At 47.5% G+C, this 278,821-nt stretch overlaps 7 protein-coding genes and 2 long non-coding RNA genes across 26 annotated transcripts; 3 read left to right on the forward strand and 6 right to left on the reverse strand.

Moving 5' to 3' along the window:
• The first annotated feature begins 407 nt into the window (after nucleotides 1-407).
• On the forward strand, nucleotides 408-757 carry LOC133231666 (oligosaccharyltransferase complex subunit OSTC-like). The gene has a single exon (XM_061390059.1). The coding sequence runs from the start codon at nucleotides 527-529 to the stop codon at nucleotides 755-757; it is 231 nt and encodes a 76-aa protein (XP_061246043.1). The 5' UTR covers nucleotides 408-526.
• Nucleotides 758-1,884: 1,127 nt separating this feature from the next.
• LOC133231667 (uncharacterized) lies at nucleotides 1,885-6,157 on the reverse strand. Its single transcript, XR_009731191.1, has 4 exons — nucleotides 5,910-6,157; nucleotides 4,280-4,444; nucleotides 4,087-4,181; nucleotides 1,885-3,554 (listed from the first exon to the last, which is right to left on the reverse strand). It is a non-coding gene; the product is annotated as an uncharacterized LOC133231667 (long non-coding RNA).
• A 4,537-nt stretch (nucleotides 6,158-10,694) lies between these two features.
• Nucleotides 10,695-15,777, reverse strand: MRPS23 (mitochondrial ribosomal protein S23). Of its 2 annotated transcripts, none has more exons than XM_061390065.1 (5): nucleotides 15,615-15,777; nucleotides 14,622-14,792; nucleotides 11,765-11,842; nucleotides 11,438-11,564; nucleotides 10,695-11,086 (listed from the first exon to the last, which is right to left on the reverse strand). In XM_061390065.1, exons 1-5 carry the CDS (start codon nucleotides 15,656-15,658, stop codon nucleotides 10,934-10,936), a joined length of 573 nt encoding a protein of 190 aa, XP_061246049.1. In that variant the 5' UTR covers nucleotides 15,659-15,777; the 3' UTR covers nucleotides 10,695-10,933. The 2 variants fall into 2 exon arrangements, with proteins under 2 accessions (XP_061246049.1, XP_061246048.1); XM_061390064.1 differs by lacking the exon at nucleotides 15,615-15,777 and adding an exon at nucleotides 14,927-15,523.
• A 9,857-nt stretch (nucleotides 15,778-25,634) lies between these two features.
• On the reverse strand, nucleotides 25,635-47,105 carry CUEDC1 (CUE domain containing 1). 3 transcript variants are annotated; one of them, XM_061390060.1, is made up of 10 exons: nucleotides 46,696-47,105; nucleotides 42,610-42,737; nucleotides 37,226-37,352; nucleotides 36,347-36,539; nucleotides 35,199-35,282; nucleotides 33,373-33,444; nucleotides 32,529-32,622; nucleotides 31,391-31,449; nucleotides 29,562-29,632; nucleotides 25,635-27,092 (listed from the first exon to the last, which is right to left on the reverse strand). In XM_061390060.1, exons 1-9 carry the CDS (start codon nucleotides 47,014-47,016, stop codon nucleotides 29,565-29,567), a joined length of 1,146 nt encoding a protein of 381 aa, XP_061246044.1. In that variant the 5' UTR covers nucleotides 47,017-47,105; the 3' UTR covers nucleotides 25,635-27,092; nucleotides 29,562-29,564. The 3 variants fall into 3 exon arrangements, with proteins under 3 accessions (XP_061246044.1, XP_061246046.1, XP_061246045.1); XM_061390062.1 differs by lacking the exons at nucleotides 31,391-31,449; nucleotides 32,529-32,622; XM_061390061.1 differs by lacking the exons at nucleotides 25,635-27,092; nucleotides 29,562-29,632; nucleotides 31,391-31,449 and adding an exon at nucleotides 30,808-31,163.
• Nucleotides 47,100-116,197, reverse strand: LOC133231669 (uncharacterized). 3 transcript variants are annotated; one of them, XM_061390063.1, is made up of 4 exons: nucleotides 114,071-116,197; nucleotides 65,761-65,810; nucleotides 63,294-63,493; nucleotides 47,100-47,222 (listed from the first exon to the last, which is right to left on the reverse strand). In XM_061390063.1, exons 1-4 carry the CDS (start codon nucleotides 114,811-114,813, stop codon nucleotides 47,100-47,102), a joined length of 1,116 nt encoding a protein of 371 aa, XP_061246047.1. In that variant the 5' UTR covers nucleotides 114,814-116,197. The 3 variants fall into 3 exon arrangements, 1 of the variants encoding a protein (XP_061246047.1); XR_009731192.1 differs by lacking the exons at nucleotides 63,294-63,493; nucleotides 65,761-65,810; nucleotides 114,071-116,197 and adding exons at nucleotides 91,380-96,583; nucleotides 97,354-107,236 and having other exon boundaries at nucleotides 47,139-47,222; XR_009731193.1 differs by lacking the exons at nucleotides 63,294-63,493; nucleotides 65,761-65,810; nucleotides 114,071-116,197 and adding an exon at nucleotides 97,354-107,236 and having other exon boundaries at nucleotides 47,137-47,222.
• On the forward strand, nucleotides 67,641-70,817 carry LOC133231671 (uncharacterized). Its single transcript, XR_009731194.1, has 2 exons — nucleotides 67,641-67,812; nucleotides 70,645-70,817. It is a non-coding gene; the product is annotated as an uncharacterized LOC133231671 (long non-coding RNA).
• A 13,629-nt stretch (nucleotides 116,198-129,826) lies between the features above and the next one.
• VEZF1 (vascular endothelial zinc finger 1) lies at nucleotides 129,827-146,176 on the reverse strand. Of its 11 annotated transcripts, XM_061390076.1 has the most exons (9): nucleotides 145,246-145,425; nucleotides 143,641-143,735; nucleotides 143,213-143,320; nucleotides 142,438-142,658; nucleotides 139,818-140,512; nucleotides 138,990-139,053; nucleotides 137,766-137,967; nucleotides 136,456-136,608; nucleotides 129,827-133,206 (listed from the first exon to the last, which is right to left on the reverse strand). In XM_061390076.1, the coding sequence occupies exons 4-9, from the start codon at nucleotides 142,441-142,443 to the stop codon at nucleotides 132,779-132,781; spliced, it is 1,548 nt and encodes a 515-aa protein (XP_061246060.1). In that variant the 5' UTR covers nucleotides 142,444-142,658; nucleotides 143,213-143,320; nucleotides 143,641-143,735; nucleotides 145,246-145,425; the 3' UTR covers nucleotides 129,827-132,778. The 11 variants fall into 11 exon arrangements, with proteins under 11 accessions (XP_061246060.1, XP_061246061.1, XP_061246062.1 ...); XM_061390077.1 differs by lacking the exon at nucleotides 143,641-143,735; XM_061390078.1 differs by lacking the exons at nucleotides 143,213-143,320; nucleotides 143,641-143,735.
• Nucleotides 146,177-161,229: 15,053 nt separating this feature from the next.
• SRSF1 (serine and arginine rich splicing factor 1) lies at nucleotides 161,230-165,351 on the reverse strand. Of its 2 annotated transcripts, XR_009731195.1 has the most exons (5): nucleotides 164,683-165,019; nucleotides 164,085-164,269; nucleotides 163,552-163,724; nucleotides 162,670-163,349; nucleotides 161,230-161,753 (listed from the first exon to the last, which is right to left on the reverse strand). XR_009731195.1 is itself a non-coding variant. In XM_061390079.1 (4 exons), exons 1-4 carry the CDS (start codon nucleotides 164,874-164,876, stop codon nucleotides 163,155-163,157), a joined length of 747 nt encoding a protein of 248 aa, XP_061246063.1. In that variant the 5' UTR covers nucleotides 164,877-165,351; the 3' UTR covers nucleotides 161,230-163,154. The 2 variants fall into 2 exon arrangements, 1 of the variants encoding a protein (XP_061246063.1); XM_061390079.1 differs by having other exon boundaries at nucleotides 161,230-163,349; nucleotides 164,683-165,351.
• Nucleotides 165,352-230,779: 65,428 nt separating this feature from the next.
• Nucleotides 230,780-248,600, forward strand: DYNLL2 (dynein light chain LC8-type 2). 2 transcript variants are annotated; one of them, XM_061390081.1, is made up of 3 exons: nucleotides 230,780-230,870; nucleotides 244,355-244,493; nucleotides 246,568-248,600. In XM_061390081.1, the coding sequence occupies exons 2-3, from the start codon at nucleotides 244,362-244,364 to the stop codon at nucleotides 246,703-246,705; spliced, it is 270 nt and encodes an 89-aa protein (XP_061246065.1). In that variant the 5' UTR covers nucleotides 230,780-230,870; nucleotides 244,355-244,361; the 3' UTR covers nucleotides 246,706-248,600. The 2 variants fall into 2 exon arrangements, with proteins under 2 accessions (XP_061246065.1, XP_061246064.1); XM_061390080.1 differs by lacking the exon at nucleotides 230,780-230,870 and adding an exon at nucleotides 241,499-241,594.
• The last annotated feature ends 30,221 nt before the right edge of the window (nucleotides 248,601-278,821 follow it).

Raw genomic sequence — 278,821 nt, forward strand, 5'->3', positions numbered from 1 at the left:
TTCTCAGGAGGCAGGTCAGGTGGTCTGGTGTTCCCATCTCTTGAAGAATTTTCCACTGTTTGTTGTGATCCACACAGTCAAAGGCTTTGGCATAGTCAATAAAGCAGAAGTAAATGTTTTTCTGGAAGTCTCTTGCTCTGCCCTTGGACATGGGGAATCTCCTCACAGTCACTCCAGCACCTCGCAAAAGCAGACTGTAGCCTTGGGTAAAAGTGAAAGTTGTTCAGCCCTGTCTGACTCTTTGTGACCCCATAGACTATAAGCCACCAGGCTCCTCTGTCCATGGGATTCTCCAGGCAAGAATACTGGAGTGGGCTGCCATTTCCTTCTCCAAGGGATCTTCCTGACCCAGAGAGTGAACCCAGGTCTCCTGCTTTACAGGCAGACTCTTAACCAGCTGAGCCACGAGGAAAGACTGTAGCCTTGGGCGACAGAGGCCATGTCTGGACTTACTTTAAAAATATGTCAGCTGTTTGTGGGTGGCGCATGAGGTTGGAGGCTGAGAGCTTCCCCCGCCGCCACCAACATGGAGAGTTTGGACCGAGTCCCATTCTTGGTGCTCGAATGCCCGAACCTGAAGCTGAAGAAGCCGCCCTGGGTGCACATGCCGTCAGCCACAATGGTGTGCGCTCTGGTGGTGGTGTCTTACTTCCTCCTTACTGGAGGGATGCTTTGTGATGTTATTGTTGAACCTCCAAGTGTTGGTTCAGTGACTGATGAACACGGACATCAGAGACCAGTAGCTTTCTTGGCCTAAATGGACAGTATGTTATGGAAGGACTTGCATCCAGCTTCCTGTTTGAGTTTTTTCATGGCTAGAGTCTTCATGAGAATGAAGCTGCTGGGGTATCTAATGGGTTAGAGTGTCTTTTGAGAAGAAATCAGCAGGTACTGAATTTTCTCCTGTTAATGAAATTTTAAAGGCTGTACTAGTCCTTGGATATGAAATACGGAAAAGGATAAAAAGTAGCAGAAAAGAAACATCTAGTGAAAAAATAGGAACCATATTAAAGCTTGGACTAGAATGCCTTTTTGGTGTCAGAAACAAGCTTATCAGTATTTTTCCCTGCTGGCCTTTTACTGACGTACCAATGATGTTAAGTGGCATTTTCTTTGTGGGTTTTTTTTTTTCTTAAAGAAAATGTACTTCATTTCTACAGCTATAATACTGAATAAAGTGATTGTTTTTTACAAAGCCCTTGACATTTTTTGGAGGTGACTTTTCTGACCTTCAGAAATTAATGTAAAACCAGGAAGTGAGGTCCCATAAGCTGAGAACTCTGGACAGCTGATCAGCTTTATCAATGAGGCTTTGCCTTTAAACAGAGTGTGTGACAGTACATCATTTCAGATATGTACAGAAGACTGTTTCTGGAACAATAAGATACATGAAAAGAGCAGTAATAAATAATTTTTCTATTTAAAAAAATTTTCAAAAAAAATACAGACGAGCAGATATGGCAAAATATTAATGAGTTAAGTCTACATGATGAATATGTGGAGGATCATTGCACTATTTTGTCTACCTTTATGAGTGTTTCCATAATCAACATTTAAAAACTGAAAAGACCTTGAGTATGTATTTAGTAAGTCTTGGAGCATGCTTTCTCGCCCCAGCTTTGCAGTTCTTCTCGGAACCACAGACCCAAAGACTCTGCCTTTTGAGGTCTTGCAGCTCAACCCTTTATTTTACAAATGGCTGAAAAGGTTAACAACGTCCCAAAGTCACAGCCAATTAGGGGATGAGCTGAGTCTGGGCTAATGCTAAGTCATTTCGGACGTGTCCGACTCTGTGCGACCCCATAGACGGCAGCCCACCAGGCTCCCCGTCCCTGGGATTCTCCAGGCAAGAACACTGGAGTGGGTTGCCATCTCCTTCTCTAATGCATGAAAGTGAAAAGTGAATGCTGGGGTCTCCCAATTAGGGGATGAGCTGAGTCTGGGCTGGGGTCTCCAGGAGCCGGAGCCTGTGCTGCACCTACGGTCTCCCTTCATCTCCCGCCTCGGTCTGGGGCTTAAAGGAGCTATTTCTAAATGTCGGTAAGCAATGGCGGCACACTCAGTTCTTTTGTGTCGTGTCGTGTTGTTAAGGCAGACATTGCCTGTGGGTCACTGAGTTCTCATACATACGAAATTTTGATTACACCCTGAAAGTTCTATTCTCTTCAACGTGACAGTGAAGTACATTCAAGTCCTTTAGATCTTAAAGTAACCCCCGTGGGCTTTGGCAGCACGTCTATCAGTTGAGCAATAAGCATCTGTCATCTGTCTTTCATTAATATTAATTATAAGTGGCCTACAGCTCAGGGGAACAAAGTCCTGTAGATGAGACTTTCCTAAATTCAACCTTCTTGACTTCATAGGTATTCAAAGTGGTTCTTTTCAGAGGTTGGTCTGAATTTGATTTTGATTACTTCAGTAATCAAAAGGGAAGGAATAAACAGGTCCAGTTCTGAGAACATGCTGGATTGGCACTTAAGTTGCCCAGGCCAGGAGACACCGCTGGAAAGCTGTAGGACTGTGGGAAATTCTGGTGCATTTTATCTGCCTGGAACTCAGGTTACCAGATGTTCCTACTCAGCTGGGCTGTCTCCCACAGCCCCTTCCTTTTCTCTCACATCCAAAAGTGGGAAAGTGAGAGAGGGGGCGAGGTTGCCTCCTTAGGATTTAATTTGTTGTTTTTCTGAGGTTAAGCCTCTTGTTCCAACTTCAGGGGCCCCCACGAGTGTGGCAGGAGCCGGGTGCGGTGAGATCAGCCAGGCCCGGGCCTGGACCCTCCCTCTGTCCGGTCTGAACTGGAGACCCTGCCTTGCCGTGAGAGGTGACAGTCAGCCCAAGGCTGAGGCAGCAGTGATGACAGCAGCCCGTGGTCCGCTGAATTTTACCCTGGGAGGGGTGGGGCGGAAGCCTCGAGGGGCTGAAGCAACACATGCGCCAGGGCAGGGGGATGGAGCTGGCAAGCCTGGCAAGCCGCAGGAGGGTGCAGAGGCAGGCACCAAGGCTGGAGCAGGGCCGTCTCGCCGCACTTGGCAGAGGCCAGGGAAGCCGGTGAGAGAGCTCGGGACCCCCTCTGCCCACGTTTAATGTGCGGGAGGTGATCCTGAGCGTGTCTGCAGGGGGTTGTGCAAGAGCAGGCCTCCTCAGCAGGACTCCTCAGCAGGAGAGACCACCGGCCTCCTTGCTGCTCTGGACCCTCCAAAATCCCCGCCTCTGTTCTCCTGGGGGAAGCCTGGCTCTGCGGCCAGGGCCATTTCCATCTCCCCACACCGCTATTTCCTGTCACTGTAGGAGGCTCGCGTTTACACCATTCTGTCACATCCGTCTCTTGTATGGGTTCTGCCCCCAAAGCATACACGGTGCTGGTACGAGTCTCCCCACGGTATGGATGGGGAAACGTTTATTTGTCCATTCGTTCACTCAACAAACACACTTTCAAGGACCTAGTAGGCTCTCCGGTTCAATTCCTGGGTCGGGAAGATCCCCTGCAGAAGGGAGAGGCTACCAACTCCAGAATTCTTGGGCTCCCCTTGTGGCTCAGCTGGTAAAGAATCCACCTGTAATGCAGGAGACCTGGGTTCGATCCCTGGGTTGGGAAGATCCCCTGGAGAAGGGAAAGGCTACCCACTCTTCTAGCCTGGAGAATTCCATAGACTGTTCAGTCCATGGGGTCACAAAGAGCTGGACATGACTGAGCGCTTTCACTTCCCTAGAACTGAATATTTAGAAGGATTAAGTGACCTACTCAAAGCCACAGTCACACAGGGAAGCAAGTGCCAGGACTCGAGCACAATTCTTTTGACTGAGACCTCCGGAGGAAAGAGGCCAGAGCTCTTCCTCCAGGCCTCTAGGTCATGACCCCCTGGCTACCCCCTACAGTCTGGGGTGCAGAGGAGAGAAAGAAAGGAGAAGAGATTACCACAAGGAAGGCAGGGGAGCAACAATGACAAAGGGAAAAAGTGACAGAAGGAATGCCAGTAAGACACCAGTTTCTACACACACACACACACACACACACACACACACACACACACACAGAGTCTGCTTAAGAAATAACTAAAGAAAAGCAAGTTTTTCAGTGAAACCTACCAGCATTGGGTAAGTTCCAATGATGGACAAGTTCCCAGGATGGTCTTTGGTTTTGTCCTTTGGGTTTTTTGGTTGATTGATTGGCTACTAAGAGGCTGGAAGACGATAAAGGAGATGGTAACTACTGGGGGAGAGGGTTGAGAAAAGACAAATGATTAAACAAGCATCTGGTGAAAAGGTATGTGACACCAACGTTTTGTTTCTTCTGCATTTTGGTCTAAAGCACGTTCACTTCCATCCAGTGGGAATCAACAGTTGCTGAAGCTTTCCAAGCAGGGAGAGCGAAGACAGATCCTGTTTGTTGAAGCTTGTTTGCTGCATATCACAACTCCAAGAGGCAGCTGTGGGTTTTCCTGTCCTGCAGATAAGGAAACCGAGGCACAAGCTATTCACTCGCTCATTGACAAGACAAAGCAACTGATCAGGGTTTCAATCTCAGGTGTCTGGCCACAGGCCTGGGTGTTTCCGCGGCTCCGCACTGCCCCCTCTGCCTGCACCGTTCTCCCCCTCCATCCTCTGAAGCAAATTCGCAGACTGACTGGAGGTCAGAGAACCCTGCTGCGGGCAGAGACTCCAGGGGCTCAGCACTGGTTAGGTCCTTCCCCTTCTGCTCCTGTTAGGGTGCAGACTGCGCTGGGTCCACCCACCCCCACTCTGCAGGTCTTGGCATGTGTCCTGTGGCCCTTCCACTCCCATCTCTACTGTACCCCCAGGCACCCCCAGGACCTCAGCTTCCTAAATCTCAGCCAGAACATCATTTTCCAAGGACACTCGCCAACCTTGAAAGGCAAGGTATCCCGAGGCAAGGAAACGAACCGATCGTGGCCCGTCAGCGTGAAAGGGCAGCGCCATCTAGCGGTGCTGGGGCCAACGTCCCAGGTGGTGACATTTTCAAACAATCAATATCTCATTATTAACCATAATCACAACCTGATGTTTGCTTTTGGAGAAATGTTCAGCAGCAAGGGATGCACATGCACTTTTCCGCATGTTTCAAGAGGTCTGAGATCCTAAATGCCAAAGTGACTATTAAACAGTGTCCTGCCTGTGAGCAAATAGGAGGGAGTGGAGATTGATTGTGTATCTTTTTCATCTAAGCTGCTCACCCAAAACAAAGCATCCGTTGAAGCCACTGACCTTTCACTAACTGCTGGAAGGAAAATGCTTGATAAATAATAAATAGACCACTACTGGATTTTGCTTAGAACCATCTTTTAATTAAAAGAACTGAGTGACTAGAAGGTCAGGTGACTGACATTTCAGTTCCAGTTCAGGAAAAGCATCAGTCGAGGGTAAAACTATACCCCAAATGTAATTTCATTGTCAGCTAGAATTTAAGGAAAATCCCTTCTCTGTAATCTGCACCGATGGGCTGGGGGCGGACCACGGCAGCGGCATTTGTAGGGGACTCAGCACTTAACTTCCTGCCTCCCTTGCCTTCCCCTAGCAACCTTTTAATTTTCGTGCTGCAGCAATAAACACTTGTCTGGTTCAACCTCTCCACAGAAACTGCTCCAGTGCTGGGCTCATCCAATCAGAGACCCGCTTGCCACACTGAGCACTACCCTGGAAGTGACAGGAAAGCCATTTCCTGTCTTTGCCACAGGAGGGCAAGTGCCCTTCCTCCATCAGCCAAGGTGACCTCAACCAAGTTGTTCACTGAACCTGCTCAGGCATCTGTCTCGTCGGGCCCCATCAAAAGCTCAGAATGCATGATTAACCCAGCCAGTCAGTCTCCCACCTTTTTGCAGCTCTGGGATGGAGCTCAGGAACAACGCCCAACCTCACAGACACAGACACACACGCACACACACTCGACTCACATTTCCTCGTTCCCAGCTCCACCCAAGCAAGTTCCCAGCTTGCTTTCACTCTCAGAGCCACCCTGTCACATGGTGCAGCTCCCAGGTAGTCAGGGAAACGGACAGCCCGGTTCTGAGCCAGGCTTGGTCGGAGCCTGGAAGGACAAACGAGGCTGCACAACCCGAGTGAGCCTCGGCTGGGTGCCCGAGAACAGAGCGGGGCATCAGGGCTGGCCTCAGAGAAAGCCTTATCATCCCACTTGAATCAGATGATAAGATTCTCATCCCACTTTGTTTGAAAAGAAAGAAGCCGGCGAGTGTCTTCAAGTGGCAAGTCGTCATTTATTTTTGTCTATTTGACTGTGTCGGTCTTAGTGGCACGTGGGATCTTCAGTCTTCGTTGCCGTGATCTTCGTTGCAGCATTGGAGGTCTTTACTTGCTGGCATGCAAGATCTTTAGTTGCAGGATGTGGGATCCAGTTCCCTGACCAGGCATCGAACCCAGGCCCCTGCACTGGGAGCGTGGAGTCTTAGTCACCGGACCACCAGGGAAGTCCCCAGCCATTATTCATTTGGGGAAAGGGTATCATTCTAAGAAAACCAAGAATTCTTCAGAGGCACAGTTTTTCCCGTAATACCAGTTTCACTATCAGAGAACAGGATATTGAGTGTTAAACAAATGGTCCCCAATCTTACAATGGTTTGCTTACAATTTTTTAACTTTACAATGGTGTGAAAAATCTGCATGCCATGGAAACTGTACTTTGATTTTGGAATCTTGATCTTCTCCTAACCTAGCGACAGGTACATGATACAGTCTCGTGATGCTGTCAGCCGTGCCAGCACAAGAGCAAACACCCGATACTCTGACAACCATCCTCTTTTTCACTTTCAGTACAGTATTCAACAAACTGCATGAGATATTGAACACTTCATTATAAAATAAGCTTTGTCTTAGAGGATTTTGCCCAACTGTAGGAAAATGGAAGTGTTCTGAGCGTGTTTAAGGTAGGCTGGCCTAAATTCTGATGTAGAGGGGTGGTAAGTGTATTAAATGCATTTTAAACTTACGATATTTTCAACTTACGATGTGTTTGTGGGGACTTAACCCCATCATAAGTCAAGGAAGACTACACAAAATTACAAAAAGAGTTGTGCTTGCCTTTTAAGGATACACAGTCAAGGATCAGTTCTACCCATAGGACTTCTCTCGTGGTCCAGTTGTTAAGACTTCCCCTTCCAATGCAGGGGGTGTGGGTTTAATCCCTGGTCAGGGAGCTAAGACACAAAGATCCCACATGCCTCAAAAATAAAATAAATAAATAAAATAAAAGCAATATTGTAACAAGTTCAATAAAGGCTTTAAAAATGCTCCACATTAAAAAAAAAATCTTTAAAAGAAAAGTATCAGGTCTACCCAACAAAAGCAAATGAAGAACTGTATGAAACCTGGTGAATGCAGGACCACTGCAACAAGCCTCACTATTTAGACACAGGAATATGCTGGACCTGTTTTCTTTGCTAACATTCTTACTCTCCAGTCCTAAGCACTCACCTGGTTCAGCTCCCACATCCTGCATCTCCTTCCTCTTCCCTTGAGAGCTCATTCGTTCTCCTGGCTCCAGCCCTTCCCTGTGCTGAGGTTTCCTCCCCATCTCCCAGACCTCCAACCCATATCTCTGCCTGCCACTTGAATGCTGTCCGCTAACTCAGTATGTTGAGAAATGCAGCTCTCTTCCCCACCTTGACCTCTGTTAGTGACGTCACTGTTCTTCCGGTACTCAGGTTGGCAAGCTTAGAGTCTCTGCCTCCAAGTGGGATGACTGCAGAAACGAAGTCTTTCTGACATGTCTCTTCCTCCCTCCCTCACTGCCCACCCCCCATCCCATTCTGTATGTCTCGTCTGGCCGAATCTTCCTTTGACCTGACGCTGTCTTCACTATGTTACTTCTCTGCTCCGACCTTCTTACACCCACTCAACTCCTCTGTGTAGTTACAGAGGCCACCGTGATCTGATCCCATCCTATCTATTCAAACCTGTTTTCCACTGCTCCTCAAGAGCGTAATAAAGGTACCCATCACACATATTATAAGTGAGTTTTGTGTTCATTGTCTCAAGTAATTCTCATAGTATTAACACTAACTGGAAGCCAAAGAGGCAAATACCATCCCTATTTTGTAGTCAGAGAGACCACGATGGGCACAAGGTCACACCAGTAAAAACTGGAACAACCGGAGTAGAATCCAGACCTACAGACTCATCTTGTGCAGATTTCACTGTGACCTGGACATACGCCTTCCTTGGCTTCAGCTCAGCAAACCCCCATGGAGGGCCCACTCCTGATTTAATGCTTAAGTGCATACACATAAGGATTTCTGTCCTTGTTCCTGCTCTGAATGGGAAGAGGAGAGCTACCCTGGCATGGAAGACCGGGGTCAACCAAACAGTGGACCTGGGACTGCAGCAAGCACAGCCTGGAAGGGGCTCAACGGGGACTTGAGAACTGACGTGAGTGTTAGTAAAGCTTTCGAGCACAGATACCATGTGAAAAGGCCAATAATGGTTTTTAAAGACCATGGTGGCAGGCAGGTGGTTCCTGGCAGAAAAAGCAGCAGGCACACTTTCACATCCCTCCCACCCCGCCTTCAAGGCTCCCCAGGCAGTGGTCCTAGACTAGTCCAGGGCTGACCCTCTTCCTGTCTCTCTACACTTCACTAATTTAAAAGGACTCCTGTTCATCTTGCTTTGAAAGTCACCTTATCTTCCCAACAACGATAAGTTTCTTTAAGTTAAGAAAGAGGTCATAGGCCTTCCCTCCTAGGCCACTGGTTGAGAATCCACCTTGCAATGCAGGGGACATGGTCAGGGAACTAAGATATCACATGCTGCAGACCAACTAAGCCTGCAGGCTGCAGCTAGGGTCAGGGCACCGCAATGAAAGATGCTGTGTGACGCAACAAAGATTCCCCCCACCCCCACCCCCAGCCACGACTTAGACCTGACGCAGCCAAATAAATGCGTCAATTTTTAAAAAGAATGAGATCACACTTCCACTCTCCAAACACTATAGGGACCTGGTAATGGCTTTTGTTCACAATGACCATGGGAAGAGTTTTGAATGCCCCAAGGAAGCCTCACACCTTTGACCTTGTTTTTTTCATTTACTGGCATGCCACATGGCTTGTGGGATTCCCCAACCAGAGATTGAATCCAGGCCCTTGGCAGTGACAGCCAAGTTCTAATCACTGAATCACCAGGGAATTTTCTTGCTTTTTCTTTTTTTAAAGATTTTCCACCCTGGCTTCCTCAGACGCCTAAATTTTGGTCACCCACCCCCTCATCCAGGGACTGCCAGTGGGAAGGGAGCAGATGTTCAAGGATCCTTTTGGGGGGTTCCGTTCAGGGCAGTGGAACTCCTAGGTTCTTTCTCTAGCTCCAGGTGGGTGGGTGGGGGTGCTGAGCACACTTCCAACTTAGCCCAGCAGCTCACAGACCTCCCCTCAAATCGTGGGACCCAACCTGGCTCTGCGTGAACTGGTGCTTGGCACCACCACCCAGCTGCTCACAATGGCATCCCCTTTGACTATCTTGATCACTGAGATCCAACCTAAAGGCTTGCTATGCATCCAAAGGATCTGAGACTTTAGTGGAAAACAAGGTACAGAAGACTATGCAGAATGTCCCCTTGTACACCTTCACAATTATTTCTGGAAACAGGTGATGGTGGTGGCCTTACGGAAGGAAAAAGGGGAGGGCCGGGGGATACACTGGGGAGGATACTGGCTTTTCACCACGGGCATTTTGGACCAGGGGCATAGTTTTTAACTATGCAACCAATAAATTTTTAAAACATTTTCACCATTAGGACAAAGAAACTGCCTTTTAAATCCTAGAAAGGTTTAGAAAGGTAACAAGTCAGCCCCGATCGTTCCTCTGAGAACACAACAGTCTCTTCCCCCTGTTGAAATCCTTCTCCCAAGGCCTTGGCACTCAGTGTTGAATGGCCATAATTTACTTCCCCAGCTAAATGCAAAGCATTCCCTAAACAAGAGGAATTGTAGAATAAAGACAAACGTGGGGGGTAGGGAAAGTAATATGGCTGAGAGTGGCTTTTGCCTCGTATATGCCTTGACCTTCCATGACCTGAGTACCGCGCGCGAGGCGTCCGGGTGGTGGGATGTGGGCCCTGCCCCTAACCTACCAGGAGACAGAAGACACTGCACAAAGAACAGGGGGGAAAGCTACATGGGTTTGAAAGGAAGAAGTTTCGGAAGAAGCTCATTAATAATAGCTGAGGAGTATTTATTCAGTAAAAGATAAGAAAATGAATAAAGCAGGACAGCTGGCAAAAACTCGTAAGCACAGCTTGACACCAGGGAGGCAAGTGGATGGGGGTGGGGGGTGTCATCCCTCTTGGCAGCTCAGTTACCTACAGAGACATCGTCTGAATTCATTTTTCAGCTACATGTGATCAGTCATTCATTCAGGAAATCTTCCTGAGCAGCCTACTATGTGCAGGTCTATGCTGTCTCCAGCACTCAATTCATGAGATTGCAGTTTTGACCTTACTATCATCATCAGTGACAGGTCCTTGCTCTTACTGCAAAGCACATGTCAGCCTGGCCTCTCAAGCAAAAAGTAAAGATTATTCACAGACAAAACAGCTGGCCAGGGAACCACATGTGATATGCAAGTCAGAGTCGGATGGATCCGAGACAAGAGTCTAAGCAAACCAACTCAGAGTGAATCCCATTCAAACAGTACTTATAAAGGTTTTCTCACGCTATTTACAATTTTAAAGTATATTTACTTTAGAAGCACTGAGGAACTCTTTATTTAATACCACCATAACATAAAAGTTCACACAACTGCTTCTTCAAACCATAATACAGAGCTTTATGACAACCTACAAGTGGGAACCCAAAGAAGGCAAACACCATGCCTCAGAGATCAGGAAACATTTACAAAGTTCAACTGTTAAAACAGTTCAACATTCCAGTAGTGAATCCAGCTTGGATGGCAGTATACACAGATTACATGTTCTTCAGGGAGGTGAGAGGCCTTTGGACTCTTCCCCAGGTGACTCCAGATGCTGGGCCTGCGGAACTTCTTTCAGAGGCGGGTTCTCCTCCAACGCAGTTTGGGATTCGACACCCATGGATTCAGATTTCCGGGACACTCGACTACCTTCCTGTTGCTTAAAACACCAGATATAAGTACATCACTCAAACATTATCACTTTCATTCAACTGGCTGAAAGTATTAATATATGACGAGGCACATTCTATCACTGAGTCAAAAATTTAGCATTACTATCTCAGGTCAAATTCAATTATACACAATAAACACGAAAACTCTCTACAGAACCACAATTTTAAAAGCCCTCATGACAATTCACTTGTTCCATGCAGCAATCCTTACCACAAAATTCTAGTTTACTCAGTCTACCAGGATTTGATCTGGAACCACGGGTGGAGAAAGAAAACCAAGCCTTCTTTTAACCTCCGACAATCAATCCTAGTAAGAGCTGTGATAATAAAATACTCACAGTCCTTGCTTTTTCTACTCGTCTTAAAATGACACCTTCCGCCAACAAAGCCTTCCCTGCTTCCACAAATAACTTCTCTTCATCTGTTTCTCCAAGTTTCTGTAGCTCAATGTACTTCTCCACGAACCTAGAATTCCAAGCAGTCACATCTTTGCTCTGTATACTGAGAGTTGTCAAATCCTGCTGTTACACATTACCAAGTATTCCCTTAAGAGATCTTCCCATAGGAACATCTTTTTCCTCAAGTGGAATTCAACAAGACTCCTCAACCTGACAACTAAGCTCTAAAACAAGGAAAGGTAACCCAAGACTTGTGGACTGACTTACCGTTGACAGGTAGACTTGAAGTTTGGGTTGAACAGATCAAAAGCTTTTGGACCAGATCCATAGGCTGCATAAAATTTCCTTGAAAATACAAAACAATACAATATAAATCTCCAGTTATAGATCATGGCCAAGAATGGAGTAAAGAATAATTGCTAGACCCTGAGAAATTGAGTATAACATGACTTACAGACCCTGAGCCAAACAGCTTTTGTCTTCAATAAGCCATGTGTGCACATGGTAAATACATGAAATGTTACAGAAAGGCATCCAGAGCAAAGTAGCACTCCCCCTCAGCCCTGTACCCCATCTCCCAGCTCCCCTCCATGTAAGCAACACTAACCAGCTCCCTGTGTACCCACCCAGGAATGTTCTATCCATATGAGTATACATGTATCTATCATTCCCTGTGCTCAGCCACATTGTGTAACCCCCAGGACAGTAAACACATCTTGCCTTTTTACTTAATATTTCTCAGAGATCATTTCAATTCACTGCATGTAGATTGCTTTTAGTCCTTTGCTATTTTAGTGTTGCAATGATTACCTTTATCCACATTTCTTGGTGTACTATGGAATAATTTCATAAAAATGGATTATTGAGGCTTTCCTGGTGGCTCAGTGGTGAAGAACCCACCTGCCAATGCAAGAGACACGGCTTTGGTCCCCGGTCAGGGAAAATCCCACATGCCATGGAGCAACTAAGTCCGTGCACAACTACTGAGCCTGTGCTCTAGAACTTAGGAGCCGCAACTACTGAGCCCATTTGCCACATCTACTGAAGCCCGCACATTTTAGAGCCCATGCTTCCTAACAAGAGAAGCCACTGCATTGAGAAGCCCATGCACCACCAAGTGTAGCCCCCATTCTCCGCAACCAGAGAAAAGCCTTTGGAGCAATGAAGACCCAGCACAGCCAAAAATAAATAAATTAAAAGACTATTTTTTAAAAATAGTACTGTTGGGTCAAGATACCTTAATTTGTAATCTGACCTTCCAAACTGCCAAAATGCTTTCCAGAGGGAGGGGCTGTATCCATTTATACCCAGACAAGGGTATCAATAGGCAGATAGGAGACTGCCTATTCCCCAAACCCTGACCATATTATATTTCCCAACTTTTTGACCTTTATCAGTCTGACAGGTCACCTGCTGTACTTCACTGTAGTTTTGCTTTTCTTATTAAACAGACTCAGTATCTTTTCATGTTTAAAAGCAAAGGAATTCCCTTTTCTGTGACCTATCCATGTTCTTTGCCCATTTTTTCCTTTTAGTCTTTTTTACAGCAACGTAAACAGGAAACTAGCCCTTCGTCATACACGTTGCCAAAGTTCTTCCCAGTACATCAGCTGATTTTTTATTTTGCTTATGGTAGTTTTCATGTGCAGAAAACTTTAATGCTTTCATTTATGGCTTCTAGATTTGGTGTGTTTTTTTTCAACTTAAATAAGTTTATTTAAATATTTACTTATTTGGCTATGCCAGCAATCAGTTATGGCACACGGGATCTTTATTTACAGCACGTGAACTCTCAGTTGCGACATGTCCCCTGCATCGAGAGCAAGGAGTCTTAGCCACTGGACCATCAGGAAAGCCCTGGCTTCTGGGTTTTTATGTCACGCTTAGGTAGGCTTTTATTAATATCATTGAGATTATTTTTCAATTATCCCATGTTTTCTTCTATTACTTTCATGATTTTGCTTTTTCCATTAAGATTTTGGCTTCCTAGATGTCTCAGTGGTAAAGAATCCACCTCCCAATGCAGGAGACACAGGAGACTCAGGTTCTATCCCTGGGTCAGGAAAATCCCCTGGAGGAAGACATGGCAACCCACTTCAGTATTCCTGCCTGGAGAATCCCATGGACAGAGGAGCCTGGTGGGCTTACTGTCCATGAGGCCACAAAGTTAGACGCAACTGAGCAAGCACACATTCAGTAAACTTATTTTGTTGTTATAAGTCCTTAAAATATCAAAAACATCAAAACAAACAAAAAAGCCAAAGAAAAGATAAAGGTTCAAAAAACTATTTAAGCTCACAGTGTTATAATTTGGGCATTACAAGTAACAAGAGGATGCAGTAAAATACTCCATTCTCCAATGACCACCACCCAGTTCCGCTGCTGTGTACACAGAAGCACAAATGATTTTAACATATAAACAACCCTGAAAGCATCCTGACCAAGTGAATGGAATGGACCTGAGCAGAAAAGTACTGGAAGAATATTTAATGCCCTAAAGACCTCTGAAAATTTCCAAATACAGCCAGAACATACTTGTTCTCCTACCTCAAAGGTGTGTTGGGCAAGGGGGGGCAGCGTGGTTTTCAAGTGAAAGGTGGGCGCCTGGACCTCAATAAACAATATGATGACTTTCTAAGTTTTTTTTCTTATTCAGGAATAGGGGCAAGAATAAGGGATATGTATTCATTTCAATTAGACACAGTCTCTGATCCTAACATTCCAGATGTTAAAAACTGACATCAGTATTTAAGGGAAGGAGATTTGTCCTGTGAATTCCCGGTCAAGTCGACCTCCTTGAGCCTCACAGTTCTCATGACTAAAACGGAGACGAGGATACCTATCTTGCAAGATTAGAGTAAAACCTAAATGAAGTAACGTTTGTTAGGGGCTTAACACAGTGCCAGACACCAAACAGATGCCCAGAAACAGGTAGCTATAACTGCAATGGCTGGTCAGCTGCTGGGCACCAGGTTCTAATTCGAACTTCTGCTTCTCTGTCCTGGGGAGGGGCACTGATTTCCTAATCTGGCGAGATAATTCCTATGGAAGTGGCCAGACTGCTGGCTAAACCTTTCCTTCTGAAGTTGCTGCCTCTGGTCCACCGTATGGGCGCCACACTCACGCTCTAATCTGATCCTCGTGGTAAAAGATGTCCTGGGTGGGAGATTTAGCTTTGCCATATCGCAAGCGAGGCCTTCGGAAGATCGGCTCCCGCAGCGGAGGGAAGGCGTTATATACGTCAAACCAAAGGGGTTTCTCCTTCAACACCCCAGCCCGAATCAGGTCTCGCGTCCTGAAGGAAGAGTAAAGAACAAACGTCAGTAAGTGACAACAGCCTGTCTGAGCCCCTGATGCAGTCTGAGACACTGGCAGGGTCGCGGAGTCCAGAAGACAACCGGAAGGAGGGCAGAGCAGGGGGTCCCCTACCTGCTAGATGGTAAAATGTTTCCAAACTCCAAACCAACCAAACAGTGCTCAGGGTTAATCCACCTTCTCATGTGCGTTCCACTCCCCTCGCCTCATCCACGTCCAATCAAGGAAAATGCAAAGACTGTTCTGACCAGGCCCAACGGCCCCATCCTCCCTTATTTTTCCCAGAGACCTCCACTTGGAGCCCGGCTGGTAAAGAATCCGCCTGCAATGCAGGAGACCCCGGTTCGATTCCTGGGTCGGGAACATCCCCTGCAGAAGGGACAGGCTACTCATTCCAGTATTCTTGGGCTTCCCTGGTGGTTCCGATGGTAAAGAATCCGCCTGCAATGCGGGAGACCCAGGTTTGATACCTGGGTTGGGAAGATTCCCTGCAGAAGGGGAAAAGGCTACGCAACACACTCCAGTATTCTGGCCTGGAGAATTCCATGGACTGTGTAGTCCAAGGGGTCGCAGAGTCGGACACGACTGAGACTTTCACTTCACTTTCCACTTGGAGAGCGGAAAGGTGCGATCTTGAACGTGCGAGCTAAGAAATTCAAGCGGTGACGCAGCCAAGCACAATTTTTCAGAAGCAGGACAAAGCACGAGAAAAGCCTGGCCAGGATCAGACCCACCCAAAAAAGGGCGTAAAAGGGGGAGACGCGCTCGCGCCCTCGGCACACCCCCGGCTCCGAGCACGCACCGCGTGAAAATGCTCCCCACGGTTTCCAGCCGGCTCCCCGCCATGCCTGGGGCCTTAGATCCCGCGCTGTGCCTGTACCGGAACCGGAAGCGCCCGCGGCAGGCAAAGTGGGCGAAAGTCGCGGGTCGAGCCACCGATCGCAGTGCCCGGGTTGCGGCTCGAACGGGAGGGCGGGGCCAGGCGGAAGCAAAGGATGGCCGAATCGCCGCACCCTCGGCTACTCGCCAGGCTCAGACGGGAGCACTCGATAGCCGAGCCACCAGGGCGGGAGAGAGCCAAAGCCGGGCAAAAGCAATACATGACCGATCCAGGAGAGGGCTTATTTGTCGCTTTACCCTTTCTGGCCACCTCTGCTCTTGAAGGAGCCAGGGAAGATGATGGGGAGGGAGTAGGGAAACGCAGCCTAGGTCCTGGGGGAGCCAACAAGGCCAGGAATTCATAAGGCGGAGATCAGAGATCACCAGCTCTAGGCTCAGTCTGCGTCTCATTTTGGTTGGAGTCACATGTGGTGACCCAAGGAAGGAACAGCAGATAACTAAGGAGGGTCTTGGAACGCAGGAACGGAAAAACCAGACCCTTATCTTCCTTCGCTCCCCCATGGTGTAACTATTAATGGAACAGTATAACCTGTCTCTCCTACCCCGTAGGGAGGAGGCATTTGCCCTACTCTTTCCCCCACCCAGTATAGGAGCCCCATCCAATCAGCAAATGGCCCGCAAGACCCCTAGCGCGCTCCTTGTACCCTGGCTATAAAAGTGGACTGAGGACCCCCCATTCAAGGTCGGTTCCCCCTTGAATTGGCCCCCTGTTCTAACAGCATCTCCCACTCTAATAAGCTTTATTCTTTTTTCATTCTGTCTCATGTCTGGAAATTCTTTTCCAACCCGCGCCGGGACCACGATATCACAGTCTACGCAGAGGGAAACCGAGCCCCGAGGAGGGACGTCACCTGACCAGGGTCACTCTGGAGCCCAATCCTCCTTCCTGCGTCTCCTGCCCTTAAGCGCTCCCCACTAAACCCTTTGGCCCTGAAGCGCCACCTGCATCCGCTCGCTGCAGACAGCTGGTGTTTTCTCCCCGGGAGGCGTCGCTAGCTAGCTGCTCCTTGGAGCTTGAAAAGTGAAAGTGTCCGGAACAAACAAATTCCGAGTAGGAAGCTCAAAAATCTGGGGGAAATACACTCTCAGGATAACCTTTTAGCCCAATAATCATACTTTGCGTAAAGGATCCTGTAGAAATTAAAGCACAATTTCACAAGGATATTTGTGCAAGGACTGTCGCTGCAGCCGGAGAAGGCAATGGCAGCCCACTCCAGTACTCTTGCCTGGAAAATCCCATGGACGGAGGAGCCTGGTAGGCTGCAGTCCATGGGGTCGCAAAGAGTCGGACATGACCGAGCGACTTCACTTTCAGTTTTCACTTCCATGCATTGGAGAAGGAAATGGCAACCCACTCCAGTGTTCTTGCTTGGAGAATCCCAGGGACGGAGGAGCCTGGTGGGCTGCCGTCTACAGGGTCGCACAGAGTCGGACACGACTGAAGCGACTTAGCAGCAGCAGTCGCTGCAGCATTGTTTGTAATGCACCCTCCCATCCATCGAATGGGAAATGGCTGGAAAACTATGCTTCATGTAATCTATGGAGTCTTATGCAGCTATTAAAACCAACGAGCTAGATCCACATGTATTGCTGTAGATGATGCCCATGACCTACTGTAAAGTGAAAAGGAACTTGCAGAGAAGCGTCTTAACCTGTTAAAAGGAGAATGTTTTCCAGTGTTTGTGTTTGTATGCAGATAGAAACTATGTGGAAAGGCACCCATGGGCTGTGAAAGTTGATCATCTCCAGTGAGATTGCAGGAGGGGAAGGGAGATTTTTTTTCTTTATGTATCCTTCAGAGTTTGACCTGTGAAGAGTCTATATTCATGGGTTGTTTTTTTTTTTTTTTTAAGACAGAGGTCTTCTGGGGAGGTGGGGGGTGGCTGTGCTGGGTCTTCATTGGTGTGTGGGCTTTTCTCTGGTTGCAGCTGAGTAGGGGCTACTCAGTGGGCTTCTCGTTCTGTGGCATCTCTTGCTGTGGAACACAGGCTCTAGGGCGTTCAGGCTTCAGTCGTTGCAGCTCCTGGGCTCCAGAGCACAGGCTCAGCAGTCGTGGCACACAGGCTTAGTTCCTCCCACGTGTGTGGGATCTTCCCAGGCCAGGGATCAAACCCGTTTCCCCTGCATTGGCAGTGGATTCTTCACCACTGAGCCGCCAGCGAAGCCCCTGTGTTCATTTCTGAACTTCTGAATCTAAGGGAAAATCTCTTGGAAGAGGGCAGCAGAGGATGAGATGGTTGGATAGCATCACCTATTCAGTAAGCATGAACTTGGGCAAACGCCGGGAGATAGTGAGGGACAGGGAGGACTGGCGCGCTGCAGTCCACGGGGTCGCAAAGAGTCAGACATGACTTAGTCAACTGAACAACGACAAATCCAAGGAAATGTTTTGAATCACATACATACAAGCTATCTCTCAGGAGTCCATTATCTTTGTCAGCAAGAAAGAGTGTCAAGCTGTCCCAGAGTCCTCTTCTGGGAGGCTGGTGAGGTGGAGGAGGGGATTGTCTCATAAGCTGTTACTGTGTCTTTGTGTTATCTCACTGAATCCACACACCTATCCACAAGCGGCTGTTGTTATCCTCATTATAGATGAGAATGTGAGGCCACAGGGGGTTAAGTAACTTGTCTGATAAGTAACAGTCAGAGCTAGGCCTCCAGCCCCGCCTGGGCACTTTCTGGGACTCCACAGTGCCCCTTACTGGTGCCTCTGGCTGGAGACTGGTGGGCTGAGAAAGACAGGCAAAACAGGCCCCAGGGGCTGGGGACAGGCTGATCTGAGGCCAGGGGCTGACAGCGGGGTTTCCCGGCTGCCTCGGGACCCTCTGGAACAGGGAAGAGAGAGCGTAGGTCTGGCCGCTGGGTCGAGCGTGAAGTCCTAGGCAGGTCTGTAAGACCTTGCTCCAGGAAGCGCAAACACGCTCCCAGCTAAAAATAGTCTTTCTAGGCTTCAAAACAAGCTTCTAATTCTGTCCAAGTCAGAGCCAGCTGCCAACCCCAACCACAGACACACTTCCCTTCTCCCACTCAGGCCTGCCCCGCGGGCCACGGCCATTACCCAGTTACTGCTGCTAAAGAATGAGAAGGGCTCTTTCCAAGTTCAGGGAGGGGAGCCAAAGACCCAAGCCATCTGTAGGGGAAGGATTGCAAGGGGGCAGTTTTCTCTTGAGATCTTCTTAGGGAAGTGCCTTCCTCTTCTGAGCCTTCAAAGTTTCCCCTCCAGCATCCTATTTCATGTTTCTGTGACTGAGAACAGAATATTAATGGGTAGAGTAAGGGTGGGCTTCCCAGGTGGGCTTCCCAGGGCTTCCTAGGAAAGAAGCCGCTTGCCAATGCAGGAGACATAAGAGATTCAGGTTCAAGCTGATCTCTGGGTCAGGAAGATGCCCTGGAGGAGAAAATGGCAACTCACTCCAGTGTTCTTGCCTGGAGAATGCCATGGACAGAGGAGCCTGGTGGGTTACGGTCCATGGCGTCACAAAGTCAGACACGACTGAAGCGACTTAGCACGCACGCACACAGAGTAGGGAACCATGGAGACATGGCAGCAAGATGGATTGGGAAGCCTCTGAGGCTGCAAGGGAAGTGTGCACTCCAGTGAGCATTCGCTCTTCACGCAGGAAGAAGCTAGGGGCGAGCAGAATGGATAGTCAGGGTTTTCTGTCTCCTTACCCAGGCCTTTCAAGGCTGCAAAAAGCTGATGGACCCGTGCCAGACACCACTCCAGAGACCTGGATTATCTCCTCCCATTGTTCACCTCCCTGAGGCCATAGGTCATGTCCTGACAGTAGCACAGATAAGAGAATAGAGCTTGTAAACTCTCCAAAAGGCCATGCTTGCATGTGTGCTCAGTCACTTCCATTGTGTCCAACTCTTTACGCCCCCATGGACCGTAACCCGCTTGGCTCCTCTGCCCATGGGATTCTCCAGTCAAGAGTAGTGTAGTGGGTCGCCATGCCCTCCTCCAGCCAAAAGACCATATTCCTTCCATGATACCACTCAGCCCCATTTTGTCCCACCGTATCACACTGTAGATGTGCTCACTAATCCTGGCATCTTGTGGACTTAGGTAACTTTTCAAGACTCTGTTTCCCCAGGTGACATCTGTCAGCTATCTAAGTGGCCTGTTGCCAAATTAAAAGCAATCATTCATGTGAAGCATGAATCACAGTGCCTGGCACACAGCGGGGGCTGGCGAGTCACAAACAAGTCTAGTGGCTGTTACGGCATCACTCTTGCCGTCGTGTCCTGTAATCCACTGATTGCCACCTGAGACTTCGGCTTTTTGATGCTATTTCATAGATCACCTTAACGTTTTTTTCTCTTGTTAAATAATCCATTTGTCCCAGAAACATTTCAGCATCTACCTGACCCAGTGCTGAGTCGTAGAGAAAGTGGCTACCCGGAGAGGAAGACAGAAAGGCAAATCCATAATTGATGTCATACGCTAAATAATTTATTGACACTGTTGACTGGCTCGGACAAACGGCTTGAACAACAGAAATCTATTGTCTCACGGTTCTGGAGGCTGGAAGTCAGAGATCAAGGTGTTGGCAGGGTTAGTTTCTGCGGAGGTCTCTCTCCCGGGTTTGGAGACAGCCGTCATCTCCCGTGCTTCACACGCTCTTCCCTTTGTGTGAGTCCGTGTCCTCTGCTATGACCCCATCACACTGGATTCCGGCCCAAACTAATGACTTCATTTTAACTTAAATGCCTCTTTAAAGAGGCTATCTCCAAACACAGTCACATCCTGAGGTACTGGGACCTCTGCCTATGAATTTTGGAGGAACCCCATTCAGCCCACACCCCTGAGCAGTAAGTACTTGTACTGATTATTTCCATTTTCCCACCCAGGGCCACACCCTCTCTGTATCCTTCTCACCCTGCTCTGTAGGCCCGGAGGCTGGCTTCTAGGACTGCCTCCTCCAGCCCCTTGCCCTCTGTTCCCAGTCGGGTTCCAGTTGGTATCACCAATGGGTGGCATTGGCCTGGGACAGAGAAGAAGAAGGAGATAGAAGTTGCTCCCCACCCCAGCCGTCGCCCCCTTCCTGTACGGCCCAGGACCATAAAGTCCGTAGGGCAGCCTCTTCATGCCCAGCTCTCCCCAGCTTCCAGCCTTTGTCTCCTCCCTTCCCTTTAGACCTCGACATGGCCAACTGTGCCCATCTGTACCAGCTGTAGGGGCCAGGCCACCCTGGTGACTTCCTTACACTCTGCCCACATCTTTATAATTAGTGCCCAGGAGTCTGTCTGTCTGAAAGTAAGAGCACCTCCAATGGCAGAAGAGCTTTGGCAAGTCGATGAAATCCTGAATGCTGCTGCTCACCTTTTGTGGGGGGCCAGGGTCAGGGAGCAGTTAGCTGTTGCTTTGAGAGAGGAGGCAAGCAAGAACACACATTCAATCCACAGGACAAGGCCCAGGAAGGTGAAGCGCACGGAGGCGGGGGTCCTCAAGGAAGCGACAGGAGGGCCCCCTCTCACCTCCTGGCCCAGACCTTCCCCGATTCGAGGCCCACGCCTCCACTTCCTTTCACAGTCGGCCAGGAAGGTATGTCAGCCCAGCATACACTCCACCGGACTGGACAGATGTGTCCCCAGGGCCTGTTCACTCCCTCAGCTTATCGCTCCCATATGGCCGGCTTGGTGTTGTAACACTGTCTGCTTCTCTGAGTCTGGGCCTCATTGAAGCAGCAACCAGGACTCTTATCTCTGCCTCCTGACACCCAGCCTGGTGCTGAGCCTAGAGCTGACTCTTCGAAAGAATTTTCTCGTTGAACAGCCCCGAGGAATAAAACCAAGATAGGGCAAATGAGGATGCGGTGATCTCAGCACTCCTCGCTGGAGGCCTTCCCTGGGTACACCCATGGGGGGAAAGCTGTAAGCAGTCCTCCACCCCATCACGCCCCGGCTCACTTCCAGTCCTGGCTGTCCTCTGTGCCTCACTGACAGATCCCTTTTACAAACCTCTGGGCCTCAGCTTTGTCATCTGTGAAATGGGCAACATCATAACACCCACCACATAGCCTTGTTGTAAGGAGTCAGAGGGTTAATTCCTGCAAAGTGCTTAAAACCGTGCCTGGTATATAGTAATTGCTCAACAAATGGGAGTAATGATGATAATGATTTCTGACCATTCCATGCCTAAGAGCAATAAATCACAACTTATTCAATCGTGTGTGTGTTAGTTGCTAAGTTGCGTCTGACTCTGCGACTGCATGGACTGTAGTCCACCAGGTTCCTCTGTCCATGGGATTCTCCAGGCAAGAATACTAGAGTGGGTTGCCATGCCCTCCTCCAGGGGATCTCCCCAACCCTGGGTCTCCCGCAATGCTGGCAGATTCTTTACCATCTGAGCCACCACGGAGCACACCTAACAATTTCCAAGGCATTTTCACATGGCTGCCCATTCAATGCTTCAGCAAACAGCAGCCTTATCCCCAAGAAGAATCCAGTTAAGGCAAAGGAGAGAGAAGCACTTTATGCCTACCTGCCCTGGGAGGTCTCATGATATCATGAGATCCCATGATATCTCCAGTGGTAGCCAAGGAAATAGGAGCCAGTTAGTCCTGACCTCTGGTTATCAAAATTAAAGGGCAGTTGGAATCACGCTATGGGGTTTTCTCAGCAGCAGATGAGACCCTTGAAAGCACACATTTCGGGGCTGGTGTGGGCCCTTCTTTTCTTGGGGAAAGCAGAGCCCTCCATCTTTAATGTGCCCCTGAAGCTCCTAGAATTCTTGGAAAATGCAGATTCTGACTCAGTAGGTCTGGAATGACACCTGAAACTCTGCATTTCTAACAGACTTCCAAGCTGACACCAAGGCTGCTGGTCTGCAGATAGAATCATAAGCTTGTCCAAGTCTGCCCCAGACTTTCCTGGTTTAGCACTGAAAGTTTTACATCGGAGGAAACCACTCAGTCCTGGAAAACCAGAACAGCTGGTCACCGTATCCACAGACCACACTTTGAATGGCAAGGTCAGAGCAAGGCAGGCTTATGCTGAGTTTGTATTGAGCTCCACCAGTCCTTCCTGCAGAGTCCCTGAAATAATCCTCCTGGACTGATTTTTTAAAAAAAAATTGTGACTCTATAGAAATGACAGGCAGGGTAGATGCTGGTTTTGTGGGGCCTGAAGCTTATATAATCTTAGTGGCCCTTTTAAGAAAAAAAAAAGTACAAAAATATCTTTGCAAATTTTACCAAACCTAAGACCATATGAACAGAGTAAACGTCCTCTGTCTGTTTGGCTTGAGGGAAAAACAGGTGCTGAGGTCTCCCTTCTGGGAACGCGGCGGTCGGGCCTTGCAGCGGCCAGCAACTACCACTTCCGAGAGACAGCCACCAGGTGGCAGTACACCCCCACAGCCCCCTCAACACCCCACCTCCCCACCACAAGCTCCAGAAACTTCCACACCTTCCTCCAGCTGGCCCAGCGAGCCAGGTCAACAAATATCAGTGTAAGGCTGTGATACTGGGCAAAAGGGGTGCAATGCTTCTCCCTCAGCAGCACATCTGCCGTTTGATGGAAATGCTGAGACTGTTTCTGTTACTAAAACCAGACAAAGGATGCTAATAGCTGATTTTCGGGCATGCTGTTGGAAAGGCTTTGAAGCAGGTGGACCTTTCTGCACTCTCCAAACTGCATTTATGCAAGGGTTCTTAGTCTTACCACCTGTTCCCCCACCCAAGTGTATCGCTTAGTGTTCAGGCACCAGCTCCGAGTTCCACTGAAAGTGAAAGTGAAATTCAATCAGTTGTGTCTGACTCCTTGCGACCCCATAGAATACAGTCCATGGAATTCTCCAGGCCAGAATACTGGAATGGGTAGCTGTTCCCTTCACCAGGGGATCTTCCCAACCCATGGATCGAACCCAGGTAGCGGGCAGATTCTTTACCAGCTGGGCCACCAGGGAAGCTGCCTGGGTTCAAATTCAGGTAGTACCACTTACTGAATAAGGACCTGATCATCTCTGTGCTCCAGTTTTCCTGATCTGTGAAATGGAAGTATTAATACTGACTTCATAGCATAGTTGTGTGATAAAATAATGTGAACAAAGCACCCCAGGAAAGTGACTGACACACAGTAAGCACTGATAAGCAGCTCTCAGCATCATCATTTCACATCGTGCCTGTCTTTTGCAAACCAAGTTCTCCTGTGTTTCCTGCAACCTCCCAACCTTCCAGCAGGTGCCTCAGGACACGAGAGAGGGGCTTCCCTGGCAGCTCGGTGGTAAAGAATCCGCCTGCCAATGCAGGAGACGTGCATTCAATCCCTGGTCTGAGAAGATCCCACGTGCCTTGGAGCAACTAAGTCCGGGTGCCACTCTACTGAGCCTGCGCTCTAGAGCCTGGGAGCCACAACTCCTGAGCCCAGCGTGCCACAACTGCTGAGGCCCGTGCACCCTAGAGCTCACGTTCTGCAATGTGAAGCCCATGCACTGCGACTAGAGAGTAGCTCCCGCTCACGGAAACTAGAGAAAACCCTGCATAACAGCAAAGACCCAGCACAGCCAGAAGTAAACACGTGAGCCCAGAGGGAGGCTGAGACCCCGCTGTGGTCATCAACAGCCTAGTTCTTCTGGGCACAGGACTCCCTAGTCCCGTGAGCTCCTCTCAAACTGGGACTGAGCCCCGAGGACAGCAAAGCATAAAAAGTGGGAGGGACTCTGGTTGGACCAAAGTCCAGATACTCAGGCTCATTTTTGCAGAAGATAAATCTGCAGGCACCACCTTGTGGACACCAAGAGCCCAGAACCCACAGATGAACAGAATGGAAAGGTAGATGGCTAGGGCAGTCACCTCGCCCAGCCTGACTCTTTCCTGGGTCTCTATATACTGTTCAGCCAGGAGGAACTCCTCATGGAGCAGGGCCTGGTAAGCTTTCTTTGCCTTTGTCAGCAAAGTGATGTCTCTGCTTTTTAATATCCTGTCTAGATTTGTCATAACTTTTCTTCCACAGAGCAAGTGTCTTTTAGTTTCCTCTTGGTTTGCTGAGGTCCAGGTTCAACTTCCCAGGTGGCACAGTGGTCAGGAATCCCTCTGCCAATGCAGGAGATGCGAGACGAGGGTTTGACGCCTGGGTCAAGGAGATCCCCTGGAGTAGGAAATGGCAACCCGCTCCAGTACTCTTGCCTGGAAAATTCCATGGACAGAGAAGCCTGGCTGGCTACAGTCCACAGAATCACAGAGTAGGACACAGCTGAGCACAGAAACTCCAGGTCTGTCTGGGGCATCAGTGGGTATGTCCATCTAGGAGACCACCTTCATCTACCTGGGCTGGGGGTAGGGCAGGGGTCTGAGCAGAATCTTTTCTTAGGGGAGGCAGGAGGGAGCTGTATTGTTTATCCAGAAGAAAGACCACTGAACTCCAACACAGCATTGGGGGAGACTTGGCCTGGGTGACTCGGAGCCCAGAATCGAGATATGTGTGGTTGAAGCCACAAGGAGGCCCACCGCTCAATACCAGGAAGAACTTTTTAACCTTGAGAATGGCTCTGTCTGAAAAGGGCACCAGATCCCTCCTTGGGCAATTAGCGCCCTGGCCCGGAAGGCAGTAGGGAGAAAGCCAGAGAGATTTGAATTAGAAGATCTCTTCGGGCACTTTGAAGTCTGAGATTGCACATTCCCGCAGCCCCAGGCGGCCGATACTCTGGCAGCTTTCTGTTTGTTTAGGGAGGTGATCAGCCGGAGCTTCTGCAACAGACTGTTGGCAAGCGGTTTACCTTCCCAGGCAGACAGGAAAGCGGGCAGCCCAGCAGGCGGGCGAGGCTGTGGTGCGACCGGGTGTCACCGGGCCCCTGGGAGGCCGCGCCCCGGGCCTGCGTGAGCTGCGGGTGCGCCAGGCCGGCGGCCCCGGGGCGCGGGGTGCCCGAGGGTGCTGGGGGTGCGGGGAGGAGAAGAGGGTCAGCCCAGGCGCCGTCAGGTCAGAGCACCAAGAGGACACCAAGTCTTTATTACACCAATTCCTACGAAACAGCTCCAGGAAAACAGCTCCTCCCACACGGAGGAGGAGAGACAGAACTAACAAAGTCACACACATGGAGTGGGGTTCCCCCTCTACTGTGCGGGGGCTGTGGGGGATTGGTGGGGAGCCGAAGGGCAACCGCACTTCCGCGGGACAGGGAGGCGGCCAGGGTCTCCCCAGGGCACTGCGTGGGGCGCGCCAGGCCCTTTTTATCTCAGGGTGACTTGTGGTCACCCAGCCCCAGCGGGCCTGGCGTCTCCTCTCAACGCCCCAACGCTGTGCAGCTGGGAGGGCTCCCCGCTCCAGCTGGGGCCTCTTGCCCGCCCAGGCTTCCCCAGGTCAGCGCACCCCCGTCTCCAGGCGGGGGGGCGGAGGGGGGCGGTGCCACAGAGGCGGGGCTGGCCGCCCCCCAGCGCTGGCAGTGGCTGGTGCTGGCTCAGGTCCGTAGGTCCCTTGTTCACCTGGCCATTCATCTTGTCACTCTTGGCAAGGGGCACCCAGCACGCCCTTGTGGCCCGGGGCTGCAGGCCGGCTGGCAGCCTCTTCTTCATGCCCCCCAGTCCCACACCTTCCCGGGGTTACCAAGGAACTGACTGCTGCCCACCCGGAGGCAGCAGAACTTCTAGTCCAGATGGGGGCTCAGCGCTGCTGGACAGGGGCTGCAGGATCCCATCCAGAAAAGGCTTTTTGTCTTCTGACTGAAGACCCCCCGCCCCCCGCTAGAATCCTCCAGCTCCAGGGTGGCCTGTCTCCGGATCCCTCTGAGGATCCTTGCCAGTCCCCAACGGAGGCAGCAAGGAGCCCATAAAGAGCAGGTGGCACATATGGCTCTGCAGGGCCCGTCACCCCTCAGACAGGGCTCCAGGGACAGTCCAGGGCTCTGTGCAGAGGAGGGGCACGGGCCAGCGCCCCTGGGGGAAGGCTGAAAGGCAAGAGGCCATGGGGATGAAGGGCCCCAGGTGCCCAGAGGGAGCTGGGATGAGGCGGGGGGTCAGGCCGTGTCTGTGGTCTCTCCTGCAGGACAGGAGGGAGGCAGGGGCTCCACCCTCAGGCCAAGAAGGCTCTGGTAGGATCATCCTCCCCTTTTGGGTATTCCCACCTTGCCTGCTTTCTGTTTTGTTGGGTTTTCTTTTTCTTTTTTTAACAGAAGACGGGTTAGCTCCTGTATTTCCATCCATTCCCCTTAGAACAGGCCGGTTACAGAGGCGCTGCGGTTGGCTGCTGCCTCCACCCTCCTCCCTTCCTGCAATCACAGCGGGCAACTCGGAAGTTCTGAGTCCCTTGGAAAGTGGCAGTGGCTGGGCTGGACTGTGGCCAGAGAATCACCGGGCCTCAGAACTCAAGCACCATCTGCCCGACGGCAGCTGGGATGCCTCTGCCGGTCGGATCGTCCCCGGCAAGGAGGAACTGCTGGTATCTGGAAGGAGAGAGGGATGGGAGAGGTCTTTTTCAACGGAGCCCCGTGGTCTTCCGTCATCACTAGTTCCTGGAGAGATTGTCTGGGGCAGAAGCTTCTAAAGACAGGGGCCCTCTCCTTCCCCCAGGGACTGTGTGTCAGCCTCGGAACTTGGGCTGGGGTCACATGCACCAATCCAAGGTCCTAGAAACATCCCAACATGCAAACCAGGGGGGCCTCCGGCCGCTAGAGGTGGAGTAGGGGTCTGAAACGCCTGGTGGATGTGAATCTTCTGTCTGTAGAGGGCTGAGAACCGTGCCAGCTGCCTGACCTCTTCTGTGACCAGACGCAGCGGGAACTCAGCAGAACTACACGGAACTACACCCAGGGCGCTTGTAGGGGTAGAAACAGCAAAATGGGGCTGGAACTTGGTGGGACCCCACACCAAGCCAAGGAGCCTTTACGAGGAAGAACCATTCAGAGAGCGAGGGAGAGACGGGACTCAAGAGGCGTCCTGGTGATGGCTGAGAGAGCAAGGGCAGGGAAGAGCCCACAGCGGTGGGCCAGGTGACGAGAGTCTGCAGGGTGGTGATGAGAGGGATAAAGAAGAGAAGTGGAGGGGGGACGTCAGGAGGAGGGGACCGTCTGGCTTCAGTGAGTGGACAGCCGAGTCCAGGAAGACTGTGGTGGGCACAGTGGGGGCTGTGGACAGATCTGGAGAACCAACACGGAGAGTCAGGCTTTGGAGCCAACCGCGCACGAGTGTTGCCATCAGAGGCTGGTGGCACGGCTGGGAGAGTAGGGCGTAGGGAGACTTTGAGGGGGGTCAAGGGCAGAGCTGCCAGGAGCACTGGGGGCCCAAAGGCACACAGAGAAGCAACAGCAGAGAGAAAGGGGGCCCAAGATTGCTGGGGCCGCAGGAGGCCGCGGGGAGACAATGGGCACAGCAGGCAGAAGACAGCACCAGCGGCGGATTGGTCAAAGGCCCCCGAGCAGGCGGGTGACCGTGAGTCAATCTGGGGGTTGAGGGGGTAGCCAACCCAGCGGGGCGAAGGAGGGTGCGGCTTCCCTGCAGGTTGGGTGGCTCGAAGCAACATGGGAAGCAGGGGGACATAGGCTTGTGGACGGAGCTAGAAAGGGAAAAGGTGGGCTACTCAGGAGAGAAATAAGTGATGAGCAAGCTCCTGACAGGGGGTGGCTCTGGGCCACGGGGAAGGACGCGGCAGTAACATTGTGTGGGAGGGGGTCCTTCCCCTGGCTGGGTTTTTTTTTCCCCAGCATTCCAGAGGACAGGGACGCGTGGCTGCAGTCACACGGGTGAGGAAAGCCTCAGAGCACAGTGGGGGTTGAAGGTGCCTTGATGGAGGGTGTAGTGGCGAGTCAACTGGACGTGAAGGCCAGAGGCCCAGGATGAGGACAGAGTGCCCGTCCTGTCCCTGGCTGCGTCCCCCACTCTCTGGGACCAGCACAGCAACCGGGGCAGGGTGGGCAGGCAGCCTCATGACAGGGGGAGGGGCTGGAGGAGGACCGGGTCCTGAGCTCTGGGGGAGGCGTCTGCAACCCCTGTCCCTCCCCAGGGATGGTCCTGGGGGCGGCCGGGGCATCCCCTGTTCTCCCCCGGGGGTGGTCCTGGGGGAGGCGTCAACATCCCCTGGTCCTCCCCGGGGATGGTCCTGGGGGAGGTGCTGGCATCCCCTGGTCCTCCCCTGGGGATGGTCCTGGGGGAGGCGTCAACATCCCCTGGTCCTCCCCCGGGGGTGGTCCTGGGGGAGGTGTCAGCATCCCCTGTCCCTCCCCGGGGATGGTCCTGGGGGCGGCCGGGGCATCCCCTGTTCTCCCCCGGGGGTGGTCCTGGGGGAGGTGTCAGCATCCCCTGGTCCTCCCCGGGGATGGTCCTGGGGGAGGCGTCAGCATCCCTTGTCCTCCCCGGGGATGGTCCTGGGGGAGGCGTCAGCATCCCCTGGTCCTCCCCCAGGGGTGGTCCTGGGGGTGGTGTCGGCATCCCCTGGTGCTGGGACACACGGGAAAAGAAGAAGAAAACCAGCCTGCAGGCCCAGGGCTCCCGCCAGAGACAGAGCTGCCTTGAGAGGGGCCATCTCCTCATCGCCTCCACCACTGAAGCCCAAGCTGGCATGCGGAGACGTGGTGTGGCTCCGGCCAGGGTGAAGCCAGAATCTCAGCTTTTCTCACGCTGTTCTTAGAATGCTCTGTGCGTCCTGGACTTTATTCTCAACCGTGCTGTCAACTACTCAAGGTCAAAGCTGGATTTTCTTTTCCTGTTCCTAGCATCTGGCACAGGCAGGTGTGATTATCTTTTGTCAAATGAATAAATAATGGAGAAAATGCAAACCACAAGCTTCCCTGTCACAACACCCAGGGGAAGAAGCCGGGCCCTGCAGCATCTAGGTGCCTGAGCCTGCCGCCCCCACCCTGCGGAGACAGCCAGGGCGTGCAGCTGGCAGTCCTGGGGAGAGTGGCCCCAGGCCTTACCTCCTACTGCCCTTCCTTGAGCGCCTCCTCCACCGTGGGCACCTCCTGTCGCCTCCCCCGGAAGTCTTCATCTGAAAAGCAGAGGAAAGGACCTCAGCCTCCCCTCTGCACAGCCTCGCTCAGGCACATCCCCCAGGCTGGGGAGGACGGCTGACCCTGCTCTCTGCGCTGCGGTGGCTGAAGCACATGCTGACCCCTGGGGACCTGGGGAGAGGCTACAGACGAGGGGTCAGGACCCCTGCCCGCTGGTCTGTCTTCATCTCTGAGCTCGGAGAACTCAAGGTCTTCCCTCAGTTTCCTCATCTATAAAATGAGATGGGGGACAGGGGACTGTCCCGATGACCTCCAAGGCCCTTCTAGCCCTTGTTTAGGATGTCTCCTGACCACCAAAGGGCCCTCCTTCTCTGGGGCACCAGAACCAGGGCCCAGCTGTGGGCCCAAGGAGGTCTGAGGCGGTATCTTCTGGCCCACAGGCCACTGGGAGGGCCTGAATGGAGGCAGAAAGGCCTCTGGGCCCCAACACCAAGACTGCCCGGAGCATGGTTCTCAAGGTGAGGTCCTTCCACGCAGTTGAGCTTGTCTGTCCCCTCACACCCAAGAGAATATTCCCCAGAAGCATCACCCGGCTCTTTGTGCTCCAGGTAAAGATCTAGGTGGAGATGTGGCTGGGCCCCCTTTCAGAAGTAAAAGGAAAGGAGAGGCAATGTGAACCACGTTCAGTTCAGTCGCTCAGTCATGTCCGACTCTGCAACCCCATGGACTGTAGCACGCCAGGCCTCCCTGTCCATCACCAACTCCCGGAGTTCCCCCAAACTCATGTCCATCGAGTCGGTGATGCCATCCAACCATCTCATCCTCTGTCATTCTCTTCTTCGCCTGCCTTCAATCTTTCCCAGCATCAGGGTCTTTTCCAATGAGTCTTCTCCAACACCACAGTTCAAAAGCATCAATTCTTCTGTGCTCAACTTTCTTTATAGTCCAATTCTCACATCCATAAATGACTACCACAGCTTTGACTAGATGGACCTTTGTTGGCAAAGTAATGTCTCTGCTTTTTAATATACTGTCTAGGTTGGTCATAGTTTTTCTTCCAAGGAGCAAGTGTCTTTTAGTTTCATGGCTACAATCACCATCTGCGGTGATTTTGGAGCCCAAAAAAAGAGTCTGTCACTGTTTCCACTGTTTCCCCATCTATTTGCCATGAAGTGATGGGACCGGATGCCATGATCTTAGTTTTCTGAATGTTGAGTTTTAAGCCAGCTTTTTCACTCTCCTCTTTCATCAGGAGGCTTTTTAGTTCTTCTTCGCTTTCTGCCATAAGGGTGGTGCCATCTGCATATCTGAGGTTATTGATATTTCTTCCGGAAATCTGGATTCCAGCTTGTGCTTCCTCCAGCCCAGCGTTTCTCATGATGTACTCTGCATATAAGTTAAATAAGCAGGGTGACAATATACAGCCTTGACGTACTCCTTTCCCAATTTGGAACCAGTCTGTTGTTCCATGTCCAGTTCTAACTGTTGCTTCTTGACCTGCAAAGAGGTTTCTCAGGAGGCAGGTCAGGTGGTCTGGTACTCCCATCTCTTGAAGAATTTTCCAGTTTGCTGTGATCCACACAGTCAAAGGCTTTGGTGTAGTCGATAAAGTGGGACCAAGTTGGGGGGACCGATTTCTTTGGGTCAGCTACCCACCAACCCTGATACGTGTCCCGTAGTTAGGAGCCCCTGCCCTAACAGGTTGGGTTCACCTGTGAAACACCCAGGCCCTACTCTTGGAGGACTACCCATCATGGCAACTCAAAGCTCTAGCCTCCCTGCCCTCTCTACCTTACCATAAGCATGGCCCTCCACATCATCCAGGAGATTGGCTGTTGATGCCGCAGCCCCCAGCCTGCCGGGCCGTTCAGGAAAACTGTCCCAGGGGTCGGTGGGCACTGCTTTGGGGCTCCCAGGCCTCCCCACTCCCTGGCCCTGGCCTTGGCCTTCTACCTCCCAGCCAGAGCTCAGGAGGCCTCCCTCATACCAGCCTTATCCCCTGACAATGCCCCAGTACCTCCCACAGGCTCCTTTTATGGAGGTCAACTGAGTAGCCAGGCCCTGACTCTCTCACCCGGCTCTCATCTCTGGGGACAACTTTCTTTCTGTTCTCCTTTGGCTGCTGTGGTGGCTCAGAGGGTAAGGAGTCTGCCTGCAATGCGGGAGACGTGGGTTCGACCCCTAGGGAAGATCCCCTGGAAAAGGAAATGGCAACCCACTCCAGTATCCTTGGGCTTCCCTGTTGGCTTAGCTGGTAAAGCATCTGCCTGCAATGCAGGAGACCTGGGTTCGATCCCTGGGTTGGGAAGATCCCCGGAGAAGGGAAGGGCTACCCACCCCAGTATTCTTGCCTGGGAAATCCCATGGACGGAGGAGCCTGGCGGGCTACAGTCTATGGGGTCACAAAGAGTCGCTCATGAATGAGCGATTTCACTTCTTCACTTCACTTAGCCGCTCAGCATCTAATATCCTGGGCCCTGTCTAATGAGCATGGGTGGGAATCTGGGTAAAATTGTGGAAGGCTGTATTTTTACTGGAGGAACTAAGAGTGAGAAGGCAGGACCAACATCTGTGAAATGAGAAGATGGGAAGGTCTGTGGAGCAATTCAACTTAAGAAATCAGGGAAAGGTTTGCTGATTTAGATGGAAGAACCAAGTTTTCTCCCAAGATGACCCCAGAGAAGAAGTTAAAAAGTGGTAGGACAACTTCTGAGCCCACAGCGGGTTGACACTGGCCTGCTCCCCATGCCAGGGGTGGGCGTGGGGGTGTCAAGAAATGACACCCAGAGATAAGGCTCCCCGTGGAGACGGCAGGGGCGCGGGAAGGCCCGTCCCACTCCTGGGGAGGGCGTGGCCCGAAGGAGCACAGCGCGGGGTTCCGTGCCCTCGGCATCCACCGGCACCGCTGCCCAGTGCCAGGCTGGACAAGGATACGACTGATGCTTCAGCAAGTGTTTCCTCTTTGACTTCCTCATCTTGGTCTTCTCCGAGAAGGCCCTGGCCAGCTCAAACAGCTTCCTCCGGGTGGCTGGGGACAAAGAGACCTGTAAGCCGGCAGTCCCCAGGACCTGGGCAGGCTGGTGGGGGAGTTACTGCAGGGGCAGCTCAGGCCACTGAGAGCACGAGCAGGGCCGGCCGCCTGCAGCGGAGATCTGGGTGCTCCTCCTGGCCCCGCTGGGACAGACAGCCATGCATCTGCACTTTCTCTCTGGCTACCTCCCCGTCTTCCCCCGTCCACCTCCAGAGCTGGCTCTGGGATGTCCATGACGAATCCGAGACTCTCTCTGAAATGGGGCCTGAGGGCATGGCAGCCTCATTCACGCATGGCTGTGTCTGTGGGGACAGAAGGGGATGTGAAGGCGTGCCCAGGCTGGCGGGACTCCACGGGAAGAGGCCACTGACCCAGCGGGCCTCCCACTCACAGAAAGTGGACCGAGCTTGGCTTCCCTACTCAGTTGGCCCTGGCCAAGCAGTAGCCTCAAAGCACACAGAATGTGAACTCTAAAGTGGGGTAGGGTGGGGTGGGGAGGTGGTCCCAGTACAATATTATTTTTCTGCAGACAGCTGGGTCAAGAGGATTTAAAACTTAATTTATATCCAGACTCAGCTGCACAGGGAAGTGAGGCAGGGAAGCGGAGGGAGCCAGTCAGTGATTAAAATGTCACTTTGGTTCACCAAGAATCAGCGGGCATTAACAATGCCAGGTGGCTCCCTCCCCTCCCAGGAAGCCACAGGCCTGTTTGGGAACAGCTGGGGAGGGGGCATGGGCCAGACTCACATTTTCCCATGTGTTTCAACTTGTCCCTGAATAAGGCATCTTCAGACACAGCGGGGCTGGCATCGCTGTTTCCTGGAAGGGGGAAGACATCGCTGAGGGCCAGCTGGAGAGGGACAATGCCCTGGTCGAGGCCCGAGGCGGTGGGTCAGGACTGTCTCCCCAGCACAGGGGCTCAGCCCCACCCTCCTCCCTAATCCAGAGGGAGCTTCAGGCAGGGAGTCACTCTAGGCTTCAACGAGCATTTGCTTCCTTCCTCATCCAAGTCTCACTTTCCCCTTTTCTGTAAAAACTATGTGTGGAGGGCTGGCTCCCAACTGTCTGCTCCTCTGACCGCTTTGTGTCCCGTGAAGGCTCTTTGGGAGCTTGAAATCAGCTGTGACTGGAGTGTTCACACCACGGAAGCTACCAGATGCTAGGCACCGGGGCCTCCCCCGCACCCCTACAGGCTGTTCAAAGTTCACGCGCACGTGGCCGGCCGGCCTGCATCCTGACGCGGTGTGAGAATTAACACGGCAGTGGAAGGAGGCTCAGGGCACACAGCAGGCCCCCGCCGTGGGGATGCCCTTCTCCCCTGGCCAGGGTCCACCTCTCCATGACTCCCCCAGACACGGAGCTTCTGACTCGTTAGGCCATCAGCAGGAACGAGAATGGGGCGAGTCCCTAAGTCAGAACCCAGCCGGCCAGCCGGAGTCTCTCGGATCACTCAGCACCCACCTGGGTCCCTCACGGCCCTCCTAAGGTCCCCACGCTAATCCCGAGTCACCTTGTCCACTAAGTCCCTGTGAGTCATTCTGATCCATCTCAGCCATCCCGGTGTCTATGGTTAATTCGGGATCAAGGACACGCGGCTGCCGTTAAACCCCCCACTGCATATCTGGTGGGGCCTAAGCTCCCAGCCTGTTGCTTATGAATCAGTTCCACGGGATTTTCTTTCTCCGGGCTGGGATCAACTGAGTTCCCCCTCCTTCTGCCCCCCTCCCCCACTCCACCACTCAATGCAAGATCTGTTTGGGGCAAAAGCTGCACATTCTTCCTCTGAGGCGGGAGGCCCATGTGTGCATGGTGGGCACCGGCTGACCAGGGCCACTGTACATACACACAGAATCCAGATGTTGAGAGTGGAACCGGGGCTCTCGAGGGGTTCCCAGCTCCAGCTCCACCCCCATCCGTGCAACCCAGTAGCCTGCCGTCCACCCTGGGCCCTCCTTCAGCCACTTGGGCAATTCCTGCTTCTCACCGTCTTGTATATGAAACTTTAAAATTTCTCTTCCTCCAATACTAAGGCAGGGCCTGGCCTGGGGGGAGATATTCCCCAGCTACCGAATGAATGAATGAACCTTCCCCAGATGGATCCTCCCTGTCCCCCAGCATGTGCTTGCTATAATTAACAAGTGTGTCCTCCGCTTTGCTGGTTTGGGCTCCCTGTTTCTTAGAGGCATCTCCTGCACTCCCCACAAGACCATAAGCTCCCCCAGGGCAGTGCCTGGGTCTCTGAGTCCCTTGCCACCCCCGGCACCCGATGGGACATTATGTGGTGTGCTGTGTCCCATTCTTGCCCAGGCTCCAAGCGCCTCTAAGGAGTGGAGCCAGTCTGCAGGCAGGCCCCAGGTGAGGGCTCCAGCAGCCGCCGGGTTGGCAGGAACCAGGGCTGCCGAGTGGAGGGCCCGGCTCACCCCTCAGGGCGTATGCTGATAGGGCAGAACCATCCTCTGCAGCCTGTTCCCCACCCTCTCTCCAAACTCCAAATATGCAGACACCCCTGGGCTGTGAGCCCCCTACACCCTCCAGGCCTCTCTCTCTCTCTCTCTCAGGCAAGGGAAGGTTACCTGGGACAGGAGAGGGAAAGTCAAAGTCATTTCCCACGGCCACGCTGCTGGATGTAGATTTCTGGGACTCGTATTTCAGTCGATCTGGAAAAGGTCCACAGTCTGGTCAGGGGAGCTAGCTCCCACCCGGGGCCACCTGAGCTGAGAGGTGGTTGGAGGCCAAACCCTGAGAATCACCCCCCGCCACAACACACACACACACACACACACATGTGCACACGTGACACCTATGGGTTCTCAAAGAACCAGAACTCTCAAAGACACAGAAAGCACTGCCCTGACAACTGCCTGGAATGTCAGAGTGTCAAAATCAAGAGGCCCGTGAGAAACTGGATCGTCCAGCCCTTCATCTAAAAGGAAAGGCCTGGAGACTCCCACCAGCATCTTTACTGCGGAGCTGGGGCCAGCCTTCGGCTCCTGTCCCAGGCCAGACGTTCCCCTGCACACCATGCTTCTGACCAAAACACACTGCTAGTCACACACACCTGTACGCACAACACCCCTCTCCCACAGGCCCCTCGCTGTATGCCACCCCCTTCCCACTCTAAAGGGGGAAGGCAGCCAGGCTCGGGGGAGTAGGATCCTTGGCCCAGAGACAACCCCAACATACGCAAACCCTCCAGAGGCCCTGCTCTAATGTCCTTTGCTCAGGGAGGAATGCACCCTGGCACCCACCTACACAGTCCCTCTACTGCTGGAGCTCCAGTCACACAGGGCAGACACCAGCGCCTGGCACAGAGCAGAAATGTGGGGGGGACAAGGAGGGGCAGAGCCCAGAGGGCGCCCCGCTCTCCCGCTAAGTCCTGGTGACTCCGGTCCCTGTGAGCAGAACTCTGCTTCCTACGTGGCACTAATGATAAAGAACCTGCCTGCCAGTACAGGGAACGTGAGAGACGCAGGTTCCATCCCTGGGTCGGGGAGATCTCCTGGAGGAGGGCATGGCAACTCACTCCAGTATGAATCCCATGGACAGAGGAGCCTGGCGGGCTACAGTCCATGTGGTTGCAAAGAGCACGACCTGACTGAGTGACTAACACTTTCACACTTTCACCTGGACAACTCAGACCTCCAGCTCAGAGCCCCAGGCTAAAGCCGACATGGCCCTGCCTTAGCCCCAGCGCGGCTGCAGCACCCCCCCAGGGCACCACCTCTCTCCAGGGCGAGCAGGAAGTCGCGGTTGCGCTGCAGCTCCTTCATGAACTCCTCGTTCTGCAAGAAGAGCGCAATCCTCTCGTCCTCCAGGTACTGCTTCCAGCGGCTCTCCTGGTCCCGGGGCTCAGGCCCTGCCGCGGGGGGCAGGCTTCCCTCCGTGCTCGCGAGCTTGGAGCCCCTGGAGGTGGCCTGAGGAAGGCAGCAAGCATGTGGACCGCCTACTCACAAGGGCGCGCGCTGCGCCAACACCCATGCACACCGAGGGTACACGTGTCCTTCCCAGGATGCTGCGGCCACGCCCTGTGGCCAGGACCTCCTCTACCCAGATCGAGTTGTTAGCCGAGACTCAACAGACCAGAGCCCTCTGTGCTGAGGAAGCATCAGGGGCTTAAGAACTACCCCCCACCTCCCCAGCTTGGCACCTTGGACCTTCCCACCAAAACCTTTGTCAAAACCTGAATAGTCCTGAAGAGTGATCTTCAAATAGCTCAGGGTCCCCATACTCATACTTTGCTTGTCCTGGCCATCTCAGAGGAGACTGCTTGCAAGGGCCAACGTCTGGGGAGAAGCACCCTGGCCCTTTCCCCGGGGAAGGAAGGAAGGAAGGTGCTCTGCCTTTCTGCCACTGAATGATTCCCCACCCCTGCCCCTGCCCACCTCCTGCCAGCCTAGGGTGATGCCAGTCGTCAAAGAGCATCCTCAGGGCGGTCCCCTTCCGTTCAGGAAGGGGAAAGCTTACAGGCCCCGATGGGGAAGGAGGCTTTTGGTTCAGCCTTCTTTCCCTACCACCCCAGGGCTTAAACGTCAGGGAGGGTCAGTGACTGGCGCTAACACAGAGATGCTGCACAGGCTGGGAGCGGGGGGACCCCTGTTACCTGTATGCTGTCCAGCTGCTGGGGCAGGATGCGGAGAAAGTCTTCGGGGAGGTTTCCCAACAGTGGGGGGTTCCAGTTTCGGTAACGCCTCTGGCTAGAAGGGGGTGCAGAGCCCGGCACGTCGATGCTGGAGGGCGACAAGTGAGGATGAGGAGGGAACAGTCAGGCCCACACACAGGTGTCCCAGCCCATCACCCCGGGATCCTGCTCAGAATGGCACCCATGCGCCCAAGCTTCCAGCTGCCTCCAGCACAGAGGCCCAGCCCTCTAGCTCCCCTCTCAGCCAGGCCTTGGCTGACCCCTCGCCTCTGGGCCTGGACGCCACTGTGCCACACACTCACTGCTTCCAGCCACCCAGTGTCTGCAAGGTCTCTGGGCCTAGGGGCTTCCCCGGCAGTCCAGGGGCTACGACTTCACCTTCCAATGCAAGGGTGCAGGTTCGATCCCTAGTCAGGGAGGTAAGATGCCACATGTATCTTGGCCAAACAAACAAACAAAAGGTCTTTGGGCCTAGAGAGGTCTGCGTTTGCAGAGCTCATGTTGGGTGTTGTGGATCTGGACACGGATGCACGGGTCACAGCCCTTCAGCCTTCTGTCTCTAGCATCCAGGATAATACGAGCTCCTGGGTGCTGAGTGACAGGTGTGTTCCAGGGAACAGACACCCAGGGCGGCTGACAGCCCAGCCCTCCCCAATGTCGGTTTGCTGGGATCGGGAGACATGGGGACACCAGGGTCCCTAGAGGGCAAGCAGACCCAGGCTCCAGACCTGGTGGGTGGTGCCAGGGAGACCATATCCCCTGTGGGGCTTTCCCCTCATCTGCAAACCGCTGCCGCCCTGCCCAGGTGTATGGGAGCCCCTCACGAGGCTGCCTTGAACGGCAAGCTGGAAAGGCACGTGGAGGGTGGGACCGGCAGGGGCTGCTCTCCTGGCCGCAGGCAGAGGCCACAGCGGGAGGGGGAATAGGAAGGGGGCCGTGGGCACGTGCCCGCACTGACCCCCGGCCTCCCGCCCCGCCTTCCCGGCCCGAGGGCGGCCTGGGGCCGGGCCAGGAGCTCCCCACAGCTCCCCGGCGGCCTGCAGCGTGGCAACCGCAGAACACGTGTTCTGCTGAATCAGGGAAATGACACACAGCGACGGCAGGCCAGGGCCGGGGGCGGTGGGGGCCGCTCTCGTGGGGCCGGCTTTGATTTGGTCTCCAGCTCCAGGAATCCCGCCCGCCCACTCACTGGAGGGGAGCTTTTCCGGGCTGCCACTGACGATGGAAATAACTTCCTTTCCTTTTCTATTTTGGGCGGGTGGCCTGGCGGCCCAGGGGGAAGGGCGGGGGTGGCAGCAGACAGGATAACAAGCTGCTAAGTGCGTGGTGGGAGCGCAGCTCCAGACGGCAGCCAGGGAACCCTGGGCCCCTCTCGCCGTTCCAGGGGGCGGGCGGGGGGGCGGCCTGCATCACAGCCCGGGACTCCGAATCCCGGGCACATTTTCTGCTCCATCACTCCTCTGCCTCCCGACAGAGTTGGCAAATTCATTTTGCTCCAAGGGCCAGACCATCCCCCACCCCCCACTCCAGCACCCTGGAGCAATCGCCTCCAGCCTCACCACCCTTCCTGTGGCTTTAGGGTCCTCACTGGGCCATGGGTGCCCACCCCAACTCAACCACACCCAGAGTTACCCAGGAAAGCCCTGGAGAGCGCCCCAGAGTTGCAGCTGGCTCCCTGTAAACGTTTGTTACTGAGTACCCAAGTGGGGAGGGGGACAAGGAGCTGGAGGCTGAGGGTCCCTGGATGCTGGGCCCATGGTCCTGAAGGAGGGGCCGGGCCGAGCCCCCTGCCCTGGCTCGGGCTGAAATGAGGTCAGCCCACAGCTGCAAGAACCAGGGGGGGCCCTGAGCACAGGCGGCCCAGGCAACTCCATTGTGGTCAGAAAGGAATGTCAGAAATGAGCTGAGAGGCAAATGAAAACTTCCAAGGCTGTAATTTCAACAGAAGAACAGCAGGTGGCCTGTGAGGAGGGTGCTGGGGCTTCAGAGCTAGTCTCATTCAGGAGAAAGAGGCAAGGACAGGCTGCGGGAAGGAAAGGAGAGGGAAGGCTGGGAAGGCTCTTCTGGCCCAGAGTTTCTGCCTCTGCACGCAGAACTAGAACTCCAAGTGCCAACAGACTCAGACCCCCAGGCTTACCCAAAGAATATCAGAGCCCAGAAGGATTTCAGCGACAAGCCTTCCAAGCAAGATTTCTGGTAAAGGCAAGGAGGCCCAGATGGGGTCAGGCCTGTCACCAGGCACACAGATCATCCTGGTGAAACCTGGGCCCAGGGATCCCAGCATTCCCTGCCTCTCTGCACCCCAGCAGCTCCCAAACCCTGCTCCACCTTTGGTCTCAAAGGCAGTCCAGTGCCTGGAGGTGGCAGAAAGGAGCCAGGCCATTCCTGACCCCCCACCCTCCCCCAACTCAACTCTGATTGCCCCCAGCAGCCAGAAAGAGATGCTTAAAACACTAACATGATCCTGCCACCCTCGTGCTTGAACCCCTGGGTGCAGGATAAGGTCAGAGCTCCTTGGAGGACCCACGAGGGCTTCCTCTGTCTGCCGGCCTCTCAGACTCACCAGGCCTTTTCACACTTCCTGGAGTTCTCTCGGATGGCCCCCCACCCCCGCCCCGTCTCCTGCCTCCAGGCCTTGCTTTGCATGGGCTGTTGCCTTTGCCTGGAATGCCCGCCTGTCCTCCGCTTCGGCAGATTACAGCTTGGACCTCAGCTCCTCTAGGCTGCCTTCCCTGCACCCTGCCCTGTGTCTATACCTGCCCCCAGACTCTGATCTCCTTGGGAGGTCAGGGTAGCAGGGTCCTCGTTTCTGTATCACACACGGTTCAGCACCTGTCTGCTTCAGGTGGCTCCTAAATACTAGAAATGTACATCTCGGATGGAGAGACTGCATGAGGCCCTGGGGGTAGGGGTGGGGGGTGGAAATCTGGGCCATCTGGGCCTAGCAGGGCCAGCCCAGAGCAAAGCGGCAGGTGTTCAGAGGTGGGGCCTGCCTCTTCTGAACACCAGCCTCTGGGAGCAGCCTTAACCCTGGTCTCGGTGTTCACCGTCAGAGCTGACTTCAAAGGCCCGCTGTGCAGCTGGGGGGGGACGTCTGCTGACACGTCTGGTTCATACCTGGGCCTGTGCTAAGTCCCCCAGCACAGCATCTCATTCAACCCTCACCAGAGTGCCGAGACGGGGATGAGTGTTCCCACTTCACAGATGAGGCAAATGGAGCCCAGAGAGGGTAGGCAGTGAGCCAAAGGCACCTCAAGAATCAGAAGTTAGACGGCTGAGGGAGGGGGAGGTGGGGGAACACGGCCTCTGTCTGACTCCACAACTCATAGGCTCTCTTTCCTGGATCCACCCCCAGCCCAGCAAAAGCCTTCCTTTCCAGATCAGGCCCCTGAACCTCAGGCAAGGGCAGTAGCTCGTCCACAGTCACGGGGTGTGAGTGAGGCTTCCGGAGCCTTGGTCTAGTGTGGAGGTCTCTTCGTCCCCACCGGGGCTCCTATCATGAGGCTGCATGGCCTCTGCCCTCTTCCACCCACGATACCGGGGGAGGGGGAGAAGGATGCAGCTGGGATATCCATGCCCAGTTTACAGTGGGATACTGTCCCTGATGGGCTAAGTTTTGCCTTCTGAAAAATAGGTAGAACTATTCTGCCTAATAGAAACTGAACTTTTTTTTTTTTTTTTTGCAAAACCATCTTGGAATATTAAAAAAATGTCAAAGGAAAATCATTTAGCCCTGGGCATCGTGACCCATCCTGGGCTGCAAGTCCTACGAAGATTTCACCCAGACTATCCACTTATGCCTCCCTCATTACAGCCTCAGCTCTGCTTCTGTCCCTGACTTCAAACAATACTCCCCACCCCAACAACTTCACAGGCCACTATCCGCTCCCTGAGCTACAATCACAGAGGTTTTTCTCATTAGGGGATGACAGGACACAACCGAGGATGGCATTCATTGGCTCTGGAGTCAGAATGACCTGGGTTCAGGTTCGAGCTCTGTGGTCTTAGGGAAGTTACGAAACCTCTCTGGGGCTCAGTCTTCTCATCTATAAAATGGGGATGACGCCAGTGCCTGCCTCACAGCTGTTAGATGGTTTGAATGCCATCATATAGGTAAAGAACCTTGCCATTTTCTGGCATTTGAAGGGTGCTTAATAATGGCAGTTGTTATTGTTAGCTATGCCTGGATGATCACAAAGTTTTCCACCACTACTGCCTAGGACTCCCAAGATCCCCAGAAGGCCAGACCAGTCCCCAAGGACTGTCCCATCAGTCCCCCCACCCCTCCCCATCCCAGGCCTCAGTCATTCTCAGGACGAGCAGCTCCAGGACAAAGAGAAGCCTGGGCTCCAACAGCCACCTCAAACGCTTGTTGTTGCTATTTAGTCGCTAACTCATATCCAACTCTGCAACCCCATGGGCTGTAGCCCACCAGGCTCCTCTGTCCATGGGGTTTTCCAGGCAAGAATACTGCAGTGCGTTGCCATTTCCTTCTCCAGGGCATCTTCCCGACCCAGGGATCGAACCCGAGTCTTCTGCATTGGCAGGCGGATTCTTTACCACCTGAGCCACCAGGGAAAGTGTGTTAGTCGGTCAGTCGTGTCCGACTCTTTGTGACCCCATGGACTGTAGGCTGCCAGGCTCCTCTGTCCGTGGGATTTCCCAGGCAAGGATACCGGAAGCCCCACCTCAAATGCAGAGCCCAGAAAAACAAGCACTTCAGAGACCAGCTTCATGTTAAACTTCTAAATTACAGAGTCCCTGACCTGGGAAAAGTCTCCAGGTACCTAGCAGTCTACTGTTCTGCTTCTGCTTATCAAATTACCCTAGAAAAAGAGACTTACTTGCTCATCCCCACAATCTCCCTAGAACCCCAAATCATTGATTACTGACGACTGTCTGGGAGTGAGCGCTGTGTTGCAGAGGATTCTGAGGTTCCGGCTTACCTGAGCCGGCAAGAGCATGGTGATCGGTTAGTGATGTCTGCCATGGGCACAGGAGGGGAAGCGTCAGTACACCTCCAGCTGTCTGTCATCCCCACTCTGCGCCTCCCTCGACTACAGACTCCCAGAAAGTGAAGGCTGAGCCTTGTTTAACCCCGTGTCCTGCCAGATGTTCAGCACAGCCCCAGCCCAGAGTAGGAATGCAGTGGCTGTCTGTTCTTAGACTCCTTAGAGCTTGAAAATTCTCCTTGGGTTCTAGCTAAAGTGTGTTTTGCTGCAGTAGAAGCCTGTTCTGGGTGGAATACGGAGAGAACCAGCCAAGGTGCCCTCTGGGCTTGTTATACTCAATCCCAACCCTGATCTTCCTCCCCCTTGCCCTGCACTCTCGGGGGAGATTCTTACCGGGGAGGTGGAGTTGGGGGAGCCAGGGGGTAAGGCCTGTCCAACACGTGCATGTGGTAGGCAGGTGGGGAGTACACAGGCGGGGGCTCCTCGTCAGAGCTATCGGGTTCCAAGGTCCTCTCCAAAACCTGCATCAGAGACAACAAAGAAAGAAATATTAACACCCCTTCCTTGAACTGAAATAACATGTAGACAAAAAATCAAGTGTGGGCGAGGATGTGTAGTCAGGGAACTCCACTACTGCTGGTGGGGGTGGAAAGTGATACAACTACTGCTCTGCAAAACTGTCTGGCTTCCTGCACTGGCACTCAGCACATGGGCTACCTCGGAGCCCACGATTCCAACACACACAGCAGACGCGAATGCACACGTCCCCGGAGGAATGCTCAGAGCCATCCAAGAAAGGTTCAAAACCAGGCAAAACAACTTCACAGGGATGGCAGGTGGAGCAGTGTGACCTCTGGGGATGGGGAGGCTGAGAGGGGGCATGAGAGGGATTCCAGGCTCTGCTGATGCTTCTTGACCCGGGTGCTGATGAACCTTCACTGCCCACTTGTGCCTTGTGAAAATGCTTCTGTTCATGTGTTACTTTTAGTAAATAGCTTTAACATCATTCCTATCTTCTCTCAAAGAATTTCCACATCGATTAACTCACCTTAAGCTCAAACAACTTGGCAAAGTAGGTTATGGATCACCCCCATTTTACAGATGAGGAAACTGAGGCACAGGCTGACTGATGAACACGGCAAAAGCTACACACTGTTTCTAGAACTGAGTCTCTAACTTGGATGTGGTGTCTACAGCAGGAGTCTCTCCTTCAAACACAACGCTGGCATGCCCAGGTTGGATTCTCAGGGCAGAGAACAGCAAAGTGAGGGCCTAGGCCCTTCCTCATGGACTCCTCTCCTCATCCAGGAGCCAGAGGAAGGGGGCAAGTGAGGCCAAAGGCTGGGCAAAGGCCAGGCTTCCTGCTGCATGGGCTGATCTGAACCCTTCCCCAGCGCAGTCTGGAGCAGCAGGAAGCCACCAACCTAGAGAGCCCAGGTCACACAGTCCCCACCCGAGCCCTTCCCCAGCTCTGTGCCCATCTCACCTCCGAGACCAAAGGACACACAAAGGGCTCGGAGGCTGTCAACTGGCCCGAAATCTGAATCCCAAGTGAGTCTGCAGAAGTCACCACTAAGACGCCTCTGCACGTCCCTGCCCACGCCCAGCCACTCTCGGGCACCCAGTCTCAACAGGGACACCACGGCAGGTGGGAGGGTGGGTGAGCGAGCATGCATGCACACATACACACACTGCCTCATGTTTCAGAAGGCATCTGTGCTCACCACTGTACCACCATCGCACACACACTGCCACACTTTGTACACACCCAGCCAGCCTGACCCAAGGAGGCCTCCTGCTCTGGAATGCACTAACGTTCTTTCCTTTGAGGTGGAAAGTATTTAAACAGATGCTTTTGCAGGAAAAAAAAAAAAAAAAGACGGTAGCTGCCTTTCGGGCCACTACTCTCCTTACCCCGAATTTCCACAAGAAAATGACAGCGAGCGAGAGCGATCACCCTAAGATCCAGTCATGGTCCCTGGCACACCCCGAATCTAAGGGACAGAGTTCCAACCTGGGCCCGCAGTCCAAGCCCATGGCCGCCCCTCGGCAGCCAGCGTGGCCCCACTGAAGCCGCTTTGAGTCAGACAGGTGAGGAGAGGCGAGTTCTGAAGGAGCTGTTCCCAGAGGGAGGCTGCTGGGGGTCCCTCTGACTGAGGCCCGCAGCAGTTGCCCCTCAGGCCTCCGCAGCCCGCCGCACAGGAGGGGGCGGTGAGGTCTTTCTCCTCAGCCGCTCCTGCTCCTTAGCGCGGCCTCCAGGGGCTCCAAGAACCAGACGCCCATCAGAGGCTCCTGGAGCAGGATGAAGCAAGAAGGCAGACAGAAGGCCAGGCACACTCCGGAAAGGCTGGGCCCCAGTCTTCGGGGAAAAGTTACCCCAGTCGTGCTTCTGGCCTCCCCCTTCCCCCGCAACCCCACGAGAGCCACAGTGAGGCTGTCCTTCTGGCTCTAAAGGTGCTGAAGTTTCTGGTTCTACGGCCTCCCAGCTTAGCCCCGTGTGGGTGATGGATGCCTGCCAGGTGCTCTGGGGGCCAAGGTCCAGGCCATTTATCTGACGGGAGACATTTCTCTGTGGCGAGGATACCCCCAGGCCAGCCCACCATTCATCAGCCTCCAGGGAGGGGGCTTTTTCCAGTCAGCAGTTATTGTCAGCCCAGCTGCTGCTCATAAATTTTCCGCAGCACTTTCCGCTGGCTCAGGAACTGCCTGCCGACGGGCCCACGCAGAGCTCCAAAGATGAGGGCTGGGGAAACAGCCAAGGGGGCTGCTGAGAAGGGGCTCCATCTGGAAAGCCAGATACTTAGAAAAACAGAAGCACCCACAGCGCAGGCCATCGAGGGCATCAGGGGAGTTTTACAGAGGGTCACGGGGCTGTGGGTGCCGTGAACAAGAGGGGAAACACGATCCTGCCAGACCGTCAGGACAAATGAGACTGTGGAAGGGGTCAGTGTTTGCAGAGAACTTTCCTTCCAGCTCACAACGAGGTATCTGCAGATGCACACACACACACCTCCTCTTGGCTAAGAGCATCCATTGGCTGATCCAAGCAGAGCCAAGGTATGCTCTCCCAGGAAAAGAGACTAAAGAAAGCTGTGCCAAGACAGCAGCGACATCAAGTCATTCAATAAACACTCCTCAAGCGCCTCTCTGTACAGTGACTGTCCTGGGCGCTGCGGGTGACAGAGGGATGAGCCAGATGTCACTGCCCAGAGCTTCTCCTCCGCCCAGGCAGCACCACGATAGGAGGAAGAGCGAGGTGGCTTTGCCAGGCAGGATGACCCTGATTAATGGAGAATGGCCACATGTAGGGCTGTGTTCAGAAGGCCCCTGGGCCACACCAGGGTCTAGGTTTCCCACTGTAAGCGGGGCAATAACCATGCAACCTCATGAAGTGTGTGCAGACTTAAAGCAATGATACGTCTAAAGCATACAGGATGCTGCCTGGCCCAGGCTGGGACTCAGCGAAGAGCAGAGCTGAATCCAATCAGCTGGGTTGTTCCATCTTGGAACGGACCGTTCTTGGAACCATGGCTATACGTGCCAGGTGCCTCTGCAGGCAGTGACCCTCTGCTGAAAGGCTCTGGGTGCCCCTTCTGGGCCCAGGACTGCAGGTCCTACCAAGGGTGGGAGGCCAGATGTGAACTCTTGGAGGGGTCACGGAGGCCTGGCCACACCCAGCAGGTGGGCCAAGGCGGTGGGTGGGTCCCTTCTCCCCCAGCCACCTCCCTGGAGAAAGGAAACAACTGCCTAAGCATCCCTCATGCCTCCGTCAAAGGAACTGAACTCGCAAGTCTGACGGGTCACCTGTCTCCCGTGGTTCCCACTGCTCTAGAACATTCTCCCTTCTTTCTCAGCCGCAAGGCCTCCTGCTCTCTGCTCACTCGAGGAACCCGACAGAGGTCCTGCTGCCAGCTGCTAAGGACTCCTGCTCTATCCCGCCTCTGCACAAGCTGTTCCTTCTGCACACCTTTCCCTCTTCTTTACCCTTCCTCTGGGCAGCCATTTCTTCCTCTCTGCTGCTTCCGTTCTCCCCATTTGAGCTCTCACTCCTGTGGCTTGCCACTGCCAGACACCAGCCTCTAGTTCCCCCGGGGACTGTGAACTCTGATGAGGGCAGAAACTCTGCACCGGCCTAAGTGGATGCCCCAAGACTCCAAACATACAGACCAGACAGCACCAGCCTGGAGAGGGGATTTGGTCTTTTGGGGTGGGACCCACGTGTCTACATTTTTAACAAGCTCCTTGACTCTGATGACCCCTGACCCAGGGGCTAGCAAGTGCCTGGCACAGCCCTGAGAAGGTGCTCAGTGTTTGCTAAGCGACTGCCTGATTTTTGCTAGGAAACCAAGGCCACTGGGCTGACTTAGGTGCCAGTTTCCCCAGGTGGAACCCAGACAGGAGCATAACTCAAGTTCTCTAAGAGGTTCAAACTAGTTGCTGCAGCTCCTGCTGAAGGATCAATCGGGGCCGCGCCCCTACCTCTGGGGGTATGCTGTCCTCCGAGTCAGAGCTGTCCTCGTAGACGCCGCCCCCGCCCGCCTCCAGGTTCATCTGCAGCAGCTGGTCGATGGTGGCGTCCACAGCGCCGCTGTTGGCGCGCAACACGCACTCGATGATGTCGTAGTCCATGTTGGGGAACATGGTCGTGAAGTCGTCCATGGCCTGGTTGAACTCGAGGCGGCGCACCTGGCGGGCTGGCCGGCTGTTGTTGAGCTCCTGTGAGGCGGCCGCGCCGGCCCCGGCCCCGCGAGCGCCGGCCGCGCCCCCGCCGCCACTGCTCCGGCGGAACAGGCTGGTCATCTTGCCGAGTCGCTGGGGGAGAATGTTTCCCGCCGGCGCCGAGCCCCTTCCCCCGGGTCCCTGCGCCGTGGCTGCTCGGAAGCTCAGGCCCGCGCCGGGCGGGGTCCCCGGGTCAGAAGACTGGGGCGCGGCATCCGTAGGGGGCTGGCGGCTGGGTCATCCACAGCCGGGGAGCATCCTGGGGCTGGCTCCAAGGACCATCCCACCTGAAACGGAGGGACACAGAGTCAGCGGGAACGCAACCCACTCCAGCTCGGGGTGGTAAACAAGGAGGTTAGGGCGATTCCCCACCCCAGGGCCACGCCCTCGGGAGAACTGCTTCTTTCTGCTTTCTCTCCACCCTATGGTAGCTACACAGCTATATGTCTTTCCTAATTAACAAGGGCTTACATCCTACAGATTTCCCTGCCAGTTAACTCATGACACCACTATGAGGTGGGTGCTTGGATCCCCCTTATGCAGATGGGAAAACTGAGGCACAGACCTGAGAAAGTGGAGGAGGTGGGGATTTGAAGCCAGGACTGTGGCCCCAAGGGGCTTCCCTGGTGGCTCAGATGGTAAAGAATCTGCCTGCAATGCCAGCAATGGGGGTTCAATCCCTGGATTGGGAAGATCCCCTAGAGACGGGAATGGCAACCCACTCCAGTATCCTTGTCTGGAGAATCCCATGGACAGAGGAGCCTGGCGGACTACAGTCCACGGGGTCACAGGGAGTCGGACACGACTGAGCGACTCACACGTTCACTTTTACTTCTTTCTGTGGCCCTCGGCCGCTGGCCTCAACCATTACACACACTGCCCAGCACACACACTGCCCAGCACTCGCGGGGACGTGACTAGGGCCTGTGGCTTCTGCACACCTGCTGTGGTCTCCAGCCCCATCCAGTCTCTACTTGCCTCACCTCCCACCCTCAGCGCCCCACCATCCTGCCTCCCATTTTGCGCAGACCTCCGCGAAACCTGCGGCAGAACACTCTGCAGCCCACTCAGAACCAGGGTCACATTTCTGTTAGTGCCATCAACTGAGTGTTCAACGTGTCTAAAACTATCATGTTCTGACTTTTCTCAGGCTTATCCCAGGATGTACAGTAATTTTGCTAATTGTAGAAAAGTGCCAGCTTTATTTTAAGGGACTGTTGCATCAAAGGATATTCCTAAGACTTCTCTAATGTTAGGTCATGATCCTAACAGCTAATAGATAAACGCCAGTGTGAGCAGAACAATGCAAGGTTCTTCCTTGCCATGACCTCGACAGTTAACCGATGATGGAAAGAAAACAAGACCAGAGCATGTGGAAGGGGCAGTGGAAGTGCCCTCCCTCACCCCAAGGTCAGAAGACCCATCCCTGCCTCTGGCTCCTTCTGTCCCTTTAGGTCAGTCCTCTCAGAGGTAAAATGGGACTTCATACTGCCCCCCTAGCCCTTCCCGTGCCACTGTGCTGAGATTTTTATGTCCTTCAGATCTCCACCTCCTCCGAGGGATGTGGAAATTGTCTGGGTCTCCTGTTCTGGGACTTGCTGGGTGGGTGTCTGCCTAGTCCCAGGGAGGCGGGCCGTATTCAAATCTAGAAGCACATGGGCCCCAGGCAGCCTCCAGACTCTATGTTACAGAACTATCATCGCTTCCCACCCGCAGAGAAAACCAGTTAACACTCTATATCTGGGCTTCCCCGATGGCTCAGCGGTAAAGAATGTGGGTTCAATCCCTGGGTTGGGAAGATCCCCTGGAGGAGGGCATGGCAACCCACTCCAGTGTTTTTGCCTGGAAAATTCCATGGACAGAGGAGCCAGGTGGGCTACAGCCCATGGACTGCAAAGAGTTGGACACAACTGAAGCCACTGAGAACAGCACATACCTACATCTAGACACTTTTCTTCTATGCATATACTACCATATGCATGAATTCATTTTACTCAAATGTGATCAAACCATAAATTCTACTACGCAACTTGTTTTTTTCCACTTAATAATTGATTGTAGCCATCTTCTTATGTCAGAACACAGAGATCTACTTCATGATTTTTAATGCCTGGGTAGGATTCTGATGACTGGGCTAAGTATGATTTATTATCCAGCCTCCTCCACCCCATCTCTTGCCTAGATGAGCGAGTCACAGCTCAGAGAGGCCAAAGCCATGTCACAAGGAAGTGCAGAGGAGTGACCTCAAATGGCCAGTCCAAGAAATCTGTTAGAGAATGAACATAGGAAGGAATGCCTCCCACGGCCAGGTCCAGACACCCCAGTGCCCGCAGCCACGCCTCCCATGACCCCTGACACACCAGAAGGTCAGGGGACGCTGCCAAAATATCCTCCGAAGTCGGGCTCCACCCTGGTGGCTGTCTTTGTCCTGGGTTCTGGAAATGTGCCCTGAGGCCTCCAACTAGGACATGAGGGCCAGGAGGCCCCAGAAGCCAGTGCCCTGGGGGCCCGGGTGGCAGACCAGGACTGCCAGTCTGCTGTCATCACACATGGGGTCAGTGCCTGGTGCTAAGGCCTCTGGAGCAAAGCCACCTTCAGCCTCTCCCTCGAGTAATCTGCAAGATAGATTGAGGGACCAGTTCTCACATTGCCAAATGGCAGTACCTTGGAGAAAGAGGCTGGGACCTAGCCCTCTTGACAGGTCCCTTGGCCTCTGGGCCTCAGTGTCAGGAAGCCTCCATGAAGCATTCTCGCCCTCCTACCATTTATGCAAGTTCCTCAGCCCCAGGCTGCACCCCTCCTCTCTGCCACTCTAGCTGCAGGACCTCGTCCATGCACCCTCTCCTCTCTGTGTCCAGGACCTCATCTATACGAATGGGGCTTCAATGAGAATTAACAGGATAATCCCGAGCACGCTGCCTGGAACGTGGTTAGCTGCGTCACTGTCGTTGCTACTGCCCCAGAAGGCTGGCGCACAGCCAGGGGTGGTTGGCATCCTAGCCAAGTGATCCCAGAGCTGATGGGGTAGGGGCTTCTAGGGGAGCCTTCTCCTGCATCTGGGTATCAACCCCCAGAATTCTGTCAGCCCTCAGGAAGGCAATCCCGATCCTCACAGCTGGAGACCCCACAGCCCCAGCGCCCACTTCCATTTACCCCTGGTGCAAAGCCTTGAAAAAGAGCATTTCTGCGTGTCTGCCCTGACATGTAAACAAGCTGACAACTCTAAGCCAGCCCCATAGGCTGCTCCACATTACAGATGAAGAGATGAGACCTAAGACCAGAGGAGGTGCCCAAGACACAGTGAGAGGGGTGGCAAAGCCTCAACTTTTCCATCAAAGGGTGTTTCTGTGGATAAGGAGAAGGTGGCTCCAAAACAGTAATGGGAAACAGGATGCGATGTGCAGAAATGCCATTTTCACAGGACTCTGCAAGGACCCACGGACTCCCCAGACCAGGATGCCTTTAATTAACACAGGCGAGGATGTGAGAGCTCCTGCTTCTCAGGGCACCACCACCGGCCCCCCACCCCTCACTGAGCTCAAATGCAGAAGATAAGGTCAGGACTGAGGCTTGGCCAGCGTGGCTGGCAGCAAGGAGGACTGTCCTCGGGTCAGGGTCATCCATGCCAGGCTGCCGTCTGCAACCAGCACAGCTGAAATGAAAAGCCACTTAAAACACATGGAAAAATTAAGGCAGGAGACAGGGTCACGCGCTCATGCCAGTGCTTTCACATGTAATCTTTCTTTTACAACTCCAGAGACAGATGTTATCATCCCCATCTCATAGCTATGGAAACCAATTCAGAGAAGTCAGGTAACTTGCACAAAGTCACACAGCCAGCATGTAAACAGGCCAAAATTAGGCACCCACTTCCTAAGAGCCCAAAACGCCAAGTCAGGCTTGCAAGTCCAGGAGCCCCGGAGCCTCAGAAAGGCTCAGGAGACTGGGCCCAGCCAGGCTGCCGTTTCACAGAGGAAAGGGGATCCAGACAGCTCTGGAGTGGGTGGTGGGTGGGCAGGGAGGGGGTCTGTTGGCTCCACCCCAGAACCAGCTCCGTGACCTTGAGGAAATCACTCCTCCACCTCTGAATCCTGGCTACAGGGCACTGGCAGGGAAACAGAGGGAAATAACCTCTGACTGCTGAAAAAGGAAGTGAGTCAAACCTGCTGAGCCCGTTAGACACCTTGGAGGCCGGCTCAAAAGCTCGCCTGAACTCACAGCTTGTGAGCAACCTGGGGACTGGGAGAAGAACCCCACACCTGTCCTCCCCCAGGCCCTGGGGAGCCAGGCCGTCCAGCCTCCCCAGAGAGGAACCCCAAGGCCTGGCAGGGGCGGCAGGCAGCCAAGCTTCCCTCCAAGCGTGTGCAGACAGCCAAGGCCTGAGTCACTCCAGGCCTGGCCCAGGGAGGTGGGCCAGCTGCCCGAGTCATTCTCCTGACTTCACCCAAGGTCATCCCAGCGAGTCTCCTGCAGGGCCAGGAGGGCCCACGTCGGGGAGGGGAGAGTCCAGGAGCCAGAATCCTGGTCCCACTTCTGCCTGGTCCTGGAAAGGCTGTGTGACTTCAAGAAATCACTTCACTTCTCTAAACCTCAGCTTCCTCGTGTGTCAAAGTTGAGATCACACACACCTACGTGGAAGGGGTGTTGTGATAGAACTTACATGGGTAACTGAAGACAGGGAGCACCTGACGAGACAGGATGCTGTGACCTCCGGCCCTGGTCGTGGCCCTTTTCCAGAGTTCCACTTACACCTTGAGTGATCTTATCTAGTCCCACATCATTAAATACTATCTACATGCCAAACTGGAAAAGTCCCTGATGCTGGGAAAGACTGAGGGCAGAAGGAGAAGAGGGTGTCAGAGGATGAGAGGGCCGGATGGCATCACCAATGCAATGGACATGAACTTGGGCAAACTCCGAGAGATGGTGGGAGACAGGGAGGCCTGGCCTGCTGCGGTGCCCGGGGTCGCAGAGAGTCGGACACGACTGAGCAACTGCATAACATGCCGAATGTTGCCTCCCAAATTTCTCTTGCCGTGAAGTCTCCCAGGAACACACCCTTCAACCCCACACCTGCATTGCCGACCTGCTGCCTCCACACGAATGTCCAACAGCATCTCCAGCATAACTTATCAGGTGCACAGTAAAGACGGGACGGAAAGGAGTTGGCAGCGCAGCAACTGTGGGCTCTCGTCCCGTCTTCCTCCCCCAGCTCATCGCAGTGGTGGGGACGGGGTGCTTTCTTCATTTCCAAAGCCCGTTCTCTTCCACGTGTGCAGGATTGCCCCACCTCACGGACGAAGCGACCGAGGCCAGGGCAGCCCCGAGACGCAGTTCAGGTACCTGCGCCCCTACCACTTGGCCTGAGGGCCTCCTCCCTGGCACATCAGGCAGATGGCAGGCTGGTCTTCTTTCCAAGCCAACGATGGCTCCGGAGGGCAGGAGATTGACTCCCCTCCAAGACCTGAATTGAAATTCTACTGCCTCCTGGGAGGGCCAGGACTCAATCCCAAAAGGCAGTGGTTGGCACAGGAGGTGCGGGGCTGGGACGCCAGAGGCCCCTGTGGCGAGCACTGTTCTGCATCACCCCCCACCCCTCCACCGAGGGGTCATTCTGTCATTCTGGAGCGACTACCCGAGGCCGGCCGTGTCCCTGCACGCCCCCAGCTCTCTTCTCTGAAAACCCCCAGGGCCGAGGGACAGGCCAGATCTTGTGATCTGTCTGAGCTGCTGTGATCGCAGCTGTCAGAGGGACGCACTGTCCCTTCTTGCCTAATAAGATCTGGGCCCAGCCCAACGGCCCCGCAGTGCCAGGCCACTAGGTGGTGTCCGAGGGCTCGGGCCACAGCTGCTCCCAGGAAAGGAGACACAGAGCGGCTTCTCCCCAGGGACCAGAGGATCGGCTCCACCCCGACTCCCTCATGATTAAAGGGGATGGGAGAGCCCCCACTGCCCCAGAGGTCTCAGAATACAAGACGGGGAGGGTTTCAGGCCAATTTATTCTCGAGGTGGGAAACATAAGGCACACATGCCACTCACTTCTACCTGGCATCCGAGGCAGACATCACTAATCCATCGAGGCACTGCCCTCTGCAACCCACTCGGCCTCAGAAGCCTGTTCATCCTGGCGCTCTGGACAAGCCCCCACCAAGTGATGAGAACTGGCACGCAAGGTACACCCTGCTTGCCAGCCATTCCATTTCCTGTATGAGAAGACCAGGCCCAGGCTTAGTTTGTCTCATTAGGAATCCAGGCTGCAAAAGCCAGCAGGGCCGGAATGAGGTCATATGATCCCTGGGATGCTTGTGTAACCGTGGCTAAGTCCTGGGGAAACCTCAAGTGGGTGACGGCTGCGTTCATGAAAGACCGCTGGGCCCAGGGCATCTGTGTCCCCGTGCAATTGTCACCTCAGACGTGGCGGGGGCAGGGTGCAGGGAAGTCTGCCCAAGCTTCTTGGTTTCTGAGCTGGAGAGGCCCCAAAGCGGGAGAAAGGAAAGGGGGGACAAGAGACAGAGAGAGGCTGTCAGGGGCTGTGTGTGTGAGTGTCCGAGTGTGTATGTGTGTGTGAGTGCCCGGCGCGGGGGGTGGGGAGGTGGCAGCCCTAACAGAGTCTCCTTGTCCTCCGGCCCCGTACAGGCTTGTTTTCTTCCCAAGCTATTAATGTCATCGCAGCTTCAAAAGCCGGGTGACCTTTAAATGCCGAGCCTCCTGCTCCCGCCCAAGGCGCGGAAACAGCTTAATGGAAACTCAAATGGCCCCAGCTGCTGGGCCCACAACAAAGCCAGCCTCTTTCCCGAGGCGCGCGGAGCTGCTGGGGAGCCACACCTGTGCCCATTCCCGGGGGAGGGGGTGTCAGGAAAGGGCAGGGGGGACCCTCAGCACAGCCATTGGGAAACGGAGGCCAGGCTAGACCTGAGCGGAAGAGGTCGGGGAAGAAGGGGAGAGACAGACTCAGTTCTGCCACGCCTGGCTGTGTGACCTCAGGTTAGCCACTTACCTCTTTGGGCCATCCCCCACCATTCAGTCCAATCTAAGCCTGGGGTAGAAAAAAAAAAATCTGCCTCCCCCCAAAAATATCTTTTAAAAATCTATAGGAGGGGCTTCCCTGGTGGTCCAGTGGTTAAGAGTCTGCCTTGAAATGCAAGGGACACTGGTTCCATCCCTGGTCTGGGAAGATCCTACATCGCACCTAAAGCCTGGGCTCCGAAACCAAGGAAGTCATAAGAAGCCTGAGTACCACCGTGAGGAGCGGCCGGACGGCTGCAACTAGAGAAAGCCTGTGCGCAGCAGCGAAGACCCAGAACAGCCAAAAATAACTAACCAAATAAATAAAACTTTAAAGAAATCTCTGCAAGAAAAAAAAAATGAGGGTGAGACGTTTCAAAGGACTTTAATAAAATCCCTTCCCTATGAAAGGATTGGCCCCAGAGCCTCAGTTCTAAGGACACCGTTGTTCATGTTTGTTTCAGAGGCCCAAAGACTGGGCTTGGCCACTGTCAAAGGGCCAAGAAGTCAACTCTGCCTTCCAGTTGAAAAGATTCAAGACGAAGCCCCCCCAGGCACGAGTGACATGTCATTTGCTTGGGTCATCTTAGTAGAATGATGGTAGTAATAGCAATGATAACATAGCACTTACCACTTGCTTCTTTATGCACCAACCACTATTCCAAGGGTCTTATGCAAGCTAATGACTTTTCATTCCCTCTACAGCCCTGAAAGGTACATGTTACCAATGCTATTTCTACTTTATAGAGAGAAAAGTGAGGCACAGAGGAGTCGAGGAACTTGCTTAAGGTCACACAGCCGAGTGGCCAAAATGATGTGTGAACCCAGGAGATCTGACTCCAGATCTGACAGTCTCACACCATCAGGCCTGACCGCCCTCTGCATTCCCAGAGCTGTGCACAGGGCCAGGGCCCCCCCAGCCCCATCACCCCCCGGCAAAAACTCAGCAAGTATGAACTGAGTGGAGTCCTCATGGGGCAGAATTGCCCCTGGCGCTCCTGTCCAGGGGAGAAGGGAAGAGGAAGGAGTCTTCAGGCAAAGCTTACCAGACAAGAGAGAACCACGGCAATTTCCTTACATAAACCTTTTTCCCACTCCGCCAAGGTTGTCCGTTGCCTGGGCAACCAAATGCTTTCCATCTCCACCTGAACTGGCCAGGACTATTTCCATAACAGTCCCTCTCTCCATCAACAAACGCCATCAGCTCAGCCAAGACACTAGAGGAGATCCGCCCTCAGTGGACAGACCGGAGGCTGCTCCCCAGGGCCCCGCCCAGGGGTTGCAGTCTCGGGGAGCCCCTCTGGGCTGGCAGGATTGTGTCTGTGCCTGGGACCAACTGCAGCAGCTCAAGCTGGGAGAAAGGGGCACTGGCAGCCAGCTCAGGTGTAAGGCGGTGAGGCTGGGCCGGCCTGGGGCCAGCTCCTCGGGAAAGAGCTCCCCTTCAGGCAGGAGGAGGCCCCTCCATAGGCTGGGCCTGCAAGGGCTGGGGCTGAGCCCCGAGGCCTGGGCGGGAACGAGAGATGCATCTGGGCCCCTGGGATCACTGGCCCCTGGGTCAGTGATGCCACACAATTCAGGATCTACACCTGCCAAGGAGCCAAGATCAGGGAGGGGCGCTGAGAGCAGCAGAGAGCCCTCTTCCCCACACTAACACACACTTCGCATCCCTCCCCCACTGATCCATGAATTCCATTTCTATGGGATTCGCATAACATATTTAATGGAACACCATAAGGCTTCCCTCATAGCTCAGTCGGTAAAGAATCTGCCTGCAGTGCAGGAGACCTGGGTTTGATTCCTGGGTCAGGAAGATCCCCTGGAGCAGGAAATGGCAAGCCACTCCAGAATTCTTGCCTGGAGAATTCCCCTGGACAGAGGAGCCCAGCAGGCTACAGCCCATGGAATTGTGAGAGTCGGATACAGCTTATCGATTAAACCCCCCCCCCACCACCACCATACAATGGTAAACAAAAATGAGGTATCTCTGTGCCCAAGACGTACTGCTTAGGAAAACAAGGCGGGGCACAGAACAGAAAGTGTATTTCTCTGTCCTCTACTGCCTTATGGTATGTGTATGTCTATACATGGGCTCCCCAGGTGGCACGAGTGGTAAAGAAAGCGTTACTTGCTTAGTCATGTCTGACTCTTTGTGACCCAAGGACTGTAGCCCACCAGGCTCCTTTGTCCATGGGATTCTCCAGGCAAGAGTACTGCAGTGGGGTCCCATTTCCTTTTCCAGGGGATCTTCCTAACTTAGGAATAGAACTCAGGTCTCCTGCATTGCAGGCAGACTCTTTACCATCCGAGCCAGCCCGCCTGCAATGCAGGAGACCCAGGTTTGATCCCGAGTATTCTTGCCTGGAGAATCCCATGGACAGAGGAGCCTAGCAGGCTATAGTGTCACAAAGAGTCTGACACGACTGAAGTGACTTAGCACACACGCATGTCTGTCATATGGAGAGGGTGAGGGAGTGGGCTCCAAAAGAAATTCTTTTTTTTTTTTAATGAAACTTTTAGTATTTTATTCATTTTCATAGTTTTACAGTATTAGTAAAAATAATGACCATTATAAATAAGTATAGAATGGAAGTTGATGAAAAAATAACCCCAAGTCTTCCTTGACTCCCACCCTCCCACCAAAAAACTAGCTAGTATATGGCAAATATCCTTTTCACATATTATCTTTAGGCATATATTCACCCTGTAGTGGTGGATGGTTTAGTTGCTAATTCGTGTCTGACTCTTGTGATCCCACGGACTGTAGCCTGCCAGGCTCCTCTGTCCACGGTGTTTTCCAGGCAAGATTACTGGAGTGGGTTGCCATTTTCTTCTCCATCCAAAAGAAATTCTTAAGAAATCGATAATGTGGGTTTTCACTGGGGAGAATTAGGTCACGAGAGACAGGTCAAGGAAACTTTTCTCTGTAAATCCTTTTGCATCTTTCAAATTTTTATTCATGCTCATTGATTTAAAAATAAAATAGGCAGAGGGTTTCCCTGGTGCCTCTGTGTTGAAGAGTCAGCCTGCTGACGCGGGGACCACAAGTTTGATCCCTGGTCTGTCCAGGAGGATCCCACATCCATGGGACAACTAGGCGCATGCTTCGTAACTACTGAGCCAGTGCTCTAAAGCCCCAGAGCTGCAACTACCGAGCCCATGCACCGCAATTACTAAAGCCTGTTTGCCTAGACCCCGCGCTCCGCAACGAGAGAAGCCACTGCAAGGAGAAGCCAACGCATTGCAACCAGAGAGTCGCCCCACTCGCCACAACTAGAGAAAGCCTGCACGCAGAAATGAAGACCCAGCACAGCCATAAATAATAGATAAGTAAAATAAGAAATAATATCAAAGTGATGGCACTGCGGTGATATTGTCTGTTCCTTTTTCATATACATATTGTCTACAATGGACGTGACTTTTTAATAATAGCTACAGTAAATATCTGTGAATACTTACTGCTGCCACTTTCTAAGCATGTGGCATGCATGATCTTATCAAAGTCTCACAGTAAAGCAATTATTATCCTCATTGTACAGATAAGCTGAGACTGTGTGTGCTGTGCTAAGTCGTCTCAGTCATGTCTGACTCTGCAACCCCATGAACTGCAGCCCACGAGGCTCCTCTGTCCATGGGATTCTGCAGGCAAGAGTAATGGAGGGGGTGGCCATGCCCTCCTCCAGGGGATCTTCCCGACCCAGGGATCAAATTGCCATCTTTTACATCTCCTGTACCGGCAGGCAGGGTCTTTACCACTAATGCTACCTGGGAAGCCCAAATGAAGACCAGGAGAGTTTAAATAACTTATGTGGCGTCAGAGTCAGTGACAGAGCCAAAATGTGAATCCAAACCACCTGTCCCCAGAGTCCATGCGCTTCGGAACCCCCGCCTTACACTGTTCTCGGATTCTAAAAAACTAAGCCAAACAAACACTGAATGATGATAGGGAAAACATCTTAAGGAAAAAGCAAACCACAGAGCCTCCAGGGTTTCAAAGCTTTTGTAATCCTCCACATCCCAACCCAGTCTTTCCTGCCTGGACTCTCTGGGCAAGCCCCTCCAAGTCCTGCCTTGGTGGGAGCCAGGCTGCTCCCACTCGCTCCCCTGAGCCCCGCTTCCAGGTACAGGCACCGCCCACCTCCTGGTGGAGCTGCGGGGAGCAAAACGTTTCCCTCCAGGGGCAAGGTGATGGCTGATGCTGCAGTCACTTCAGAGGTCAGACCGCAGTGTGGGCCCCCTTCCCGGGGGGCAGTGCAGGGTCGGGCCTAGCCAGGAAGCTCCTCGTAGAGGGAAAACCACACGCTGGGTTTTACTGACGCTGAGTCTGGGTAAGACCACAGGGGTTCAGGGTAAGCTTCACTCGGGGCCAAGCCCGGCTTCCACCCTGGTCCCCGCTGCCTGGGTGAGCGGCACTGCTCTGAGCGTGTGTCTTCGCGTGTGGACTGGGGACACCTGTACCCCCTGATCCTGTGGGACATCACGCACCCTCAGTCTCGGGGTACATAAGAGGGTCTCTTTCCAGAGCCTGGCCTAGGAGTCAGACCCGGGGTCGCGATCCTGAATCCAGTCCTGATTGTGGGGACAAGGGGAGCATGCAGCAGAAGGCAGTACTCAGAGTTGGGGTGCTCCGGGAGCCCTGTGTGGAGCCTCCAGCTGCTGCTGGGGGCAGGGTGGGTCTGACGGGGCCTGGCCCCCGCAGAGGGCCTGGGCCGGGCAGCGGGGGCCCTTCTCAGAAGTGCGCCTCGGGCAGCCAAGGAATGCAGACCCAGGGCAGGGGAGCAGAGGCCTGGGGAGGGCCCGGCTTCAAAAGAGCCGGCGGCAGCTGCAGGGGGAGGGCCATGGCCCCCTCGGCGGGCGGTGGACACCGTCAGAAATTCCAGCGGCTGGGCGGCAGATGGGATTGTTTAGAGCCATTACCAGGCTAGCTCCTCTCCCAGCCATGGGCGGCCCCCTCCCCTCACTCCCACCCCGCTCAGCAGGGCGCCCAGAGGCCAGCTGCCAGCCGTCCCTGACCCACGCTGCTCTATGCCACATACCCGCGGGCCCGCACATGCCCTCCAGAGATGTCAGGATTAGGAAGGCAGGAAGAAAGGCCGTGTTCTCCCTGCCAGACAGGGTGTACGTGTGTGTATTGCCCAAGGTCTGAGCTCAGTGGCCACAGAGCTGGGATCTGTGTGTGTGTTGACGGGGGCGGTGTATGTGTGTGCTGACGGTGTGTGTGTGTGTGTCTCTGTCTGTCTGTGTGTGTGTGTGTCCATGTTCTCCCTGCCAGATGGGGTGTGTGTGTGTGTGTGTGTGTATGTGTTGCCCAGGTCCAAGCTCAGTGGCCACAGAGCTGGGATCTGTGTGTGTGTGTGTTGATGGGTGTGTGTGTGTGTGTGTGTGTGTGTGTGTGTTTCCCAAGGTCTGAGCTCAGTGGCCACAGAGCTGTGATCTGAACCCAGATCGTGGCCTCCTGGGTCAGCACTCTCTCCCTGTGTGAGTGTGTGCACCCAGCACACCAACACACAGCTCACACGCCTGAGTGTGCCGCACACACCAGCTCCGGCAAAGCATTCACTACTGAGAGGATGCCACAAATGTAGGGCCACACTCCTTTAGATTTCCCCGAACTTCCCCCGCAGCCCCGGCACGCCACCCACTCCCCTCTTCGCCCAACTCGGAAGCTGTGTTTTTCCAGCCACGCTGTCCTACACACATGCTAACAGGCCCTGAGCACATGCACCCTCAGCCTTCCCACGGCCCCACGCTGCAAATCCCTCCCTTCCCCAGGCTGACAGCGGGGCCAGATGAGGCCCTCCTCTCTTCCCCAACCATGCCCAGCATGGTTTGCACAGCATCAGGTGCACCGATGATTAGGGGAGAGGTCGGGCTGACCTGCTCTGCAGCCAATCTGGCCAGAATAGAACAGGGAAGTGGCACGCCCTGACTGAGGCAGCGGCTTCCTGGTTCCCTGCAGGACCGGCTCCTGGAAGGGAGTCCAGGCACGGACCTCAGCCTGCTGGGGCTGGGAGTTCTGGTCCTCGCACAGGCACGGGCAGGGGTCACAGAACCAGCCTTCTTTGCCTCCGAGGGCCTCAGTCTCCAGCTCCAGAAAATGGAGAGAAGCAGTCCCTATTCAGTCTGATCTCACCCATCACTGAAACTTCCCAGAGATGCAAGGACGTGAGTGGGAGTAGGGGGCGGGAGAGGGGTGCCAGAGAAAGGCATCCCTATGCTAGGTACCACTATGATGGCTGCTCTGCAGAAGTGGGTGGCTGCATCCTGGGGACCCTGGGGCTGGAAGGACCTGTCCCCTTTCTGAAGCTGCAGAATTAGAACGCCTGTCCTCAGAGGAAATCCCCAGCAGAAGCCCATTCTATGAAGACATTAGGCAGAGGCCTGCCCTGCCTCCCTCCCCCAGCAATTAGTAATGAGGGAACCTGCCATTTACCGAGTGCTGGGCTGGGTTTCCGTGCCTCATGCTAATCCTCACAGTAATCTAGTCCTGCAGATCATTATCTTCTACCATGATCAGAGCCAGTTTGCAGACAGGGACAAGGAGGAGCGTGTGACCTAAAGGCTGTCCAGGGCCGTACCACATCCAGATGGCATGGCCTTCCAGGAGAGAGAGCGTGAGCCTGTCACATCTTCTGACACACCAGTGACTTGCTACCAGCTTTCAAGCCTGGGTTTACCCAGAGCCGTGTGCATCTCCACCTGCTCCCTGCACTGCTGCTGACCTGCTCACACGGCTCTGGGCAGCACAAAGGTACTTCTCTACCAGTCTAAGAAGCAAATGCTCTTTGCTTTAGAGCAACGCAACTCAGAGGATGGCCGAGACCACCTTCACCAGAGTCTTCCGAGCGGTTTGTGAAAACACCTATTCTCCACCTCACTGTTAAATCAGGATTTCTGGGGAGACAGCCTGGGAATCTGCATATTCACAGGATCCCCAGATCATTCTAATGACCAGGAAAGTGTGAAGACCACTCCCTTACAGTTTGGAGCCCTGGATTCTGATCTCAGCTCCATCAGGAACCAGCCAAGTGACCTTGCTTTCAGATTCCCGTCTGAAAAATGGGCATGGGTCTCCAAGATCCCTTTCATTCTTGGCATCCTCCGTGTCTGCCCTGAGTCTCCAGATGGTCCTGAGTTTCATGGACTGTTGAGCTGAGTTTCATGGACTGTTCAGTCCCTGGAGCCACCAATGTACACTGTGGGAACACATTAAAAAGAATTCCTGTCTGGCTGATTTAGGGAGATCTGCAAAAATACCTTACTTATCTCTGGCTCCAAGCCCTAAACAAATGGCTTTTGGATTACCCAGTGCCACCTCCCTACTCCCCTGAATATCCATTTTCTTCATTCCAGCCTGAGTCAACCAGGATTCTGTAAACATTAGGTCCACACACCTGGGCTCGATCAACAGTCATCAAACAAAGGCTCTGCCAAATCACCCCACAAGCCCAAACTTGCAGCCGCTCTGTCCCTCCTGAGGAGCTGAGAGCCGGAGACGCGTGGACCCTTTCTCCCAGCAGAGGATGGGTGTGAAGGCTGGGTGGGAGAGAGGGCGTAGCCAGAATGGCCCCAGCCTACAGGTGGGTTGCGAGTCAGCCAGACTTTAAGGGTGCGAGGCGACAGTGGGGCAAGTCCAGCAATCGCTGGGACCTTTCAAAAGCAGCTGGACATCCCCTAGTCCCATGGCTCCTCGATGCGCGCTGTGGAAACACCACGAGGTGTTCAGCCAGTGCTCAGGCACTGCTGGCCGGTGGCAGGCATGACTGTGTCAGCCTTCGAGGTTTATGAATCCTTGACCGAGGAGCCATGGGGCTTATCAGAGCTGCAGCCCACAGACACGGGATGATTTCAGACTCAAGCGACCTCTGTGTAGGGGAAACCTGTGTGCATGTGCAAACCAGAGAGAAAAGATTGACAGGAAAGGCAAGAGTGAAAAGCCGGCTTCCCCAGTGGGAAACATCTGTGAACTGTAGCCCATGACTGCCGATCCCAGCCCTTAAAAATAGATCATTCTCTCACTCTGAATATGCTGACTGCCCCCAAACGACGGTGCTTTCCATGTGCATGGCACTTGGCGGTCTCCAGGGCTGGGGGAGCCCTCTCCATTCGGCCAGGCTCTAGGCTGGGCCTGTGCCTGAGAGCGGGGGCTCACCTGGCACGGTGCTGGGCACTCCACCTCCACCACATCCTCACCACAACCCTACCAGGTAGGAGGCGTTATCCTGCGGACAACCTGCCTGAGCCCCACAGCCAGGAAGTGGCGGGGTCAGGATGCTACCCCACAGCCCAGGTTCCCAAGTGCTCACCACACGGTCACCCCACTTGTAATGGGGAGCCTTGCATGGGGCAAAGGGGGAAACGGGCTCCAGAAGGGCTAGGAACGTGGCGTCACCCCAGAGCAAGAGAGAAGCGCCTATGTGCACTGGCTGGGAGCGGGGAGAAAGAAAACAAGCGGGGGCCCCGCAGCTCTGAGCTGAGTGGGCATGGCCTGCCTGCCACAGGTGCCCCCGCCCGCAGGCGTCGAGGGCCGGTGGGGACCCTGCCCTGCTCCGGCTCCCACACCCAGCAGGACCCCCCTGTCTGGCTCTGGGCTCTTCAAGTTGGGTTTCCATCCCAACCACCCTGGGCAGCGTGAGTGAGTCAGGCCCGGGAGGAGGAAGTGGCCACGCTCAAAATCATTAACATGCAGGGCTGAGCTCTGGGCCTTTGTTCTTGAGCAAGGACTGTAGCATTTCACTTTCAGGAAGGAGCGGGGAGGGTGGGGCAGGCTCAGAATTGCACAACCAGAAGCACAGGCTCAGACACACAGAGGTCCCATGTGGAAAGTCTGCTGAGACGGCCCCGGACCCTGTGGAAAAATACAAGCCGACCCACAGCCCTCAGACACGGCAGGTCCACACAGAGAACACAGGCTCACTCATTCCTCGGCTTTTTCAATCAGAGAGGCCTTCCAGCAGGGATGAAAAGTGTTAGTCGCTCAGTCATGTCTAACTCTCTGCGGCCCCATGGACTGCAGCCTGCTAGGCTCCTCCAACCATGGGATCCTCCAGGCAAGAATACTGGAGTGGGTTGATACGCCCTCCTCCAGGGGATCTTCCCAACCCAGGGATTGAATCCTGGTCTCCTGCATTGCAGGCAGGTTCTTTACCGTCTGAGCCACCAGGGGTACATCGGGGCTTCTAAGCCCAGGAGGATGCAGACAGGCAGCAGAGGGGGAGGTGGGGATCTCGGGCCTCTGATCCCAGCACAGCAGGAACCCCAGGTCGGAGGGGGACAATGCCCCCCACATCCGGCTTGGAGGGGCAGCCCCAGCTCGGGGAGACCACCTCCCTATACGCCCCTCTTCCAAAACACACCATCCCTTCTCCAACCACGCGAGTATCTCCCAGAATCCAGGAAAGCACAGCAAACAGCCCTCCAGGGCGCCCTCCACCGTGAATATCCAGGTAAATGTTTCGAGGTGTCAGCTCTTCCCTGCAAGTCACATCTCCGCCACCAGCAGAGTGGGAAAGGCGGCGAAGCGAATCAATTAACTCTAGGACAGGGAGGACGAAGGCTGGGGAGGAGAGAGGAAGAGAGGAAAGTTAATCAACAGGGAGAAATCTGACTTTAAAAAGGTTAACACGACACAAGGAACTCCCCAGTGGTCCAGTGGTTAGGATGCTGTGCTTTCACTGCTGAGGGCATGGGTTCAATCCCTGGCTGGGGAACCAAGGTCCCTCAAGCTGAGTGGCCCCCCCAAAAAAATGTAATACAAATAAGAATAAAATGGCTTTCACTGAGCCTTCGTGTCCCTGGAAAAGTACCATTCATCCCTAGATCCTGAGGAACAGACCCCTTCTCCCCTCCCCACCTTGCAGGGGTCAGTCAGAGGCTAAGGGTTTACCCTGCGCCCCTCCTGCACCTCATTAGAACTTAACCTCCAGGCCCTCAAGGAAATTGGTAGAAATGAGACCCTTGTCCTTTGTCAATTAGAAAGAAAACAGCCCTCTGGGGAGATGGCCCTCCTCTTGGGGGGCCCTCTCGTGCTCTTAGACAACCCCTGTTCCCTTGGGGGTGGCAGCGAGAAGTGGAAAGGAGCCAGCTTGTTTAGGGAAGCCGCCTGCTCCCTGACGTCTGGCAGGGGCAGGCCACCCACCAGGTCCGGCTCACCCCCCTCAAAGCCCAGTCTGTTTGGAAAGGGCTTTCGGGGACAGGAAGCAATAAACAGAGTCAAGCGGCCAAGATGCAGGGGCTGATTATGCAGTTTATGGATTTTCCAGGCTTCTTTGTACTCTCCCACCAGCTGCCTGGGGCTCTGCAGAAAAAGGTGCTGGCAAAAGGCAGGCTGGCCTCGGCTGGGTCTTGCCAAGCGTGTGAGGGGACTGCATGCCTTGAGGCCCCGCAGGCTCCCCCTCGGAGCCCCAAAGAGAAACCCCGCCCACCCCATGTTACCAGAGCCTGGACACACATACGCAACTCACTTCCACGCAGCTCACTTCTCTGCCCAGTTCTAAGTTACTTCCTCACTTCAGAGGAGGCTGACTCCTGGAATTCCCAGAGGGGAGGATGTGCCTGGCCAGGCTGCAGCTTGAGCAGGGCAGGTGGGTGGCCCTCCTTCACCAAGCAGCTTGCAGCTCAGCTATTTTAGCTTCCTCGAGTGTAGAGCAACTGAGGAAAAGCCAAGACTGATGGGGAAGGTGATTTGGGGTTGCACGGCCTTCCCAGTGCCAAGGTCAGCTTGCATCTCCCATCTGGTGAGATGGTTGCCTGTGTGTGCAAAGCTGTGAGTGCAGAGGGCTTGTGGGAATTGTCTCTCGATACCCAGGAACTGAACACGACACAAGGTGCCTTGGAAAAATGGAGAGGCAGGCAGCACAGACCTCTGGGCCAGATGACATGAAAAAGCCAAGCGGCAGGGCCAGGTGTCCCCTGCAGCATTTTTGTCCAAGTGTCAGAGTGCATGCTTGTTATTTGAAATGCACAGCAAGTTGGAGGCCACCAAGTGAATACACACCCAGCACTAAGAAGCAGTTGTCTAAGAAGTAGGGTTGCACGAGGGGTTTGCTGACTACTTCATGCATCTCTGCATCCTTTGAAGTTGCTTTTTTTTTTTAACAAACATGCATTGTTTTTATAGTTAAAAATTAAGAATTTTTTTTTGTTTCATTTTTTTAAAAACCACTCATTTATTTCCTTTCAGCAGTGCTGGGTCTTCACTGCCTTCTCCAGCTGCAGCAAGCAGGGGCTACTCTCGAGATGCAGTGCCTGGGTTTCTCACAGCAGTGACGTCTCGTACCACAGAGAATGGGCTCTAGGGCCATGGCCTCAGTAGCTGTGGCTCATGGGCATGTGGGATCTTCCTGGGCCAGGGGTTGAACCCATGTCCCCTGCACTGGCAGGTAGACTCTCGAGCACTGGACCGCCAGGGAAGTCCCCCAAATTAAGAATTTTTTTTAAAAGATACGTTGCAACATAGAACGTGCAGCTGCTGCAGAAAATGGTTTGGTAGCTCCTCGAAAAGTTAAACCCAGAATTATCATATGATCCAGCTGTTCTGCTCCCAGGTATTCTCCCCGAAGAACCAAAAGCAGAGATTCAGGTATCTGAACGCCAGTGTGATAGCAACAGCATTCACAACAGCCCAAAGGTAGAAACAAGCCGGGTGTCCGTCACCAGATGAATGGATGAACGAAATATAGACTATACATACGGAACCGTGGAACTCAGCCACAAAAAAGGCATGAAATTCTGATACATGCTATAACACGGATGGACCCTGAAAACATAATATAAGCCAGACACAAAAGGACAAACGCTATATGACTCCACTTTATGAGGTACCTAGAACAGGCAGATTCCTGGAGACAGAAACCAGAAGAGTTTCCCAGGAGCTGAGGAAACAGGAGAATGGAGAGATACTGTTTAATGGGCACAGAGTTTCTGTTTGGGATGATGATCAAGTTCTAGAAATGGACAATGGTGAGGACTACACAATATTGTCTGAATACTGAATGCCACTGAACTGCCACTTAAAGATAGTTAAAATGGTAAATTTTATGTTATGTGCATTTTACTGCAATGACAATAAATAAAGATGCAAATCAGGCAGGACGAGGCACTGGGTTGCAGAAGAGACTGTGAGTCACCAGGCAGAAGGCGGCACTCCTCGGGCTGTGCAGAGAGAGGGCTATCAGCCCAGGAAATCCTGCCTACACAGAGGGGCTCTGTCCCCATCTGCACGGCGTGGGCCAGGGGACAATGACAGCCCTGTTGATGGGGACTGTTCACATGGTCTCCAGAATCACACATGCCACAGGGCTGGGGGTGGTGGAGAGGTGGCCATGCAGGGATGTTCCGTGGCACATTTGGAATAGTCAAGTTATGATACACTGCTGCTGCTGCTGCTGCTAAGTCGCTTCAGTCGTGTCCGACTCTGCAACCTCGTAGACGGCAGCCCACCAAGTGCCCCCGTCCCTGGGATTCTCCAGGCAAGAATACTGGAGTGGGTTGCCATTTCCTTCTCCAATGCATGAAAGTGAAAAGTGAAAGTGAAGTCGCTCAGTCGTGTCCGACTCTCAGCGCACACTAGGCGGTAGGAAACTGGGGGCAAAGTGGGGATAAGGGGACCAGATCAGCTGGTTAAGACCTTGATGCAGCTTCACTCCTCACTCAAAAAATATACCCATATATAAAACTCCAGAGAGATGGTGAAAGACAGGGAAGCCTGGCACGCTGCAGTCCATGGGGTCGCAGAGTCGGACACAACTTAGCAACCGAACAGCAACTAAACAAGAAATTAAAAGCTGTTCCTCATCCCCACCTTCTGAAGAAAGACAAAGATCCCTCTTACTTGAGCTGTTCAGAACAGGAAATAAGATCAAAACTGCCCGCGTGGGCTGCCACCTCCACCCTGCCCCCTGCCACCGGTGGCTCACAGGAGCGCTCTCTACCAGCTGCCGGGCGTCCACCCACACCGAGTTCTTTCTTCCCAAAAGGGAGGGGCAGAGGGGAGCACGGGCAGCCGCGGTGGGAAACCAGGGTCTGTGGCCTCTGACCACTGAATCCAGACTCAGGTGCCTGGTTCCTGAGGTCTCAGCCGCCCTTACTTCCAGGTGTACAAGGACATACAGAAGTCACATGTGGGGCACATTTATGGTCAATGGCAGCTCTGCCTCACTTGAGATAAGACTATTTAACCAGCAGACTTTGCTATAAAAAGATACCGCCTCCAGGGCCTTCCTGAAATGTGTCCTGTGTGCATACGTGCGCAGAGACGAAAGGGGAGCCAGAGGTTCTGAAACACCTTGGCCTGGCCGCTTAGAGCCTTCTCAGACACCCCCTCCTTCCAGAACTGTACTGCCCAAGAAGGTAGCCACTAGTCACCGTGTGGCAAGATAAATGTACATTATTTAAAATTAAGTAAGGGACTTCCCTGGTGGTCCAGTGGCTAAGACTCCACGTTCCCAATGCAGGGGGCCCAGCTTTGATCCCTGATCAGGGAACTGCAGCCCACAATACTGCAGCTAAGATTCGCGCAATGCAAGTAAGTCAGGATTTGCATGGCACAACTGAAAAGATCCCACATGCCACAACTAAGACCCAATGCGGCCACATAAATAAGTAAATTAATTAATTAGAAATTCAGTTCCTCAGTCACGCTACCACATTTCAAGTGCTGAACAGCCATCACAAGGCACAGCACACACATTAGAACATTTCTAACATCACAGAAGTTCTATCAGACAGTGCTGTTCCAGAACCTAAGAGAAGCAGGAAGCCCTGGTGTCCTGTAACTGGGGGGGCATTGTTACAATTATCTGGGGAGACCAAGGATGGTGAACAATTGATTCCCCGATGGAAAAGGCTTTCCACATCCTCCTGGGAAGGGGGCAGGTAAGTGCAAAGACCCCTTTCTCCTGGGCAGGCAGGGCTAGGGTGAGCACTAGTCCCTCTCCCTGCTGGTGGCTGTGGCCTCATCCAAGATCAAAACTTTGGCCCGGTTCCCATGGTGAGATCTGACGCCCAGGCAGGGAGAAGCAGGAGTCTGGCAAGGAGCCCAAGTCTGGAGTCAGCACCTGCAGGACCCTGGGCTCTCCAGGGCGAAGCGGGTGCTTGGCATTAGCAGGGCTCATCCACTGGCCCCTCTCCTGGGTGTGCCATATTGGTGGCCCTGGCTCTGCCTCTTTGGGCTTCTTCAGAGCAATGAGAAGGAACCAGAGGTAGAGGGTAGCTGAGGCAGGGGGTATGGATGTGAGAGTTGGACTGTAAAAGAAAGCTGAGCACAGAAGAATTGATGCTTTTGAACTGTGATGTTGGAGAAAACTCTTGAGAGTCCCTTGGACTGCAAGGAGATCCAACCAGTCCATCCTAAAGGAGATCAGTCCTGGGTGTTCTTTGGAAGGACTGAAGTTGAAGCTAAAACTCCAATACTTTGGCCACCTAATATGAAGAATTGACTCATTGGAAAAGACCCTGATGCTGGGAAAGATTGAAGGCGGGAGGAGAAGGGGATGATAGAGGATGAGATGGTTGGATGACATCACCGACTCAATGGACATGGGATTGAGCAAGCTCTGGGAGTTGGTGATGGACAGGGAGGCCTGGTGTGCTGCAGTCCATGGGGTCGCATAGAGTCAGACACGACTGAACGAATGAACTGAACTGAGGCAGGGGGTATGTGTGTGGTAAGGGGAGAGGGAGGGATGGTGCTCATTAAAAGGAAAAAACATCCTTTCCAGGAACCCAAAGGGCGAGGCCAAGGAAATGAACAGAAAGGGATTCTGAAAACACAGAACCTGGGCACTAGAGCCTGTCTCTCTGCACTAACCAGAAAGAGAGAAAGAGGTCCAGGCACCTCCCACCCTTGCACATGGCAATGGAAAATGGCTGAGGTATCTTCACTTCTGACTAACCAATCTCCTCAAAAATGTCCCCATTTGAGTCAAAGGGGCATCACCGTTCTTTCCCAAGGCTATTTCAGCTTTGGCCCCGAAAGTCAAACAAAATGAGCTGTCGATCTGCAGGTTTTCCTGCAAGCTGCAGACAGGGGGCTGGGGCTGGGAGTGGGGTAAGAAGGCAACCCCCACAGGGTGGGAACAGGTGGACATGAGGCCCAAGGGAGGACCTGTGAACAGGGCTTCTGAAACGAGCTCTGCCGCACAGATTCCTGAACAAGTTCCTTTTTCCTTCCAACCTTTAAAAAAAATATAAAACAGAGGACTTTCCTGTGGTCCGGTGGTTAGGAGTCTGTCCGCCCACGCGGGGGACACTGGCTCAACCCCTGGTCAGGCGGGATCCTACACGGTGCAGGGCAGCTTAAGCCCTGCAGCACAACTACTGAAGCCCGTATTGCTTCGAGCCCCTGCTCCGCGATGAGCCAAGCCACCATGACGAGAAGTCGCACACCGCGGCCAAGAGCAGCCCCTGCTCACTGCAGCCAGAGAAAGCCCGTGCCGCGCTGGAGACCCAGCACAGCCGAAAATAAACAATCAAGCAGATACAAAGAACTGCACAGAATGCATGTAAGTCTGACGAAGTATCACAAGGCAAACACCTTGCAACCATTCATGTCAAGAAACGAAACTCTACCAGCCGCTCCAACGCCCTCTCTGCGGACTACACACTGCTAGTGTGGTAATCACCTTCTTGCATTTCTTGACCCTCAAAAGTACATGCCTGGACACTATACTTAAGTCCTGCAAGCTGTCTTTAATGTCTATTTTAATCTACAGGTTTCCCCTTCATCCCTTCTTTCCCTGTAATTTATGAGTTGACAAACCCAGGTTGCATAACTGCAGACTTCCCCACTATCTGAAGTTCATGGAGCAAGCTTCCTTTTCTCCCTGAGCTGGAGTCACTGCTTCCTTACCAGCACCGCCCTGCTCATCTTCTGGCCCTCCTCTCACAATAAAGATAGACAGCCTCAGAGAATGTCAGGAAATGCTAATGATATTTTGTTAAACAAAGGATGCAGGATGCAAACTGATACATAGGGTATGCTTTCAGCTACGTAAAGGCAAGATGTGTAGGAAAAAGGAGCAGAAGGAAATATGCCCATGAATCAATAGTCGTCCTGGGTGGTAGTGGAATTCTGTGCCTGCCGTTTCTTTCTTCACTTCAGTTTAGTTCAGTTGCTCAGTCGTGTCCAACTCTTTGTGACCCCATGGACTGCAGCACACCAGGCCTCCCTGTCCATCACCAACTCTCGGAGTTTACCCAAACTCATGACTATTGAGTCGGTGATGCCATCCAGCCATCTCATCCTCTGTCATCCCCTTCTCCTCCCACCTTCAATCTTTCCCAGCATCAGGGTCTTTTCCAATGAGTCACCTCTTCGCATCAGGTGGCCAAAGTATTGGAGTTTCAGCTTCAACATCAGTCCTTCCAATGAACACTCAGGACTGATTTCCTTTAGGATGGACTGGTTGGATCTCCTTGCAGTCCAAGGGACTCTCAAGAGTCTTTTCCAGCATCACAATTCAAAAGCATCAATTCTTCAGCGCTCAGCCTTCTTTATGGTCCAACTCTCACATCCATACATGACTACTGGAAAAACCATAGCTTTGACTAGATGGACCTTTGTTGGCAAAGTAATGTCTCTGTTTCTTTCCCACATTTCCATAATGAGCATATAACAACAAGATAGGAGACAGATCACTTTGAAACATTTTAAAGAGTGCTCTGAAAGTGTGGCTTGAGATCAAATGTGTCACTCTCCCTTCACAGGACCACCTGGCTCTGCTCTCTGCTCCCACAGCCACCATCAGTCCAGCTCGGACCCTGAGCATCCCAAGCCTGCCTCCCTTGATGCCTCCTGGCTTCTCTGCCCATGTCCTTCCTGCTTCTCTCTGTGCCGCCTACAGAAGAACTCATCTAAAACACGCCAGGTCGCTTCCCAGCTCCTCGGGCTCTCTTTTTTTCCCTGCATCAGCTGTCACCACAGTCGGTGAGCATCGGGGTCACCTGCAGGGCTTGTCAGCACACACTGGGTTCCACCCCTCACGCGACTGCCTCAGGGACCGCAGGGCAGCCGTCTGCACCTCTCCTCTGTCCTCACAAACAAGGCCTGTCCAGCTTTCAAGACCCGGCTCAGGGTCCTCTTTGCCAGGAGGTGGTCTCTGGAAACTTCAGCCAATATTGATCCCTCTCTGCTCTTCCAGGTCAGCCCTAGCGCTCAGAGCCATCTGGAAGAGGAGAGAGTGCACCGAGTGGCTGTAACGACGGGCAAGGTGGCACTTCATCATTTGCTGTCTCCCTCCATCAGACCAGCTCCTCCGGGCAGACCCAGGGAGGGACGTCCCAGGGTCCTGTGCCACCCAGGGGGCGTTCTGCATGTGCCAGGGGAACTGGGTCTGTTTCATTCATAGGCACCCCAGTGACCTTCACGCACAGGCTGCTAATTATTTCCTCATTCATTCACTGTCAGGCAAAACACACTGAGTGAGGACCTACTGTACACCAGGATACACAAGATTTAAAAAAAAAATCGCTTTTCTTTACAAAGGCCAAGAATTACAACAGTGTGAGTTAGAACAGAAAGGGCTCTGTGAGGAGCCCTTCCAACTGCAGCCCAGAGACCGCTGCGCAGACCACCTCGGCCGGAGAGGCAGGTGTCGGTGCTGCCAGGAAACACACAGTTGCGGATGCACCCTTGCACAGCCATGGGGGAGGCTTGGCCGCCCATCACAGGCTCCGTTGTCCCCCAGCTAAGCCGCCCTGGAGTCGGGGCGAGGATTTATGGCAGATATTGTTAGGAGAACAGATGTCCAGGCAGGCGGGCAGAGCAACTGGGAACAATGGTCGTGACTGTGCCAGCCTGAGCCCCTCTGGAGGGAGGCAAGAAGACCCTGCAGCGTCTGAGGCATTAAGTGCCTGAGGAGCAGGCCCCCAGCCCGTTTCTTCAAACACCTGGGGCGCTGGGCCCTTAGGCCCTCTGCCCAGGGGGACAGAGCTAAAGACACCGTGGACTGTAGGGCAGGTTCCAGCTTCTCCATAACCTTGGACAACATTTCCTCCTTTGTGCCCCAGTTTCACTATCTAATAACACCTTTTTAAACAGTGGTAAAGCTAAGACTTCAGGCTCCCAATGCAGAGGGCCCGGGTTTGATCCCTGGTCAGGGAACTAGGTCTTACATGCTGCAACTAAAGACCCCACATGCCACAACTAAGACCGAGCACAGCCAAGTAACTAAGTAAATATTTTAATTAAGTAAATTAATTAAATAACCTTAAGAAAAAAAAATTTTTTTGAGTCTTCCCTGTAGCTCCAGTACTCTTGCCTGGGAAATCCCATGGATGGAGGAGCCTGGTGGGCTGCAGTCCACGGGGTCACAAAGAGTCGGACACGACTGAGTGACTTCACTTTCACTTTTCACTTTCATGCACTGGAGAAGGCAATGGCAACCCACTCCAGTGTTCTTGCCTGGAGAATCCCAGGGACAGGGGAGCCTGGTATGCTGCTGTCTATGGGGTCACACAGAGTCAGAAACGACTGAAGTGACTTAGCAGTAGCAGTAGCTGTAGCTCAAATGGTAAAGAATCTGCCTGCTACACGGGAGACCCAGGTTCGATCCCTGGGTTGGGGAGAACCTCTGGAGAAGGGAATGGCAACCCGCTCCAGTCTTCTGGCCTGGAGATTCCCCATGGACAGAGGAGCCTGGAGGGCTATAGTCCGTGGGATCACAAAGAGTCGGACACGACTGAGCGACTAACACTACTACTACTAAGACAATTTTTTTTAAGTAGCAAAGCCAAAAAACAAGATGATAGAGATCCCTGTTGGAAAAATAAAAGGAGAGATGAAAACAAACAATAACAATGCCACTCTGTAAAAGCAAGAGGTCGTACAAGGAGGTTGGGAGGGATGACCCATCATGGGCGCCTTGGGGCGGGGAGCCCCGGATGCACTCAGGGTCTGCGGCGCTGGATCCTCAGGTGGGGGCCGGGCGTGCAGCAGGATCTCAGGGAGCTTCTGAAAGGCAGAGGTCCCGGGCCCTCCACTGACTAGTGGCACACAATCCTCGTCCACCAAACCCCCAGCAAGTCAGAGAGGCTTGAGGTATTCTGAACCACTCACAGTTAGGAGACACGAGCCCAGAGGTGGGGATAAATCATTCTCTAGAAGAGGAGGAGGGGAGGGGTCTCAGCCTCAGAGCAAACCCCAAGGGAGCCCGGAGCCCAGTGGGCACCAAGAAGGACCGTCACAAGCGAAGCGCCCTTCCTTTCTGCTCCCCACTCTAGAGGTCTGCTTCTGGAGAGCAGACAACCGCTCCTCCTTCTGCAGGCTCACCGGCCCTTCGGCACCTGCTGTTTCAGCCACTCGGGGCCAAGTGCTGGGCTGCCCCTTCGTCCAGCCACCACACTGTCCCAGCACACTTCCCTAGTCCTGCGCACTTAATGCCTCGGCCCTAACAGATGCACCCTGCTCAACTGCAACTTTAGGATTCAGAACACGGGCCTCCTTCTCCAGGAAGCCTTCCCAGATGCACTCCTTGGCTCACTCCCACATGGCCTGCACCCGTTAGGTGCTCACTACACCATTAAGATGGCAGCACTAGTTACATGATATCACAGTTACCAATGTGCCCACTAGAGCCTTGGTGGCTCAGATGGTAAAGAATCTGCCTGCAACGCAGGAGACCTGGGTTTAATCCCTGGATCGGAAAAATGCCCTGGAGAAAGGAATGGCAAGCCACTCCAGTATTCTTGCCTGGAGAATTCCACGGACAGAGGAGCCTGGCGGGGTACAGTACATGGGGTTGCAAAGAGTCAGACACGACTGAGTGACTAACCTTTCACTTTCACTTTCAACGTGCCCATTGGTGGCCGTAACAGAGCAGGCTTCTCTTGGTCTTATTCAGCTCTCTGCCCCCAATACCTACTTCAGTGCCCAGCATAAAACAGGCAGCAATATGCACAGGCAAATCTCATTTCCAATGGCAACCCACTCCAGTACTCTTGCCTGGCAAATCCCATGGATGGAGGAGCCTGGTAGGCTGCAGTCCATGGGGTCGCTAAGAGTCAGACACGACTGAGCAACTTCCCTTTCACTTTTCACTCTCATGCATTGGAGAAGGAAATGGCAACCCACTCCAGTGTTCTTGCCTGGAGAATCCCAGGGACAGGGGAGCCTGGTGGGCTGCCGTCTCTGGGGTCGCACAGAGTCGGACACGACTGAAGCGACTTAGCAGCAGCAGCAGCACTTTATTTCATTTCACAGATACTGAGGTGATTCTTTTTTTTACAAATTAAAGGTTGTGGCAACCCTACAATGAGCAAGTCTATTGGCACCATTTCTCCAACAGCATTTGCTCATTTTGTGTCTCTGTGTCACATTTTGGTAATTCTCACCATATTTCAAGCTTTTCTGTTATTATTGTATTCGTGATGGTGATCAGTGATCTTTGATGTTAATACTTTGGCTGAATGCTCAGATGACGGTTACCATTTTTTTCTGCACTAAAATACTTTTTAATTAAGGCATGTGCATTGTTTTTTTAAAAGATATAATGCTATTATGCACTTAATAGACCACAGTATAATGTAAACATAATTTTTATATGTCCTGGGAAACCAAAACACATGTGTGACTCACTTTGCCATAATATTCATTTTACCGTGGCGGTCTGGAAGTGAACCTACAACATCTCTGAGGTCTGCCTGTATATTTATGCAGATCGGGAGAAAGGGAGGGGAGGAAATTTAAAGTCAAACAATGGAAAATTTTTCAAAGCGCTTGGGAAATTAGAGCAAATATTTTCTTAAGCACTGCCTATGTGCCATGGAGAAACCTAAGACACAGGGAGGAAGGGTGCCCACAATGGCAGAGTTGGGTCAGAACCCAGGCAGTATGGCTCCTCCTCTCAACTCTCTGCCACGATACCGATGGTTCAAAGGAAAGATAGAGTAAAATCTGGGAAAAAAAAAAAAAAAGAGCTCCCTCTGCAGTCCTTGCTCCTGGGCTAGGGGTTCACAGCAACTCCACACGTCACCCTTTGGACAAAGCACAGTTCGAGGCTACCGTCCACGGAAGCAGGAGCAGTTTATGCTGAAGGTCTCCCAGTGAGGTGCCAGGGACCCTTCTGCAGCCTCTGGGAGAGTCTGGGAATCAGCGGTTCCAGCTGGGAGCTCTAGGAGGCCTAGAACCAGGAACAGGGCCAGTGCCACCCAGGGCCTCTGTGTACCTGCCCACCTGGCCCCTCGGGGCCCAGAGACAGGCTAGTCGGAAAGATGGCTCAGCAGCCCAGGGGGCTTCACTCAGGAGAAGCTGTGGAGAAAAGCAAGAACTCCTGCGGCTTCAAAGTGGGCAGGAAAGGACCTTTCTGGAAGTCCAGTAGTTAAGACTCTGCTTCAACTGCCAGGGGCTCAGGTTCAATCCCTGGTCAAGAAACTAACATCCACCCACATGCTTTGGGCACAGCCCCACTCGTCTCAAAAAAAAAAAAGGTAGGCAGGAAAGAAAATATATTAGAATCAACCAGAGTGACTGAAAACGAACCATACGCCAGGCACTTGCAGAGGTGCGTCCCCGAAGGATTTAATTTTCACACCCACCCAGTGAGGCGGCTGTCATTCTCCTTGTCTTACCAACAGGACACTCAGGCCCTGTTCTGCTGGAACGCGTGAGTGAGGAGGCAACCCTGCCAGATCCGGGCATTTGACCGAGGCTGAGTGAGAACGTAAGGGTCTCTGGGTAAAGCTGCAAGGATACTTGGTCTTTGTTCTCTCTCTTCAAGATAGAACAAAGAAAACGGGACTTAGACTCCGGAAGAAACTTTCTTGACTGTAAAGAGGGGTCAGAGAGAACACTTCCCGGGAGGGACCCCTGAATGGTGCTTCGCTCCAGCAAGTGCCTTTCTGCAGGCAGGAGACCGGACCACCTGGCCTCGGTCACCACGAGGCCACTGACATGCTCGGAGGTCTCCTCAGACAACTTGGCTCTAGCTCCAGTCTCATGGGAGGCTCTTGGACAACGTAAATCTGAGGTTAAATTCATCCTTTGCGGGACTTCCCTGGTGGCCCAGTGGTGGAGACTCTGAGCTCCCAATGCAAGGGGCCCAGGGTTCAATCCCTGGTCAGAGAACTAGACCCCACGTGCCACAATGAAGAGCTCGCATGCCACAGCTAAGACTCGGCACAGCCAAATAAATAAATACTTTTTTCAAAAAACGCTTTGCGAAATTTGACAAACAGATGGGGTAGAAAGTTCTGATATTGAAATGACGTGTGGAGTTGGCGGTTTTAGTCAGTGAGTATAAAGTTGGCACGAGTGTGGTACTGATGGATAGAAGCCTCCTGTTTCGCCTGTTGAATAACATAGTTCGTCAAGCCAGCAGTGACCGAGATGACCATGGGAGTGTGGTAGGCAACCCGCTCAGGAAGCCCCGTCCTGTGTGGGCACGCCCACTGGGAAGTCTCTGAGGACACAGAGCCCATCTGTTGTTGTTCCCTGGTTGCTCAGGCCAACGCTTTTGCCTTGGCCTGGAACAGAAGTCTCCCCTAGTAGGTCACGATCAGTCCTGGAACACAGGACACCCTGGGGGCGGGGGGCCGGGGGGCCTGGATCACACACGGGATGTTCAGTCTAGCCTAGAGAGGGGTTCCTGATTCTGAAGTTTCATGTCAAACTACACAACTTACTGGTTTGAATCAAACACAGAATTTACTATTCACCATCGAACAATCATATGACAGTGATTTTGCAGTTTACCTAGATGTGGGGCTTCCTTAAGGGGTCCCAGGACCAAAGGGGTTCAAAACCTCTCCACCCTCTCGCGAGAAACCAAGCCCTGGAAAGATTAAAGCCCTCACCCAAAGTACCTGCCAGCAGGAGCGGCCTTCCCGCCAGCCTCCTGTTCCCAGTGGCCAGTAGCCACCTCTGAGTCGAGGGGGCCCGGGGTGGGGTGTTGAGTGTCCATAAACCACAGCGTACATGCTCCACCCGGGACCTCATGACACTCACTGCACCCCCACACAGGTCAGGCCAGGCAGGGGTCCCCGACTGGAGGACTGACCCTATGGTCCCTGGGGGAGGAGTCCCCCACTCCAGGAGCTCCAGGACGCTGCAGGTCCTCCTGCCTGGCCCCCACCTTTCCCTTTGATCCCAAAGAAGGTGGAGAGCAAAGAAAAATCCCCAGTTGGCATTGATTCGCCCAAAGCAAGAGGAACACAAAGGCTGCGCCTGTTTCCATGGAGACGCGATCAGTGAAGCAAAGGAACAAAACAGAGCAAGAAACACAAACCGTCACCACCTTCCGGGCTTGCGTGATCGATGTCGCTGGGCCAGAGCCCTGACAGGAAGACACTGGAAGAAAGAAGGGTAATCAGAAGATCAGCAGCCAAACCGAGAGCGCTTTCAGCTGCTGTGAGGACGCGGTGGCCTGCCCCCACCCCACCCCGCCCCGCCCCGCCCGCCCCCAAGCCTACAAATTAGCCTGGCCCCCACTCTTGAGAAAGATCCTGAACAACAACAAAAAATCCCAACCGAAGTCCAAAGTGAGTCATTATTCACTTTACAAAAGGATTCTTTGCTTGACAAAGAGATTCCTTGAAAGGGCCAGATCCCAAGGTGCACAAGGAGCATTGCTTTGTTTCTTTATTTACTCCTCTGGGGCGGAGGAGAAGAGACTAAGCTCCAGCTGAAAGTCGGTTTAGACAAGATGACAAAATTCCTGCGGGGAAGGCACAGGGGGTGGAGTCGACTCTGCTTCTAAAACATTTGCTGGGAGAGGCCCTCGGGAAATCCAACCAGGGCAGCTTTCAGATAGAAGGCTTGAGAGCCTGTGGCCCGTCCCCCAGAAAGGACCCAGCCAAGCCGGGGAGATCGGGCAGCAAGGCTTCCAACAGGTCCCCACAGGGTGGACCCCAGAGCCCTCAGGCTGCAGGGAAAGTGGGGAGCAATCAGGGGCGGCCTTTCCCTCTGGGGGAGCAAGAAGGCAGGAGGCCAGCAGGGAGCTCAGCAGGTGGCAGGGCCCGCTCTGACCTTTATCAGGTGACATCCGTGAAGCGCCTGTGTGTGTGTGGTGCCATCCCAGGGAGGGGCGCCCTGCCCTCAGAGAGTCTCAACCAGGCCTTCACGCCACCCCGTCTTTTGCTTAATTCCTTCGAGGAACAAGTGTAACCACGGCAAGACTATTTCCTGAGCGTGCCCACTAGCCATTGTCTCCTGTACCCCCTCAACCAGCCCATGAGAGAGACACGGTCGTTGCCCATTTACCCGTGTGCAGACAGGCTCAGAGAGGCACGTAACTTGGTCACACAGCTAGTAAGTGACAAAGCCAGGATTCAAAAACAAAGGTCTGCCCAACTTCAAGGTCTCTGAAGGCTAAATGCCTGCCGCATCAGCCTGTTTCACAGACAAAGATGCCAAGGAGGAGAGAATGTAGGTGAGTTGCCCTGAGGCAGGGGACGAGCTCAGAGGACCAGTTCTCCTGACATACCCAAGGCGGGTTTGCTTTGTGATCGCTCCCCTGGGATGGCACCCAGCTTTTCTGGTGGGGTATGTGGACTGCTCGGGGGCCATGAAACCACTCAGCAGGCCCAGGCTTCAGAGTACCTCTCTGCCACTCAAGACTGTAGCATCAATGCCCCCGCTAGCTAACTGCGAGGACCTGGGAAGAAACACGGGCCAAGGGCCAGGGTTGTCACCAGGGAGACCCTGGGAGGTTCGGGCTCAGTCCCTGCTCCACCAAAGATTCCCAAAGAGCCACAGGCTTTGAAGTGAGCAATGTAATGTTCACAGAGCCACAACCCAGGGTAGCCTCTCCAGGAGGCATCTGGTCAATGGTCTGCCCATCATGGTACATCTGGGAAATTTAACTCCCTGACATGGCAGGCCTTCAGGGAATCAATTTCCAGAACCTCCACGCCCCCATGGTCTCCTTCCGTATCGATGTGCTGGGAACCATCTGAGCCTACCAGTTCTCTTTTGAGGTAGCCCTCCTCAAGACTACCCAAAAGGCCGGCCCATCCCCACAGCCATGCCAGCTTTACCCTGGCACTTTGACCTGACAGAAGCCATGAAACAAAGGGACAACTCAAGAATGCAGTGCTCCTGGAAGGCGTCTCCTGAGGATGGACACTGAGAAGGGAGCTGGCCTTATCTTACCAAGACCGACTACCATGCATAACCATCTGGTTATTCCAGGATTAGAGTTAGGAAGCAAGGAAGCCAACACAGGGATGCCTGCTTAACACATTTATTTGAATCAAACAATGGAGTCAGACTTTTTCTAACACAAAGCATGATTTGGCTCATCGTCTAACAGCAAGATCTGGCCTTGCGAATTAAGAGCTACAGCAGACATTTTCCACAACCGTTGTGAACTGAATTTGCCATTCTAGGCTTTCATGAACATATATTTGAAGAATATGACATACAATAAGCCTGGAAATACTCTCTACTTAAAGTTATGAGAAAAAAATGCTTATGTGAATTTTTAAGTGTATAGGCCTTCCCAGGGGGTACAGTGGTAAAACAATCCACATGCCAGTGCAGGAAACGTAAGAGACTCCAGTTCGATCCCTGGGTTGGGAAGATCCCCTAAAGTAGGAAATGACAACCCACTCCAGGACTCTTACCTGGAGAATTCCATGGACAGAGGGGCGTGGCGGGCTACAGTCCAAGGAGTCACAAAGAGTCGGACATGACTGAACAACTGAACACACACACTCATAAGGGATATAGTTTTTTTTTGTTTTATAAATTTTAAATTATAAATTTAAATTATAAATTTTATTTTATAAATTTATTTTATATTTTGTTATTTTATAGTATTTTTTTTGTATTCTTTTGACAGCTGTGAAAGCAAAAACAGTTTTAAGCCTGTGCCTTTCCTTCCCTGGAGCCATACTCAGAGGCTATGCCTTCCACACCACCCACTGGGCCATGAGTGTAATCGATTCTCAAGAGAAGGCGGCTGCAAGGGACATGACAAGCATTAGACCTAAAACCTGGGTATAAGTTTATTTCTGCTACTTCTTAGCTGTGTGGATCTGGTAAAGTTACACACAATCCCTGACATAAAGTTACTCATAAGCTCATGGGAATAATGCCGTAAGAGACATATTAAAAATCCTGATATGGTGATAATGATAATATTAAATGAATAACAGAGAAACGCACTACACAAATAGCCCCAAATAGTAGCCAACCAGCAAGTGTTTTCTGTTTGGCTTGCACAACGCTATGGTCTTTGTCTCCAGATGATGCTAATAACTGGTATTTACTGAGCATCCACTGTGTGCCAGGCACTGGACTAGGTGTTTCACAGGTCCTAGTTCATTTCGTTTTCACATCAGTCTTATGGATAGCGCGTCCTTCTCATCTCCCCAGTTTACGAGCACAGAAAGCTTACATACTTGCCAAGCTCAGCGAGCATTTAGGGTCCAATGTGTGTGCGTGCTACGTCGCTTCAGGTGTGTCTGACTCCTTGTGAACCTATGGACTGTAGCCCGCCAGGCTCCTCTGTCCATGGGATTCTTCAGGCAAGAATACCGGAGGGGGTTGCCACGTCTCTTTCCTGTGACTCCTGCATTGCAAGTGCATTCTTTACCGCTAAGCCACCAAGAAAGCCCTTAAGGGCCAATGAAAGTGGAAGAAGTGAACGTGTTCGTCACGCAGTTGTGTCTGACCCTTTGCGACTCCATGGACTACAGCCTGCCAGGCTTCTCTGTCCAGAGAATTCTTCAGGCAATACTGGAGTGGGTAGACATTCCCTTCTCCAGGGGATATTCCCAACCCAGGGATCAAACCTGAGTCTCCTGCATTGCAGGCAGACTCTATCATCTGAGCCACCAGGGAAGCCCACAAGGATCAGTGGGTCTGTTCAATTCTAGAGCATGTGCTGTCAACTCACCCTACTCAAAGGGTGGTCTCCAACTGGCAGTGTCTGCACCGAGACCCTCTAAGAAATGCAGGATCCCAGCCCCTACTCCATAACCTACTGAATCAGAATCTGCGTTCTAGCAAAACTGATGCATGATTCCTACCCCATGCACATCCAAGCTAGAGACACACTGCTCTAAACCACCAGCCCAGCTGATTTACATCTTGGTTTTATCTTGCTGAAGGTAATGTTAGAATATTTGCTTTCTCCACATGCACACACACACACAGCTGGCAATTAAAGCAAGCAAGATAGTTAGAGATTACAATAATCCATCAGTAACACATGCTGAAGAATTGATGCCTTTGAACTGAGCTGTTGGAGAAGACTCTTGAGAGTCCCTTGGACAGCAAGGAGATCCAACCAGTCCATCATAAAGGAAATCAGTCCTGAATATTCATAGGAAGGAGTGATGCTGCGGCTGAAACTCCAATACTGTGGCCACCTGATCCAAAGAGCTGACTCATTGGAAAAGACCCTGATGCTGGGAAAGACTGAAAGTGGGAGGAGAAGGGGACGAAAGAGGATGAGATGGTTGGATGGCATCACAGACTCAATGGATGTGAGTTTGAATAAACTCCGGGAGTTGGTGATGGACAGGGAGGCCTGGCGTGCTGCAGTCCATGGGGTCGCAAAGAGTCAGACACAACTGAGCGACTGAACTGAACATATGCAAAATCCATGTTTTAAAAAGGGCTAGGAGGACTCATATCAAAGTGTCATCAGCAGTTACCTCTGAAGAGTGGTGTGAGATGGGGAGAAGAGGTGGTCAAAGGGGGACCATTTGAATTATTTGAAATTTTTAATGAAAGCAATGGAGTTGTATATTGGTTACATAATTTTCTTAAAAGCATGCTTTAAAACACACTCTGGGGGACTTCCCTGGCAGCCCAGTGGTTAAGCCTTCACCTTCCAATAGGTTCTAACTCTGGTTGGGGAGCTGGGATCCCCCATGCCTCGTAGCCAAAAAAATAAAGAACTATAACAAAAAACACATTCCAGATCACTGGAAATTGATGGTCTTTCATGAGATATGTCTACAGGAGGCAACTGATGGTCCCCTGGAAGGCCAGGAAGGGGGACCCTAGGGAAGTACGATGGAGGAAAAGGATCAAAGAATCTGGAATCAAAAGATCCAGATTCAAGGCCAGGCTGTGCCCTGAATTTGCCTCAGGACCTCAGGGCCCCCACTTGGCATCTCTTGGCCCGTGATTTCCCTGCATAAATGGGGGTGCCCCCCCCACACCCTTCTGGGCTCACAGAGTGGCTGCAGGGACCAATCGTGCATCAACATGCACCAGAGGCCCATGTGAAGGGCAGGGTGCTGTGTTTCTTGAAAGGAAAAGCCAGGAAAGAAAGCAGTGAAACTTCCCCCTCATCCATTCCATTCCCCAAACACAGACAGTCCATGACTTTATAAGGAAGACACACACAGTAACCTGGATTTAGCGTCCGTGGGAGCCCCAGGCTGATTTTCAAAACCTTATTCGAACTTAAAAGTTAGGTTTGGATGAGGTTCAAAACACAAAAAGAAAGGGCTATTTCTCATTCTCTCTGCTCCTCGCCAGGTCTCTCTGCAGGCTCAGGGCCGGGGAGGCGGTGTCAGGGTTCCTGCTGGGTCGTGGATGCTCCACTCTGCCGGGCTCTCCATGCCTTCCCAGCATGGCTCCAGCACTGGCCCCCAGCTGCTCGAGGGCCCAGAGTTTGGCTCTCTCTGGCCGATGCCTTAGTTTCCCCACTTTTATCTTAGAACTCAGCTTTGCAGAACTGGAAAGAGCAGCGAGTCCCCCCTGAGGGAGGAGGGGTGGAGTTTGGGTCCACAGGGATAAAGGGATTTGTTCCGACCCGTACAGCTAGCTTAAAATAAATAAGGGGGGTCAGGTTCTCTATGACCTTTGGCAATATGCCCTTTTCCTTAAGATTTTCCCATCGTTCCTTTGCAACATGTCTGTCACTGACCTCACCCCCAACCCCTTTCTCTAAGAGACTCACAAATCTGAGGACTAAAAGCTGGTGTGCTTTCCTCAAACTGAACGATCCTGAAACCACACAGTCTGAAGGTCTCACTGAGACTGAGAAAGAAGAGAATTCCCGGCCAGATTTTCCAAGAACCAGGCCCTTCGAAATCATTATGAGCTTCAGTTACAGTGAAGTCACTGCAAAAGAAGCCTCCAGGCAGACAGTTCCAGCCACAATACTTACATGACCTAAGGCTCCTAACTTTACCTCTCTGACCCTCAGTTTTCTCAAAGCCTCAGGTTTGGGAAGAAGATTCCAGATAAGAATAAAGCCTTTCATGTGGAGTAGGAGCTCAGTATATAGCAACTCTAAGTGTTACTATCATGATCGTCTCATTCAGGACCATCCATCCCAAAGACAAGATTCTGTCTACATCAGTTCTCCACTCCAACTTCACATCAGAATCACCTAGGAAGTTTTGGGGTTTTTTTTTCTTTTTTAAAAATGCCAATGCCTAGATCTTATCCTCAGTGATTCTGATTCAGTGGTCTGGACTAGGACCTAGGGAATCAGTTCCTTTTTCACAGCTCTCCAGGTGATTCCAGTATACACCTGTGGTTGAAAACTGTGCTCTAATCTGTGTTTCTCAACCTTTAACATGCACACGAATCTCCTAAGGGTCTTGCTAAAATGCAAGTTCTAACTCATTAGAGCTTTGGTCTGAGGCCTGAAGAGTCTGCATTGCCATCTAGCCCCCTGGTGACGCCACTGCTACTGGTTCATGGCCTCAGGAGGAATGGCACTCAAAACTCAAGGTCTTGGGCAGATGGCTGGAAAGTTTATAAGATTCTTCTCTGGAAGTCTCAAAGGCAAGCTCTGTCTAGCCAGGCTAGAGCTCACAGCCTCCTGAAAGCAGACAGCCAACTAAATGGCCTCAGACTGGGGCACAAGGACTCAGAACCAGAGGCTGTCCCCAAACGACTCTCTCTTTGGCTTCATGCTGTTGTTTTTTTTGGCGGTGGGAGGTGGGGCAGGGATGGGGGATGATCTAGCCTGCAGACAAGTGTGGCCGCAAAGACACTCAGTTGTGACACCACACCCTGCGTTCACTTGGAGCTGCCTTCTCAACACCGTCTGAGAGGAAAGGCACAAGGAAAGGGTCCTAGCTGCCTCCACTCAGATTAGCGGGGTGAAGGGGAACAGGGCCTGGCTTGGCAAGACGTCCTATCCAGAAGCAGCTGAAAACAATCACAGCTCTGCTGAGCCAGTCTCCTCTGATCAGCTAAGCAGGAAATCTTCCTGCCTGGAGCTGGCGAGGTAAGTGCACGGTTGAAGGGACTCCAGGGAAACTTGAGCAGGGTAGGGACTGGGCAGACAAGTCCCTCTGGCTTTGAGGTTGGCATATTTTGTGACCCTGAACAACATCGTCAAAATGACACTGACTGGTCGCCAACGACATGCCAGAGAATAATATAGAAATACTATTTGATCCTCCCATCAACTCGGCAAGTCAGGCATCATTACTGTCATTGTACAGATGAGGAAACTGAGGCTCGGTGGATATGTGACAATGGAACTTAGAGAGGACAGAGCCAGGACTGGAAGCCAAGATCAAAACTCTTAAATCTCTGGACGCCTCAACTTAACCCCTTCACGAGAAAGGGGAAAGGGTATAAATCAACAGAACTGAAAGGATGATGCTTATTAGCATTATAAATATTATCTGTCATTATCCTCATCAGAAGTGTAGTTAAGAGATACTGGGAGAAAAGGCTGGTGTCTGTCCTGCCATTCAGGTGGCTGAGCCCAGGCCCCTGAAGTCTCCAGGCCCTCTGGGGCAGGGTGCATGGCCCCTGATGACACCAGGGTGAGCACAGACCTTCAGAAGAAGGCCCTGGCTATGGGATAGAGCAAGCATCCAAAAATCCAACAGCTCAAGGAAGGAGACTGAGCTGGGTCACAGCTATCTGCTCCTGGGACCTGGGCCACCAGGCCAGGCCCAAGGCTGGAAATGAAACCCAACTGATGGGCCTTGAGAGCCAGCCTGAACCTGTACCCCAGCCTCACCTCTGTATAAACCACTGAAGGTTCCTGAGACAGAAAGCCTGTTCGAACGAGTGCCCCACTTCAAGGGCTCTGGCACCGAGGGCCGAAGGGGCCATGCTGGGAGCCTCCATCCCACGGGGCCCCAGGCCCCTCCTCCCAGGACCCAGGCAACTCTGGATTCATATTACCCCCACACAACTCCAACAATGGCTCCTGATCGTCATGCTCCACAAAGTCCTGAGGTTTCAAGAGGAGCTGGGAGCGGGGGTGGTGAACAGTAGGGAATACACAAGGAAGCAATGGTATAGTCACTGAAAATATTTTAAAACCACACCATGTCATTAAAAATGCTCATTCTACAGTGTTACATTAAAAAGCTACATACAAAGCTTTTTAAGTATGTAATCAGTAAGATTACAATTAATTTTAAGAAGCTATACAAATTAAAAAAAATAAAAAGAACAGAGGGAAATATAATCAAATGTTATCGGTGTGTGCGTGCCAAGTTGCTTCAGTCGTGTCTGACTCTTTGCGACCCCAGGGACTGTCGCCCGCCAGGCTCCTCTGTCCATGGGGATTCTCTAGGCAAAAATACTGGAGTAGGTTGCCCTGACCTCCTCTAGGGGCTCTTCCCCACCCAAGGATTGAACACGCATCTCTTATGTCTCCTGCATTGGCAGGCACGTTCTCTGCCACTGGCACCACTGGGAAGCCCAAATCGGTGGCAATATTTAAATTACCAGACCGATCTCTGTTGGAAATTAAGCATTTCCGCGCCCCCCTCTCTTTTTTTAAAATGAGAATACAAACTACACAGGATAAGCAGAGTACTTTTTTTTTTAAGTTGAAGTACAGTTGATTTACCAGAGGAGCACATTCTGACTGAAGTCCATGTGTCTGAGGGGTCAGGATGAAGCCTTTCTGGGATGGCGCAGCCCCAGCGCGGGCAGCCCACAGCAGTGAGACCACATGGGTGTGGCTGCAGTCCAAGGCCCTGGGGCATTGGTGCTCACACGTAGGCTAGCAGGCCAGTGGGGGACCCTTCCCAGGGGGTTAATTCTCCAGTGTGTATATGTGCGTGTTAGTCACTCAGTTGTGCCTGACTGCTCACGACCCCATGGACTGTAGCCCACCAGGCTCCTCTGTCCATAGGATTTTCCAGGCGTGAATCCTGGAGTGGGTTGCCATTTCCTTCTCCAGGGGATCTTCCCTACCCAGGGATTGAACCTGGGTCTCCTGCATGGCGGGCAGATTCTTTACCATCTGAGCCACTGGGGAAGCTGGGGAACATAACAAAAAGCCCATTAGCCCTCAAAGTGCTCTAAAGGATTCTGGTGAAAGATGCCTACTGAAACAGTCCAGACAGGTGCCCTGCCCCAGGCGAGAGGGCAGAAGGCAGTTGCCACCGAGGGCTCCAGGGTCCCTGGGAGACCCCTGGCCGACGAGGATTCCTGCCTGTGCCACAAAGCCTGCCAGCGCGAGGGTGTAAGAGGGATGTGCTTTACCATATGGGGCTCAGGAGCCTCCTAGGAAGGCTGGCGGGAGGCAGAACGGCAGGTCCCCGAGCCCCGCGAAAATGTGAAAGAGGAAAGGCCTTTAAAGTGAAGGGAGGCACCAGCTGTCGTCAAAACAACACCAATTAGAGGGGCTGCGAGCAAGGCTCCTCCCCAGGGGGCCAGGCGGTCACCCAGCCTCCCGGGCTCCAGGCCCAGCCTGAGGCTGCGGCTGCAGGCCGGTCACCAGCTGGGCAGGGCAGCCCCAGTCCAGAAAGCAGCCCATACAGGTCCTGCTGACCGAGAAGTCTCCAGGGTCACAGGGTCGGGTACTTGTGCTGGTGGCCAGGACTAGGGAAGCACCTTCTCTGGAGATTTTAAAGGACTAAGCACCTGGGATAATTGCAACAGTAAAATAGGAGAAAAGTGATGTCCTTGTCCCTTGAAGCTGGGGAGGAGACAGAGTAAGAAGAGAGATCAGAAATGCTGCTTCTCTGGGGCCCCTTACTCACAGCTCACGGGGCCCCCTGGATGTCCTCTGCTGCCAGCATCTGAGCCCAGAGACCCTGGGGTGGAGTGAAAAAGGCCCACCCTCAGGAAGCCAAGGAAGCAGGAAGGGCCTGAGTGTCAGACCAGGGTTTTGTCCCTGTTCTGTGACTTCCTAGCCGTGGGGCTGGTGCCAAGCCCCTTCCTTCCCCTACATTAGGTGTAAGAGGTACCCAGCCTTGTTGCTGCATCAAAATGTGTGTGGATTCATGAAAAACATTTCTGTGATGATACTCCTAAAACTATCATATTCTAAACCAATGGAAGATATCTTATGACTAGTGGAGCATCATTATAAAGTGGGGGCATTATGGGGACTTTCGTGGTGGTCCAGTGGCCAAGACCCTGTGCTCCCAATGCAGGGGGCGTGAATTCGACCCCTGGTCAGGGAACTGGATCCCATATACCACAACTACAAGATCCTGTGTGCTGCAACTAAGACCCAGCACAGCTAAATAAATAAATAAAATATTATAAAAAATAAATAATAAAGGGGGCATTTTGCTCACCTCTCATGAGAACATACAAATAAGAAGCAAAAACAGACACATTAATCTTTTTTTTCAAACCCTTCACCCACACAGTCTAAAATCAGGACTGGATAGGAACACAGGATGCGGCTCCTGAACCAGAGGGAAGAGAAAGGGATACACAAAACCAGAGAGACCAGGGAAGAAGGAAGAAGGTTAGAAAGCACATGCCGGTCTCCCGGGAATGAGCCCCGCACCCCTGGGAAAGAGGCCGAGATGAAAAGGAGGAGCAGCTGGGGGAAAACAGGCCGAGAGAACAGGATGCGATTGTTCTCGGGGACAGGCAGGGCGGCCACCCTGCTTTGTGCGTTAATGCAATTAAGGCCCGGTGGGCGGGGGCCCGTGGTTTGGAATCCCATAGCTCCAGCCCATCTCGGGGCAGCTGAGCCTGAGTGTGGGGCTGGAGCTGGAGGCGGCTCAGCTCAAAGCGGGCCGGACAGCCGGGGTGAAGCCCTTATTCCAGGAGACGGGCACTTCCCTCCTCCCCCGGCACCGTCCTGGGAGTTCCCTGAAGCCCAGCCTCAGCCCTGACCCCAGTTAACACTCCCACTAATTGCTGGGGCTGCAGACAGCCTGAAAGCCCAGGGAGCAAAAGAGTCAGAGTTAATTAAGGAGGGAGAAAAAGTCTGCGTCTTCATTCTTCCTTCCCTCCTCCCTGCTCCTCTGGGTCTGGCGTCTAGTTTCAAGGAAGCTCCTGAGGCAGGGCTCTTGAGCCCGGAGCCAAAACCAACAACGGCACATGGAAATTATTGAACAGGAGCAGCTGGGCCAACAGGGCTTCTAGGAGCCTCCCTCCAAAGCTGTCCAGCTCTCCAAATTTCCCAGAGGTGTGTCGAGGAGCCACTTCCCACCCATCCCAAGGAAAACCGCATGGTCCCTCTGTTTGCTCTCAAATGAGGATGGCACAAGTTCTTGCCACTAAGGGGGGATTCCTCCAGGGGGCAGTGGGCCATTCTGTAGGCCAAACACTAATTACGCAACACAGACATCTGCCAAGTACTACCTCACCTAGTTTCACAACTACCCAGTGAGGTAAGTACTGTTCTTGTCCTGACTTCACAGAGGGGGAAACTGAGGCTTAGAGGAGATAATGAACTCACCCAAGCTCAACAAGGCAGCAAGCAGCAGAGGAATGATTCAGACTCCTGCACTCTGACTCCAAAACCTGCCACTTGGATATTATAGTTCATGAGAAATGAGCCTTGTGGAGCTGCTTAGCCAAGGATCCTTGTTTCCACGAGGTCCGTGAACCTCCCCCCAACCCCAGAACATAAAATGCACAATTTAATGTGTTTGGGTGTGAATGCACTTTTCAGGGTAAAGGTGGGTGTCAAAGTTCTCTTTAGATTATAAAAGGGGTCTGGAACCCAAAAAGAGGTTAACAAATGTGGGCCAATGAGGTGATACCTCAAGCGATGATTTGCTAAGTTGACTCCAGGACACAGATCTTTTAACTTGAGTCCTCTACTTTTTCACTTCACTTCCTTACATGCTAATGAAACAGCCACGAGGGAAGCTAAATTTCTCCAGAAATAGACGATGTGCTGGCAGTTTAACTTTAGGCAACTTAGCACGGAAAATCCCCTTGGCCTGCTTGGAAGAGAGTATCCAAGAGACACATTGCGGGGGAGGAGAATGACAGGTGAACAGACCGGTCCTGGGGATGAAAGGGATTTCCTACCTAGCATTTTTTTACTTCTTTCAGTCACTGAAAAGCAAGTTCCAGCATTCTCCCAATTCTTGCTTGAATTCACATAGCGGAAAATACATTACCAGCAGTCTATCAGAAATTCACAGGGGGAAGAAAGTTTCTGTTCCAAACGAATTTGCTACACATGTAAAGACCACTGTCTGTCTATTCATAAAGACAATGGTATCCAAGGACTTTCCTGGTAGTCCAGTGGCTAAGGCTCCACACTCCTGATGCAGGAGGCCCAGGTTCCATCCTTGGGCTGGGAACTAGATCCCACATGCCGCAGCTAAAAAGATCCTGCATACCACAAATAATGGCCCAGCACAGCCAAAGAAAATAAATACATATTTTTAAAACCAATGGTACCCCTTAACTGGGGCCACTGTCCTCATTTTCAGATGCTCCAAGACAGCAACCAATAACAGTGGCTCTGTTGCCCACATTTGACAGCCAATATTATCAAGCATGAGCTCCCCTGGTAGCTCAGCTGGTAAAGAAACCTCCTGCAATGCAGGAGACCCTGGTTCAATTCCTGGGTCGGAAAGATCCCCTGGAGAAAGGATAGGCTACCCACTCCAGTATTCTTGGGCTTCCCTGGTGGCTCAGATGGTAAAGAATATGCCTGCACTGCGGGAGACCTGGGTTCAATCTCTGGTTTGGGAACATTCCCTTGAGGAAGAGATGGCAACCCACTCCAGTATTCTTTGGCTTCACTAGTGGCTCAGACGGTAAAGATTCCACCTGCTGGGCGGAAGACCTGGGTTTGATCCCTGGGTTGAGAAGATTCCCTGGAGGAGGGCATGGCAACTGCATCTCACTCCAGTATTCTTGCCTGGAGAATCCCCATGAACAGAGGAGCCTGGCGGGCTACAGTCCATGGGGTCACAAAGAGTCAGACACGACTGAGCGACTAAGCACAGCACAGCACAGCACATTATCAAGTACGCCTTCCATGCTTCACCCACTCTTTCTCATTTAATCCTAACTCCAACCCTATGAGGCATGGGGATTATTATCTCTGACTTACAGACAACAAAATTAAGACTCAGAGAGGTTAAACAGCTGCCCAAAAACACACAGCGAGGAAGTAACAGAACCAGGATTCAAGTCTGTCTGACCCTGAAGATGGGACCTGAGACCAAGATCACTTAAAGCAGATCTGCAGACCAAACTGTTTGTTGTAGGTCCTTGGAGAGATAAGTACAGGAAGAGAGAGTAAAGAAGGCTTTAGAGAAGTTCCAGCAATTTGATAGTTACACACTCAAGCGTGTCACAGCAGACTTGTCTCTCTGAATAGAGAAAGCATACAGATCAGCCTGGACATGTCAGACTTGTGATGGTCGTGTTCATTGGGGCACATATCCGTCCCCAGATAAATGAAATAAGCCACCGGTCCTTCACCTCAGTTTGAGAAACACTGTCCTAAAGCCCTCTACAAACACAGCACCTATGCTGCTCAAAAGAGGACACTCTCCCAGGTGCCCCCTCGCAGAACAGTCTTCTAGCAGGCATTCCTCAGCTTTTTACATGCCCACACATCACCTGGGCATCTTGTTAAAATGCAGGCTGATGTGGGCAGTTCAAGTGGGGCTCAAGACTCTCCATTTCTAACCAGGAGGCGTGGGTACTGCTGGTCTGGGGACCTGACATCAAGAAGCAAGGTTCCAACTGCACATCACTCAGGAGCAGATAAGGTGGAACTGGGAGCTCCACCAGACAAAGCCTGCCAGAACCCAGCAACGGGCCCAAGAACAGGCACACCCTCTGGGGCTGGCTGTGAGAGGGCGGGACGCCCTGCATGGCCGGGCTCCTATCATAGGCAACCTCGGAAACACACCTTCCCCACCCTAGCCTGAGCCTGGGACATCAGGGGCCCTTTTCTCCTGAGTTGCAGAAACAAGGCCTCAAAGGCAGAGAAAAGCAGCTCTGAAGCATTTGCTACCTATAACCAGACCAGAGAAGAGGAGGTATTCTGATTAAACTGTGCTTCCTGGGGCTTCCCTGGTGGCTCGGTGGTAAAGAATCCTCATGCCAATGTAGGAGACACGCATTCAATCGCTGGACCAGGAAGATCCCACATTCCGAGAAGCAACTAAGCCCATGGGCCACAACTACTGAGCCTGTGCTCTGGGGCCTGGAAACGGTAACTCCTGAGCCTGAGTGCTGCAATTACTGAAGCCCGAATGCCGCAGAGCCAGGACTCCACAAGCGAAGCCACCACAGTGAGAAGCCCTTGTACGGCAACCAGAGCAAAGCCCACACGGCAACTAAGACCTAGCTCAGCCCACAAATAAACACATAAACTCACAGATGCTGAAAAAGAACATTTCAGGCTTTTTCAGAGAAGTCTATTCCTCTTTGAGGTGCTCTTCCTGTCTTTAAAAAGAAAAGAAATTATGGATTCTCAATTCAATGGAAGACGACCAGTCAGCAATAAAAGAGAACACACACACACACTTTATACATACAGCAACATGGATGAATTTCAAGAATATCACGTTAAGCAAAAGAAGCTCACACATACACACACAGAGACAACTGTGCTTCCTGCCTTGGCTCTGCTCGTCCCACCCTGTGGCTGGATCTTGGACAGTGGCGCCCTGGGAGGATCACCACACATGCACTTTTGGGTCACCTCAGAGGGCAGAAATGGTTCCTCAGTGGCCACTCCAGAGGGAAATGGGAAGTTCCCACTTGCTTCAGGTTCCCTGTCCAATTCCCTGGACTGTCCTCCTTATTACCACTCTGCATCTCCTAATTCAACTTATGGCCCAAGGCGTACTTATTAACTGGGCAAATCACAATAAATGGTTCAGATCTCCCACTCATTAGGGATTCACTCTTTCATTCAAAAATGTATTTGGACCAACTGCCACGAGCCTGGCCCCACGATGGGCTCACCCTTTTCTAAGAGGTAGGGAATAAATGACCAATGGGGCCATGATGCCATTAACTCAGGCAAAGGGCCTGTTCCTGGAGCCAGAGGAAGGCGAGCTTCTGCGCAGCAGCTTTCCTTCATGCATGGACTCAGGGAAAGGCAGTCCTCAGGGCGGGGCTGGGCCCTTGAGGCTGACGGTACCTGACACCAACTCCTTCACCTCCCTCACAACAGGGCCTGAGGGTTACTGACACACACAGCAAACAGCCAGAGGGGCTTGATGTCTGAACCAAAAGTGCCTGGACAAGACACAACCCACACTGGGGAGAATCAGGCTGAAAAACCAACTCCGGATCTCAGCTGACTCTCTGAAACCACGAACCCCTTTCTTCTTTGCAAACCCAAACCACATTCTCCTACCTCCAAACCCTGCTGTGTGCTACTTCCCTACAAGATGCTCTCACTCCCGTCAGTACTTGTGACAGCCAAAAACATCTCCAGACACTGCCAATGTCTTCCAGGGGGACAAAACCATCCCCGTTTGTGAACACTGCACTGGGGGATGGCCTGAAACCCTGGCTGTGTGTAAGAAACACCTGGGGAGCTTCTGACTCACCTGTACCTGGGCCCACCTCACACACATTCTAATTCTGGTCTAAGATTCTACAAGTAAACAAGAATGTCTATCACTTTACAGGCCCTTTATGTTCCTTTAACGTGCTGGTTGGTTCATCCACTAGACGGAATTTCTCCAGAAGCATGAACTACATTTTTTTTCCCCTTCTCTTCGGGAAGCTCTAGACAATGCTCCATGCAGCACCTATTTCATGCTAATCAGAAGAGTTTGGAAAGTTCTTGAGCCCTCTCCACCCCAACTAGATGAAGACGCCACTGCAGGTAGCACCCTCTCTCCCAGATTCAATTGTATATGACAAGAATAATCTACTAACATGATCTTCCAAGCTTCACGAGGAGGAGGGGACAGAGGCGGGGGTCAATGAGAGTCCAGTCTGACTGACTTTGGTCTCAGTCCCCAACCTCTGAAGGAGCCCCCCTCCATGCTGTCGCTTGGGTGTGAGGACCCTTTGCTAAATGGCCAGGATGCCCGCCTATGTGTACTCAAGTTTATTGATCCCTCTCCACCTTTCTTGGCCAGAATGGAAGGCATAAGGCCAAGGCACAGCTGCAACAGTAGAAAATCCAGTCTACCTGACATTGCTGCTTCCCTCGGGCTGATCATGACTTGGAATTAAACTCAGGCCCAGAACTAGCCTTTTTCTGAGACCCAAAGGCAAGAATCTTTCCCCACACCTTGCTTCAAGGGTTCCCCAGGAGGATCTGGAGAACTGATTGACACTGGCCTGGCCAGTGTTGATGGGATGCAGTCAAGTTCACATCCTGCCTTCCAAACTCCCCACACCTGAGGCTACTCCTGCAGGCCACCTCTTCAGAGAAAGCCAACAAAGAGCGATAAGGTGTCAAGGAAGAAGATCTGGCTCTTAACCCCTAGCAGCCCGAAGTGGAAATACATTCGTCACTCACAAGCTGCTTAGAGAGCAGACATGCCATCCTTCCCAATTTTTATACTTGGCCTTCCCTGGTAGGTCAGTCAGTAAAGTATCTGCCGGCAATGCAGGAGACAAGGATTCGATCCCTGGGTGGGGAAGATCCCATGGAGAAGGGAATGGCAAGCCATCCAGTATTCTTGCCTGCGGAATTCCATGGACAGAAGAGCCTGGCGGGCTACAGTCCAGGGGGTCACAAAGAGTCCCATACAGCTAAAGGACTAACACTTTCACTTTCAACACTAAAGACTAAACAAAGGGTGGGAAACCCCAGGGGCCACACTTCCCCTAAAAAAACAGCAAAGGCTATTCGAGCTCTCAAGATCAGATTTCTCACTAAAATTCACTCGCTAATACATAAGGATGTAAACTGCCATGTGGTTAGATCAGATCAGTCACCCAGTCGCGTCTGACTCTTTGCGACCCCATGAATCGCAGCACGCCAGGCCTCCCTGTCCATCACCAACTCCTGGAGTTCACTCAGACTCACGTCCATCAGGTCAGTGATGCCATCCAGCCATCTCATCCTCTGTCATCCCCTTCTCCTCCTGCCCCCAATCCCTCCCAGCATCAGAGTCTTTTCCAATGAGTCAACTCTTCGCATGAGGTGGCCAAAGTACTGGAGTTTCAGCTTTCGCATCATTCTTTCCAAAGAAATCCCAGGGCTGATCTCCTTCAGAATGGATTGGTTGGATCTCCTTGCAGTCCAAGGGACTCTCAAGAGTCTTCTCCAACACCACAGTTCAAAAGCATCAATTCTTCGGTGCTCAGCCTTCTTCACAGTCCAAATCTCACATCCATACATGACCACTGGAAAAACCACAGCCTCGACTAGCCAGACCTTTGTTGGCAAAGTAACGTCTCTGCTTTTGAATATGCTATCTAGGTTGGTCATAACTTTCCTTCCAAGGAGTAAGCGTCTTTTAATTTCATGGCTGCAGTCACCATCTGTAGTGATTTTGGAGCCCAGAAAAATAAAGTCTGACACTGTTTCCACTGTTTCCCCATCTATTTCCCATGAAGTGATGGGACTGGATGCATGATCTTCGTTTTCTGAATGTTGAGCTTTAAGCCAACTTTTTCACTCTCCACTTTCACTTTCATCAAGAGGCTTTTTAGTTCCTCTTCACTTTCTGCCATAAGGGGGGTGTCATCTGCATATCTGAGGTTATTGATATTTCTCCCAGCAATCTTGATTCCAGCTTGTGTTTCTTCCAGTCCAGCGTTTCTCATGATGTACTCTGCATATAAGTTAAATAAACAGGGTGACAATATACAGCCTTGACGAACTCCTTTTCCTATTTGGAACCAGTCTGCTGTTCCATGTCCAGTTCTAACTGCATACAAATTTCTCAAGAGGCAGGTCAGGTGGTCTGGTATTCCCATCTCTTGAAGAATTTTCCACAGTTTATTGTGATCCACACAGTCAAAGGCTTTGGCATAGTCAATAAAGCAGAAATAGATGTTTTTCTGGAACTCTCTTGCTTTTTCCATGATCCAGCAGATGTTGGCAATTTGATCTCTTGTTCCTCTGCCTTTTCTAAAACCAGCTTGAACATCAGGTTCACGGTTCACATATTGCTGAAGCCTGGCTTGGAGAATTTTGAGCATTACTTTACTAGCGTGTGAGATGAGTGCAACTGTGCGGTAGTTTGATCATTCTTTGGCATTGCCTTTCTTTGAGACTGGAATGAAAACTGACCTTTTCCAGTCCTGTGGCCACTGCTGAGTTTTCCATATTTGCTGGCATATTGAGTGCAGCACTTTCATAGCATCGTCTTTCAGGATTTGAAAGAGCTCAACTGGAATTCCATCCCCTCCACTAGCTTTGTTCGTAGTGATGCTTTCTAAGGCCCACTTGACTTCACATTCCAGGATGTCTGGCTCTAGGTCAGTGATCACACCATCGTGATTATCTGGGTTGTGAAGATCTTTTTTGTATGGTTCTTCTGTGTATTCTTGCCATCTCTTCTTAATATCTTCTGCTTCTGTTAGGTCCATACCATCTCTCTTTTTTTTTTTTTTTAGGTCCATACCATTTCTGTCCTTTATCGAGCTCATCTTTGCATGAAATGTTCCTTTGGTATCTCTAATTTTCTTGAAGAGATCCCTAGTCTTTCCCATTCTGTTGTTTTCCCCTATTTCTTTGCACTGATTGCTGAAGAAGGCTTTCTTATCTCTTCTTGCTATTCTTTGGAACTCTGCATTCAGATATTTATATCTTTCATTTTCTCCTTTGCTTTTTGCTTCTCTTCTGTTCACAGCTATTTGTAAGGCCTCCCCAGACAGCCATCTTGCTTTTTTGCATTTCTTTTCTATGGGAATGGTCTTGATCCCTGTCTCCTGTACAATGTCACGAACCTCATTCCATAGATCATCAGGCACTCTATCTATCAGATCTAGGCCCTTAAATCTATTTCTCACTTCCACTGTATAATCATAAGGGATTTGATTTAGGTCATACCTGAATGGTCTAGTGGTTTTCCCTACTTTCTTCAATTTAAGTCTGAATTTGGCAATAAGGAGTTCATGATCTGAGCCACAGTCAGCTCCTGGTCTTGTTTTTTGCTGACTGTATAGGGCTTCTCCATCTTTGGCTGCAAAGAATATAATCAATCTGATTTCGGTGTTGACCATCTGGTGATGTCCATGTAAAGAGTCTTCTCTTGTGTTGTTGGAAGAGGGTGTTTGTTATGACCAGTGCATTTTCTTGGCAAAACTCTTATCAGTCTTTGCCCTGCTTCATTCCGTATTCCAAAGCCAAATTTGCCTGTTACTCCAGGTGTTTCTTGACTTCCTACTTTTGCATTCCAGTCCCCTATAATGAAAAGGACATCTTTTTTGGGTGTTAGTTCTAAAAGGTCTTGTAGGTCTTCATAAAACTGTTCAACTTCAGCTTCTTCAGCGTTACTGGTTGGGGCATAGACTTGGATTACTGTGATATTGAATGGTTTGCCTTGGAAACGAACAGAGATCATTCTGTCATTTTTGAGATTGCATCCAAGTACTGCATTTCAGACTCTTTTGTTGACCATGTTGGCCACTCCATTTCTTCTGAGGGATTCCTGCCTGCAGTAGTAGATATAATGGTCATCTGAGTTGAATTCACCCATTCCAGTCCATTTCAGTTTGCTGATTCCTAGAATGTCGACATTCACTCTTGCCATCTCCTGTTTGACCACTTCCAATTTGCCTTGATTCATGGACCTGACATTCCAGGTTCCTATGCAATATTGCTCTTTACAGCATCGGACCTTGCTTCTATCACCAGTCACATCCACAGCTGGGTATTGTTTTTACTTTGGCTCCATCCCTTCATTCTTTCTGGAGTTATTTCTCCACTGATCTCCAGTAGCATCTACTAGAGTGACTTGGAGAAGGCAATGGCACCCCACTCCAGTACTCTTGCCTGGAAAATCCCATGGACGGAGGACCATGGTTGGCCGCAGCCCATGGGGTCGCTAGGAGTCGGACACGACTGAGCGACTTCACTTTCACTTTTCACTTTTATGCATTGGAGAAGGAAATGGCAACCCACTCCAGTGTTCTTGCCTGGAGAATCTCAGGGACAGAGGAGCCTGGTGGGCTGCCGTCTATGGGGTTGCACAGAGTCGGACACGACTGAAGCGACTTAGCAGCAGCAGCAGCAATGAGTGACTTAGTATTTTCTCTGATATTTTCTCCTTTGATATTCATTGCCAAAAGGATGAGTGAGTCTTAAAGAGCTGCTTCAGGTGGCACTGGCTAGCTTGCTAAAATCTGTCTATGGCACCAGACTCTTCATTCTAGGAGGCCAGCAAGATAGTGATTCCCCCCCGCCCCCCCCCAAGCTTTCTTACCTCCTCTCAGTTACACACAGAAACACACACACACTGTCGCCTGAACACATCCTCCTGCTGAGGTTTCTCTTCATTCTCTAGAAGGAGCTGTGGAAACCCGGGCCTCCAGGAAACGAGCCGGGGAGGGAGGGGGCCGCGGGGCGGCACTTCCTCCGCCGCAGGCCACCCCTCCGCGCGGCCCCTCCCTGCCCGGGCCTGGAGGGCCCCCAGCCGGGAACAAGGCCGCCTTTGAAAGCCCGCGGCCGCAGCCAGCCGGGTTGCCATGGCCACGGCCCTCCGGCGGGGAGGCGGCGTGGCGCCCGGACACCCGGCCCGACCCTCCCCGCGGCCCCGCCCGTCCCCTGCGCCCCTTAGCCGCCGGGAGCGCGGCGCTCCTCCGGTCAGAAGACGCTGTCCTGAGGGGGCGAAAGTGGCGACGGCCCGCCCTGCCTCCCTCCGGCCCTGCCTCCTCGCCCTGGCTCGGGCCGCGGGCCGCGCTGCGTGGCCCTCACAGTCGCCGCGCCGGGACCCGCGGCCTGGGGCTGCCGGGCGGGCGGCGCAGGGACGCAGCCTGAGGGCGCGCGCCGGGCCCTCGTTCCCCGGCCCCAGCGTCCCGAGGAGCCAGCCGGGCGTCTGAATAATTCAGCCCTCAAACTGTCCTGTGGTCTGGGGCGTTTCTTCATTTATTTTTTGAAGAGATCTTCAAATTTTTTTTGAAGAGGTGAAACTGCCGTTTCACCACGGGAAGCAATTTAATCTTAAACCTGGCTCTGGTTTGAGACCCAGGAGCCCCCCCCCCCCGCCAAGACTGCAGGGAAGGGGCCGCTGAACTTCCTGAACCCAGCCGACCGGCAGCCCAGAAGCGGCTCCGAGGGGCGGGGGGCGGGGGCGGCGCAGTCTCCAGGGAGGAACTGAATTGTTGGAAAGCCGCGAGCGTCAGCCCGTAGGCTGCCTCTAGTGGTGGGTCCCCAGGCCCCTCCAGCGTCCCACCCGCCCCCTTGGGCCTCGTGTTCACTCTGACTCAAGAGTACCGAGCACACAGTTTTGCCACGGGTCCCTGGCATCCGGCAGCTTTGGCTTCCCTTAACCATACTAGCTGATATTTTACCGAGCTTTCATCTCATGTAACTGGCACAATAACCTCATGAGGTAGGTACTATGAATATCCGCCTGTTACAAGTGAGGACACAAACTGGAGGAGGTTAGGAAATGGCCCCAGGTCACACAGCTAGCAAGGGAATGGTGAGGATGCAGACCCAACCGTCTCATTCCAGACTTCGTGCCTTCATCCCCACCTTACATGGACATCTTCAAAGAGTGGAACTAACTCAGCCCAGGGAAAGTGACATGACTTGCTCATAGTCAGCCCACTGGGACCGTGTCAGGCAAGGACTGCTGCTGCTGCTGCTGCTGCTGCTGCTAAGTCGCTTCAGTCGTGTCTGACTCTGTGCGACCCCATGGACTGCAGCCTACCAGGCTTCTCCGTCCATGGGATTCTCCAGGCAAGAACACTGGAGTGGGAGAGCCATAATGGGGACTAACATCATTTCCACAATTGCAGTTTCAACTACAGAGGTGAAAACACACGCAGAGTACTCCTTCTTTTACAATGTTATGGTCTAATGGCCTATAAATGCAGCTTGACCCAAGCAATGGACCATGCTAGTCCTGTCCACTTCCTTCAGTCTCTGCTCCATGACTTTCCAACAAACAGCTCCCCTGCCTCCAACAAAACTGAAATTCCCTCTCACAGCAATATAATCTCTCCCATCCCTCTTCAGGGCAGTGCACTCTCCAAGACTCCTAACACACCACCCTGCCAGCTCATATTTATGCAGCACTTTATATTAATAGTTCTCAAAGCTCTCTTACAGACATCCAGTCAGCTCAACAAACCTTGAACCAGGTAAGCATCAGCACCTTTTTTGAGGACTGCCCCCACCCACATTCACAGGGGAAAGGACCCAAGCCAGGTGGTACTGTGTGACAATGTGCTCCTGGCCATCACTGATTGGACCATCAGGAGACAACTGACAGTAAGCGATCGATCAGATTCTTTCTCAGGAATCTGAATCAAAGGTCTGAAATACAATCCAGTCTGATGTTTCTAGAAGGAAAATGGGTATATCTGGGGGCTGAGGACCCATGACATCTAGCATACATCCACAGAAGCACTGGCATCCTGCATTTCCAGGCTAGGGAGGCCAGCGGTATTTCCTGCCCTTGATTCTTACATTCTCCTTGGCTTCAAATAGCTCAAGTTGGTTTCTGTTACTTGCAATCAGTAGAGTCTGAACTAACAGATGGGTTGGATAATGATCCTCCTTTTGCAGATGAAGAAAGAGGCTCACAAAGGTGGAGTGACTAAATGATTATCACAAGATTAAATGTAATAAAGGAGAGGTTAAAATTCCTGCCATGTGACTCCCCTTCGGCCATCTGTTGCCTTCTTCCCTGGACTAAAGAAAGTGGCAGGTATTCCCTTCTTGTTAGTGTTTTTAAAAAAATATGACAACTGACGATAATTGATGAGGCTATAGGCACTCTAATAGATTAAAACCAGAGATAAGAAATACAGGCAGTACGCAACCTCTGTGATGGCCCACACTCTGTGGAGTGTGCTTCTCTCTGAATCTGAATAAATTCCCTTCTTACCTATCGAAAAACAAAACAAAATCCTCTCCTTTGAAACCATGAAGACAACCCTTTGCCCTTCTACACTTCCCAGCCTCCTTTACAGTTAGGTTGGAGCCATGTGAGAAGTTCTGAACAATTAAATGTGCATAGAAGTAATAGGTGTCAGTTCCTTGGTAAGGCAGTTAAAAGCCAGGGGCTGGGGAACTGTGATGACCCCATATGTCCAGATGATGTGACTACAGATGGGAGGAGGACTGTCTGACCCACGTCAGACTTCCTATGAGCACAAATGAAATGTTGTGTCAAGCCGCCCCAATGTCAGAGTTTGATTATTACTGCAGCATAGTGCAGCTACTCTCCCAACTGAAACACATAAAACATTCAACCGGGGCTCTTCAGCACATTTCTCTGGTCTGCAGCACGCTTGAATTGTCTAACATTCATTTGTTTAACAAATATTCCTAGAGCCCCAAGACTAGACGCTGTAACGGGTACAGCCAAGAGCACAGTTCAGTTCAGTCGCTCAGTCATGTCCGACTCTGCGACCCCATGAATCGCAGCATGCCAGGCCTCCCTGTCCATCACCAACTCCCAGAGTTCACCCAAACTCATGTCCATCGAGTAGGTGATGCCATCCAGCCATTTCATCCTCTGTCATCCCCTTCTCCTCCTGCCCCCAATCCCTCCCAGCATCAGTCTTTTCCAATGAGTCAAGTCTTCACAAGAGCACAGTAGTAAAAAAAAAAAAAAAAAAAGACCCAATTTCTCTCTTCAAGATGGCCCCTATCTGGTGACCCATAGACCAGACTTTGGGACTAAAAGGAGCAGTTCTACAGGCATGAAGGCGGGACCTCCCCCTGGGCCACTGACTAAACTGCGCCCCAAGAAAAGGTAAGCTGCCAGAAGGCAAAAACAGCTTGTCCCAGCGACTCCAGGAGGGTGGCAGCCAAGACTGAGTCCACACCAGGTTTTCACACCCTGGGCTCTACCAGCTGCCCCCCTGCCAGCCACGTGGACACATACAAGTGCCTCCCTTGCCCTGGGCACAGAACAGAAGGGAGAAGGCATCGGGGAGGAGCCATCAGCAGAGCAGGTGGCTGGTAGAAAAACAGGAGCAATAAAAGACACAGCTCATTTGCCCTCACCCTCCTCTGCAGCCTGAGTATCTCCTCTGGAATTACCCCCCTGCTTAATTTATTCTAGCCCCAGAAGTCCCCAACACCTGAGCTTTCTTCCCCCCATCCCTTGTAATTGAGGGCCAACCAGAGAAATCACTCTGACTCTTTGTGTCAAAAGCTAGATGAGAAGAGAAGTGAGGCAGGCAGAGCCATCACATACAGTTATGTGGGCTGTTCACTACACAGAGGGTCCACCCGTAGGGGCAGATGGGGTGAATCCAGCCTATGCTCAGCTTACTAAGTTGTGAACCCTGGAGAAAGGGTCCTTTCTTCTCATTCACACAAAGGTATCTGCTGTACGATGCAGCCCCAGAAGCACCAGAGTGGGGGCTTCTCCACAAGGAATGAATAAGTTTGGTAATGGGTCCATGGGAACGTATTGTACTAGCTTCTCTAAGTTTGAGTATATTTGAAACTTTTTATCATAAACTGTAAAACAAAGAAAAAAAACACATCCCATACAATAAGTGGCTATTACGTGGACAAGTTACTTAGCCCTCAGCCTCAGTTCCCCCATCTAAAAAGACAATAATCCCTGGCGTATAGGTTTGGTACAGGACTAAATTAAATAACTGAAGTGAAATGCTTGACACGAGTAAATCCTCTTACACATAGGAGCAGTGTTAGAACAGTAGGTACTGGGACTTCTGCCTTGCAATGCAGGGGTCGTGGGTTTGATCCCTGGTCCGGGAAGATTCCACATGTCTCGGAGGAACTGAGCCCATGCCCCAGAACTAGAGAGTCAGTGCACTGCAAGGAAAGATCCCGCAGGCCACAACCAGGACCCAACACAGCCAAATACCTATTTTCTTTTTAAAAAAGTATCTGCTGCTGATGGCTGGGGAAGAAAGGAAAATGAGGCAAAATAGAGGCAGTGGGGCCTTGTGGAGAAACACAACCACTCTGGGTAAACTGTGCTATGAGGTCAAAGGAAGTCTGAAAACACAACCACCCTGTCACTATCCCTAAACTGGGTGGCTGGTCTGAGGGAGTCTTCCTGCAATCCCTCCTTCCCAAAGGGACCTCCCCTTCCTCTGGGGACCCCAGACCCAGCTCATGATCCAAAGGAGAGTCTGCAGAAAGGTCACAGAGAGTAAGTCAGAGAAGGATGTGCCCCCCAGCTTCCTCACAAACTCAGAGACAAAGAGGGTGACTCCAGGACCTGGAAGCTTCCCTTCCTAGTTCTAGAAGAAAACAAGAGTCCCCCAGAATGTACCAGGGGAACCAGGTACTAACTAACACAGGGAGGGCCTCGCCCCACCCCCTTCAAGGGGTGGAGTCGGAGTAGCCATTCACATCCCTAAAGATCAAATATTATGTTTGCGTTGTCCAGTTGTATGGGATACATTTTTACATTAATATCCTCAAAATTATCACTGCTATGTATGAATTTCACCAGTGGTTTGCCATCTAAAAATGCGTGAGTGTACACTCAGTCACGTCTGACTCTTTGCGACCCCATGGACTGTAGGCCCCCAGGCTCCTCTGTCCATGGAATTCCCCAGGCAAGAATACTGGAGTAGGTAGCCATCTCCTCCTCCAGGGATCTTCCCGACTCAGGGATCAAACCCAGGTCTCCCACACTGGCAGGTGGTTTCTTTATTACTCAGCCACCTGGGAAACCCCATTGAAAACTGACCAACCCCCAATCCATTTCTCTCATAAGGTCTATTCCTTTCCCAGAGCCTCTCAGGGCTGGAGAGGGCTGGAAGTGGCAGTGCCACAAAGCCGGCAGCCCTTCCGAAAGCCCCCAGGGGCCCCCACCCTTGGCTCGAGTCACCAAGGCCCTTCTGTCGGCCCAGCTCTACCCTGGGAGACCCAACAGAAGGCCTCTGGTTTCTGTCAAATACCATCGCACCCACTCTCTTTTCCAAGATGAAAGCTAACAGGATGATCCATCCTCTTATTAAGACAACTCATGAGAAGAAAGTCACCCAAGTTCTCAATTCTGTCTCCTTTGAGCACAAGCCATTCCATGGGTCACCCCCATAGAGGTTCACAGAAATACAAAAACAGACGAACTTCCACTAACAAGCCCCTCCTTCACCTTGCCTTTCACATCTCAAGAATTTGCTATCCGTATCTATGGCAGTTTTCTCAGTTTCTGAAGCTGTCACGGCTGAGGGCTGGAATGGAAAGACAGGCTTCCAAATAAAATGTGATAGGAGAGCAAAGAGACATGTGGCCCTTAAATCCACAGTGCAGCCCCTCACAGCAGAGAACAAAAAGCCACCGAGAAAATGTCCTTCTCTGTCTCTGCTGGTGCTCTTCGGCTCTGTCCCAAACTTAGAAACAGCTGTTTCCCTATAACTCCAAAAAAAGCTCTCATATGCTCCGTCTCCTCATTCTTTCCAACACTGTGATCTGTACACTTAATCTACCTCCAGGCTCAGCTTATCCCTCCTTCGGCTCATCAAACCACAAGAGGAACAGTGGAAGAGTAAGAAGTACTACACGACAACAAAGCCATCTTAGAAACACCGTCTACAGAGTCAGCAGCCTGGCTTTCAGGGTTTAGACCCCAGTTCCTCACTTACCTGACTGTCTGCCCTTGGGCACATTGACTTAGCCCTCTGAGTCTCCATCCCCTCATCTGGAAAGTGGTCAATACTACTGTACACATAGTGGGCTGAGTAAATAAATGTATCCTCTTAAAATGCAGAGAGAGGTGACTGGCATGCGATAAGTAGGTAACCAAAATGTAATTATTGTTAGACCATTACAGCCAACTAATCGGAGAAGGCAATGGCACCCCACTCCAGTACTCTTGCCTAGCAAATCCCATGGACCAAGGAGCCTGGTGGGCTGCAGTCCACTGGGTCGCTAAGAGTCGGACAAGACTGAGCGACTTCACTTTCACTTTTCACTTTTATGCATTGGAGAAGGAAATGGCAACCCACTCCAGTGTTCTTGCCTGGAGAATCCCAGGGACAGGGGAGCCTGGTGGGCTGCCATCTATGGGGTTGCACAGAGTCGGACACGACTGAAGCGACTTAGCAGCAGCAGCCAACTAATGCAATGCATGCGTGCATGCTAATTTGCTTCAGTCGTTCCAACTCTATGCGACCCTATGGACTGTAGCCCACCAGGCTCCTCTGACCATGGGGATTCGCCAGGCAAGAATACTGGAGTGGGTTGCCATGCCCTTCTCCAGGGGATCTTCCCAACCCAGGGATTGAACCTGTGTCTCTTACGTCTCCTGTATTGGCAAGCGGGTTCTTTACCACTAGCGCCACCTGGGAAGCCCCATCTAGTGCAATAGGGACTATTATTACCAGCTCTGGTTAACAGATGTGTTCAAAACCATTTGTTGTTGTGGGTACAATAATAGATTAAACTCAAGAAAAGTACAAACTAAGAAATTAAGTGATCTGCTCAGAATGACAGTCCATACACAGCAGAGCTCAGACTGGATCTCTCATCTTGGACTCTGAATCACATACTCACAAATTTCACACTCTAACAAGCTCTCTCCCTCAGGCACGGAAATTTAAGAAGTCCCGTGGATCAGCATCAAAAACAGATTTCAATTCTATAAGCCCCAGAGAGTGGCAATATCTCAAGGGAATGTTGCAGGATTTGCCAAACAAAATTAATTTCCATTTGTTCTCATATTCCAAGAAAATATACCAAAGCGGCCTTATGCCACCCCATCAAAAGTGTCAAAAGACCCCTCAAGGCCAAGGATGACACCCTCCTCAACAATATTTCAGCCTCCCTTGGGAGGCTCCCAGGCTGTCAGCAATTTGCAAAAAAGGTCAGTGCAAATCATTTGGGAAGGCATTTGTGCTAGCCTGGCCTAAGACATGTGGACTTCTGCCAAGCCCACAGTTTTTAAAAACATGCACTGTCTTCACCCTTGATAAACAGCAGCCAGGCTACAGAAATATTTCCATTACACCCAAAAGCCTGCTTGCCATCACAACTCATTGAAATGGATGTTTCCAATTTGAGGAGAGTTCAACAAAAACATCGAAGAACACCCCAACCTTCCAGCAGAGGTAACCATTCTGGGATTTAGGAAACCTCTAAACACTATAAAGGGTGTTTGTGGACACAGATTATTTGTTAAATACATGCCCTCATGCCCACAGTCTAACTATATCTAATACATGGATTGAGCCCATTTCTTCCAGCTCTTTTATGAATGTTTATGCATTAGATTACACAAGTACTTTCACCAATGCTCTCTGTGTTTCAAGACTGTGATGAAATCATTGCATGGCCATGCTGGAGAAAACTAGTATTATAAAGAGTTTAGCACTGTAGCTCTGGCTCTAACAGCAACTAGCCACTGATGATGATATGATTTCATGAAATGAGGATAATAACAAATGTTAGCAGTAGCTAACATTTATTGAGAACTTAATGATTTGCCAAGCACTGTGCTAAGGCTTGCCGTCTATGGGGTCGCACAGAATCAGTCACGACTGAAGCAACTTAGCAGCAGCAGCAGCAGCAACAATTAGCATGGCACCCCACTCCAGTACTCTTGCCTGGAAAATCCCATGGATGGAGGAGCCTGATTGGCTGTGTGCAGTCCATGGGGTTGCTAAGGGTCAGACATGACTGAGCGACTTCACTTTCACTTTTCATTTTCATGCATTGGAGAAGGAAATGGCAACACTCCAGTGTTCTTGCCTGGAGAATCCCAGGGACGGGGGAGCCTGGTGGGCTGCCGTCTATGGGGTCGCACAGAGTCAGACACGACTGAAGTGACTTAGCAGCAGCAACAATTAGCAGAGAAGGCAATGGCACCTCACTCCAGTACTCTTGCCTGGAAAATCCCAGGGACGGAGGAGCCTGGTAGGCTGCAGTCCATAGGGTCACTAAGAGTCGGACAGGAGTGATCGACTTCACTTTCACTTTCATGCATTGGAGAAGGAAATGGCAACCCACTCCAGTGTTCTTGCCTAGAGAATCCCAGGGACGGGGGAGCCTGGTGGGCTGTCGTCTATGGGGCTGCACAGAGTCGGACATGACTGAAGTGACTTAGCAGCAGCAGCAACTATTAGGGGATATTATTACTCCCATCATATGGTTCAGGCAACTAAGACTCAGAAATTGAGTTAACTTGCCCCAAGAACACAGTACCAACTAGCAAAGGTGGATTCAAACACAGGCAGTCTGACTCAGAGTTTTTAACTACATACTATAGTTCTTTTTCAAGGTGCTTAATGACCCAGGACCACAAATTCCTCTAGGAGCAGTCTGGATGATCTTCAAAATCCTTCCTGGCTTTAAAATTCAATGCTTCTCTCTTTTAGCAATAAAATGAATTTATGACTTGGAGGAATAAAATGCAATGGTGCTGTAACACTGCTCGGGTGGGATGAAACATCTGTGTCTGCCGCACCCAGAGCCAGTCAGGGGAGGGAAGGCACTGATTTTCTGAGATAATGATGCCCTGTGAAACCGCCAGACTGGCCGCAGTCTCAACGAGAAACGACAGCTTAAAGGCAGCATCTTAAAGGATGCACCAACTCGCAAAAGTCTGCAGGTTCTCAACTATCAGCTCTCAAACCTTCATTTGTCTTTTTTTTTTTAAAAAAGGGAAACTCAAATGCAAGTTGTAAGGATACGGGTATAAGATGTTGGGGGAGGGGGTGGGTTATGGCACACTGATGCCTGGCTTTCCTCCGAGCTTGGCACCTGCTCATGCAAAACCCACTCCATCCAGGTAGTCTGTGTTTTACAGCTTCCCTACGACCTCGCAGCCCTGGCTCAGAAGTTCTGTAACTGTGCAGGCTTTTGCCCTACACACACCTGCTGATACCGTCATAGGCTGCTGCCCGGTCCATAGACACAGAGATGCTCAATGGCTGCCTCCCCTGACTGTATCTCTGATTCATCTTCCTCCTCTCCCTGCTCAGCGCAGGAGTTCCCTGCCCGCCCACCTTGCCACTCGTGGCAGCCAATGGTGAGGCTCTCCCAGCAGCCTCCTCCTCCTCTCGCTCGCTCTAGCTCAGGCTCTCTCTCTCAGCTCCTGGTACAGCCTGAAACCGAAACTAATCTCAGACCTGAACAAAGTGAAATCATTTCCTAAGCCTGATCACCCTACATGACCGCAGAGGATCTTCTCATCAGAGCTCCAGATTTAGAGCGCTGGTTGCGGGGGTGGGGGGTGGGAGGTTGAGGGTGGGGGGTGGGGGGGGTGAAGGGGTGGGGGGTGGGGAGGGATAAAGAGTTGTGCAGGTGCTTCCTAGAACTCAATGCTTCCTTAATGAATAGGTAAGAAGAAGCAAGAGACCCGCCATAGGGTTTTCTGCTGCTGCTTTTCTTTAATTTGCACAAGTCCATTGAAATTCACCCCAGGAAGTAAACTTCACCACTCAGTATTCTAAATTCATTGTCCAGCACTGGCTCCTGTTTGGCTCCTCCTTAATCAGATTCTCTTCTGAGAGCAAGGCTTGTTCCTTTGGTGATCTCTGTAGCCATCTTGCTGAATGCAGCCTAGATAACTAGACCACATGCTTTTCCTAAATTTGAAAAATGCAGCCTTTTTACTTTCAGGCTGGGAACAACAAACTACAACAAACAAAAAAAGGCAAGTCATCATCAATGAACATAATGTCCGCCCTTGATACGGTTTCAAAAGAATTATGCACCCTGGGAAAAATCCCAAACTGTTTTGTTCGTCATGCTTGCCCCCAGCACACCTTCGGGTGCCTCTCTCTGTCGCTAGGGGAATGGTGTAATGATTCAGTTGCTGGCTTAAGCAACACAGAATTGAAAAGGTAAACGCACTGGCCAACAAGTGTTTGGTAAAAGAGGAATAACTTTTGGATTGTCTGCTATTTACTCTTCATTCAACCAAGTTTACTGAAGGCCCTAGAGGTATGCCCAAGCCTCTTCTAGGTGCTGGGCCAGGAGGGTGAACAGTCACTTAGTCATGTCCAACTCTGCAAGTCCACAATCTGTAGCCCACCAGGCTCCTCTGTCCATGGAATTCTCCAGGCAGGAATGCTGGAGTGAATAAGATGACTACCAGCTCCCACTGGGCCATTTTCAGAACATTTTTTGAGTAGGAGCTGAAGCTTTTCTCTAGCACCAACAGCCAGACAGTCAACTGCTTGCGGGTTCCTGCAGCCCTCTTCACAAGGCATGGACTCCATCCGGTAGGGCTGTGGGGTGTCCCCAGAGTGCACCCCCCTTCTGACAGGGATCAACGCAGGGCAGCACCCAGCTGTGGGCAGATGTGGTTTGTGTCTTGGCTTATTAATGAATGACCCACTTAAGGAGACAGACATTCTTCAGTCACTTTAACAGGAAAATGAGGGGTTAGGCCAGATCTGAGCGACATTCTAGCTCAAAAATTCCAGCTCGTTTTCCCCTCCCTGTGCTGAGCTGACACAGATCTCGAGGGGCCTCTACTTCATCTTCCTGTCTCCAGATGAAACCTCTTAAACCACAAAGACAAATGGAACTTGCTCCCATTTCTAAAGACCTTCGGGGATGGCCATTCCCCTCTGCTCCTGTGAGTCACTTGTCCTCACATCCTATCTGGAATGTTGTCCTCAGATCTTACTTAAGTCCTTCCTCTGCAGTTTACATTCATTCGCCGCTGGTCCTGCTTCTAAGTATGGAGAGACAAGAGTGAATCACTGTGTTCTGAGCGATAACGCTGACAAGATTTTTATTTTTTCTTCAGCATGTTCACTCAGGCAATAGAGGAGGTGACTATTAAAACCCACAAAGGTCCCAAGGGAGCCACCTAAGGCAAGGGAGCTGCAGGATCCATCCAGAAAATTCGAATCTACTGAGGAGTTCACAGAGTGGAGAGCGATATATACTCTGACCAGATCAAAAGGCTGGGGGCAACAGCCCCTTTAACCTTCACTCAGCTCAAGCGCCCCCTCCCGCAGGAAGCCCTCCCTGCCCAGCTCCTCCTCTGGCTGCCAAAGCATCTGCCTCTTCAGCACTCATTTCAGTGCAGTGTTCGCCATGGCAACTGAAGTTCTAGGCTGACATATTTGTTCCCCCCACCTAGACTGTAGGCATCTCTAAGTCAGGGTCATGTCTTAGTAACCTTTGTACTCAGGCTCAGGCTCCAGGAGGGTGTCTGGCACTCAGCCAGTGGTTCTCAGTAAACAGTGCTAGGCTGAATGCTCAGCACATCCCAACGATGCTTGAATGTTGCACTGTCAGCCCTTCACTCGGAGCACGTCACCCCTCCAATCCCACCACCCCCCCATCCCCACCTCTCAGCCCTCAGCTCAGTAGGGGTCTCTCTCAGACTTTCTCTAAAGATGTAAGCTCTGTACCCAAGCCTCTTGGGTTCAAATCCTGGCTCTGCCACTCTCCAACCATGCAATCTTGGACATGGTATTTAAACTCCTTATGTCTCCGTTTCTTCACTGAAATATAGATTTAACCTTTCATAGGATCTTGTGAGGATTAAATGAACTGATTCATGAGAAGCACTTGGAAAAGGGTCTGACCCATAGTGAGTGTTCAGTGAGGCTGGAATTATGTCCCAAACCTATGGCTTCATAGAAACCCCAACCTGCTTCTACTCTGGAGTGTCATTGAGCCTACCCACCCCCACACTAGACCCCATTCCTCCAGAATCAATGTTAACAGTAATCTAAAAAGCCAGTCAACCCTCTTTACTGATCACGATCCTCCCCCTGCACCACCCCACCTTCACCAGTTTAGAAGGGAAATTTTCCAAAGGAAAGGGAGGAGAGTTGGTTCCACAGCAGGGTTACAAATGCTGAGTCATTCTGCCCCCAGTGATACTTCTCTGTCATCACCCTTGACACTTCAGGCTCATCTCCCCATTGTGTGTTTCCCTCTGCTCAAAATGTAAGCCTCACCCCACTCCATCCCACATCTCCAAAAGCCAGCCTCAGCCTCTACAGTTTTTACCAAAGATCTCCCTTAATGATAAGATGCCTCGGAACGTTAGCCCCCAAGTGCAGAAATAAGAGAAAGAATGATAATAATAGTTTCCACTCTAAAAGAAGACTTGCTCTTTGTCTGGCATATTATCTCCTTTCGTTTTTTTTCTAAAGCTGAGAAACTGAAGCACCTACAGTCATAGAGTAAGATGGAGAGCTGGGAGTGCAACGGGGAAAATGTATGTAACTTTAGATCCTACACAGTAAACCACAAAGCCATTCTAGAAATGGACACGGAGTGGCCAGATTGTCTCCTGGGGGTGGAAGTTAGAGAGATTTGGAGCCTTTTTATCCCACCAGTCATTCCCCAGTGCATTTCACAATTTATGAAAAGGGAGTTTTTGTGGACAGGCATTGTTACTGTATCTGTCATTTATGACCTGTTTTAAAGATAAGAGCAATAGCTGGATTATTCAGAATCTATTACACTGTTCAGACACATCAGAGAGGCCTACTGGGAGGCTGAAAGCAGAGGCCATCAGAGAACTGAGTGAGCCAGCACAACCAGCATCCTCGCCAACCTATGGCGGCCGCGGTGGCGGCAGGCAGACAAGTCCTGGAACCTCTCGTCACTGCCATAGGACCCTTACAGCCCACCTACAAAATAACTGTCAAGCCCCAAGTTAGGGACCGCCCGCTGGACCAGAGCACCCCCAGGTCCTTTACAGTTCTCACTTCCTGAAAGCGTAAAAGCCAAAAAAACCAGAGGCTTCACCTCCTTCCAGGGCACCTTGCATAGTCAAAGCAGATTCTTGCTCCCAAGGCTCTAGAACACTCTGGCCTATCCTGCTCATTGCCAGGATCAGGGGAAATCTATCAAGGCAAAGTACAGATAGGAAACCCTGAAGGAAGAAACAAGTCTAAGTGCTACTATCTGCTCAACACTGTGTCTGTTAGTCAAAGAAAAATCTCCATGAACTACCATTGTCTGGGTCCACTGGGACCTAAGAAGGGCTTCTCAATACCAAGCAGAGAAGCCACAGATGGCAGACCCTGCTAAAGGCTCTTCCAGATCCCCAACAAGGGTGATGCCACCAAGCCTTGGGCAGCAGCCCAGGGCCCAGTGAGCTTTGGTTAAGAAAGAAAAGGCAGGCCTGGTCTCCTTGAGGACACACTGGGGATGGTGACAGCCATTCCTTTTGGCTTGCCCCCTCTTCCCTCGTCCATAAGGATCTAAGGAACCCGACATGAGTTTGAGCAAACTCTGGGAGATAGCGAAGGACAGGGAAGCCTGGCGTGCTGCAGTCCATGGCGTCTCAGAGTTGGACCTGACTTAGCCACTGAACAACAAGGAACCTACAATACCTCGATCCTGGCCTTGAACAACTCTGCACAAAGGCCTCCTCAAAAGGAGGAGTGTCCTGGGACTTCCCTGGCTGTCCAGTGGTTAAGATACCATGGAGCATGGGGTGGATCCCTAGGGATCTAGGATCCCACATGCTGAGCGGCTCAACCAAAAAGTGAAAAAAAAAAAAAAAAGGAGAAGCATCTTTCACACTTACACTCTCCACTGAAGCATGTTCCACCACCTCAACCCCGCTGCCCCAAGAATGAGCTGGGACTCTTACAGCGCCTGACTCCTATTTTGTTGTGACAGCATCCCTCACCCTAACCCCTTTGTGCCGTGCTTAGTCGCTCAGTCATGTCTGACTCTTTGTGATCCCATGGACTGTAGACTACCAGGCTTCTCCATCCAAGGGATTCTCCAGGCAAGTGGGTTGCCATTTCCTGGAGTGGGTTGCCATTTCCTCCTCCAGGGGATCTTCCCGACCCAGGGATCAAACCCAGATCTCCTGCATTGCAGGCAGACTCTTTACCATCTGAGCCACCAGGGAAGTCAAAGTGAAAATCGCTCGGTTGTGTCCGACTCTTTGCAACCCCATGGACTGTATAGTCCATGGAATTCTCCAGGCCAGAATCCTGGAGGGGGGTACTGATCCCTTCTCGAGGGGATCTTCCCAACCCAGGGATTGAACACAGGTTTCCCATATTGCAGGCAGATTCTTTACCAGTTGAGCCACCAGGGAAGCCCCTAATCCCTATATTTACCTCTAATTCAACAGCTCTGTGGCATTGGCCTAGTTAGTGCCCAGAGCCTTCTCACCACAAAGGCAACAAAATCAGCCCCTGGAGAACGGCCACCCCATTGGCCCCCATTCTCTGGCTCACTGTCAGGAGCTGGGATCCGGTTCAGAGTTTCCAGGTCTCCATGGCCACAAGCCCAAAGTTGCATCGGAAGGTCATGAGAAAAGCCCTCTTGAGAGATCTGCTCTTCACACCCTGGAACTATTCACTGACTCAACACAAAAGAGGAAACTGTTCCGAACCACCTAGGCTGAACCACAGATTCAAGATCTTAACATGGGTCCCAATTCCAAGGGGCACAGTGACCCTCTGATACTGCATATAAAATGTGTCCCTGCCCACCTGCCTGTGCCAGAGGGAGGGAGAGGGGAGTTAGAGCTTTCACCAGATCCTCAAAGGGGCCCATGACCCCTACCTCTGGCCCCAATCCGCGCCCCCCTTATTATCATCCCTGGGTCATGCTAGTTGCTCAAGGTCTTTCTCCTATCTAAGGATGTGTCCAGGCCTGAGGCCCCACTCCTGGTTCCTTGCCTCCTGCTCCTTCTAGCTGCAGTAGGTGGACTGGGGCAGGAGTAGGGGTGAATTCAAAGTCAACCCTCCACACACACCCTCCAGCTTCCTGGTGACCTGAGCCAGGTTTCTCTCTCCATCCCAGAGATGCCATCCTCCATGCAAACAGAGGTCCCAAAGACCTCATCGGCCAACAGCAGAGAGGGCCCCATTTCACACTTGATTCCTTGCCGCCAAATCTCATGGTGAGACGACTCCCTCTCTGAGAACTCCTGGCGTCCCTCACCTCCTTCAGGCACACCTGGCCAGCTCCACCCAGGCTGGCAAGATGAGCATGCGTGGCAAGGAAAAGGAACGAGAAGCTCAGGCACCTCCCTAAGTCCTTTCTTCTGGACCGGGTGGCTCAGGGTTCTCAGGACGCCCAGCCAACAGGAGGGCTTACTCCCAGTGCTCAGCAAGCTCCTGCCTGAGCGGTAGGAGGGGAGGGAGGTGGTCCTGTCTCCTAGGTCACCCCTAGGACAACTGAAAAATTCCCAGTCGTCGTTCCCCCTCACCCTCCACTCTCACCGAAAGGAAGAAAATCTAAAAGCTTCCTCCGCTGACATCAGATTCCTCTCCAGGAATTTCCTTTCAGTGTAAATTTCTTGGAACGAAAACTTCTTTCAAAGGGAAAAGAAACGGACAAGCCCGTGCTAGGTGTAAAACGAACAATGCAAGCCGCAAACAGAGGGGAAAGGGTGAATTAGCGCCAACACCACCCCCCTGGAGCTTAGAGCCCGGGGCACCGGGAGCCCGAGGGGCGGGGGCCAAGGGGCGGGGACGGCGCCCGGTGAACTTTCCCTGGCCGAACCGCGGGAGATGCAGCTCCCGGGGGACCGGGTGGGACCAGAGAAAGCGAAGCCGACCTCGGAGGGGGCAGGAAGCGCACCTCCCCTTTTCCTAAAAGGAGCTCAGGCCCCGGCAGGCGCCCCCCGCCACCACCCCGCCGCCCCCTGCCAGCCGTCGCCAAGCAGCCGGCTCCCCCCGGCCCGGGCAGAGCGGGGAGGGGCGCCCACACAAAAGGGGCAGCGACTGGGGAAGGGGCTCCGGGCGGCGCCGGCTAGCCGAGGCCTGGCCCGCCTTGCCCGCGCCGCCCGCCCGCCCGCCGGCGACCACCCGCCTCCCCGCGCGCTCCCCTCCCGGTCCCCCGGGTCCCCGCGCGCCCCGCGCGCCCGCGGCCCGGGAGACGGCGGCGGCGGCCCGGGAAGGACACGGAGCCGGACCCGCCGCGCGAGGCTGGGGCGGCGCGGGCTCCCGGCGGCCGCCCCGGGAATCAAACTCGCGCCCGCCCGACCCTCGCGGCGGCGCCTCGGCGAGCGGGCCTGGAAGGTGGGGCCGAGGCGCGCGCGGGCCGGGCGGCGCCGGCGGGGGTGAAGGGGGTCTTACCGAGCAGCCACGCGCGTCCGCTCCCCGCGGGCCGGAGGGGCCGGAGGGGCCGGGGGCTGGGGGCGGGGCGCGGCCCCGCGGCGGCGGCGGCGGGCCCGGCGCGGCGGCGCGGCCGGGGCGCGGGAGGCGGGGAAAGCGAGGCGCGGCCGGCTTCCTAGCGGCGGGCGGCGCGAAATGCAGCTGTCCCTGCGCGGCCGCCGCGAGGCCACAAGTGGGGCCGCGCGGGGAGGAGCGGGCCTGCGGGCGGGGCGCGGGCCGGGCCGCGGTCCCCAGACCCTCTCCGCAGCCGGCCCCTCGGAGAGGGGAGGGAAGCGGGGTCGGGGGCCGCCAGCGACGCCAATCGCAGGGGCTGGGGGTGGGGGGTTGGAGGGTGGGGGCCGGGCAAAGACGAGGCGGATCCCCGGGGGACCGACCCCCGCGGCAGCCACGGGGACTCCCGGCTGGAGGGCCGGAGGACCCGATCGGGGAGCGTCGGTACCCCGGGCCGCGCGGGTCGTCTTGCGCCTCCCTGCTCCAGGAGCGGCACCAGGGAGGCGCACCCAGGAGAAGGTGGGGCGGGAGACCCGAGACCTCAGCTGGGGGTGGGGGGACCTAAAAGCAGGGCTGCCCAGAGGGTGTGGCCGCGCCTCTGGGGCCTGGGACAGCTGAAGTGGAGAGGAGGGGGCCCCCGGGGTATTAGGGTTCAGGAGAGGAAACAAAAGGTTGAGATCAGAGGAGATCAAGAAATCAAAGTTATTACCCATTCACATCATTGGATACCACTTGCCATCTCCCCACCTCCTCCCCAGCATACCAGGTCACCTCAGGGGTGTCTGAACTTTGCAAAGATCTCCCAGGGAAGAACGGGAAATCAGCTTTGGCTCTTATTTTTCCGCGTGTTTTAGTTTCACATCCTAATTAGGGGATGGGGGTAGGGCCCATCAGGTGCCAAGCACCCTGCTGCAAAGACGCGCTACCTAAGGAAGGGACCTGAAACCCATGAAGGGCAGTTCTAGTTCTGCCCCCGGGGCAGCTTGCCAAGGACCCACAACCTCCTCCTGGACAACCTGCCTTAGAGACCCACTTGCCCGTCTGGGTACAGATCTTAGAGAACAGCACCCCCACTCCCACCAACCAGGGCTTGCACTCCCCCAGCCTGCTGAGACAGGGCTAGAAGACTGTGCTAGCCACAGAGACATCCGAAGGTAAAAACCACAAACCAGAGTGCACCAGACACCCATGTGTCTCCATCATTTGCTTGTCGAGGGTGTTTCTTCAGCAGGTTGGGAACCTAGAAGGGGGAGGAACCTTAGAACCGCACCTTCTGGGGAGGCCTGGGATTGACTAGCCTGTCTAGTTGAGCTCCAGGGCCAGGTTCCCAGACTCCTCCGAGGACCTCCTCTCTCCCACCCACCTCTCCCCAGGCCCCTTCACGCCATGGTATATTCAGTTTTGGGGGCCCTTCAAACTCCTAGAGGTGGCCCCTAGACCCCAGGTTAAAGATCCTTAATCTAGATGGACTGACCCATGCCTCCGTGATGACTCCTGTCTCCTTTCCCAAATGCTCTCCACTAGATTATGTTACACTTGCCCAGAGTGCAGTTCATCTGCCACTTTTCTGCTTACTTGTGAGATCCTGCTGCAGTTCCTCTCCCTGTCGCCTTGGCATTTTGGAGCTGAGAAAATGCATCTGCAAATTTGAAGTTTTGGCTGTTAGGCAAGTGCTGACGGAATCTTTTCATATATTATTCATATAGTCATCAGATGAAACTGATCCCTGTGATGGTCGCTCCTCCTTGAAGAATGCTTCTTAGGCATTGGTAACATATGCTTCCTTTCGGGGCTCTCTTCCAGGAGGCTTTTTCTCAGACTGCTTCCCTGCCTCTCACCCGCACTGGGTAACCTCCCTTGCTCCCACCACTGCCTGTGAGCTGAATGTTTCCCAGGATCCCAGGCCAAACCACCCTCCTGGGCTCTAGCCCCACACACCCAGTTGCCTATGGAGGCTCCTCACCTGTGGGACCCTCGGACACCCCAAATGCAAGGAGGCAAGAGGCCCAGAGCATTTCCTTCCCATCCCCATTCCATCTGGCTTCACAGCGGGAAACCTCAGTGCCCGGTATCCCTTGCCCTGTAATCTACTGGTTATCAAGTCCTGTTCCTTCCTCCTCACTCTCCTGTTGCTGTACTGTGTGCTCAGTCGCTTCAGTCGTGTCCGACTCTTTGCGATGCTATGGACTGTAGTCCACCAGACTCTGTCCATGGGAAATCTCCAGGCAAGAATACCGGGGAGGGTTGCCATGCCCTCCTCCAGGGCATCTTCCCGACCCAGGGATTGAACCTGGGTCTCCTGCGTTGCAGGCGGAGTCTTTAACTCTGAGCCCTCAGGGAAGCTGCCTCCCTCTCCTACTCCCTTAGTTTCCCTGCTTGGCCCTGGTTCAGGCCCCTGCATCTCTGCGCATCACAGCACAGGAGAGATCCCTTGGCTTTCAAGCCCTTGCCCTGCTGCCTGCCTCAGGAAACCTACTGGTCCTTTCTCTATCTCTCTCTATTTGCTTCATACCTACAAATGCTGCAGAATGTGCCCTGATAAGAAACCCTCACCCCAACCTGCCCTCAGGCCATTGCCCTATTTCTCTCTTGCCCGTTTATCAGTAAACTTCCTCTGAGAGAAACCAACCTTGCATCCCCTCTCTGCTTCCTCAGTCCCTTTACAACCCTCAGAATCCAGCTTCATTCGCCATCATTCCAGAGTCACCTTTTTCCAGGAGGCACCAGACAGCTTACAGTAATTTCAACCCATGGGCCTCCTCCCCACCCGTCTCTTGCTACTGAGATGCTCTGACCACCTTCTTGAGGTGACCCTTACCCCAAGGCCTCCTTGGTTTTTCTACCAATTCATTCCATCATTTCTTCAGTTCTGCCTGCCCCAGGGACATTTCTAGGGCACGGTCCTCTCCACTTTTCCATAAATCCCGCCATGTCCAGGGTGGTCTCACGGACACCAAGCCCTGATCACCCCACCTGTTGCTGTGTGACTCTGGGTTGCTTATCTCCCTCTGTGCCTCAGTCTCCTGATGGGTATTTGGAGCTCACAACAGTGCCTACCTCAAAAGACTGTGGGGAGGATCATACAAATTCACACAGGTGACGTGCCCAGAACAGTGCCTGGCACCTTAAATGTTCAGCGAGTGCTGGTGACGTCCATAAGGAGTGTGTTGGACTTCACGGGCAGCCCAGTAGTTAAGACTCTGAGCTTCCACTGCAAGGGGGGCAGATTCCATCCCTGGTCAGGGAACTAAGATCCCACCTGCCCTGTGGCACAGCCCAAAAAATAAATCTAAAATTTTTTAAATTAAAATATAGTGTTAGGAAAAAAAGAGTGTGTTGAATGTCCGTTCCTGGGTCTGCCACCTCTCATGAATTCCTGATTGGACAGGCTGCCCCACGGCCACCTCCCCTTCAGCATGGTGGCTCTGGGATCCTTCATCTCTGCCTCTCCTGTGGCAGAGTCTCTACCCAGAAGAGCGCACCTCCCATTCATCCCAGTTACCACTTCACCCACCGCCTTCCTGCTCCCCCATCTTCACACCCCCAGGCGCCTCTGGCACTCCCCTTGAACCCTCTTGCCTTGCATAACAGGTTGCCCCCACGGACTCCTTCTGTCCAGCCTGCTGGCCTCTATAGAGCGCACGGTATTGTGGCTGAGCTCAATGAATGAGCTCCTGGGAGGTCAGTCATGTCTTCTGTCTCAGTGCCCACACCTTCCAGCCCAAGGCCTCGCTGGTCCCATGAGTGTGTAAATATTTGCCAAAGGACTGACTTGGGTCAGGTCGTGAGACCTGCCTGGTGTGCCCTTAATAAAACCAGGTTTTCCCTTCGCTGGTAACTGTTTGTAAGGTCCCGGGCCCTACCTTCCTGTGCGGAGACTGTCAGCTTCTCCTCTACAAGGTGATGGGGTGGAGATTGTTCTTGTTTAGTCCCTCAGTGATGTCCAACTCTTTTGTGACCCCATAGACTTCAGCCCGCCAGGCTCCTCTGTCCATGGGATTCTCCAGGCAAGGATACTGGAGTGGGTTGCCATGTCCTTCTCCAGGGGATCTTCCTGACCCAGGGATCAAACCCCCATGTCCTGCATTGGCGGGCAGGTTGTTTACTCAGCCACCAGGGAAGCCCCAGGGGTGGAGATTAGGTGTAGATAAATGGAATTCTGTGCAACCATTAAAATGATTTTTAGTCATTACACTATTAGATGTGGGGTTGGGAGGTGGGAGGGAGGTTCAAGAGGGAGGGGACATATGCACACCTAGGCTGCTTCATGTTGATGTACGGCAGAAACCAACACAATATTGTAAAGCGATTATCCTCTGATTAAAAAATTTTTTAAAGGAGAAAAAAGAATATTACATGTCTACAAAACTATTCAAAATATTATATGGGAAAGGTAGGCTACAAAACAGTATATTCGGAATCTGTGGTGGTTCAGTGGTTAAGACACCATGCTTCCACTGCAGGGGGTGCAGGTTCAATCCCTGGTCGGGGAAGTTCCACATGCCTTGTGGTGCAGCCAAAAAAGAAAAGAAAAGAAAAAAACAGTATATGCAACATGAGGCTATTTTTTTGTTTGTTTTTTTTTTCTTTTAGTTAGTTATAGGTCTAACTATATGACAACATGTTAACAATTATTGGATGAGGGTTTATAGATAACTTTTACTGCATTATGAATATTTCCCCAGATTTTCCAAACTTCCTACATTGAACATACATTCCTTTATTCATATATATATGTAGACTTCCAGATCATTATGTGTGGGGATTTCTCTGGTGATCCAGTGGTTAGGACTCTGTGCTTCCATTCCTGGGGGCATGGGTTTGATCCCTGGTGGACTCTAGCCAGGGAACTTAAATCCCACATGCCAAGAGGTGCAGACCCTCCCCTGCAAATCATTACGTATGATTGGAAAGAGGAAAGTGAATATAAGTATCTTTCCTTCATAATTTTTTCTAACTTAGGCTATTTCAATCCAGTTCCATGAGCAGTTTTGTTGACTTCCCATATGCCCATACCGAGATCCCAAAGATGAACAATATGTAGCCCCTTTTCACTCCCTCAAATCAAAGGGCAAGGTGGATTTGAAGCAGCTAGCAAAATAATACAAGGCAGAGTGTGACACTAAAATTAAGGTGTAAGTAGAGGACTCTGAGGCTACCCAGGAAGCAAATGGTTAATTCTCATGGAGGACCCATCAGAAGGCCGCTTTGAAGAGCTGGCTTTCGTGCTGTGCCTTGGAGATGAAAAAGGTTTTAACTGAGGATAAGGGTGTTCCCCATCCGAGTGGCAGAGCATAAGAAGAGGCACAGAGGTGAGGACATTGAAGCATATTTGAATGTGGGTGAATGTCCACAATGGCCAGAGTGTGGGGTAGGTGATGGATCATGTAGCCAGGTGAAGCTGGAAAGGTGAGGAGAGTGTGCAGTGGAAGGCCTGGCACACCACACCAAGGAATCTACAGAGAAGGCACAAGCTTGAATCTAAAAATAGAATATTAACATTCATTTTTACTTTCTTGACAATTCCAAGACTTGAGACGGTGAGGTCCACCCGTCCTGCACCAGACCAGCTGCTGGGAAAAGCCAGCTTGGAGTTAAGCATTTGCTACAAAACATTCACAGAGGTTAGAGGTTCAATCCCAGCTTGAAGTTAGCAGATTGCTTCTTCCTCCTGATCTCCCTCTAAACCCTTAAGTACAGTGTAGCAGCTAAGTGCCCAGACCTTCGTGCCAGTCAGACCAGGGTACTAATAAATTCCTGCTGTATCTGTTTACAAGCTGGGTGACCTTGGGTGAATTACTTAACCCCTCTGAGTCCCTCATCTCTAAAATATCACCTTTCTCCTCACTAGATAAAAAATAATAATAATAAATTTTCTTGAACATTTACAATGTCTGGTCCTGTTTTAAGTACTTTTGCACACTTTAGCTCATTTAGTCTTCAGAAAAACCCCAAGGTGCGGGTGTTATTACCATATCTATTTTACAGATGTGGAAACTGAGACACAGGGAGCTCAGAAGTGTTTCCAGGATCCAACAATAAGTAGAGCAACAATCATCCAAGACATGTGTCTCTGGAGCCCATGCACTTCACTGTACTCCTGGAGATAATTACAAAAACTAGGGACTTCCTGGTGGTCCAGTGGTTAGGAATCTGCCTTCCAACGCTCGAGAGCCTGTTTATACTCTAGGAAACTGAGACGCAAAGAGATTAAGTAACTTGTCCAAGTTTCTTCACAGAGCCAGGAGAGGAGCTCAGGTGGTCTGGCTGCAAAGTCTATTCCTTATCACTCAGATACACTTCATGAATGATGACAATTTAACTTATTGTCATGCTTTTCATTCCAAGGGGGCTTCCCTGGTAGCTCAGCTGGTAAAGAATCTGCCTGCACTGCAGAAGACCTGGGTTCGATTCCTGGGTGGGAAGATCCCCTGTAGAAGGTAAAAGCTACCCACTCCAGTTTTCTGGCCTGGAGAATTTCGTGGGCTGTGTAATCCACAGGGTCGCAAAGAGTTGGACACAACTGGGCGACTTTCACTTTCATTCCAAGGAGGCCTGCCTGTGATCAATTTCACCCTGATGTTCAGATCTGATTCTCTCCAGGGATGGAGATCCATGGAGGATGTTGGGGATGGGGCAGGATGCATATGCCTGGGGGCCTTGGGCAGCAGGGCAACAGGCGGAGGAGCCTTTGGGCCTTGCTGTCCTGGGGAGGGCTCCTTTGTGCTTTGGGGAAGGGACCCTTTGGAGCACCAGTAAATGGCCAGGAAAAGGAAGGAGAGGAAGCAGACACTACCTCTAGCCCCTGTGCCGGGCTCTGGGCACTAGGGGAAATGGCAAAAATGTCTTCTTCACTGGAAGAGACTCCCTGGATAGAGCTGTACATACCACAGCTAGTTCCAGGGTGGTGAGTGGAGGACCCTAAGGGGCTGAGTGATTTCTTTGAAGGAGATTTCACTCACCAGGTGTCTCTTTAAAAAGGAAGACAGAAACCCCTCCCTCAAGCAGGGCTGAGCCCCTTGGGGCACGAGGACCTATGGCAAGATGGGGTCCTAGGGTCCAGACCTTCAGCTCAGGTCCCGCACTTGAGGCTGTAAGGCCGGCTCCCCTTGGGGCTCAATTCAGCTCCATTCCCCAGGGAAATGTCACATGGTGGTGGCTGGTCCGAGCTGGCGAGAGGGGCACAGCTGCAGGACCCTGCACACACTGCAGGACCACTTCACCAGAAAGCAGAACTGAGAGTTCAAGGAGCAGCAGGATGCACTAATTTGTTTACTTATGCAGTCATGGATCCTTTCTTTTTTCAAGAGCCTACAGATATGTATATATATGGGCTTCCTGTGGGGCGCTGGTGGTGAAGAACCCACCTGCCAATGCAGGAGACATAAGAGATTCGGGTTCAGTCCCTGGTTTGGGAAGATCCCCCTGGAGGAGGGCATGGCAACCCACTCCAGTATTCTTGCCTGGAGAATCCCATGGACAGAGGAGCCTGGCGGACTACAGTGCACAGGGTCATAAAGAATCGGACACAACTGAAGTGACTTGGCATGCAGGCACATGTACATGTATAAATATATACATATGTTTATACATTATATGTATATGTACTTTGGGCCCCACTGCATGGCTTGTGGGATCTTAGTTTCTCGACCAGGAATTGAATCCCAGCCACAGCAGTGAACGTGCTGAGTCCTAACCACTGGACTGCCAGGGAATTCCCAACAGCTTATAATTTATTATTATTGTTACTAATATTTATTTTGATGCATAGATTGCTCTGAATTTGGCCATTTGCTGACTCCTGTGTTCTTTTTAAAAAAATATTTGAAAGTGAAAGTCGCTCACTTCACGTCTGACTCTTTGTGACCCCGTGGACTATAGTCCGTGAAATTCTCCAGGCCAGAATCCGTTCAGTTCAGTTCAGTCTCTCAGTCGTGTACAACTCTTCTCGACCCCATGAATCAAAGCACTCCAGGCCTCCCTGTCCATCACCAACTCCCGGAGTTCACCCAGACTCATGTCCATCGAGTTGGTGATGCCATCCAGCCATTTCATCCCCTGTCGTCCCCTTCTCCTCCTGCCCCCAGTCCCTCCCAGCATCAGGGTCTTTTCCAATGAATCAACTCTCCGCATGAGGTGGCCAGAGTATTGGAGTTTTAGCTTTAGCATCAGTCCTTCCAATGAACACCCAGGACTGATCTCCTTTAGAATGGACTGGTTGGATCTCCTTGCAGTCCAGAATAGTGGGTAACCTATCCCTTCTCCAGGGGATCTTCCCAACCCAGAACGCAGGGTCTGCATTGCAGGGAGATTCTTTACCAACTGAGCTTTGAGGGAACCCCCCCCTCCCCAAAAAAATATCTATTAACTTATATATTTGAATATACTAGGTTTTAGTTGTGGCAGGTGGGATCTTCAATCTTAGTTTTGACATGTGGGATCTAGTTCCCTAACCACGGGTCTAACCTGGGCCCTCTGCATTGGGAACATGGAGTCTTAGCCACTGGACCACCAGGCAAGTCTTTCCTGTGTTCTTCTGATACATCCCATCTTCTTTGATACATTCCCATCCTGACTTTCTTGCACAGAGATGTTTTCACCATCACTGTAAAGACTACATCAGACCATCCATCAGTGCTAAATCTAGGGGGACGTGTTGATGAGGAGGAGGATATTCGAATGGTCTTAAAGTGTTTCTCCACAGACTTCTTATTAGTTGCGAGGGGGAAAACAATAATTATACAATGGAGAAACTAGGCAACGCCTTGACTGAGTGGTCGTCATCTTGGAAGGACAGAGGCTGTCATGTGCCTGCAGATATGATATCCCAAGGAGACGTTGCCTCGGCAGGATTCCAGCTGAGAATGCATAATATCAATGTAATCATGGGGGACATCAGACAAACACAAAATGAAGAATGTTCTATTTTTTTTTTTTTAAAGCAGGGGTCTGTAATTAAAAAAAAAAAAAAGTCCAGCTATATAAACGGCCTAGGTTTAAGGAGATTAAAAAGACAGAGCAACTAAATGCAACACCTGACCCTAAACTAGACCTCGTCCTAGGAGTGAAGATGCTGTCAAGGACATAATCAGATCATGACTGAAATATGGATTGTAGATTAAATAAATGTATTATATAAGTGTAAATGTATAAAATTTCACAGAAGTACTTGGGGGAAGGTTCATGATGTATAAAACCATGGAATGGTTCAGAAAAAAAAAATGTAGAGAGATAGAGCACACACGTGAATAAGTAAGGGATAAAGTGTTAGCAATAGGTGAATCTGGTTAAAGAGTATAAGGTGTCTCTTGTACTATTTTCACCTTTGCAACTTTTGTAAGTTTGGAATTATTTCCAAATAAAAGTTTTTCAAAGCTGTTTCGGGTTTACTTTGTGGCTTTTGCTGCCCAAGCCCTGCAATCAACTTTTTTTCCAGTAGAGCCTGGGGATCAAGAATATTTAAGCACATTAAAAAAAAAAAAGTAACCCATATATTGGGAGAAAATATTTGCAAATAATAGGACTGATAAGGGATTAGCCTTCAAAATTTACAGTTTATGACACTTAACAGCATCAAAACAAACAGCCCACTCAAAAAATGGGCAGAAGACCTGAATAGACATTTCTCCACATGGCTGCACATGAAAAGATGTTCAACACCGCTAGTTATTAGAGAAATGCAAATGAAAACTACAATGAGATATCATCTCACACTGGTCAGAATGGCCATCGCCAAAAAGTTCACAAACATCAAGTTCTGGAGAGGATGTGGAGAGAAGGGAACCTTCTTGCACTGTTGGTGGGAATGTAAATTGGTACAGCTACTATGGAGGTTCCTTAGAAAACTAAAAATGGAGCTGTCATATGACTCTGCAGTCCCACTCCTGGGCGTATATCTGGAGGAAAAACAGAAAGGATGCAAGCACTCCAGTGTTCATTGCAGTACTGTTTACAACAGCCAAAACATGAAAGCTACCTAAATGTCCATCAACAGAGGGATGAATAAAGAGGATGTGGTACATACATACAATGGAATATTACCCAGCCATTAAAAAGAATGAAATAATACCATTTGCAGCAACACGGTTGTACTTAGAGACTGTCATACTGAGTGAAGTAAGTCAATCAGAGGAGAAATATTGTATGACATCCTTTATATGTGGAATCTAAAAAGAAATTACGCAAATGAACTTACAAAACAGAGAAAAGGACACAGACTTAGAATAGGAATTTATGGCTGGGGGAGGGGAGGAATAGTTAGGGAGTTTGGGAAGGTCATGTACACTTACGTATTCAAAATAAATAACCAATAAGGACCTATTGTATAGCACATGGAACTCTACTCAATGTTTTGTGCCCGTCTGGGTGGGAAGGATGTTTGGGGAATATGTATAGCTGAGTCCCTTCGCTTTTCACCGGAAACCATCAAGACATTGTGACAGGGCTATGTGTGCCTGCGAGATGCATCGTTTCAGTCGTGCCCTACTGCGTCTTTAAGTCGTGCTGCAACTCTTAAGGACTGTAGTCCACCAGTCTCCTCAGACCATGGGATTCTTCAGGCAAGAATACTGGAGTGGGTTGCCATGCCCTACTCCAAGGGATCTTCCCAATCCAGAGATCCAACCCGCATCTCCTGGGTCATCCTGCCTTGCAGGCTGTTTCTTCACCGCTGAACCACCGGGAAAGCCCGTTAATCGGCTATACTCAAATACAAAATAAAAAGTTGAAAAAAAAACCAACAACAGCAACAAAAATAAATGAGAAGGAAAAGCACCCCTACCATGTGGAACAGCACGACAGAAGGCAGGGAAATGTGAAGTGTAAGTGTAGATGATAGAAAGGGAAATGCGTCTTCTGAAAAGCTAACCCAACAAACGGCCCCCAGGTAAGCCATAGCCTCCCCCGGGGGAGACAAACCGCAGCCCCCAGCATCTTCCCGCAAGCCTCTCCCCACTCACCCTCACGTGTGTGATTTAGAAATAGGATACAGCAAGCCGACAGATTCGGCCATCCTTCAAGGGGCCAACGTTATATTCGGAGGCACATTAGAGAACTTGATTTTATCGGTTTACATACAAGGTGGTACAACTTTTGTGCAGAGTGCAGAAAGCGAAGCAGCGTTGGAAACTTCCAGCCCCAGTGGAGCAGCGCTCCCTGCGAATGAGCACCCTCCCCCGACCAACCAGAATACAGGCGACATCAGCCAATCCCGACTCGGCAGTGCCCTGGTCGGGGCGGGGCTGACACGCCCAGAGTTGTTTGTTTGCCTCGGCTCCCCACCCGTCCGGCTCTAACCCTAGTCTACCCCAGGGAGGAAATCTCGGAGACGAGGCCGGCAAAGTAGATTTGGCCAAACTGTGGAGGGCATCGGACTTTGGGCACTGCAGTAGGTGGACAGACCCAGCCCTGCAAAAGCCACATTTTCCGCGCGCTCTGCAGGACGCCTCTCAGAGCGCTGAGTCCAGGCTACCTTCAGGAGAGCAGGTGGAGCCGATGAGGGCAGGTTCGGGGGCGAGCGAGCAGGTCTGCGAAGGATGTCAGGTTTCTCCCCCACATCCTGCCTGGGTAGGTGGTGGCCCTCCCTTTCCTCTTGGGAAGGAAGGAGGTCAGGCCCGTGCCAGGCTCGCAGCAAGCTATAAGAAGAACAAACTCTTTGTTACGATGGTTCGGTTGCCTAGGGAAACTGTACAGCCAGTTTCTTTGGATATGGTGAATGCTGGTAAATGCAGTGAGAAGGAACGACTTCTCTGAAGCACGATGCACCATCCCAGAGAGGCACACATGCTGACATTTTTCCAGGTCTCCCAGCCTGGTTATTTCCTCGGTGTAACTGGAGCCCTCCCTGCCACATATTCGGCAGGCTTCAGTTAGAAGCGGTTTAGATATGTCTCCCATCTAACTTTCTCATTCCTTGAGATGAGACTCCAGTTCCCATGCTGGATGCCAACCCTCAAAATCTCAGCGTCTGAAATGGGGAAGTCATGCAGGAAGGCAGTCGGCTCCTTTGCTCTTTGGGTGAACGCAGTTGGTGCATCTGAGTGAACTGATGGTGCTGTTACTACATAGGATATAGGACGCCCAGGTGCAGGTGGGGGATATTGAATTTGAGGCTCTTTCTTCTCTATCAGGAGAAGGCGATGGCAACCCACTCCAGTACTCTTGCCTGGAAAATCCCATGGATGGAGGAGCCTGGTAGGCTGCAGTCCATGGGGTCACCAAGAGTCAGACATGACTGAGCGACTTCCCTTTCACTTTTCAGTTTCATGCATTGGAGAAGGAAATGGCAACCCACTCCAGTGTTCTTGCCTGGAGAATCCCAGGGATGGGGGAGCCTGGTGGGCTGCCGTCTATGGGGTCACACAGAGTCGGACACGACTGAAGTGACTTAGCAGCAGCAGCAGCAGCCTCTCTATCAGGCTTTATACAAAGCACTTTACATGAATTAGATCTTCAAAATCTTTACCATATTGCAACTGTTATCCTCTTTGCTTCACAGCTGAGAAAACTGGGGCCACAGAGGTTACATCTCTTGCCCAAGGTCACACATTTCCAACTGGCATAGCCCAGATTTACACCCCAGGCCTGCCAGATTCAAAGCCCCTGCTCTCAACTGCAACCCTGAATTACAGCACCTCCCAAGCTGTCGCTTATGACAGGCCTCGCCCTGCTCTGAATCTTCAGGGGGCTCTCTCACCTGTGGCTGCTGTTTCCGGGCTTGGTGTTCACAGCGCCTTGTTGTTTCAGGCTTCCTAAACACTGGGACCCACTGATACACAAGGGCAAGTCGGCAGCAGGGTGCCATGGTCCCACAGATTTGGAACCAGAGGTTTAGGGGGTATGGCAAAATTTCTGGAATATATAGTCCGACTTTAGAACTAGCCTCCCTTCTGTGGAGCTCTGGACTACCTCCACTTTATTTGGATATCTCCCAAATCCTCCTGTTATACCAAGGAGGAATGAACCAAGTGTCTAAATAAAAGTTACAGGGAAGGTTTCGCGGGGAGAAACATTAGATTTGCAGAATATCCAGGGGTTCACGACAGAGCACATGCGTTGGCGGGCTGCTTGTGGGAGGACATTCTAGGCCTAAGGGACAGAATATACAAAGATTCTCCTCCTTCCTCTTTCCACAGCGCCACCCTCTCCCCGGTTTTCTTCCTCAGACCTCCTTGACAGCCACAAAGTTTCTGGTGTTGACAGAGTGGCAGGACTTCCCTTGCATGGGGCAGGCCACCCTGGAGTCAAGGCCTGCACTTCTGAGATGAAGCTCTGGGATTCCAGGAAGGGGGCTCCCTACCTCCTCAGCTGGAAGTGGCTCCCGAGTGCCCACCACAGGAGGAATTCCCTACAAATCATCTGAATCTTGCCTCTCTCTTCAGCTACTGATTTTGTCCTTTTTCTGACCAAGAAGAGCATGTCTTCTTTTCTGCCCCTTGACTGGAGCTGAGATCGGCACAGCGGGCTTGGCCTCACAGCCTGTCTCAGGCCCTCTGAGGAATCACGTCCAGCCCAAGGCAGATGCATGGAGAGGGAAGGGCGGGGTGGGGGTGGGGGGGGCACACCACAGGAAGCACAGGGCATTTTCTCCAAAATCTCTCTCTCTCCCTTCCCTGGGCCTCATTCTAACCTCCAAGTTCCCAGTTTCCCTTCTCTCCCTCACCTCATAAGCAAAGCTGATTTCCCTCTGGCTCTGTTCCCACCACTAACAAAGCTAGGAATTTCTTGGCTCGGGAGCAAAGGCCTTGAGGATCCAGGCTCGTTGGAGCCTGATCTCTAGTGGATCTAGGCTGACTCTATAAGAACTGTGGTGGCTTTGGTGGCCCACAAGGTTGACCAACATTTAGCTTCCCGTTCGTCTCCGGGGCTGGCTCCCCTCTGCACAAGCAGTCTCTGGAACTGGCACGTCTGCTCCCAGCCTGGGACCCAGGCAATGACTGCCAGAGCCGCTGCACAGTCACCAGAAGGACATGTTCTTTCCCTTCCCCTTGGTCTTCTCATCCTCTCCAGCGGCTGTGCCAAGTCGCTCCCTGGCAGAAGAGAATGGTGTCCTCAAATGTCTATCACTAGCCTACTAATTCTTACCCAGGCTCTTTACAGATGCACTGAGGGGAAAAATGACATTCAGGTGGAAGGGCTGACACAGCCAAATGCAGGTGGACTTCACTTTGAGAAAATTCCATAAACAATGTAAACTTAGAGACACTCCACACAATTCTTCCTGCACCGTGGGCAGAAAGGATTCACTCCAGTAAGTGACTTCAAGTTCTTCTTTGTACTCTTCAAAGAGGTGTTTAAGGATTGGGAAGGAGGTGGGATATCAAGTTAAAGATCATCGGGGATGAAGAAAATTCCTGACGTTATGATGCAAGTCAGAGGTGATACAGAATCTGAAGTGTGAAAATCCATTCCCTTAGCATGACAGGCAAGGTTTTATAAAGGAAGAAAGAGTACTTGACCCTCAGGGTCCAGGGCCAAGATATGAGTCAAGAGCCTGTCTTGGGAAGGCGAAAGCTGACTAGCCACCCCTTGGTGGGGTGGTCCCAGCAGACTGCTAACCACACACAGACCCGAAGCAGAGCCCTAACCCTCCCTCCATTTCTTTCTTGGGAACTACGTGGACCTTCGACTGCCTGAAAGTGAGCAGCCAAGAGAAGCTGTAGTCCAGATCAGTGCACAAGCTCAGTCAGTATTCAGCCCTGAACCATAACACACTGAGGTCTGGCTCCCCTTTTTGACAGGACGGGAGGGTAGGGGGGGAAGGAGATTATCCAGTAATCTGCCAGGGTCAGATCAGCTGTGGGGGAGATTTATAGGCCCAGATGGGGACACATCGCCTTCTTTCAGGCTACAGGACTCTTTAAGGAGGAAACGGAGAGAGTGCACAGCTGAAGGCCAGATTTTATTAGGGTTGGGAGGGGAAAGTTCAATGGTAATTCATGAACACATTGGACTGTCCTTTAGTCCAATGTTACTTGAGGATACTATAGGGAAAACCTCCTGAATCCAAGTCTCTTCAGAGAGGACCAAACTGCAGGACTCCCTGAGAAGAGCAGAAACACCTGGACAGTAAGCACTGTTAACTAGCAACTCAGTGAAATGACACTTCCCATTCCAAACAAAAGCAACGTAAGCTCCAGCTGTTTTCACTGGGTCAATAAAGAGACTAAAATCGATGATCAGAAGAAGTTTGGAAAGCCTCAATCATATACAAAACAAATGTAGGTATCCAAAGCTTTTTATTAAATGGTGTCAGATGCATCTTGATCTGCTGTCTGGAGATACTGCCACTTGGGAACACGGCGTTCTCTCTCTTAACAGCCTTCTTGGAAGCAGCCACCAGTTTTACATCTTTGTATTATGCCCTTTACTGCCTAACAGTGCCTGGCACATTGTTCGCACTCAGTAGACATCTGATGAACCTCGTGGAACACAAGTGATTAGGCAACCCAACCTAAAACCCCCTTCAGGTAAAGCAGCTGGATTTAGAGCATAAGAAAAAAAAGTTTTAAAACCATCTTCTCTGGGTTTACTTTACTTCAGCTGACTGGTGGGGAGTAGTTTTCCCGCAGCCAGCCTGGTGCAGCCCCACCCTCTCGGCCCAGGGGTCACTAGTCCTTCCCTCTCTCTGCTGCCCAGTATCAAGATGTGTATACCTGGAGAAGTGCTTCAATTTCTCTATCATCATGGTGAACTGGTGAAGCTTCTGAGGTATTAAGCAATCCATCATAACATTTGTGACTGGTTAACTTTAATTTGTCAAAATAAATCTGCAGTTTTTGCATGTTAGTAATACAGTGCTGGTATTGACAGGAAAAATCATCCATCTGCTTACATAGAAACCTTTGTTTAGGAGCACACCTTAGGAGGGAAATGGATACAATAAAAGGCAAAATGCAGGCCAAGAAGCGAGCCGTAGAGCGTAACAGGCTGGATGTCAGATTTGAGGATTATCTAATACAACTCTTTAGCTGCCAATCTGATAAAGGGGACGCTCTTAACCAGGTTACAACCAGAAGAGAAAAACAAACTCTGCTTTTTTGTGAGCGATGGCCGTCGTGCCTTCAACACTTGGTTGAATCAGTTCATCAGCATCAAAACTCAATTCCAGTTCCAAGACAGGAGAATTTCACCACAACCGACTTTGGCGCCCCCCACCCCCGCCCCCATTTCAGCTGCCCACTGCCACCTCCATCCTGCCAACTCTCCCTCCCAAAAGAAGACACGACGTGGCTTTACTATTGCAGACAAGCTTGAGTGAATAAAGGATGCATACAAAATAGCATTTTAACTGAAGTCATACAATGAAGTCTCACTCCTGTTTATTATACAATGAATTGATAAAGCAATCATTCTAGTATATATCTTTTTTTTTTTTTTAAAGAACTAATACTTTCAGGGTTCTGACGACCACACTCTAGCCTGGGGGTAGGGTCCACACCTGCCCCCACTGAGGACTGCTCCTTGGGCCATTGTGGAGGAAGCCGGGCTGTGTCCATCCTGGAGGACTGGATTGCCTGCTCAGTCAGAGAGAGACGACACGGCCCATTAAGCAGAGCCAGAACCCCATCCTGGGGCTGCGTGCCAGGATACATGGGCTTCCTCCAAATGTGGCCACTATCTGCCCAATCCAGGCCTCAGCAGGGCCGTGCGTGGGCCTTCCCTACATGAGTCCTTCCAGTAGTCCACACATAATGCTCTACATATTAAAAACAAACCATCTTGGTACTGTGGATAGGAACAGTTGTAACAAAGTCATAGCTACATATTTTTCTCTACATTTTGTTTATTGAGACAAACTAATTAAAAGGCACAAACAGAGGGCATGTTTACATGGACATTATAACAAACATATACATTAAAAGTGTAGGAATGTGTTGCCTTCCTGCTAAACAGAAAGTTCCTAAGCTTTTATATATACAAAAGTTGTACAATTTAATGTCCTAAAGTACAAAAGATCATTTATAAAATTATTTTACACTAAGTACTATTTATTTTATTTTTTCACTACGTAGTTCAACCCCCTCGAACTGCTTTGTATAATGACACACAGATACCTGTCCCTGATGTAGGAAGTCTGCCTCAGACGCAAGGTATTTTGATGCTTGAACTGACACAGTGGGGCATAAATGGAAGTCATCCAGTTTGATAGTCCTGCAAAGTTTGCAAGATTAACACAACTAATGTCCATTTCTCTTAACTGCAAGATTAAAAAAGGGAAAAAACCAAAAACATATTGCAACTTAAAAAAAAAAAATCACAGCATCTTGGTTTTAGTAATTTTTTTAAAAAACACAATGCTTTAAAAACATTAATGTCTGGCATGATGGTGGAGAGTATCTGTTTCCCTAGCTTTTGGTTTCTACTTTATGTACAGAGATAAAAACATCCTGCTAAGAAATAAAAAGCACATGTCTTAACGTGCACAATCATTGCTGGGTTTCTGCAGGGAGTGCAGACAGCTGTCTCCCTGAAAACCCCACAAAGCTGATACAAGTGTTTTCTCAAAGGAAAAAAAAAGTGATGTCCGTATTTACAAAGTTGAACAAATCTGCACAATACTTGATTAAGAAACGGAAGGTGAAATTAAAAAAAAAAAAAGATAGACTCTGCTTGTTCTGAAGGGGCATACTACCTAGTTAGTGGTTAGAATAAAAACTGTATACAATTTAATATAAGACATAAACTCTAGTGAGCAACTAACACATCTTTCCCTGTTGAAACATCAACAGGCTCTGATTGGGAGAGAGAGGGGCATATCACATCCCAGTGCCTCCAGCGTCTTCCAATTTAAAGCAAATACATTTTAACTGTTTCGAAGTACTCCGTGACCCCTGAACAGGAGTCCCGCTGGCATCCGTTTGTTAGGAGTGTGCCTGTCCGCACACCTGACTTCTCCTCTGCCAGTTGCGGCCTTTTCTTACCAAAACACAATGTGTATATTTTGTTTTTGTTTTTTTTAATTTTTTAAAAAAAGTCAACTACAATGCTGTATTTCATCAGGATTAGTATGCTGAGCAATATTTACATCTCCAAATATCAGGTCACAATCCCTATTATATGTTGAAGTTAGAATGATAAATTATCATATGCTTTGCATATCAGAGCTGGTATCACCTTTCCCATAGGGAATGCTGCCTGAAATTAACATATTCCCAAAGGTAAAATGCATATTCTCTGAAATGCATTTTATTATGACAATGCATGTATTTACTCATAAAAACAAACACAGACAATTCTACACTAGCTCTCAATCCATGGATTTAGAACTTCAGGTTAAAATCAGCCATCCACCTTGTTCATATCGGGAGAAGAGCTCTGCTAGTGTTTAGAATAAAATGATTTCTTGGGATTAGAAACAGTAATGCTGTTTTATTTTGAAATGGATTTTGCTTTTTTATGATTGGTTTTAATTCTGACGTTTCATCTTGCCAACTACTATCCTGTTTAAGCAATGCTGTCAGCTAAAAGGAATTTCTGATTAAACTAAAGTGGTCCAATGATAAGTGACATACATACCCTACTTTGAACAATCCCAGCCAAATTGGAGAAAAATGCTACTACACTATTATTAACTAATAAAATCTCCCAATTTCATGGTTTACTTTTTGCTTTAATAAACTAAAAGTAAGTTGCTGGTAAATATTTACTTTATCCCATATTCTGATTTTATAACACTGTTTACCAAGGTGGTGATGTAGGCAAAGCTTGGGGTAAGAAAGGCATGCTCTCTACAGGTCTCATTGCTATATTGAGAGGGGCAGCTAACGTCATAGGCGTGGGCAGGTTCATTGGAGACGTGATGGTGACAGGGTGTGCTATGTTCACCGGGGCAGTGACGGGGGTGGGCAGGTTGACGGGGGTAGTGAGTGTTAAAGGAGAGGTCATGGATAATGGACTGGTTATAGTCACGGGATGCCCGATGTTCATTGGGCTGGTTATGTTAACAGCGCTCGAAACATTGACTGGGCTTCTCATGCTCATTGCAGCTGCCACTGTGACTGGGTTTGACATAGTCCCAGACGACACAGAGGACGTTATATTGAATGGAGTAGTGAGAGTCACAGGTGTCGTAGCAGCCGTGGAGGTTTGGCACAGGTTAGCAGCTTCTAAAATAAGAAGACAAAAGGGCCTTTAGACTCTAAACACAGTGAACACAATTCAGTTTCTGAATCAACTTCTTTTAATTAAAAAGGACAAACATTTAATAAGTTAAATTACAGTTTTCTACCCCATGGTCAACTGGAAAGGAGGCTCCTTCTGAGCACAAAATTGGGGGCCAGGAATCCCAGCGTGAGGGCAGTTCTCTTTTCCGACGCTGGGCCTTCCACAAGGACTGAGGAAACTGGCTTAGCCTTGGTGCTTTTGGTTCCAAGTTTAGATTTACTTACCTACCTCACAATGATGCTGGAAGATCAGGTAATTTCTGCAAGGCACTCTGCAAGGCAGAGGTATCGAGTAGTGCTAAGTATTATCACTATGCTTCATGCGGCTCCGCTGAGTTCTACAGACTTTCCAGGGAAGAGCCCGGCACCCGCAGGCCAGGCTAGAAGAGCCTGCTTACACAGAGCTGGGCTGATGGTTACACAATGGATAATTGGAAAAACCTTCTAATAAGGCACATGTAACTAGCAGAGAGAGGTGTGTTCTCGATGCTATGTACTCTAAAGCTTTCTCAGAGGTGAAGCCACATTCTGTTAAGGTTTTAAAAATCCATTAGATAGGGACGGAAAAACAAGCTATTTTAATAATCATCTGTTTATTTCAGTCTTAGACAAATCATTTTAAATAACCCTGTTGTTTCTGCTTGCAGTTATCAATGACGTTAAGAAAGAACAAGCATCCCTCAGTAGGCTTATGTTCTCCTCCCCTCTCATTTTTCTCTTTCTGAAACTGACACAATCACCTACTTCACCCCTAGTGTCATTTAACTGTACATAAGACAAACCCCCAACCATACCAAAGGGGACTAGCGAGGCTAGCAGACCCTGCAGTGAGCTGGGGATTGTGGTCCTTGTCATCAGCAAAGCCTGAGCACTTCTTAAGGAAAACTTTCCTCTGGGGTGACACCCCCCTACTCCACCCCTCAACCAAAATTCAGCATCATCTGCTGGCGTGTCAGCAAAGAGCAGTAAGATGATGGATGGGGGTGCTGTGACTTGGTTGTTGAAATGCATTTGAGACTAAAGATGGAGGTCTGCCCGTATGCCACATTGGCTCAAATCGTCTCAGGTGGACCCTTGAGTCAATGAGCAGCACTTCCTTGATGAGCATGATGTACCCTTGGCACTGCTCCACACTCCTTATCAGGGATTCCCAAACCTGGCTGATGATCACAATCATTTACCTAGGGAGCACTTTAAAAAAAAACAAACAAAAACTGCTCCCCAAGAAGTTCAATCTTGAGATTTAGACAGAACCTGGGAAATCTATACATCTAAGAAGCCCCTGAAATGACGAGCTGATTGTCATCCACGTATGGAAACTTATTTAAACCCAATATTTAAAAGTGACGTGCTGATTCAAGTTCAGGTTTTCAGGTCAGGAGTCTCTTCTCCCCAAAATGTGACATTTACTCACATGAACACAGAAGATTCTAACACCAGTGGCCATTTCCAAAGAGATTCACGTTACAAATGGGACTATAATAGCATTTTGTTTCATGGAGATCAGAAGATGAGCTAAACAACTGAGTCTTATTATGCAAGCACACTGAAATACAATACCAAACAGAAGAGTGCAGAAAGAAAGAAAGAATGAGGCAGAAACCAACTCATTTTTGAGGTGATGGCAGCACTGCTGAAAACATTCTCCTCCTGCTGGAGCCCGTGGATTTCCACTTCCCCGTCCACCATCTCCCTGCCTCCCCTACCATGCTTCTTTTGAAACTAACCCTGTCCTTTTCTGTAACTTAACCACTTTTACTTCTTCTCTGAGTAAAATATCCTTCATAATATGTTTTCAACCCACTATGCAATTACCATGGCATATACACATATATACATTTTTCTCCTCTATCCGCCATTCTCCGCTCCTTCTATCACAAAACATTTTATCAAAATGACAATATTCATTTGGAAGACAGGAGTAAGCAGCACCAAGTGGAAAGCCTATCTGAACTGCTCCCTTCTTTTCCTCCAATGCCAGTGCGTGCTAAGTCACTTCAGTCGTGTCCGACTCTTTACGACCCTATGGACTGTAGCCCACTAGGCTCCTCTCTGTCCACGGGACTCTCCAGGCAAAAATGTCCTCCTCCAGGGGATGTTCCTGACCCAGGGAATGAACCCGTGTCTCCTGTGTCTCCTACATTACAGGCAGATGCTTCACCTCTGAGCCACCAGGGAAGCCCGCCAATGCCAGCTGATGCATGAAAAAGAATGCTATTCCTTTTATCTTTATCCAAGCACAGGCTGCTCAGAAGGGATCCGAGAGGAAGGGAATAGCTGCACTACATGAAAGCAGAGGACAGAAGAAGCTACACAGCAGAGGGATTCCGCAGAGCCCACATGCAGGGGATTCCTCAGGAATTTAAAATAAGACACGACAAGGGAGAGGGAGGAAAAAGGAACTGAGGACTCTGTCCTGTGGCTGATGATACTCTGACCAAATGATTTAACTGAAATGGCTGCACAACCAAAGCTACAGCTACTAAGTTAAAAAGCTGTGTTGAAAACTGATACTCCAACTGCTTCTTTATAAGATATATATGAGAGAAAAGCAAACCATTCTCAAAATTTCAGTAACAATTACAGTCAAGTCACTATCAACTGAAGTACACACATGTTAAGCTAACGCCAGCCCCAGTGACAGACTGAAAGAAATTAAGGGTGAGACTGAGAGAAAAGACACTGGCGTTACAGAGTCTGAAGCACGTACAAAATAATACAATTCAGAAACAACTCTGAAAAGCAGAAAATAGCACAGTTGTAAGAAAACAAACTTATGTACACAGAAGGATAGTTCATCTACCTCTAAGAGGGAGAATATTTTAGAAACAAACAAAAAAAGGAGCCTTTAATACATGGAGGCTGACATAAAAAGAACATAAAAAGGAACTCTGAGCTATACAGCAAAGTACCAAATGTGGCTCCAAATTTGTAAGGAAAAGTAAATCAAAAGAAAGAACATAAGAAGTACTGAGAATTTTTATTTCCTAGGAAAAAGAAAACTTTATCCAGAAGCTTAGAAGCTTTGCTGCTAGTAACTCAACCAGATACTTCCCAGCATAGAGTATCTCCATAAAGTGTTTCCATAAAGCAGGACTCTCTGAGCTGTGGCTATTTTCCTTTGCTACTTGGCATACACTAGATGCAAACACTTTTCTAGCCACGCTGCGGGCACTGGACACCTCATCTTACCTTTCTTTCTCGCTTTGACAGCTTCTTCCCACAGTCTCAATGTCTCTACCTGCTTCCCTGGCCAGCTTGTCACATGTTGTTGCTGCTGCTGCTGCTGCTGCTGTTGCTGCTGCTGCTGCTTCTGGTTGCTGGTCTCTTCACTCATGCACGCTACTCCAAAGACAAACCAGAAACACCGTATTTACCCTGAAAAAGTGTGGGCTACTTTTCCAAAATCCAAAACTTAGATACCTTGAGTCCTCACGCCTCCATGATCTTTATCATCTGACCCAATAACTTTTTTTACTCTAGTACACCTTTTGTGCAGCTATGTCTCTATTGGTCAAAATAGATAAATTAATTAAAAAAAAAAATCCAGAAAGCTAGGGAAAATCAATATAAAAGAATTCTTTGCTACATTAAAAACCAAGTATCTTTCAAAATCGAACTTGGGTAATATTAGCATGGAATAATTAACGCTCATCAAAATATCTAATATACTTAAGCTATTTACCACAATAATGTACATTAACAAAGTTTGACATGCTAGATAATAAACCCAACATACTTACAAAGACGCAAAAACAAATGACATTAAAACACATTAACATTCTTTCCTATTCACTTTTGGCCAGCTATTTTGAGAATCTGATGTTTCTGCCACATAAAGCACATATATAACAGAATACAGAATTAGGAAAACACTTTCTTCTGGTGGTTAGGGAGATCTTAAAGAAAAAGCCTGGGTAAATGCAAGTACTGAATTTTATCCACAGGTCCGTGGAATAGTCTATCTTCGGCTCTGAATTTAAGGTAAGCAAAGCATTTAAACATTCCAAGGGATATGATATCCCTTTTCTGTATAGATTTGGGTTTGGAAAGTAAAATTATTTAACACTGCTTTTATCTTTAGGTTATTGAGAACATGCTATTAATGTAATCAGGAGTTAGGAGGCACTTCTGCCACAATTCTCACACACTAAAGCTTTCTATTCAAACTCCGAAAGAAGGAACACACTGAAAAACAGCCGCAGGGAAACTGTGCTCCTCGAACATGGGTATTATTAGTAGACGGTGCAGGAGTAAAGGCAGAATCAGTGGAGAGTTTATCAGTGTTGTCTGTACACATGCACGTTAAGCCTATTTCCAACACTAACGTACACTCTCCGCTGATGCGTACTTGTGTACTTTAGTGACAGGAGGAAACAAGATGAATATTAATACAGTCCTGAGAACCCAAGTGAAAATATCTTCAATATATTATGGGAAAAAAACCTATACTCCCATCGATCTGCAACAGAACAAGAAATGCGAGCCAAGGCGCTGCCTACTTTTACTGATGCCCTGTTTGCACGTGTTACAGTTGATGCTTTGGCTCTGCCCGTGCGTCTTCAGATGGCTGGTGATGTACGCTGCGCTCAGGAGCTTCCCGCAGATGTTACAGGACACCTTGCCTTCGTGGCGCACCATGTGCGTCCGCAGCCTGTCTTTGGTGGCAAAGGCAGCAGTGCATGTCTGCATGAGGGAGGAAAACTTTTTTTAAATATAGACTATCCTGTTCTACTCATTTTAAAGTACGTTATATTCTAAGGTATTACCCTACCCAGGTAAGCAAGCAGACTGAATCAGCTGGATTTTAATTGCATGTCTGACATAAAACTGTACTCAAAACACCTGGTCAATTTTGGACTCTTACATTTTGAGGGAAAGAAAAAAATATCAAACGAGTAGTGAAAAGATGTGAGCTGTAGAGCAAGTCAATCTTGGATTTAAATCCAGCTTCCTATCTCACTAAACAGTGTAATACTCAGCAAGCTAGCTAACCTATAATTTACTTCATCTGTAAAATGAAGGTAATACCTACCTCACAAAATTACTGGTAGATTAAGAGCCTGGCCCACGGCCTCATAGCAGGTACTCACTCAATGACACTAGTCTCCTTCCTCCAATTGGATTTTTCTTAGAATTCATATCATTTACTTAATAAAATCAGTTATTAACAAATTTAACTAAAAGGAGCACAAAAAGACTTTCTGTGTAAAAACAGAATTACTGACACCTAATACAGTCGTTTCATTAAGATTCTTAAACTTTTCATTACCACAATTTATGTCATTAAAAATGCTCCAATGTGGCAATAGCAGACAAAAATCCAGTAAGTGGTTACATTTGGGAAAACATTCCCATTTTCTTCTATTATAGTTAAAACCACCTCAACCATCAGCCCAGAAATTAATTTAAAGCACTTCATTCATTTCAAATACACAGTGACCTTTGCAAGACAATACATTTTTTTCTTATAACTAAACACTGCTGCCCAAGAAAAAGGAAATGTAGCTTAACAAAAACAACATTTAGTTACATTTTTAAATGATCTTGCCTCCCAGAAATTGAAGCTGTCATTTATGTTTTATAAAACTAGAATTCAAAAGGACCACATTTACTCAAGTCAGTGATTTTAAGACTACTCAAGAATGGTGAGATTTGATTGGCTCAGACCTTCTGGATAATGTGCATTAAGTGCTACACTAAGGATAAGTCATTTTAACTCTTACTTGGCATTTGAAGGGTCTTTCTGTTGAATGGACATGTTTTACGTGACAGCTTAAGTGGTCAGGCCTGTGAAAGAGAGAGTTTCAACAGAAGATGTAATGGAACACACATAGAGAAATGCTACTTACTGGGATGTTTACATGCTTGGCAGATACGGGTGGGGGGCATTTTAAAGAAAGCTAGCAGAATTACCAACTCCCCCATCCCCCAGTGCAAGCCTCCTTACCTCTCTTACCATAAACAAAAGTCTTAGTCCTTTACTTGTTAATTTTCTCTTCTAGTCAACATCAAATCATTCTAGGTCTTGACTCTTTACAGTTACAGAATACCCAAAATTTACTAACACTTGCCAGAGACAACTGCTATTAATATTAACTTTAAAAAGCCTTTACAAATGAAAATTAGTGAAATGTTAGTAACCACAGAGAAATGGAAAAACACACTCTCTTAAAAGTTTTAAGAGTATCCAAGGTCGTCCCAACTTCCAGGATATGTTTCCTTGATTTGTGCAGTGAACCTCATGACCAGTCACCCAACTGAACTGAAAAGCACTGGTTCTGCAGTGATAAGAAGTATTGATGTGCTGAATAAAGGCCTGAGTCCACCAAGGCACTTCTTAAATGAAATAATTAGTTAATCCCTATGTCACACTTGTCAACCACACCTAACTGGAATTAGCCCTGGAGGTATAATACTTTATCTGTCACCAATCTCCTCTAATAAGGCAGGCCTGCACATATCTAACCTCACATAAACATTCTAGATCTAGAGATTGTACTGATACCATAATAGGAAAAAAAACAACCAAAGAAACAAAGCAAAGCGACTACCTGGAGAAGCCTTTCCCACACACGCTGCAGGTATAGGGCTTGGTGATGCCGCCTTCGTGAGACCTCACGTGGTACGTCATGCGGTCCTTTCTCTTGAAGCGCTGATTGCAAATAGGACACTCGAAGGGCTTTTCGTCCGAATGGGAGAGCTTGTGCCGGTTGAGGTGGTACACGTCTCGGAAGGCCTTCCCACACATCTCACACGCGTGGTTCTTCTTGACAGGCTTACTGGGTTTCTTGACAGACTGGGTCACAGGCATAGCTGTGCTGCTGGCGCTGCTGCTGGGGTTGGTGCCCGAGGAAGATGTAGTGACTGTGGACAAGATGCCTGCGATGGTTGAGACCAGCGAAGTTCGGCTGCTGTCCCCAGCGATGGTGGAGATGAGGGGAACCACCGTGGTGGGGGTTTTCTTTGGCCGGGACACCAGCTTGATGCCTGTGTGGCAGGACTCGTGGCGCCTCAGGTGATAGCTGTCCCTGAAAGCTTTACTGCAGTAAGTGCACACAAAGGAAGTTTTGGGCTTTTCTTTCTTAATCCCAATGGCATCCTTTAATGTTTCTGGAGCAGCCTGAGGTTTCTGAGTTATCGGTATTGGAAGCAATGGTTTCTGATCAGGGGGCTCCACAGCAGAGCTCAGAAGAGGCAGCAAACTGTTCTGTGCTGCCTGCTGCTGGTGATGGGAGGCTTCATGGGCCTAAAATCAAACATTCACACTTCAGAAACTTGGCCTCTCGCAACGACCCTCAAAATACAACATGCTTCAGACAACAGAGACCAGAAGAAACAATCAATGACCCTGTAAGCTACTCTCTGCGGCAGAGATCCAGCAACTACCTAGCTACTCTCAGAGCTCCCATTACAAAGCATTTAAAATCACTGCACAGACACAAAACTTTTGCAAATAAGTTGCTGACAGTGATCTTGCTTTCAAATAGCTGACTAAACTACACACCACCCTGGTTCATAAGGGACATACCAGCTGACGAAATCAGTTTGCGTTAGTCTGTCAGTGCTTAAACCAAGTTTAAATAACTTGTCAAAAAAATTACACTTCAGACTAAGTCTTTAACAGCACCTTAATGCAGTGATGCACAAACCACACACTCACACACATACACATACAGACATATTATCATCTACTTGTTTATTTTACCTAGGAAAAGACAGGCACTAGTTCTCTGAATATACATGCTAGCTGTTAAGTTTACTTTTGAGGTTTTCACTTAGTTCTACTAAAAGATTTGGCTGAAATGAAACCTGAAGGTATCTGTGAAGGCAGCCCCCAGCAGACACCTGCCAGTTGTTTTTCAGTTCATTTCACCTCATCCTTCAGCAACACTAGTTCAAACCCTAAACTCAAACTAGTAAGAGAAAACAAGATATAAATAATTTAAATTCCTTTCATTTTCATCTACTTTTAGTGGTTCTGCGGCTGCTAAGTAGCTTCAGTCGTGTCCGACTCTGTGCGACCCCATGGACGGCAGCCCACCAGGCTCCACCATCCCTGGGATTCTCCAGGCAAAAACACTGGAGTGGGTTGCCATTTCCTTCTCCTCTAGTGGTTTTAAGTCCTGTTAAAGTATCGGATATTTGCTGTTATAAAGTGCTTTCCACTCCTCCAAAACTGGGGGCTGGACACTGTTTGGAAATTTCCTTTAGCTGCACTGAAACCAACATTTCATTGTGGATCAGGTTCTTGGTATTTATGAGCAATTACTCTCTTGGATTTGATTGTTCCAAAACTGTCCATACCTCCATACTGATAGACATTTAGGAAATGATGGGAAAAAAAATTCCTGAAATAGTTCTTCCTAATATGTTGTACTCGATCAACATAAATTTTGAAACTCTTGACAGTAACCCTGAGCCCCTATGCTTGAGTTTTATAATCCTAAAAGGATATATGCACTCAGAGGTAAGAGTTCCAAATATTTTAAGCATACAACATCTTTGGAAGGGTCCATCCCATCATCTTAGAGACTCCAGACACTTATTTACCCTTTGTACTCTATAATTCCAAGTCCTACAGTTCACTCCATTAAGGAGAAAAAACCATGGAGACAGACAAGACACACTCACTCACACGCACACACACACACAGCTCTTCTGATGAATAAGAACATCTACCACACAGCCCCATATTTACTTGATAGCAGCACAATAGCTAACTAAGCCTAGAACCAGACTCCCCTAAATCATCAGGAGATATTACTGAGTTACCATTTTCAATTTAATAATTGTGACTGAATCTTCCTTGTGTGCTTACTTATGAGTTCTCTTTCTGGACTTAGTGTTCATACTGAACTACAGTCCACTTTTAATTTAATTTAGGGAGCTCCTATAATTTTCAGGATCTACTCAAGTGACCTCAGTAGACACTTTTACAGATTTTGGACTCTAATCTTACCCCATCTCCAACCTGGCTGTAGGATACCCAAGTTTCCATATAGTATATAAAAGGTTAATAGCTGAAGATAGCTCAAGATACACAATTTCAAAGGCTATCAGATCAGATACTAGGAAACGCAAATCTTCTGGACAAAGCTCAGACTTATAGTGTTCAGAGGCATTTCTCAATCTAAACAGCCGTGAGTTCGAGGGAGTACTAAAAGCACTTACTGCCATTTTACCAATTCAGATGTCTGTGGCAACATAAAGTATTTTTACAGCATTGCTGACGCTCACTCTCACACGAGGGTCACACCAGGTCCCTGCTTCTCGGGTGAAATGCTGTAGAATGCCTCGACCACTACGGGAATCACTCTCTGAGGATTCCTAGGATCCCCACACTTCTATATGAAGCCTTCTAAGAGGGGAACTGGGTTTCCCCAACTTGTTCTCTGGGGAAGAGACAGAGTAAAATAACAACCATGGCCTGCCTTCAGTTAGGTGATTTTTAAAAATATATAACTTCTGCGTAGACTTTTATTTGACTAGCATCATCAAACCAAAATTTATCTCCCATCTCTTTCAATAGCAAAGCTTTTTTTCTTTTTTAAAACCCTGCCCAAGCTTTCTTATGGGGCTGGCAAAAACAAAACAGAAATGTTACTTCATCACCCAGGGTGGTAGGATATGGCACCATGAAATCTCCAGTGCCAGAGGGTAAAAGATTTTGTACTGAAAGAAATTAGCATCAGTGAGTCATATCTTGAATGTCCTGTTGGGAGAATCATCCATCAAACATTTTAACAGCTATGGCTTTCACTTTCCACCAGGTTATCTGGAAAGCAAGCAGGTATTAAAATTGTTTTAAAATATAAATTCAACAGGATGCTCCAGGAAACAACAAGAGAGTCCACCTCTCCATTTCCCCAGTGAAAATTACTTAAAACTGGAACTGAGTAAGTCTATTCATACCTTTCCAGAGAAAAGACTGAAATATTCTCTTTACCCATTCAACTGTCCTCGGCTCTAAATTATCACTGCACACATTGCCAAGCCCAGGATCAAATATTAGCTTTCACACTTCTCCATCAGGTGGAAAAAAAGATTTTAATAGCTGAAAAAAATTAAATAATATAAAATCTAATTAAAAAGTTGATCAATAAATGCTTGGCATTTGCTTTCCCCAGGAAAAGAATAATAAAAGTATTCCAAAAGATTTTTCAACAGTTTTCCAAAAAATCAGTTAGGGGGTTTTCTTTTACATAAAGAACTCTCAATTTCTTCCAATCTCCATTAAGAGAGAGCATGCTTAATACGGTACATCTAAATCATTCCTCACGTGGGAAATCACTTCAGTGGCCCATTAACCCCATATTTTAAAATGACCGTTTGAAAGCTTTTTCTCAAGAGGGCACTTGCCACCTTCACACCAACCTGGATGCAAGCTGGTTATATATCATTTCTTTTCCAATGCATTTTTAAGTTGACTTATCTCATTATCAAGCGCATCAAAGCACGTTAAAACAATACTAGATCAGAATGAGAAAAAGGCCAAGTTAGTGAATTCCATAATTTTGAGTATGCTCAATTTTAAGAAGCCTGAATATAATACAACAATTATTTAAAAAGCAAATTACATTCGAAAGAATATGTCTTCAAACAATAAACCATCTCTACACAATAGGAAACGTTTGAATTATCCAGTTCCCTATATTAACTCCACTGGGATGGGTCCAGGGGCTGGGAGGATTAATTTTGAAAATTCTGCATCCGTTCTTGGTTAGTCACAAAAGGTTTCAAGCACCCAAGCTACGTGTTTGGGATTTCGCGAAGTTATTCAAAGAAGGAAAATAACTCAAAGAGGCGGGAAGAACGCACTTAAAGTGACGAGCTTCCTAGCCTCCGGTTCCGAAGTTTCCCCGTGAGCTCATTACTACTGCCCACCAAGTGCTTCGTTTGCAAACAGAAACGGAGCAGGGGGAAAAAAAAGAAAAAGAAAAAGTTCTCGGTCTTCTAAATAGGGGTCCCCACCTCAAATGGGCCGACAAGAGGACTGCCAACATATCGGCCACAGTCACCTTCAAGTTTCTTGCAAAAAATGAAGACCAACACCCCACGAATGACTCATCTGGGGGCTTTGTAAGCGGACTTTGTTTGCTCTCTCCACTTGCCGTCTCCCCCACTTGGCTGGAGGAGACGCTCGAGGTGGGACGAGAGAGAAGCGCGCCCCGGGAGAAGGTGGGGCCTCCCCGCGTCCTGGCCCCCCCGCACCCCCCCCCCCCCTCCCCGGCTGGGGGATTCCCCGGGCTGAATGGGACGGAGGGAGAGCTGGACAGAAGGAGCGGGTGTCAGCTGCCAAGGCTCGGCAGAGGCTTGCGAGAGAAAACACGTAAAGCCAGTGAAAAAGTTTGGGGAGGGGACACACAGTCACAACACCCCCAACTGGGTAAACACGAGGGGGGCGGCGGGAAGGGGGAGTGGCGGGGAGCCCAGGGATACCCGCTATTCGCAGGGACGGGGAGGGGGGGTGTCAGAAAGTCAACACACGCACAAAAAGAGAGAGGCGGAAAGAACGGAGAACGAGCGAAAGACAGACCAAGTAGGGGGGACTGAGTGGGACCCGGGGACCCCCTCACCCCACGGCGTGGGCCCCGGCCCGGCGCGCCGCGGCCAAGCGGACCGCGCTCTCCAGCGGCCCGGCGCCCTCCTTTCTCCGGGCCGCGGGCGGTGACAGCGGCCGGCCTCCTCCCTTCCCCTCCGGGGCGGGAGCGAAGGGTGTGTGCGTGTGCGTGTGTGTGCTGGGGGGGCCCGGGGGTCACCCCGAGGCCTGCTTTCTCCCCCGCGCCCCGCGAGGCCGCCTCCTTTCCCCTCAGCAGCCCCGCTCCGCCGGGGCGGGCGGGCGGAAAAACAAAGGGGGATTAAGGCCGGGCCGGAGAGCGGGGCCGGGAGGGAGGGAGGAGGAGCGCCCGCCCGCCCGCCCGCCAGCCCCGGGCCCGGCCCCCCTGTCCCCCCCGTGCCCCCCCGGGGGGGCCCCAGTACCTGGAACAGGAACGCGGTCCAGTTGGCCTCCATGGCTGCGGCGGCCGACCCCCCTCCTCCCCACTCCCCCCGCTCGGGGCGCCTCCTCAGCCGGAGGAGGCGACAACAAAGCGGCGGCGGCGGCGGCGGCGGCAGCGGCAGCGGCGGCTCCTCAACATGGCAGCGCCGAGCGCGGCCACTTCCGGTAACCTCCGGGACGCACCACCGCCGCGGCGAGCGCGGGCGGGGGGGGAGCCCCGAGCCGGCCGCCGCCGCCCCCGGCGGCCCCGACCCCTCCCGCGCGGCCCCGCGGCCGGCTCTCGGCCTCGGAGCTCAGCCAGTGCCCGCCGGCGGTGGGGTCGGGGCCCCCGCGGCGGGGCCGGGGTGGGGCCGGGGGCGGGGATGGGGCGCGGCGTCCCCCCCCGCGGGGGTGTGTGGTGCTGCGGTCCGCGGCCCAGGCAGCCGGAGCAGGGGGAGCCCGGGAGAGAACATGGAGGACGCCAGGGTCTGGCGCGGCCTCGCTGGGCACGGCCGCGCCGGCGGCGGCGACGCGGGCCCGGCGCCCGGCAGCATCGCGTCCCCGGCAGGCCCTCGGCGGAAGGCGCGGGCTGCGGCGGTCCCGGGGCTGTCCGGTCCCCATTGCGCAGCACGGCCCCTACCTCCAAGCTGGAGGAAGCCCCTTCGACTTGGAGTGTCTCTCCCGGCTGGTATTTCATCCCAGCGAAACCTCCGCACTCTTGGCGCAACACGCATCTCTGAGTGGCCTTCCAGCTCAAGCAGGGAATCCCACTGGGGTGCAGCCTCAGATCCTCCCTGTGCAGAAGGAAACACTTCCCACGCGCAGAGGTGTCATTACTGGGTTATTCTTGGGTGAAGGGCTGAGCTTCCCCATCCTCCTCCTAACTTCAGATACGATGTGAAATTCTACTTAACACCCCCCTCTCCCACCCCCAAAAATTTTTTTTAAAGAGAAACTATAGACAAGAAATTGTTTTAGTTCTTTAGTACAGTCTGCTTCTTCCCCCAACCCCCCGCCCCAAACAAAAATCGAACTTCTGGTTGGACAGCGTCAGATGTCACTGAGGTGACCCCGGCCTCTGTTTGCAGTTCCAAGTCTTCCGTGTAGGCGTCACTGCTACTGGAGCTTTGCATGATGATGGCCTGAACGTATTCTATCCATTCCTCACATAGAGGTAGCTATTGGGAATAGCAGAGACAGGCTATTATTAAACAATTGCCTCCGGTCCTGTTAAGTCTCCTGTGGCGGGAAATGAGGGGGCAGGCTCTTTCAGTTTTTTTACAATAAATTCTGGTTTAAAAAAAAAAATCCTCAGTCACATTATTTCAAGACTTCAACATCTTTCACAATTGACTCTCTCTTATCTTATCCCCTCCATTTATTCCTCTTAAGTCACATTCTAATCAAGGTCACCATCTCCAGTTTCCCCCATACATACACAATAAAAATAATACGGTTGTGGAATTTGATTGGTAAAAGAAACTGAAGAGGCATAGTAATCTGACAGTCTGTGTTTCTTTTCCATCCACTACACATGTATACCCGCTGCCCACTCTCCTCTCCTCAGTCACCAGAATGCAGGGGCTGGCAAACGTTGGTCTGGTTTCTTTTAGAGCTGATTCCCTACTGGAAGTCTTAGGGACGAATGAGAAGTTCTGCAGTTTCAATCAGTGGCAGAAGCAGGTAACACATCAGGGAACCAGTCAGCCTAGGACAGGAGGGGACAGAAAATGAATAGTTTCTGATTACACTCCAGCTAAACTGCTACAGTGGCCCTTTATGTCTGCTAAAAAATGTCCATTAGTCTCTTTTGCAAAGAGAAATAAAATGGTTCAGGAAGCCTAAGCTTATATATACATATAAGATAAGGAAAGAACCAAGATGTAAACCTAAGAAATTAACTAGGTAAACTAAAACCTTTTGGCTCTGACCTGAGACACTGCACATTCTTTGGTTTTCATTCAGTGAATGCAGGTTTCTGCTTCTTTCCTGTCTTAACACACTGACTTCAAGGTCTCTGTACTACATCTCTCCTCAGTGTTTCTCCTCCCCTGTACAGCCTCTCCTACTTTGCTGCCTTTCAAACTGCTGAAAATGAAGCTTCAGGATTCTAAGACTAGCACTGGATGAAGACCATTTTTCTAATGACAGTGTTGCTGGACTCTCTTGAACTTCTTTCCCCAGAATCTAGAAAACCCTTTTTAGTAATCCTTCTCAAAAACCTCTGGAGAGGGGGTTCCCCACTACCACAAAGTAGATGTCAAGTGAAAACTGTCTAGTTCTCATTATGGAAGAGCGGGATTCAGAAGTTTCACTTTTCTTGAGGTAAATGGCTCATTTTTCTACCCATGAGATGAAACCAGAATTCCCAATTGCTCCGATTTTTCTTTCCCCTTAAAAAGAAAAATGAACAATCTTTTAAATTCAGATGAAATGTTAAATCTTGGGCTATATTCCAAAGAAACTATCCAAAAGTTTGGAACGAGTACTCAAAATCAGCTCCAACTGTTTTGAAGAATGTAATGAAATTAGGAAGATCAGATTCCATCCTTAGGACAGACAGAATCTTTAACTACAAACAAAATGAACCCCTCTCCTCAAGCCTGCTTCCACAGACCATACTGGGGCCCAATCAAAACATAGCAATGTCTAAAGATAATAAATTCATCTTGATTATTGTAAACAACTTTCAGTGAGTGCATCAGCGGTGTTACCTCCAGATATGATGATTAACTGAAATGCCTGGTGTCTAAGACAAAAGAAAAAAGAAAAGTACATGTGCCTATGCTATGCTATGCCAAGTCACTTCAGTCGTGCCCGACTCTGTGTGACCCCATAGATGGCAGCCCACCAGGCTCCCCTGTCCCTGGGATTCTCCAGGCAAGAACACTGGAGTGGGTTGCCATTTCCTTCTCCAGTGCATGAAAGTGAAAAGTGAAAGTGAAGTCGCTCAGTCGTGTCCCACTCCTAGCGACCCCATGGACTGCAGCCTACCAGGCTCCTCCGTCCATGGGATTTTCCAGGCAAGAGTACTGGAGTGGGGTGCCATTGCCTTCTCCACATGTGCCTACATCCACCCAAATAAAATTCAGGTTTTTATTTCCCACCCTGTTCAGGTTCTTTCCCACCTTCTCTGCCCCAATGTGTATAACGTGTAAGTTAATGTTTCAGGGCCTCAATTTCCTCATCTGGAAAATGAGAACGAAGTAAATACCTATCTCACAGATAGGATTGTGGATAAAAGAGAAATGTAGACTGAAGGAGAAATGTGTATAAAAAGCTTAGAACATTCCCTGGAATATAACAGGTGCTAAGAAGGTATTTTTATTGGTGCTATTGAATGGTTCTAGATGAAGTCTGGGGCTGGGAATTCTGCATAAGAGCCCTGAGCCAGTTCTTACTTTCTCTCAGAGTAACAAGATTTCCCCGGCGCCCCACCCACCCCTCCCTCAAAGAGCCCTAAGGTAAACAGTCAAAAGGCTAATGACACATGACAAAGGAAGAGACCTATTAAGATTAGCATTTCCAAAGACAACTTTTAGCAAACATTAGAAAGTTAACACCGAATCAAATCCAAAACTTTTCATAGAGACCATCTACTGAGGAGCAGCTTCAAATTGGCAGTTAAGAACTAATGCTTCATGTAAGAAAGGTGGAGCTAACAGATCTACTAGTAAAAATCAAGACTGCAATATTTACCAAAAATATCAGCTAGAGAAATGATACCTTTAACAGCCTCAATGCAACTGAAGAGAAAGGACACACACTCTACCAGACCAAACCAAAGGTAACAACCACCCCACCAACACCTCCCGTCTCCACCCTGCACCCCCCCCCCCACACACACACACACAAACAAAAACAACCAAGCTTCTCTGAGAAGAAAGCAGAAGTTAATCTGCCCTTCCCACCTCCCCACACTAAGGGCTTTAAGCCAACTGCCTGTGGCCCATGTGGTCAGAGTTGGGTTTGTGTTTCAATTCCACCACCTAAAGTGTCATCACTAGTTATTTCTGTCTTAACTGGTAAGGTGAGGAAGGGGAAACAACAAAGACTTTTCTTCCCCCTAAATACCTATTTAAATCCCTTAACAGCTGGAACATAGTCACGGAGAACAAAGGGACAGGGAACAAAGCTACCCATTTCCCTAGTAAGACCTACTGGTAGTTGAGGGTCCTAACATACTCATTTGTTTCTAAGAGCCATATGCCCCAGATACCCAAAACCTATCCAAAGTCATGGTAACACACTTATCACCTTTACTCTTTCTGAAAGAAGAGGCTACAAACCATGCTTAACCCGTCAGTTCCACCCATAAAACATCTGAGTAGAGACACCTTCCATTTTACAACTCCTGAATGGCTGACAGAGGACATACAACAGATAGCAAGCAAAACAGCACAGACACAAGAAGGAAAGAAACTAAGACAGGTCAAAAGTACACCAAGTAAGAAATTTAATACAACTGGAAAACATACTCTCAGTCACCAGCATTTCTCCTTTAGACACCTGTTCCTCCCTGCCCTCAGATGCCCCAAGCCCAGGGTGATGGCTGAGCTTGAAAAAAGTTGACAGATCACACAAACTTTGTGGGCCTGAACCAAACTAGAAAGCTTAGTTCAGTGACATCATGCTAATAGTCAAAAACATAAATCCTTACATAAGCAGGCATGCTGGTACAAAGGAAAAGCTCTTTCCAGTGGTATAGCCTCCACCCCAAATATATTCCATGGCTTAAAACGGGGATATAATGACACTACACACATTGAGTTAGCAGTCATTTATCTCCATTACCGAAAAAATGATCCATTTGCAAAAAAATAAAAAATTAAAAAATGGTGCTTGTTAATGCCTGTCCAGATGCTCTTGTGAACACTGGGGCAGAGCAAGAACATACATACTGAGTAAACGCTCTTTACCCAAATTCCAACAGAAACATCTCAATTTCGTCTTCATCTCAGACTCCATAGTTCAGAATTCAAATAGGATTCTGTTTCTCTTAGTCTTCAAAGAGTTACCATGTTAATACATTGCAGATCTTATATTATGACTCCCTCTTTCTGAATTGGTGCTCCTTCCTCTTCCTTTCATTGGCCTAGATTAAAAAAAAGCCTCATTGGGTCAATTTGATCTTCAGCTGAGGATCCCTCTATTCTTCACAGTGAAAGAAACAGGAAATAATGACGCAGGTTTTGAGGAACCTATTCAGTATGTTCCCTCAGTGAGGGACATGAGCAGTGGTGACCTAAGACACTGAGGTGGCATCACAAAACTTAGACTAAGCTTTAGGTAGGTTGCTCCACTCTAGACGGCAATACCGAGATGGCAACACAAGGCCAGAACAGCGTTAAGATCTGGCACGAGCTCTAGATTTGCTTCTTTAAGGATGTTTCTTGACTCTGAGAAGTCTCTGAACTATTACAGAAGCTGCCTAAAGTTCTACAGTCAGTCATCTGGCCCAGTATATAAGCAGGTGCAGGGAACCTGGCAAGCTGGTCTTTAAATTATGGCATCACTGACGTGAGTCTGAGTGAACTCTAGGAGTTGGTAATGGACAGGGAGGCCTGGTGTGCTGCGATTCATGGGGTCGCAAAGTCGGACACGACTGAGCGACTGAACTGAACTGAAACAACAGTTGTAGTCAGCATTTAATCCTTAAGTTGTGTACTAAAACATAAAGCTTACCTGCTATCCACTAATACTATGTGAAGCATTTCACCCTTGATTGCCTGAACTGTGGCAGCAAGCTCTTTGCTAGACCTAAAGAGGACAATTCCTAGAGAGCAGGATAGATTCTGACTTGGTGAATAATTTACTATGATACACAGGGAAAATGGATCAGATTCAGAGAATCTAGATGTTTCCTCTGAAGTAATTTTAGTCTCCAAAACAAAGCACACAAGGCTCTACTCAACTAGTTGACAGAAGTTAATTAGCCTTTTACCCCTAGGCCTGACCCTGTCCTCTGCAAGCTGTTTTACTGACCTTACATTAAGTCCCTCCACAACTTCCTAGCTCCCAGCTGTTTCCTCTTATTTTTCCAGCTTCCTCACTCCTCACCCACCCCACAATCTCTCATTTCACTTTCTCTCCCCCTTCCTCCCCTTTTATTCAGCAGTGAATGCTGACAGCAGATGGCAAGTACTCAATTCAAGCCAGTGAAAATGCGTCCAAAGCATCAGGTAAAAGGCAGTCCCAGAAATAAGAATCCTGGGGGTTGCAATACACACACTCTCTACCTGTCACTGATTTATTCTTTAGATGGGAAAGGAATATGTTTATTCTTCACATATGAAGGAATTATCCTCAGACGAATTAAAACTAAATTAGATAACTAGTTTTGCTTAGTTATGCTTCTCAGGGACAAGAGGATTTTTTTGTTTGCATTAGAATTGGTAAGTTTTATTCCTAACTTGTCCAGGACCTACACAGTACATTTAGCAAAACTCATGAAGCCTTAGGAAGTCCCCACGTATGTTCTATACGCAAATTCATTTAGCTAAAGATCAGTTACTCTGATCACTTAAGCAAAGCATATGGAAGGTTCAAGTTCATACAATCTGTGATTAGCTTTCTCCCCACAGAAGAGCTGAAAAAACTGAAAGGAAACCTCGACTACTAGAGGGAGGTTTGGGATTTGTTCCACAGTGATCTTAAAACCACAGGAATTTGGGGATGGAAATGTACCTGAGAAAACAGGAAAGGGAGAGGGAAAAGGCACCCCAAGGACACAGCTTCAATCAGAAAAGTTTAAGTCTCCCCCATGGTTCTAAGAACTCTGGTAAACGCCGAGTCCTAGAGATACTGCATGGATGCTATCTAAAGATAATCAGCTCAGCTTCAGCCCAAAATTCAGGCTGTGCCATCTCCAACCTAGAATGATATATTCTAGGTTTTGAAAGGCTAGCCAAGACACCCTAGGTACTAACTTTTCAGTTCATAATGTACTGGACAAAACAAAGACCTCCTAATGTGGATTCTCTCCTTAGAAAAATGGCTCATGTGTAGAACTATGCCATAACTATCATGCTTTTTCAGTAAGCAAATATTTATGAAGCATCTATTTAAGGCCAGAAACTGTACTAGTCAGTCACTGGAATATGTTTAAGAATCTCCTCCAATAGAGAAATCAAAACTGGAAATAACTATAGACTAGTTAAATGTTTATACAAAATGATTTTAAGAGCACTGGGAAGAAAACAAAATAGTAAACGGGCTACTTGTCCTGCTAAATGAGACTTCACTTCATTGGTTCTCACATAACTGGCAGCTTTGACACTGGGCTGTCATCTAGGGTTGAATATCACAACTAATGCCTAATAGGCTGTACACTCAGGACCAAGTATAACGCAGACTGTTACCGCAAACTGAAAGTCATCACACATTGCTTTTAAAGCTGATAAAGCAATTCAATCTGGTTTTGTGTATCACATCTATTTTGCTAATATGAATTTAAGTGTATACTTAGCTAACAAAACAAGTGCATGTTTACATTTACCCATTCTCAGGATCTTTTTCGTGCTACTATCCTCTGAGACTGTAGCTTGGTAAAAGTAGCTAGCCAGGCTCTGGTCACTGATCTGTTTTCTGTGGGCCAGTGTGACCAGAAAGGGTCAAAAGAGGGCAAGGGCTTCTCTGATGTTGGCTGTGCACTGCACACTGGAAAGCCAGGGAGCTAAGTACCCCACTTTGTACTGCTGGGCTCTGGGCGATGGCCACTGTGACAAAATGAACACTTTGAAAACAGCCCCATCAACCTGGCTAAGAACATGGATCAAAGACAGCACCACGGGGCACCCTGGTGGCATCAGGTGGGTATTACAGATAGTGATCACTTGGATGGAAGACTTCTCTTTCCCCGCAACCTCTCCACTGGAAAAAGGCTGTTTTTAAAAAGCAATATAGTAATAAAATAAACAAGAACTTGTCACTAGAAGACATGGACTCAAGTTCTGTCACTTTAACATCTTCGAATTCATTTCCTCCAATTCCAAAATAAGGCTAGAAACATTGGAGAATTAAAAGGAATGAAAGCACTCGAAAAAAAAACCAGCTACTACTTCCACCAAGTATTTGTCCTGTGTCCTTGCATTTTCCCCTCTAACTTTTCCATTAAGAAGGTAGAAAATGGCACAAACTCTTGAAAAGTCACTACTTTGGAAGTAAGCCCAATCTGACTGGAGGACCACACTACATATAAGATCTAAGCTATGCAGTTCACCTGCTGAGGACTTCATGACCGTATTTATACATAAACAGTAAGGTGAGTGTTGTGCACCAAGCACCTTAGAAAAAGTGTCAGAAAGTTGTTAATACAGATTTTGGTCTCTAGGAGTTTACCATGTAGCTGGAGGAAATAAAAACATACTTGAAATCAGACAACAGTTTAAGGGCAACATGCAGGTGTACACATTACGTGACACTGTGTATGCTGAAGAAAAGCAAAGCACAAATACAACTAGTGCAAGAATGCTTTAGTCTTTAGCAGATCATGAAGGGAAGAATTCTCAAAGGCAAAGTAATGTGAGTGCTTTTAAGATTTGTGAGTTTGCAGAGTCTGTGGCTTTGAGAACTGCTTATGCTAGTTGATCCTCTATCAGCCTGAGGATCAGGGTCAGGGTCCTGCAGTAATGTTAAGATTCCCAAACCAGTAATATACTACCCAGTTTCTTCATTCTATGTATAAATCTCTTTATGTGTAACTACTAATAAAAAAGAACCAAAATAATTCAATCCTAATGAGAAAACTGTAGAAACTCATTGAGACAGGATTACTAAACTCGTAACTAATTTAAGGCTTCTTCTGTAAGAATTATACTTAATAATGGAAAATCCAGGAGAAAGCAGGGAGATCTGGGTTTGGAAGATCCCTTGGAGAAGGGAAAGGTTACCCACTCTAGTATTCTGGCCTGGAGAATTCCATGGACTGTAGAGTCCATGGGGTCACAAAGAATCAGACACAACTGACTTTCACTTTGGGAGAAAGCAAGAGAGGGAACCCCTCTGCTCCTTTAGGAGACACCACCATCAATTCTAGAGGATCTGTACTGAAGTGTGGCACATCTTACAAAACAACTTTTTACTTTGCAAGACTGATTTTGGGGACAACATTTGTTTTTACAATTATACATGGCTTAAACTAGCATTTACATTAGTAGACCCTGGAACACAGGCTTGACTATGCAGGTGCACTTGTATGTCTGGTTGCATCTGCAGATGCATTGACTGCAGATACAGAAGGCTGACTGTAGTTAGTTTTACACTGTGTGGCAGGTCAGCACCTCGAACATGAATGGTCAACAGTAATTTGCATTTCCTATTTTCACAGCTGAGAAATTATTTGATGCAATGTTAGGATTACCCCTTTCTCCAATAATCTACCCAGTTAACCAAGTTTGTGGACTAGGTTTCTATACCACTTTGCTTTTAAGGAGTACTAAAGTTCTTTCTCTTTGTCAATCAACATTTATTAAACTGTGCCAACTGGAGGTGGGCAACAAATCCAAATAGTGTCTTGAAGAATTCCATCTAGCAAGTAAACATTTGGCTCACTGGGAAATGCCAATACAACAAAAATTCTACTGGGTAGAAAAAATTAACATAGAAATTTCAACAGTAATAAAATTGTGAGACTAAATGCATCACAGGGAGAGAGCTATTTTATGGGTTTTGAAGCTTGCTTTTTATAGTTTCAGAAATTAAATCTAACTTGACAGTGATAAGGACTTGAAGCAGCAGAGTGACTGCTAATTAGGGCAGAAAAGTTTGAAAACATATATATATAAGTAAAAACAATAATCATCAGTAAAAGATATTTACCAGGTCAACCAGAGCAGGGAAAATGTGATTGAAAATGGTGATAAATTGTAGACTACATTCCACTGTTTCATACTAGATGAGCAAGTTTTATAAGATGAGACTTGATGGCCAGGATGGAGGTGGCCAGTTAACTGGTTTTTCATTTCTTTAGTAATGATTTTGGGTGTACGGACAAAGATGTCAGCATGGCAAATGAAGTTGGGAGACAAATTCAAATAGCATTTTGAAGTACTCTATCTGGGAAGTAAACAAAACCTTATTCTTGTTCAAGTGACAGACACAAATGCACCGTGGCTAAAAACTGGTTATATTAAGACACAGAACTTGACTTTCACCACGCTACATGTTTACTATGTAGTGTCAGAGAACAAAGGAATCACTTTTTGTAGTGAGCTTGTTAACCAACAAGCACACTTACTGTCGAGTACACTTTAGTGTACTGTTAACCAACGTTTCACATCTTTAAGTTGTGCATGTGCATGCTCAGTTGCTTCAGTCACGTCCAACCCTTTGTGACCCCATGGACTGCAGCCCGCCAGGCTCCTCAGTCCATGGGATTCTCCAGGAAAGAGTACTGGAGTGGGTTGCCATGCCCTCCTCCAGAGGATCTTCCTGACTCAGATTGAACCTGCATCTCCTGCATTACAGGTGGATTCTTTACTGCTGAGCCACCGGGGAAGCCCCTTAACATTGTGGATGTCACTTACTTTGTAATTCAATTTAAGAAGCAAAATTCTCCAAAAATTGTTAGAAATATCAGGAGATAAAAAGATGGAAAATGTCTTAATGTTACTTAGCTTCTTCTGTAAGTATCAACTGGAGGACTGATTTCCAACTTGCAAATAGAAGAACCTGAGTCTATTTACTGGTTACTTACTCAAGACACTCAGAAAGGGAAGTAAAATAATTCAAATTTCTATGTTTCTCTTTCTAGGCAACTGAATTGAGTAATTATCTTTCGAGTGTCTAAGCAGTGCACAGCATTGTGCTATGTACCTGGGAAGAAAGGGGAAAACAGGTTATGACCTGTTAGAAAAGAGACAACAAACAACTCACTGACTAAAGGCACACTGGCTAGTTTTAAGATACGGTAGAAAAGTGCTATGCGAATAGTGAGGAAGGAGGAGTAGTGCTTTTTCAGTGACTATCAGGTGACGGACTGTCTCGGTTCCTTAGAAAATAAACTCATGAATCCGGATGAGGCAGATAAATGGATAGAACATGACATATGCCATACGAGATATACACAAAGTCTGTGCCAACATAGTATGGTGGGTGTTGTTTTCAGAGAGATGACTTTTGATACTGGGACGAGGTTATCAACAGCTTTAGATTCAGCCCAAGATTCCAAGTCCTAGTTAAAGGCTGTAGGTTATGTTTTGTCAACTGATGTAGTAGTCCATTCATAAGGATTAAACCTTAATAAACACAACTTGAAAGCTTATCTCAAACTTACAAAGGCTCTCCTAATACCCAGCACTTCAGGGTACAATTCTGTCATGCCATCTGGAACTTAAAACCACCTTCAAGTTTAGCCTTTTTCTTTCACAAAGGGAATTCCAAATTTTCAGTTGAGCAATTTAGGATTTAGTCTCTTCCCAAGTTAAATTAAGGTATCAGAGCTAACATTTTTTGAAATGAAGGATAATTTAGTGCACTTTCAGTACTCAATCCAATTTGCAACAAGGCTATCTCACTAGTTAGCAACTACCTTTGGTAGCCTAAACTTGCTACATAAAATGTGAGATTGGCAGGCAAGGTAATCTCTGTGTAAATGTGATTCTCTTCTAGAATACATTTATCCTCTTTTAGTGTCTTATTCTTCAAAGCAGTTTCTAACATTTGTGTCTGAAGCCAAGTGCTCCCATATTGACTAAATGGTATCACAAGTGGGCCTAAAAACTTATTTTTAGTGACAAAAAAGCTTGTGTCCTTTACATTTTTGTAATGTAAAGTTGAAGGGAGATGGGAATGACAAATGCTGAAGTGTTAGTTCCTAAAAGTCTGTACTGACATTTTGACTGTGCCTGTTCTGCAGAACAGAAAACTTCTAAGTAGCCAACCTGATGAACAGACAGGGTTGTAAGACACTAACAATCACTCAAAGTCTCAGTAAAGTCAAGAAATAAGACTTATCACTTCAGAAAGTGTTTCACACCATATAAACAAAGGTTTCTCAAAGGATACTCATTTTGTATATCACATGACCAATTTCATGGCTAGAGGGGGGAGGAGGGGGAATGGGTGGCACTCCTGTACCTGATTCCTACACTTCTGGCCTTACTATTACATACTTGGAGATGTACCAGGCAGGTAGAAAAACAAGCAGCTTCACATCTTCAGCATTTTGTCCTAAGTCCCAGAAGCTAGACAGTTTTGTGATTTATACAAGCTTGAAAGTGAAGTCGCTCAGTCGTGTCTGACTCTTTACGACCCGGTGGATGGGATTCTCCAGGTAAGAATACTGGAGTGGGTTGCCATTTCCTCCAGGGGATCTTCCCTATCCAGGGACTGAACCCAGGTCTCCCACATTGCAGGCAGATGCTTTAACCTCTGAGCCACCAGGGAAGCCCTTATACAAGCTTGGTACTCATTAAGTATTATTCAAAACCTAAAGGAAAAGGCAAAGGATTTTGACCAACAGATGGAGAGGCAAAGGTAGAGTTACAGGAAAAAAAACTTAAGACCAAAAAAATTCTAACTTTGGAGCTGATCGAGGATTAAGTTTCCACCTTGCTGTTACCATTCTTTGCCCTAGGGTATTTCCTGGTTAATTTTGCATCATAGCACCCTCTAGTGGCTATGTGATTTTTCCCTAACATTTACTCAAATATGGGGCGTGGAATAGACCCTGGTAAACAAAATAACATCCCTCCAGACAACTCATTAGACATCTGGCATACCTTTAAAATTGTCTGCTCAAAGTATATTCGGTGAGTAGGAGTAAAGCATTCTATAGCTCTTAGTAACTACTATCTTTACACTGATAATTCTATCAGCAATTATAAAAAGTTAAAACATTTTAACCTTTTTAAGAAATGAAGATGAAACACCCAGGATCTACTCAACTGTCTCTTCTGTTTTGCATACCTACATAAATGGCAATCGCCTTATGTTTTCTCTCTTGCCAGTGAGTCACCTATTTCAAAATGTTTGAGATTTTCTTCTGCCTAAGAAGCACCAAGAACTTTTGTATAAGAAAAAGATCTTTCTCTCCTTTCATCCCTACAAATCACATTAAAATGTTGTCAGGTATAGCCTTCAAAGTTAGAAGAAGCACCCCCCACCCCAATCTCAAGTATAATTACATGGATAAGCTCGAGTATACTGTAAGTTCTCAAATCTACATTTTAAGCAAAAGTTTTTGCCAGGATTACTATTTATTCAACAATCAGGAGACAAAATGAACACCTTTCCTTATAATCTCCCTTTACTTCATGCCAATCCCACCCTTTCCTATAGGATCAGATTCTTATTAAAAAAAAATAGGTACTGGGAAAAATTACCCCCAAATAGAGTATTCCACTGTATACAATGGAATGGTAGAGTACTTATTTCCTTCAATGGAGAAAATTACAAGTCCACTATAGCAATAGAATATAAAAAAATGTGTCATACCTTTTCTGGTGGCTGCTTCAGCCTAAAGAGATGTGGGACTAACAGCTTAATAAAGAAATCAAGAGTAACTGGGTTTGTTTTCACTCACACGCCCAAACTACACAGAAGCCTTCGCTCCGTGTATTCTGTAACAGTTCTACAACTCTTTATCCAAACTCTCTGGGGCAGATGTATTTGAAATTCAGAGCGTTTTGCATTTTATAAAGGTTTCATATATAGACCCTTTACCACATTAACACTCAGCACAACCTGTGGCAACTGACATTAGTATTTCTTGGTCACACCAAGTACAAAACAAATGCACTGATTTTGGTCATATTTGACATTCAATTTGCTTAACATCAAAATATTCTGGAGTTCTGGGATAAAAGATTGTGAACCTGTTTTCTGTCTTTGCATTCTTCATACCGTGATAGAAATAGGTTAAACCAAAGAATGGTTATAAGAGAACTTCAGTCTAATAGTTTTTCTTTTTAATACTATTTTTATGGTAAATACAGACATGTAACTTGTGATTTCATTACAACGTCATGTACAAAGTAAGCAAAAAAGCACACAAATAATTCTTCACAGAAACTTGAAAAAAAAAGGCCCTTAACAAGCAAGATATATTTCAAAGACAAAACTGATAAAGTTAAAATCTAGAATTATATTCAAGTTAAAGCACTACAGTGAGTAGATACATTAACATTCCAAACTATAAAACTTATGGGGGAAAAAAACATTTTAAATGAAGGAAATATGTTCACATTCCAAACAGCATTTTTAAAAAATTACTAAATTTTAAAAATAAAATTCAGATCCCAAACAATTAGGAATCAGAAAATGGGTTTCTTACCTTCTGTTTCCAGGATGTAGGCTGAACAGCAAGGTGGGTTACTCAATCTGATGTTATGAGAAATAGTTCTTAGAGACTTAAACTTCTCCTTGATTAGAAAATAAATTATAAGCTCCCTACAACATCTAAGGGGACATAAATACGAAGAAAAGAGCAAAATCCAAGACTGCTTTTTAATCCCAGAAGTATGACTTTCTTCTAAGAGTTGCTAATATAGGTGGAGATTTAAAGTCCATTTCCTAAGACTCTTACATTTAGCTGTCTAGTCTACTCTTACTGAACTGGAAAACCTGGCCGTCTTTCATACACAGGTTAAATCCTCTCTAATCTTAAACAGCCTACATACCAGGGAAGTAGTATTCTCCATCTCACTTCAATCTGGTTGGGACTACTAAAACTCCTAAAGTAGAGCTCATTTTTCAACTTAGCTTAAATGCACTCAACTTTTGAGTGAGGGCAATTTTCATCTTGGTCTTGTTTACAAAATAATGAAAACAAATGAACTCAGGGCCTGCTAAAGTCTAGCTCTTTATACAAAATCATTTACTCTTTTAATGTCTTACAAAAAAACTTGAACTTTTTGGCCAACTCAGATGAAACAACCTAGTTTTACATATTGTCTACTCTTGAACACTGTATTTTGAATTCCTACATTAAAACTAGTTACTCCCTTAATGGATCTATACAAAGTGCTCTAAAAAATGGAATCCTAATCTTGACTTTACTATCCCTTCTCTTCCTCCAGACATTCCACAAGGTTCATTTAAATGTATTAGCTGGGTGACCTTATGCAAATCTTTAGGTTGTCTCCACTACCAAGATTTCTAGTGTCTCCTAGGTTTTAAATCACATCACCTGAATAGCAGTCTTAAATTCTGCTTCCAATTATAATTAACACTGCAGGGAAATCTTATGATTTAGCTATCTTCTAGGTGCACAAAAAGTGGTCTGATGATTGTGACTAGCTATCAGGACATCAGAAGAAAAAAGATCAGGAATACTAAGTAAAAACTCCCTCCTTCCCCCAACTCTAAATGAAAATTTAGCACCAAGGGGCTCCCAAGTAAAGATACAAAAACTAGTAGGTGACAAGATGTCATCACTGCTTTGGTATGTTTTGGATAGTAACTTTATGGTTAAGAAGAGTTCCAAGGCAAAATTCTAAAGAATGCCCAGCTTTTTATTAGCAATGATTCACTCAAATAAACAGTTAAATCTTCCAGTGGGCTATTCACATTTCAAACAGTAAATGTAATTTATGTTAAGAATTATAATCTGTGCTGAATTTTAATACTTACCAATTTTTGAGATGAATTATTTTCATTGAGAAACTCAAAGGCTAATAATACCAACATTCGCTAGTCATTACCTGATTTTACACAAAACTCTATGCTAAATACCAAAAATAAGCAGTATCCATAAACTTAGTCATTTTTAACCAAAGCTTTGAAGCTTATCCTCCAGAAACTAAATCACCCTTCATTTACCACATTACATACACAACTATCTTATTCTCACTTTTTATCTTCCCCTGAAGACTTTTACAATGAACAGTAAGAGATAACTAATACCATTTATTAGCAAATTCCTTTCAAGAACCTTTAATTTACTAACACAAACACAAAAATCAGAATCTTATCAGTTTTAAGTATTAACTGAGACTAGTCACCCAGTAAAAAAATCTTACAAGAGGAAAAAGGACAACCATGCATAGTTTTTTAAAAAATGTTTATTTTTTTCAAAGAAAAACGGCAACAGCCAATTGGAAACCTACTTATTCTTCAACTCCAATTTTGTTTTCTTTAAATTTAGAAGTGACTTACTGATTTACTATTTTAAACAAACCCCCCCTTTCCCCTTTAAATGTTTACCATCTACTCGTGCTGAATCCTTCCAAGGAGATTGCTCCAGCGTATATCTCCAGGTCCTCGCTTTGCTCCTTTTACCAAAAATGCAAAACACAATTCCATCGTGCATCTTAAGGGCTCCAATCGTCAAAAATAGGAAAAAAAAAAATCTTTGGAATAGCCAATTAAGTTGAATAAAAAAAAAAAAAAAAAAAATCCACACGTATGCGGTTTGGTTGGGGCAGGAATCCACTCCTATGTTCCTGGTAATCTGATCCCGCTCCATGAATCCTTGTAATTCATCCTCCCTATCCTATCCACATTATGATTTGAATCCAATGATCCAGCTCCAAGGATTGGGATCCAGTGAGCCCTCTCCAATCCAAACCTTTATAACCAGCAAAACCAAAAAAGAGGAGGCAAAATGTTAGATACTGTAATCAAAAAAGGTTTCTGGGGAATGATGAGTTATGTCTGTCATCAGTTTAACAGATGTACATCAATAACTATCAAATTCCCCAAAACAAGTTTCTGAATGGTGTTCTGATAAATTTTAGAAACTTAATCATCATAGAGACTAATTGGAAGAAGCATTTTATATTTACAGTTCAACTGATAATGCCAACACTTGTTACTGTACAGCGTATTACAGGTTTTGTGGTTGCAAAAAGTTAAGTAGTTGAAAAGTTTACTGGTACTGCTACCCCCCTAAGTCTAAACTAAATCTAACGCTCCCATTTGTAATTTAATTTGTAAATTAAAAGTATTTTAAACATGAGTCAATTACAAATACTAGTTTAAAGGGGAAGGTGAGACTTAAAATTATTCCCAACTAGATTATCTACACCAATATGCTGGAATTCTATATTTTGCTTTCATTTTGTCTTTAAAAAATGAAGTAGCAACGCTATATCAGTCACACAGAGGACATGCAGATTTAGCAGTATTGATATTATACTCTATCTGGTTGGAATTAAAGACACCCTGTACCCACATGTACACCAACAGCAGGTCACACATTAACAGTTGTAACTAAGCATTATGACAAATTAGCCAGTTCTTCCCACATTAGTCCCTATTAAAACAAAAAAGGGAAGGGAGCAAAATAGTTACAAAATGGGCAATGTAATTTTGCCACAATTGCCAAGGTTTAAAGAGCAAAGCAATTGTAGCTAAAGGTAACTGCATAAGATGCTTACAAGTGTTTTATGGTAGATGTATACATAATCAATTTAAACCCTTGCCTTTTAGTATAAGGTCAATACTGCCAATTTCATCTGTGACAATAGCACTTGGAGTCATACCATTGCCTCCATTATTGATCTGATCCTCCTCAATCCTCCTTTTGACAATCCTAAAATGATTGAAATGTGCTCCACAATCCTTAATCCAAAGCATTCTTAATCCATCTCTTCAGATATGTCTACAGAAAGACACATGAAAAGCAAGATAAACATAAGAACTTCCCCAGGTAAGATAACCACAAACACCCCCAACATCCCAGTTCACACAAACCAGAGCAGAATAGACATTTACACAATATCACAGTCTGAAGAGCATGGAGAGTTAACTAAATTTAAACAATCCTGGCTATGACATCACTTAAAATACAATTTATCGACATGAGGGGAATGTAGATGTTAGGAGCAAGGGGTATTACACAAGAATGCAATTCAACACTTTAGCCCATTCTGAACAAAACAGTTGGAATTAAAAAATGAAAAGATTGTACTGAATAAAGGAAAACTGTATACAACATGGGTTCTACAAAAAAGTGTCACCAATCATCTTATGTACGAGAGCGAGATCTGCTATGACGGGGAGAATAGCGTGGTGATCCTCTGCTTCTCCTTGGGGAATAACTTCGACTCCTGCTGTTGCTTCTGCTACGGCTTCTGCTACGACTACGGCTTCGAGATCGAGATCTTCCATAACTTGGACTTCTGGGCCCATCAACTTTAACCCGGATGTAGGCAGTTTCTCCCTATTGAATAGACAGAACTTTCGATTGAAAGATCTAAGCTTTCACCTGTCTTCAGGCATGCTGAATGAATACAACGTATTTAAACCAGAGGCACTTTACTGGGTTTACTTGGACACCCTTGCCTGAATCTTACCTTCAAATTCCACAGTTAAGACCACTGTATCCAATTCTGGCCAATAAAAAGAATAAGTGTATAACCTACCTCATGAGATCTAAACTTAGTGTTATCCAGTTTTCGAACTGCATAGGTCATATCTTCTTTCCGTACAAACTCCACGACACCAGTGCCATCTCGGTAAACATCAGCATAACATACATCACCTGCTTCACGCATGTGATCCTTTAAATCCTGCCAGCTTCCACTTGGAGGCAGTCCTGAAAAAGATTTTTTTCAACAATTATTCTAGTATTTCACATTAAAGTTAAAATTTACATTAGAACCAAGACTACTTTAAAATTAATGATTAGTTTTAACATCCTAGGTTAAAGATTCAAAATTCTAGAATTAAAAGCCGCAAATTATTTGGAAAGTAACTTTCTTCATATTCTAGGCATTGCAATCTAATTCGCCAAATCTCAAATACAGTAATTCCTGGTTACTGAATTCATCCATGCGACTAAAAAATTTAAGACCTAGCATGAAAACTAGCATTTGTCAAACTGGTCATGCAAGTAAAGTTTAAAGTGTGGTATCTGTCCAAAAGTGACATCAACCCGCACGAACGGTCAACTCACCAGAGACAACCACTCTGTTTTCAGAACGCCTGGATGGGGGGCCATAGCGGCCCCGGGGAGCCCCGCCACCTCCACCCCCGCCGCCGCCTCGGCCTGTACCACGGCCGCTTCGAGGAAACTCCACCCGCAGACGATATCCATCGTAATCATAGCCGTCGCGACCGTACACCGCGTCTTCCGCATCCCTGCGTGATTACAGAAAGCCGAAGGGTAAGAAAAAGGACCGGGAGGGGTGGCTAACTCCGTCGGGGAGCTCACAGAGCCCCGCACATGCGCACCGGGGGTGGAAGAGCCCACATGCGCTGCATAATAGCAACGGCCCCTCCCCCACCCAGAAGTACACCAGGCTCCCGACCACTACAGCAGCCCTCAGCGCCTCAGTTTCCCGCTCCGAGCCCGCGAGCCGGCTCTGGAGACGCCCGGGGGACCCAGTCACCAGAGAAGCCTCACCGCCTCGGCTCCTCGCTTCACTCGTGCACGGGCGATTCGTCTTGCTCCCAACCTCAGAGCCCACGTCCCCATTCTCTCTAAGGCCTTGGAGCATTCCCCAACTACTCCAACCTATATCCTCAAGGCCGCAAGTCCCTGGCCGCCTCACCGCGGGTCCTCGAACTCAACGAAGGCGAAGGGCGGTCCTCCGCGGCGATTCTTCAGGTCGATGTCGCGGATAGCACCGTATTTGTAGAACACGTCCTCAATGTCCTTGGTTCGGATGTCTGGAGGTAAGTTCCCTACGTAGATGCGGCAGTCGTTGTTCCCTGCCGGGCCACGAATCACACCACCTCCCGACATGGCGGCGACGAAAAGCGCGGACTCGAGAACAGGCCTTCCCACCAAGCCTAGCGAACGGCAGAGCGAGCCCGCCGCGACACCACGTCTCCCGCGGCCCCTCCAAAATGGCGCCTTTATCAGCTCGGCGCACGGATATGGGGGGGAGGGAGGAAGAGAAGCGGGAGGAAGCAGCTATTCGATCTCACTGCGCACGCGCAAGAGCGTAACGGGTGTGCTGCGAAAGGGACGCTGGCACACGCGCGACGTCACCCTCCGCGCGAAGGGAAAAAAGTTCCCGCGTTCCCGTTGTGCCGAGAGCTTTGCAAAGGGACTGACCAGCCGTGTGGTAAAGATTTAGGGCAGAGCACTTGTAAAAGAGGGTTATTAATCTTGTCGAGTCCTAAAGAATAATCAATTTTCCCAGGAATAAGTCTCTTAAAGCAAAGGCGCTTTGGAAGGATTTTATGAAACCTAGCCTATAGCTTTATCCCACCATGCTCTGCGGTGTTAACGGCCTTGGGCGGGAAAGACGCCCCCGGGGGCGGAGTCAAAGGGGGAGGGACCGGGCGGTTGCTCCGGAAACGGGGGCGTCTTAGGAGACTGCGCCCAGTTCGGGACTCGGCGTTGTCTGTGATTCTGTGCGGAGGCAAGCCATCATTTTGTGTTTCCGCCCCGTCTCCTGTGAACCTGTGCGCTGCCTAGAGGAGTGTGTAATATAGGGGAACCGAGCTTAGATTCCTCAGATTCTACATCAAGTACCGTTCTACCTTCGGTTCAGCACAGAGCTTTGTATATATTTAATAACTACATTCAACATTGCTTGTGTTAGTGGCGGCGATTCCTGCTCTGACCAATCGGTGGTGGTACCACCTGGGACCCAGATCTCTGTTTCTTTTTTTCACCGCCTATTACTAGGCCCAACGCATCGGAAAGGTGCATTGAAGGTTGCAGAATGAATTGTGCCTGTTACTTCTCCATCGCTTTTCAAAGAACGAGAAAAAACACGCGCGCCTGCCTGTGTGTATGCAGAATCTTGAAGTTCCTTCCTTTTTTGAACTCATTAGCAGGCCTCTCAAGTAATATGAATGAGCCCAATGAACTTGTGAGAACTACTGTGGCCGCTGAAGACCACAGTTGCTGCTCTGGACTGATCTGCTAGTGTACTGGTCTAGGGAGATTAGGACTTCCTACATTTTTTCCTATAGAGACATCTATCTGAAATCTGGATTTTTATATGAAATGCTGGGACCTTAAATTATTAGTGATGAATTCAAGTTAAAACAACAAATCTGCAGTCAATAAATATGCTAAAACAGATCTGCATCCTAAGTGTAAGGATGATTTTCTTCAGTTTATGTATTTATTTGTAACAGTCCGTCTCCTCAGGGATGTAAGGCAGTTTATAAAGATACTATAAAACATTATTAAAACTAGGTGGAGAAATCTAGGTGCCTTTGAAATTAAAAAAAAAAGATTGTTTAGAAGTCATGTTTTTAGTTCTGTAAGTTGATTGAATATATTTTAGTAAATGTTTCTCAGTAATTCCAAAATACAAATTTAATTTGCTCTTCAGCAGATCCATGGAGGATCTTTGGTAGTCCTTAAAAATTTCTGTGATAGTTGACAAAATTTTGTGTATGTGTGTGTGTACTTTTTTGTCTGTCCTTTAAATCATCCTTCATTGACATATTTTATCTATTGCCTTTTTATTTTTTAAATACTTATCTATTTTTAGTTGGTTGATGATTGGTTTATAATATTGGTTTGATTTCTGTCATACATCAACATGAATTAACCATAGGTGTATACTTGTCTCCTCCCTCTTGAATCTCCCTTCTACCCAGTCCCACCCCTCTAGGTTATTACAGAGTCCTGGTTTGAGTTCCCTGGGTCTTATAGTAAATTCCCATTGGCTCTCAATTTACATATGTTAGTATATATTCATCCATGCTACTATCTCCATTTATTTCACCCTCTCCCTCATCTCCTCACCCTTGTCCATAAGTTTGTTCTCTATGTCTGCGTCTCCATAGCTGCTCTGCAAACAGATTTATCAGTACCGTCCTTTTAGATTCCATATATATGTGTTAATATACAATATTTGTTTTTCTCTTTCTTAGTTACTTAACTCTGTATAATAGGTTCTAGGTTCATCCACCTCATTAAAACTGACTCAAATGCCTTCACTGACATATTTTTAAACTGGGCTTATAATTTAGAAAGAGAAGACCCTGGGAATTCCCTGGCAGTCCAGTGGTTAGGACTCCAGCTTCCACTGCAGGGGGCACTGGATTCATCCCTGATTGGGAAATTAAGATCCCAAATGCCAAGGCGTGACCAAGAAAGAGAGCGAGAAGACCCTGATAATTTTTAAAATGAGAAGCTGACCAAAAGGGACACTGTTTCAACAGATGTACTCAATAGTTATTTACTGAACACAGTTTCTTTCTAACTTTATCCATCCATTTATGATTATACAGGTTGATTTTCTGTTGATTAATGTTAAATCAGTAATAACTGCAGTGATTTAAACATAGGTGCTTTTAATTTCAGGTATTTTAATTCCAGAAAATAAGAAAGCCACAAATTTAATTTGATTTGTTTTTGTCCAGTTTGGTGGCTCAGATGGTAAAGCATCTGCCCGCAACGCAGGAGACCCGGGTTGGATTCCTGGGTTGGGAAGATCCCTTGGAGAAGGAAATGGCAACCCACTCCAGTAGTCTTGCCTGGAAAATCCCATGGACAGAGGACCCTGGTAGGCTACAGTCCATGGGGTCACAAAGAGTCGGACACGACTGAGCGACTTCCCTTTCTTTTCTTTCTGTCCAATTTAATGCAGTCATTTCTGATTTTGTTCAGTTTAGAGAAATACAAAGTAGAATTTAATAGAGTGAATAGAACATTCTTGTTTCTTTATTGGCCTGTTGTATTTGAGTGTAACCAAATTATAGGTTCTGAGGTCTATGACCAAGGTCATGGATGGCTGTTTATCAAGGTCTCCCAGGATGATAGTAGCTTGGAGATTATTACATTAAGAGTGTGATCTTATACTATCAGTGTCCCAGAGTTTTCTGGCATGCTTTAGTCCAGAAGAGTAAAAAACAAGAAAGCAAGTAAACCAAACCATTTGTTCATTTGTTGGTGGCAGAGGGTGAAGCAGATTGATTTTTGGTAACGGGGATGATCAGATTGTACATGCCAAGAAAACACTTCGTCAGGTCTAGAAAGCAAGTCAGGAAGTTTCATAAGTAAGTGAGGAATCAAAACAAAATGAGGTGGATCATTTTGAGAGAGAGTTCATTCAGATCCTGGTGAAACCTGATAAAGGATTCCTGTCCCACGACCAAGTGTGCCTATTTAAATACAGGAAAAATCATACCCTCTAGATCTCTTGCCGGAATAGTGCTGCGTAAAGACTGGCAGTTCTCTTTCTGTAGCAAACTTTCTTTGAACAGTGTACTAGGCAATTGATTCGAGTTTACTGACCAAATGATAGCCACTTCATTTTGCCTCCTGAATTACATCCTCATCTTAATTAGGGGTTTAGAGTGTTTCTAAACTTCTCAGTTACACATTCACAGACAGTTTTATGGATTGCTCCCATAACCAGCTAATTTATTAAGTATGGATTTTACCATTTTAATTCTCAGAAGCTGCCTTATTTTCAACACTGTTGGTGTATATGTATAGTTACTTCTTCAAAAAGAAATTCTAAATGCTTTCGATTCAATCCAGTAAGTATAAAGTAGTGTCAGCACTCTACTGTACCCTGGAAATAATTACTTGGGGGGAGAAAAGGAAAAGAAATTCAAAGAGTTAGTTACTGTAAGGGTTGAGATCACAAAACCTAATTTTTCAGTGATTTTCCTAATTCATAAAACTATACCTATGATGATAGTTATGTAACTCTGAACATATACCCCAAATCATTGAATTATAGAAGTAAAGCAAGTGAATTTTATGATGTGTGTGTGTGTGTAAGTTGCTCAGTCGTGTCAGACTCTTTGCAACCCCATGGATTGCAGCCTTTCAGGCTACTCTGTCCATGGAATTCTCCAGGCAAGAATACTGGAGTGGGTTGCCATTTCCTTCTCCAGGGGATCTTCCCAACCCAGGGATCAAACTCAGGTCTCCTGCATTGCAGGCAGATTCTTTACCATCTGAACCACCAGGGAATTTTATGGTATGTAAATTATAACTCGATAAAAATTTTTTAAATGACTGGGAAAAAAAATATCTTCACAATCAGCAAGATCTCTAGTACCATTGCTCTTCAGTTCAGTTCAGTTCAGTCGCTCAGTCGTGTCTGACTCTTTGCCACCCCATGAATCGCAACACACCAGGCCTCCCTGTCCATCACCAACTCCCGGAGTTCACTCAGATTCAACTTCCATCCAGTCAGTGATGCCATCCAGCCATCTCATCCTCTGTCGTCCCCTTCTCCTCCTGCCCCCGATCCCTCCAGCATCAGAGTCTTTTCCATTGAGTCAACTCTTCACATGAGGTGGCCAAAGTACTGGAGTTTCAGCTTTAGCATCATCCCTTCCAAAGAAATCCCAGGGCTGATCTTCAGAATGGACTGGTTGGATCTCCTTGCAGTCCAAGGGACTCTCAAGAGTCTTCTCCAACACCACAGTTCAAAAGCATCAATTCTTGGGAGCTCAGCCTTCTTCACAGTCCAACTCTCACATCCATACATGACCACAGGAAAAACCATAGCCTTGACTGGACAGACCTTTGTTGGCAAAGTAATGTCTCTGCTTTTGAATATGCTATCTAGGTTGGTCACAACTTTCCTTCCAAGGAGTAAGCATCTTTTAATTTCATGGCTTGGAGGAGTTCCGAGGTAATTTGTGTTGAAATATGTCTTCCCTAATCTGGAAGTTCTGTTTTCAGTATTTGTATGTCAATCCCTACTGTCATTTCTGGAGATATATGTTCATTTTACTAGATAAGAAGAGACAAAGTTTAGAAATACTTGATTCCATGAATAGCAGTTGCCTCCAGAAACTGCTCACCTGAATCATTCGCTGTTCCCTTGCTCTCCTTGTTTTAGTGACTAATATTCTCTGAAAAAAGAAAAAAACAATAGTATCTCTTTTTATTTCATTTATATTTGTCTCATCTTCTCTAGTAAACTATGTTGACAGATTTCTGTTATAATTCACTTTATTACCAGTAAATTTGCTGTTAAAATGAATATTATTGACTTTTTACTGACTGTTCTTTGAACAAACTGGGACTTTAGATGAGGAGTATGTTGTTTCTATGGAAACTGTATCGTGTTTCTGTCAGTGGATAGACACATGGGTACAGTTGTTTTTCATTTCACAGTGTAGTAATGATGGCCGCTTTTCAAGCCCAAATAAACCATCTTAATAATACAGTCCCGGTAATCTTATTTTAGGACTGACCGTTCTCATTCTTTGATTCTTCTTGTTTTGTTTTTGGCTAATTCTGCCCATCTTCATTGTCACATTATCGGTAACAATAGTATATGTTTGTGCTGGAAAACAGCTCTTAGAATGATCCGTTACAAAGAGATGTATTTTCACCATGTCTCCCTTTTCCAATTAATACTATTGTTATTCCCTCTCCTTCGCTTCCTGCTTAGTTCTTTCTCTTAAAACATTAAAACTCCAGTTCATCATATTGTATATATCTTAATTGGAATAAATAGTTGTTTTAAGAATTGTAATGAAAATATAGCAGATGTGCTTTATTTGCTAAAAATGCTACCTTTTTGCCAGTTTTGTATTAATAGTGTGAGTCCTATATAAGTGTTAGCTATTAGTAGTAGAAGTAATGATGGTGTTATATGTTAATACTATTGTCTAGTATGTTAGAATAATTTCAATAAAAATTGTATTTGAAGCTTTGAGAATGTGACTTTTTCCCCCCCCTTTATTGGTTTAAAAGATTATCTGAAAACTCTCAGAATTACTTTGCTAAATTTGCTTGCAGAGTTCAGTAGTTGCAGCATAAAATACATGGCCCACAAGCCTAAAATACCTGGCTCTTTACAGGAAAAGTTCCTTCCAGCTTCTGGCCAAGAGAGAAAAACCTGCTTTTGTAATTCTTGCTTAAACCTAATTTAAAAATTCAGTTTTGTCATGTTCTCTCTCTCTCATAGGTGTTTTTGATGGGTAATATCTTGAGTTGTAAGCATAAGAAATACACTTTTTCAAGTGATATGTTGCTTACACACACATGCTTCAGCAACCATTAGTACAGTTTAATGCTAAGGTGCCCTGTCAGCTTGCCCAGCTGAGAAGAGGAGGCCCTGCTCTGCTTGAACTGCATTTTTTTGTTGTCTCATTGACTCAAAATTGCTTGTTGTAAGAGTTCAGGTAATTGTTCTTGCATTGAAATAATGTTGCATGCAAAGAGCCCATAACAGGTTTTGTTCTAAGTAAGTATTACTGTCTACTCACTGTTTCATTTGTAGATGAAATTTCCAAAATCTGTGGATTGTATTCCCCAGTTCTGGGAACCCAGCAGCTCTCAGGCTGCTGCTGGTACCACCAGTGAGGCCCCAGAGGACTGCTCGCTGTGGATACCTGTGTAGTCCTTCCATGTCTGGTTCCAGCCTGCATCCATGTGGTCGGGAGCTCACCAACTGCAGTTCCTTCCAAGTCAGTTTCTACTCTTTGTAGAATCCAGGTTCCAGGGAGGAAGATTTCTTTCCCTTGATTCAAAATCTCCATTTCCTATCTTGGGATTTATCTTTTATATAAGATGATTGAGAATGAGAATGTTTTCTTTTAAAGGAATTTCCTCTCTTTTCTGCAGGAGGATAACTTCTCCCTCTGCCTCCAATGTTTATGGGCAAACATTGATGTATTTTCCAAAGTCTGGATTGTTCACAGTTAATAACACATGTAGCATGTTCTCACTGCATAGTCAAGGTTCTCACCTCATCAGCCAAACATGGTCCAGTACATTTTTCTTTTTCTAGTTTCTAGTTCTAGTAAGTGATGAAAAACAAGCGTGAATACCTTTATGTGGTCTCGTAGGTCTCAGTTTCTGGTACAGTACAAGCCACAGCTTAAACAAACATATACACATCCCTGCAAAAACATCTACATCCATATAGAGATAAGTATTTTTATCTATATGTTCCTAATTCCCCATAGTAACTTTGCAGTGGTAAAGCATATCTTTGCTAAAAACAATGATTTATATGCCCAACTAATAATATTCAGCTTCTCAGTCTAAAATATCTGCAGTCAGGAAAGAGCTTTCTTTATAATTTTTCCCAGGTAAGTGGGTGTTATTTTAAATTTGTGCAACTGGAGAGCCCTATTAAGTAGGCTTCCTAACACAAAAGAGAAGAAATAGTCTAAAGGATTATTCATATTTTCCACCTTTGTAGATATACTAACTGCTTATCTCCTTAAACTATGTTTTCCTAGTTCAACTAAATCCAGATTTTTAAAAAAAAATTATAGGCATTTCTGTTAATGTTTTATCAAGTCACATTTCTTGAACTTTTGTTATAAATTTGTGGTTTGTGAGACTTCGGTGGTGGTCCAGTGGTTAAGAATCTGCCTTGCTGTGCTGGAGATGTGGGTTCAATCCCTGGTCAAGGAACTAAGATTCCACATAACTTGGGGCAATTAAGCCCATGCGCCACCAACTAGTGAAACCTGAGCACCCTACAGCTCATACTCTGCAACGAGAGAAGCCACCACAACTAGAGACAAGCTCCTCCTCGCCGCAGCTTGAGAAAGCTGAGTGCAGCAACAAAGACCCAGTGCAGCCAAAAATGAATGAATGCATGAGTAAATAAAGGCTTCCTTTAGAAAAAAAATATTGCTTTGCAAGTCCACCTGTGAATATTTGAGGCTCCAGTTACAGTTCCCATCTGACAGTGTACTCTTAAGATTCTCTAATTGCCCTTAAGAGAATATAATTGTCTCTCCCCAGTCAAGGAGACTGTCTCTCAACCTCCCTGACTTTGAAATTCCACACAATTAGCCCCCTTTTGATATGAGCTATAAACACGGCTAGACCAAGCTAATTACTACCCCCAAAATAGCAGAAACATTACTTTGCCAACAAAGGTCCGTCTAGTCAAGGCTATGGTTTTTCCTGTGGTCATGTATGGATGTGAGAGTTGGACTGTGAAGAAAGCTGAGCACCGAAGAATTGATGCTTTTGAACTATGGTGTTGGAGAAGACTCTTGAGAGTCCCTTGGACTGCAAGGAGATCCAACCAGTCCATTCTGAAGGAGATCAGCCCTGGGATTTCTTTGGAAGGAATGATGCTAAAGCTGAAACTCCAGTACTTTGTCCACCTCATGCGAAGAGTTGACTCATTGGAAAAGACTGTGATGCTGGGAGGGATCGGGGGCAGGAGGAGAAGGGGACGACAGAGGATGAGATGGCTGGATGGCATCACTGACTCGATGGACGTGAGTCTGAGTGAACTCTGGGAGTTGGTGATGGACAGGGAGGCCTGGCGTGTTGCGATTCATGGGGTGGCAAAGAGTCAGACACGACTGAGCGACTGAACTGAACTGAAATAGCTTATAATTTGGTGTGCCTTCAAACTGATGTTCTTAGGTGTTTTTGCACCAATTTGTATGCAACAATTAGAATACCAAAGCCATGCATGCCCTGGCAGACTCATGGTCTTCCCTGCAGAGCTTCAAGCACTTTTGAGGTCTTAAATAAAAGAAAGTACTTGTTTGGGGATGGCATAAAGTAATAGAGGCTCTCACTAAGCATGATTTGCACTGTACCATGTTATTAAAGTGGTTTTTAAAGCTTACACCACTATATTTAAAAATACCTGTACCAACCAACCTCTGTTAAGTAATGCTCCAATAATAAAATAACCCCCCAGATCTCAGTGGCTTAACAAAATAGCCAAGGATTACTTCCTGCTTATGTTACTTGTTGGCAACCAGGGGTCGGCAGAGGCACTTCCCTGCATATTTTATCCTGGAATCCAGCAATCCAGTGCATTGGAAAGATAAGCTTTGAATAAGATGGATTTTTGTTCAAATCTCCTATACCATTTACTACCTGTGTGGTCTTGCATAACTCCCTTAACCTATTTAAGCCTCTGTTTCTTCATATATAAAATAGGGGGATAATAATATTTTGGGGATTGTGAAGATTAAATGAAACAATGTGGGAATCAACTAGCAGTAGAGTGCTCTGCCCACAGAGGTGTTCAATAATTAACAACTTATTCAGGCTCTAAACGCCTATGAGCTTGGATTTTCTGGTTCAGGTGTTTGTCCACTTCGCTCCTCTTTGAGAGAAGGAAGAAATGAAACTCAGGTAAGTCTGTTTTGTGACTAACTTGATATTTTGGATGGATAGCTTAGAAAAGAAGATTGGAAGTCTTGCCTAAATTAGATTTTTGCTTTTGAGAGAGAAGGTCTGGTCTATGCAGCAAAGAAGTTGAGGAATCCTCCCCGTGGATCATGTAGGGAAAAGAAGGATGCAGCCATGCAGGATGCAGCCTCTGTTGTCGCTGTTTAGTCACAAAGTCATCTGACTCTTTGCAACCCCACGGACTCTTGCACGCCAGGCTCCTCTGTCCTTCACTGTCTCCCGGAGTTTGCTCAAACTCATGTTCACTCAGTCAGTGATGCCGTCCAACTATCTCTTCCTCTGTTGCCCCCTTCTCCTCCTGCCCTCAATCTTTCCCAGCATCAGGGTCTTTTCCAATGAGTCAGTTCTTCACATCAGGTAGCCAAAGTATTGGAGTTTCAGCTTCAGCACCAGTCCTTCCAATGAATATTCAAGACTGATTTCCTTTAGGATGGACTGGTTGGATCTCCTTGCAGTTCAAGGGACTCTCAAGAGTCTTCTCCAGCACCACAGTTCAAAAGCATCAATTTTTCAGCGTTCAGCCTTCTTTATGGCCCAACTCTCACATCCATACATAGCTACTGGGAAAACCATAGCTTTGACTAGACAGACCTTTGTTGTCAAAGTGATGTCTCTGCTTTTTAATATGCTGTCTAGGTTGGTAGGTTGGTCGTAGCTTTTCTTTCAAGAAGTAAGCGTTTTAATTTGTGGCTGCAGTCACCATCCACAGTGATTTTGGAGCCCTAGAAAATAAAATCTGTCACTGTTACTGCTTTTTCTCCATCTATTTGCCATGAAGTGATGGGACCAGATGCCATGATCTTTGTTTTTTGAATGTTGTGTTTTAAGCCATCTTTTCCACTCTCTTCAAGAGGCTCTTTAGTTCTTTGCTTTATGCCATTAGGGAGGTGTCATTTGTATATCTGAGGTTACTGTTATTTCTCTCAGCAATCTTGATTCCAGCGTGTGATTCATCCAGCCCAGCACTTCACGTGATGTCCTCTGCATATAAGTTATATAAGCAGGGTGACAGTATACAACCTTGACATACCCCTTTCTCAATTTTGAACCAGTCAATTGTTCCATGTCTAGTTCTAACTGTCAATTCTTGACTTGCATACAGGTTTCTCAGGAGACATGCCAGGTGGTCTGGTATTCCCATCACTTAAGAATTTTTCAGTTTGTTGTGATCCACGCAAAGACTTTAGCATAGTCAATGGAGCATCAGTTCAGTTCAGTTCAAACGCTCAGTCCTGTCTGACTCTTTGCCACCCCATGAATCACAACACGCCAGGCCTCCCTGTCCATCACCAACTCCCGGAGTTCACTCAGACTCACGTCCATCAAGTCAGTGATGCCATCCAGCCATCGCATCCTCTGTCGTCCCCTTTTCCTCCTGCCCCCAATCCCTCCCAACATCTGAGTCTTTTCCAATGAGTCAACTCTTCGCATGAGGTGGCCAAAGTACTGGAGTTTCAGCTTTAGCATCATTCCCTCCAAAGAAATCCCAGGGCTGATCTCCTTCAGAATGGACCGGTTGGATCTCCTTGCAGTCCAAGGGACTCTTAAGAGTCTTCTCCAGCACCACAGTTCAAAAGCATCAATTCTTCAGCGCTCAGCCTTCTTCACAGTCCAACTCTCACATCCATACATGACCACAGGAAAAACCATAGCCTTGACTAGACGGACCTTTGTTGGCAAAGTAATGTCTCTGCTTTTGAATATGCTGTCTAGGTTGGTCATAACTTTCCTTCCAAGGTGTAAGCGTCTTTTAATTTCATGGCTGCAGTCACCATCTGCAATGATTTTGGAGCCCCAAAAAGTAAAGTCTGACACTGTTTCCATTGTTTCCCCATCTATTTCCCATGAAGCGATGGGACCGGATGCCATGATCTTCATTTTCTGAATGTTGAGCTTTAAGCCAACTTTTTCACTCTCCACTTTCACTTTCATCAAGAGGCTTTTTAGGAAAAAAAAAAAAAGAGGCTTTTTAGTTCCTCTTTACTTTCTGCCATAAGGGTGGTGTCATCTGCATATCTGAGGTTATTAATATTTCTCCCGGCAATCTTGATTCCAGCTTGTGTTTCTTCCAGTCCAGCATTTCTCATGATGTACTCTGCATATAAATTAAATAAGCAGGGTGACAATATACAGCCTTGACATACTCCTTTTCCTATTTGGAACCAGTCTGTTGTTCCATGTCCAGTTCTAAGTGTTGCTTCCTGACCTGCATACAGATTTCTCAAGAGGCAGGTCAGGTGGTCTGGGATTCCCATCTCTTTCAGAATTTCCCACAGTTTATTGTGATCCACACAGTCAAAGGCTTTGGCATAGTCAATAAAGCAGAAATACATGTTTTTCTGGAACTCTCTTGCTTTTTCCATGATCCAGCGGATGTTGGCAATTTGATCTCTGGTTCCTCTGCCTTTTCTAAAACCACCTTGAATATCTGGAAGTTCACGGTTCACATATTGCTGAAGCCTGGCTTGGAGAATTTTGAGCATTACTTTACTTGCGTGTGAGATGAGTGCAATTGTGCAATAGTTTGAGCATTCTTTGGCATTGCCTTTCTTTGGGATTGGAATGAAAACGGACCTTTTCCAGTCCTGTGGCCACTGCTGAGTTTTCCAAATTTGCTGGCATATTGAGTGCAGCACTTTCACAGCATCATCTTTCAGGATTTGAAATGGAGCATGGGTAGATGCTATGCTTGAAGCCTAGCTTGAAGGATTTTGAGCGCTACCTTGCTAGCATGTGAGATGAGTGCAACTGTACAGTACAGTAGTTTGAGCTTTTTTGGCAAATGTAGCTAGAGGAAATGTGGTGTAGTTCTTTTGTCTTTCTATGTTTCTGAAGAATGTCTCCCTTGTGGAAAAGCTGACTGGATGATTAAAAACCTCCTGATGAATGGACTGCAAGAAGATCCAACCAGTCCCTTCTAAAGGAGATTAGCCCTGGGTGTTCTTCGGAAGGAATGACACTAAAGCTGAAACTCCAGTACTTTGGCCACCTCATGCGAAGAGTTGACTCATTGGAAAAGACTCAGATGTTGGGAGGGATTGGGGGCAGGAGGAGAAGGGGACGACAGAGGATGAGATGGCTGGATGGCATCACTGACTCGATGGACGTGAGTCTGAGTGAACTCCGGGAGTTGGTGATGGACAGGGAGGCCTGGCGTGCTGCGATTCATGGGGTGGCAAAGAGTCAGACACGACTGAGCGACTGAACTGAACTGAACTGATCAATGTGATGCTTTTCTTTGTTGCTTGGGGCTTATCTATGTGTGTTTGGTTTTGTTTTTTAACCTAGTTAGAGAAACATCTCAGGTTCTCCCTTGCTAGTCTGGTGTGCTGAGCAGGAGCCTGTTCTTGGAAAAGTATGGACTTTGGGTTTAAACAGATCTGAATTTGAATCCTGACACCTCTGCTTACAACCTGTATTATCTGGGACATCTAAGTTAATCTTTTATTCGTTGATTCATCTATTTGTGTATTCATTCTGATTCAGAACATTTCTGGAATACCCTCACAATGATGGGGGTACAAATATAAATGAATGTGACTCCTGCCCAGGATAACTTGCCCTTGGTCTACCACAGTAGCCTACAAACTTTCCTGACCACTTACACTATCAGTAAAACATTCTTGAGCAGAAAACTTTCATATGTGTACATTTTAATATATTGTATATGTGACTTCATTGTTATGGACATAAAAAGATATTTGATTTTTAAATGTGTTATATCACATACCACCTGGGTGCATATACCCACTTTAGGAGCTGCTGGCCTAGTGGTAAACTTACCTAAACTTCACTTTTCTCGTCATTAAAATTGTGATGATGAACTCTGTTTCATGGTATTGTTGCTCATTCATTCACTTACTGAATTTCGCTGAACACTCTCCAGAACTAGATTCTGTCTAAGGGACTGGAGCTTTAAATGTCAGCTGTGTTTTTTTACTGCCTAAGGGGAAACTTCCATTGGGTGGGGGATACTATTATACTTACTTATGTTTTAATTGATATTCAATATAGTTGGCCTTCTGTATCTGCAGGTTCCGTATCTGTGCGTTCAATCAACAGCAGATTGAAGATATTTGAAAAAAAATGCACAGAAAGTTTCAAAAAGCAAAACTTGAATTTGCTATATGTTAGCAACTACTTACGTAACATTTACATTGTATAGGTATTATAAACAATGGGATACAATTATTTCAAGGCCAGATAAGAAAAACTAAATATATAATTCTCTCTCTGCTGGTTTGATCCACTGCCTTGCTCCCTCTAGCATGCATTGTGAGTCTTTGTTATACAGTAACTAGATCCTGTTAGAAGACATGGGAATGCCTACTCAGCCAAAGAGAGCAATTTCCTCTTGGCGCCAGCAAGGTAACTCCTTAGGAGATAACTCCTTTCTCAATTATTAATTGGTAATTATTATAGTAATTATCAATGATTAATCTAGTCATATGTGTATAAAGGTAAGATCTGTTATTTTTAATTATTCTATGATTAATATTCAATTAATATCAATGTTTAAAGATTAAATCCTGAAACATTTAGCGTATAAGTAGTTTATCAAATTTTATTAAACATTTGAAATACACTTAAAATTTTTTTCATAATGGTATATATTTAATGGTGTTTATGATTATTATGATGTTTTTAATTAATTTATTTATTTTAATTGGAGGCTGATTACTTTACAGTATTGTAGTGGTTTTTGCCATATGTTGACATGAATGAGCCATGGGTGTACATGTGTTCCCCCATCCTGAATCCCCCTCCCACCTCCCTCCCCATGAAGTACACTTTTAATAGGGTCACATAGGGTCATGACTGTAGTGACTTAGCACGCACACACACACATTTAATATATCTGATTCTCTCAAGCTTTTCAAATTCTTAACGTCATTCTACATTAGAGTTCAATGCAGGAAACGCTCTAGGTGTTTTAAGTAGAAAGGGATTAAATACAGGAGACTAGGTACTTAACAAAATTGTTTGAAGAAATGAAGTGGGTTCAAGGTGTACCTCTAGGTGTGACACCCAGAACATTGCACAACTGATGTCCCAAGAATGTTGCTTCCTCAGCCACAATTAGGAAAGTGGAGCTCTGGAGGCCAGAACCCGAGCTAGTCAGCTGAAAAAAAAATCTCAGACACTGACTAAAACACAGTTCAGAGATCACAGAACTGCAGTCGCCATCGCCATGATTGCCTGGTCACTGAACTCTGCTCTCTGGCTGCTGCTGATGCAGTTGCTCCTCAACACCCAAGAAGCTGGGGACTGGACACTGGTGACTCCAGATTTGACCAGCACTACACACTGCACAGGAGTAGGAAGATGGACCTTGCCACACTATCTTCTGACTTATTTGATTGTTGTTGCTCATGTGTGTAATGAGTGAGTGAATTGAAACTTCGGTGAGGAAAGGTGCCATGATTTCTTTTTATTTTTCAGCCTGTAGCACAGTCACACAGAATTTGTTCAGTAAATACACACTGATGCTTGACTGTTCAGTAAATTGGTATTTCACGCTGTCATTTTGATGCCTTGGTTTTGATTGATTATTCTAATCTCCCATCTCCTTCAGCTCAACTTCCAGGGTGCCACCCATAAGCAACTGAGCATGCATGGTAAATACTGTTGAAGAACTGGATCACTTCCATGGCAACTGGTCAGAGACATCCATTGTAGGCACTTCTTATATGGTTATAAACATTTGCTGATAATAGATGTTTAGTAGTGTCTGTCCACAAAGGAAGGTTTTATAGTTCATTATATTAGAGTCAATACGTCTAACTTCATTTATATCCAAAGCCCTAACTGCACAAATGTGTTGGCAATGGAACCCATAAATAACACTCATGGCCATCTTGAAAATCTATATAAAGAACAATTTCCTCCAATCCAATAATTTTAAAAATTTTATTTAGAAAATTAACCAAATTCTCTTCCATTTGCAGATTAAAATCACCAGTAAGAATCAAAACTTTCCAAACAAATTATGATCCTAGGAGACTTCTGATTTTAAGATGGCAGAATATAGAGACTGCTGTCCCATTCTCATCTGAAAAAATACAAGAAATGCAAACTCAGTCTTTGATGCAACTAGAAGACCTCTGAGGCCTTAAATCATACAGGAAAGTAGAAAGTCAAAGTAGAAAGTGATGGATGACCTGGCAGACTGGCATAGTCAGAGAAGGGCAAAAACTGAACCCCCTATACAATAAGCTGAATTCTCTCACAAAACCCATGAATGGCTCAGAAACAGGGGTTCCAGGTACCTGGGTGAGTGAGGCTAACACAGGAGATAGAATCTCTGGAAAAGTTCAATTTGACCAGTAGCAAAGGAGTTGTACCAGCTCTCCCAGCAGTGAAGTCCTGCCTGTAAATGGCGCTTTCTACTAACTTTTTGGTGCCTTACTCATATGCATGAATGGCCAGCCAATGGCTGCCAGACATGTTTTCTTTTAAATTTATTTATTTTTAATTGAAGGATACTTACAATATTGTGTTAGTTCTGCCATAGATCAACGTGGATAAGCCGTAGTATACATATATCCCCTACCTCTGGAGCCTGTCTCACTGCCCAACATTTAAGGAAATGTCTAACAAGAGAGAGAGACCGAGCAAATAAATAGGAAAAAAGGAGATTGGGCATGTGCATGTGGTGTATCTATAATATAATCATGGAAAAAGAGGCGTACTCTTGGAAATTCAGAATATGACAGTAAAAATTAAAGAAATAACTAAACATAAGTGTTAAAAGATAAAATCAAGGAGACCTCACAGAAATTAGAATGGAAAAGTGAATAGATAACAATAAGGACAGAAAGGATAAGAAAATTAGAGGATTGATTCAAGAAATTTAAAAAGTGACAATGAGCATTCTAAAAAAGCAAAATGGTAAGGAGAAGATTATCCGAGTTCTATTTCCCAGAACTAAAGGATATGAATCTTCAAATTGATAGAGACCACAAACGCCCAGCAGTATGAAAAAAAGAAGACTCTTATCAAATTACATCATTGTAAAAATTTAGAATTTGTTGTAAGAGCTTCTAAAGAAAACAAATAGATTACATACAAAACTCTTCCCTCTCCCCTCCCTGTCCTCTTCACCCTTGCCCCAGAATCAGAGTATCTTAAAATTTCTTAGTAACTACACTGGAGCTAAAACAGCAATGATAACAGTAATGGGGGAACTCCCTTGACATTTTCTGAGTGAAAATTTATATTAAGTGTTCAGTTCTATACCGAGCCAAACTGTGAATCATGAAAGAAGCCAAAATTTTTAGTGAAATTTGGGAAGCTGCTGGGGGACTTAGAAGAAAGAAGTAAACCAAAAACCAGAGGAAGACACTGGCTGCAGAGGAATAAGTTTATATAGAGATAAAGGAAATTCCCAGCATGATGTCAAAGAATAGACCCAAGAGGATAATCCTGCAGGTTCTTTAGAAAACAGCTAGTCTAGATCGGAGCTGGACAGTGAGAAAGTGTACGTATGGTGCCTCTAGCAGGGAAAAAAGTAATAAATACATCGTTGAAAAAATTGACCATGTAGAGCTTGTACTGAAACATTCCCAGGGATTCTCTGGTGGTCCAATGGTTAGGACTCCACGCTTTCATGGTGAAGGCCCTGGTTTCTTCCCTGGTCAAGGAACAAAGATCCCACAAGTGTCATGGAATGGCCAAAAAGAAAAAAACATTTCTATATTGGGGAATATCAAGACTTAACTCTTAAGTTCAAAGAAATTTAAGTGTGTGAAAAATGGTATATCCATACAATGAAACATTACTCAACAATGAAAAGAAATGAGCCAAAAAAGACATGGATGGATTTAAAAAAGTTTTTTGTATTTTATATTGAAATGGCAACCCACTCCAGTACTCTTGCCTGGAAAATTCCATGGATGGAGGAGCCTGGTGGCCTTCAGGCCATGGGGTTGCAAAGAGTCGGACATGATTAAGCAACTTCACTTTCTTTCTTTCTAAGGGGAGAGCGAAAACGCTGACATAACACTCATAGCTGATTAAGAATGTTGTGATAATTTCAGGTGAACAGCGAAGGGACTCATCCATCCATATACCTGTATGCATTCTTCCCCAAACTCCCCTGTCACGTAACACTGAGCAGAGTTGCATATGCTATACAGTAGGTCCTTGTTGATTACCCGTTTTATTTATTTATTTATTTGGCTATCCATTTTAAATAGTGTGAACATGTCGATCCCAAACTCCCTAACTATCCCTTCTCCCCTTCCTTCCCCTCAGCAACCACAAGTTTATTCTCTAAGTCTGTGATTCTCTTTCTGTTTTGTAAGTTCAATTGTATAATTTCTTTATGGATTCCACATAGAAGGGATGTCATATGACATTTCTCCTTCTCGGTCTGACTTACTTTGCTCAGTGTGACTCTCTAGGTCCATCCATGTTCCTGCAAATGGTGTTATTTCATTCTTTTTAATGGTTGAGTACTATTCAATTGTGTATATGTATCACATCTTCTTTATCCATTACAGGGATGAATCTTAATATTTTATCTGTCTTTAATTTTATCAGTTTGATTACTATGTATCTTGGTGTGTTCCTCCTTGGGTTTATCCTGCCTGGGACTCTCTGTGCTTCCTGGACATGGTTGACTATTTCCTTTCACATGTTTGGGAATTTTTCAGCTATTATCTCTTCAAATATTTTCTTAGGTCCTTTCTCTCTCTCTTTCCTTTGGGGGACCCTATAATGCGAATGTTTGTGCATTTAATGTTGTCCCAGAGGTTTCTTAGGCTGTCTTCATTTCTTTTCATTTTTTTTTTCTATATTCTGTTCTGCAGCAGTGATTTCCACCATTCTGTCTTCCGGGTCATTTATCCTTTCTTCTGACTCAGTTGTTCTGCTATGAATTCCTTCTAGTGTATTATTCATCTCTGTTTGTTTGTTCTTTAGTTATTCTATGTCTTTGGTAAACATTTCTTGCATCTTCTCAATCTTTGCCTCCATTCTTTTTCCTAGATCCTGAATCATTTTCACTATCATTATCCTGAATTCTTTTTCTGGAAGGTTGCCTGTCTCCACTTCTTTTGGTTGTTTTTCTGGGGTTTTATTTTGTCCCTTCATCTGGGACGTAACTTTCTGCTTTTTCATGCTGATTAACTTTCTGTGATGTGGTTTTTGTTTTAGTCACTGTGGGACGTGGTTCTTTTTGCTTCTTCTGTCTGCCCTCTAATGGAGGAGGCCAAGAGGATTGTGTAAACTTCCTGATGGGGGAGACTGGTGGTGGGAAAAACTAGGTCTTGCTCTGGTGGGCAGGTCTTTGCCCAGTAAAGCTTTAACCCAATTTTCTGCTGATGGGTGGGCTTGCACTCCCTCCCTGGTGGCTTTTTGGCCTGAGGCAGTCCAGCCCTGGGGTCTATGGTTGGGTTAATGACAAACTCAGTTCAGTTTAGTCGCTCAGTCGTGTCCAACTCTTTGCGACCCCATGAATCGAAGCATGCCAGGCCTCCCTGTCCATCACCAACTCCCGGAGTTCACTCAGACTCAACGTCCATCGAGTCAGTGATGCCATCCAGCCATCTCATCCTCTGTCGTCCCCTTCTCCTCCTGCCCCCAATCCCTCCCAGCATCACAGTCTTTTCCAATGAGTCAACTCTTTGCACGAGGTGGCCAAAGTACTGGAGTTTCAGCTTTAGCATCATTCCCTCCAAAGAAATCCCAGGGCTGATCTCCTTCAGAATGGACTGGTTGGATCTCCTTGCAGTCCAAGGGACTCTCAAGAGTCTTCTCCAACACCACAGTTCAAAAGCATCAATTCTTCGGCACTCAGCCTTCTTCACAGTCCAACTCTCATATCCATACATGACCACAGGAAAAGCCATAGCCTTGACTAGATGAACCTTTGTTGGCAAAGTAATGTCTCTGCTTTTGAATATGCTGTCTAGGTTGGTCATAGTTTTTTTTCCAAGGAGAGAGCATCCTTTAGTTTCATGGCTGCAGTCACCATCTGTAGTGATTTTGGAGCCCCCCAAAATAAAATCTGTCACTGTTTCCACTGTTTGCCCATCTATTTGCCATGAAGTAATGGGACCAGATGCCATGATCTTAGTTTTCTGAATGTTGAGTTTTTTTTTTTTTTTTTTTGTAAAATTTTTTTTTCCTAATTTTATTTTATTTTTAAACTTTACATAATTGTATTAGTTTTGCCAAATATCAAAATGAATCCGCCACAGGTATACACGTGTTCCCCATCCTGAACCCTCCTCCCTCCTCCCTCCCCATACCATCCCTCTGGGTCGTCCCAGTGCACTAGCCCCAAGCATCCAGTATCGTGCATTGAACCTGGACTGGCAACTCGTTTCTTACATGATATTTTACATGTTTCAATGCCATTCTCCCAAATCTTCCCACCCTCTCCCTCTCCCACAGAGTCCATAAGACTGTTCTATACATCAGTGTCTCTTTTGCTGTCTCGTACATCGGGTTATTGTTATCATCTTTCTAAATTCCATATATATGCGTTAGTATACTGTATTTATGTTTTTCCTTCTGGCTCACCTCACTCTACATAATAGGCTCCAGTTTCATCCACCTCATTAGAACTGATTCAAATGTATTCTTTTTAATGGCTGAGTAATACTCCATTGTGTATATGTACCACAGCTTTCTTAAATACAAAAAACCTCGAATAGCCAAAGCGATCTTGAGAAAGAAGAATGGAACTGGAGGAATCAATCTACCTGACTTCAGGCTCTACTACAAAGCCACAGTTATCAAGACAGTATGGTACTGGCACAAAGACAGAAATATTGATCAATGGAATAAAATAGAAAGCCCAGAGATAAATCCACGCACATATGGACACCTTATCTTTGACAAAGGAGGCAAGAATATACAATGGATTAAAGACAATCTCTTTAACAAGTGGTGCTGGGAAATCTGGTCAACCACTTGTAAAAGAATGAAACTAGACCACTTTCTAACATCATACACAAAAATAAACTCAAAATGGATTAAAGATCTCAACGTAAGACCAGAAACTATAAAACTCCTAGAGGAGAACATAGGCAAAACACTCTCCGACATACATCACAGCAGGATCCTCTATGACCCACCTCCCAGAATATTGGAAATAAAAGCAAAAATAAACAAATAGGACCTAATTAACCTTAAAAGCTTCTGCACATCAAAGGAAACTATCAGCAAGGTGAAAAGACAGCCTTCAGAATGGGAGAAAATAATAGTGAATGTTGAGTTTTAAGCCAATTTTTTCACTCTCCTCTTTCACTTTCATCAAGAAGCTCTTTAGTTCTTCACTTTCTGCCATAAGAGTGGTGTAATCTGCATATCTGAGGTTATTGATATTTCTCCTGGCAATCTTGATCCTAGCTTGTGCTTCATCCAGCCTGGCATTTCATATGATGTACTCTGCATAAAAGTTAAATAAACAAGGTAACAATATACAGCCTTGATATACTCCTTTCCCAATTTAGAACCAGTTTGTTGTTCCACGTCTGGTTCTAATTGTTGCTTCTTGACCTGCATACAAATTTCTCAATCGGTAGGTAAGGAGAAGAAAGCTGAATGATGAAGAATTGATGCTTTTGAACTTTGGTGTTGGAGAAGACTCTTGATAGTCCCTTGGACTGCAAGGAGATCAAACTAGTCCATTCTAAAGGAGATCAGTCCTGGGAGTTCATTGGAAGAACTGATGCTAAAGCTGAAACTCCAATACTTTGGCCACCTCATGCGAAGAGTTGACTCATTGGAAAAGACCCTGATGCTGGGAGGGATTGGGGGCAGAAGGAGAAGGGGACGACAGAGGATGAGATGGCTGGATGGCATCACCGACTCGATGGACATGAGTCTGAGTAAACTCCGGGAGTTGGTGATGGACAGGGAGGCCTGGCGTGCTGCGATTCTTGGGGTCACAAAGAGTTGGACATAACTGAGTGACTGAACTGAACTGAACTGAGATAAGGTGGTCTGGTATTCCCATCTTTTGAAGAATTTTCCATAGTTTGTTGTGATCCACACAGTCAAAGGCTTTGGCTTAGTCAATAAAGCAGAAGTAAATGTTTTTCTGGAACTCTCTTGCCTTTTCTATGATCCAACGGATGTTGGAAATTTGAGCTCCAAATTTGGTTTCCATATGTGTGTGTATATACACACACACACACACACACACACACACATTTTCTTTATCCATCCATCTGTTGATAGACATTCAGGTTTTTTCCATGTCTTGACTATTGTAAATAGTGCTAATTCATACAAGTTTTAATTATCATTCAGGAGATTTGGGGAACCCAGCATGAAATACAAAGTGTGATTAAAATAATCTAAATATGCTACAAATATATAAAGCAACCTCTCTGAAGCAGGTAGGGGAATAAAGGAAATGAGTGGAGTTTATGAAACTAAAGATAAAAACAACCGTATATAATCCCTGTACGCTAGTTGATAAAAAATAAGTTGCTTCTCATTTTAACAATTCTAAAATCACTACATGCATACACTGGAATTGAACAATTGAGTAAATGGGTGGCTGATGGTGGGAGCTAAATTCTTATTGTTGGAATCATTTTATGCAATAAAGATATAATCATTTATTAATTAAATGTCTTTATAGCTCATCCAAAGTTGCAACATACCAGCAGAATACCCAGAGAAGCAAATAATTATCTTTATGCCCTTGGATTAGACAATGGTTTCTTAGATGATGACACTAAGAGCACAAGTGATGGGGAAAAAATAGATAAATAGTAAATTAGTTTCACTTTATCAAAAGTAAAAATATCTTGTGCTTCCAAGGAAAACATAAGAAGGTTAAAAAAAAATATGGGATGAAATGTTTTTAAATCTCTGATAAATACCTCATCTCTACAATATGTAAAAAGCTCTTATAAATCAATAATAAAGTGACAATCTAATTTAAAAAATGGACAAAGGATCTGAATAGACATTTCTCCAAAGAAGATATACAAATTGCAATAAGCACCTGAAAAGATGCTCAACATTATTAGCATTAAGGAAATGCAAATGAAAACTGTGAGGTACTACTTCACATCTACTGTGTTGTTCAGTTGGCAAGTCTTGTCCAACTCTTTGTGACCCCATGAACTACAGCACGCCATGCTTCCCTGTCCTTCACTATCTCCTAGAGTTTGCTCAAGCTCATATCCATTGAATCGGTGATGCCATCCAACCATCTCATCTTCTGTCTCCCCCTTCTCCTCTTGCCTTCTGTCTTTCCCAGCATCAGGGTCTTTTTCAGTGAATCAGCTCTTCACATCAGGTGGCCAAAGCATTGGAGCTTCAGCTTTAGCACCAGTCCTTCCAATGAATATTCAGGGTTGATGTCTTTTAGGATTCACTGGTTTGAACTCCTTGCTGTCCATGGGACTCTATGGAGTCTTCTCCAACACCACAGTTTGAAAGCAGCCATTCTTTGGCACTCAACCTTCTTTATGGTCCAACTCTCACATCCATACATGACTACTGGAAAAACAATAGCTTTGACTATATGGACCTTCATTGGCAAAGTGATGTCTGTTTTTTTATATACAGTCTAGGTTTGTCATAGCTGTTCTTCAAAGGAGCAAGCATATTTTGATTTCGTGGCTTCAGTCACCATCCACATTGACTTTAGAGCCCAAGAAAATGAAATCTGACGCTGTTTCCAGATTTTCCCCATCTATCTGCCATGAAGTGATAGGACCAGATGCCACGATCTTCATTTTTTGAATGTTGAGTTTTCAGCCAGTGTTTTCACTCTCCTCTTTTTCCTTCATCTAGAGGCTCTTTAGTTCCTCTTCACTTTCTGCCATTAAAGTGATATCATCTGCATATTTGAGGTTGTTGATATTTCTCCTGGAAATCTTGATTCCAACTTGTGCTTCATCCAGCCCAGCATTCCTCATAATGTACTCTTCATGTAAGTTAAGTAAGTATGGTGATCATATACATCCATGATGTACTCCGTTGCTAATTTTGAACCAGTCTGTTGTTCCATGTCCAGTTGTAACTGTTGATTCTTGACTTGCATACAGGTTTCTCAAGAGACAGGTAAGGTGGTCTGGCATTCCCATCTCTTTGAGGCTATTCCATGGTTTGTTGTGATCCACACAGTCAATGGCTTTAGCATAGTCAATGAAGCAGAAGTAGATGCTTTTTTGAATTCCCTTGCTTTTTCTATGATCCAGTGTAGGTTGGGAATTTGATATCTGGTTCCTCTGCCTTTTCTAAACCCAGCTCGTACCTCTAGAAATTCTCAGTTCACGTACTGGTGAAGCCTAGCTTGGAGGATTTTGAGCATAATCTTGCTGGCATGTGAAATGAGTGCAATTGTATGGTAATTTGAATATTCTTTGGCCTTGCCTTTCTTCAGGATTGGAATGAAAACTGACCTTTTCCAGTCCTGGGGCCACTGCTGAATTTTCCAAATTTGCTTCATAAAGAGTGCATCACTTTAACAGCATTACCTACTAGGGTGGCTATAATCAAAAAGTCAGCTAATAACAAGTATTGGCAAGGGTGTAGAGAAACTAGCACCCTCATATACTGCTGGTAGGAGTGTAAAATTGTGCAACTGCTTTGGAAAACAGTCTGACAGTTCACCATACAGTTTAATATAGGTTACCGTATGACTCAACACTTTGGGTCCCAAGTATATATTCTGCTGCTGCTGCTCCTGCTGCTAAGTTGCATCAGTCGTGTCTGACTCTGTGCAACCATAGACGGCAGCCCAACAGGCTCCTCTGTCTCTGGGATTCTCCAGGCAAGAATACTGGAGTGGGTTGTCATTTCCTTCTCCAATGCATGAACGTGAAAAGTGAAAGTGAAGTCACTCAGTCGTGTCCGACTCTTAGCGACCCCATGGACTGAAGTCTACCAGGCTCCTCCGTCTATGGGATTCTCCAGGCAAGAGTACTGGAGTGGGGTGCCATTGCCTTCTCCGAGTATATATTCTAGGACATAGGGAAATATATGTCCACACAAAAACTTGTATATGAATGTTTATAGCAGTATTATCCGTAATATCCAAAATGTAGAGCAACCTAAATGTCCATCAACGGACGAATAAATAAGCAAAATGTATATCCACACAATGGAGTATTATCTGGCAATAAAGAGAAATGAAGTACTGAAACACTGCAACATGGATGAACCTTGGCAATATTAAAAAGTGAAATCGTTAGTCACTCAGTCACGTCCGACTCTTTGTGACCCCATGGACTAAGCCCCACCAGTCTCTTCTGTCCATGGAATTCTCCAGGCAGGAATACTGGAATAAGTAGCCATGCCCTTCTCCAGGGGATCTTCCTGACCCAGGTATCAAACCTGGGTCTCCCACATTGCAGGTAGATTCTTCACTGTCTGAGCCACCAGGGAAATGTTCAGTTCAGTTCATTTGCTGAGTGGTGTCTGACTCTTTGTGACCCCACGGACTGTAGCATGCCAGGTTTCCGTGTCCATCACCAACTCCCAGAGCTTGTTCAAACTCATGTCCATCGAGTTGGTGATGCCATCCAACCATCTCATCCTTTGTTGTCTCCTTCTCCTGCCTTCAATCATTGTGCTAAGTAAAAAAAGCAAGTCACAGAAGACCACATAGTATGAAATTTTGCTTATATGAAATGTCCAAGATAGACAAAGTGGATTAGTGGTTACCTAGGGTAAAGGTTTCCAGTACTCTTGCCTGGAAAGTCCTATGGACGGAGGAGCCTGGTAGGCTGCAGTCCATGGGGTCGCTAAGAGGCGGACACGACTGAGCGACTTCACTTTCACTTTTCACTTTCATGCATTGGAGAAGGAAATGGCAACCCACTCCAGTGTTCTTGCCTGGAGAATCCCAGGGATGGGGGAGCCTGGTGGGCTGCTGTCTATGGGGTCGCACAGAGTCGGACATGACTGACGTGACGCAGCAGCAGCAGCAGGGTAAAGGTTGGGAGAAAATGGTGGTGGGGGTGTGTGATTCTCAATAGGTATGAAGTTTCTTCTGGAAGCTTTGAAAATGTTCTGAGATCAGATACCAATGATGGTTGCCCAACTCTCAGAATATACTAAAAATCATTGAATTGTATATTTTTAATTGTACGTTTAAATATTGGATCATACATCTTAATCGGTAAATTATGTGAAATGTGAATTATATCTCATGAAAACTAATATTTAAAAAAAAGCCATCTAGCATTTTTTGACCCATGGTAGCCTGGAGAATCCCAGGGATGGGGGAGCCTGGTGGGCTGCTGTCTATGGGATTGCACAGAGTCGGACACAACTGAAGCGACTTAGCAGCAGCAGCAGAGACTGAAAGAACTATAAATACAGACACAGATACAGAAGAACTACACAAAAAAGATCTTCATGACCCAGATAATCACAATGGTGTGATCACTCACCTAGAGCCAGACATCCTGGAATGTGAAGTCAAGTGGGCCCTAGGAAGCATCACAACGAACAAAGCTAGTGGAGGTGATGGAATTCCAGTGGAGCTATTTCAAATCCTGAAAGATGATGCTGTGAAAGTGCTGCACTCAGTATGCCAGCAAATTTGGAAAACTCAGCAGTGGCCGTAGGACTGGGAAAGGTCAGTTTTCATTCCAATCCCTAAGAAAGGCAATGCCAAAGAATGTTCAAACTACTGCACAATTGCACTCATCTCACACACTAGTAAAATAATGCTCAAAATTCTCCAGGCTTCAACAATTGTGAACCATGAACTTCCAGATGTTCAAACTGGTTTTAGAAAAGGCAGAGGAACCAGAGATCAAATTGCCAACGTCTGTTGGACCATCAAAAAGCAAGAGAGTTCCAGAAAAACACCTACTTCTGGCTTATTGACTACACCAAAGCCTTTGACTGTGTGGATCACAATAAACTGTGGAAAATTCTGAAAGAGATGGGAATACCAGACTGCCTGACCTGCTTTTGAGAAATCTGTATGCCAGTGAGGAAGCAACAGTTAGAACTGAACATGGAACAACAGACTGGTTCCAAATCGGAAAAGGAGTACATCAAAGCTGTATATTGTCACCCTGCTTATGTAACTTATATGCAGAGTACATCATGAGAAACACTGGGCTGGATGAAGCACAAGCTGGAATCAAGATTGCTGGGAGAAAATATCAATAACCTCAGATATGCAGATGACATCACCCTTATGGCAGAAAGTGAAGAACTAAAAAGCCTCTTGATGAAAATGAAAGACGAGAGTGAAAAATTTGGCTTAAAGCTCAACATTCAGAAAACTAAGATCATGGCATCTGGTCCCATCACTTCATGGCAAATAGATAGGGAAACAGTGTCAGACTTTATTTTTCTGGGCTCCAAAATCACTGCAGATGGTGACTGCAGCCATGAAATTAAAAGACGCTTGCTCCTTGGAAGGAAAGTTATGACCAACCTAGACAGCATATTCAAAAGCAGAGACATTACTTTGCCAACAAAGGTCTGTCTAGTCAAGGCTCTGGCTTTTCCAGCAGTCATGTATGGATGTGAGAGTCGGACTGTGAAGAAGGCTGAGTGCCGAAGAATTGATGCTTTTGAACTGTGGTGTTGGAGAAGACTCTTGAGAGTCCCTTGGACTGCAAGGAGATCCAACCAGTCCATCCTAAAGGAGATCAGTCCTGAGTGTTCATTGGAAAGACTGATGCTGAAGCTGAAACTCCAATACTTTGGCCACCTGATGCGAACAGATGACTCATTTGAAAAGACCCTGATGGTGGGAAAGATTGAGGGTGGGAGGAGAAGGGAACGACAGAGGATGAGATGGTTGGATGGCATCACCAACTCAATGGACATGAGTTTTGGTAAACTTCGGGAGTTGGTGATGAACAGGGAGGCCTGGCGTGCTGCGGTCCATGGGGTCGCAAAGAGTCAGACACAACTGAGCGACTGAACTGAACCGAACTAAAGAGACTGAAGTTATTTTTCTCTTTGTTCTTCTCCATACTTCCCTACCTGAGACTTCCTAGATTTTTTTCACCTCTGACAGTATTTTTACCTACCACTATTGAAGGCAATGGCACCCCACTCCAGTACTCTTGCCTGGAAAATCCCATGGACAGAGGAGCCTGGTAGGCTGAAGTCCATGGGGTTGTGAAGAGTCGGACATGACTGAGCGACTTCCCTTTCACTTTTCACTTTCATGCATTGGAGAAGGAAATGGCAACCCACTCCAGTGTTCTTGCCTGGATAATCCCAGGGACAGGGGAGCCTGTTGGGCTGCCGTCTGTGGGGTCGCACAGAGTCGGACACGACTGAAGCAACTTAGCAGCAGCAGCATCTTAGCAATTAAGGCTTCCCCTGTGGTTCAGTGGTAAAGAATCTGCCTGCAGTGAATGCAGGAGATAAAGGAGATGCAGATTTGCTCCCTGGGTCAGATGATCCCTTGGAGGAGGGTATGGCAACCCGCTTCAGTATTCTTGCTGGGAAAATTCCATGGACAGAGGAGCCAGGCAGGGTATAGTCCACAGTGTTGCAAAGAGCTGGACGTAACTGAGGACATACATCTTAGCAATCAAGATTTTCTCTTTTCACACAAATACCACATCCTTTGGATCTTCCCCTTCTGCTGCCTGCTGTCATCCTCGGAGGAACCTCCTAGGATAGGACAACCTTAGATGACACTCATTTGATTACTGAGGGGCCAGCAGTTGGCTTGAAGCAACTGTGTAACCCAGGTTCTGCACTGACTGTGTCTGGGGCGCACCTCGTCTGCAGTCACTTCAGAGCTCCCACAACTCATGCTTACCTCTTCTGTCCCTCTCTTCTTTCTCTGGTTCAAGTCAGACCATTTCTCCCCTCAGCTCCCTTAATCAATGACAGAATGCTCTTTCTCTCTGAACATCAGGTCTACCCTTCAGTAAACATTTACTTAAAACAAAAACAAAACCCACCAACAAAACCCAATAAATATTAGTTTCTTCACAATTCCCTAAAACCTGATGGAGAAATATTCCCCTGAGTCTCCAATTTACCAAAACCTCCCTGAATTAGTCCTACTCTTGGTTTGATGTTACTCTTTGGACTCTTTTGAGACAAGTTCAAGGGTGAATGGAGTCCAGATTTCCTGAGGCTCCTCCAGTTCTTACATTTTACCTTTACCGTACACAGAAGCCTTTTCTAATGGCTGCTCATAATAACTGTTCATACTGCCCAATGTATGTTACTTTTGATTTTTATAGCATTGATGCTGAAAGGAATGCTTTGGAACTCATGTTGAAAGCAAGGAAATGAGAGCAAGGATTAGAACCTGGGCCTTTCTGTTCTTTCTCTGTGTCCTCTCATTATCCAACTCTACTCTCAAGAGCACAGAGCCAGGCGACCTTGAACCCTTGGTATGGTGATTACTATTACTGTAACATGAACCAGTATTCTTGCCTGGAAAAGTCCATGGCCAGAGGAGACTGGCGGGCTACAGTCTGTGGGACTGCAGAGTCGGACACGACTGAGTGACTGAGCACAGACAAGCACAATATGAACCGTGAGGGCCAAGGACAGTGCTAACGGCTTCACATGCATTATTTCATCTAATTCTTATGATGACCCTATTGTGACTTCCTCCTTTATAAGCCGAGTTCTGTTTTGTTTTTGGTGGTGGGCGAGGGGTGTGAGCGCGCCACTCGGCATGCAGGATCCTAGTTCTTAGACCAAGGATTGAACCAGAGGCCCCTACAGTGGAAGAGCAGAGCCTTAACCACTGGACCACCAGGGAAGTCTCACTTCCTCTTTTATAGACAATAAACTTAGGCACCAAGAGGTTAAGACCCTAGCCCAAACTCAGTTAGCTAGTAAAACAAGTGTCTAATATTGGTACCCAGGGATGCCCGGTTCTTAATGCAGATGTTGCGTTTCTGAGGACTGATGTCCATTCTGATGACCGTATGTTCATCTGAATGGGGTTCTCAAATGGGAGAGGTGGGAGGATAGACCCTGAGACCCTTGATACCCAGAGTGGGACCAAAACAGGCACCTAGAGCAGATAAGTGGGTAATCATAACATCGCTTGGCACACTTCTTGGAATGTGAAAGCTTCCAGTTTTCCCTGAGTGATGAAATTGTAGTCAGGTTTGGGTTTTGAAAGCATCATTCCAATTAGCCCTTTGCCCTTCTCTCCTTCAGAATCCTGTTCCTGTGGCCCCAAATGAACTCAGAGCCTTTTGTGTCCAGTTAAAGCTTGGACAGCAGAAATTTAAAATACTCGAACCATTTGAAAGGGCCTCCAGTCAAGTTGTTGCCATAAAAACACAAATACTGGAACCCAGAAAATACTAAGAAAAAAAAAAGAGAAGACAAAATTTCTTTTTCTGGTACATTTGCTCATAAAAGGAAAGCAAGCTCTTTGCTGCCCAGGAGAGAAAAATGCGTATAAAGAGCAGCAGAAGAGATGTAGTGACTGTCATTGGATTCAGGTCACTTTGGATCTGGAAATTACCTAAGAGGCAGAGGTTTGCTTAAAAGCAGGAAAATCAGTAACTTTGAGCTAGAAGCAAACAAAAAAGTCAAAATCATTGTCTAATAATTTAAGACGGAAAACAGTGAGGCTTAGAGAGTGAGGAGGTTTCCTGAAGGTCACCTGTCTGCAAAGAGGCAGTGGCAGATGCAGACTCAGTGGCCAGGTCTGAGGTCCAGTCCACTACCCGCAGCTCTGTCCACCTGGCTGAGGCCCCAGGAAGCCCATGGACCAATGAGGCAGGAAGCACAAAGCAGCTTTGGGGGTAAGCAGAGCAGGTTTGTTTGGAAGAAAGCGCCACCGAAGGTCAAGAACGTGGGTGATTTGAAACCCTCCTAGGACTTGGGCTACAGTCTGAAGGCAACGGGGACTCCAGGAGCACTTTGGAGGAAGGGACAAGGTAAAAATGGGACTGAAGATGTTAACCTGGTGGTGATGTGTGGGCTGTGTTTGAGGAGGGATATTTTAAGGCAGGGAGTTCAGTGAGGACACGATGGGGAAGATGTGTGCTAGAAATCCTGGGGTTTTATGTTTTACTTCCTAATGCTGCTTCTACGAGTGTGTGTGTGTGTATGTGTGTGTGTGTGTGTGTGTGTGTATGTGTGTAAGAGAGAGAGGTCTCAGCCTGATGCTCAGCTAGAATTCAGACTTGGGACTCGACTGGGGAACAGGGTGGGCCTCCATCCAGAGGCATGACCTCTAAACTCCTTCATTATTTTCCAACATGTCCATGTCCATCCTCCCTTGCCCACCTGTGGGCCTCCAGCTTAAATGAGTCTGCTTCACCCCAGGCACAAAGAGGCCTATTGATGATACATTGTGAACAAAGAACCTGGTGGCACGGACAGTTCAACATGACCTCCCAGCCAGCCCAGAGCAGAATTCCTCCCATCCAGACAAGTGGAGCAGGTTCTTTGTTCCTGGCTCCTCCTGCACCAGATTCTGCTCATGGTTCCCCCTTCCTCCTGTCCAGGGAGAGCCTCGGACACTCAGGACATCCTCAGAACACGTTGGTGGTGTTCCACCAGCTGCAGACTTTGCTCAGGGTGACCTTGGGTATCGGTTCCCCCAGCTCCACCCTGTAGAGGGGGATGGCTCCTGGCCAAACAGGTCCTTTAGTGGGAGTGGAGCCTGGTCTATCATTGGCTTCTCTCTCCCCAGTAGCCAGTCTGAGGAGTAAAGGTCTATTTATGAATGGCATCACTGTTCCTAGCTTTCTTAGGAGAGCAGTTTAACAAATCAGTTTTTTTTTTTTAAGTTGAAGTATAGTTTATATATAATGTTGTGTTAGTTTCAGATGTACAGCCAAGTGATTCAGTTATACATACAAATCCATCTTTTTTTTTTTTTTTTCAGATTCCTTTCCCTTATCAGTTCAGTCGCTAGTCATGTTCAACTCTTTGTGACTCCATGGACTGCAGCACACCAGGCCTCCCTGTCCACCACTAACTCCTGGAGTTTACTCAAATGCATGTCCATTGAGTTGGTGATGCCATCCAACCATCTCATCCTCTGTCATCCCCTTCTCCTCCCGCCTTCAATCTTTCCCAGCATCAGGGTCTTTTCAAATGAGTCAGTTCTTCACATCAGGTGGCCAAAGTATTGGAGCTTCAGCATCAGTCCTTCCAATGAATATTCAGGACTGATTTCCATTAGGATGGGCTGGTTGGGTCTCCTTGCTGTCCAAGGGACTCTCAAGAGTCTTCTCCAGCACCACAGTTCAAAAGCATGAATTCTTCAATGCTCAGCTTTCTTTATGGTCAAACTCTCACATCCATACATGACTACCAGAAAAACCATAGCTTTAACTAGGTGGACCTTTGTCAGCTGAGTGATGTCTCTGCTTTTTAATATGCTGTCTAGGTTTATCATAGCTTTTTTTCTAAGGAGCAAGCGTCTTTTCATTTCATGGCTGCAGTCACCATCTGCAGTGATTTTGGAGCCCAAGAAAATAAAGTCTGTCACTGTTTGCATTGTTTCCCCATCTATTTGCCATGAAGTGATGGGACCGGATGCCATGATTTTAGTTTTTGAATACTGAGTTTTAAGCCGGCTTTTTCACTCCTCTTTCACCTTCATTAAGAGGCTCTTTAGTTTTTCTTCGCTTTCTGTCCTAAGGATCGTGTCATCTGCATATCTGAGGTTATTGATATTTCTCCCGGCAATCTTGATTCCAGCTTGTGCTTCACCCAGCCCAGCATTTCTCTTTTCCCTTACAGGTTATTACAAAATATTGAGTATAGCTTCCAATCAATATATTTTTTGAACAACTGTCACATTAAACAAGTACAACTCATGGGAAGTAATTGTAAAGAACCTTAAGCTTTCTCTTGTTAAGCCTTTAAATTCCTTGGGTGGGGCTGTTGTATCTGCTGCACCTGGATAAAATTTCAGGCAGGCTCTGTGACTTTCTTGATCTTTCTTAGCCTGTATTCATCCAAGCCTGAGTATAGACCGGCTTCCCAGGAGACGCAGTGGTAAAGAATCCGCCTACAGGAGACACAAGAGACATGGGTGCGATCCCTGGGTCAGGAAGGGCCCTTGGAGTAGGAAAAAACTCAGTGATTAAAAAGTTCATATAATCATTAACATTCCAAATATTATGTGAAATTAAGGCTTTTCCCATCTCCTTCAGCTTAGGTGAAGCACTCACAGTCAACAACACCTCTGTCCCTCCTCTTCCATCTTTTATTTTTTAGATGCTGGATATCTTTTTTTATTAGAGGATTATTCTTCCATCTTTTTAACTGTAGTTTTTGATGCTTACAGTGTTGGAGCAGGAAAAAGTAGGGAAGTTCCCACTTGCTTGGTGCAGGCGTGGGAATCTGGCCTTGTTTTCTGGACTTGGCAGGTGTTTAAAGCTGACTTGTGTGGATGCTTTATGTCACCTCCTGTCTTAATCAGTTCGGGGAGCTATATAGCAAAGTACCATACGCTGGGTGGCTTATAAGAACAGAAATTGATTACTCCCAGTTCTGGAGGCTGAAGTCTGAGGTGCGGGGCTCTCCTGAGAGCTGATTCTGGTTGCCGAATGCTAACCAGTCCCATCGTTTCCTCACATGGCAGAATAAGAGCAAGTAAGTTCTTCGGCCTCTTCTTCTAAGGACACTAAATCCCATTTCATGAGAGCTCCACCCTCATGACCTAATCACCTCCCAGATCTCCCTCCTTCAAACACCGTCACATCTAGGGCTAGGATTTCTACATGCGAAATTTGAGGAGGCACAAACATTCAGTCCATAACACCTCCATTGCTGTCATCCACAGTTCTTTAGTCGGACTGATGTACTTTCCTTGGGCTTATCACTTGCTCCTTCCCCCATCCCTAGGAATCTGGCCATACCTCTAGCTTCTCTGGGTTTCCTTGATAGCTCAGTTGGTAAAGAATCCACCTGCAATGCAGGAGACCCCAGTTGGATTCCTGGGTCGGGAAGATCCCCTGGAGAGGGGATAGGCTACCAACTCCAGTAGTCTTGGGCTTCCCTGGTGGTTAAGCTGGTAAAGAATCTGCCTGCAATGTGGGAGACCTGGGTTCAATCCCTGGGTTGGGAAGATCCCCTGGAGAAGAGAAAGGCCACCCACTCCAGGATTTTGGCCTGGAGAACTCCATGGACTGTATAGTCCATGGGATCACAAAGAGTCGGGCACAACTGAGCGACTTGTGCTTTCCCTTCACTTTCCTCCTGGCTGAGGGCTCTCTGCCCCTCTCAGCTATTCTCTTGGTAGGATCTCTGACTATTCTAGGCATTCCTCTTTCACTCACTCACAAGCTCTCATGTTTGCCCCAACAACTCTGTGAGTATAGTTACTTTCCAAAAGTAAACTCTACCCTGCCATCTTTCTTGCTGTTTTGGTTTCGCAGTCCCTCCCTGCTTTCTAGCATCTCCAGGGTGTGGTATGAGGTGGTGGAGCAGATTTCTTCAAGAATGGACTGAGACATCACTGGGGACTCCTGCAGGATGAGGCAAGTGCCAAAGAAATTTGGAAACTTGGACTGTATGTGGTCTTGAGCAATTTACCTCTCTGAGTCTTGGTTTCTACATCTGTAGAATGAGAACAGGAAGCCCTATGTTCCTTATAGCTGAGATCCTATGAAGTGCTTTTTGAGAAATGGGTCATAAGGGTCAGGAATTGGGGACTGTTGAGTCCCCCACCCTGGACTGTGTGGACCTTGACGTCAGACACTGAGTCATGTTGTTTTTCTCCTATCTCAAGGCGAGTACAGTTTATTAGGTGGAATGGTAGTGCTGCTGCCTGTGTCTCTTTGGAACACCTGTGGTGTGGATTTGCTTTGCAGAGTTGCCTGTTTATTTCACATGTGCTCTCTGTCAGGCCAAATCCAGAGAAAGTGAGGGCAGGACCGGTGCTTCTCCAACTTCATCACATCCGAGATATCCTACACCAAAGCCCTTTCGTATTGATGTGGTTACCTGGTTTCATTTTCCAAGGTATTTTTTTCCAAGATGTCGAACCCAGTTCTCTTTGCTTCTGCTTTTGCTGTGGCGCCAGTTCTCATTTCTGAAAGTTTTCTTGCTTTTCCCCTCACTCCTTCAATAATGTTGTTTTCGTCTTCACTTGCCTCTGGGTTTTTGGTGTGCCCTGTGAACTGTATTCACTTGCTCAGACAGGGGTGTGGAGGAAGCGTAGGCCAGGAAACCCCAGCAACCTCCAGCTAACATGCGGGAGCCTTTCACTTTGTGATTACTGCAATTGTTGCCTAGTGGAACAGTGAGCCATTAGCTGGGTTCTCACCCCCCTATTAGCGTTACCCTGTAATTTAATCACAATTAGACTCCCAGAGACATAGACATAGAAAACCAGTAGGCAAAGGAGGTAGATGGCAGAAAGTAACAGCAGCCAGGACTTTTCATCAAAGGCACTGTTTTCCGAAGGTGCAGGGCTAAGGAAGAGTGAGGTCGGAGCTTGGCAGGAGGCGACTGGGTAAACGGTTTAAAGGACTTGAGTTTTACTTTCTGGCTTTGAGGTTGGGAGTCTGTGAACATTGATCTCATGTGCTGGGCTGAACCAATTTGTTTAATAGCAATCGAAAAACATCTTGAAAGATGACCCCCTGCGCCCTTCACCTTCTCTCCTTGTGGTCTGTGAGAGGAAGGTCTCAGATGAGGCTTTTGTTCATCTCACCTGGTTTTCTCCCTCGTGTCCCAAAGCAAATCCTTCTGTATATGTTGGAATCAACCTCCTTCCTGAGGGACTCACAGAGGCCCAGGCCTGGAGATGACCATTCTGACAGACTCTGTGTCCTGCTGAGAAGTGTAGATGCAGGCAGCATGTACAGCTAGGGCTGGAAGTAGACAGTCGTGAAGAGTGGGATCCTTAGATCCTTCCAAGGGACTGTTGTCCTACTCAAGCTTCAGAAACCCAGGTTGTAGTATAGAAAGAAGGAATCCCAGCATCTGAGCGCCTAAATGACGAGGAAATTATTCAGTCACTCTTCTCCATGGGACTGATCCAAGAAGAATCAAGTGAGAACATTCAGCCTGGCCCAGGACTTCTTCCTTCTTCAATAAAAACAGCCACCTTCGGCCAAAGTCAAGTTGTGAAGGGCAGAGTCGGCTGAGGGAGCTGTGAGGGCTTGGCAGGGAGTAGGGGGAGATTGGAGCAGAGCCGGGTGAGCAAGAAACTGAGAGCCCATGAGGCTGTAAGCCAAATCAAGACACACTTTGGAAGCCTTCTTCCCCTTACTCTATTTCTTCTCTTCCCAATCAGGAGCCAGTCCTCCTACAAATCTACTAGTGTATTTAATTACTAAGCACCCTCAAGGGTATTAGGAGACGTTTCTGGTATTCCAGAAGGTTCTGGAAGCCCAAGGCTCGTTTCCTCCAATCAATACACCTGGACCTAGGTGTATGGGATAAAGGACTTCGCCCTCCTTCTGACTCTTTTGGCATCAGATTCTTCACTTCTTATGGTAACCTTGTGATTCTAAGTTGGGGGCTTGCCAGGACAGTTCTAGTTTTAAATATTTTATCCGATTGTCTTCATAAGTACTTGCAAGGCCACATGCCCTGAATCTGTTACGGAAAAAAAAACTGTAAGTACAATCTTAACTCAGAGCATTTCCTGTCCAGCTGAATCTATATAAATCTTGTCCTTCCCCAGCACCTAGGCAGAGTGGCATTTGAAAGATTTGCTGGAATCCCAGCTAAGGAAAAGTTAGCTTGTGGGTTGGTGTAGGAACAAAGGATGGGAGATCTCCTGTATTTGGAAGCTTGATTCTGAAGCCCCCAAAACTTATGCAAAAAAACCCACTCTCCTGATGAACAGAGATTCAAACTTGCTTTTATCTTTAAGTCTCAGATGTGGCTGTATGGCGTCAGCTTTCAGAATTCTCTTTTCCACTAATTCCCTGATAAAAATCCATTTAAGAGGGAATAGAGTTTGACTCTCTAATCAAAGGTGAGAGTTAACTGGCCTCTTCCACCTGGGGCATTGTTTTTCACACTACTGGTCTCAACACACCGTTAGGTCCTGAAATCCATTTAGAAGGTACTGCTGCTGCTGCTGCTAAGTCACTTCAGTCGTGTCCGACTCTGTGCGACCCCATAGATGGCAGCCCACCAGGCTCCCCCGTCCTTGGGATTCTCCAGGCAAGAACACTGGAGTGGGTTGCCATTGCCTTCTCCCTTAAAAGGTACTAAGTTTTAGCAAAACTTCAAAACTACAGGTAGCCAGAGAGATACAGATTTAGACAGAGACACAGAATAGAAAAGAAAAAGGAAGAGAACAGAATGTGTCAGAATATATCACACTTGATTTGGATAAACACTGTTTCCTGAATCTTTTGATTCTTCTGTTTTATTTACCTATATATATGTGTGTCTTGGGTCACTATGTAAAATGTTTTTTTTTTTTTTTCCATCGTGTGAGTGCTAAGTTACTTCAGTCATGTCCAGCTCTGTGAGACCCTGTGGACTGTAGCCCACCAGGCTCCTCTGTCCATAGGATTCTCCAGGCAAGAATACTGGAGTGGGCTGCCATGCCCTCCTCCAGGGGATCTTCCCAACCCAGGGATCAAACCTGCATCTCTTATGTCTCCTGCACTGGCGGGCGGGTTCTTTAACACTTCCCTCGTGGCTCAGTGGTAACGAATCTGCTCGCAATGCAGAAGACTGCCTGCCAATGCAGGAGACATCAGTTTGATCAGGAGACTCGGGTTTGATCCCTGGGTCGGGAGGATCCCCTGGAGGAGGGCATGGCAGCCCACTCCAGTATTCTTGCCTGGGAAATCCCATGGACAGAGGAGCCTGGTGGGCTCTGGTTCACGACATTGCAAAGGTCAGACAGAACTTAACAACTAAATCATCATCTACCTGGGAAGCCCTTTTTTTCTGATGGTCACTAAAAAAACTTCAAGACTTCCTAGGAGAGGTCACAGAGTTCACACTGAGACTGAAACTGCTAAGGCAGACCCTCACCCAAAAGTTGGTTCCATAGGGAAGAAAAAAAGAGTAGCCAGAGGCTGGAGTGGGGGCTGGGGGAGTCGGGGAGGGGTGTGGAGCCCAACCAAGGGTGTGAGGACAAGGAGTGGAGATAGGAGAGAGGAAAGGGCCTGAGTGGAAGAGGCCCACTTCCCATCCCCTCCACAACTGCAGGCACAGGGCACTGAGCTCCAGCAGCACACCAGGCACTCTGCCAAACGCCTTAGATGAGGTATCCCTTTCAACTCTCACTACACCCCACAAGGAAGACGGGTACTGTTACTGTCCCTTTTTATAGGTGGGGAAAGTGAGGCCCCGAGGTTAAATAACTTGTCTGAGGTCACACAGCTTGGAATTACAACTTGGTCTACCGCTCAGCCGTACCTGCTTTTTCAGCTCACTCTCTCCTGCTGCCACAGTAGGCAGTTCCTCTCTGGCTTAGGGACAGGACTTGGTGTGGGCCCAGTACCAGTGATTACGTAGGCCAGCCGGGGGCCTTGCCCCAGGGTGCAGGGCAGGCAGGGCCAGGAAGCAGGTCTTGGAGCCCAGAGCCAGAGGCTGGTGGCTGCGAGGGTGGCAGCCCTCCCCCAGCTCTGCTCCTGCTTGCAGCAGGCTGCAGCTTTGCCATCGCGGAACACACGGCTAATTATAACCAAACAATGAGCAATCACAGCCTGCTGGCGGTTTAGTTCTCGTTAGAGGCCTGGCAGGCTTTTCATTAGAACTTCCCCGCCGCCTGAAGGGGGAGGCAGGAGCTCTTGGCTCTGGCTCCCTCCCCCTTTCTGCTGCCTCCTCTCAGAGCCAGGTCTGAGCCAAGCTTTCTCAGCTTCTGAGGAGTGCGGGTTGTATTCAGTGCTGCAGGGGGTATCTTTGTTCCTGCCTTCAGCGAGCTCACCATCCGCCGAGCAGTCTATTGACAGGAATCAAAAGATAGGCCTATTTGAGGCTGGCAGAGGAGAGAGAGGTTTTGGACAGCTCTGTGTCCTTGGTGGCTTCTCTCTCAGGTCCTTTCTTGGGGACAGTGAGAATATATTTCTGCCCTTCAATAACATGGGGCAGAAAAGTGCTCGCTTTATATACATGATCTCTAGTGATGCTCATTTCTACAGGATGTCCCATGGAGAGGGACTCTTTCCATATCTTGGGACGTGTAAACCTGGATCAGCAAGAGAGACCCATATTAGTCACTATAGCCCTGGGAACCCAGGAGAGTTTCTCAAATGTGTTTTTCTTTTTTCTGGCTGCACCCAAGGGCTTGTGGGATCCTAGTTCTCTAGGACTGAAGCCTGGGATTGAAGCCAGGCCCTCGTCAGTAAGGAGTCTTAAAGCCTGGAATGCCAAGGAATTCCCTCAGATGCCTATTTTAAGGACTTTGGGAAGGGTACAAAGGAATAGCCTCAGATTGTAGAGAATCTGCCCCCTAGGAAATGTACATTGTTTACTGTTCCTAGCCAAACTTCAAAGTCCTGCAGGCTTATCTTTTGCCTCTTCATCTCTATTTAGTTCAGTTCACTTCAGTAGCTCAGTCCTGTCCAAATCTTTGTTTACCCCACTGACTGAAGCACTCCAGACCTCCCTGTCTATCATCGACTCCTGGAGCTTACTCAAACTCATGTCCATCATGTCTGTGATGCCATCCAACCATCTCATCCTCTGTCATCCCCTTCTCCTCCTGCCTTCAATCTTTCCCAGCATCAGGGTCTTTTCAAATGAGTCGGTTCTTTGCATTAGGTGGCCGAAATATTGGAGTTTCAGCTTCAGCATCAGTCCTTCCAATGAATATTCAGGACTGATTTCCTTTAGGATGAACTGGTTGGATCTCCTTGCTATCCAAGGGACTCTCAAGAGTCATCTCCAACACCATGGTTCAAAAGCATCAATTCTTCGGTGCTCAGCTTTCTAATGCAACGCTCACATCCATACATGACTACTGGAAAAACCATAGCTTAGACTAGATGACCTTTGTTGGCAAAGTAATGTCCCTGCTTTTTAATATACTGTCTAGATTGGTCACAGCTTTTCTTACAAGGAGGAAGCATCTTTTAACTTTGTGGCTGCAGTCACAATCTGCAGTGATTTTGGAGCCCAAGAAAATAAAGTCTGTCACTGTTTCCCCATCTATTTGCCATGAAGTAATGGGACCAGATGCAATGATCTTAGTTTTCTGAATGTTGAATTTTAAGCCAACTTTTTCACTCTCCTCTTCCACTTTCATCAAGAGGCTTTTTAGTTTTTCTTCACTTTCTGCCGTAAGGGTGGTGTCATCTGCCTATCTGAGGTTATTGATATTTCTCCCAGCAATCTTGATTCCAGCTTGTGCTTCACCCAGCCTGGCATTTTGCATGATGTACTCTGCATACAAGTTAAATAAGCAAGGTGACACAAGCCTTAACATACTCCTTTCCCAATTTGGAACCAGTATGTTGTTCCATGTCCAGTTCTAACTGTTGTTTCTTGACTTGCATACAGATTTCTCAGGAGGTAGGTCAGGTGGTCTGGTATTCCCATCTCTTTAAGAATTTTTCACAGTTTGTTATGATCCACACAGTCAAAGGCTTTGGTGTAGTCAATAAAGCAGAAATAGATGTTTTTCTGGAACTCTCTTGCTTTTTCTATGATGCAGCAGATGTTGGCAATTTGATCTCTGGTTCCTCTGCCTTCTCTAAATCCAGCTTGAACATCTGGAAGTTCACGGATCACGTACTGTTGAAGCCTGGTTTGGAAAGTTTTGAACATTACTTTGCTAGCATGTGAGATGAATGCAATTGTGCGGTAGTTTGAGCATTCTTTGGCATTGCCTTTCTTAGGGATTGGAATGAAAACTGACCTTTTCCAGTCCTACGGCCACTGCTGAGTTTTCCAAATTTGCTGGCATATTGAGTGTAGCACTTTTACAACATCATCTTTTAGGATTTGAGATAGCTCAACTGGAATTCCATCACCTCCACTACTTTGTTCATAGTGATGCTTCCTAAGGCCCATTTGACTTTGCATTCTAGGATATCTGGCTCTAGGTGAGTGACCACACCATTGTGGTTATCTGGGTCATGAAGATCTTTTTTGTATAGTTCTTCCATGTATTCTTGCCACCTCTTCTTAATATTTTCTGCTTCTGTTAGGTCCATACCATTTCTGTCCTTAATTGTGGCCATCTTTGTGTGAAACAATCCCATGGTATCTCTAATTTTCTTGAAGAAATCTCTAGTCTTTCCCATTCTATTATTTTCCTCTATTTCTTTGCACTGATCACCGAGGAAGGCTTTCTTATCTCTCCCTGCTATTCTTTGGAACTCTGCATTCAGATGGGTGTATCTTTCCTTTTCTCCTTTGCCTTTCACATCTCTTCTTTTCTCAGCTATTTGTAAGGCCTCCTCAGACAACCATTTTGCCTTTTGGCATTTCTTTTTCTTGGGGATGGTCTTGATTACTGCCTCTTGTATAATGTCACAAACCTCCATCCATAGTTTTTCAGGCACTCTATCAGATCTAATCCCAGGCACTCTGTCTATCAGATCTAATCCCTATCTAATCCCTAAATCTATGATTTAGGTCATACCTAAATGGTTTAGTGGTTTTCCCTACTTTCTTTAATTTAAGTCTGAATTTGGCAATAAAGAGTTCATGATCTGAGCCACAGTCAGCTTCCCGTCTTATTTTTGCTGACTGTATAGAGCTTCTCCATCTTTGGCTGCAAGGAATATAATCAATCTGATTTTGGTTTTGACCATCTGGTGATGTCCATGTGTAGAGTCTTCTCTTGTGTTGTTGGAAGAGGGTGTTTGCTATGACCAGTGCGTTCTCTTGGCAAAAGTCTGTTAGCCTTTGACCTACTTTGTTTTGTACTCCAAGGTCAGATTTGCCTGTTACTTACTCTCCCTGATATCTAATTTCCTTTTGGTATTCTCTGATTCCATATTAGGACTTACTAGAGAAAGCAAGGGGATTCCAGACAAACCATCTACTTATGGTTCATTGGCTATGCTAAAGCCTTTGACTGTGTGGATCACAACAAACTGGAAAATTCTTAAAGAGGTGGGAATACCAGACCACTTTACGTGCCTCCTGAGAAACCTGTATGCAGGTCAAGAAGCAACAGTCAGAACTGGACATGGAACAACAGCATAGTTCCAAACTGGGAGAGGAATACATCAAGGCTGTATATTGTCACCTTGCTTATTTAACTTGTATGCAGAGTACATCATGTGAAATGCTGGACTGGATGAAGCACAAGCTGGAATCAAGATTGCCAGGAGAAATATCAATAACCTCAGAAATGCAAATGACACCACCCTTTTGGCAGAAAGTGAAAAGGAACGAAAGAGCCTCTTGATGAAAGTGAAAGAAGAGAGTGAAAAAGTTGGCTTAAAACTCAACATTCAAAAAACTAAGATCATGGCATCTGGTCCCATCACTTCATGGCAAATAGATGGGGTAACAATGGAAAAAATGAGAGACTTTATTTTCTAGGGCTCCAAAATCACTGCAGATTGTGACTGCAGCCATGAAATTAAAAGGCACTTGCTCCTTGGAAGGAAAGCTATGACAAATATAGACAGCATATTAAAAAACAGAGACATCATTTTGTTGACAAAGGGCCATCTAGTCAAAGCTGTGGTTTTTCTGGTAGTCATGTTTGGATGTGAGAGTTGGACTATAAAGAGCACTGAGTGCCGAAAACTCGATCCTTTTGAAGTGATGGAGAAGACTCTTGAGAGTCCTTTGGACAGCCAGGATATCAAAGCAGTCAATCCTAAAGGACATCGACTCTGAATATTCATTGGAAGGACTGATGCTGAAGCTGAAGCTCCAATACTTTGGCTACCTGATGCAAAGAACCAAATTATTGAAAAGCCCCTGAGGCTGGGAAAGAGGAAGCAGGAGAAGGGGGCAACAGAGGATGAGATGGTTGGATAGCATCACCGATTCAGTGGACGTGAGTTTGAGCAAGTTCCAGGAGATAGTGAAAGACAGGGAAACCAAGCGTGCTGCAGTCCATGGGATCACAGAGTCGGACACGACTTAGCGACTGAACAACAATCTGCTGTCAACCCATCACATGAAGGTCTTAGTTGAAAATCTTTCAAGATGGTATCCCTCCAAGAACTATCATCATAAACATGAGGGATACTTGGGTCCTGATCACGGAGGAATCTCTGGTGCCTCCCGAAGTAGAATGCCTGTCCAGAGCAGCAGAATATGGTCCATACTTGTGGGGTGAATGAGTGAGGATCTGGGAGGGGCATGAAAGGGCATCTGATCTTCATTTTCCATGGAAAGGTCTAAGACCTAGAGGTAGGGTGACCAGCTGTCTCAGTTTGCCTAGGAATGAGGGATTTCTATAACATGAGGATTTTCAGTTTTAAGATCAGAGAAGTCAATCACCCTATAAGGGGCTGTGAGGAGTAAATCCATGTGGGCAGAGTGGGAAGGAAAAAAAGACTTGGTCACGGTTTGTTCACCAGAAAGATGGGAAACATCTTTCCAGAGGGCTGTGGGAAGGCAGTTCTTAAAAGAAGAACTAGATATGGCCAATAAACACATTGAAAACATCTAAATTTACTGATAATATAAAATACAAGCTAAAGCAATTTTCACCTATTTGTCAAAGATTTAAATATATACAGGGGATTCTCGGGTGGTCCAGTGGTTAGGGGGCTTCCCTGGTGGCTCAGACATTAAAGAATCTCCCTGCAATGCTGGAGACCTGGGTTCCATCCCTGGGTGGGGAAGATTCCCTGGAGGAGGACTCTGTGCTTTCATTGCCTAGGGTGTGGATTCAATCCCTGATAGGGGAACTAAGATCCTACAAACTGTGCGGCATGACCCAGCCAAAACACACACACACACACACAGACTAGGAAGCCAGAACTCGTACACTGTTGGTCAACATATAAACTATGTTGATCTTTTTGGAGAGCAGTTGGTTAAAAAATATTTTTAAGATATCCATGCCCTTAGACCATATAATTACATTTCTTAGAATCTGGTCTTAAGGAAATAATTAGAAAGAAGTATGATCAAAGTTTGAGTATATTTGTTCTTGACAGCTTCATAATAAAATCAGGTTAAAGACAACCTAAAATTTCTCCTGGGGAGGCCAAATGAAAAAAACAAATTCCTTTTGATTTTTAAGCAAAGCAATTCAACTCTCCTTTTGTTCTGCCCTCCGCTTTCAGGTTTTGCCTAAAAGCCTTTATTTTAGATTCAAACAGTTCTTTTCAAAGAGAAATTTTGCCATTGGCATTTTAAATATGGTTTCCAGCCACTCTTGGCTTTCACTGGTCACATAAGCTATGCCAGAGCACCAGCTCAGACTATCTCAAGAAGAAGGAGAAGAAAACAATGGTAGCAGATACTGTTAGATGTGGGGGGTTCAGGCAGAGCTGACCAATGGAGCCTCAGGGAGAGTTCACCTAAGATCTTCTGCTCCTTGAATAGATTGGCTCTTTCTCTCATTTAACACGACTCTGAGTCCCTCACTCAGGCCCTTAGTAGCTGTGTGCCGATAAGCCAAGTTACGGAACTTCTCCGTGCCTCAGTGACTTTATCTGTAACAAGGGATTATTAATACTTATATAGTGCTTATTATGAGACAGGCCATGGTATAATAAAATTTATTTGATCTTTGTCCTTGGTTCTGGCACAGAACTCCTAAAACTCATGGAATTTCCTGAATGATGATAGTGTCTTTTGTCATCCATAATGAGCTCTTTTTGACCACATCTGAGTTTATGCTAATGAGATGATTCAGGGTGAAGGCCCTAGACAGCTTCAGGATGGAGCTTGGCTGAGAGAAAGACCTAAGAGGCAAGATAAGAGGATGGAAGCTTTCAGTTCCATCCTCCAAATTCTGGAGAAAGAGGAGGGCCCAAGATTGTTCAAGATAAAAGCTCTTTAACAGGAAACTATAAGCAAAGTAAAAACACAGCCCTCAGAATGGGAGCAAATGAAACAGCTGACAAAGAATTAATCCCCAAAATACACAACCAGTTCATACAGCTCAATACCAGAAAAACAAACAACCCAATCAAAAAGTGGGCAAAAGACCTAAACAGACATTTCTCCAAAGAAGACATCAAATCAGTTCAGTTCAGTTGCTCAGTCATGTCCAACTCTTTGTGACCCCATGGACTGCAGCACACCAGGCTTCCCTGTCCATCACCAACTCTTGGATCTTGCTCAAACTCATGTCCATCGAGTTGGTGATGTCATCCAACCATCTCATCCTCTGTTGTCTCCTTCTTCTCCTGTCTTCAATCTGTCCCAGCATCAGGGTCTTTTCAATGAGTCAGTTCTTCAAATCAGGTGCCCAAGAAGACATTCAGATGGCTAATAAACACATGAAAAGATGCTCAACATCACTCATTATTAGAGAAATGCAAATCAAAACAATGAGGTACAATCTCACACCAGTCAGAATGGCCATCATCAAAAAGTCTACAAACAAATGCTAGAGAGAGTGTAGTGAAAAGGGAATGCTTTTACACTGTTGGTGGGAATGCAAACTGATATAGCCACTATGGAGAACAGTGTGGAGATTCCTTTAAAGACTGGGAATAGAACTGCCATCAGTTCAGTTCAGTTGCTCAGTTGTGTCCGACTCTTTGTGACCCCATGAATTGCAGCACCCCAGGCCTCCCTGTCCATCACCAACTCCCGGAGTTCTCTCAAACTCATGTCCATCAAGTCGGTGATGCCATCCAGCCATCTCTTCCTCCCCCAATCCCTCCAGCATCAAAGTCTTTTCCAGTGAGTCAACTCTTGCATGAGGTGGCCAAAGTATTGGAGTATCAGCTTAGCATCAGTCCTTCCAAAGAACATTCAGGACTGATCTCCTTTAGGATGGACTGGTTGGATCTCCTTGCAGTCCAAGGGACTCTCAAGAGTCTTCTCCATCACCACAGTTCAAAAACATCAGTTCTTCAGCGCTCAGCTTTCTTCACAGTCCAACTCTCACATCCATACATGACCACTGGAAAAACCATAGCCTTGACTAGATGGACGTTCGTTGGCAAAGTAATGTCTCTGCTTTTGAATATGCTATCTAGGTTGGTCATAACTTTCCTTCCAAGGAGTAAGCGTCTTCTAGTTTCATGGGTGCAATCACCATCTACAGTGATTTTGGAGCCCCCAAAATAAAGTCTGCCATGGTTGCCACTGTTTCCCCATGTATTTCCCATGAAGTAATGGGACCAGATGCCATGATCTTAGTTTTCTGAAGTTGAGCTTTAAGCCAACTTTTTCACTGTCCTCTGTCACTTTCATCAACTGCCATACGACCCAGCAATTCCACTGATGAGCATACACCCCAAGGAAACCAGAATTGAAAGAGACACATGTACCCCAATGTTCATCGCGGCACTATTTACAATAGCCAGGACATGGAAGCAACCTGGATGTCCATCAGCCGATGAATGGATAAGGAAATTGTGGTACATATACACAATGGAATATTTCTCAGCTATATAAAGGAACACATTTGAGTCAGTTCTAATGAGGTGGATGAAACTGGAGCTTATTATACAGAGTGAAGTAAGTCAGAAAGAGAAAGACAAATACTGTATATTAATGCATATATATATGGAATTTAGGAAGATGGTACCAATGATGCTATATGCAGGGCAGCAAAGGAGACACATATGTAAAGAACAGACTTTAAGACTCAATGGGAGAAGGAGAGGGTGGGATAATTTGAGGGAATAGCATTGAAACATGTACATTACCGTATGTAAAATAGATGCCCAGTGCAAGTTTGATGCATGAAGCAGGGCACCCAAAGCCGGTGCTCTGGGACAACCCAGAGGGATAGTGTGGGGAGGGAGGTGAGAGGGTGGTTCAGGATAGGGGGACACATATATACCTATGGCCAATTCATGTTGATGTATGGCAAAAATCATCACAATATTGTAATTATTCTCCAGTTAAATTATTTTAGAAAATACAGATGGTAAGCATAATAGCATCTGAAAAATTATCATGCATGTACACATACAATGTTTGATACTGTATACATGCACACACAGGTACATGTGTAGAAAAAATATAGAAGAATACATTCTAAACTGTTGATAATGGTTATTCTAAAAGTTTAGGAGACCAGAGTGATGGGACCCAGGGTTTTCTTCATATGACATTATTAGATTTTTTTTGTCATAATAATATTAAAAAATGGACTTAGAAAAAAAAACCCTCTTGAACAGTAAGATTCGAAGAGCTTCTGGTCTGGCGAATAATATATCCATATGTAGGAAGGGTGGTGCCTCCCAACTCCATGGACAGATGCTCCTGCATCAAGACTCTTCCAGATCTGCCCTGTGCACCTCTTCATCCAGCTGTTCGTTTGTGTTCTTTACTCAGTAAATGTAAGCAGAGTGTTGTCCTTAGTTCTCTGAGTCACCGGCATCCCTACACTCGGCATCACTCCTGCTCCCTTCATTGTCTATGAGATGATCTCTCCAATGCTCTGCGTTTCCGCTGATTAACCTCCTCCCGCCTGAGTCACCTGCTTCTGTCATCCTAGCCGAGATCTTGTCACCAGGACCAACTGCCCCAAGTCCAGAAATCTTCATTTCAAGCAGCTCTCCCTGGCTGCTACCTCGTATCTGTTCCATTTGCTTCCCACTCCTAGATTTTTTCACCCCTTCAGTGACCTCTCTTCCATTTAGTGATTCTCTAGTCCATTAATTCATCCCTCTAGACCATCAGTTCTCTCAGTTCTTGGCTTGGAGTTCCTGGTCCATCACAAAAAACATTTGCATATGTCCTTGCCCTTTGTAATGGCATTAAAATGTGTCTGCAAGTTCTTTGACACTTGTGTTAGTCTTCTTGGTCTGCCATAACAAAATATCAGACAGTGGGTGACTTAAATGGAAATTAATTTATTCACTGTTCTGGAAGCTAGAAGTCTAAGATCAAAGTTCTGGCCAATTCAGTTTAAGGGTCTCTTGGCTTTCAGAAGCAGCAAGCTCTTTGTCTCTTCTGTTTTTTTTTTTTTTTTATCACTAGGAAAATGTTAAGCCCTTTTTCCCACTGTTAATTTAGTTCTAAATATATTTCTTTTTTAAAAAATTTATTTTATATTGGAATGTAGTTGGTTACTGGAGAAGGAAATGCAACCCACTCCAGTATTCTTGCCTGGGAAATCCCATGGACAAGAGCTGCCTGGTGGGCTATAGGCCGTGGGGTCACAAAAGAGTTGGACTCGAATTAGCTACTAAACAACAACACAGTCGGTTAGCAATGTTGTGTTAGTTTCAGATGTACAGCAGAGTGGTTCAGTTATACACATACATATATCTACTCTTTTTCAAATTCTTTTCCTATTTAGGTTATTACAGAGTATCAGGCAGCTGTGTCTCTTATAAAGACACTAATTGTATCAGATCACAGTCCCATCTTCATGACCTCATACAACCTTAATAACTTTAGAGGCACCATCTACAAATATAGCCATGCTAAGGGTCAGAGCTAAAACATGTAAATTTTGGGGCAGGGACAAAAACATTCCATTCATAATGACACTCCTCTCTTCAAAAGGTGGAGTCTAATTCCCTTCCCCTTGAACATAGGCTTGACTTGGTGACTTGCTTTTAACAAATAGAATGTGGCCAAGGATTGCACTGTGACTTGAGTCTAGGTCATAAAAATATAGTTTCTGCTTAGTTCTCCTCTCCCTGGATTGCTAGCTCTGTGAGAAGCCATATGTCATGTTTTGAGGATACTTGAACAGCCTGTGTAGAGGCTCACACAAAGAGAAACTGGGTCTTTTTTGCCAACAATCACATCTGGTTTGCCAGTCTCATGCATGTGGACCATAGTGGAAGCAGATTCTCCAGTTCCAGTCAAGCTTTCAGATGATCAAAGTCCAGACAAAATATATATATTTTAAAGTTAATTAATTTATTAATTTGGCTGCACTGAGTCTTAGGTCCAGCATGCAAGATCTGGTTCCCTGACCACGGATGGAACCCAGGCCCCCTGCATTGGGAGCACAGAGTCTTAGCCACTGGACCACCAGGGAAGTCCCCTGATAATATCTTGACTGCAACCTCATGAGAGATCCCAGAATTGTCCAGATAAGCTCCCTCCAAATTCCAAGTTCTATCTCTTAAAAATAAGAGATAATGTCTATTGTTTTAAGCTACTAAGTGTTGGGAATTTTTTTTCAACAGCAATAGATAAATAAACCAGTCAATCCTAAAGGAAATCTATCCTGAATATGCATTGAAAGGACTGAAGCTGAAGCTTGGCCACCTGATTAGATTCATTAGAAAGACCCTGATACTGGGAAAAATTGAAGGCAGAAGGAGAAGGGGACGACAGAGGACGAGATGGTTGGATGACATCACTGACTCAATGGACATGACTTTGAGCAAGCTCAGGGAGATGGTGAAGGACAGGGAAGCCTGGTGTGCTGCAGTCCATGAGGTCGTAAAGAGTCGGACACGACTGAGCAACTGAACAACGACCACCTTGACCTTCTTCCCTTCCAACTTGTGGGCCCAGTGAAGCCCCAACGCTGGTTAAATCTAACTTCCACCTATCCCACACCTGCACTCCAGCTGCTGAATGTGGCTGGAAAAATAGATGTGACTGTACTGAAAGGTCTCCCTTAAAAACCATGGACTTAAACCTCAAGAGGACCATGTTGTGGCCCAGCAATCCTACAGTCTCTCCCTAGGCAAGTCACTCTCCTACTCCTTGTGATAACTATTATACTCCTCCCTTCCCAGGCCTTCACGCAACTCTCCTTGCTTCTCACTTTCAACCAATGATATCATTTTTTCCCCTGCCAAGAAAATAGAAGAAGTCAGAAAAAAATAAGTCCTTATCATCCCATCAAAAATACCAACCTCCAGTATTCAGGCCCTTTAACTCCGGCCCCATCCTCTTATGATGAATGGACCATCCAGTGCTTCTATCTGAGGTCAGGCCTTCCTCTTGTGCACTGGATCCTTTCCTTCCTGCTTATTAGAAGGCATCACTCCAGCAATTATCTGCTCTCTCATATGTGTTGTCAAATTTTGTCTTTTTAGTGGACCATTTCCATTATGGTATATAACTTTTATTTTTTAAAAAAAGAATCTTTGGCTTACTTCACTCTGTATAATAGGCTCCAGTTTCATCCACCTCATTAGAACTGATTCAAATGTATTCTTTTTAATGGCTGAGTAATACTCCATTGTGTATATGTACCACAGCTTTCTTTATCCATTCATCTGCTGATGGACATTTAGGTTGTTTCCATGTCCTGGCTATTATAAACAATGCTGCGATGAACACTGGGGTACACGTGTCTCTTTCCCTTCTGGTTTCCTCAGTGTGTATGCCCAGCAGTGGGATTGCTGGATCATAAGGCAGTTCTATTTCCAGTTTTTTAAGGAATCTCCACACTGTTCTCCATAGTGGCTGTACTAGTTTGCATTCCCACCAACAGTGTAAGAGGGTTCCCTTTTCTCCACACCCTCTCCAGCATTTATTATTTGTAGACTTTTGGATCCCAGCCATTCTGACTGGTGTGAAATGGTACCTCATAGTGGTTTTGATTTGCATTTCTCTGATAAGGAGTGATGTTGAGCATCTTTTCATGTGTTTGTTAGCCATCTGTATGTCTTCTTTGGAGAAATGTCTATTTAGTTCTTTGGCCCAGTATACTAACGCATATATATGGAATTTAGAAAGATGGTAACAATAACCCGGTGTACGAGACAGCAAAAGAGACACTGATGTATAGAACAGTCTTATGGACTCTGTGGGAGAGGGAGAGGGTGGGAAGATTTGGGAGAATGACATTGAAACATGTAAAATATCATGGAAGAAACGAGTTGCCAGTCCAGGTTCGATGCACAATACTGGATGCTTGGGGCTAGTGCACTGGGACGACCCAGAGGGATGGTATGGGGAGGGAGGAGGGAGGAGGGTTCAGGATGGGGAACACATGTATACCTGTGGCGCATTCATTTTGATATTTGGCAAAACTAATACAATTATGTAAAGTTTAAAAATAAAATAAAATTTAAAAAAAAAAAGAATCTTTGCTCCTACTTTCCTCTCCAGTTACTTCACCATTTGTCTGCTAACCGTTCATAGCAAAATTAAAAAAAAAATTATCTGGACTGTTTCTAATTCCTTACCTCCTGTTCTCTGTCACATACCCCTCAGTGAGACTCGTGTCCCTACCATGACAGTAAAACCACATTTTTCAAGGTCTCCAGGGACTTCTGGGATTCCATGGTCAATTCTCTGTTCTCATTTAACTCATCAGCAACAATTCAAGTCATTTGATCATTCACTTCATGAAACAGTTTCTCAGTTGCTTCCAAACACCAGAGTTTTCCAATCTTCCTCCTACTTCACCAGCTGTTCCTTTTCCATTTTCCTTCCTGGATTCCCTTTCCCCCTTTTCACAAGCTCTAAGACTGGAGTGCTCCAGGGCCCAGTGTCCTACTCCCCTCCTCTCTTTAATGCCTTGCCTTTCTCTTCTCCTCTTAGTCCTTCCTCCTGGGTGCTTATCTAGCCCCACGGCTTTAACACCATCCATGTGCTCCGGGAGTTGGTGATGGACAGGGAGGCCTGGCGTGCTGCAATTCATGGGGTCGTAAAGAGTTGGACACGACTGAGCGACTGAACTGAACTGACTGATGTGCTGCAGACCCCTTATTTATGTTTCTAATCCAGAGCCTCTCCCCAGAGCCCAGTATGAATAAAGGCAACTTCCTCTCTTTTTAGCATATTTCTCTCCACCTCTCTGCAGTTTCACCTTCTTCTCCTGGTATTTGGCTTATTCCTACTCAAGGGTGACTGGTAGGATTAAAACATTCAATAGCGTTCAGCAGTGCCTTGCACAGAATTTGGAAATATTCATCAAATATAACTAAATGACTCCTTTCAGGGCAATATTTCCATTTGGCCTAAAGGCAAAGTTGTAAGTCTTCAATGATGAAATTTCAGATATGAGCAGATATGATTTTATTCTAATCAGGCCTGGGATGGAAATGGGGGATGTGGGTAGATTTTTTTGGAGTGAGGAGCTTTTTCAGAATAGCTCAGATCATGCTGATTGCTGGCTCAGTCTTCCGGTGGCATGTACTGGGTATTTCTCTGTCTTTTTTGGTCTTGTGGTCAGAGTAAGGTAAACTGGCTACACAGTGCAGCAGAGTCCCACCCTGAATTTTAGCGCTTCCTGTCTGGTTGGGGTTGTCCCTCAGTTAGGTCACAGTAGTGACAACTGGTGTATTCATTGTCACTGAGCTTTTCAGAGAGACACTGTTCTTTAGCCACTGACTAAATCCTTAACTTGGCCCAAAATGGTATTAATAGGTGTTCCAGACCCAAGGTACAAGTTAGACCTTGACATCTGGCTGAATCACTATTGAAAGTTTTACATGCCAGAACCTCCATAATATAAGAGTGAAATCCTCCTTCACCTCTCCAGTCCATAGCGATGAGAGTCCATGAGGTGATAAAGCTATGTAAGACAGGGGCCCTGAATCGTCCAGGTGCTGTCACTCCAGGCCATGAGGAGAGCTGGATGAAGGAGCTGTTTATAGGCTGCAGAGAAGCAACAAGGGTAAGGAAGCCAGGCAAGGTGGTAAGACACTCAGGGAGCGGCAACAACAGGAACTCACTAGCAACTCCAGGCTGCAGGGGAAAGTGGGGAGTAGTGACCAGAGCCCGCCGGAGGAGAGTAGTTGGGAGAGGGCCTAGGGTTGGAGCCTGGGCCAACCATCAATCCAGCAATGGGGGAGCTGGCAGAATAAACATCCCAACCTCTGCCTTCCCATCTCTTGTCAATGGCTCCCACTGGCCAAGCCCAACAAGGAACCAGAGGGCAAGGGATGCTCTTGATACAGACCCCACAGGTCAGCCTCCTGGACCTCACATGCTGTGGGGCAACTAAGTCCATGTGCTACAACTAAAGAGCCTGCATGCCTGTCCAAAAAAAGAGCAAAAGACAGATGGAATGTGTGATGGTTAATTTTATGTGTCAGTTTGATTGGGATAAAGGATGCCCAGATAGCCAGTAAAACATTATTTCTGGATGTGTCTGTGAGGATGTTTCTGGAAGAGATTAGCATTTAGAATCAATAGACTGAGTAAAGAAGATCTGCTTTCACCAGTGTAGGTGGGCATCACCCAGTTCAACTGAAAAGTGAAAAAGTGGAGGAAGGGCGAATTCCCCGTGTCTTTTTGAGCTGGGACGTCCACCTTCTCCTGCCCTTGGACATAGTAACTCCTGGTTCTTGAGCCTTTGGACTCCAGGAGTCATCCAGTAGCTCCTCAGATTCTCTGGCCTTGAGACTTGAACAGAATTATACCACCAGCTAGTTTTCCTGGTTTTTAAGCTTGCAGATGGCAGATTGTGTGAATTCTTGGCTTCCATAACCAAGCAAGCCAATTCCCATAATAAAACCCATATCTATATCTAATCTGTTTATCTATCTATATAAATCCTATGGGTTCTGTTTCTCTGAAATACATAGTAGTAGAATAACCTATGTGTATTAACATATGAGACTGTAAATCTGTTTCCCCGACAATGCTTATGAGACAGGGAGGGACAGACTTATTGAAATGTATGAGTATTTTAAAGAGTATTTTAATGAGCATTTTAAGGAGAGTTCTGCCTCAACTTTGATAAAGATCTTCTGAGATGGAGAACTGGGACAATGAGTGGGAAGAGAACCTGGAGGACAAGGAACAAGACCAGACACTAACACCTTTCATAATAAAGAACTCAGAAAGAGGGGAGATATTTGGGTGCTGGAGAGGGCATGGGAGCTTTTGACATGCAAAAGGCCCTTGAGTAGTTATGGATGGGAGCGAACTGGGGAGGAGTAAAAGAGGCTTTAGAAAAACTTTACTAAGCATTTATATCTCTTCAAGAGATATAAAGAACTAATTGGATTTTTTTTTTTTTTTTTAAATGACTCTCAGGACTTCCCTGGTGATCCAGTGGTGAAGAATCCGCCTTAGAATGCAGGAGATGCTGCTTCAGTCCCTGGTCTGGGAATGGAGATTCCACATGCCTCAGGGCGACTAAGTTCGCTCAGCAACGAAGACCCAGATCAGCCCAAAAATAAAAGATAAAAGACTTTCAATTGCTGAGCAATGTTTCTTTATATGAGCCCCAAACAGATCCAGAGCCACATGGAACCTTTAGTTTTATTGGAGTTACAAAAGACCTTTTGGATGGTTCTGGCAATTGAGAACTGGCTGAAAACCACTGCACACACCACACTCATGATCCTCTGTGGGGCAGCACACAAGCCTGGAGACTTCTGAGAATTCAGCTTCGTTCCAAGCTGTCGTGCCTTACACGGGTCACTGTGAAAGGGAAGGGATGACCATTTTTCTCTCTTTGGACAGAAGTCAGAGAGGATAAACAGGTTGTTGATGATCATCCAAGGCTTCTAAGGAGGAAGGAGGTATATCCCAGCTCTCTGAACACCTGTGTGACCTGAATCCCCCTCAACTGACTGAGTGCAGATTCTGTTGCTTTTCCTTTTTAGAAAGTGAAAATCTGGGGCTTCTCTGGTGGCTCCGTGGTAAAGAATCTGTCTTCCAATACAAGAGACATAGTTTCGATCCCTGATCCAGGAAGATCCCATTTGCTGTCGAGCAATGAAGCCTGTGTGTCACAACTATTGAGCCTATGCTCTGGAGCTGGGGAGCCACGAATACTGAGCCCGCAGGCTGCAGCTACTGAAGCCTGCGTGACCTAGAGCCTGTGCTCTGCAACGAGCAAAGCCACCACACTGAGAAGCCTGAGCACCGCAACTAGAGAGTGGCCCGCTCAGCAGCCAAGAGGCAGCACAGCCAAAAATCAATCATCAATAAATTTTTAAAGAAGAAAGTGGAATCCATCTCCTCTTTCCTTTCTGAGAAGGCTTTTGTCCAGGACCTTTGTGGGACAAGACCAGAGCCTTAGCATTTATAAAATCATTTCTTTTGAGTCCTTAACTCCTTTCTTGGAAGCAGTTTAAATTGCAGAGGAGGCTAAGCCTAGGGACATGGGAGTCTGAGCACCGAGGCAAGCCTTCTACACCATGTTCTGAATTTCCCAGCCAGGCGACACTCCAATAAGAGGCTCCGATCAGGATCAGCTGTTTCCCAACATGAACTACGGAGATGTGGGGAGCTACTGACTGAGGGGTTCTGGAAAGAAACCTCTACTTTCAGTCAACTATCAAAAAAAGCAGCTCACTGTCTCTTCTGAGAATGAATGAACAGCTTTGGTTGCTGCTGGAGACCATGTTGCAACCTTGAAGGCTAAGAGTCTTGGGATGAAGTTGCACCACGCAGGAAGGTGGAGAGACAAGAAAGACACAGCACAGAGCTGATGAATCAGACCTTGTATAAAGCCTGCTCACCTGGAACTTTTTTTTTTTTTTTTAACTGTCATGGGCTCAGAAGATTCCTTTCATTGTTTAAGTCAGTTTGAGGTGTATCTTCTGTTGCAGTAAAGGTCATCCACCCTTCCGATACCTAATAGCAGCTCAGACTTTGTACCGCAGGCTCAGGCAAGGGGAGGCCCAGTCTGGTCTGAGAAGATCCTGTCTTGACACAGATGATGTGTCAGTGCATCACTGGGTTTTAACCCTCTTTCTTGGGGAGAAAGAGAAGGTCAGGCAGGTTCGTCTTGCATCCTGGGGCAAGGGGGTGACATGTTAGTCAAGCTTGAATGTGACCGTCTGGGAGCTCAGAGGTCAGATCCAGGTGGGGCAGATGTTCTTTATCTGGGCTTCCTGGACTCCTAGGAAAGGTGCCAGAAAGCCCATGAAACCCTGAAACTGTATGGGAAATGTGTGTGTACATTTTCACCAGGTTTTCAAAAGGAAAGTGTCACTGCTCTATGTTTAAATGGTATAAAGCCCTCTAATGCCCCCTGCCTGGGTTTCCGCTTGTTGTAAAGCAGGAGTGACTACTTCTCTTCCTTCTTCCTCTCTAGAAGGGATCGTAGATGATAGATAAACCTATTAGAGAGAAATTTCAAACAACATTATCAGTGACTATGCCAAGAGGTTGAGAGAGGAGAGCAGGGGACAAGTCCTGAAGAGAGAAAGGATGTAAAGACAGCCATGAGCGTAGGTGAAGGAGAGCAATGAAAATCAGTTCTGCCCTCTCTGTAGGAAAGCCAGGTACACGGATACCCACACGTGCTGCACACCTTGTAGGAATGGGATAGCACTGGCCATGTCTGATGACTTTCAGTGGGTATTTCCATAACAGTCACCTAGCCAGACCATGGGAGCCAGGTCTCACATGTCTCCCTCAGGGTTTAGAGAGTGCAACGCCTGGGGTGGTGCTGCAACCCCAGTTCAGCTGTTCTGTTTCCTCTCCTGGGGCTCTATCCTTTGGCAGCTGTCCCCACCTTTTTGGCACCAGGCACCGGTTTCATGGAAGACAATTTTTCCACAAATGGGGGAGGGGAGTGGTTTGGGGATGATTCAAGCGCACTACATTTATTGCACACTTCACTTCTGTTATTACATCGGCTCCACCTCAGGTCATCAGGCACTGGGTCCTGGAGGTTGGGGATGCTGCTCTATCGTAGTGGTTTCTAAACCTGACTGATCAGCAGCGGCACCCGACGCTTCCTACGTAGTCTCGGGCTCTGCTCCAGCTCTAGAAGCTCTGACTCAGTATGAATGGGCAGGGCCTGGGTATCTGCATTTTTGGACGCATCGCAGGTGAATCCGGACATGAGTTTGTGCAAATTCCAGGAGATAGTGAAGGACAGGGAAGGCTGGTGTGCTGCAGTCCATGCGGTAGCAAAGAGTCGGACATGACAGCGACTGCACAACAACAGGTGAATCTGAACACTGTTTAGGTTTGGGGACAAATTGCTCTCTATTGAGAGCACTGTGTGTGCATGCATGCATGTGTATGCAACCATGTGTCCTCCCACAGGCAAGCCTTGCAAATGTGTAAAGTAGGTGACATGTCTTGGATGCCTCTCATATCCTCTTAAAAGAAAAACCCTTTGGTGGGGGCTTCCCCGGTGGCTCAGCGGTAAAGAATCTGCCTGCATTGCAGGAGCCACAAAAAACATGGGTTGGATCCCTGGGTGGGGAAGATCCCCTGGACGAGGGCATGGCAATCCACTCTACTATTCTTGCCTGGAGAATCCCATGGACAGAGGAGCCTGGCGGGCTATAGTCCATGGGGTCACAGAGTTGGACACAACTGAAGCGACTTAGCATGCATGCATGCACCCTTTGGTCATCCTTCCTGATGTCTCATGGTTCTCTGGCTAGCCCCTCATCAAATGGTAGCTTAGTCCCTATCAGGGGTTGGTACATTGTCACAGTAGACTCTTAGGGATGGATAATCATTCAAGTTCAAAAGTGGTAAATCCCTAATGGTGGTATTTCAGGCTTTGGGATGGGCAAATGGATGTAGGAGACGTTTTAGGGAAGAGAGATGTCTCATCACACTATGTGGTGGTGTATTTGCTACCACAGCTCTCCAGCACAGAACTCCCACGTGGATATCATATGCTTGCAGGTATACAGTATAAACAGAATACCAACAAAACTCTCAGAATAAAAAGCAAACACATATAACAGGCAGGTGGAATTTTAGAGCATGCAACCTTTTTTAGGGAGAAAATTATGAAGGCATTTTCAGTGTTGCGTTTCATTGCAAGGCATCCTCCTGAAGCTGGGAGAGAGGCATCCGGAAACACAAGTTTGTCATGGAAACGCTGACAGGGCTTCAGCAGAAGGATGCTCACAGGTGCAGCCTGGAATGGCACAGTCCTTCGTGGCTTGTTTACAACCCTGCACACTGAATGAATTCTCTGTTCCTCTTGCCTACTGGAAAGTCAGCTGGCCTTTGGGGATCTGGGGGCTTCTCACCAGAAAAGTGGTTGTGTCTCTCTTGGTGGTCATTTTCAGACATCCAGAGAGGGGAATAGAGGGGGTCTCAGATCAGTTTCACATATGGGAGAAGGGTTCCTGGAGGGAGTAGAGAAAGAAAGGAGGGAAGGAAGGAGGAGAGGGAAGCATACTGATTCTAAGTGTTAAGCACTTCTAGAAGCGTATACCATAGTCTTCACGTCTTTAGCACTATCAGCTGTAATCCAGTCAGTTATAAAAGGTTATTTCCACGTTACAGGGAGGGAAACAGGCTGGCAGCATCCAGAGTGGGAGCCGACACCTGCATCTCTGGGGAGACTAGGTGGCCGGGTGATGTAGAATTAGGAAGCTGATGACCCTGAACCCACCACTTCGGTTGATGCCAAAAGCTCTGGAGCAGAGAATGCAGGCCTTCCCTTGTCAAGCAGAGAGAACGCTAGAAAGGAAATTCCTCCAACCTGGGGCCTGTCAAGGGCTAGGTGACTGACCAGAGACGCTGCGCTGTGGGCACTGGGTTCCTGAAGGTACTGGCTCTCTGTTCTTTTAGGCTGAAGTCCTGGCAGGAGCCATAGACCGCCATCAACTGCTTTAGGGAGCCAGTGGGAGAAGCCTGAGAGTCTGGGGCGGGGGTTGGGAAAGGACAAAGGTGGCTTCGGCCTGGGAGAAGTTCCCATTTGGTGGTGAAAACGTCATCTCTTAGGGGAATATGACCAGAGCTCTGCCCACGCATCCTAGGCGGGTAGAGGGAAGAAGGTACAGTCCATGCCTTCCAGGGGCTCACAGTCTGGAGAGAGAAGGCCTCCTAGCCCTTTCCTGTGCACCTGCCTGGCCTAAAGCACCCTCCTACAGCCGTTTGGATCAGAGCTACCTGCTCCCTGGAAGCCTGCAGCCCTGGCCAGGCCCGGTGGTTCTGCTAGGAGGCTGGTTTGCTCTAAGGGCTGCTCCCACCTTTTCTTCCACGCCAAGGAAGTCTTGGGAGCTTCGGAGGTATTCCAGGGCTGGCTCTGACACGAATTCGCTGCTCGGTGCGCCAAGCGATCAGAGAGAGCTGAGTTCTCTCTCTTTTCCCTCGGAGGTGTTGATAGTAACAGCAGAGACGAGCTGCCAAGTTGGCAGCGGAGCAGAGCGGCAGAGCGGCTGTGCACTGCGGCAGGAGGGGGCGGGGAGCGCGAGCCGGCGGAGGGCTGGGCCAGAGCGATGGTTTGTTTATCCTGAGATCCAGAGGGTCCCCGCTCCAGGCAGGCGGCCTGCGCCTTGCACGAGGAGGGGAGACTGCCGAGGAAGGTGGAGGCCCCAGGGGAGCCTGGGCGGGGGTGTGAGAGGCTCCCAGGTCCGGGGACTGCCGGAGTGTGAGGCAGGGACTTTCTGGCTGGGCCTGAAGCCACCAACCAGCCTAGCCCCCAGAGGCAGGACAGAGATCCACCTTTGTTCCCGCTGTGGTTGGAAGAGGTTTCCAAACAGGAATGGACTCGAGGTGGGGAGCTGGGGAGCTGGTACCTGTGCTGTCAATCAGACGGACCTGGGGCAAGTCAATGGACTTTGAGCCTCAGGGATGAATATCTACTTCAAAGCTTTGTGTCGGCTCCAACACGCAGTAATAGCAATAACTTATCTACTGCTGACTCCATGGCAGACACTGTTTGAAGAGCTGTATGTGTGTGAATGCACTCAATCTTCCAATGACTTCATTAGGTGGGTGCTATTATTACTCCCATTTTATTAATGAAGTAACTGAGGCCCAGAGAAGTTAAGTGACTTGCCCAAGGTCACAGAGCTGGTATCAAAGCGGGGTTTGAACCCACTCTTGTGCCCTTTAGACCATGTTCCCATCCCTCACACGAACTGCCTTCACATTGCAACAGAGTTTGCAGTGCCAGGCCTGGCACAGAGCAAGTGTTTCATGGATGTGAGCTCTTACCATGACACCCCCAGAGCAGCTCCAGACAGGGGACCTAGGCTCCGACATCCTCCCCAGGGATGCCATGGGGCCCTAAGGTGGTCTTCCCTTCCATCTTTGGTCCGTATGACCTTGCTTATCCTAGGAGGAAAGATTCCTGCTTTGGCATGAGAGCGGCTGGCCTTCCCTCTCCCCTCCTCCTGCCCGCCGGCTGCCTGCCTGCTGGAGGCAGAGCGGAGCAGAACAGCGGAATTCTCAGCTTCCTCTAGTTACCCTCTGTCTGCAAAGAAAACATAGTCTGCTGTGTCTGCTGCCAGCTCTTCTCTGGTGACAGCCACAACCCATTTGCTCAGCGCCAGCCCAGGCTGTGCTGTGAGGAGAGCTGGCAGCTGGGCTCTAGTCTCCTGCAGGAGACCCCGGGCCGGTCACTGCAAGGCTGGGCCTCGGGGACTGATGAAAGGGGGAGGCCTGGGCCAAATGACTTCTTGAGACCTTTATGGCTCTAAGAGCTATGCCTGAAGCTGGTTGTGCTGCTGTGTGGCCTCTTCCTAGGGTAGGTAGTCTGTCTCATAAACACATTCCCCACACTTGACACAGGGGGAGCTCATTAATGCCCCCTTGCAAATTAGTAACCAGCTTTCCAAGACCACCAAGCTCTGCTACTGGCCACCCTTGCCTCTTAGGAGATACGGGGAATGAATCCTTTGCCACTTTCTGGGAGGCCAGATGAGCCTCCAGTCAGCTGTGAGGTGGTTAAGCTAGAGCCAGGAGCCTGGAATACTGACTACCTCCAAGGCCTGAGTTCCCCCCACATCCCATCTTTCACCCCCATCCCCGCTCCTCAGATGATTAAGTCCGAGGTATCATGGAGGGAAAGAACCTCAGAGCAGATGTCTCAGAACAACACTGTCCTGCTTAGGTGTGTGTGCCAGGAAGCACGGTGGGTACACTTGCTACAGATTCGCCTCCTGATTGTTTCCTTCACGTAATGACTACCGACAGGAGGAGGCCAGGTGGGGCTGGGAAGCTGGGGTTGCAATTCTGCCTTGGATAACTCAGGAGGAGCTGAAATTGTCTACATTTTATACTTAGAACAGAGAAAGCAGGGATGCAATTTCTTCTTGTTGGAAACCTTTAATTAAAGGAATGTTCAGTCCCCAGGGATCTGCTGGAGCGTAGTGGCCAAGTACTAGGAACAGAGAGGCTGTCACAACCCTACAAGTCTCTTCTCTGAGCTAACTAGCCCAGCAGCCTGTAGGCCTCCTTAGGTGTGGGGATGTTCTCCACTCAGGCTAGGGAGGGTGAGGGGAGACCGAGGCAGCCAAGCAGAAGAGAGGTCTTGAGGTGTTGCAAGGCCCACCCAGAAGGCAGTCATCCATCGTCATACATGGGTGACCACTGTGTTGGTCTCTGAGGTCTGAAAGAATGAACTTGCTTTATTGGAGACTTGCGTTTTCCTAGGAGAAGAGCCTCTGTTGTAATAGAAGTCAGAGAGAGAAAGGGCTGCCTCGCAGTCAAACTGCTGACACGTTATCTGTTCTGTAAAGTTACAAAGGTCTCTATCCATTGCTCCCAGAGATGCATTTTCTCTGTCCGACCCTGAGGGGCTCATTTACAGTGGATGACAAGAAGTCTGATGGGTGAATATAGAGGGTAGACTGCAGGGGAGTGGGGAGCCCTTCTCCTGGTGCTCATTCCATTTGATGAGAAGCAATAGTCAGATGAAAGACACGGAGTCGGAAGAGGTGAGAAGCAAAGAGTGGAGCTGAAAGAGGAGAGTTGACTGGGGGTGAGGGAGTGAAGGTAGTGGCCCCAGGGGACTGGGAGGAAGGAGCCGGCCAGGAGAGGCAGTGGGGTGGTGGGCAGAGGGCACGGGCCCGGCCTAGACCTTCTTGGATGGGGCACCTGGCAGGCCAGCCTGGAGGCAGCGGGGTGCCCAAGATGACCTTTAAGGGTCCCTTCCCTCTGGCAGCCTCTGTTGAAATCCAGAATGGGTGAGCAGAAGTGGGTCGAGGGTCAATTTTCCTGAAGGAGCCCTGAGCTGGAGATGGGATGTGTTGACTCTTTATTTATTGATGAGGCTATCGATTTGAATGCAGCTTTTCCACAGGCTCCCGAGGTAGCTGGAGCCGGGAGAAGAAACCTCTTACCAGTTAGCCTCCTTTGCCCTTGAGATGCCAGGCACTTAGATAGGCGGCCCCCACCCTCCCCTCCTTCCCCCTGCTCTCCTCACCCCTTCTGCCCTTCACCTGAGGGTTGGGGGCTCCAGACAACCCCTCTAGTTCCTTATTTTTCTGAAGTCTGGCTGTTCTGGGTTCCTTCCTGGGTTTAGCATGCACTCAGGCACCCCACATTCTAACAGCAGGGCATTGCTTCATTTAACTACACATTAAATTTCCAAGCTAGAAAAGACCTCTGAGATTCTCCCAGCAAAGATCTTTTGTTTTACTGAGAAGGAACAGAGGCCAAAGGGAAGCGATTTCCCCAAAGTTGCACAGAGATACAACCTGGACAAGAATGAGGCCGGGCCTCCAGATTCTCCAGGTGAGGAGCCTTTGAGCTGTGCTGCGTTGCCTCCCAATCTGGCCCCTCAACCCAGGGGTGGGAAGGCATCTGAGCTGGGATTCGCTCTCTGAGACTCTTGGCCCCCCACCCCCCGCCCCGTTTAAGGTCTCCCAGCAGGGCTGCTCCTAAATTTGTTTTGTACTTGAAATCTTTGCTCTCAGTCTGCCCCTCTGGAAAATAGGATTGAAAAGGTTCTGTATATCCGCAGGGGAAAATAGAGGCTGGTGATAATAACTGGGAGCCTGCTCAGCCTCGCCCGGCCTCAAGCGCCCTGCCTTCCCTCCCCCCCTTGGTTGGCCCCTTCTGTGTGGCCTCTCCCAGCCTCTGTGCCCCAGCACCAGCCTTCACGTGGGGCAGAGACGCCCGTATCTACTCATCCTTGAAAAGAAGATGGCTCTTCTCCCTCAGCTTTGACTCCAGAGCTCAGTTTGCCAGAGAGGCAGAACCAGGCCTTTCTAGGTGGGTAGAATCAGGAGACACGCCAAAACTGCACCAAGCCCCGTGGGCTGGCTCCCATCTTTGAAGACCCTGAAATTTGGCCCAATTGAACATGGCTTTAAAGATGAGGCCCATTGCATGAGGCTAGGTGGGCACTGTCTTCTTAAGGCTGTTGATGTCATTGTATTTCTAAGGTCGATTTTTGGCATTCAGTGTTCCAAGGTTTAACCCTAACCTGATTTTCTGGCCTCATGTCTTCTTTCTTCCCTTCTCACAGGCTGCACCCAAAAGGAATTCCATCCAAGCACCACATCTTCCCTGTGTCCCAATTGTTCTAGAATGCCTGCTCTACACATGTGGAAAACCCATGTCCTAAGTCACTTTCCCTGATTCTAGCAACTGATATCAATTGAGCTGTATCAGGTGCTGGACCTTGCATTTTGTCTTCATTCTAACCTCAAAATTCTCCCCATTTCTCCACAAGTTGGGGCTTCCCCAGTGTCTCAGTGGTAAAGAATCCGCCTGCAATGCAGGATAGGCAAATTCAGCCCCTGGGTAGGGAAGACCCCCTGGAGGAGTGCATGGCAACCCACCCTAGTATTCTTGCCTGGAGAATCCCATGGACAGAGGAGCCTGGTGGGCTACAGTCCATAGGGACACAAAAGAGTCAGACGCAACTGAAGTGACTCAGCACGCATGCACCCACTGTAGTCTCCAGGGTCTATATTTTCAGTCACTACAGTTGATTATCTCTCAAGAAGCAGCGACCCTTTCCAAAATTATCTTGCTCTTCGCTTGGATTTTATCTGCATTTTCCTTTTCTCGCATCACTTTTTGAATTTTGACTGTAACTACTTAGATCATATGCTTTCACTTCCTCACTAGACTGTGAGTCTTCAAAAGCACGACCTGGGTCACATTTGGTGTGTCCCCAGCACAGGCCCAGTGCTAGCACATGGCAGGGGGCCATTAAATGTTTCGGATGAAAGAATGAATACACGACCGAATGAATCTGAATCGTAGTGAGGGCTAATGTGTCTGCCCATGGTAGAGCAGGGAGTTGGAAGTCACTTTTCTGAAGGTCCCAGCTTCACGTTTCCTTTTTAAAGGCACCATGGGAAATGAAGGGAACGGAAGGGTTTCATAGATGAGTGAGAACAGTAGCGAAAACCCCTGCATGTCTGTAATTACAGAGCCTCTTCGAGCCACTGCTGCTGGCAGCACGCTGGGGAACGTGTTTTCAGTTCTCCAGGTTGGGAACTGCAGGTACTACCTCTTGCTTTGTGTGAGCTGACATGGCAGTGAAAGGAAAAGAGAGGAGAGGATAATACATCCTGGGAGCGATGGCTTTGCCAGGGGCAGGGTCTGCCCTGAGAGCAGAGGCCTCCAGCATGCATCCTACCTTCAAGGTCCACTTGGTAGGGCGGAGAGGACTCTAGCCACCCTTTCTGTGTCATACTCCAGGGATCAGGGACTCCATATGAAACAGCCCATGGCAGGGTGGTCTCTAGCTGGATTAAGGGCAGGGTCAATCCCCTGGGAGACTTTCTAAGTTTAGGAGGAGTAACAGGAGGCTCTTGGGTACAAGGCACTGGGCAGAGAATCATCTACAAAGTGTGTGTGCTTGTGTGTGCCTGTCTGTTTGTGCATGCCTGAGTGTGTCAGGAGAAGCAAAGGAACCCAAAATGTGACATGAGCTTCTTTCCGGCCCCCCAAGGTTGGGGAACCACCAGGGCACAGTTCCTGCCAGGTTCTGTTCAAAACTCAGCTTTTCTGACAGAATCACAGACTTGGAGAGCGAACTAATGGTTACAGGGGTGGGGAAGGATGAGGGGAAGGGATAGTTAGGGAATTTGGGATGGGCCTGTGCACACTGCTATATTTAAAATGGATAGCCAACAAGGACCTATCGTATAGCACAGGGAACTCTGCTCTATGTTATGTGGCAGCCTGGATGGGAGGAGGGGGGAGAATGGATACATGTATATGTATGGCTGAGTCCCTTTGCTGTCCACCTGAAACTATCACAACATTGTTAATCAGCTATACCCCAACACAAAATAAAAACTTAAAAAAAAAAAAAAGGATTCAGCTTTTCTGGTCCAAGTTTAGAACAAGCAGATCAGGCTACTGGGCCCTGGCTTGGGAGAACGGTTTCCAGCTCTGTCTTCATGTAAACCCACTTGTGTCTTCAGTTCTGGGTGCCCACCTCCCCGCCAGCCCCCATCTCCTTCATTTCTTGACCCTGAAAGAAAATCTTCACAGAGAGGCTCATACTTCATGAGCAACAGGAACGTGAATTCTCTTGGTGCTGGGTAAACAGACACCCTCCTCCCCTTCTCCCTCTATTCCTCCACCATCCACAGCTCCTAACCCCACCCAGGAGGAAGCTCATCTCTGAGAGAATTCTCAGCATAACTCATTCTGAAAATGCTGGGGACGTGCCAGGGAGCTTTCCTGGGAGGAGAGTCACTGCTGTTGCCCTTGGGAAGGGGCACAGGATATTGGTGGCCTGGGTCTCCACACAGTGGGCCTGTGTAGGCCCTGTGTCCCATCTCCCAAACTGGGAGTCTCTGGTCACTGGCTGACGAGGCTTAGAAACATCTAGTCAGGCCCTACCCTGGCACTTTGTTTATCTGGCTTTGAGGTGAGTCATTCATTGATCCTGCACACGTTTGTTGACTACTGACCACGTGCCAGCTCTAGGTGCGGTGGTGACGCATGGGGGTGGGGTGGGGGTACCACAGTGAACACAAGGTTCTGATCAATCTGGTAAAAGTCACAGTAAGTGGGCACAGTCATTTGTGGGTGGGTGGGGTGAGGTCAGGGTAGAGAGGTGAAGGGAACTCTGAGAAGCAGGGGACCTGGGGAGGCCTCCCAGGAAGAGATGCATCTAGGCTGAGGTGGGAAAGAGATGAGTGGAGCATGAAGCCACTCAAGAGGGGAGAGAGTGTCCCAGACACAGGGAACAGCATGTGTGGAGGCCCAGAGGCTAGAGAGCACTTGTCATGTTTCAGGAACTGAAAGGCAGGCAAGGGGAAGGCAAAGGGAGGAGATGGTGAACGATGAGGCTGGAGGGAGAGGCAGAAGCTGGGCCACGGAGGACTGGAAAGCCATATGGAGTGGATGAAACTTTAGCCTAAAGACAACTGATAAGCCACTGAAAGGCTTTTCAGATGTGTGACACGTCCAGATTGGTGTTTTGGAAGGATGCTTTTTGCTTTGGTGTAGAGCAGTGCTATTTGATAGCTATGTGATGAGAGCCACAAATGTAATTTAAAATTTTCTAGTAAAAATGTAAAAAGAAACAGATGAAATTAATTTTAAATAATATATTTTATCTACTCTAATATATCAAAGCTATTATCATTTATCATATAATCAGTAGAGAAACCATAATATTTTACATTTTTTTTCATATTAAACCTTTGAAATCCAGTGTGCCTTTTGCACTTACAGTGCATCTCCATTTGGACTAGCCACCTTTTGAGTACTTAGGAATAACCACATGTGTTTGTTGGCCACCATGCTGAGCAGCGTAGATGTGGACAATGCATTTGAGAGGAGCAAGAACAGGGAAGTTGGTGCAGGTGACCAAGGGGGAGGATGCTGGCTTGGGGATAGAGACAAAGGGAGAGATTTCAGAGATGTGACTCCCAGGTTGTTATACCAGGCTTGGAAATATACCAGGCTCTGGACTCCTTTTATCTGAAAGAGAAATAAACTATCTTGTTTGGGCCATTTTACTTAGAGTTTTCCCTCTACTCATGGCTGGAGCTAATTTTAATGAAAATAACTAAATGGAGATGTCCAATGGACAGATCTGATGGGTCTAAATAAGCAGAGAGACCTGAGAAATCTCCCAATCCATATTTGGTCCTTGAAGCCATGGTAACCTATGAGATCTCCAAGGAAGAATGGTCTTGTGAGATGAAGAAAAGTTCTAGAACAGAACTTTGAGGAACACCAGCACTTAGGATGGGCAGAGGAAGAGGAGCCTGCTGAGGAGACTGAAAAGGAGCCACCAGACAGGTAGGAAGAAAATCAGGGAAGAGCTGCTGTATGGAAGCATAGGGAGGAGAGAGTCCCCAGGATGGGGTGACCAACACGGGTAAAGACCGCCGTCTCTGCTTGCCCCTCCAGGTGAGGAAGGCATCAGAGATCCCAAATAAACCAACCTAGATGTCTGCTGCGGTCTCCAGCTTCAATAAAGGCCGGACATGTCATCCTTCAGCGCGATACCCTTCAGTGGGCTCCATGCAGCTTAAAGACACAGTTCTAGTTTCTGGAGCACATCCTTTGTTGTTGTTGGCGTTTAGTTGCTAAGTTGTGTCCGACTCTTTCTCGACCCCATGGACTGTGGCCTGCTAGACTCCTCTGTCCATGGGATTTCCAGGCAAGAATACTGGAGTGGGTTGTCATTTCCTGATCCAGGGATTGAAGCTGTCTCCTGCACTGGCAGGAGGATTTTTTTTTTTTTTTAAATCTCTGAGCCACCAAGGAAGCCCAGCACATCCTTCAGGCTCCTCCAAAGTCTGGCCCTAGCTTTTCTGTCCGGCCTGTCCTTTCCCCAGCACAGTCTGTCCACGCCAGGCCTGGCTTCCTACCACTCCCTGCCTTGGCACGTGTGCTTCTCTGGACTGAAGAACCTTCCTTCCTTCCCTCCCCCTACAAATCCTGTCATGCTTCAGGACTTACCTTAAATGCCAGCTCTTCTGTTCCCTGACTCTTCTAGGCTGGTCAATTGCTCTCCTCCAACCCCAGGCCCCTGGGAGCATTTTCATCACTCTCAATCACAGCCCTCATGGTAGTCTGCTGCTGCTGCTGCTAAGTCGCTTCAGTCGTGTCCGACTCTGTGCGACCCCATAGATGGCGGCCCACCAGGCTCCCCCATCCCTGGGAGTCTCCAGGCAAGAACACTGGAGTGGGTTGCCATTTCCTTCTCCAATGCGTGAAAGGGAAAAGTGAAAGTGAAGTCGCTCAGTCGTGTCCGACTCTTCGTGACCCCATGGTCTGAAGCCTCCCAGGCTCCTCCATCCATGGGATTTTGCAGGCAAGAGGACTGGAGTGGGGTGCCATTGCCTTCTCCATCATGGTAGTCTAGCTTGTGTTAAAGCTGGCTGTGTCCGTGTGTGCCGCCTCAACTAGACGGTGAGGTTGGACAGCCTGAGGCTGCTTCTGGCTTCTCATCCCTGTGCCTCTTGGTGCTTTCCATGGAGCTCATTACAGATGTTTAAAAAATGCTTATGGATTTAATGGAACTGTTGTCCCTCACATAGCCCCCAGATAACAATGCAGTCTCTGTCTTCTCTGTCATGTTACTCTGGGGATGATGAGGGGGACACCAAAATAGACAGCATCCTGATTTAAGAAGGAAATAGTCAAGGAGTTGAGTTTGAATCTAGCCATTCAAAGGAAGGGTCCCGGTCTGAATTTATGCTGACCTAAGCAGCTTGTGTCATCTGGGTGCTCAAGAATCACCTTATTAACAGAAAGGCAATAGAAAAAATTAGTGAAAATAAAAGTTGGTTCTTTGGGACTTCCCTGGTGGTCTGGTGGCTAGGACTCTAAGCTCCTAATGCGAGGGACCTGGGTTTCATCCCTGGTCAGGGAACTAGATCCCACATGTTACAAGTAGGAGTTCGCATGCCACAAATAAAAGTGTGCATTCTGCAAATAAAGATTCTGAGTGCTGCATCTAAGGCACAGCTAACTAAGTAAATAAATAGTTTTTAAAAAGTTGGTTCTTTGAAAAGATGAACAAAATTGACAAATCTTTAGCTAGACTGACCAAGAAAAAAAAAAAAAGAAGACTCACATTACCAAAACCAGGAGTGAAAAAAGAGACCTTAGAGAAATAAAAATGATTATACAGGAACACTATGAATAAGTTTAGACTAAATGAGATAATATATATAAGTGGACAAATTCTCTGAAAAACACAAACTATCAAAACCGCTTCAAGAAGTAGATAATCTGAATAGACCTAAAACAAGTAAAGGGATTGTTTAGTGTTTTCAAGTCTTAGTCACTCAATCATGTCTGGCTCTCTGTGCCCCCACAGACTGTAGCCCACCAGACTCCTCTGTCCATGGAATTCTCCAAGCAAGGATATTGGAGTGGGTTGCCATTTCCTTCTCCAGGGGATCTTCCCGACACAGGGATTGAACCCTGGTGTCCTGTGTTACAGGCACAGTCTTTACCATTTGAACCACCAGGAAAGCCCTCAAAACCCTGCAGTATTTTCAAAACCTTCCACAAAGAAAAGTCCAGGCTTAGATGGCTTCACTGGTAAATTCTACCAAATGTTTAATTAATGACAATCCTTCACACTCTTACAAAAAATAGAATAGGAAGGAACACTTCCAACTCATACCATGAGTCTAGTATTATTCAGATATCAAAACCAGACAATGATACCATAAGAAAACTATATTATCAATATCATGAATATAGATAGAAAAATCCTCAACAAAATACTAGCAAAATGAAGCCAGCAACATATGAAAAGGATTACATGTTATGACCAAATGGGATTTATCCTAGGAGTGCAATATTGGTTTAATATTTGAAAATCAATGTAATACACCATATTAATACATTAAAGGAACCAAATCATATGATCATCTCAACAGATGCAAAACAAGTATTTGGAAAAACTCAATACCATTTCATGATAAAAATACTCAAAAAACCTAGGAATAGAAGTGAACTTCCGTAACTTGACAAAGAACATCTAGAAAAACTCCACATCTAACATTAGACTTAAGGGTGAAAGGTGAAAGATGAAAGTTTTCCCCCTGAGATCAGGAACAAGTCAAAGATGTCTGCCCTCACCAATTCTATTCAACACTGCACTGAAAATTCTAGCTAGGAACTTTGGCAAGAAAAAGGAACAAAAGGCACTCAGGTTGGACAGAAAGAGGTAATACTATCTCTATTCATAGATGATATGATCTTGTATACAGAAAATTCTAAAGAAAATACACATACATACAAACTTTTAAGGATTAATAAACGAGATCAGCAAGGTTGCAGAATACAAAATATAATAAATGAAAACCAATTGTATTTCTATACACTGCTGCTGCTGCTGCTGCTAAGTCACTTCAGTCGTGTCCGACTCTGTGCGACCCCAGAGACGGCAGCCCACCAGGCTCCGCCGTCCCTGGGATTCTCCAGGCAAGAACACTGGAATGGGTTGCCATTTCCTTCTCCAATGCATGAAAGTGAAAAGTGAAAGTGAAGTCACTCAGTCGTGTCCAACTCTTAGTGACCCCATGGACTGCAGCCCACCAGGCTCCTCCGTCCATGGGATTTTCCAGGCAAGGGTACTGGAGTGGGGGGCCATTGCCTTCTCCATTTCTATGCACTAGCAATGAACAACTGGAACATGAAATTAAGAAAAAATTTGATTTACAACATTAAAAAGAATGAAATATTTAGGAATATATGTATGAAAATAAGTATAAGATATACACAATGAAAATTATAACACATTATTGAAAGAATTAAAGAAGACCTAATAAATGGTAAGAAATACTGTGTTTGTGAATCAGAAAACTTAATATTGTTAAGATAGCAATACTCCCCAAATTGATCTATGATACAACACAATCTCTATCAAAATCCCAGCTGTTTTATTTTTTTACAGAAATTGGTAATCTGGTCCTAAAAGTCTTATGGAAATGAAAGGGACCTAGATTAAACAAAGAATCTTGAAAAAGATGAGCAAAGTTGGAAGACTTACACAAACAGATTTCACAACTTCCTGCTAAGCTACAGTAATGAAGACAGTGTGGTACTGGCATAAGGATCTATAGCCCAATGGAAAAGAAACGACAGTCCAGAAATAAGCTCTTTTATTTATGGTCAACTGATCTTTGACCATTTAGTGATGAAAGAATAGTCTCTTCCATTAAAGATGTGGGACAATTAGATAGCCACATGCAAAACAATGTAGTTAGACCCTGTCACACGATACAGAAAAATTAACTCAAAATGGATCATTCTAAAACTCTTAAAAGGAAACACAGGACACATCTTTGTGATCTCGGGTTAGGCAGTGATTTCTTGGGTGTGACATTGCAAGCACAAGGGACAAAAGTAAAAATAGGTAAACTGGTCTTCATCAAAATTAAAAACAATATAGCTTCAAAGGTCACTATCAAGAAAGTGAAAATACAGTTCAGAGAATGGGAGAAAATATTTGTGAACCATGTCTGTCTGTAAGATGAGAACTCCTGCAACTCAACAATAAAAAAAATTTTTTTTTAAATGAGCAAAGGATCTGAATAGACATTTCTCCAAAGAAAATACACATTGCAAATAAACACGACAAGATGCTCAACATCTATTCAAGGAAATACAAATGAAAAACCACAATGATACCACTTCACACACACTAGGCCAGCTGTAATAAAAAAGATAATAAAAGGTGTTGGTGAAGATGTAGAGAAATCACAATTCTTCACACAGTGCTTGTAGGAATACAAAATGGTGCAGCTTTAAAAAATAGTATGACCATTTCTCAAAAAGTGAAGTATAGAGAGTTGCCACGTGTGCTGTGTGCTAAGATGCTTCAGTTGTGTCTGACTCTTTGTGATCCTAAGGGCTGTAGCCCACCATGTGGTCTCCTCCATCCACGGGCTTCTCCAGCAAGAATACTGGGATGAGTTGCTGTGCCCTCCTTCAGGGTATCTCCTGACCCAGGTATTCAATCCACATCTCTTATGTGTCTTGTATTGGTAGATGGGTTGTGCCACCTGGGAAGCCCCATAAAACCCAGCTATTCTACACTTAGGTGTATATCCAAGAAAATTGAAAATATATACCAATACAAAACTTATACATGAATGTTTACAGAGGCATTATTTATAGCAGCTAAAAAGTGGAAAATAACCCAACTGATGAATGGATAAACAAAATATAGTATGCTCATACAATGAGGTTTTAACCAGCCATAAAAAGAATGAAGTAGAGTCATGCTATACCATGGATGTATCTTGAAAACTCTATACAAAGTAAAATAAGACAGTTCCAAAAGGCCATAACCATGTATTTTATGATTCTGTTTATATGAAACGTCATTATTAGAAGTTTATATGAAATGTCCAGGCAAATCCATAGAGATGGAAAGTAAATTAGTAGGGATTGGGAGAAAAAGGAGGCAGGATTGTCAATGAGTATGGGGTTTCTCTTTGGGGTGGTGAAAATTCTCTAAAATTAGATGGTGGCAATGGTTGCATAGCTCTATGAATAAAATAAAACCTACCAAATTGTGCAATTTTAAAAGGTGAATTTTATGGTATATGAACTATAAAATGTTTGTGTATACACACACACACACACACACACATATATACATATACATTACTGTGTTTAAATGTAAGGTATGCCTCCATTTCCTGGTGAGAAGGTTAAATTTTTTTCCAACTGGAATATGCCATAATATGCCTGACAAGACAAGATTTTCTTCTTCAAAATTGTCCTCAGAAAGGAAGGCAAAGTTGTACAGGTCTCATGTTTTAGAGCTCCTCTCACCATTTCCCACCTCACTCTAAGGGATTTAGGGTGAGAAAGCACAATGTATGTTTTTGTAACAGTGGGGATGAGGATCCCCCTCATAAATAACATTGGTTCTCATTCTTTTTAAAAAATTCATTTAATTAAAAATAAAAAAAAAATTGGCTGTACAGGATCTCTGTTGCAGTATGGCATGTGGGATTTTAGTTCCCCAGCCAGGGACTGAACTGGTGTCCCCCGCATTGGAAGGCAGATTCTTAACCACTGGACCACCAGGGAAGTCCTCCCTAGCTTCCACTCTTGAGGCTCTCCGTGGTTTCTGCTCACCCAGTGCCTACTCTCTTGGCTCTTGTAAATGCATGTAGATTTTCCTCTCAGCTATCCCCCCATCCGTCTCAGAAGGTCTGTCAGGCTGCATGGTCAACAGGTGGACTTATGACTCAATCTACCCAATCAGATGCCCTTCTTTGGGAATTTGGATCAAGTGTGGGGTGATTCAAAGAAAAACCCGGTGATTTGCAACAACTGGTCTGCCCTGAGGAGACAGTTCCAGGGCTCCAGGTCCCTAGAGTCAGGGGAGGTATTCAGGTCCTGCTATTTTCTTCAGGGGTTTCTTATACGCAAGAACCCTAACTTGGCCTTTTGGATATTCAATAGCTGACACATTCCATACCATTGTCTTAGTTCTTCCACAGCAGGGGCAGGATTCCTTAGGACTGTCCAGACAATGAAGGAAAAATTGGTGGTTTCCTTATGATTTAGTGATTTCCTAAATCATAAGGAAACCATTACTTCCATTGGAGCATCTTTTTCTTGGTTCCTTCTTGGTGACCATCTGCTTTAATATTTTAACTGAAGCTCTAAACATTAATTGACTCTTAGCTATATGAAGTTGCTTTGTTAGTTGAAGGAATAAAAGGCAAACAAAATCATATCCCACCTTTGGTGGGTGGTGTGAATGTAGAGAAATGCTCTTTGAATTCAGAGTACATGGATAGACAGAAAGAATAGGAAAGAAGCATTTAAACTTAACCTGAGGTAGAGGCTCTTAGCCTGAGAAATTTCTTCCATCCACAGGGAAGATGCCCCCTGGGATAGGGCATTGAAACAAGAGAATCAGACTTTGGGGCTGACAGGGACCTTACAGAAATGACCTGACTAGAGCCAAGTTGGGCTTAAGACTTTGTCTTTGACTCCTAGTCCAGTGTTCACCTCTTCAGTTCCCAGTCATGTGGCTGACCTTGGCTGGCTCCTCTAAGTTTCAGGGGACTGGGGAGGAGGAGGGGTAATATCTGGGGCTTGGCAAATGGTTGCCTAGGGAAGTATGTCTTGCAAGGCCACCCAAGAAACCAGCAAATTCCAGTAGTTCTAGTTGGATTGTTTTCCTTAGGTTTTCCCAGTGGGGACTTGGCAGAAGGAACTGGGACCAGACTTTGCATGGCAATATGGTATGTGTTTTTGTTCCCACCCTTCTTCTCCATCCTCCTGGAGTTCTTGAAGCAAGTCAATAGCAAAAGGGCTTGGTGAAATGACCTCTGTCACTGCCATGGTCTCTTCCCTGTAGGTGACCCAGTCAGCTGGAGTGAGAGAGCCTTGATGGTCTTTACCTAACAGTATAAGGATATCATGCAAATAACCAGAGAATGTGAGAAGGAAATCAATTCAGAAACCAGGCTTGGAGTTTCCCCAGGGCTGACAATGACTTACCTTAGCTCGCAACTTGCACTGGGCAGTAAGGGCCCAGTGTAAATAGAATGCATTACTGGTTCTAAGGAAAGAGACAGAAGAGCCCGGACAAGGTTCTTTGGGTGGAGAAGAGATGAAATGTGCCCTTCCAAGCTGTATTTTTCAGTCATTAATGGGCATGATCAGTTTAACTAATACCTATACAGAGAATTTCCCGTGTAGGGGGAAATTCCCCTACATCTGGGTGGGGAGATAAGGCAGAGAGGCTGGGGTTCGTTTGTTGGGGGTGGGGAACGAAGGGAGAGGAGGGGAAGTAAGTTATGGGAAAGAACAGGGTCTTTTTTTCTGAGCAGGGAAGAGGGAAGTACCTGGGAGATTCACATTTTAGATAGGTCACTGCCTCTGCATGTGGATTTGGGGAGGAAGAGTTAAGAATGCGGGCAGGGAACCTACTGAAAGTGATGATGAGTGTCAGTTGCAGGGTGTACACAATGAGAATGAGGCACTCCTGATGAAAGGGACATGGACTGGAGAAATGGCCAGGAGGTGAGTGATGATGGAGATGGAGAGGTGGTAGGGAAATCAGGTGGGCTTGCAGGTTTCTGAGGTGGTTGATAGGGCCAGGAACTGAGGCAAGAAACACAGGAAAGGGAAATACATCTGGAAGAGAGATGTTGATGATGGCTAACATTTATTAAATACTTATATGGACCAGGCATCGTGCCAAGAGTTTTTCATGCATCTTCTCATAACTCTATAAAGTAGGTATTATTCTTGATTATAGATGAGGAAAATGAAACTTTGAGATGTTAAATGGGTTGGGTAGATCTGCACAGCTGATTGTGTGGTGGAAAGAGTTTAAAATCCAGGCATTCTGGCTCCAGGGCCAATGTTCTTAATGACCAGGCAGGATATATGTGTATGCGAAGAGTCCAAAGAGCCTGTGGGGCACCCACAGTGGAGGTCTGGAATTTAGGGACCTGCCATCAAGACTAGATCATGGTGTAAACTACTTAAGTTGACCACAGTCCCCTTAAGTTAAAGAAGCAGCTAACGGGTAAGGGGCTCACAGATATGAGGAAAACATACGTCCCAGATGATATTTAAATCTGAAGACATGGCTCTGCTATCCGGCAACAGAAAACTGGACAATTATGAACCCGTAGTGGTATCAAATAGAAATGTCCACCAAGTTAAGCAGAAACATTAATTATAATAGTTACTATGCTGTATAGTAATTATCCTAAACAGTAAGCACTTTACATAAATAGTAGTAATTAGTATAGCAGAAGTTTCCAAAACTGTGTCCTATGGAATAGTTCCTGGAGATGTTAATAAAAAATGTCTGGATAAACAAGGTCTTTGGAGTCAGATAAGCTTAGGAAATGCTGGTATAATTGAAATAGGGCACCCAATGCCTAGTTTATAGTTTTATCTTTTCTCTGTCAGGATAGTGGAAAAGCTTAAAGTGTAGGCACTGGCAACAGGCAGCCTGGGGTTAAATACTGCCTCTGACCAGCTAGGTAATTTGGGGCAAGTTGCTGAACTTCTCTGAGGTAATTTCCTCCTGACTATATATGCCCCACCCCCCATTCATTCACACTGAGGCTGACATCAGAATACCCTTGGTGTGAGGGGCTACCACAGGTCTTGGGTGTTTCTTTGAAATCTGATTGAGGTTGAAGATGATAGAGCAGGCTGCAAAAGCGGGAGTGAAAGGGGATTATTTTCCACGTTCCCCCTGACTCGTAATGAACACTAAATTATGATGTGCCAAAGAGTAGGCGAGGGCCAGAAAAAGTCCAACTTCCTGACCATGGTTTGGGGCAATGAAGGGAAACTGATAGGAATGAATGGAAGCTTCTTAATCACACTGTGTGGCCCAAATGCTTGGCTCCCAATAAAGACGCTCTGTTTTCCCTGATAGCTCAGCAGTAAAGAATCCGCCTGACAATGTAGTAGACTCGGTTCAATCCCTGGGTCAAGAAGATCCCCTGGAGAAGGAAATGGCAACTCACTGCAATATTCTTGCCTGGAAAATCCCACGGATAGAGGAACCTGACTGGCTACAGTCCATGGGGTTACAAGAGTCAGAAACCACTAACCGCCTAAATAACAACGAAAGACCCTCACCACCCCCTTAAGTAGACACTTCCTTTGTGAAACAGGTGGACGGGATAAGAGCAGCTGTTTCTCGCTCTCCTTTGGCGGTGGGCGGGTGGCCTGGAGGGGCACGCACTCTCCCAGTGTGCACAGGTATTTTACACACCCACCCACAAACACCAGGGGGACTGCTGCCTACAAGCATCACTTTTCAGCCTAGAGGCCAGGTCTGGGCCTGAACCGTGGTGGTATGGCAAGGGCTTCCCCTTTCTCTGTTCCTTGTTTATAAGATGAGGAATATGGATAGGGTGAATTTTAAGAGTCCTGGCAGTCTTGATGTACTTCGGTTTGTACCTCTAGGAGGTACTATTCACTCTCCCTCCGGTACCGTCTAACCAGATGGTTAGGGCGGACTGACCAAATGGCTTACTTTCATTATTTTCCATGGGCCTGTGTATCGAAGACAAACCTCCCCTCTCACAAGTGTGCGTAGGGTCTGCATCCGTTGCTTTCGAAGCTCAACAGCAGCTGGAGTCCCAGCTGGGAGCTTAGGTCCCGAGGCCTTAAGACTCGGGAACAAAGAGCAGGAGGGAAGGGGCCTTCCCAGAAAGTGCGGGGAGGGGAGCCCTGGGGCAGTTTATGGCTTTACCTCTCCTTAGTGCTGGCTGTCCTCTCCTTCCCACAGTTTTGGGGGGAGGGAAGGAGTCCTGTTTTCCTTAAAGCTTATGACTTCACCTCCTTCCCTTCCTCTTTCAAAGGTCAGGGTCTCTACCCCTTTCCCATCTGCTCCCAGCCTTTGAAATCTCCATCCCACTCTTTCCTTTTATTCTTCTTAGGACTGGGGTCTTGACGCCCCCCCCTCTTTTTCCATCACTTTGAACCTTGCCTCTTTATTCCTATTTAGGCCTGGCCTCTCCAGCCCTGGGTAGGGGGGTCTGCATACTTCTTTTTTCTGTTCTGAAGGCCACGTCTCCCTCCCCCAACTCTTTCCTGCTCCCCTTCCCCACCCCCTCCCTCCGCCCCGAGGCATTGTGGGAGGAAACAAGATGTGGGGCGAGAGCGGCGCGGGGAGAAGCCCGCAGTGCGGGGCCGGGCGGGCCCAGCCAATGGGGAGCGCGGACGGCGGCGCGCGCGGCGGGGGGGCGGGGGCGGGGCGCTATTTCAGTGGGGACCGCGCGTCGGCAGAGCAGCGGCAGAGCAGAGCGGAGCTGCGAGGTGCCAGCGCGGAGCAGACGGGTCGGCGGGCGCGAGGCGGAGCGCGGGCGGCCAGGAAAGCTCTAGGGCGGACGGCGGCGGCGCGAGCGCTCGGTCCGGGCCTGCGGGAGCCGGAGACCGCGGCGGCGGCGGCTGCTGCCGGAGGCGAAGGGACACCGCCCTGCCCGCGCTCTGCCTCAGGCCATCGCTGCTCCCCCGAGGCCCCGCGAGAACTCGCCTCTGTGAAGGTGAGCGGTGGGTGGGGGCGCCCCGGGGCGGTGGCCCGACGCGCTAGGTTCGGCCGCGAGGCCTGGAGCAGGTCCGGCTTCGGCATGACGCCCCCGTCGCCTCTCCGGCCCAGGGTTGCGCCACCCTGTATCTTCACGACCTCGGGGCGCGGCCGGGGCCACCGGCTGCCGATGTGCGGCCTCCAGCCCCCCGGGATCTTTCTGCGCGCACAGAGGCCCTGGTGTCGGGGCCGAGGGAGATCGGCGGAGCGGGCTCGGGCGTGACGCGGCTCCTCTCGCCGCCACCCTCTGGGGCGTCCTTCCTGCAGCGAGGACGCCCCGTCACTCCGGCGCTGCTCCAGGCCGGGCGGGGGAGGGCGGCCGGCCGGCCGGGTGGAGGTGGCGGGGAGGATGCTTTCTCATCGCCCAGGTGCCGGCCTTCGGGACTGCAGCCCTCTGGAGGATGGGGTAGTGGAGGGAGACAGCCCCTTGGGGTTCCGAAGGGAGGAAATACGAGCGTTGTGCGTGTTGGGGGCTGGGGAGGGCGGGTCGTGTCGTTCGAAAGCTTGGCCTTTTTGTCGCAAGGCTGGTAATAGAGGAGGGAGAGCTGTCCTGGAGTGCCCTCTGCTTTTCAGGGGAGCCTCTGGGTCGTGACTGAGGCAGCTGGCCTGGGGCCCTCTGGTCATCCTTCAGTCTGGAGGCCCAGGTCCCTAGCATTTTTTTTTTCTACCAGGGGGAGGGGCTATGTTGGCCCCTCCCTTCCCTTTTTCTCCCTGGCACCTTGGACAGGGGAGGCTGGGGCAAGGCCTCACCTCTCTGACGCCTGGGGGGCCAGGGGTGAAGAATCGTGGCATTGTAGTCACAAGACCAACATTATGTAACTGCAGGCTCTCCTGGAGGGTAAGGTAGCTTTTAATCACTGTGACAAAGTTGTTCCTTTGGACTTTTGAGGATGAGGCAGTGGAGCAGGTTAGCTTGCTGGGAAAAGGGATGCTGATTTCATACTTTAACCGGGCCGCACTCCCACCCTTGGATCTGTAAACAGTGCCCCCTTCTGAGTGGTAGCCACCAGGTGACACTAGTTTTGGTCACACTTATTGAGCCTTAGAATATTCTCTGTGTTGCTGTTGTACCTTTGCTCAAACCCATTGAAGGTGCCACATTTATTTCAACCATTGTTTTTTTAAAAAGGATGCTGATTTGCCTCAGGTCATAATGGCTAGGGCTAGAACTGGATTCTCCTGACCTCTTCTTCAGCCCCAGGTGGTATTCACAGACTCCTCTTGAGGCTCTTGACTTTTTTCTCTCAGGAGTGTGGGAGCAGAGGGCGCTGGGGCACTAACCCATTGCTCTGCCACTTCTTGCTGAAGTGGAACCAGCCCTACTTAATTTGCCAGTGCGAGACAGAGGTACCCTGGATGCACTAAAGGGCTGCCTGGTTAGCAGCTGGCATGCATGCATCCTTTGCATCTGGTGCGGGCTGAGTAGTCATGAATTCTGCTTCCCTTTCTGCCCATCCAACCCACAGGTTAGTGTGGACTCAGATCAAGGTATCCTGGAATGATACCAGGGATCTCTCCTTGAGCAGACAGGTTCCTGTGTAGCATTGTATCAGATAGGGCTGAAACAGCAGCATCTTTTGCCCACTGGGCTGATCGCAGAGTGGTGCTTTGGGGAATAGTACCTGGGAGGTGGGATATAGATTTTTGCAGCAGGGACTGTGGTCAAGGACAGAGGACAGGAGTTTGCAGCTCATCTCTGTTCCTGCAAAGCACCTCACATGCCATAGACTGCTAGGCAGGCCCTTGCCAGCCCACTTGGAATTTCTGTTTTCCTAGGGAGGGAACATGCAAGGTCTGCACTGGAACTTTGATTGCTGTAGGGTGAATGCAGTGGCTTAGATGGCAGGGTTATGAAGCAGTGCAGTTAAAATAATAATTCTTTACCTTTGTCTCTGTCACCATTGCACATTGGTAGCCTAGGACTTAGCAGTCTTCTATTTGAAGGGCTAGATAATAAATATTTTAGGCATTACAAGCCATATCATCTCTTGCAACTGCTCAACTCTGCCATTGTTCTGCCATTGTAGGGTATTTCTATAAAGCTATGTAAAGCAGGTGGTGGGCTGAATCTGGTTAATGGGACAGACCACTGTGTAGACTGCCCTTGTTTGCACTATTCTCATATAACCTCATTTTAATTCTTATAGCAACTCCTGATAGAGAGCTATCCTCATTGCTAAAATGGAAGTAATCAATGCAGAAAGGCTGAGTGACTTATTCAAGGACCAGACCTAATTCATCTTCCTACTGTGATGCCAATAATATAATAATGGTCATTAAATCAGGGCTTATTATGTTCAGGTGTTATATCACCTGGTTTGCCCTCAGGTTAACTCAAGTCCCCATTTTAAGATGATAAAGCACAAAGGTTAAGTAACTTGCCCAAGGATACAACTGGTAGCTGGTATATTGTGGTATTTTGGCTGTTCATGCTGTTCAGAATACTAGAAATAGATAAATTGAGAGTTAGAAAAGCCTCATTTTACATACAAAAACTGATGACTTATGTCTTTTTAACTATTTATCTTGTATTTCCCAGACTTGGCAACCTCATCTCTGCTAAAATCTTACGATGTCCCTCTTATAATGCTTCATGTCTATGTTTTCTGTTGCCCTTACCTTTTGTGCTGGTTTCTTCCGCTGAGGCCCCACACTCAGCTGTTCCTGTTCATTGCCCGGAGCACGGGGTTGCAGCCTCACCTCTCTGCTTCTTCTGCAGTGTCACCATGTCTGACCGGAAGGCAGTGATCAAGAATGCAGACATGTCTGAGGACATGCAACAAGATGCCGTTGACTGTGCCACGCAGGCTATGGAGAAGTACAACATAGAGAAGGACATTGCTGCCTACATCAAGAAGGTGTGCTGGGAGAGCTGTGGCTGGTGGTCGGGGTAGGGATGGATAGCTCACCTATGCCCCAGGGAGGGCTGGAGCTGGGGACATATGAAAGTAGGTGTAGTCCATGCAGACGGAACCCTGGGAACTTGCAAAGCAGGTAAATTGGGGAATGAATCTTATTTACTAGCATGTTCACTTTAAGAGTTCTTAGTAGGAACTGTGCTGGGGTGTGGGTGTGTTTACAGATAATTATGTGACTGCAGAACAACAGGGTGTGAAACTTCAGGATTAAATATAACTGTCCCAATTCAGAACTATTCAAAATGAAGATCAGGGATGTTTGAATGGATAAGATAAGATCATAAATTTTGGGGGAGCTGCATCATTTAAAGTGGGATAGCCGTATAGTCTCATTATGTAGGAGATTTCCTTTTCTTCTCTTTAAAAAGGACCCCTGGTGGTCCACTGGTTAGGACTCAGTGCAGTCACTGCTGTGGCCTGGGTTCAATCCCTGGTCAAGGGACTAAGATCCCACAAGTCGACCTGTGCGCCCCTGCCCTGCATAAAAAAATGGACTCATGTACTAATTACCTTCTCCCTACTTTCTTAAGGAAAGGGTGTGCTTGAATATATATATATATATATATTTATATTTATATATATATAAAATATATATTTTTTTTAATAGATGAGCATTATTGGGGCCATAGATTTAATCCCTGAAAAGTTTCTGAATGAAAGGGTGAATAGATGTAGTTAACATATATATAGCAAGGAAGCAGCTGAGCTAGAGGTGAGAGGTGGTACTCAGGGTCCCTAATTTCCAGTCAGGGTCCACGTACATTGGTGGCATAGTCCCAGTGTGATATGCTCAGCTCTGGTATCCCAAGGATGCCTAAGAGCCATGGCACTATGGTCCATACAGGTGGTATAGTGTCCTTGGGTTTAACAGAGCTCTTTGCTGTCCATGTGTGGTATGAGAAGTGGAAACTGGAGTCCTGAGAGACTTTTTCTGTGTGTGTAGCCAAGGGATGCAGAGCCAGCAAGGCTGCTAGGGGTGCTGGTTCCTTGTTGAGTGATGCCTTTTCTGTTCTTTTCAGGGAGAAAGTGTAGAATCATGGACTCTGGGGAGAATCCTTAGGTTATATTGAGTCCTGCTTTGTTGTTTTGCTTATGGGGAAGCAACTATGGGTCTTCTATGTTACACAGTCTTCAGTCAGGAATAAAGCTCTGTGTGGTGATCCATGCCCTATCCACTGTTTGCCAATACCTTTTGGAGTCATGTGGTATGGGGGCTGTGAGAAAACTAAACAAGTTGTTGGTTGAGCTCCTGGCAGACAGAGTTCCAGGGTTGGCAGCATTGCTGAGCCTGTGGTGGAGGGCTGTTCTCCTTTCACAGTCATGGCAGGATGCATCTAGAACTGAGCCATCTGTTTTCTGCTGGGTTCACAGGGTGCCAGGGCCTGTCTGATTAGGTTCTGAGGATTTCCTCGCTGGCTTTTGATGTTGAACTTAGATCCCTGGGAGAAGTGAGGGAATTGCCTCGGTCTCATGACTGAGGCCCTTGTCCGTGCTTACAGCCCACATAGTGCCTGGCACACTGGAGTGCCTTTAAAGCTGGCTTAGACAGAATTGCTTCCTGTTCGGTCCCCATTTTGCTCTAGTGTCTTGGTTTTTGGCATTTGGAAGTGCTAGTTCAGTAGTGTGAAATGTGAGTGGCAAGTCAGAGAGACTTGCTTTTCTCTTTTACTCAATGCTGTGTGACATCACTGGAGTGTTTCTTAATTCTATTGGTTTTTCTGATTCCCTTGCTGAAGAATCGCGGGGTGGGCTTTTGAGTAGGGTAGCTAGAGAGACAAGAGATGTTAGGGGTGTAAAGTTCTAGAGAGAAATAATGGAGCCTTTGTGGTATTATATTATTAATGAAGGAGTGTTCTAGCCAACCTTAGAACCTGAGCTCCTGAAGTTCAGAGAACTGAGGCCGTAGACTGGGGATGGGGTGGGGATGACAGCTAAACCAATCAGACTCTTATTCTGATTTCTCATCCTCCAGCTGTCCTAATCGCCTTTCTTCTCCTTTTTATTCTTCTTTTAGGAATTTGACAAGAAATATAACCCTACCTGGCACTGTATCGTGGGCCGAAATTTTGGCAGCTACGTTACACATGAGACAAAGCACTTCATCTATTTTTACTTGGGTCAAGTTGCAATCCTCCTCTTCAAGTCAGGCTAGGTGGCCACAGTGAAGGTGTCAGTGGCGGCGGCAGCAATGGCAAGCAGGCAGCGTTGCTGGGACTGTTTTGCACTGGGGCCAGCATCAGGATGTCCTCTCCAATGGCTGTGCTACTGCATGGACTGTATACTCGATTTCATGTGTATGTCGCAGTAAACAAAACCAAACTTCTTTCTGTTTAGTTGCCTGGGGAAGAAGGCTGCTTTATGTTTATTTTTCAAGACTTAAATTTTTTTTTTTTTTTGGTTGTATTGCACTAGGAAATCTCTCCCACTCCTCCCTTTTCTCTTTCTCTCCCTATACAAATAAAAAGCCCTCAAAAAGCCTGTAAGACTAGGAGGGCTGGGGAAAAGAAATAGGTTTCTGGAGGTGGAACTAAAACTGCAGCTGCCTTTTCTGGTGGTGGATGCTGCTTTAGGAGGGCCAGGAAGGCTGCGGGAGGGACAGTGAGGATTGACAAGGAGAGAGGGATAGGACGGAGGGTAGGGGGATGATCTAGTACCAGGGAGAATATTCCACTGAACTGTGATTCCACGGCTTGGGGCAGGGAGTGGGGCTGGATTCTTTAAGGGGCCCTGAGACGTGTTTGTCTGTGGTGTGTGGGAGTGGGGAGCAGACTTGTCTTGCTGTCTTTGTCAGAAGAGTTTGTAAGTAAGGGCTGTGTCTTTGTGGATTATCTTCTTTTATTCTTCCAGCCAGAGCTCATGCTTGGAGGATGTTGAGGGTAGGATTAGCTCGATTTTTTTTGTTTGTTTTCATTCTTCCCTCCTGTCTGCTCCCTGCTTAGCCCTTGGTTTTCTCATTCCTCTGGAGTTCTCTTAGAGCAGCCCCTGTTAGTTGGCTGGCAAGGGAATTTCTGATGACTAGTTCTTAGTTAGGTCTTAGCAATCAAACCAAATCAATGTTTCCCTTGATTTTCCTCTGTGTATATGTGTGTGAATGTGTGTGTGTATCTTGGTTTGGGGTAGAGGGGAGGGAGGGGCAGGACTGTGGAATCTCTCCGGTATATGGGTAGATAAGTGGACCTATGTTAACCTCTGGGGCATCTGTTTTGGGGGTGAGTATGGGTATCACCCCCCTCAGCCATCTGGCCTAGACACTGCTTGCCCTATGGCCATCTGCTCCCAGGTGGGCTTTAGGAGGATAGCCCAGGATGAGGTGGCCATGCTACCATCCATTCTGGAGCCTAGTCTCAGTGGTGAGGGAAAGTGACTTTGTGAATGGTGGCAGCCTCTTGTGGGAGGCAGGATGGAAGTGATAAAGGGCTGTTGAGGGGCTTTGGGGGAACTTCAGAGGAGGTCAGTCTTACAGTGGTGAAGCCAGGAATTTGGGGATGGAGCAGGGTCACTGGTGGTAGGAGATTCCAAGGGGAGTGCTAGGGAAATCTTATCTGTGGATCAAAAGGGATGGGGTGGGGGATGGGGTGGGGGGAAAGTCATTGCTGATTGAGCTTTTGATTCTTATAAATTGCATTGAAAACTCTCATGTGTAGGGTTGATGCTGTGGGGGGTTTGGGATCCAGCTCATTCTCTTTTTCTTCCAAGTCCATCCTTGGGGTTGGCGGGGAGGCAGGAGAATGCCCCCTTCCCAAGCCTTTAGTGTGTACTGAGCTTTCTTTTTGATGCTGACAGGGGAGGGTGGGGACTTGGATGGTGAGTGAGTTCCCCATATCAAACCGTTCGGTGGGCACAAAGCTGAGTGCTTGATTTTAGGTTTTATTTTTTTATGAATGTCTAGATCTGTTTCCCTCTGCCCTCCCAGACTTGTGTGGCCAGTTGGAAATGTCTAGTTTGTGTTCATCTCTCCCTCATTTCTGGAGCAGGGGCTGAGACCCCGCCACATCTCCTGTGCTCTGCATCCACGCCTCTTTTGGACATTAAAGGTCGATTGATGCACTTCTGAGCTGTTTGGGTTTCTTTGGGGGTAAAGGGGGGATGGCTTAGTTGGTGGCAGGGGTGCCACACATGGGTGGGGTGGGTATATAGTATGGAGTGGAATGGGGCTAAAGAGATACTGATTGGTCTGAATCCGGTCTTAGTTGGAGGGCCAAGGCTTGGGGCCCTTAAGTGAGGGAAAATAACCAGCAGCACTCACCTACGAGATTTCTTGGGTTATTGGTGGAGATGGTTTGGTGAGCCACATTTTGATTCTTCTGTATGATAGATGTTGAGACCGGAAGACCGTGTCTCAGCTAAATCCTTCTCTAGCCACTTGGGAATGGAGAAGCCGAGGGCCTTCATTTCAGCAAGATGGAACCTGAGTAGTTCTCTGACTCCTGGGTTATCTTTTGGCTTGCTTGGGGCTCCTGCCCACATACACCTGGAGAAGTCAGCGGTACTAAGATGCTTCTGAGAGTAGCTGCCCAGGCCAGTGACCCTAAGCCATTTATGTCTAGGCTTATGGCTATAATCCTTGTGGAGGGTGCTAGGGAGCAGAGATGCTTTATACTCATTTCTGTTCTCATTCACTGAGAAACATTTGAGTTTTATACTTGAGCCTAAGATGCTGTTCACAAAGGAGAATAAAACAGCAAAGTTTTGTTTCATGACATGTACATTCTAGTGGACAGAGCTGACATACACAATGAAAAGCCAGTAGTGATAAATAGTAGTAGTGTTAGTCACTCAGGTGTATCTGACTCTTGGCGATTGGCGACCCACAGACTGTAGCCTGTCAGGGTCCTCTAACCATGAGATTCTCTAGGCAAAAATACTGGAATGGATTGTCATTCCCTTCTCCAGAGGATCTTCCCGACCCAGGAATCGAACCTGGGTTTCCTGCGTTGCAGGCAGATTCTTCACCGTTTGAGCTACAGGGAATAGTGATAAATACTATCAAGGAAATGAACTGGGCAATGAGCTGTTGGTTTTGGGAGTTAGGTAGGTCAAGTTCCTTCACATAGGAAGTCTATGGGCTGGATCTTAGGGAGAAAAGCCTCCAGGGCAGTGAGGTCCTAAGGAAGTAATGGGGGGGGCCGTCTAGAACCTCAATTTCTGTTCCTACCTTTGCTGGTGTGAAGAATTCGACAGAACTGGAGTTTGAGGGAGGAGAGTGAGGCCACGGTCCATAATATCTATGATGGATGCCTCTAGGGTCAAAACTCATCTTCCTGTCCTGATGGGAGGGGCAGTCTAGGTGGCAACTATGGACAAGGCACTCTGGCCCAGGTAGGTAGTTGGTGCTCATCTAGGTGAATCCTGCAAGACTCCTGACGAGCCCCTACCCACTGGGACCCAGGAGGATCGCATGGGAGGATGGACTACAAAAGGGCTGTGGAAAGCTGATGGGAGCAGTGGCAGAGGGATGCAGCCAGTCAGAGCTGTGGCCAGGCTGAGAAAGCTGGAGCATCAGTATTCCACTTCTTCCATCCTGTACTCCAATTTTCTGGGGCCTCCTTTTGGCTGAACCTAACAGGCAGAAGATGGCAAGGATGACCCAGAGATCCAGTCTAGGGGTCAGCCCGCCTCTCCCCAGGGAGCATAGCAGGAAGAAGAGTATGGAGATGAATCCAAGAAGGGCAAACCAAACCAGCATGGTAGGAAATTCTGTTGCCCTGGACAATGTGTCTGTCTCTCCCCAGAACTTAGACCAGGGGTGTGGCTGTTTCCTAAACTATCCCCTTCCTTCACGTCTTTGTTCAAACACCCTCTTATGAGAGGGGCTTTCTGACATCCTATAGGAAACAGTACCACTCCCCTATCACTATTAATCTTACCCAGTTAAATTCAGCACAGCACCTGCCCTAAGCTTGACATTCATTAATTTATTCATCTCTCACAAGTAGAAAATAAGCTTTTTGAGAGCAGAACCATTTCTTCTTTTTCACTGCTTTAATCTTCAAGCTCCCAGAACAACATTGTATGCTGTAGGAAATACTTGATAAATGTTATTGGTAAAATGAAAAAAAAGGACAAGCAAACATGGGCAACCTGGCTTTTTCTGAAGAGACTTTAGCCTTTGGCTTGACTCCCCCTTGCTGGCAAGCTCTGGAAAGTCGTCAGTGGGTCACTCCCCAAGTGTGTTCAGCCCTTCTTTCTTGGCAGCCATGGGAGAATGAAAGAGTGTTTATAAAGTACATTTTATTTTTAAAGCATTTCAGTTTATGCCACTGAAATCCCCTCTGAGCTAGACCCCAGCAGTCATTAGCCACAGTTTTGGATACGCAAACTGAATCAGGGAGGGTGAATGACCTGCTGAAGCGCACATAGCTGGTAGTGTTACTGGTGCTCAGACACTGACTTACAAGGACTGACCTGGGTTTGACAGCAGTCGTCTCAAAGATATTCCTTGAGATTTAGGTCCAGTTCTCTGAGCTTAGGACTGAATGCCTTATTCACTGTTATTCCCTTTCCTAGACTCTACTTCAGCAAAGGCAATGAGGATAATTCCTAGGCCCTCCCTTCTCATTTCTCTTGTCTATTAAGCACTGAGGAGCTGTCCCTTCTAGAAATTTCATGAGAAGGGTTAATGAGTCTTCTAGATTTAGGAGAGAGCAGACCCCCAGAGTTCTGAACTCTCAGGTCTCCCCTGAACTTAAGGCACAGCTTCCCCACCATTCTGGTAACGAGGAGTGACCTGTCACCTGTCGAGCAGGTCCTGTATACCTTTATGTACGTCTCTGTGACACCGTGGGCTTGGTGTCCTCACCAGTGTACGTCTACTATGCACAGGCTGCTGCTATGCCGAAACAGAGAGGTTCATAAGAAAAGGCCGAGGAGGGCCCAAGTCCTTGTGCCTCTCCTCCCTTGCTTTATCCAAATGATGTGTAGTTTGTAATGAGAATGCTGGACAGTGGTGTCTAGGGCTTTAGAGAGAGGCCAGTGTGGTGGTGTGGACAGAACCTAGGACTGAGTCCCAGCTCCTACATTTAACCACTGTATGAACTTTGGCAAGTCATTTGAAGTTCAATTTCTTCATCTGTAAGATGGGGATAATACCTGTCTTCCCTAAAGGGTGGTTATGAGTATCAACTGACATGTATGTGAAAGTGTTTTGAAATTGGAACATGATGATGATGAAAATAGTGGTTTTTAGAGTCAGTGATTATGAATCTTGAAGAAAGAATAAAGGATTCTGGGAAGTCAGGCTCCCCAAATCTCCCCTCACATCTCATTGTACTGGCCTTTCCCCTCGTTGTCCAATTGCATCTGTATTATAGAGAAGGAAATTAAGGACCAGACAGGGAAAGAAACTTACCTAAGATCTCATGGATGTTTGGAATAGTTGGGATGTAGAACTTTCCCCTACTGTGAAATGCCTTCTACTTGGTGATGGTATACAATTCACTGGTTTTAATATATTCAAAGAGTTATACAACTATCACCATTATCTAATTCCAGAACATTTTCATCACTCCTCAAAGAAACCCACTTGCAGTCACTCTTTGTTCTTCCTTCCTCCGCAACCCCTGTAAACCCCTAATGTATTTTCTGTCACTGTGAATTTGCCTTGTCTGGACATATCACATAAATGAAATCATAATGTGTATCACATAAATGAAATGTGGCCTTTTATGTCTGGCTTCTTTCACTTAGCATAATGTTTTCAAGGTTCATCTGTGTTTAACATTTATCAACATTTCATTCCTTTTTCTGGCCAAGCAGTGTTCCGTTGTGTGGCTATATCTTTTGTTTAATGTATTCATTTGTCGAGTGACTTTTGGGTTGGTTCTACTTTTTGCCTATTGTGACTAGTGCTGCTGTGAACATTAACATTTAAGTTTTTGTGTGGACAGGTGTTTTCAGTTCTTTTGGGGGTATCTTTTAATCTTTTGATGTCAGTTTACTTTTCTATTTTTAAAAAATCTAAATTGATATCAGCAAATTCCCATAGAAGGTCAGATAGTAAATATTTTAGGCTTTGTGGGCCATATGACATCATGTTTGTAGTGTATGTAATTGTTTCAATGACTGAACTCTGCCATTGCAGAATGAAAGCAGCCATAGCCAGTATGTAAACAAATGGGCATGAAGGCGTTCCAGCAAAACTTTAAACAGGCAGTGGGTTAGATTTGGCTTGTGGATTGCAGTTTGCCAATCCCTAGCTTTGATGATAGATTCACATAATCCAACATTCCTAAAGTACAAAAAGTGAAAATTATTCCTCCCATTCCTGTTCCCACACCACTGGGTTCCCTCCTTAGAAGCAATTACTATTAAGAGGTTTTGTATCCCTTTTCAGAGACAGTTGATAAAGAGCATATTTTTAAGTGACTGTGTAGCATTCCAATGTGTTACAGATAGTTTAATAAATATGAAAGGACTTGACATATCTGAAGCCATGCCCTGAAAAAATACTAGGAGTGTTGCCCTGACCTGCCCAATTGACTCCTCCGTTAGAATAATCCTTTGAACTCCTGGGATTTCCCCAGGAATTTTAGGGGACATGCCTGATGAATATGTTGGGTGATCCCTTTTGGATGTAAAACAAGCTCTGACTCTCAAGGGATGCAAGATTTTCCACCACAGAGGAGATAGAGATGCAACCTGTGGATATCTATTCTCTCTCTCCTATCTATCAATCGTCTTATCTATTCATCTGTATTTATTGCAAGGAATTGGCTTTTGCAGTGGTAGGGGTCAGGTTGGCAAGTCTGGAATCTGTAGTGCAGGCCATAAGGAAGGACAAGCTGGAAACACTTGGGTAGGAGTGGAATTTCTTCGAGGAAACCTCTAGGCCTTTCAGCTGGTTGGATCAGGTCCGCCCAGATTATCCAGGAATTTTTTTTTACATAAAGTTAACTGATTGTAGATGTTACAACATCTACAAAGTATCTTAACAACATCTGGATTAGTGTTTGAATATCTAGGTACTAGAGCCTAGTCAACTGATCACACATAAAACTGATGATCACAGATTATATCCAGTCAACCTGACACCAATACACATCTCCTTAAACCACATTTAATCTCCTTATAAAGACAGTAAAAAAGTCATGCTTCCACCTAACATGATACATTTATCCTGTGTATGACTGAAAATACACTAACACTTCCCCCAAAAGAGGAGGCCAAGTCCTTGGATGATGTTAATAATCCTGTAACTTCACTCTGATGCTGGGAGGGATTGGGGGCAGGAGGAGAAGGGGGACGACAGAGGATGAGATGGCTGGATGGCATCACTGACTCGATGGACATGAGTTTGAGTGAACTCTGGGAGTTGGTGATGGACAGAGAGGCCTGGCGTGCTGCGATTCATGGGGTCGTGAAGAGTTGGACATGACTGAGCGACTGAACTGAACTGAACTGAACTTCACTAATGTAAAGTTAGCTTTTATTAATACATTTTATATTAGATGGCAAGGAGATAAGAGAGGGAAGAAAAAATACACAGACGTATTCACGATAAAATAAGGAATAAATACTCATACAGTCCTCATTTCTGAAATTGGTTAGGTGGTCATAACTGGTATTTACAACTACTGTCTTCTGCTCTCCACTCTGTATTTCCTTTACCCTCAGCAAGCACCTCATTACTGGTTGTGTGTTTTGTTTTTGTTTTTGTTTTTTTCCTGGTGGGATGCCCCCAAACATCCATTCTTGAAGGGTTTGTGCCATTAGAAATCTTGACTCATGGATTGTTACAGTATTCCATTGACTTTAGTCACAGGTTATGATAGTGCTAAGAGATGCCCTAAGGGGTCTCCTGTATTCCAGACATGCTTTCCCTTATCTCTATTATGTGGTCGCAGCCCCCTTTCCCCTTGGTAGCCAGTATCAATCCCCCCAGCCAGTGTAGTAATTCCCATCTTTGCCTGTTTATTCAGAGGGATGAGGAGTCTAAAATGGAAGTGGCAGTCTTAACTTATAGTTCAGTGGAATCCTCATGTGAATGTGGAAGCGTTCCTCCCTTTGGAAGGAAGACCTCTAGATCAGCAAGCATAAGGTTGCAGATACAGGAAACAAAATTTTTCAAATGAATCACTAGGGTTAATATTGAATGCTGCCATTCCATTTCCACTCCTTGACTCCTGGAACCATGAATCCTAGCTGTGGGAGAAATAGCACCATACACGGAATGCTAATTTGAGTACAGGCAGTCTCCTGAAGGACATTGCCCCAGCCCTGCAAAGTGTTGCCACCTAGTTACATCTGTGACTGGGTCTTCAAAAGGCCATTCAACCATCAAGTCAGCAACTTCAGGATGGTGGGCAACATGGTAAAACCAGTAAAGTCTGTGAACGTGAGTGTATTACTGCACTTCATCTGTTGTGAATTCCTTGACTAGAAGCAATGCTGTGTGGAATACTATGATGGTGGATAAGGCATTCTAGAAGTCCACAGAAGCAGTACGTGCATGGAAAGCAAATCCATGTGCAGAATAAGAACAAAGCACTGTCCCTTCCATGGTGGAAGCAGTCCAGTGTAATCGATCTGCCGCCAGGTAGCTGACTGGTCACCCCAGGGAAGGGTGCCGGGGCTCAGCCTTGGTCTCTGCTGCTGGCAGACTGGACACTCAGCAGTAGCTGTAGCCAGTTAGGCCTTGGCGAGTGGAAGTTATGCTGCTAAGCCCATGCATAACCTTCATCCCTGCCATCTGTCTACTTTGTTTATAAGCCAGTGGGCAATGACAGGCTGGCTGGTCACCCTCTCTACTTGATTACTAAAATCCACCTCTGATTACTAAAATCACCTTTGGTGAGCATTCACATCAGATATAAATGTCTTCACATTCTATGTTCATTCAGATAGGACTGTGACCTAGATTGATTGTCACCAATTTTCCAATCATGTTCCTTCCAAGTCCCTGGCTATCTAGCCAAACCATTGGCCACGGGCACGAATCAAACTTATCCCTCTGGCCATTTTTTCCCCAAAATGAACAGACAGGTGCCCTGATCAGAATGCTGCCCACTGGGGAGATTTACTGCCACTGCTGTCCTTGAGAATGCACTAGAAAGGGGTGTACTACCACTGTAGTGCTGTAGCTGTCCACGTTTTTAGGGAGGTGCCTACATACTGTGCAAAACCATCTGTAAGCCTGATAGGGGTAGAATCAGATGGTTACACAGGTAGTTGTGGGGCTTCCCTGGGGGCTCAGTGGTGAAGAATCTGCCTGCCAATGCTGGAGATGTGGGTTCAAATCCTGGGTTGGGAAGATCCCCTGGAGAAGGAAATGGCAACCCACTCCAGTATTCTTGCCTGGGAAATCCCATGGACAGAGGAGCCTGGTGGGCTACAGTTCATGGGGTCACTAAGAGTTGGACAGGACTTGGTGACTAAACAATAACAGGTAGTTGTAGAAGTTCCAGTAGTGGACTAGATAGAGGGAAACCTAGGAAACTTTGGGAGATCACTGTAAGTTAATGATCGCTTAGGAAGGCTATTGGAACTTTGTGGGATGAAGTAGGCTTGCTTAACTATGCTGTGCTTAGTCACTCAGTCGTGTCTGACTCTTTGCGACCCCATGGACTGTAGCCTGCCAGGCTCGTCTGTCCATGGGAATTCTCCAGATAAGAACTCTACGGACAAGAGTGGGTTGCCATGCCTTTCTCCAGGGGATCTTTCCAACCTAGGGATTGAATCCAGGTCTCCCGCATTGCAGGCAGATTCTTTACCAACTGAGCCACCAGAGAAGCCCTGCTTAACTATAAAGCTATAAATAAAAGCACGAGATGTGCTTTAGGTCATTAGGAAAAAGAAAAATGTCACCATCCTTCTACTGATTTGAATAAGCCTATAATAATCCTAGTTTGACCTCAGGGTCAGACACTCTCCTGCCTGATACAAAGAAGGGCTAGTGATGTGAGCCTTGAAGAAGGCAGTCTTTACCCCTTCCCCTTTTCTTTGACTATAAAATTGTAGCCCACTTAATCCTTGGGGCAGAGCTCCCTCGCCTGTCTGCTTGCATCTCTTACAAGCATCCCATACTAATAAATCTGTTTCTTGCCTATCACTTTGCCTCTGGTTGAATTCCTTCTGTGCTGAGACACAAAGATCCTCAGCCTCAGTAAGTCCAGACACCAGGTGAGTGGTTCTATTTAAAAGATAGTGGGTTAGAGTCCCAAACAGGGTTTTGGTTGGGTTTGAGTCCAGGCACATGGGTTTAACCCCCAACCTGAGATGAATGGTTTCAAGCCAGTCCTGAGTTTTCTCTTCCTCAGTCAGCTGGTTGTAGGGAACTCACCATGAGGTCGTAGGGGCAGACTGGGAGAGAAAAGGTAATGTGGCAGGAGTAGTGACTATGTATATTTGGGCCACTTCATACCAAAGAAAAAGAACTGAGATACTTGTGTATATATATCCAGCCATATATAACATACATTCATACATATATATTGCCATTATAATAGATATAAGATATACAATATATTAATATGTAATATATTCTCTCTATATAAAGAGATTTACTGTAAGTACTTGGCTTATGTGTTTTGGGGGGCTGGCTAGACAAGTTTGAAATCTGCAGGCTGGCAGGCTGGGACTCTAATAGGAATTGACGCTTCAGTCTGCTAGCAGAATTTCTTCTTCCTCAGGGAAACCTCAGTTCCATTCAATTGATTGGATCAGGCCTATCAATATTATCCAGGATAATCTCCTTTCTTTCTTTCTTTCAACTGATATTAATCTCACCTACAAAACACCTTCATAGCAACACCTATGTTATTATTAATATTTGAATAATTGAGTACCATAACCCAACCAAGATGACACAAAACCAACAGAGTTTGTAAACTGAGAAAGTTACAGCTTCTCATAGAGGAATCCAAACATGTTCAAAGAGGCAGGTCATTAAAAAAAAAACAAAAAAACAGCTTTATTTTAGTGTAATAGACATACAATAGTTCGGTTCAGCCGCTCAGGCGTGTCCAACTCTTTGCGGCCCCATGGACTGCAGCACGCCAGGCTTCCCTGTCCATCACCAACTCCCGGAGTTTACTCAAACTCATGCCCATTGGGTCGGTGATGCCATCCAACCATCTCATCCTCTGTTGTCCCCTTCTCCTCCCGCCTTCAATCTTTCCCAGCATCAGGGTCTTTTCTAATGAGTCAGTTCTTCATATCAGGAGAACATCAGCTTCTCCTGTATTGAAGCTTCAGCTTCAGTCCTTCCAATGAATATTCAGGACTGATTTCCTTTAGGATTGACTGGTTTAATCTCTTTGCAGTCCAAGGGACTCTCAAGAATCTTCTCCAAAACCACAGTTCAAAAGCATCAATTCTTCGGCCCTCAGCTTTCTTTATAGTTCAACTCTCACATCCATACATGACTACTGGAAAAACCAGACATTTAAAGTGGACAATTTAATAAGTTTTGACATAGGTAGCTACTGCTAAAACTATCACTGCAATTAAGAAACATGCCCATCACACCCAAAAGTCTCCTCATAACCGCTTGTCGTCCTGCCCTTTCCCGTCCTTGCTGCCCTTGCAACTCCCTTCACCAGACAACCACTGATCTCCTTTTTGTCACTTAGAGGTTAGTTTGCATTTTCCAGAATTTTATAAAAATGGAATCATACCATTCACTCTTTCATACAATGTACTCTTTTTGGGTCTGGTTTCTTTCACTCAGCATAATTATTTTGAGATTCATCCATGTTGCTCTCCTGTGTATCATAGTTTATTCTTTTTTATTGTTGAGAAATATTGCAGCATATGAATATGTAAGATGTATTAATCTAATCCCCAACAGAAGGACATTTGGGTTTCTATTTTGATGATTACGAGTACTGCTATTAATATAAATGTGTACAGGTTTAATGCTAATGTTGGATAAATAAGAGTGGGATTACTGTATTTTATGGTGTTTGTTTAAGAGAGATTGCCTGTGGGGACCTAAATGGGAAGGAAATCCAAAAGAGAGGGGATAGATATATATGTATAACAGATTCACTTCGCTGTACCACAGAAGCTAACACTATTGTAAAGCAACGATACTCTAATAAAAATAAAGAAAGCTGCCAGACTATTTTCCAGAGTGGCCACACCATTTTACATTCCCACCAAGAATATATGAGAGTATTATTTGCTTTCACCTTGTTGACACTAGCTATTGTCAGTTGTTCTTTATTAATTTTAACTTTTCAAATACTTTGGCCATCTGATGTGAAGAACCAGCTCATTGGAAAAGACCCTGATTCTGGGAAAGGTGGAGGGCAGGAGGAGGAGGGGCAACAGTGGATGAGATGGTAGGATGGCATCGACTCAATGAACATGAGTCTGAGCAAACTTAGGGAGGTAGTGAAGGACAGGAATGCCTGGTGCGCTGCAGTCACGGGCTTGCAAAGAGTTGGACTCGACTGAGTGACTGAACGATAACAGTGTAGTGATGCCTCGTTGTGATTTTGATTTATGTTTCCCAAATGGTAAAAGATATTGAGCATCTTTTCATGTGCTTATTTGCTACCTGTATACCTTTTTTCATCTTTTTAATGGGCTGTTTGTTTTCTCATTGTTGAGTTTTAAAAATTTCTTATGTGTTCTGGATTCAAGTCCATTGTCAAATATACGATTTGCAAATATTTTCTCTTAGTGTCTGACTTGTCTTTTCATTCTCTTGTCTTTTATAGAGAAAACATTTAAAACGTTTAGAGAAGTCTAATTTTTTTTCTTTTTGCATAGTGCTTTTGGTGTATCTAAGGACAGTTAGCTTAATCCAAGGTAACAAAGGTTTCCTACTAATGTTTTTTCTACAAGTTTTAGAGTTTTACATATAGATCTATAATCCATTTGGAATTAACTTTATATATAATACGAGGTATGGGTCCTGGTTTATTTCTCTGCTCCTCTCTCCCTCCCTCCCTTTCTCCCCTCCATTTGTATGTTGTAGTCCTTTCCAATTGTTTCATTATCATTTTTGAAAAGACTCTGTTCTCCATTAAATTGCTTTTGCCCCTTTTTATTTTTCAATTGGCCATATTTTTATTTCTGGATTTGGTGTTCTATTCCATCCATGTATTTGTCTGTCTGCCAACATTGTACTGTATCTTTATAGTAGGTCTTGAACTTGGGTAATGTAAATCCTCCAAGGCTATTCCTTTTCAAAATTAGTTTGGATATTCTAGTCTCTTTGCCTTTGCATATAAATTTAAGAATCGTGTTGTTAATGCTTATAAGTTATCTTTCTGGGGTTTTTGTTTGAATTATACTGAATTCATAGATCAATTTGAAGACAACTGATATCTTAACAATGCCGAGTTTTCTGATCCATGAACCTGGAATTTTTTTTTTTTTTTTTGGACTTTGTTTTTTTTCCCATAAGTGCTCTGTAATTTTCAGCATATAGATTCTACATATATTTTATTAATTTGTATCCATTTCCTTTTTCTGTGCTATTATAATAGTACTTTTTACATGGGAATAATGTAGAATTTTTATTCTGTTGCATTTATATATTTATTTAACATGTCAACAACATTAATTATCATAGATTTAAAAAAATATTTTATTATCCAGTAGAGAGAGTTACTAGCCATTATTCTTCTTCAGAATATTTTTAGGTGTTTTGCTTGCTTAGATTTTTCTTTTGTTTCAATTTTTATTTTATATTGGGGTATAGCTGATTTACAATATTGTGCTAGTTTCAGATGTACAACAAAGTTGTCAGTTATACATACACATATATCCATTCTTTTTCACATTCTTTTCCCATATAGGTTATTACAGAATATATATATATTTATGTATGTGTGTGTATATATATACCTACATATACATACATACACATTTGCCAAGAGGCATGTGGGCTTTTAGTTCCCTGATCAGAAATCAAACCTGTGCCCCTTGCAGTGGAAGCACAGAGTCTCAACTACTGGATTGCCGGGCAAGTCACAGATTATTACAGAATGTTGAGTAGAATTCCCTCTGCTATGTAGTAGGTTCTTATTGATTATTTCATACCTATTAGTGTGTATATGTTAATCCCAAACTCCTAATTTATCCTCCCCCTACCTTTCCTCTTTAGTAACCATAAGTTAGTTTTCTTTTTCTGTGGGTCTGTTTCTGCTTTGTTAATTTGTATCAATTTTTTTAGATTTCACATATAAGTGATATCATATGATATTTGCCTTTCTCTGTCTGACTTGCTTCACTTAGTTTGATAATATCTAAGGCAACTTTAAAAGAATGTCTGTTAACTGATGTATGGATGAAGGAAAGTGGTATATCCATACCGTGCAATTTTTTTGGCCATAAAAAGCAATGGCATGTGTATTCATGTGTATAACATGGATGAACCTTGAAAATGTTACGATAAGTGAAAGAAGTTGGATCCAAAAGGCCACGTAAAACCCGTGAGATAACAGAAGTTTATTGCTTATGCCACTAAATTTTGAAGTAATTTGTTACATAGCAATAGCTAATGACAGCTTCCCTGGTGGCTCAGATGGTAAAGAATCTGCCTGCTATGCAGATTCCTGGGTGGAGAGGATCCCTTGGAGAAGGGCATGGCTACCCACTCCAGTATTCTTGCCTGGAGAATTCCACGGACAGAGGAGCCTGGCGGGCTACAGTCCATGGGGTTGCAGAGTTGGACACGACTGAGCAACTAACACAAACAACACAATAGCTAATGAATGCAGTGGGTTTGTAAGGATTCATGTGAGTACGGGAATATATGTGAGATGTTTAACATGTAGAAGGGCCACCATGATAAATGGTGGCTAGTGTGAGTGGGAAAGCTGGCCTCCAGTTCCAGTGGTGCTCTCTCGTGGGCAACCAGGGATGAGAAAGATGGACCCAGGGGAAAGGCCCCAGCACTTGCCTGTGCTGGGCAGAGCCCCCTCAGATCACCCTCACTCTCTGGCTGCCCTGGAGTAAGAGGACACAGATTCATACATAGTCACTCACCCCTTTGACTGTATTTACCTCCCTTAGGGTGTTATTACTTTGTCTGTTGTATAAATGTAAATACTAGTTATATACTATATAATTGCTGCTGCTGCTGCTAAGTTGCTTCAGTCATGTCCAACTCTGTGCGACCCCATAGACGGCAGCCTACCAGGCTCCCCCGTCCCTGGGATTCTCCTGGCAAGAACACTGGAGTGGGTTGCCACTTCCTTCTCCAATGCATGAAAGTGAAAAGTGAAAGTGAAGTCGCTCAGTCATGTCTGACTCGTAGCGACCCCATGAACTGCAGCCTACCAGGCTCCTCCATCCATGGGATTTTCTAGCACATCGCTAATAATTGCATATGTAACTAATATATGCCAGCTGTGTAAATCTCCTTAGTATTCATGTGCCTGAGAGCAGAGCCTTGTCTCATTTACTTCTGCACATCTAAGACAGTGCTCTGCACACAGCAGATGCTCAGTGCAGATCTGAGAAAAGGACACAAGAATAATAATGTGGGGAATAACTGTTGAACGAAAGAAGAGTGACCCACGTATATTGACCCAGCTCACTTCTAAGATCCATCAGAAAGGAGTGTGAAGGAGAAAGCCATATGTCCAAGGATGGTTGTTTGCAGCCTTGCTTGAAATGGTCAGGAAGGAAAACTTGGAAACAACCTGTCAATCCTCAAGGGAGTGGGTGAGCAAATTGTGTCCCGTCTGCAGTCTGCAACGTCATGTAGCTCTTCAAAGAGAATGAGCTGAGGGTCTATCCTTTGACCCGAAAGTTTAAGATGATGTTAGGGGAGATAAGCAAGTGGCATGGTCCTGTGTTGTCAAACAATGACCAGAGCACCCTCTAAGCAGGATGTGTGTGTTTGGATATGGCTGTGTGAGTATGGCGACGTGAGTAGAGAATCACATTGAGCAGCTAGTACTGGGGAGGTGGGGAAGAGATTAATCACTTATTCTTTTTTTAGGGGGATATTATACAGTTGTCTCATTGAATGCAATCAGCGTAAGTTATTTTTGTGATTTTTGAAGAGTTTAGTAAAATTCTAAAGGAAACCAACAGTAAGATCTTGGACCTAACTGTTGCCTTGGACCTAACCTTCATTTGCCTGGACGTGAATCCCAGTTGTTTTATTAGTGAGTCAGGTGAGAGGAACGTGGCTCCACTTCACCCTAGTTTTAAGGTCCACCACCCTCTTGCCTTCCTGACTGAACCAGGTGAGAGCTGCCAAGCTTCTACCGGGATCCTCCTCTTAGCCTCAAAGCAAACACTCCCTGTGCCTGTGCCTGGCGGCAGGGAAGGGCTGGGAAGGAGAGAAGGGCTTGCCTCCCCGCTGCCCTGCATCTGGCCTGGGAGTGAACTCTTGCCTGTTCTCTAGGGAGAGAGCTCCTTCCCAACCAGAGGAAAAAAGATATCCGTGGCTATGGCCCCGGCTTTGAGGGCAGGAAGTGTGGAAGACAGGTCTAACCTGACTGTGTGCACAATCCTTTTAAAGGGAAAAATACTCCCAGGGACTCTGTGTTGACAAGTTAATGTCATTATATTACTTAAGCAGGTAGAAGCATGAAGCTCGGTATAATCATATGCTTGTAGCTCTTATGTGACTATGAAACCAAAAGCAAATTTACAGATTAAATGCAAACAGAATTACAACATTTCTAAAATTCAAATGAGCGACACTAATGTTATTTTTTTCTTTCTACATCCAAGTCGCACTTTCCGACAGGCACTAGTACTCAGCAGCCACAGCACGCGGCGGCACGCCCGGGGGTGTGCCAGGCAGCTCACTCACTCCTCCCCAGCCTTGCCTTGATTTAAACCCCTATAAATCTTCCCTTCTAACAATGTATCTTCGAACCATTTGACTTTCACGTGGTATGAGTGCATCATTTAGGTATTAGGTCTCTCTCTCTTTTCTTCTCTCTCATTGGCTCTGAATAATTAAAATGGCTGAAGCCATCGGAAAATATAAACAAGGACACTGAAGTTGGGAGGCAGCTATTAGTTTTAAAGTGCCCATTCGTTAAAAAAAAAAAAAAAAAAGCTTTTGTGACAATATGAATAGCCCTTGAAGGCATTGTGCTAAGTTAAATTTCAGACAGAGAAAAACAAATGTTATATGAGCTCACTTATATGTGGAATCTAAAAACACTGAACTCAAAGAAACAGAGAGTAGAAGGAAGCTGGCCAAGGGCTTGGGGGATGGGGGAAATGGGGAGATGTTGGTCAGAGGGTACGAACTTCCAAATAAAGACGAGTAAGTTCCAGGGGTCTAAGGTAGTGACTATAGTTGACAATACCGTCTTGTATAGTTAAAAGTTGCTATGACAATAAAGCTTTAATGTTCTCCCCATAACAACAACAAACGGGTAACTATGTGAGGAGGAAGACTAACCTTACCGTGGTAAACATTTCACAATATATACTGGCATCAAGTCATCACATTGTGCATCTTAAACTCCCACAATGTTGTTTTTTAAAAATAATTGTATTTATTTATTTATGGCTGTGCTGGGTCTTTGTTGCTGCATGGGCTTTTCTGGTTGTGGAGAGCAGAGGCTACTCTCTAGCTGTACACAGGCTTCTCAGTGCGATGTCTCCTCTTGTGGAGCATGGGCTCTTGACACGTGGGCTCAGCTGTGGCGTCTCCTGGGCTCTAGAACACAGGCGTGGTAGTTGTGGCACATGGGCTTAGTTAGTTACCCCACAGCTTGTGGGATCCTCCTGGACCAGGGATCGAACCTGTGTCTCCTGTATTGGCAGGTGGATTCTTCACCGGTGAGCCGCCCAGGAAAGCCTAAACTCACACAATGTTATGTCAATTATATCTCAGTAAAGCTGGGAAGACAGTTAACAATGAAAAAACAAAGTGAAAAATTATTCCAGTGAATTCTTGTACCGGCAAAAACAGCCCCTGCTGATGGAGGTAGACTCAGAGACTAGGGACCTCACTTTCGGATCTGACCCTCAGCAGTTGTGTCCTTGGGCAGACAACCTTGCTGAGCCTCAGTTTCCTCATCTGTAAAACAGTAATAGTAATACATACTCCTCATGGATCCTATGAGGATTAAAATAAATGAAAAAGTGTATAGGAAAGTGCTTGACAACATGTCAAGATCAATAGAAATAATTTACAAACATTATTCTTAGGAGCAGGGCTCAATGTGCTTTTTGAAAAAAAAATTATTTATTTGGCTGCACTGGGTCTTAGTTGCAGCATGTGGGATTTAGTTCTCTGACCGGGGACAGAACCGGAGTACCCTGCATTGGGTACTCCAGAGTCTTAGCCACTAGACCACCAGGGAAATTGCTCAAAGTGCTTTGAAGACACTTGTGACTTGGCTAGGTTCCTTGTGTTGGCCTCAGTTTTTCCATCTGTAAAGGGGGATAAAAAAGTATTGCTTAATGGAGTGAGGGATGATGTGGGCAAAAGCACTTCATCTACTAATTCGGTAGATGTTTGGTGAGAACCTGCTTTGTGTCAGGCACATTATTTTCTTCTCATTTCTCTCTGGGCATCATTTTATATCCAGAAGTTGTAGTTTAGGACTAAATGCTCCCTTTGGTCCTGCTACAACCTGCTTGGCCTTTAGTTCTCTATCAGCAGTTACAACTCAATTAACCAATCAATACTTCAGTTCAGTTCAGTTGCTCAGTCGTGTCCGACTCTTTGCGACCCCATGAACCGCAGCACGCCAGGCCTCCCTGTCCATCACCAACTCCCGGAGTTCACTCAGACTCACGTCCATTGAGTCAGCGATGCCATCCAGCCATCTCATCCTCTGTCGTCCCCTTCTCCTCCTGCCCCCAATCCCTCCCAGCATCAGAGTCTTTTCCAATGAGTCAACTCTTCACATGAGGTGGCCAAAGTACTGGAGTTTCAGCTTCAGCATCATTCCTTCCAGAGAAATCCCAGGGCTGATCTCCTTCAGAATGGACTGGTTGGATCTCCTTGCAGTCCAAGGGACTCTCAAGAGTCTTCTCCAAAACCACAGTTCAAAAGCATCAATTCTTCGGCGCTCAGCCTTCTTCACAGTCCAACTCTTACATCCATACATGACCACAGGAAAAACCATAGCCTTGACTAGACGGACCTTTGTTGGCAAAGTAATGTCTCTGCTTTTGAATATACTATCTAGGTTGGTCATAACTTTTCTTCCAAGGAGTAAGCATCTTTTAATTTCATGGCTGCAGTCACCATCTGCAGTAATACTTGATCATCAATCAAATGTCCTATGTAACGAAGGCTACAAAGACGTGGAAATAAAACTAACTTTTACTAAGCACCTGCTTCTTCCTTTTGTTGTCTATGAGCATTGGCATGCCTGGATTTTAAAAGAAGGGTTGTAAAGTAGCTCGCACAGTGCTTGGCACATTCTGATAATATTTAGTTTCCTTCCAAAAAGGTCCCAATTCCCTTCTAATTTCAAATTGTCTTTGGTTGCTTGTGATTGGAGTGTGGTATTCTGGAGAGGAATACCGTTATCTTCTGAACACGCACCTAAGAAATGCGGTTGAAAGTGCACGGAGAAGCAGCACCATCTTCTGGTGTAAGGCGGTAATGTTGCACTGGGGCGGACGAGGAAGAGCTACTTGCATGGGGAAGAGACCTCTGGAGAGAGGCTCGACAAGAGGCCGCGCGTGTGTGTGTGTGTGTGTGTGTGTGTGTGTGTGTGTGTGTGTGCACACATGCTCCAACCATGGCAGATACCACTCGACAAGAGGCTCCGTGTGTGTGTACGCACACATGTTCCAAACTGTGGCAATACCGCTCTACTTTTCCGACTCTGCCATCCTCCACATCAGAATGTAGGCCGAGAGTGACGGAGGCATCTTGGCCTGTGCAATGACGGTTGCTCTGAGGAGTCACCCCTCCCCCCATCGCAGGTGGCTGAATCGGCCTCAGAGAGGTGAGAGCTGACTGAAGATCACCTTGCAAGACAGTGGCAGAGCCCAGAAACTAGGACTCCTAACTCTTCCCTAAGGATTTTCTCCACGACCCCAGCCAGAGAACCCGTTCCTCCTGAAGGCTACAGTATTTATTTGGCTTTTAAAATCCATAATTTCTTTGAACTACATGTGCAATTTGGGAAAAACGATTTGGTTGTTAATGGTTGCAGGCAGGGAGTGAGGTTGAGGAGTTGAGAGAAATAGCATTTATTGAACACGTCAGGCACTTTACATGTGTTATCTTAGGCTCTATTATCTGTACAGTGGGGATAAAAACCTGTTTGAGTGTTAATAAAGTAATAGACATGTAGTAATACATGTAAAATGTTTATGTACATGTAAAGTTGCTGGAACATAATAAACACTCCATAAAATTTAGGTTTTGTATCAGTTAGATTTTCTGGAATACAGTGAAGTTACTTGGACACAGTCTGACCATTTGGGATCTTGCTTTTATCAGGCAGGTTTGGAGGAGTGTTCTGTCTAGGATGAGTTTTCCCCCACTACTGAGGCATGGCCTTCCTGAGTACTCTACTCAGTGCCCTGTGGATTGAGTTTTTACGGTCTGGCTTCGGGCAGCAGCCTCCATTTCTGGCCCTGGGTGAGTGCAGAGCACCATCCTCTCATTTTTTCAAATGGGTCTTTCCTGGCCTCAGGTAGCTCCCTGATATGCGTGCACTGATAAGTACCCTGCTGAATACTCGAGGGGCAGCCTCTACAGGTCTCCAGGGTTCTCTCTGTGAGCAGCTCTCCCTTTTCCAGCTCTCTGTTCTGAGAATTCCACCCTCCTTGGTCTCTTCATGCTCTCAGCTACGTCTCCTCAGCTCAGGCTCCATCTGGGTCCCCTCATCTGAACTGAAGCCTGGATGGTAAGCTGGGGTGAACTTAGGGCTCCCTTCATTTGTTTTTCCTGTCTTTTGGGGATCACCATCCTTTAATACGCACCCAATGTCCAAAGTCTTGCTTAATTATTTTGGCTATTTCAAGCAGGAAGATAAATCTGATCCCTGCTACTTCATCTTGGGCAGGAGCATAAGTCTACCAGTTAGATTTCGCTGCATAACAAACCACCCAAAATGTGGTGATGTAACCATTATTTGCTCATGATTTGGCAAGTTGGTGGTTTGGGCTGGGCAGGCCTGCTATCTTGGCTGGGCTAACACATGGACCTGTTAGTCAGCTATGAGTCAGCCTGATACTCTGCTTCCTGGGCATTTGGTGGCTGTTGGCTGGAGTGGCGGAGGCAACTGGGCCACATGTCTCATCATCTAGCAGGCTAACCTGGCCTTGTTCGTAGGGTGTCTGGGTACCAAGAATACACGAGAGCAAGGGCCCATGATTCAAGTCTATTCTAGCATCACTTTTGCTATTGTCCCTTTGGCCAAAGTAAGTTACGAACTAGATTCAAGAGCTTAAGAAATAGACTCCATCTCTTATTGGGAGGAGCTATGAGGTCAGATTGCCAGGGCATAAATACAGGAGAGCAAGAATGTGTACTGTATTTTTAGGATTTGTCTACCAGTAGTTACTATTATTTCACTTTAATCCTCACAGCAAGGCGGGAGGTAGATCTTACCATCAACATTTTACAGATGAGAAAACTGAGGCTCAGAGACACTGAGAGAGTCACATAAGATCTCACAGCTAGTAAAAGGCAGAGCCAGGACTTGAACCAGAGTTTGCCTGATTCTCAGCTCTTCCTGTAGTCACTGCCTCATGTGTGGTATATGCATGCACGTGTGATTCTGATTAGGTACATCTGTGTTCACCACCATCAACTGTTCATCCCCACCCCGGTCCCTGCTGCTCCATGGAGGTGCCCATGGTCTGGATTCTGCCTGATAGTCCCACCACCCTCTCCAGACAGAGGCCCTGGCCTGGGCCCCTTCTCTCTGGCCCTCTGGGCTGATGGATGCTTGAAAGGGACATCTGTGTGTTCGTGTCTGTGTGTGGGAGGTCGCAGGTGGTGTTGACTGCTCTTCCCACCCAGCTTGCTTCTCAATCGGCTGGTCGGTTCCTTCCTCTCCGTGCTTCTCCGAAAGCCACGGTCATTTGTCCCCCTCCCTCCCTCAGGTCAAAGACAGATGGGTCCATGTCTGATCCCACCACTCTGCTGTAATCAGACCTTCTGTGTCTTCTGATTTTCTTTTTTCTAGATAAAAGCTAAATTTATTTTCCTGGCACCCAAGCCCTCCATGATCTCATCCTAACCTATTTTCCCAGCCTGTTTCTCATGACCCACGTTCACCATCTCCATAATTTAGCCAAGGGCACCGTGGCTTTGCCCCTCTGCGCCCAGCCCCTGGATTGTCCTCCATCTCTGTGTGGTCACTGCCTACGCCCCTGTAACACCTCCCACCTTTGCTCTCTTTTATGTGTTCTGTCTTATCATTCCATTCAGGCAGTAACTTCCTGAAGGAACAGACCTTGTCTCATTTGTGTTTGACTAGTCACAGAGCTTCCGTTGTGCCTGGTACCCAGTTGGTATTCAGTGAAGTGCTGCAGAGAAAGATGATCTGAGACAGGCCTCCGTGCTCTCCACCCCTGGGAGGCCCAGCTGTTGAGTTCTGTGATCTAGACCTGTGTCTTCACAGTAAATTACCCGTTTCTGCCCAAGGTAGTTTAGATAAGTTCTTGTTACTAGAGATCCAGAGCATCTTGGTCAAGATAGGAAGAATGTGTAGTTTTTAGTTCTCCTGGAAAATATTTATTGGAATCTTGATCTTTAGTGGTGGGAACCTCAGGGAGCAGTGGAAGTTAAGAAGAGAAGATCCCATACTTGGAGATGAGAAGCGTGTGCTTTGTTGCTCCCTCAGATACTAGACCTCGGGGGCAACTTCTCCGACTAAGTATGGCTGGCCTGGGTGGGCAGGTGGGAAAAGGAAGCTGTTTCCTGGGGTCATTGAGACAGAGGCCTCAGGGGACCACCAGCAAGTGCTCCTTTTGGTGGATTTGTGGCTCTTCCTTGAGTTACACTCTGAGGGAGAGTGCTTCTTATCCACAGCCTTGGTTTCCAGTTTGGCCTAAATTCTGCCTTACTGTACAAAAGCAGCTAATGCTGCAGGAGAAAGTCCAGGCCCTGCAAGAGGACTGGGAGAATTCTCTTGTCTTACTGTGGTGCTTTTAGCCTAGAGACAGGGACAGAGAGACTTTCCCAGGACTCTCTGCAACTCCAGCCCAAGCTTGATGCCCTGACGAAGCACGTGGCACTCCAGTGACTGAATAAAATCTTGTGGACTCTGTAGTAAAGTCAAGTGCCCCTCATGGCCTTGGGGGAGGGGAAGAGAGTACAAAAAAGCTGTGCCCCATCAGTGGGGTGGTGGGGTGGTAGAGAAGTGGGCAGGCAAGTGGGGCAGCACCTCTGACTGGGGCACCCACAGCGCTAGTCACCAGGTATTTCTGAGGTAGGTGGACCATGAGACTTGCTGTGGCTGATGAAATGTGAGTGAAATTGACATATGTCCCTTCCAGGTGGAAACTTTAGGAGCCAGGGCTTGAGTTGCCAATCCCCTGTCCCTCAGCTGAATAAAGTCTCATTTAGCCTGGTTTCCTGAGTATGGATGATGAGCAGATCTTGCCCACACTTCCATGCTGACCATGAGATTTGGGGTTTATGTGTTAAAGCAGCATGACCTAAACTGTCCTGAAGATACGACAGAGGAGCCAGGATTTCACAGGTTGAAGGAAGACAGAGAGACGATGTCAGTGCGTTTCCTGGCCAGTGCGTCAGCCTCAGGGAAGGCCTGGAAGGAAAGGGTCTAGGAAGTCAGAGACCACTTTCAGGGGCTCAGACTCTCCCCAGCTGACCCTGGTTGTCTGGATTTTGGGGTGGTGACACACTGACTGTTCCCTCAGAAGGCAGACGGGCTCCATCTCCATAGACTCGTCTCAGGTACACACTAGCTTTGGCCTTTGGCCACTCACTTTACCTCTTATGAACTTCAGTTTATTTGTAAAATGAAGTGAAGAGTGCCTACCTTGAAGATTAGAGATAATACACATAAAACACCTCTTGTAATGTTGTAGACAGTCATTTAATGGTTGCTGAGTTTTTCTTTTCCTTGTCTGCTATCCCTGGGGGAGGTGGATGGGTGACGGAGACGATGGACCATAAACATCTTGGACCACCCTCCCCATTCACCTCACAATTCCACTTCACTTTGCCCAGCTGCCTCTGCTACTCACGTTGGTCAAATATAATCACAAAATATGGACCGTCTCAAACAGATGTTGTAGGGTAATAAAAATCCCTAAATCTGCCCGAGTCTGTGCATGTGCATCCAGGCACACACACGCATGTTCAGGAAGCTGAGAGCAGAGGAAGTGATAACCTGAAATCAACAAAAACCAATTGCTTCTGGAAAAGCTTGCACCAGCTGCTGAGGAGCCTGAAGGCACAGGTCAGTTCAGAGAGCAACAGGCCTAAAGCAGGTCATGCTGCTGATGGTGAGGATAGTGATGATGGTGGTGATGCTGTCGATGGAGACGATGATGATGGTGACAACATTTGTTGAGCACTAGCAGATGGATGTAATGGTTTAGAACATGTCTCTGTCAGGAAAGCCTGAGTTTGAATCCTGTTCTGCTTACCTATGAGTTGAGGGGCATATTGGTTAACCTCTCTGTTATTCTTTGGTAAATGTGGAAACAATTGTCTCTACCTTTTACAGCTGTGATGGAAGGAGACAGCATGTGAATTCTCAGTACAGAGTGTAGTACATAGTAAGTACTCAGTACTTGGTGACTATTATTAGCAGTATTACTCTCTTGAGCCAGGTACTGTGCTAAGAAGCACTTTACATACTTTTTTTTCCTTTGAGCCTTCTGCAAAGGATGTCATAGTATTATTACCCTCACTTAGCAAATGAGGAAAGAAAGGCGCAGGGAGCCTGAATAGCTGGCCCAAATTAATTTAGCTTGTAAATAAAAACAGAATTTTAACCTTGGTTGAACTAACTCTGAGCCTTGGCCTTATGTCTAAAGGCTGTGATTTTAAAAAAAATTTTTTATTGAAATATAATTGATTTCCCAGGTTGTGTTACTTTCAGGTGTACAGCAAAGTGAGTCAGTTATACACAAACACATATATGCAATTCTTTTTTTTTTTTTAAGATTCTTTTCCCATATAGGCCATTACAGAGTATTGAGTAGAGTTCTCTGTGCTATACAGCAGATTCTTACTAGTTATCTCTTTTATATGTAGTAGTGCATATATCGGAGAAGGCAATGGCACCCCACTCCAGTACTCTTGCCTGGAAAATCCCACGGATGGAGGAGCCTGGTAGGCTGCAGTCCATGGGGTCGCTAAAATTCGGACACGACTGAGTGACTTCCCTTTCACTTTTCACTTTCATGCATTGGAGAAGGAAATGGCAACCCACTCCAGTGTTCTTGCCTGGAGAATCCCAGGGATGGGGGAGCTGCTGTCTCTGGAGTCGCACAGAGTCAGACACGACTGAAGCGACTTAGCAGCAGCAGCAATGCATATATGTCAGTCTCAATATCCTAATTTATCCCTCCCCCTGTATCCCCCGGTAACCCTAGTTTGTTTTCTACATTCATGACTCTATTTTATACATAAGCTCTTTTGTACCCTGTTTTAAAGATTCTGCATATAAGCGGTATCATAGTTGTCTTTCTGTGTCTGACTTACTTCACTCAGTATGACAATCTCTAGGTCCTTCCATGTTGCTGCAAATGGCATTATTTTGTTCTTTTTTATGGTTGAATAATATTCCATTGCATATATGTACCACATCCTCTTTATCCATTTCTCTGTTGATGGACACATTTAGGTTGCTTACACGTCCTGGCTATTGTAAATAGTGCTGCAGTGAACATTGGGGAGCATGTATCTTTTAAAATTATGGTTTTCTCTTGGTATATGCCCAGGAATGGGTTGCTGGGTCATATGGTAGAGCTGTGGTGGGGTTTTTTTATTACATCAAAAGATTGAAAATATAAACATCCATCAGTAGGAGATTAACTAAACAAGTTACAAGACATCCTCACAAGATATGCAGCTATAAACAAAGTATTCAGGAAGATTTTCAGGTATATTGTTAAGGGAACAGGGCACAGTAAAGAACAAGGTATAGCACATTGCCATTTCAGTAAGAGGAGAAAATTATTGTATAAATGTATGCACTTAATTATATATGCACAGGATATACAAGAAACCAATGTCATTAGTTGCCTACTAGGAAGGGAACTGCAGAGCTGAAGGACGTGGGTGAAGAAGACTTGACTATATATACTTTTTACATTTTCCATGTGGTTCAGAGCTGGGCTGTAATTAACATAATCAACATGACTTCACTGATAATTTCTTACCATGCTCTTCCATTCTCAGCTGCCATAGCTACACTGGGCTCTTGTTTTGGTCACTCAGTTGTGTCTGACTCTTGGTGATCCCATGGACTGTAGCCCACCAAGCTCCTCTGTCCATGGGATTCTCTAGGCAAGAATGCTGGAGTGTGTTGCCATTCCCTTCTCCAGGGGATCTTTCTGACCCAGGGACTGAATCCAGGTCTCCAGCATTGTGGGCAGATTCTTTACTGTCTGAGCCACCAGGGAAACCGACACTGGGCTCTTGTTCCTCAAACACTATATGATATCTTGCTCAGGAGAGTTTTCTAAGCCTAATGTGAAATAAGAGCATGAATTTGACTTGCAAGGTCCCAGGACCAGACTTGACTGGTCTCCATGGGAGGAACTTGCTGGGTGAGGGTTGGGAGCTTGTTTGCATATGGTTGGCTGCATGTTACTGTCCGTGGTCCTGAATATCATCATTCAGTTCAGTTCAGTCACTCAGTCATGTCCGACTCTTTGCGACCCCGTGGACTGCAGCATACCAGGCTTCCCTATTCATCACCAACTCCCGGAGCTTGCTCAAACTCATGTCCATTGAGTCGGTGATGCGATCCAACCATCTCATCCTCTGTCATCCCCTTCTCCTCCCACCTTCAATCTTTCCCAGCATCAGGGTCTTATTCAAATGAGTCAGTTCTTCGCATCAGGTGGCCAAAGTATTGGAGTTTCAGCTTCAGCATCAGTCCTTCCAATGCATATTCAGGACTGATTTCCTTTAGGATTAACTGGTTTGATCTCCTTGCTGTCCAAGGGACTCTCAAGAGTCTTCTCCAACACCACAGTTCAAAAGCGTCAATTCTTTGGCGCTCAGATTTCTTTATGGTCCAACTCTCACATCCATAACTGATTACTGGAAAAACCATAGCTTTGACTAGATGGACCTTTGTCAGCAGAGTAATGCCTCTGCTTTAACGAATATCTCTGCTTTAATGAATAATGAATATCATCATTACTCTTTAGGATATGACTGATTCTTCTAACCCAGGGACATTAGGGAGTTCTGTGGAACATCTCCTAGAGATCGTGAAATAGATAAGGAATAAGAAAGTGGAGGAAAAAATAGAAAGCATCAAGAGAGAGCAAGTGTGAGCACATGAGCAAGTAAGAGAGAAAATAGAAGAGGCTGTGAGAAAGGCACAGTTCCAAAAAACTGCCAAAGAGTTTAGGTTTTGAAATATTTGTTTCTACCATGAAAGAAATCACCTTAGGGACTTCCTTGGTGGTCCAGTGGTTTAGGAATTTACCTTACATTGCAGGGGGGCATGGGTTTGATCCCAGGTCAGGGAACTAAGACCCTATATGTCACAGAATAACTAGGGAAGCCCCTGTGCTCTGGAACCTGCAGCATGCCACAACTACTGAGCCCATGTGCCACAACTAGAGAGTCCATGCACTGCAATGAAATATCCTGCCTGATGCAACAAAGATCCTGTGTGCCACAACTAAGACCCCACTCAACCAAATACATAAATAATTATTAAAAAACAAAATCACCTTCAGTTCAGTTCAATTCAGTTGCTCAGTCGTGTCTGACTCTTTGCGACCCCATGGACTGCAGCACGCCAGGCCTCCCTATCCATCACCAACTCCCAGAGTTTACTCAAACTCATGTCCATTGAGTTAGTAATGCCATCCAACCATCTCATCCTCTGTCATCCCCTTCTCCTCCCACCTTCAATCTTTCCCAACATCAGGGTCTTTTCAAATGAGTCAGTTCTTCACATCAGGTGGCCAAAGTATTGGAGTTTCAGCTTCAGCATCAGTCCTTCCAATCAACATTCAGGACTGATTTCCTTTAGGATGGACTGGTTGGATATGCTTGCAGTCCAAGGGACTATCAAGAGTCTTCTCCAACACCACAGTTCAAAAGCATCAATTCTTCGGCACTCAGCTTTCTTTATAGTTTAACTCTCACATCCATATATGACTACTGGAAAAACCATAGCTTTGACTAGACAGACCTTTGACCTGCACAATGTCTAAAATACTGAAAAGCTGAAGAATGTGTACAAATCTGTATACCAACCTAAGCAAATGTGGGTGAGTATATGGATAAAATTGAAAGAGCAATATCAAGATGGTTTGAGTGAAGTGATATCAGTTATTACATCAAAGGGCCCATAGTTTTTATTTTTTATCACATGCTCATTATAAAATCAAGCCACATGGAAATTTACATTCATTGCATATTATTGTGTATTTTGTATATTTATAATGTGAAATATTGTTTGTTTAATATATATTATATATTACATTTATAATATATATTATACATAAAATGTATTATAAATGATATATAATTAAGCTATAAATTCCTTATTATATATTCATTATAAAGTTAAACCATATAGAAAAATTTAAAGATGAAAGCAGCAAGCCAGTTATATTACTCAGGAATACCATATTTCATCAAATATTGATCTTGATTCTAAGACAAATCTTTTTTTGTATCATACAAAAATGCTGCCAGTTAAGCCATGACACAATATTTTTTTTCACTTAGACTTCTTGTTGAAAGACTCTTAGACTTATGTAAACATGTATTATTCTTTGTTTTTTAACATGTATTATTCTTATACAAACATGAAAAGGAAAATATATGTGAAATAAATTGAGCAATATATTTCTAAACCATCTTCACATTTAGAGTTCAACTTTTCTGTATCACTTTTTGACTCCAAGTTGTGTGTGTGTGTGTGGGTGTGTGCGCGCGTGTGCGTGCGCACGTGTGGGTGAGGCAGCATTTCTTTTTTTTTTAATGTTTATTTTTTTAATTGAAGGATATTACTTTACATAATTATGTTTGTTTCTGCCAAATATTAATATGAATCAGCCATAGGTATACATATGTCCTCTCCCCCCTGAACCTCCTTCCTACCTCTCTCCCCATCTCACCCCTCTAGGTTGTTACAGAGCCCCAGTTTGATTTCCCTGAGTCATATAGCAAACTCCCATTGGCTGTCTATTTTACATATGGTAATGTATGTTTCCATGTTACTCTTGCCATACATCCCACCCTCTCCTTAAAAGAGTGCTCACCTATCATCTCTGGACTTTACCAAAGCACTGATATCCAGTGATGCATTTTGATGCTGGCACTTTCTTTATCTTGCCAGAAGGTGTCAGCAATGTCAGCTATTGCATGAACTCACTAGACTTCAAAGCTGCTTATATGTGAAAAAATAAATCTGCGTTTTAGGATGAAAACAGAAACTTATAAACATGATTCAAATATCCTTCTATGCTTATATGCAAAAGAAGAATGAGTGAAGTGAGAGGAAGTTTTAGATAAGGTTAGACAAATGATATTGTAAAAAATGGTCCCTACTCTACATTTTATCAATATTGATTGCAGGGATGAAATTAAAAGACACTCCTTGGAAGAAAAGTTATGATCAACCTAGACAGCATATTGAAAAGCAGAGACATTACTTTGCCAACAAAGGTTCGTCTAGTCAAGGCTATGGTTTTTCCAGTGGTCATGTATGGATGTGAGAGTTGGACTATAAAGAAAGCTGAGTGCCGAAGAACTGATGCTTTTGAACTGTGGTGTTGGAGAAGACTCTTAAGAGTCCCTTGGACTGCAAGGAGATCCAACCAGTCCATTCTGAAGGAGATCAGTGCTGGGATTTCTCTGGAAGGAATGATGCTAAAGCTGAAACTCCAGTACTTTGGCCACCTCATGTGAAGAGTTGACTCATTGGAAAAGACTCTGATGCTGGGAGGGATTGGGGGCAGGAGGAGAAGATGATGTCAGAGGATGAGATGGCTGGATGGCATCACTGACTTGATGGACATGAGTCTGAGGAACTCCGGGAGTTGGTGATGGACAGGGAGGCCTGGCGTGCTGCGATTCATGGGGTTGCAAAGAGTCAGACACGACTGAGCAACTGAACTGACTGACTGAGGCTTAATTTTAATAAAACCCAACACAAGAAGTTGAAATAGATCTGAAGAAAATGCTGTACTTTAAATATTTTTTCTTCACAGGAGATATTAATTTCTAAAATATCCCACCAAAGATAAAGAAAAATGATTATGAAAACCATAAAACTGTTAAGGAGGTTAGAGTCATTGATTTTTCAAACCTCATATTTCAGTGTTAGACAGTATTGATTGATTCCCTGCTATAAAAATTAATGTGGTTAGCACATTATACATCCTCCTCCTTTTATCAATGTCCCAATTTGTTACTTCTGTTGCTTTTCCTTTCATTGAGGTTTATATTATTTATATCGTGTTCTGTAATCATAAATTCCACATTATAATTAAATGTATCTAAAGCTGACTGCTTTCAGATCAGATCAGATCAGTCGCTCAGTCGTGTCCGACTCTTTGGGACCCCATGAAATGCAGCACACCAGGCCTCCCTGTCCATCACCAACTCCCAGAGTTCACTCAGACTCATGTCCATCAAGTCAGTGATGCGATCCAGCCATCTCATCCTCTGTCATCCCCTTCTCCTCCTGCCCCCAATCCCTCCCAGCATCAGAGTCTTTTCCAATGAGTCAACTCTTCGCATGAGGTGGCCAAAGTCCTGGAGTTTCAGCTTTAGCATCATCCCTTCCAAAGAAATCCCAGGGCTGATCTCCTTCAGAATGGACTGGTTGGATCTCCTTGCAGTCCAAGGGACTCTCAAGAGTCTTCTCCAGCACCACAGTTCAAAAGCATCAATTCTTCGGTGCTCAGCCTTCTTCACAGTCCAACTCTCACATCCATACATGACCACAGGAAAAACCATAGCCTTGACTAGACGGACCTTTGTTGGCAAAGTAATGTCTCTGCTTTTGAATATGCTGTCTAGGTTGGTCATAACTTTCCTTCCAAGGAGTAAGCGTCTTTTAATTTCATGGCTGCAGTCACCATCTGTAGTGATTTTGGAGCCCAGAAAAATAAAGTCTGACACTGTTTCCACTGTTTCCCCATCTATTTCCCATGAAGTGATGGGACTGGATGCCATGATCTTCGTTTTCTGAATGTTGAGCTTAAAGCAACTTTTTCACTCTCCACTTTCACTTTCATCAAGAGGCTTTTGAGTTCCTCTTCACTTTCTGCCATAAGGGTGGTGTCATCTGCATATCTGAGGTGACTGATATTTCTCCCGGCAATCTTGATTCCAGCTTGTGTTTCTTCCAGTCCCGCGTTTCTCATGATGTACTCTGCATAGAAGTTAAATAAACAGGGTGATAATACACAGCCTTGACGAACTCCTTTTCCTATTTGGAACCAGTCTGTTGTTCCATGTCCAGTTCGAACTGTTGCTTCCTGACCTGCATACACATTTCTCAAGAGGCAGGTCAGGTGGTCTGGTATTCCCATCTCTTTCAGAATTTTCCACAGTTTATTGTGATCCACACAGTCAAAGGCTTTGGATAGTCAATAAAGCAGAAATAGATATTTTTCTGGAACTCTCTTGCTTTTTCCATGATCCAGCGGATGTTGGCAATTTGATCTCTGGTTCCTCTGCCTTTTCTAAAACTAGCTTGAACATCAGGAAGTTCACGGTTCACATATTGCTGAAGCCTAGCTTGGAGAATTTTGAGCATTACTTTACTAGCATGTGAGATGAGAGCAACTGTGTGGTAGTTTGAGCATTGTTTGGCATTGCCTTTCTTAGGGATTGGAATGAAAACGGACCTTTTCCAGTCCTGTGGCCACTGCTGAGTTTTCCAAATTTGCTGGCATATTGAGTGCAGCACTTTCACAGCATCATCTTTCAGGATTTGGAATAGCTTCACTGGAATTCCATCACCTCCACTATCGTTGTTCGTAGTGATGCTTTCTAAGGCCCACTTGACTTCACATTCCAGGATGTCTGGCTCTAGGTGAGTGATCACACCATTGTGATTATCTGGGTCATGAAGATCTTTTTTGTACAGTTCTTCTGTGTATTCTTGCCATCTCTTCTTAATATCTTCTGCTTCCGTTAGGTCCATACCATTTCTGTCCTTTATCGAGCCCATCTTTGCATGAAATATTCCTTTGGTATCTCTGATTTTCTTGAGGAGATC

This window comes from Bos javanicus, chromosome 19 (assembly GCF_032452875.1).
Source record: "Bos javanicus breed banteng chromosome 19, ARS-OSU_banteng_1.0, whole genome shotgun sequence".
Classification (NCBI taxonomy): domain Eukaryota; kingdom Metazoa; phylum Chordata; class Mammalia; order Artiodactyla; family Bovidae; genus Bos; species Bos javanicus.

Excerpts from the sequence above, each read along its gene's own strand:
- CUEDC1 (XM_061390060.1), bottom strand. The coding sequence starts at position 47,016 with ATGACCAGCCTGTTCCGCCGGAGCAGTGGCGGCGGGGGCGCGGCCGGC. Across the intron at positions 37,353-42,609 it reads CCCCCAACTCCACCTCCCCG|CATCGACGTGCCGGGCTCTG; the intron begins GTAAGAATCTCC and ends GTCGCCCTCCAG. Across the intron at positions 35,283-36,346 it reads CCTGCTCGCCCTGGAGAGAG|ATCGACTGAAATACGAGTCC; the intron begins GTGGTGCCCTGG and ends GACCTTTTCCAG.
- VEZF1 (XM_061390067.1), bottom strand. The coding sequence starts at position 145,940 with ATGAAATACCAGCCGGGAGAGACACTCCAAGTCGAAGGGGCTTCCTCC. Across the intron at positions 140,513-145,883 it reads GGGCTTCCTCCAGCTTGGAG|GCCCATGAAGCCTCCCATCA; the intron begins GTAGGGGCCGTG and ends GTTTGATTTTAG. Across the intron at positions 136,609-137,765 it reads CAAACAGGGCATCAGTAAAA|TAGCGTGCATGAGTGAAGAG; the intron begins GTAGGCAGCGCC and ends TTGTCTTTGGAG.
- LOC133231666 (XM_061390059.1), top strand. The coding sequence starts at position 527 with ATGGAGAGTTTGGACCGAGTCCCATTCTTGGTGCTCGAATGCCCGAAC.
- DYNLL2 (XM_061390081.1), top strand. The coding sequence starts at position 244,362 with ATGTCTGACCGGAAGGCAGTGATCAAGAATGCAGACATGTCTGAGGAC. Across the intron at positions 244,494-246,567 it reads TTGCTGCCTACATCAAGAAG|GAATTTGACAAGAAATATAA; the intron begins GTGTGCTGGGAG and ends TTCTTCTTTTAG.
- MRPS23 (XM_061390064.1), bottom strand. The coding sequence starts at position 14,997 with ATGAGAAGGTGGATTAACCCTGAGCACTGTTTGGTTGGTTTGGAGTTT. Across the intron at positions 14,793-14,926 it reads AACATTTTACCATCTAGCAG|GACGCGAGACCTGATTCGGG; the intron begins GTAGGGGACCCC and ends CTCTTCCTTCAG. Across the intron at positions 11,843-14,621 it reads CACGAGGATCAGATTAGAGC|GAAATTTTATGCAGCCTATG; the intron begins GTGAGTGTGGCG and ends TGTATTTTCAAG.
- LOC133231669 (XM_061390063.1), bottom strand. The coding sequence starts at position 114,813 with ATGGGTAATAACTTTGATTTCTTGATCTCCTCTGATCTCAACCTTTTG. Across the intron at positions 65,811-114,070 it reads CGGACGCGCGTGGCTGCTCG|CTCCTGGGAAACTCTTCTGG; the intron begins GTAAGACCCCCT and ends CTGTTTCCTCAG. Across the intron at positions 47,223-63,293 it reads GCGTGGTTGGAGAAGGGATG|GTGGGATGGTCCTTGGAGCC; the intron begins GTGTGTTTTGGA and ends CCTCCGTTTCAG.
- SRSF1 (XM_061390079.1), bottom strand. The coding sequence starts at position 164,876 with ATGTCGGGAGGTGGTGTGATTCGTGGCCCGGCAGGGAACAACGACTGC. Across the intron at positions 163,725-164,084 it reads AAACAGAGTGGTTGTCTCTG|GACTGCCTCCAAGTGGAAGC; the intron begins GTGAGTTGACCG and ends AATCTTTTTCAG. Across the intron at positions 163,350-163,551 it reads CTAAGTTTAGATCTCATGAG|GGAGAAACTGCCTACATCCG; the intron begins GTAGGTTATACA and ends TCTATTCAATAG.